Here is a 281,925-nt window from a genome sequence, read left to right as displayed (position 1 = left end):
GAAAAAAAAAACAGTAAAACATCTGTAATTTGTAATTTCCCAGTATTCAATGGCTGCTCATGGATTAAAGATTAAAATCTATTGTCTTGACAGATGGGAGAGAGAGGGTGAGGAGAGGGGGACACTCATGCACATCCCATTTCCATTTGTATATGAGCAGCACAGTTCGGCTAATCACAGTGGAAAAATAAGCTGTCTGCCTGCCTCACTCTGGGCAATGCCACCATGAGCCTTAATTCCAGCTGTGGAGACATTAGAGGCGGAGCGCTCGTTTTGCCGTGATGGCACAGTGTCAGCCTGCAAAGAGCGTTTGTTTATTAATATTCCAGCGGGAATAAAGCTCAGAGGCGCACTGCGATCAGCAGATATGACATTACACCACAGTGGCGCCCACCTTTCCCAGCCATCAGCCAAGCTGCGTGGAAATTAGCTACTGAGGTTTTGGCGATGACAAGTAAAAAAAAAAAAAAAAAAAAAAAAAAAAAAGCAGCTTCAGGGAAATGCAACGCAGCGATGAACGCGACCATCAAACTCTAGGTGGCTACGATAAAAGACATTTCTCTGTCATCAAAATTTGTCACTGGCTTGTTTGAAATGTTGGGAATTCTGCACAGAAAGATGTGCTGTGGATGGGGACGATTTTTTGTTTAATCTGTGTGGTCTGCACTGAGAGGACTGTGTGTGTGTGTGTGTGTGTGGGGGGGGGGGGGGGGGGGGGGGGGTTGTAATGGTCTGATCAGTGAAGTGAAGCAGACCACCTGAGAGTTGTTTTTGGGCATTAGTGTGTGTTCTCGCTCTCTCTGTTTCTGTGTGTGTGTGTGTGTGTGTGTGTGTGTGTGTGTGTGTGTGTGTGTGTGTGTGTGTGTGTGTGTGTGTGTGTGATATATGACACTGGCCATCTGAAGGAGGTGCCTTGCTTTCCTTCTCCAAGCTGCATGAAAGGGAACTGAGAAGAATTAAAGCCTCTCTTCAATAAAACATCACAGTCTTTCAGTAACACACGCATGAGATGCCCCAGTAATTGACTTTTGGACTTTAGGATTTACATGAACCCTCCAAAAGCAGCTTACCTGTGCAGTGATGCCCCTTGAGTCCACAGCCGTTCCCTGCTGATCTGAATTTCCATAAACTCATGCAATCTTTTTATTTTTGCACCAGTGATAAATGTAAAAACTATTCACTGTAGATAATTTAAAGGATTTGTTGAAGTCTTTGAAATTATTTATCATGAATAAAAATCATAAAGATTTCAGCACAAAAGCTATTAAAGACCACAGAACTGCACCAAATGATGGTCACAAGACGTGACGTTTGGTTCCTATAGATTTAAAAATGGAGGAAATCTGAATTGGAAATTGCCGACTAGACTAGAAATTGTATTTCACATTCAGATGCAGTAAAAAAAAGAGGAGAGTTGAGGAGGGGATTCTGAATGAATTTGTGAATTTACTTCTCATCTCGTGCAGCACATAATAAACTCTTTAACAAGATGGGGAAAGTAAGAGTGAAGGAAGATCTATGGGAGGGGCAGAGGAGCTTGGCAGATTTAATTAATTACTGCATATTAAAATGTTTGTTTACAGAAGTGAGTAGCTACAAGAGGTCCGATGTTAATTAATTTAAGGCGTACTTCCCCCAGCCTCAGCGATGTGTCACAGGCTGCAGAGCTACTCCCTTTGGCAGGGACTCTGCGTCTCATTGGATATCCATCAATTGCTGTGAGGTGTGTAGGAAACAAAGATGCACAGTGCACAAATTAGACCCAATGTTAACATGATTGCATATTAAGATTCCTAATTAGCACGCGGAAGCAAAAGGTGAAGTAGCTGAAGAGGCTGTGGTGCATGGATGGCTACTCGAGAATCAGCAGCTGAAGCGTGAATGCTTCTGTTTCCTGCTCCGCTGTTACTGGGTGATGCGTTCAGGGCCCACGCCAAGCAGCAGCTCCGCCGCGGGCGAGTCGTGTACGACTTCTGCCCGGTCTCTAGCGGTTCCTCTCCGGGCAATGATGTATCTGACTCCCCTCCGAGGTCACCTGGACTGAGTCCAGAACATCACCTGCAATCAATAGTGTGGGTAAAGCAGGCCCAACTGGACGCACGCGGGGGCAAAGACTCCACTCAGGAGCCCGCTGTGGGGAAAAAAGGCCGGCACGGCCCATTGCCTCGCTGAGACCGAGCTGCAGCCGGGTTGACGCCTGACACAGCGGTGTCTCCGGGAGAGGGCGGAAGGATGGAGCCGGGACCGAAAGGCCCGCCAGACGCACGGGAAGCAGAAACAAACGGAGCCCCGACTGGAGCAGCGCCGCCCTATAAAGCGTCTGCAGTTAGTGAGTGTGTGCTGGTTGCAGGGGGCTGAACGAGCACGCGTGAAACAGAGAGAGAGAGAGCGACCCGCAGAGGGGCGCTCACTGAGGTGAGGAACGGCAGCGTTTGTGGGGATGCGTGTAATTATTTCACTTCTTAGACTCATTATTGGCCCGGCTTGCTGTACTGTCAGCAGCTAAGAACCTTTCATCTACACGCTGAGCACCAGTGTAATGTTCCACTGTGGCAATCTAACATGTGTTTCTCTCAAATTGCTCTCTTACCTCTGATCATGATTATCAGACCAGAGCTCCAAATAAGAGGGGGGGGGGGGGCTCCTCCTCCTCCTCCTCCTCCTCCTCCTCCGTCTTACACAAACCAGCAACTAGACAAAACGTGGGAAAAGTACGGCGATGCATCACTTTGATGTAAGTGAAGTGCACTGAGGATCTGTAGCCAGACTTCACTAACTGAACCTGGTGGATTTCATTGTCAGTAGAGAAAATATTGAAGCCAGGTATGAGTTGTAGTAGTTTATTATGTCAGAGAACATGCCTTACCCTCCATTCAGTGACAGAAAGGCCGAACCAGGATGGTGATTTCCACATTTTCAATACACCTGTTTCTTTTACTTTCTGTTTCACACACATACAAACCTTTTATCTAAACAATGTGACAGAGAAAAACGAACCCATGTATCCAATACACACTTCTTCCCAATCATCAATGGTGTATTTTATTATTCTCAGCTCGGCTGCTGACAGAGAGGCGACTGCTTCCTCAATCAAGGCCCAAAAGTGCCACAGTTCAGACTCCACTTCTGAACACACTAGCGCCCGGGTTGAGGAAAGTGGCAGATGCTGTGTGTGTGTGTGTGTGTGTGTGTGTGTGTGTGTGTGTGTGTGTGTGTGTGTGTGTGTGTGTGTGTGTGTGTGTGTGTGTGTGTGTGTGTGTGTGTGTGTGTGTGTGTGTGTGTGTGTGTGTGTGTGTGTGTGTGAACTCCTACTGTAAGTGGGATTTGAAGAATTGGCACAGTCATCTGAGCAGCGCTCCGCATCTCTCACAAACAAATGAAGGCCCAGAGCCTCAAAGTGAGATTGATATCTTTTTCTGAACTTCACGGGGAATATTCTGAATATGGAGAAGGGTTTCTTGTTCCCTGGGGATCCGAGGGGCTGCTCCTCTTCTCTTCTCCTCACCTCCTTGCCAAACAATAACAGCAAAAAATGGCCTGGGTGCATGTTTAGTTCATCAATATTCACTCATTCATGGTGCGTCCTGTCGGCACAATGGATGGGCCTGACATCCGCCCTGTTTCTGCAGCGTAGAGAGCGTCTGAAATTGGCTTTTGGAATTAAAATAGAACAATCTCCAATTTTTCGGGACTGGGAGCAGATCCATACATTTCACTTAGCGACTGGAAACTTTTCAATTTGGGTGGTGGGTCTTCAACAGAACCCAGCCATTAAATAGGTCAAGGATGGATGTTCCCAGGCTACAGTGCTGAGTTAAACAAAGAGGGTTTGGAAAACATCATTTGCTTCACATGAAAGGAAATCCTTTTTTTTACATAATCAAAGGTCACTACTCGTAGTTTTGTTCTAATGTTAAGTCACCAGAAACACATTTGCCACATGGCGATGAGCAGGCTGACCTTGTTCTGCATGGGATGCTCTGGGAACTTTTTGCCAGGATCAATACGACATGATGTGTTTTTGACTGTTGATTTGACTCTGCGCTCCATGATGGATGCCAACGCTTACGTCTACGTACAGAATCTCAGAGTCCGACTGTTTTACTAATTAGAATAAATCTGCCACCTCAACTGTTGTATTCCTATTTGTAGACACATATGCTTCAGCCCATCTTTATACGCTGAACTAAAGCTAATCCCTTCTGCCCCCTTTTAATCCCAGTCTCCCAAAGCTACTTCATAATGATCTCTCCCTGAAAGGTAAATCAATTATATAATGACGACAAAAGGACCGTTTTGTCATAAAATGGTAATTAGTTTGGGTCCTGACCTCCCTCTTGGCACCTCGACTCCCCCAGCTGAGGACCGGGGAAGGTCCGCAGTCCGCACTTAACGACAGGCAGGCGTAACACACTGGCTGCGCATTGTGGGGCCTTTGTCTTCATTCAGGGGGAGATGAAGTTCTCGCCGCCGCGTTTATCAATCATGGAGGGGCTCCAGCTGTTCTCGGGCTCCGGCCCGGCTTCAGCAGCCGGCCTTACAAATTGTCTGTGAATAGCGGGGAAAGGGACCCCCGCCGCACGCACGCACGCACGCACGCACCACGCCACGCCACGCCACGCACACATCATTAGCATCAGCACGCAGCACTGCATGCTAATGCCCGGACAAGCATCACCGTGGGTTTAGACTCACGCACAAACACTGCACACCGTCACCAAACCCCTACAAAGGTCTTCATAGCAGACGGAAGTCCACCCCAACACCTAAAACCCTCCCATTGTTCCCGACTGGTGATAAATCCTCGGCAGCCTTTTCACAGACCCGACCGCCGCCGCCTTCTGCTCAGTGCAATCACAAGATGGATTAACGGCGCTTTCTAACGCTGTCATCTGCCGTCACCTCGCATGCCTCGGAGGAAAATGAAGTTGCTGCGTTCCTGAGAATCACGTTCAACTACAGCTTAATAAATGAAGGGGAGCCGTGCACGTAGTAGTGAGCAAACCAGGCAGAAAGCACACACACCTTAGTCCTTTTTGATTTTTCTCGCTGAATCAAATTCTTCCCCTAAACTCTTATTATTTTGTATTTTCATGAATGATCTGTCGGCGAAATGAAAAGTTACACGTGTCAAGAATATAGATAAATGAACGTAGGAATTAGCCGTTCTCCAAGGTCAAATAGAGATGGCGTTGTTACTCTCGCGCGCCACTTTGTCAAAGGGAGCCGCGCGCTCACTTTTTCATCATATTCTGCACATCAACAAAAACGCAGGCGATCGAGGCGAAGGGGACAAAGAGAGAGCAAAGGGAGTAAGAGAGAGCGAGAAGAAAGAAGAAGAACGAGCGAGGGATACAAATTGATCGTTTGGCGCCTAGATCAGTCATAGTCATCCTGGGTGGATGGATGAATGTCTTTGATGGCCACTGCAGGTTCAGGCCGGGGGAGCGTCTGAAAACAAGAGAAATTGGTTTGGGCCCTCGGGAGGGGAATCAATGTGTGAGGGGCATGTAGGAACTGTAGTGTTGTTGCTCTGCAGAGCTGTGGGGGCTGTCCAAAGTTTGAGGGGTCTGGAAAGTGACAGCTGAATTCTCTTTTGAGAGGTCCATATTTTGTTGTTTTTGTTTCTTTTAAAGAGAAACTATTCTGAATTCAAGTGTGAATAGTTCCAAGGACAATTTCCAAATGGTGACAAATCCCATTCTATGTTCACTGAGAGTAAAGCATCTTGGCTTATAAGTCAGTCATCTCAGCAGCTAGCGGGTGAGGAGCTGGTGAGGCCCGGTTCCGTGTACGTCTGCCTGTGGGAAGCCTTTTACCGGAGTCTGAGGCTCTCGGGCCTCGGCACTCGCCGGCTTTTCACACTAATGGCAGCCACTATCTCATTCACGGTGGCAGTAATAGAGCTTTATTAACTGATTAGTCTCTATTTTCGGGGTGGAAACAAGTATCAAAATCTAATGCAAGTTAATGGGGCCGTCGTGACTCGAGCAGTTATCAGTGTTGGATTATGATTTTCCTGCCAGACACTCTCTGAACGATGATGCAACCAAGGCGACTGCGCTCTGGTAATGAGTCATATGACAACTCCTGGGGTTTCTCCTAACTATCCAGGCAAATGTCAGCAGTCTACCCCTCATTCCCTTTGATGACCTATTAAATATTATGAGGACCCCCTCCTGTGTGCACTGTAGTCTCTCTCATATCAAGATGGTGTTTAATGCCCATGAGACAAACAACAGACAGATTAAAGCTATTATACCCTGCTGTACTCCCACATTCACCATCTACAAAGTGGAGTTGTGATGAGTTGTTTAATAGTTTTGCGGCTCAAAACCAGTTTATGCGGCAAAGTGTGACGTTGGCGTTGTAAAACGACAGCTGAAAATTTATAGCACGGTACCCTTTCAAAATAAAGCAGACTTAACTGACCCCTGCAGCAGCTCTGCCTCCCAGTCGTCCCCAACTCCCAGTTGTTATTGTTAATAAAGCAACTGAAACCCAATCAGCGTCAAGTACTGCTTGTCAGAATGACTGTGGATTAAGACAAATGATGACTTTCTTTCTGTGCCAAATGACAGACTTCACATTTCTCTGAAATGAACATGGTCATTTTCTGGCTTGCGAGCCAAGGATAAAGAGTTAATTATACGACAAAGTGAACAAAAATAACTTCTCATTTCAAGAATAATAGCAGAGAAATGTTATAGATTAATGGCGCTATTTATCTCTTTTAAATTTCTGTCGTTTGCCGACGATAGCAGCGCTCCCCAAGGAAAATATTCATAAAATGAAATTGAAGTCAAGCCTTAATAGGTTATTAAAATTTCTGAATGCATATCACCTCTTCTCTTTTGCGGCGCTGTAAATTTAAATGGAAGTTTGTGGTGTTCTGAGACACTGGCAGGAGTTTTTTATGGTGGCGAGAGAGAGAGCGAGAGAGAGAGCGAGAGAGAGAGAGAGAGAGAGAGAGGACATGCATCTCTGTCAATGGGGTATTTGCTATTCTAATTTTATGGCAGGACAGATTATCAGGCAGGAATGTCAGTGTGCGCGGGCAGGCTGCTGACACCACCTCAGCCCTCAGCCATGTGTTTCCATTAGAGAGAGTCAGCGTCCAGGGGTTTGTTCCCTCTATTATTTTCTATTTCTGTCTTTTATCTTGATTTACCTCCTGCATATTCCCCTCCTGTCATTTCTCACCCATCGCCACCTCTGCGCTTCACACTGAGGCTCCTTTTCGTTTTCTCCCACCACTTCCTGCATCTCCGCGCCCCGCTCTGTCTGCTCCTCGGGGGGGGGACAAGGTCACAGCGGAGACGGGGGCAAATCTCTGGTGGTCTGGGTCTCGAGCAATTGAAAAGTGGGTGGTGGTGGTGGGGGGGGGGGTCGTTCGAGGGAGGCAGAGGGGTCCATCATCTCACCTGGACGGGTGACGTTGGGGGATTTTTTTCAAGGTCAGGGGCCACATATATTTATTTCCCTGGGAGTTACTATGAAATTTTACAGAGTACTTTGCTCAGATGATGAGAGAGATCAGCAGCCATAAATTTGTCTTGCCATTTGGTTGCCAGTGATGAGCCATTTATTATGCCGCCTTCAAGGACACAGCATGGTATTTGTCTGATAGTGCTGTTCTATGCAATGATATCCATTTTATTGTGCCATATAACACAAATGAGAAAATTAAGAATAAAACCGCTCGCTGCCGAGCAGGTGAAGCTTTATTCATAACTATCTAATGGGATATGTACAGTAAATGTCACATGATATTTGTGATGTCCTTGTCCCGGTTTTACAGGTGCTTTTAAAATGTTCATGTTGTCTTCCCTTCGGAGACGACCGAGGCCTTTTGGGAAGCGCAGGGACCAGTTTCAGTTTTTGTCACAGACGTGAAACTTAACACTGGCATGATTTTTGCTTTTTTGCTTTTCACCAAGCGACAAAATCCAGCTTGTGTTTGACTTGTCCGGGTCCTCATTCGCAAAGAATGGAGCTTTTGACCACACATTTTCTCCTCTTTGTGCTGCCTCCCAGGACACAACAGACACATCCAGGGTCCCTGAGAGGGCATGATGAACTAATGCTCTTTATTGATTGGCCATTTAAAAGCCTCTTGTAGCCTTGGGAGTATGTTAATGCCATGAGGCCCTTTCCCCCACTGCGCCTCGCTCCCCAGGGCCCTCGAGAGCAGTCCACAGTGGGCTATCACCGAGAGTTCATTAATTGTCAATTACTAATATCTGATGAGGCTCATTGTGTTACGATGCTGGTGTAACTGGGCGTCTGTCTCTCCTGCTTTTCAAACATGACAATAACACGGGCTCTTTTACCGCGGCAGGCTCACGCACGTCTGGCTGGAGACAACCTCCCGATGGGAATGACTTAGGAACAACATTCCATTATTTAACGTTGGATTCTGTTTATTTTCTTTGTGTGTGTGTGTGTGTGTGTGTGTGTGTGTGTGTGTGTGTGTGTGTGTGTGTGTGTGTAGTTCTTTGCCAACGGGACTACAATAGTGCCTCTGGGATTCTTTTCCTCAGTAATTTTCAATTTCTGTTTAGTGATTCTGCAAGCTGAAAACCTTACAGTATAACACATCGGGTGCTCACATGATCCTGACCTGTGTATTGAGGGAACTTGATAGGCTGTCAGGCCCCAAGTGGAAGGAGCCCCCTGAATGAGTGGAGGCATCCTTTCACTGGCGGCCCGATATCTGTGGATAATAAAAGGAATAAATCAGACAATGGGTCTGAGTATTTCATTTGTTACCCATATTTCTTATGGGAAAATGATGCAGAAATGTAAAAACAGCTATTTCCCAGCAGTCACTGTTGGGAATGTGGCAGAGCAGAAGGGCTATTTCCATGTCTGAAGATGAAGTGCGTCTTTACCGGCCTATTCTCTGTGGTATAAATCTAACAGACACCTTATACATTACCTGTTCCAGTGTCACGTCGCTCTACATACAGTAAATGTGTTATTGCACCATGTTATTATGTGAAGTTGTTTCCTCCTCTCACTTCCTGTCCGTCTGTCAACATGTTTCTCCTCCTGCCGCCACCATCCAGTCGCTGCTGCTCCCCGTCTGCTCTCCAGAGGCCAATATCCAATCTCGGGGCCTTTGGGGTCAGCGGGCTAACTTGCGATGACATTATAATGACCTTCGCATTTCGCTCCTCGCGGTGATAGATCCCTTGAGTTATCTGTCCTTCTGCTGAGAGCTGAAGATTATGTGAATGAAATGGGCCTGTGAAATGATAACCGCCCTGCACTGTGGCCACTGGGCTGCTTTACAAATGGGACAAAATAAACACAGCGGGGTGGAGCAGGAGTGCTCCACTGGCTTCTGTCCCAAAGCTTGGAATGCAGTTCGGAGCAAATCCCGAAGCTGATAAGAACCTAAAGGCTGGTGGTACATTAAAAAAAAAAAACATAAACACACAGTTCAGCTTCTTCCAAAATAAAACGTTTCATTTAGTTTTTCTCTTATGTAAAGACTGTATACTTCTGATTTTTGTTTTTTGGCTCAAACTATTTGTAGACTCCTGGGTGAAAAGCAGACAATAGCAATCCCTACCGTAAAATATTTGCGCGGACCTCCGGTGCCAAGAACGGAGCCTGTTTGGTGGGCCTTTTATGCCAACTCAGCACTCTGTCCCACAGTGCCCCATCCCATCTGTCAGTGGAGCCTTTAGTGCAGGGGCGCACAGGGGTGGCAGGGGCTGAAAGCAGGGCAATTGGGATCAGTCAGTGTCCCACTGCCATTATCAGTCGTGCCCTGACAACACATCTACTTTTCACTTTCACCCCAGAAACAGGGAAGAAGAGTGGAGGGGGGAGGAGGGGGGCTTCACAGAGGCAGCAGCAAGAGCAGGAGATGATGGACATGAAAATGAGCTTCTTTATTCCCCTCCTTCACTGAGTGCATGGAGGAAAACGTGGCATCATCTCTTGTCAGGGCTCGGCCCGTAGACAAGAGGTTGTTGGTGCTGAAGTTGGTCCGGTCACTTCCTGCTTCAGATGTCGCTGTCAGACGAGCAGAGCCCGCTGCTTCTTACACGTCTGTAGCATCTAACACCTCCTTCCTGGTCATGTTGCTCAACTTCTAAAAAATAAAGGTCAACATAGAATTAAAGTTTTATATATTTTTAGTACAAAATAATAATATGGTGCTGTTGAGCCGTTCTCCAGTGGTTCTTCATGGACGGACTCTGCTGAATCATTTCAGATCTTCACTTTGCAGAAGTGTGTGCGAGGGGCTGCTCGTCTGATCATTGATGACCGTCAGCCGGCGCGGGCCTCCGGTGATATGTGGGCCCTCCGAGCTCCAGTAGCCCAACCACACCGCACCCTGGGGTGCAACAAATATCAGCATTGTAATTTCACGCCTGTGATTATTATCGTGAGCTCTATCTCTGAGCGGGAATCCTCCACCCGTCCTCTTTAGTCCTCCCAGCTGAGATACTGTTTAACAGCCTCTCCCCTGGACCCGGTGCACTCAGGCACACGCACCCTTAAACACACAAACAAACACACACACGTACGGCACCACGTGCACACACACACACACGTACGTACGCACGCACGCACACACACACACACACACACACACACACACACACACATTCGAATGTCTGCCCTCTGTGGGCCTGTTTTAGGCTTTCTCATTTCTCCTTCTCCCATCTTCTCTTAATTCACCACCATCTGCCTCAGCATCTGTTTCAGGAGCCAGAATCGAGGGACTGCCCTGGCAGAAGAACACGTATGCTTTTTCTTTTTCTTGTTTTTTTTTTTTTTTTTTCTCCAGCTCTACTTTTCTTGATTCTACACTCTCTTGCCCATTTAAATGCCAGTGGCAGCATCCTCTTCAGTCTTTGTCTGGCCTTCTGCTCCACCCCCTCCTCTAACTGGCCCTGATTTAGCATAATCTCCAAAAACCTTGGCCCCGCCCCTTTTAGCCCTCCCCAAACACACGCATGGACACGCACTCCATCCTCTCTCCTGTCTCATCATCCACATAGGAAACAGCGAATGCATTCTCCTGATATCTATTAATTACTTCCACAGTCAACAGAAACATGTAAAGCATTTTACTCAGAACTCCAGATCTGAAAAAAAAATCTGAATAGAGATGAAAAATACAGTAAAGAGAATAATATCTCACAAATAAAAGACATGAAATGATGAAGGCCAAAATGCTACCTGCTCCTCACCGTCAACAACGTGCTGTTAATCCATCCGTCCTAGCACTGCATTGATCTGCTTCCATGCAATTTTTTTTCCGCCTCCTGCCTGCTCTACTATCTTCTCTCTCTCCTTTGAGGTTGGAAGCGACAATAGCACTGTCCACTCCACAGCCGGGCTGAGCCACAGGGTCCGTCCCTGCCAGAGGAGATTACAAGCATTCTTCAGCCTGGCTGGAGTTGCCGTGGAGACCTGCGATGCTGGGAGTTGACTTAAAGCTTTGTTTTCCCAAGCAGTTTGTTAGTATTTGTTCATGATGGTTGGAAAACAAGAAATATAAACAGGATATTAAGAAAAAATTATTTAAATTGTGTCAATAACGCTACAAGGTTACACTTGGTTGCAGGGAAATTAGCACCTTCTCACAAGTCTGTCAGTTAAAAACTAATAAGAACATGTTGAAAATGCCGTTTTATTCTGGGCTTCCTATGAATCACAGTTCTTATTTTCTGTGATTGTTACCTGGAGCTAGCTATCTGAGGATAATTACGCAGATAACTGCACGCCGAGCGATAGATAAAACGCCTTTTTTTATGCTTTCGCTGTAACTACCATGGCTCTGATTTGCATTTTATTACGGGGAAATGCTTATGTTTTTCCTATGTTTGAAAATGATAATGATGATTTGACAGCGGCAAAGTCGAGAACTCGACGCTGTTTGTCTTTCAACGCACACCCCCCCCCCCCTTCCTTTCAGTCTACATCTTTGGAGTGACATGCATCCATTCATGATCCCAGCTCCAGTGGGACCCAGTGTTTATTTAGTAACCTTTTCACATGACAGTAAAAAGCTTTAACTTACGCGCCGGCCTTTGCCACAGGCACAAGGTCTTTGAGTCATTAATTAAATCCAGGGCTGGAAGTCCTCCGCTGCTCGCTTCCCCTCAGGCCAACATGGACTGGGCAGCCTCGCACAATATGGTCAAACATATGGGGTGATGCTTGGGACTGTGAATAGACATGTGATCTTTAACACTGCAGCCACTTGAGATAATTGTACAGTTTCTCCCACTTCATCATATTATATTATTCTGTCTGTGGGCTATGATGTCTTCCTCCCTCCTCTTCCGTCGTTCTGTCATTTCCACTCTCTGTGGGGAGCTTTTGTCTGATAAGTCATCACATTAAGTGCTAACTTTTGGGTGATCGCTGGGCTTTTCTTCCTATGTCTTTATGGCCAGACCCTTTAATAGCTGTCCTGCAGCAGCGCCCAGGGCCATCATGTTCCAAATAAACAGGCTGACACAGTCATTTACTCAAATCGTCCCTACCCTATTCACAACCCTCCCCTGGTGATGATCCTTCGAACAACAATTATTTCAGATGTCAAAGATCCAAGCCTTCAGGCCATAGACAAATGAACATTAAAACTCTATTACCAAACAATTTAAAATATATATGTAGGTTTTCTTTATTTTCCGAATAGAGGAAGATTCCTAAAAAAAGATCAAGCGCGCATCATATTATACTCTGCTAATAAGTGGAAATTTTAAAATTCGACGAGGTGAGGTTTTAAGTGATGGATGCTGGAGAAAGCTCTGAGGTGATGAAGTTTACCCACAGACGCTTGTGTTTGCGCTTGTGTTTGATCCTCTCGTTTCCCTTTGTTTCACGTGACTCCGTCCGGAGGGGCGGCCTCTGATTTGTTGTCACACTGAGCTGTTCTACATGACCTCTCATAACCTCATCTCGTCTCTCCGAGGACGGCCGGGAACCCTCGGCCGGCCCTGCTGATGAGATGAAGATATTCCACCGCAGCCAAGTGAAACCTCCGTGTTATAAAGGGTTTTGAGTAATTGCAACAGTCAGAGTCACATGCTTATATTTAAAACAGTGATAAGATTGAGGGAAAAATCTATGAAAAGAACAGAAATATTAAAGTCTTTGCTTGTCTTTCACTGCAGAGAGTTTTTGTTTTTGTTTTGCCTTTCCACAAAGGACTTGTTCAGTTTTGTACGTAAAAAACATTGCTCGCAGTATCAATCTATTCCATGCGATTGCTCCTCGTGATGGGCACAAAATCCATTCAGCGATAATGACATCTATCTCCGCCTTTATATTGCATGTATTTGTTACCTTTGGCCCAGTAGCAATAAATCCAATCTAGTCTCCTGGATGAGGACCACTGACCACTGTGAACTGGTCAAGGAGAGTGGCTACAGTTCATTTCACATCAACGCCTGTCATGATTACGGAGAGATTAAATAGCCACCGTTCTACTTTGGAGCTTCTCTGCTTCTGTAAGCACTCATTTACGTTCACCTGTTAGATATTTTCATTATTGTTGGGACCATGTCTCAAACTTAATTGTGTTTAACTAAATCACATTGGGCTTGAGTAACATCTAAAGGTTAATCCTTAATATTAACATTGTGACATTGTGACAGAAAATGTCTGGATTGATTATTTCATGATTAGATTAATGTTTTTTTTCTGTATAAAACTCTATTTACGGCTCTTGGTGCTAACGTCAGGGTTATTTTGCACTTAACTAAGAGTCTAAACTCGCCTGTGAGTTGTGAACACTCAGGACTCTCATCAACAGTAATTTCAACCTATCACGACCGTCCCCAAGGGAGCTCTAGGTGGAACAGATGGCAGACAAATGGCGTGTAAGAGAAAAAAATTAAGGAGTTTTACAGGATTTTCATCAATTACCTGGGCTAATGTATTAAAATAGAGCAAAAAATGTGCTTTGCGTAATGTTTTTGACAGCACCATCAATATATTCATAACAGCGATGTAATACATCAATCTTCATTTCCAACTTTAAGGGATGTTCCTCAGCAATAACACCCCCGATGGTAAAAGTTTATTTGAAGGATGCGTGAAGTCCGCTCTGCCTCCTCATGTAGCATACCGTGATTTCTGTAACAGCCCTCGCGTTGGGCCTCCAGTACGTTTTATAATAGCAGTCAATGAGCGAGTCATTGTCCTGCATTAGCATGTTACGGAACAGGGAGTTAAAGAGACCAATTTCATCTGTGCCCCACATCAGTCTGATGGGATGGGCTCTGCTGGGCCTGTGGTTTAGAGGGAGGCTTGTCGGCTTCAGAGGGGATAATATGACTGCGTCGGGGCTTCATAAAGCAGTAAGACATGCTTTTTGGAGCCTGGAGAGATTGGTAAACTCAGGCCTATTAAAAAACAATCTCACTGTTTTGGATTTAAAATGCTGTGACTTCACACAAAGAATATTGCAGGTTTTTCTTTCATTCTGCAGAGAACTTGCTGTGCATAATTATTATTCGAATGATTTATTACATTCAACAATTTAAACAATGACACATTAGCTTAACAGGGTATGATGAAAACAACTTTAATTAAATAATTACCATTAGTGACTGTAGGTTATACAGTACTAAATGTAATGTAAAAATTATAATTACAGGGCAAAAGAAAGAAAATAGCAACAACATTATTAAGTTGATTACCATTAAGATTAAGACAATGAAGAAGCACATGGCAAACAAAATATGTGTATGTAAAAGTATATGAATATAGTCTGTTTAGAGTTACATGAAGTTTATATTCAAATGTGAAACAACAAATAAAGAAATGGGAAGAAAAGTAGTACTTTAAAATCTATAAAAGTCCAAAAGTTATTCAGCTTCTAACTGTTGTGTTCCTTCTGAGTCCTAATTAATATGTTAAGACTTCTGTAATTAAAATGCTCCTGGTGTAAATGCAATATTCAACAGTTCTCCTGACAGTGATATATTCTACATGGATTATCCTCGCTGGTTTTGACTTGCTAATTAATCAACATTATTTATGATGATAAAGGAGGGGAAAAGTTACTGATGAACAGACTGATTCAGCAGCCCTGATGAACTCAGTCAGGAAAACTTCTGAAATGTTTATTATAAGTGGAAGTACTTTGTAGCTACCAGTTAGTGTGCGTTTGTATTTGACTGACCAAAACAAACATTTTCCACACATTATGCTGTAAATATATGTATTTGTTATACACCTAAATTTATAAACATTTATAGATAATCTTGACAAGTAGGAAATGTCCTTTCACTAAGAATAACTATAATAATTTGAACATTTCATTAAAACAAATACATTGAATGTGTTTTTAAAATTATTACCCCATATTGTCTGTTATAAATTCAGGTCATTAAGTGTTTATTTCCTGCCATTAAAGCTCCCTGAAGTTGCTGGTGAGTTGGTCAAACCTCCTGTTGGCCTTGCTCTCAAAACCAAAATTATGATCATGAAGGATCATGACTCCTTAATTATGCCAGCCCAATGAGAGCTCATCTACAATTTCAAGTGGTTCTCTCTAAAATAAAGAAATATGCACACCCACTTCCCAAGGCTCCCAGGCTTAGCCCTGCCCACCATGTTTTCCCCACACTTTGTCTCTATTCATTTGCATTTTTATGCAAGGTTAGTCGTGAGGGACTTCTATTACTGCCACGAATACATTAGGAAAACCATTAATCACGTGCGTGTGTGCCGAGCGAATCAGAGACACACCTGTCCCGCTTGTTTGGGGCCTTGTTACCTATCACTCACGCTGGGCAAGACAGGGCCGTGAACCCGAGGCAGCACATCCAGACCTGCCCCCTCCAGCAAAAAGAAGCAGTTCAGCCTCTAAAAACTTGTAGTGCGATTTATTATTTTTACTCCTCCACATGTTTTTTTTTAAAAACACTTTTCTCTCTGTACAGTAGATCCAAAGGGCTCATGATGCGATCTTTTTGAATTAAAGCCTGTTGTGAAAACCATTATATTATTAATAATGAATAATGGGGTTTAGCCAATGCAATTGAAACCCTATAGATTCCTTGACCTAAAGAATGTGGTGTGTGTGGCATCGTCTAAAGTCTCACAGAATTTCAGGTCTTTGTGCGTTTGGCATTGAGTGGAACTGCATTTGTCTTAATGATCATGCTCCTTGAGCTGATTTTAGTTTCACAATAATCAATATCTCAGTCGCCAGTGGCAGCGATGCCCAAAAAGGGGGAGTAAATGTAGAGAGGCATTCTTCCTCTGTGTCGGCCTTGTCAGTGTAACAATGCTTTTAGAGTTTGGCCCTGAGCATCTAAACACACTCTCAATCACTCCTGAAATCCAAGTAGGCCACACTTGGCTGCTATTGTAACTTAGATACAGTCTCAATTTGTATGTTGTCTCTCAGTAGACGTGGGAAATATAAATGGATTGATCTCTGGTCCCAGTCCAACAGTCACAGCACATCTGTTTCGAGAGCAAATTTATAAATTAAAAAAAAAAAAACATAGAGACAAATGAACAGGTTCACAACTTCCAATTTAAGGTTTTTACAATAGTTTTACACTTTCTTTTTTGGACTTGAAAGGATGAAGAATTAAAGAGGCAATAAAGTGAAATGAAGACTTAAATGAGGCAGTTTTCATCCACTTACTGATCATTATTGCCTTTGTCAGATTCATTGCTTTATAGTCTTCTGGCTTTGTTATTATAACCAGATCTATATTCAGATTGTGGTCCACTAAAGCAAAGGGAGGGTGTGAGCGGCGTGCAGCCCTGTTTGGCCCCTCAGTGACCAGAGAGGAGGTGATAAATGACTATAACACTCATCCCTGTCAGCACTGAGGGGGGGGGGGGGGGGCAGCCCTCCTACCGTGAGCTACATCATCCTAACAACATTATTCTTTTCATGTGGCTTGTCGATAGAAGCCCTGTGTGATTGGCATGGGGATCCGCTCAGGTTAATTGGAAGCCTGAACTGTGTAACAGCACGGGAAGCTGAGCAGACATTGTCCCCCTTGTAATAACACAGGCGGCCTGTGTGTCTGTGTATCGATTACATTTTAGGTTCATGGCTCCCGTACGGGAATGAAATATCAGAGGACAGGTTATGGATGTTGCCATCAATGGTGCTGAGGGAGCGGAGATGGGCTACTTGCAGCGAAGGAAAAACTCGAGTTGAAACATTTTTTTTTTAAAGATTACAATATTGCTTGTGCGATTCTTGTTTTTACATTTTCCACCAGAAACACACTTATTGCGTTTCTATTGAAATCCTTAAAATAAAGTTTGAACTTCGGGGCATGGTTGCGATTCAGCAGTAGGGACGTGTACACTTGTTCGGTATGTAACAGGTGGATTTGCCCTCATGTCTGAACTGTGTGTGAACAGAAACACTCTGTCCCTTCCTCTCCTTCTGACCCCCCACTCTTCAGCCTGCTTTTGATCAAGGGCCCATAGCTTGCATTAGAAGGGAGACACATGATACCCCGTATAGAAGGTAACCTAACACACAGCTCCCTGCTTGGAAGCATTGCTTGCAGTCCTATGGCTCAGGCCACCCTGGTCAGCAGCGAGATTAATAAGAGAGAGTGATTGACAGCGCTAATATAGAGGAAAGGGGACTGAGTGGGTTTTATTGGGTGATGTTTAAATAAGATGGAGCGTTTTTAGGGGAAGAGATCATTTGTGTGCCATGTCCCTAAAATCCAACAGTTGTGTTCTTATTAAGGTGTCGATCCTTCCAGGTGGCACCTTTGATACATTGTGTAGCGGCCAAGGTTCTCAGAGGTTTTGACGCTATAACTCAGAGATTTTCGCTTATTAGTCTGAAAATTAATTACAAACGCAAAGTGACATTTTACAAGAAATGTTTAGCATAGCATGAATTATTGTTGCCGTAAATTGGATGCAAGCGACAGAGTGCAGAGCCTTGACTTGAGCTCTTTGTGATTAATAAAAGAAGCTTTCGCTTCAGATTCCAAGCCAACCATGATGAACGATATGAACGAATGAAACGAAACTCCTCCTCCAGCCGAAGGACGACCTATTTTAAAGGCGGATGTACGTTTTAAACGACGCATTGAATTAAGAGGAATCAGGGCCATCATTTATTGTATTTGTTGTCCTGTCAGACAGTTCAGTGACTTAAAGCCAATGAAGGACCGAACTTAAAGTTGGAGGTCACATGTGTTCAGTAGCAGCATTTTCTGCCTTCTAATATGCTAAACAAGTTTTCTTTTCTTTTGCTGATGATCACATTACTGTGTGACATTTTGTCATAGATAAAATGCCCGCATTAGTGGCTGCACAGGCAGGCAATGACTTGGACACCCTCACTCTGTTCTGTGGTACACAAACAGGAGGTCCAGCTTTGTCTCCTGTGGCGCAGAGGATCTGGATTCTACATGAGTGACTGAGACGCAGCATCCTCCATCCTGCCTCTCACAGGCCCCTCATCGAGCTCCACAAGGCCCACCACGTGGCTCTCAGCGCCGAGGTCCAGATTGTGCCACTGGGCTGGTACTGGACTGGAGGTGGGCGATGGAGCTCCAATCCATCTCCCGCAGGAGCCCGGTGACGGGAGCATCGGTTGCCCACTTCTCGGCTCTGAGCACACTCAGGAAGATGGATTGGTTGGCCAACTCACCAAAGGAGGCAAAGCATGCCGTTAAGAGCCTGTGCATCACTTGGCTGCTCATATGCAAAGTTTGATGAAAGAGGTTTTTCTGGGAGCAATGAATTAGGGCTCCGCTGTGAAATTAGATTTCTGTTGAAAACCTCAAGAGGTTTAGAAGTAGCATTGTTTGCTTACTGTTGTGTAGCCTGACAGTAATTATAGGCATAGGTGAAATTAAGGTGGGAATTTAATGATGAATGATAAACCTGAAGGAAGAATCATTCCACAGTAACCAACACTATGATGTGATATGTAAAATATGGGATCACTCTAAGTAGCAAATGACTCGGTAGGAACTTAGTACGTATGTGAGGAGAGAATGGATGAGGGATGCAACAAACAACATCGAATCAGAATTTATTTCTCTCTGATAAAATAAATCTTGTGGAAAAATTGTCTCATCTTCAAAAACAGTTCAAATTGGTCAGCACTCTAACCGGATACACTGAGGATCCTGCCTCCTTCTCTCTGTGACCCAAACCCAAAACGGCGGCATGAACACTGACAAATTTGACAAAGGGAATTTGCTCAAAAAACACAACCTCTATTTGGTCAGCCAAGCGGCAAATATGTCGGATGATATGGTTTATTAGGCAATCCATTTCTCCACAATAGTGGGCCATCTGCAAAGGTTAGCGTGCATAAGGTTCGTATGGCAAATTCTATCTAATCTGCCTTCGAAGGGGCCGCCGCGAAAAAGTCGGTGGCACATTTTTCATGTGCGTACGATTTGGAATGCAAATAGAATAGCTGATGAAAGAGGTGACCTTCTAAGTGCGGAGCAGCGGGGGCTTTGTGGAGTATGCAGAGGCAGAAGAGAAGAGAAAGGAATGAGTTACTGCCACTGCCACTTCAGCTGCATTGTAATATACGACTGTGGCGCCGATACAAGTGAACCTGGCCTCAAGAACATCTAGGTTAATGTCTGCGGACGGCACATTGTGTACTCAGTGTCTGTATGCTTTGAATCCGGGTTTTCATTCAGTTCATATAAATTAGCTAAAGTAAGTTTATGTGTATAATGTTGAGTCCAGTTGATAGATTCTTTAACATGCTTAAAAAATCATGATCATCAAAATGTGAGTTGGACCAAGATCCAGTAGTGAGACTGTATGTCAATACTGTAAGAAGTCCTTTGTCACACGTAGCGCAAAGCTTGAACACGTAGACAAATGGGTGAGGTGTTCCATGGTCATTGAGCCGTGCATGTCTCATCTGTAGCCAGCTTTGGCAGAGTAGTCATCTTCATTCCCTTTGTCCTTACTGCAGTAGGTAATCTATCAGCCCGGAGACGTGCTGGAGAGTCCGGCTGCTCTACTCGCTCTCCCATTTGAATTGAGAACCCAGTCTGTGCTTTACCCGTGGTCCCAGTTAGACCAAACTGCAATTGAGAGTGAGTGAGCTGTCCTTGATTCATATTACTGTCCCAGTATGATTGAGCTCCTTTAGTATTGCTGGAGAATGAGGAGAAAATTGAGCAGTTGACTTTGCGGGGTTGAAGTCCCAGCGCTGCATGTATGCATTTTCTCATAGTTTTTCACGGGACACGCTTGAAGTACGTTCTTTATGTTGGGCTTAATGAGACATACAGAAATACAGAGTAGTTTAAGGTGATGTTTGAAAGTTAGCATAAACTACTTTGTTGTTTTCAATAGGTGAGAAACCAGCTGTAGGCTGCGGATTGGGTCGCTTTTATTCAATATATTGACCACTGTTCACTGTTCCCATGAAAAGACAAAGGTAAAAATATATAAAAACAAACATTTCAGTCTTTATAGTGTATTTGTAAACTGCTAAGTATCAGTAATAAATGTAGTATTTTTAAAGCCGCTTAGCAAACAATGGTGTGTTTTAGCAAAGGGGAGTTTCACCCAGTTAACTGTGTTGTGATGTAAAGTGATGTAGGAAGTGAATTTCACTATTCCGGTCAGAATTACAAAAAAAAAAAAATCAGTAATAATCACATGCACATACAGTATTGCCACACATACTACAATTTACTGTGAAAACTGCAGAGTAAAAACTTGTGTATTGCAGCGTGTCACCTTATGTCTTATATGAACTGACCTTTTGCTGTTTAAGCTCATATAGTGTCTTTCTGTTGATGAGTTAATCAATAGAGCTTCTTACTACAGCTACCCCCCCCCCGCAGATGGCAGCGGTGGTGGTGGGGGTCATCACCTGACCGCTCTCGGTCACCTGATGGAGCCGGGCCTTTGAGGGAGGGAGCATATAAGAGCGCACCTCCATCGTTCCACACACTGACACGGAACCAGTGTAGGACCAACCGCACGGCTCATAGCGCTTTCATCTGTGTCACACACACACACAGACACACACACACACACACACACACACACACACACACACACACACACACACACACACACACACACTGCACCTGCAGGCTACAGGCATTTTCGCTAATATACACATGCCCAGAAACCACCACCCCAATCGATAGTGTCTCATCAGCAACTCAGACCAAACCCGGCTCCATTTGCTCTTTCTACGCTGATGCTCGTGTGGGAGGCTGATTTGTTATTCACGTTTATTTACTTAAGGGTGGAGGACGAGGCCATTTCCCCTGCCACGCTGCTCTAATTTACCCTCTTAACCACGATGGTGTCAGTGCTGCGATCTCCACAGGCTCTGAGCCTGGGAACCGGGAAGGTTAGAGAAAATGCAGGGGAGGCCGGCAGAGTGAGAATGAAAAGAGAGGCTGGAGGATGTGAGAAGGGGAGGTGGGGGGGGGGGGGGGGGGGGCGCTAATGACAGGTGTGTCTGTAAATTCCTCACCCGGCATAGACTGCTAGGGAAACCGCTTGGCAGGGCACCCGACCGTGACTTTACAACTAATCCTGTTTGTAAGTTATTATTTATCTCCGGCAAAAGTTTGCTTTGATTTCTCCCCCGAGTTCCCTCTCGTGGCCCACTCCTGCACATGCTCCCCACATAATTTATGACTGCCTCTGGTCCTGATGACAGATTATTAAAAGTAGAATTAGTTTTTTGCTGGGGATTTTTCCTGTGGGAATTGGGAAGGCAGGGCTCTCAGAGGAAGGTCTCTGACGAGGTCTCCATTACTAATAGAGGCAGGTTTTTTTCCCCTTCCCTATGTGATGGCGGAGTGAGAAGACTAATGATTTGAATTTACTGTGGCAGCCATCACGTGGTCTGGAAGCCGGCATCGGAGTAGAGGAGAGGTTAAGTTCTTCCCTGTGGAGAGGTTTATTGGATTGTTTAGCACCAGAAGGATAATGTTTTTGTCATAGACTGCTGGTGCTTCTGCTGCTGAAAAGAGGGAGGCCTGGAGCACATCCTTTATCCGTGTGTGTGTGTGTGTGTGTGTGTGTGTGTGTGTGTGTGTGTGTGTGTGTGTGTGTGTGTGTGTGTGTGTGTGTGTGTGTGTGTGTGTGTGTGAGCTAAGATCAGAAAGATGAATAAAAGGGTTTAGTTGTGCAATTGAGGGGGAGGCAAGCTCCTATGTATTAGATAGAAGAAAGAGTTTCACATATTCAAGCTGCACCTGATTAACCGATAATCACAAACGAGTTTCTCAGAAGTTGCTGCCAACTCTGTGATCCTCCCGTATCAGCAGCTCTTCTGAACCAACTCCACACTTTCCTCTGCTGACACACAAAGAGGATGTAGACTTTCCCTTCTCCCCTGTTCACCTGATGGCCGTTTGGAGCCTGTTCCCCCAGCGTGTGTCTGCAGCCTGGGAAGCAGAGGGGAGTCTCAGCACAGCTGAGAGGCTCGGCTTAATCTTATGCATCATTAAGCACTCAGCGGCATGCCGCAGCTCCTCATATACATCATCCACGCTTAATAAACATAATGATGACATAAGATGTAATTCCAGATGAATTTTCATTTTATAGGGAAATGGAGAATTCCTGTGGAAAGGAGGGGAAAAGAAAAGAGGAATGAAAGAGGGAGAGAAAAAGTAAATTATCTGGGAAGTACAGAATAAATGATGTTTTTTCTCCACAAGATGGATTGTGGGGTTGTGGGGGCAGTTGAGGAGGGAGAGTAGTACTGGAAGGGAGGGAGGGTGTGAAAGGTGAGGGGGCAGAGGGCCGACATGGTGGTGGCCTGACAGTGGAGGGGTGGCATGGGGGACAGGGGGCTGGTGGGGGGGGGGTGCTGGTCATTCCGAGTGTTTTAATCGGCCGCCTTGATGGACAGGCCGCGAGGACCTGAGGTGTGGCCATCCATCATAGGCCGGCGAGATTAGTCGAACCAGGGGTAGAGTTTCAGACGGGGCTCTCAGGCTACGGGGGGAAATGGGATTCTGATGAAAGTGTAAAAGAAAGGCGGCTGTACACAGTGGAGGCCAATGAGGGCAATGAGGCTGGAGATTAGCGCTTAGCTCCTGAAGCACGTTGGAACGACTGACGGTATGAAATCCGAGTCGCCACTCGTGAATCTGAGTCTGTGGAGCCTGATGAATTGCGTGTTAATAAACACACACTGCTTCGAATGCACCTCTGTAAGACTTCTGTATTCACCAGACATCCCCTCCCGCAGACTCTCACCCCACGAACTAACAAGCCCACCAGACTGCAAAGAAATAACACAGGAGGGAGGAGATGATGTATGGTGAGCCACGATTTGGGAATTATCATGCGCCTTACATTCCAATAGCAGCGTCGACTATGCCCCCCTCTCTTATCAGTGACTTCTGGCACAGGTGAGATAAAACGAATGAAATCATTTCAGCAAATCTCAGTATATTTATGACTATTGAGGGGGTGGAAACCAGAAGTAAAACAGCAGCGCAGAGATTTATTATTAAATGCCCGATATTAACTCCCCCCCTCCCACTTTTTACCTTTTACCTTTGGAGATGAGAAACTATTTAGCTGCTGCCAGTGAAGTCGGGTTAGTTGCGGAAAAGCAGCCTCCCGTGGCCGCTTCCAGCTGGATCCCATCCCAGACAGCGATGCCTGGTTAATGTGGCCGCTCTGCGTCGCCAGAATTAGAATTCATGGTTTATAATAAACAAGCCAGCGCGCAAACATGAAAACGATGACACAAGCCGACCTTGCAGGGGCTGCTCGTCCTGTTACTGATCGTCCAAACTAGTCACAATGAATTGCATTGCAAATTGCTTAGGGACTTTTTTCTTTGTCCGCTCACTTTGGAAAATTAACCTAATTTCCAAGCAGACGCTCGGCGACGAGCTGAAGATCTGAGCTGCTGGTTGAGCTGCGGCGCTGCGAGGCTGATGTGGTGCCGTTGGGGGCATTAATGGAGCCCCCCACCGCTCCTTTGGTGGTCCATGCCGCATTTCTGGATTCAAACCTCAGCATGTTCAGGGCCAGTGGAGCATGCCCTGCACTATGCCAAGGTTAGAAAGGTGCCAAGGGTGCCACTAAATGGAACCTCATCCTCTGCTCCATCCTCTCACCACCACAACGCAAAACGCTGCAATAACACAAAGCCAATAGAACAAAACAGAGAGGAGCGGACGGTGTATGGATTCCTCTTATTATTACTTCAAACACTGAGCGGACCCTTCCTCTAATTCGCATCACTCATGTTGTTATAGGACTAATAATGCACAGAGTAGCCTCAGCAACAGCAGATGCCCGTTTCATCTGTCATTTTCTCCGTCTTATGGCTCCTATACTCCTCTCCCTCCCATCGTCCGTGCTGGTATAACTCACGGATAATGTCTTCATCAGTGATGTACTCAGTGCTCTGTTTACATTGACTTACAGGCCACACTCCCTCTCTCGCAGACGCACACACAGCCCCGGCCTGCTCCTGGCACCGAACGCAGATTACATCTTGTTTCCCAAACTACTAAACGTGTCAGAGGCTGCCTGGCTTTGCTTTTATATAGCGTTATTAATGGCAGAAAGCACCCACCGCCCCGGTCTTTGTGTATGCGTGCTTGTGTCTAATTAAAGGATCGCTGCTTACAGAAGCAGAGAATGGTTTTGCAAGATAGGAAATAATAATTGCAAATATTATCATTATTATTTTCACGGCTTATAGAGAAGTGACACGAGGCTGGAGGGAGTATTTGAACTGTAAATTGTGAATTTGCTCAGTGATTGTAATGGTTTGCTGATAAAACCATGAGAGCTGGCTTTAGCTATTATATAACCTCTGACCAAGAGCTTTTCATCTCCTCAGCTGAAGCTGAGTGAGGCTGGGAATTTTCTAGGTGGAACTTACAGTAGTGCTTATTTGTCAACCTCTAAAAGTGAAGTTAAATATGCAACAAATATGTTTTGTTAGTTTTATGAACTGTACAGAGCAATGGAATGTGATGGCAGGTCAGGGTGAATATAAAAAGACAGAGAGATCTGGACACATGCAGGGTTAACGTCAGTATCTCTGGAGCAAACACACCAAGAAATGTTTGATAACAGCCCTAAAATCCACATATTATTCATCATGAAATCAACAATCTAAAGGTAAGGTGTCACGGGTTGCTGCACAGAGATTAGTCCAGGCCCTGCTCACCTTGGCTGAGCTTAGTGCCACCAGGCTTTCATATACATTTATTTGGGCTTATTCTTGACCAGGGTCTGGGACGTCGGGCCCATTGTCTGGCTGAGGCTTTTCTCAAACAGCTGTGGCTTTGCTGGCTCTCGGCTCCCCCCTGTCTTAACCTGAAGAATTATGTGCTCAGATAATTAGCTCTTATAGGTACACTCTCCATTTCTCCACTCCACTGGGCACATCATCTTCCTCGCCTTTTTATTGTTTGGTTTGCTTTGTCAGATCGATGTCTTGCTACTGCGTAACCAGCACTCATATCTCAGGCTGCATAAATCACAACAAGGATTCTGTCGCTCGGCAGAGCCGCGTGGCTTTGCTGCACACACACACACACACACACACACACACACACACACACACACACACACACACACACACACACACACACACATAAACAAGTGGGTGGGCCACTTTTATGCTCCACATCCAACAAAGTCTCACCTCTCTCCTTGTTACTCCTCTCTCTTTCTTTCCTCCCTGCATCTACTCTACTGCTGAGTGACCACTGAAGAGGAAACCATCAGATTATCCTGCACCCAGTAGCAATAGGTGCAGCAGGATAGGGGTCGGCGCCACGGCTTGCGGTGGCAGCACCACCCTCGTGATGAATTCCAAAATGCAAATGGCTCTCTCCATGTAAAAGTTGACATTGTCTCCCGTGATGAATTTCCTTCTGAGGTAAGAGACAATTTAGATGTGAATTACAAGCAGGCTCTTTGTCACTCCTCTGTTCCATTTACATCCTTAATTAGCCGATTCCCCCCTGCTTCCATTAGAGGGTGAGAGAGCAGATAAGAGAGAAAGACAGACAGGCAGAAAGCCAGAGAGACAGACAGCGGCCGCGAGTGACAAAGAAAACCAAGTTCTGAGCTCGGTTGCGCAAATGCCAGCTTTAAAATATTATAAACAAACACAAACCTCTATACAGCCTCACACAAAGGTGTATAAGCCTTGATTATGGTGCAGGAAATGAGCCAGAAACCCCATCCCATGTGTTAGGACCTCAGGGTTGATCAGCATCCCTGGGTCTGCGTCTTTGTTAATGTCATCCTTAACAGTCAGCTAAACACTGCAGGTTTGTAGGCATTAGCTATGCCTGCTAAAATACTCATTTAGCGAGCGTCCTCATCAGACGACGCTCCTCCGCGTTGAATGACAGGCCTAAACGCGGCATTGTGCTAGGAGGCTCCCTCAATAGAGCAATGCTCAGTCACTCGTGTCCCTCCCAAGCGCCCGGCTCGTCTGCAGGACCCCACAAAGAATATGCTCATCGCGAGGTCATATATTACAGTTTACAATATGTGCTTGGTGTCCGTGACAGCGGAGAGTCGCTCAAAGCGGCGCATCAAAGCCCAGATTGGGAGGCATGCTATGGTTGGTAATGATGGAAACTGGGGCGTGGTGCGAATATTCATGTAAAGACCAAAGGACGATGATGTCCTGATTTCATGGTGCAGAGTCGGCCCTAATGCCTGAGATTGCTTCTATTTTTAATGTATACATTCGAGCAGTGGGGACTAATAGAGCATGTGGCAGCTTTACAATGGAAGGGATCTGTGGGCGGCCAGTTCATTCTGCCAGTCCCTAAACACGACCTGCCAAACACAGTGTGAGCTGGGTGAATGAGCTGACAGTTCAACTTATATTAAGTTCAGTCGAGATGAATCATTAACAACTTGGTCAAATAGGCAATGGGACGAAACAGTGACTGACAGCGTTGACCCTCCAGCCTGCCTCAGCAAATACATATTCAGGAGAAGGTTGTAATATTACATTTACACGGATGTCTGTGGTCCATCAGGTCCATCGTTTGCCAAATATTTAGTCAGCGGTGTGGAAAGAGCTGCTTCGTGCTCTAAAAAAGCACAAAGCAACTTGTTTGCTCTTTACTGTACACACAATTGATTATGTGGAACAATGACACACTTGACCACCCACTTGACCTGGCCTCATAGTGAATCAGATGCCCCTCTGATATGTAAGTGGTCTATAAATACGCCTCTGATGGGGATGTTTGCGTTTGCTTACCCGTGTGGCCCATTGTGTGCCTCCCTCTAATTGATTTGGATGACCACCATGTGCAGTTAATTAAACCGATTCACCCTTTTTGAAAGATCCTCTATCAGCTTCTCTTTTTTAGTTCGCGTCAGGAGCCTGAGATTTCCTTTTTTTCCTGCAGGACCTTAAATGTACACATGTGACTTTCACACTGAGAAAACACTGTCATTGCCAACATCAATCAAGTGCAATATTTTCCGACAAGTTGCTTTAATGTACCATTTTAAATGCAAAGTCTGGAGGACATGAAGCTGCCGGCCTCTCGTGGTGTACACGTTCTCCAGCCACTGTAAAATGTGTCTGAATGTGTGCACGAGCGGCATGGCAGTCATGAGAGAAAGGATGTATTGTCTGTCTTCTGCTGTCATTAGGCTGCGTCTGGAGGATGATGTGGAAGCAGTATGGGGTCTGAGGGAAGTATTTATGACCCTGTAGGAAACTCGTTGGACTGCGGCGATCGCGGGGAGATAATGGGAGGGAATGGGATGCAGCGAGGTGTTCTGACAGCACCAACCAGACAAGAGAACAGCCAGGATAAATCAATGTTGGTCATTTTCTCTCTCTCCGTTATTGCCCCCCCGCCTCACTGCTCCCACCCCAGTCATTTACGCATTCCATCATTAAACCCCTTCCCAGAGTTTTGAATGAAACAGCAGAGCCGAGAGCGCGAAGAAAGCGCAGATTTTGTGTAAAATTGGCTCGAGCGAAATGTTTTTACTCCAACAGTTCGATGCAAAATGGCAGCACAGTAATGCTAATTTGATTTAATTCTGACACCGCCGCTTGAATGACTTTTCTGGTGACATTGGGAGGCATACAAACAAGACTTCACCTCATTAAACAGGAACAAACTGAGGGGAAATTACACTTAGTTATGGAAATGGATTTTAAGCATGCAAAGCATTATTTGCACTGGCTTTAAGCTGGAGTATGAAAAGCATCAGTGTTTGGTGTCAGGATTGCCGTCCAATCCAACCTCTGATGATCAAAAGAGACAACTCATTACAAAAGTATATTGACCTTAAACAACACATAATTTAATAAAGTACTGCCATTAAAAGTGCTTTTATGGCGCTCAAGTACAATGAACAGACCTTATTACAAGCGCAACTAAAACAGATTAACTACAGCAATGACTGGTATTTTATTAGTGATGTTAAGAAAGTCTGTTTATCCAAATACAAAATCAAGAAGAGAAGTAAAAAGAAAAACATGATCAGAAATAAAAAAGCTAATGTTCTGTAAACTGCACAGATAACATACTAATTGTGTTTTCAAATATTAAACATTGTCCAAAAAGGTTCACTTATGCCTCATGCAATTGTTCATGCTTCAGTTACTGTAACTAATACATACACAATGAAGTTTTTCCTTTATTGGGTAAAACATATAATATAAATGTATGAAGATGTTTTTTTTTTCTTTTGTTGCCCTCCAGCTTGCGTTCTTCCTTTTCTTTTTCAAGGTACTTAAAGGTGACATTGAACAGGATGGATGTTTATCCGTTGTCTGCAAACTAATCTGTTTACATTACCGCTTGTATTCCTGTGGTCCCATTATGTATTAGAAAAGCAATTAACAGTTCATTAAACTTCAAAGGTGTTAATACAAGTCATAAGACTAAGCCATCTGTCGGAGTCTCTCCCAAGCCCGACTTCGATATCATCCACACGGCAACGTTTCGAACCAATTAAGGTTAGACTTGATAATTTAAATTTGAAAACAGGACATCTTCTGCTTGGTGTCTAATAATAGGGATGCATATGGTGAGTGTTGAGAGTGTGATAATGAGAGAGATCGCCTCCTTAATTTGTCTTATAAATATTAGGGAGGGAGGCAGATTGAGGCCTCGGGACCCAACATATGTCTGTCTGCAACCTCCACACCAGATTTCAAGTAGGATAAAAACTACAGTATCAGTAACAGTACAACTCTGTACCATCATGTCAGCGTTACATGATATTAAAAACACACACTGCATGAACAATGATGGACCCACCTACTCATTTGCCATTTGTTGACTAGATAAATGTGGCGTTTTGTCTCATCTGTGAACACGACAAATGAACAGGGTGAACATGATTCAATTCATCATGTTTCTGGAGGATTTAGTGAGATTTGCTCTCATTAGTGGCTCATCTGTCAGAGAGACACTCTGATCCTAGTGAGGAAAAAAAAAACTGCCTTTCCTCACTTAATTGGGAGCCACACACGCAGCGAAAGAGACACAGCAGCTATGTCAACCTTTTACATCCCAAATTTATCTTCCAAAATCAATCCGTCAACATCCTAATTGGGCCTCACTTTATGATTGCCGCGCTGGCTCACTCTCAGAGGATCTGAAGCTAAATGGAGTCATAAGCTCAACAGATAAAATGGTGAAATATGTGACGCTCGGCAATCATGCGTTTATATAAATCTTAAACTGAAACATAGGGATTAGATGAATGTGTCTGCATACGTTCAGGGAGGAGGAGACGGCTTTAAGGCCTTTCAGAGTTTATCAAAGTTCAGCATTGAGCTCCTACAGTACAGAACACTTGAATTATTATTATATTAGCAGCCAGTTTGCCAGCTGCTACATATTCAGAGGAAATAGGGAGGTGTATATCACATCAAAGTGAAAGTAAAGCAGGTAACAGTCAAAGTAGCCTGAATCAGTATTGACATACTGTATTATTCAAGGTGCTGGCAACAGAATGGCTCTCATTAGTCTTCTGTGAGTCGGTAATGGCAGATCACCTCTTAGGGCCACTGAATTGACAGGCTGCGCTCCCCCTCAACAGATATCTGAGAGCGCTTTATTGGCTGCAGCTCCTGCTAATGCTGCCCGATGGCCTGGTTAACCTTGGTGGAGCCTTCTGGAGCCGGGACGGTATCACACAAAGTTCACTCGCTCATTAGCTGGTGCGGGGGAGTTTACAATGCTGAGTTTCATTGATATTGCACGTGGGTTAACGCGGAGCTGGGAGCAGTCGAGACGCTTTTGTCGAAGTGTGAAATTTAGAATGAATACGCAATCGTTTCGCATTTACATGACGGGAGGCAGGAAAGCTGGTTCATATAGAATGTGAAGAGAAAAGTTTCTTTCTCCTACTTAATGAACAGGTGTCTACATAACACAGCCCACCCCACAGATGGCAGCATAATTAGCAGTCATTATGGTGGTCTTGAAGTAGGCCGGGATCTGTGCGGCCTAACCTCTTCACCCCCTGACAGGGCCCACGGGGTGCCGCTGACACGTGTTGTTCTCCTGGAGGAGCCAAAGGTGGAGTTCCCCTTTCACGAAGTGTCACCCTGATGTGCTGGAATCCCCCAGACATGTGTTAAAGGATCAGAATGTCAAGGGCCCCTCTCTGGTCACGGCACCGTAGGAACAATGAGCAGAAAAGTTGCGTTGTGTTGGAAGCGTCTCTTTATGAAGGGGGTTCGTGCATTATTTAAATGCATAAATCAGAAATCTCCATGTTCACACGTTCAAATATTTCTAATTGACTTCTATTCTAACGGTGTAGTTGAGCAGCAGCGTATGCTGGCGCAGCCTCACACTGCTCTGACCTTTTAAACAACCTGCAGCCCTGCACATAGCTTTGGACGGAGCTGGTTGGGGTCATTCCCTGTTCATGTCACCGTTCATGCCCGACTACCCCTCCATCGCTGGGCCGGCGGTGGGGGTTATAGCAGAGGCTGCTGCCGGGCGGAGGGGTGTGGGCAGGGGGCTTGCCAATAGGCTTATAATTTCTCCTCACTTAGAAACGAATTCCATCTAATCTCATTCCACCATGTCAAATAGCGGCGCGACACGCTGTTTTATACTGTAACATTTGGTTATACTGAAGCAGCTGACTGCCTCTCGATCCAGCCTGACACCCTCTGGATATTAAAACTCGGTGTAATATTTCACTGAGATCGGATGTGGCTTAAACACAGTGCATTAGTGTGCCCCTGATAAATACGTCCACCCAGTCCTGCACTTCTTCCAATCCAATAAACTTGGCCAGGAGGCTCTGCAGCTATGATTTACTATAAGAATCAAGGTAGATGTTACAGGAGGAGAAAATGACCGCTGGCTCTTTTTGACCATAACGCTTCTTATAGACAAAGTTAGACTGTCATTTCCTTTAATGTTAATATTACACATTGAAAATAAACTGGTTTTGATCACACACAATATAAAGAAACCCACAAACACATACTGGCATTAGCTTGTATATTAGTCCCTTCAGGACAAGGGTATGGAAAGTGTGCTTTGGTCCATTTTAATGATAATGTCTACACACGTTGGACTGAGGGCTGTCATCATACTTCTCTGCTTGTTTGCAGTAGTAATTTATTCCTTTGAAGTCATAATCAGGCGGCATCAATATTGCTGCCCTTAAAGAGCTCCCTGGCTGACCAGCTTTGAAATACACACTAAACCACTCGCAGCCCTGCACAAAATGGCCAGTTGGCTCATTGCTTTCTGTGAAAACGTCATGACACTCGCAGCAAGCAGAACAAAGACACCTGCGCTTCTAAGTTGTTGTCAACTGAAACCTGGGGCGGTTTTGAAGCCAAACTTTTAAATGTGTTGTGCAGTCAGTTGTTATATTGTAGTGCAGAGCTTCTATAAATCTGCATTCACTTTAGTGTTTGACTTGATGCACGGTTAAAATGCACATAAAAACATAGTGTTGAACCTTTATATACATGAACATATTACAGTATATGAAAGCTGTAGAAATCATTTTGCTCGTGATCTTTTCAAAGTTGCAGCTTGAAACTTCACAAGTGCAGCATTTGGCTGTGTGCCGTATTCAGCTTCAAAACACACACATACGCTGAGAAAAGCCAGTTAAATATATTCATTTGTCTGATGTTAAGCTCATTTCCAGGAGATGAGGAAGTGGGGTGTTTTTCCCCTACCTTTTAATCTTTCGATAGGATTTAGGAAGCATGTAAGTGAGGTTGCCTTTGTTATTTACACCAGGGCCTGGGCCCCTAAGTTTATCCTGCCTCATATGGAGCCAGCTTAAGAGGCAGTGAGCCCTGGGAACAATGCCTCTTAGTGGAAACAAAGTGACTCCTGTGTTTCATCTGTTGTTATGGTAAACCGCGGTGGCTCTAAATGACCACTTCTATGCATATGTGGATTGCTGTTTGCCTTTGCTCTGGCAGGGAGCCAGTGGCTGATCCCTCTGTTCTCCATATGGCAGCATTGTGGTGAAAAGTCTGGACAATCGACCCCTCCCTGGGAGAAGCCCCCGGGTCCTGCTGCTGGAGGAGAAACTGTTGGTTTCACTTTTTACCGCCCCGCCTCCCCGCTAGGCAACCAGGCGGCTTGTCGACGTGCACACACATGCAGACAGCCTCACGCATTCAATGATAAACATACTCACACACACACATTATGTTACCAGCTCTACATGTATGATAGCCACAAATTATTTGCATGAGTGGATGGAGGGCAGGAAGGTTGTGAAAGACACAGAATGATGCAGCGAGTGGGAATGTTAAGCATTTGCAATTCATAAAAGGCATTCAATATACATGGAAAGGACAATCTCACTCTAGCATCTCTATAAATTCTATCATTGTGAATTAATCTACTGACATAGGGATTTGCAATGAATTCAATCACATCACAGGCGTCACAGTCTAATCTGTGATTTTCTTTTCTTCTGGTACATTTGAAACGTAAAAAATGACAACAATGCAAAAATAGTGCGACTACAAGTGAACAGATCCCCTGGTGTCACCCAAGGCCTCTAATAGCTCACTTGACTAATTTGAAATGATTTTAAAGAAGTTCATTACTGTATGCAAATGCTCAGACATGATGAAATCTGCTGGATGTGCAGATACGCTGATGATGCCACGACAGGAAACGTGGCCCATGTTGTTTTTTTTTAATGAACAGCGCTTTCGCTGCATACGGATAATGTGATTACTCGTCGCTCCTCCTCCGCCGTTGAGGTTGTCTCAGTTTGCTGAAGTTATCGTGTCCTCCCTGTCACTCGGCTCTGTTTGCATGGCTGTCACATCGGCCACCCTTAATGGAGAAATTAATTACCACTGGTGTCATCTCTCATGACACAGGAGTCAATTTGATCATGTTAACCAAATGAAAGGCCCACTTGATATACCCGTCCTTTGTAATCACGCCTTGATGGAGAGGATTAAAACGCATTTAGGCCATTTAACAGTATTCATTAGATACAACTGACATTATGTGGACTATTAATGGATTAAGGAGGTCACAGTCTCACTCTTTAACCTTGGTAAAGTATTGAGATGTCACACAAATCAAATATAATAGAAAATATGTAAATTTTATGAGCATTAGCGTTAGTAAAGAAACTGAAATAAGAAAACCTTACACTTGCAATTGTACATTATACAATATGCAATTACACACAATGTATGTATTGTATGTTATACTCCTGCTTTAGACTCCTACCTCTACATTTAAATATTAATATCTATCTTTTAATGTCATAAAATTTGGGCTGAACATATAAGCTGAGGGCTATTATTAGATTGGATTCGTAACGTTGCTAAATTTTAAAGCATAAAAAGTATAAAAGGCACAAACAAACTGTTCTGCCCATCATCAGAAATGTTACCACACATGTTAAAGCAAGAAATATAAATTAGAAGACATTTTATTGCATATAGAAAACATGCTATAACATAAGTACTAACAATCTACTGTAATAATCTTATAAGAATTCATCAGGATAGGATGTGAATACTTCTTTCATTGCTGTTTGCAGTGCTAATGTTTCTTTTTCGCCTACCATTGACTTGCCTAAATGGGAATCCCCTGTATTCTTCTTGACACACACACAAACACTCACACTAAACCTGTCAAAGGAGCCCTTTGTTTCGCTTCATCATTCGTTTTTCCCCACGTCCTGGTTCACTCCTGAGCCGCCCTGGACTCGCCTTACTCAATGTTACTCTGTCGCTCCTCAGCGGAGGCTTAACTAATCGCTCATACAGTAAATGCTGCTGAGTGGACGGCCACCGCACACCAAAGCAAACCACTCACCACCAACGCCCCCAATGGTCTCAAGGTCAAAAGGAAGTCAGAATTTTAGGAGAAAAATACAACAGTATCATTAATATCTGTTGAGTTTCCTTCTGCCAAATGCAACAACTAGCCTGCACACATCAACACTGCGCTGGTTTGTGAATTGTTAAAGAGTAACAAAGCTGTTTTGTGCCCAGTAGATAAAAGACCTGTGTACCAGCGAGGTCGGCCACTCCATAAATATGTTGGCTCTTCTTATTACAAGCTGTGTCCATGACAAAGGACAAACAGCTGGGGAAAGAAATGCTACATGGCAGGAATGGACAAGGGCCATTTTCAGCCTGGCTGGTCAGACACCAGCCCCTGAGCTGTCCCCGCGAAGGATGTTTACTTGACCCACAGGAGAGAGAGACAGAGAGAGGGGGCGAGAGAGAGAGAGGGGGGGGGGGTGACACGCACTAAGCCTCTCGCTTCTATCTCATATACACAAACTCTCCTTCTTCCTCTCTCTCTCTGTGATGACAAAGATTAAGCCTTGGACAATATCCCCAATGCTGAGAAAGGGTAATCAATTACCCTATGTTACTCTTCATTAGCTTCCACCTGTTTCATCCACCACTTCCCCTCGTTGCTTCGCCAAGCTGCACAATGCTATTGTTGCTATCGCAAAGGAAGGTTTTCAAAAATATATACATCTGCCGTCATCTTAACATAGATATGAACAAAAAAGAAAAGTAACATCTGGCAAAGATGAGACTTTGTAGGTTCTAAAGTGATATGATTCATCATTTTAAACATTAAATATTTACTGTACAGTACAGATAAGAAGCTAATAGCATTTCCCATATTGACTCTTTAATAATTAGATATCATTAAAACAAAATCAGAAAATAGAAATCATTCCAATTTGCCACCATTCATCCGTTTTTATGGCGGCTACTTAGGCATGACTTCAGTGGTGGGTGGTGCTGAAGGGCCCTGCTCACCAACTTTACCTAAATCCTGGTTACGGCCATGACACTGTGAGGATTATGCAACACAATATTGACTTGTTCCATGTTGTTTGAGGTATTAAATCATGTCTTCTAAGCAAGAATGATAGAAAGATGTAATTCACAAAATCCTGGAAACTAGAAAAAAATGTATTACTTTTCCATAAAAAATAATTTATTTTTTTTGTATCTTCTACTAGTTATTATTCTTGAGGTGTATTTTTTTCTCTGAATTAGATTAGTTCTGATAAGTGGATTAGTCATAGTGGAGGAATCTGTTTATGTTTGATAAAGAGGATTGGTTTCTGAAACAGAATACATTAATCGACAAAGTGTGAGGTGCATTCAGAAAATGGTAAAACTAAGAAAGCACTTATTGTGAAACTGGCAAAAACAGAAAATAGGAACTACTGAAAATGCTGTCAGACAATCACACACTGTTCTTCGACAGCTTGCCATCTCGTTTTACAGCCATTTTAATTAATGCAGAAGCAAATGTCATGTTTGGCCAGTTCATTAATCCACTGCTATCCATCTCCAACACACTCAATGCTCAAATAAGAAGGATCAGCCTGAGTGAAAGTTACACTTCTTCACCTTCCTTTTACAATCTGTACTTATGGGATTTTTAATTAAGTCAAACTACCAACAGACGTCCGCAGCATTAAAACCATCTACCAAACAGTTGCATCTTTCATTTTAGTGGTGTGGCTTTAAAACAGCTGCCAATTAAAACTCATGCACATGATGGTGTCTGTTTTGAGGAAACTGCCTTTACTTCTTCCTGTTTGAGGGAGGACCCCTGCTGGAGGCATCTGTTATCAGGGAGATGAAAGATGACATGTTCTTGTAAAGCGCAGAGTTTCCTGTTTGGCCTCTTTGTTTTATAAAGGCTTGTTTGTGGTACTTTGCATTTTTTCTCTGAGATCATTTCTATTACTAACATCTGTACTAAAACATTCTTACTGATGCTCTCTTAATCATAGCGCTAAATAAAATATTTTGCCATACTGCTATTTACTGTAGTGTTGTTTCTAATTGACAACATATCTGTTGACAAACAGAAACTACATGAGGAAATGATTATTATTGTTATGTGGAACCATAGCTTTTCACAATAATGTCAGCGTTTTTAATGTTTGGTGTAATATTCACCTTTAGTACTCATGAGGTATTGAATTGCTTTAGATGAGTGTCAGTTCATATTCGGCCTTCTCTCCATCTCACTGCTGCTTGCTTCAAAAGGCCTCATGTAAAATAAATAAAGGGGAACGTATGAGGGAAACCTAACTCCCAGCAGAGGGGGATTTGTCTAGGTGTATTTAAGAAGCAGTGCTTGTAATTTATGACCTTTTATTTTTTGTAATTAAATACAACCTGAATATTTAATACTATTGTGAGGCTCTGTAGCAAAATGGTTGCAGTGTTGTTTGGATTATAAAGTATTGTCTCACAAAATGAGACATTAACTGAATTGAAAACCATCCCCTGTCGCATTTGATAATTTATTTGCATAATTAGGTCCTATTTTTAATTTACTATGCAAATATATGCCTGTTTAAATTGTATTTAAATGTGATGTGGAGCCACTGTCAGGCCTAACGTGAATTTATTCAATTTTAATTTCAAGAAAGCATAAATGATACTGGGCGTTTACTAGTACAAGCTGGGGATATTAGAAAGAACATTTTCAAATGTTTCAGAACTGTTTCACCGTGTTTTTTTTAAATCTTGTTTTCACAGTGTCCCACAAGAACTTTGTGTTGAGACTAGAGAGAATTATACAGTATCTATTTCTATTTGGATGTCCCTTCCTTTCTAGGGAGTGTTATCTCTTGTTTCACTTTTTTAAAAGGAGTTGTGCTTAGCAGGCATGTATTGCCATCTATTATTCTGTGAATCAAATGGGGGCAGAGACAGGGCAGCTGAGGGAGAGTGAGCCTCCGGTCCAGTCCAATGGTGGCCTTTGTGGGCTGAAGGAATACAAACTCCAAGACAGGACAAAGTCAGAGGAAATTGACCTGCTTGATCCTTTCCCTGAGAGGGAGGCGGCACTCCTCCTTTCATCTTTTCCCAAGGGCCCAGATCTTTGGGCTACACTTAACAAACAAAATACTGTCTGGACCCAACTTAGGGTTGTGGATGGCTTTGGAGCTGGGAGATGCTGATACCCAGGGTGGCAGTGGGCTGGTACAGAGGAGGAGGGGGGGTAACCTGAGACAGACAGGCCTCTGGGGTGGGGAAGTAGGCAAAAGGGAGAAATTAGCTTTAAACAATAGGGGACCTTTTCCACTAGGGGGATAATTAAACGTTTCTTCATCAAAGATGAGACAGTTTGCAAGCTGCTCATTTTGTAATTCTATCATGTTCGCCCCAGAGATATCCTTTCTGTATTTTGTCCACCCCCACCACCCTAACTGCTTCCTCAATACATCGGCATTGCCATTAATTTAGATTCTGTTTGATTACTCTGTTGGGGGTGTTAATTATACAGAGTTAGCAGTGGTCTAATTGAGCTCAGTGGAAACAGAGGGTCTATTGGTGGGGCAACATGTCTCTCAGCACACAGCACAAAGATCTTTGTTTTCCCGCTTGTGTTCAATGCAAAAACTGTTAAACAGCACAAACTGTCAGGAAGCGTGTTGACATAATCCAGGACAGGGTGGCAAGTTAATGCATCACCAGTAAGTTTAGGAAGCTGCATGCTAACTCACCATGTACTGCAACAACAGACAAAGTAAGAGCACAACCACATCACATGTTGAAACTTATTTTTTCACTTGCTTGCTTGCTCTTGTGCTGTGTAATACATGCCCTAATCAGTGTGATGCATAAAGCGCATGACTCTGGATATGCATAAACAGTACTGTAGTATAGAGTAATGTAAAAGTAGTCATAGTACTGTATGTAGTTTGTGATAAAGCAGGGTCATAGTATAGTTTAAATTCTGCAATAAATATATATTTTATTATTATTTATTTTTTAGCTGGTTCAACTTTTTCCACCTTTTTTTACCTCTGTGTTGACAATGAGGAGAATCCATAATGATATGATGCAAGTTCATGGACATGACAGATTTTAGTTGGGTTTTTGAAGTTTTGTTTACTTTTGAAGTTTTGTTTTGTTTTACATCTTACACACTTTCAGACAAACCTTCAGTGGGACTCAAACCCACGACTTTACTTTATGATAGTTTGTGTTCGATGTCCTTCTTCGCTGGTCCAACTTCAGGGCAGGAAAGATGAAGTAGAATTTGAAAGGTGATGCATGTCAATATGCAATAAAACTATTTCAGATCTGATGCTGTGTCAGCACTGCTCACATATGCCAAAAGTGGGATTCAAACCTCAGATTCTATATGTTTAACTCAACACTCTAACCATTGCGTTACAGGAGCAGTTAGCTACTAAATCTGACCAACTCTGTGGCCTGATTAATCTATTGTACCGAGTCAAACTACAATACAATACATGCAATACTGTATATGAAACCTTCAATAAAACCGCTTCGGATTTGGTGTGGTGGAAGCAAAGATCACTTTAAAACCATATGCACAAGTTGAGATTCAAACCCCTAATTCCAAGTGCAAAACTCAACACTTTAACCTATGAGCCAAAGAACCAGACATCTACAGCCACTGACCAACTATGTGCATGACTGATATACATTAACAGTACTGTAGATGTACTGAAATAGGTGATGTATAGTATGTATCGAATGCGATAAAAAAGTGTCATAGTATACATAGTAAGTAAAAGACATTGTGTGACGGGTCTTTTTCCTTGGCCACTGAGCTGTGGACCACAGGGTTTGTTGTGTGCCCTGGATCACACGGAGGAAGCTGAATGATGCTGCCCCAGCTCTCTGAAGGAAGGCTATGCTTGGCTGGCTCCAGAACAGCCTTAACAGGATATCACAGAAGAAACTGTGGCTTTTGTCCAGCTCTGTTAAAAAAAAAGCTGTGTCAAAGAGACTTGGGAGGGTGTTTCTTTTTCAGCAGATGCTAAAACAGTGTGTAGCGGCTCTCTAGAAGCCCATATCTACAATGGCGCCTATCTAACCCTGTGACATCATCAAAGAGCACGCTGTGTGGATTCGTTCCATTACAACACCAGCAACATGTCTCTAAATGCACCAGTGAACAATGCTGGACCATTTACACACTGTTCCAACAAAATAAATAATGTTTTTAACAAAAAGTGACAAATAATGATTTAAAAGTTGTTAGCGTTGTCATATAGAATCTACAAATTTGCTACTCTGGGTGTTATTTATATTAAATTACCACTGTCCAACCTGACTATTAGCTGCATTTTCACACGACACCATATGTGTTATACATATACATGTGCGATGCAATATGTTAAGAACATGCCTGCATTCACACAGGGAGCATTAGAGAGTCCGACAGCCTGTTTGTCAGGCTATAGCCATGCAGTGAGCAGCCCATCCCTCTGAAAGCCGTAGCCTCGGGGCTATAGACAGACCCCTGGGAGCAGCCAGCACTCAAGGGCCTATTTGTTCAACAGAATGTGTTATTCTAGCACAGCAAGTCTGGCGCAGCAGCAATCATTCAAATACCCATTCATTTCTGGAATCCTCAGGCCTCCGAGGATCATCAGGACCCTTTTATTTGTTTGGTTCTGGAGTGGGACTGTCTCTTTGATTCATGGCCCCTGAAGTTCTGTATTATTTAGGGAAACATTTGTTTGGTCTTCAACAAAAAGGTGCGTAAATGGTGTCACTCACAAATACTGGCTTTGGTTTGTGCATTGTTATCATAGGGGCATGTACGGTAATTAAACCTGATGTCATACAAATAGAACAGATATACAAATAGAGATTGCTGGAGTCATTTCAAATCCACCTCCATTCCTGCTCATGAATGTTTTTCTAATTGAAAATGATATCTTAGTGCGAGTCGCTGGTCAGAGCCTGTGAAGAATGTGGGTACAATAGACCTGTCAGGCTTGATGGATCTCCAACACAGCTGCGATATGGGTCCCCAGACTGAAGCCAATAGGAGCAGGTCGGTGTGTAAAAGCAGCGCCTCAGAGCCGTCCGTCCACAGCCCACACAAACACAAACACTCACAGGCCTGATCAATAGTGTTCTGAGGGAGAGGCGCTGTGCAGAAATACATAGGTGGGATTATCAGAGTGAGTAATATCGGAGCGAAGTGAAGGAGGCTCATGGTCACTATCTTGTGTTGAGTCCTTTTTTTTTTAGTTTAATCAATGAGAGAGTCCGTCTGGGCTCGGTTGGCTGATGATAGCCAGTCATTACACATTAGCCTGAGTGAGTAATGGGAGCTGCACTGAGCAATGTAATGCAATTTAATAACTGCACTTGTGGGAGGTAGTGTGGTTTGTGGTGATGAAGACGGTGTTTTCGAGAGGGGAGGGACGTGTTAACCAGGCTGGAATTCACCAACAAAAGCCCCCTTTAACACGGCGACGGTTCTGTTATCTCTAAGATAATGAAAGGGATTAAAGTGACTTTAAATAATGTTTCCTTTTACTCCACTTCATAAAGTAATCCCATCACCTGTTGGTGGTGGTGAATACTTTAGTTTAATCTGAGGCTTACATTACAGCTGTACTACTTGAAAAACAAAACAAGGCACCCCTCTGATGCCAATTAATTAGGAGGATATGAATATTTCAGTGCTCTGAAATACAATGGTGGTTGCACCGAGATAGAATTCACAGCAGCTCCTAATGGAATATTAATAATGTGGTGACGTTATGCCCTTCGTTTTCTCAGCTTTCAGTGAAGACGTGCACGTGTTGAGGGTTCATGGACTGGTCACACTGATTCCTTTGTTACTCACAAAGTTTTTGCTAAAATATTGTTAGTACCTCAGTCTTTGCTTACTGTGATTGGAGTGTTACATATGTCAAAACAAGTTGAACAACACAAATCTGATTTAATGGAGTTTTAGGTATCTAAATATTTGCAAGTTAACCAGCAACTGAAATAAATGTAGACGACTAGACAATGAAGAGGGAGAGAAAGAAGGAGGTAATGGATATGGAGGACGCACCTGACCTGACACCTGAAGAAGGAAATAATACAATCCAACTCAAATTACAAAACATGGGCATACAGTATCTAATCATTTGTGACATGTTATGATGGTGACCTCACATTTACATGTGCAATGTCATGTTAAAGGTACAAATAAATTAGAACTTTGCATAAAAGAATAATGTTAATGATTCAAAAGCTGTTGTGGTTCTTAGAATAATTTGACAAATGTCTCAGTCTCATCACCTTTTATTATTGACTCTTAATATTACTATATTATGATTTAATTTAAATCAGATACAATACAATGATGTTTATTGAATGTAGGGCTAAAAAAAACTCCCTCTGACACACAAGTCATGAATGCGTAACCCTCTGCCGATCATTTCCTCATGTAGTTCTGCTTCACTTTCTTAATACTGATTAAGATTTGCATGAAGGTGTTCACAGATACCACATGGGAAATATTTGGGACACAAAAAGCATTTCTGTGCCAGGAAAACATCCAAAGCTGTTGTTTTACATTTATTCATTTAATTATTCTTCGCGTTCATGCCAAATCCATAATTATTTTCACATTAACACCTGCTGCATTTCCCATGTGTGTGCATGTTCTACTTCTTTAATCCCCATTATTAGGTGGGTTAGCTGGGCTACACAATGAGGTTTATTAAGGAAGAAAGTCAGCTTCATGCTATGTGTTCGAAAACTGTGCAGCGGCCCAGGGATGAACCGGCCGCAATGATAAGAAAGAGATGCAGATTTTGCTTCTTTTCTTTCTCCTCCCTGGAAGGGATCAGCCTGGCAGTGTTATGTTATTCATGGACAGACTCATTTCCTGCAGCGGCGGCGGCGGCAGCAGCAGCCGCACGGTTCGATAAGTGAAGCTGTAAAACAGTTCCAGCTCGCCATAAACACATTTGATGAAAACAAATTAGGAGCAAGAAATATAACTGACGGAAAACATAACAGCCGGCAATGGAATCGCATTAGAGGGGACGCTTGATGCCGCTGCAAATAAATGTACATTTAATAAATGGATAAATACAACACATAAAGCCCTACAGTATGTTGCCAAAACCTATTCATCACTTAAATGTCTTTTTTCATTAAATCCCACCTTGCAAACGTGAAGCTCTCACAACATGACAGTTCACCACTGCACTAACCTGTTGACGCCAGGTCCTGAAACATCACTTGAGGGAAACTCCGACAAAATCACTAATGGCAATAATCCTTTGACAACATCAGACGAAAGTCCCTCTGATTTGTTGGTGTGACACAGTACTATTCTTGTTAATGAATTTTTAATATCCTTAATGACAGGAGAGGAACGATGTAATTAAAAGAGCAAGTTAGGAAAAACGCTGACTCCAACTCTTTATGGGGACCGTTTTAATGTTAGTTTAATTGGAACTAACACATTATCTTAATGAACAGATTGCCTTCAAGGAGACCATTCCCCCTCCTCCACAGCCAGCTCAAACAAGCCACTATGCACTTAACGAAAAACTAGTAATTGATGAGGAGCATACATGCAAACAATATTTTCTTCATATTTTTGCCCACATAAACTTCCTGCAGGCACTATTTGAAGGCTCTGAGTGTCTGACTCAGGCCCAGGTGAAGCAGAGGCTTTGTGGCATGAAATACATGCATGAAGCCAAACGTGGCCAACACGCAGGCAAATTGACCACCCCACAACCTTGACACTGTTGACACCCAGACACCTATCGGTTCTCTGTTCACCGTGTGCAGCTGAGGGGGGAGACACGGGGAGGCGAGATTGAGGTGAGGGCGTTTTTATGCTGGAAGCTTTGGGCAGTTGAGTTTAATTTGGGATTTACAAGTGACATTGCGCCCCCATGGCTGTCTTCCTACTGGGCCGGGTTTATGGAGTGAGACAGTGGGGTCTTTTCCTTGTGATTAGCAGGCGTGCGACCAGCCATGCACAAAGTATTATAGCCCACAGCATTATGTATCGCAGTTTACAGACCCCGTCCATCTCCGCGCACCCCTTCACCAACAGACGAGCGGAGCCTTCACTCACACCTCCGGAAGGTCAAGCCGATCAAACAAGTCAATAACTAATGAAGATGTGCATTGTCTCTACTAGACGGGAGCAAATGACAAAAAAACAAAGATATTTTAAAATGAAATGTACAAAAATCGTGACGCACACACACACACAAAAATAGATTAATATTATTAAATGATTTTGGGTTTCCAACTAAGGGGGAGAGCAGGGTGCAAATTGTGAACAGCCACATGACGACCCAGAGGCTTATCTCACCAAGGCTGTTTGGCTTAAGCCGTGGCATTAATACACTGATAGCCTACGGAATAGCCAAGCATAAAATGAATGTGAAAGGATGAAGAAACAACAAGAAAGGGGAGGAAGAAAGAGGATGAAAGTGGTTAGGCCTTCAGCTTAACAGACCAGAAATATAACTACCAGAAGCATTACAGGGAGACCCTTATTGATATGAGTGTTATTTCTGCGACACGCTTTTGTCACTGCTTTACAAACAAAACAGCCAACGACTAATAGGAATGATATTTTAGGGGAAAAGGTCTCCAAGAAGAAATAAAAATGTGCAGAAAGACCATGCAAAAACATCATGAACATAGACACATTCATCATCAAGGCATGATAATAAAGTGACCTAAAAGCGATGAATGAATATGAACAAATGTAAAGATTCAGAAGGGATTGAAAACAAATCCTCCAAAGCCTTTGTCACCTAGCGCAGCACCGAGGCTTTTATCCCTTTATTTTATTGATTAAAAAAATCCCAGAGGCACTAAAACGTACAGTCAATGATTAATGTCCCTCTCAGAAAAAGAAATTATATGGAATAAATTAAACTACTGCAGCAGCAAATTGAAAAATAAGAATGTAAATGAGCTTTGAATACTTAATATCATAGAGAAAAATAGGCAATGAGGCCCAAAAATGATGAGGGATTAGCACAGAAACATGACATTAGCTCTAATGGCACCGAGTAGATTTTCTCTACTGTCAAAATTTAACTGTCGCATCTGATTCTGTTCCAGGTAAATGAAAAATGGGAGACAGCGTGTGGCAATCAGACGCACACCTTGTTCAGAAGCTAAAGAATATGGACTCACGGTTAGACACAGAATGTCTTTATTTTTGGTTTTAACTTTAGTCTTACACAAATTTGAATTTGTAGTAAATATCTCATCATATATAGAAATGCTGAACTATTTTATTTTAACTTAAATAACTTGATGCACTCTCGTTTGCATGGGAACAAAGCTTTCAGACTGGAGCAAAAATGCAGTTTTTCGCCTGCTAGTCCGTCTTCTACGCCATCCCTCTTATCCTGCAGGAGGGGGGAAAGGTGTGAACTGCATCAAGTGAGGTGCTCTCAGTTGGAACCTTTAATTATAACTTCACTGTATCATTTACAGCAACCTTGCACAGATGCAAAAACCCTCAGAGGCTTGGCTACTCTACCTTACTTAATCTGAGCAGGAGGCACTGAGACAGTGCCGTACCATCAGCCAATTCAATCACAAGCTACGGCGGCACCGCGTCCTGCGCGAGCCTCCAATCGCAGCCCCAAGTAGCGCCGGTCACGTGACCCGGCTGCTTAGCGTCCTTCATCAACAACTGTTTTCTTTTTTCCACGCGACATTGTTTCTCGCCGCTCGCTTCCTGCCTCTCGCAGCCGCTGCCTTTCTAGAGCATATAGTAAGGGGTGCGCGTGCAGAGCTAAAGACGCTATAAAAATTGCTGAGGTATAAAATCGAAAGTGCTCAAGCTGTCTGCAAGCGGAATTGCTGGCTGGCTCGGGCCTGTTGGAGGTGGTGAAGGATCCCCGGCCAAGACCAGCCAGCGTTGTAAATCATAGAAAGTTTGGGCTTGTTTGTTTACATATCGCAGGCTTTACAGTGGACCTACTACAGTACACAAGGAGCTGAGCCTGGCCCGCTCCGTCGTACGGGTCATAAAACTAAAGAATATAATGGCCGCGCCGCCCGAACCGGCCTCCCCCCGCGCGCGCGCGCGTTCACCGGCATTACTGTTTCCAGCGGCGTGTTGCGTTGTCCCAAATCACATGGGTGGACCTGCGGTATCTGGAATCACAGGCAAACAATTTGTCATAACAGCCCCGGCATGTTGTCGGCGCTCGCCAAATCTGACAGCTCCAAATTGGTTTTACACTTTTAGAAAAGGGGAATAAAAGAGCGGCACCCAGAAAAAAACAGAGGGACACAAATAGCACTGGATGAAAAAAAGTCCTCTGATACAAATGTTTTCACAGCTTATTCATAAACATTAGTGATAAATGAATTGATATAATCCTATAAGTCTTAACTCACACATCTCTCTAAAACCTAAAGTGTGTATATGTGTGTAATCCCCTGTTTGGTTCACTCACACTCACTGTGGCACTGTAGGATACAGTACATTATAAAAACAGCCACTCAGGTGTTGCCGTGTCTTTCCAGGTGCACCGTGAGCCAACGCGTTTATCCCTAAGAGAGATCACGCCTGCACAGCATCTTATCAGCTCCTCCAGTGGTACCTCACAGTGGAGGTACCCTCAGCCGCTCATGCACACCCTGCTTACAGGAGATCAAAGGCAGGCCGGAGACTCCGGCGCGCACCCGCTTTAATCCACACAAGTGCAACTTTGTACGTCTGTGTGGAAACGTGTGCGTGGGCAAAAAGAGGGAGCGACGTTCTTTTCTGTCATAGGCAGAGAGCAGGAAACGCGCCGCGATTAGGAGAGTCACACTTGAAATTCTCCGGCGATAAGGTTAGATTTCTTTCCCAGAAAAAAAAAAAAAAACTGGCGAGGACGCGCCAGCGGTCCATCCATCGCAGCATCGCGTCCCGTTTGCCATATTTCTGAAACACCGTTGCACTGAAATGTGCAAAACCAGTGGCTTTGGTCCAGTTTGGAAGAGAACGTGCATCAAGCCTGACCCCTCACACAGTCTCACACACACGAGGAGGGGAAAATGAAGGATGGAGGAAGGTGACAGGTAAACAAATCCCGTGTCATATTCTCCCGCTGTCTTCACTGGGCCACTTGGCATTTTAATGGAAGGGAATCTGATGTAACATATAGTGGTAACTACAACAGCAGCCTCGTACCAGAGGGGAAAACTTAACTCCTCAGACCTATGCATTAAACATATTGTAGAATAGAGTGTAACATTTATCACTGTCATTCCTAGAGAGTTTGTGTAAATTTAAATGCGCTCAAGCGTGCTGATTCCCCCCCACCCTCCACAATGCACGCGTACAATGCCACACCAAAGCCCATTTTCCTGAAATCCTCCTCATTGTTCTGCACGACCATTCCACCAAACAGCTATTCATCTTTGGGGAATATGCTGTACAGAAATGTCTTTGTATGAGGGGCCTCTTTCTGCTGTGTCCACGTGGCAGGTCCCTTCCACCTATTTTTCATAAAATAAAACATATCCAATAACTCTGCATACTTTCTTTTATTAATTGTGCAATGCATCCATCATCTTGCTGAATTATTTATGGATTTTTTTCACATTTACAGAACTAAGACATTTCAAGAACTATGGGAAGACAATTAATGACAGAAAGAAGGACTTTGCAGATTATTCATGACAAGTACTTTTCCAGGATTGTGAGCTGGAGTAAAATGAAAAAAGAATGCCTTTAAGTGTGGAATATATCGGGACAGCAGCGCTTGGCAATAGCAGCTGACACATTAAACATTAAAATGAATTACCTAACCTTTACAACTTGTGGTGGTGGTAACAGGAAAAATGACAGATCATGGGTATTATACACTCAGATCCCATACATAATGATGATGTCATCAGTAATGGCCACGATGCCACGGCTCCAGTACCTTTTAAAAAACATTTAAGGGAATGACTTTTTTTTTAAATCGTAAGTCCTTTCCTAGGTTTAAACCATCCGAGTGAAACAAAAGTGTTATAAAGATAGAGAGCGAGACAGAGAGTGAAGGAAAAAGAAAAATATGCCACATTACGCTTCTGATGCCAAATGGCACCCGGGAGTCAATTTACCAAACAATGTGAACAGAACTTGACTGAGGAGACGCCTCAGCGCTGGGAACATGCGACCAGGAGTCAAAGGGGCCTTTGATTTTGGCTCAGTGCAAAAGGTAGAAGAAATTGTGTTCATTGAACGTGTGAGTGTATTTGTGCACTTTCCTGTTGCACAGCTATTAAAAAGAAAAATCCTACAGTACAGTATATTGTAGGTCACGTGTGCATCAGAGCTCTTTAATCCCCACACACGTCCCGCTACGAAGACGCTCCCCCTTTGTCTCACACTCACCCTTCTCTCGTCCTTCATTGTCTGCAACTCTATGGAAGTAAAAAAAAAAAAAACTATTTCTTCTCCTGACTTTCCCATGTCTTCTCCTGCCTGCTGCTGCCCCCCCCCCCCCCCCCCCCTTCCCATCCTGATCATAGATTATAGAACACATTACCGCATATTGTGCATTTCACTAAGGGTCATTTTCAGAAAGCCGTTTTCTCTGCCTCTGCAGAAATTCTTAAATAAATTTAATTGTCTGCATCCACCATCAGAAATGACTTTATGCGTTTTGCTTCATAATTAAGAGCTTTCACATCCATAAACTTAAATCACTATGCACAGCTGTTGAGGTGTAATTAAAGCATTAAATATGTGAACGATGAACTCCCACTAAACAAGATGACACCAACACCCCCGCCGCGGAACTTAGAGGTGAACTGCAGGCTTGACTGGGCTTTTCCTCCAACTAAAACCCAGCTGCTGGAGTCTTTCTCTCGTTCTCTCTGTTTTCCAAATCTCAGACGTCATTGCCATAAATCCCGGCGGCTCGTCTCAGCATTGGTAGCTGCACTGATGCTAACGCCATTAGCTGATGATTTAATGACACTGCGCATGAGGACAGTCATCCTCTTTTTATCATTCTGTCTTTTCCATCTCCGCCTGCTGGCTGAGGATACAGAGAGTCTGTGTGTTTTTGAGGATGAGGGTGGCGGCGCTCGTATCTCATCCACCTCCATTACGCCAAGGTCACTCCGTTGCTTTTCTTAATGTGATCAGGGAAAGTGTCACTTTTGCAGTTCTGTGGCAGTAAATAAGAACTGGCTCTAATTTGAATGTAGTGTACCAGAGGCCCTTTATGGGTTGTTAATTTAGTGTTTAAATACATTTAACAGTTGAGAGAGAGTACTGATTAGGCCGGCTCTCGGAGTGAAGGCTATTTTTCTCCTCACTATTTCCACTGCCTCGCTGTAGATTATTATTGTTATGATGTGACAGATGATCGCTGGACTTTTTTATGAATGAGGTGGAACTCTCGAAGCCATCAGAGCAGTACGATTTTACACTTTCTAAAAGTCATTTGTCCTTTGTTTCACCTTTGTTATAGCCACATTTATAATGTATTTTTTGTTGTGAACACAATGGTTTCTATGGCACAAATGCAAAGGTGAAGTTTGGTAGTTGACAGTTATTCATTATTTACATTACTGCATCCAGTGCATGATTAACTTTGTTGACTTGCACAAAGAAAGAGTGACTTTTTTATTCATAAACATGACAAAAGCTCATTTGTTTCCTCAATGTGGATTTAAATCCCAGTTTTCTGTCACTGTGATTTATGATATTACTAAGTTATACCAGTCCATTTATTATGTATTATTACTTTTATCTAGATGTGATGTCAGTTTTATTATATGACATCATGCATGAGGTTATATTTCTGTAGAGGATCAGTTAATGATTACATGGCTTTATTTTTGGAGGACAGTCTGTGCTTTGCTTCCTGCAGCTGATGAAGTCCTTGAGTTTCCATTGTCTTATTATTTTTCTTCTTCTCCCCACTTTCACCTGCTTCCTCCACCAGTTGAGAGCACATGTAAGCCAATAAGGCCCAACCAGCCACCTCCACACTACAGATTTCTCCTGACACCTAATGCCAGTTATGAAATTGGGGGGATAAGTTAATGTGTCACAGTAGCATTGATTTTTCATTTGCTTCTCGCTGCCCCCAGTCCCAGCGCCAGCCGGGGCCTTTCCTTCATGCTTCAGGATGGATTACTCCGGCCCCTGTTGAAACAGAGCCTTGTGGTGTGACAAGGGATCCAATGTGGGTGTTCATGAGAGGTGCCACACCTGATTACAGATGACAGTGTACGACTGTCATCTGCGGTGCCAGGACCGTTCGGATCCAAGATCCTTCACTGCAGCTTTGATGGTTTCAAAGCCTTCCTTAACAGCACCATACAAAAGGTGGGTCTAATTTATTTTCTTTATCTGGTCTATACTGTAAATTGACTGATATTTGAATGTGGTGCCTGTGATGTATAGAACAATAAGGAGGGTCTCTACAGCAGGGATAAAATGAGCGGTACAAGAAATCTGTGCCTGCTCCCTATGAAAGGAAAAATACGCTCACATAACAACAACACGGTGCTCAATGAGCTATGTCCTCAGTTCCATATGAGATTGGTTAATACAAAAGCTTGCTGGTGAAAAACATTGTCCTGCTCCCAGTGACAAAGACAAAGTGCCTGTGTTTGGTGTACACGAGTCAAAGGGACAGGTGACGACAGGGAGGGAGACCAGGGAGGGAATTTGAATTTCACATCTAGGAGGAGGCAGCATGTCATTAAAAACCCTAATTTCAGTGTCAGGTAGACTTACAGGTGATCCATCATCTTGTCAGTAGAATTTTATTTTATTTTCAGAGTTCAAAGCGGCCTTTCCGCGCTTTTTTTTAACTTCAGTTCCAATTAGAGTTAAACAGAATTAACCGAAAAGTCTAGTGCCACGTGTGGTTGAGAGGTAGCTGCTCGCTCAAGCTGATCTAAGGGAAAACTGTTTATAACACGAGTGAATGCAAACCTTTAGCATAAATGGGGACGACACAGAACTCCTTCTGTTATTCAGCTGTATCGCAATTAATACATTTTTATTATCCTTCAAGTTACAATTCCCCTGTTGCATGCACGGCCGCCGCACTGCTCTTCATAGACCACCAGCAAACTGTGTATCAGCAGCCATGAATGCCATTTATTGGTACATTTCTGAATGTTAACGCCTGCCAACTCCAATCTCTCCAAAGGAGGCGTTCAGGAAATAAAATGCATCGGAGGGGACCTGAGAGGAGGACACACGTTAACCCAGATAGACTGTGACAAAACACCATTACCTTCCCCTGTTCACACTCTGACATACAGGACAGCTAGTAGTCCCCTGTCTCTGAGGAATCCATCTGAACGCGACACACTGGCATGCATGGATGTTGACTCCGCAACAGCATCCCTTAAGCAACTAATGACATAATGATATACATAAATCTATGAAAAGGAAAAGTTACTAATGTTTAGTTTACATTACTGCACCAGCATTTTACTTTGCTTGAGGTGAAGCCAATGCTGTATGGTAGCATTGTTATTTATTTTAAACTTTTGCATTGTCATTAGTGAGACAGTTGTTGGGGTGAAGTTAGCATTAGCTGCTTCACATTCTGTAACGTGTAACTTATCTCAACTGATTATGGGCTATACAGTATGTATATTGGAGTTTAAAAAAAGTAATGAATAATAGGGTAAAGTATGTTTCAATATACTATACATCAATGCATCATGTGTAATATCTATTTGGCACCGACTTAAAAAAGTGATTGCAGTTGTACAATATTATTGCATGGATTAGAATACTGTATCAAAGTTCAGTCACATCAAAGGGCGTCCAGTTTGCTCTCCTGCTGTACTTAAGGACTGTACAGTATTCATTGTCCCACTGCCTTCCAACACACAGTCTCCAGTGTGTCGATGCTGAATGGTGACACAGCTCAGATGGATGTGACGCCAGTGGTCCGACCACAGTGTGCTGGTGTCATAACATGGATATATAACCACCGTCGTCCTTACATCAGGCTGACTAAATGGACAAAAATGCCAGGGCAGCAAAAAAGAGGCGAAGAAACCCAGGGCTTCATTAACAGAACCTTCCCAGCATGCTTTGCAATGACAAATGATTGACTTGGAACAATATCTAAGGCGATCAGGATAAAGTACCAGCCATTTCAAGGCTCAGCAAAATTCAAATTCTAATTAGACCTTGCACCACATTCCAAATAAAAATGGGTCCCTAGGTGGTTTACCCTATCAGGTGTCTCTCCCAGACCACTGAAACAAAACGAATAAAGAAAATGATTAAAGCGATAACAAAGGCATAAAATTCAAATTAAAGCAGCATCACATCTGGGATCTGTATGTCACTGCACTGCCGTTCCCACTCTCTCCCTCTGTTTCCCTGGCGCTCTCCAGCGCCTTCACACACACACACGTGTACACACAGCATTCCCTTCATGCTGCATAAGGGCAAACAGGGAAAAAAAAGGCAGAGCAGGAGAGAAAGAGAGCGAAAAAGCAGGGAAATTAAAAGGTAGGGAGCGAGAACGCAAATAGGCTCTCAGCTTTAAGGTTATTAATGACTCCTCAAAAATGTGCGACTTTTCCAATCTCTCTGAGAAGCGCTTGAAGGAGCCTGCAGATGAAGCTGACCTTCACAATGTTCTTTGGTCTTTAGTTAAGAAATTCACTCACCATTATGGCATCATTAGGGAAACAAGGATAAAATTACTCCATGGTTAATGACCTATAGGATCCCCACCAAAATTTGTTTCAGATCTAATAAAACTGAGCTTAACACACTCGAATGAATTATGAGGACTGCTACGCGGGGGTATTAAAATGTGGGGAAATAGATTTTCTGAAGCTAGGAGGACTGGACTTTTCGAATCAGATAGTAGAATGGAATTTTCTGGGCAATAAATTCTACCATGTCTCAATTTCATTTTTTTTTTACCTCAGAATTTTTCAGGCTATGATGGAATCTGTGAGTGGGATGGCCTCTAAAAATTCATTGCCAATTGCCGTCTCCTCCTCTATCCCCTTAAGGTAGATGGATTGATGGATGAATGGCTAAATGGGCAAATAAGTGGAGAAAAGCATAGTCGAACGAAAACTCGATGTATGATGGAAATAAATGATTAGATACACGCACAGATACTTAAATCTCCCAGCAGGCGCCGGGAAAAGATGTGATAAGTGCAGAAATAAAGTGTCTTCAAAAAGTATATAAAAATCGGATTATTTTATGTGTTTTCTCTAACTTGCCTCTAAATTTAGTGCATGCCAAACTGGTCATTAGCATAATGCTGGGGCAGCTGAGAGGACACACAGAAACTCATTAAAGAGGACGACATAAAGCTGCAGGCAACGGTGCCTCAGCAACACGCAGCACATAAACATACATCAAAGTGAACATACTAATACACCTATGAAACTTTATATGAAACGTGAAAAAAGCGGCGTTCTATGAGCAGCTCTGCTTTAGCGCGGCTGCAGCCTGCGAGAAGGGGCTCGTGAGCTAATGGCATTTGCTCTCTTTAAACTTTAATCTTTCCTATTAATTCCCTGCAACTGGAGAATGTGCGAGAGTTAATGTTCCATGAACGTGTTTCTCACTCTGCAATCTCTTCAAGCTAATTACCTTCAGGTGCTAAATGGGGGGAAATTGCAATCCATTTGGAAGGGAGAAATTTCACCTCCCCGTTGCCTATGTAGCGCCGTGGATGCCGTTAAAAAGAAAGAAAATCAAACATAAGACGCTCGGGCCGGAGAACGCGCAATCAAAAAATGGACGCTGTGCGCGGGGCTGTGATTGGCTGCCTCTTCCCAGGTAGCTCTGGGAGAGTAAATGGCTTCCTGTGCTCGCCCGCCTCGCCGCTTATGTCGCAGGTCACTCGGAGGTCAGCAGGTGCCGGCGGTGGACAACGGCGCCGAACAGATGTTTGATTGACGCGGATCACGCAGATTGGCCATCAAAGTTTTCTGATGAGAACGGAGAGGCTCTCGGAACGGCCATCACGAAGGGCGAACGCCGCCGAGACGTGGGGAAGTCAAAATAGGAATTAAAAAGAGATTAAGTTTACGCCACTGATTCACGGCGGCCTGTACGCAACATTAAGTCGCGGGGAGTGACGCGGTATTCGTCAATGACAGGATCAAGTTTACAAATGGCACGCGAGCGGCTTTTTTTTCGGAGTCAATCGCTAATCAGTAACGCAGGATGAACAGGATCGTTGCAGACAAATAGCTCTGATAAGTTTTACCTTTTAAAGGGCCGGCGTGTGGAGGAGGGTTGTGTGGAGAGGAAGTGAGGAGAGATAGGGTCACGGGGGGGAGGGAGGGGGGGTCCGGAGCGTGGAGGGCCACTTTGTCCACCGTTTGATCTTTGCCTTTAGATGACACAGCAGGAAATTAAAGACGAAAGAAGATTCTGGCCACTATCTAATAAACACGGGAGCAAAATGCCCTCATTGCAACATATCCGGTGGAAATGTCTAGGATCCATACGTATGGGCTGCTCCTATCAAAACAACTTTATTTGTTTTTGAACCCATTAAAAAATAAAAAATTAAAAGCTGCCTGTGTGCACATTTGTTTTTCTAACTCATTGCCAATGTCTTTTGATAATACTGCACTGTAATTGTCTTTTTCAAAGCCATTAGATACAGCGTCTGTGCTTAATTCATCACTTTATGAGCGCACTTAAAAGACAAAATTATTTGCGTCGAAAAGAGTCCAACTTCTAATTTAGACCGCTAATGCCAATAGTTTTAACAGCGGGGAGGAGGTGTCCTGATGTATGACGACAAAACAACAGCAACACACATTTTTCCCGGCCATATTTCTTGTGTGCAATAATAAATGAATTAGTGATGGGGAGTACTACAAACAGTCCATATCTTAGACAAACACTCACGCTGACGGCCCGGAGCTCCCACTGTGTTGAGGAATCTCCTACCAGCTTCACTCCCTCCCATTTATCTCAATGGTTTAGAGCAGGAACAAGAGCTCGGGCCTGGGAGGCTGAGGACACATCAAAAGAGAAGCGTCCCAGATAGCTGTGTTTTTCCAGCGCCTTATAAAAAAACACCTACATGCTGGTAACTAAAACCCAAGGAGCAAGATAACTTACTCCATTGCACTCTGTGTGGCCTTTTGCTCGGTCGTTTCATGCAGATGGCTGGAAGGCATAAGTAAACCCACATCCGCTGATGGTTTACTGTGTTTTTTATTTTCTCTGGAGAAATAATAATAAAATGTGCGCCTTACTTTCTCCCCTATCTTCCTAAAATGCCAAAGCTATTTGGTTAAATCATTAGAGGTGTTATGGTCACAGAATGGCTCAGTCGAGAAGCATCCCTGTGTAGTGCTGAAAGGTTATTTTCTTCATGAACACTTGAGGGTCCACTGATCCCTTGTAAGTGTCTGTTGGAAAATGCATTGACATTTTACATGAATGGAAAAACCCTCCTCGATAGACTCTCTTTCATTGCTCTTCAGGTTTCAGGTCATTATACCCGCAATAGGGGACCACTCAACCTAGTTTGGCATTACCTCTGAGAAAACCCTTTAGCTATTTCACTTCGTCCATTCACAAAATTTGGTTTGGAAGCGAGAGATATAAACCTCTGACCTGGAAGCGGGTGTAAACATGTGTAGGTGTTTGTTTGACGAGCATCAGTGACTGCTGCTTTAAGTTTAACAATTATGTTTCAGCTTCTATTACAGCACATAACATTTGGCAGAATACGTTTGATGCCTGAGTTTGCTAAAATATTTTCCAACTACAATTTTCTAAATATTGAAATTGAAAAAGCGTCATTCATTTAGAATTTTGACATTCAAACGAACTCTTTTATCTTCACTTTTATAAAACAATTCAACATACAATAAAAACATTTGTTTTATTTGTACACGTGTTCGAAAGTGTTTGTTGTGTTATTGTTGTGTTGAACTGTATTATAAGTTTGTATTTTTGTGTACTGTAAGGACTTTAAATTATAAATACGATGACTTGATGATTTTTTGGTGAATTGGTTTTATAACTATAACTGTAAGCTGGCTTATAGCAATATTATTACATTGCATTATATCCTACAGGTGTTATTGTGTCCACCCCGTTTAAATAAATTCAGCACATGATTAAATAAAAAGTCAAGACAAAGTTTCTCTGATCCGTCATGGGCACCAATCTACATAGACAAGTCAATTCAATGCAAATGTTGAATCTACCATGACTTGTAAAAGCTTTTGCGATTTCAGTGAAAACAGGGTTGACATCATTTGGAAAGGTAGACTTGCCATTTCACGCACCAGTATCCCAGCAATCCGTAAAGACCTAGAGACATTCCTCGACAGGATTAGAATTTTTACAATCACCAGGAAAATGACTTCAGAGCCAAAAATATCCTATCTGCTGTTTTACTTGGCTCCCAAATTTTGATGTTAACTGTCCATATTCACTCTGTTAACATTAATAAGTAATTTTATTAGTATAGCTTTAGGGATATGGCCATTTACAGGATTACTATATAGATTATGCTAAATATGAATAAATAATACCCATTAAAATAAATATAATTCAGGTGCCGAGCAGCAGTAGAGAAATAGGACACAGCGATGGTCAGAGACTGTATGGATAGTAGGTGGCCAGGCATCCGAGCCCAGTCAGGCTGAGTCGGTTCACACTGATAACGTAGGTAATGGTGTTTCTGGAAGAGTGAGGCCAGATGAAACACACCACACTGACAGATACCACGGGCACACTGGCCCCTTCTGTTGGAAAAATTCATTTTTTCCAGCGGGAAGCCATGAATGCTCGGGCTAAATCCAAATCCGGTTTTCCGCACTTTATCAGCGTGTGGCCCACCAAGTGGTGAGATGGCGGGGGGGGGGGGGGGGGGGGGGGGGGGGGGTTGAGGGTGGAAAGCGGGGGAGGGGGGGGGGTGCATGATCCACTCAGCCGAGACTCTCCACTTTAATCCAATTTACAGCCTCCCCCAGCAAAAGATAATTACAACCCTTAAACCAGCTAGGAGAGGGGTAGAAAGAAAAGGCCTCACTCACCCAAACTGTGCCCCTGGCCCCCGAAGTCTCCACCTAGAAAAAGACAAGGGGGGTCTGTTAGCAGGACTTAAGCAAAGGCATTGTGACAAACTAAGAGTGTGTGTAGCTAATGAGGCAAAGTGATTTTTTCCAGCAAATGGATGCCTGCTGGGCAGCAGTAGAATATACCCCAGGACATCTTTGCTTGCTGATGTTCACCACAGATGTAGGGGAGGTGTATTTTAGGTTGGTATTTCAATAAGTGTGTGTGTATACTTCATGAATCACTACTTCTACGACACATTTGCAAAAAAAAAAGACATTTTGTTGTTTTAATTTCATGAAAACTATTTGAAATAAAGAAACAATAGAATAAAGTTTGGGGATGTGGGATGATTTTAATTCTATCAATTTTGTTGTTGTCACCACTAAATAATTCAACTGTTTATTGAAATACTTTGACAAATTCCCACTAGCGCCTTCCTGCACAGCATCTTTGCCACAGCTATTTGAAGTGTGAATGAAGGAATGGGGTTAAGTTTAGTCAAAGAATGTGAAGAAATAATAATGAAGGGGCTCACAGGGGAGCGGAAACGGTGGCCAGTCCTAATTAATAGAAAGAGAGACACTCCCAAAGTCTCCCATTCACAAGTGCACAATGGAGTTCTCCACCAAGCAGAACCTGGAATGGAATATGGGAGGAGTGAATGGAGACGGGGTAAAAAAACAGGGGGACAGACCCCGAGCCCTCATTCTGTTTGCACCCGTCTCTCTTATTGTGTTTCCATTTTATAGCACCAGCCCCAGGCTTGTGGTCCTATAGTCCGCGTTCCATTCAGCGGAACCGTGTTCAGAGAATCCCACTGGTTAGTTTTGTAAATACGGGTCCAAGCCGTGCGTGTGAAAGGATGGCGCATTTCCAGAACCTCCATCCTCCCGTCCTTTTAAACGCTTGTTCCATCCTCTCCCCACCCTATTGCTCCCTCCCCCGTGCAATCTCCCCCTCTGTCAGGTGGCTGGAGTCAAGAGCTCCGGTAGCCTATAGAGAGAAGGGGGCTTATTTTGCCACAAGTCAAGTCGAGAAGGGGAGGGGTTTGTGAGGGGCAACAGGAGAAGTGTGGACCCACCTGCCACTGATTATCCTCCCAGTTAGAGGGTTTAGTCTTGACCCCTGAACTTCAGAGCTGCCCCACACCACTAATCTGTTAATTAACCGAGAAATACCCTGGAAAAACTTTGAAGCGCCACAGTGTGCATGTGTGTGTGTGTGTGTGTGTGGTTGTGCACCAGTGTGTTAAGGGAAGAGACAACAAGAGCAAGAGAAAAGAGAGAGCGGTTACTGTGTTCAAACCTGGCACTTTGTCCAGTCACAATTTGAATTCTTACGCCGATGATGTGAACCTTGTAAACATTGTAGTTGGTAAAATGTGTTTTTATTTATTTTTCTAGCTTTGTGCACAGCTGGTGCTTCCACAACACATCATAGACATGATTATGTTTAATGAAGGATCTTCGTCTATAAACCTGCCACACCTGAAAACAAGGATTTATGAAAGCATGTACATATTTAAAGCAGATGAGAGGTGGAGTCGCCGTGCCACACTTCTGGCATATGGGCTGTAAAGTTTTTAAGTTAATTTCTGATGCATTATTCTTCACCATAATGACTCCATAACACTAATATAATAAGTAATATTTTTTCTTGGTTGATGAGACGCACCTGTTAGCCCCGCTGTAAACAAACAAAAATCTCTGCTTTGACTGGCGAGGCAGCTGATAAGTGGGGCAACAAAGTCAATTAGTTCTGTGTTTATTAGTATGTGACAGGTGCTGGGTCATGCAGATTAACTCACAACCCTTGGAGGGATGGGACAACAATAATGGTGAAACATGTCCGGCCGACCAGAAAGTAAAGGTAGCAAAAAGAACATACCAAAGCCTGCTCAATTAATTATGTGGATTAATGAAGTTCTGCTTGATTAAATGCTGGTGGCATTAAAACGCCTATTTTTTCTCCTCAATGTGACACAATGGACACTCTTACATAAATAATGAAATCCTTCATGGTCACAGCAACCAGCACATCCTGTTATAAAACACTCCTCCTCCGACTCGCAATTGATTAATTAAGGCTATTGCCCTTAATTATCCAATCACAGGTTTCATTCAAGTTTGACCTCTAACCTTCAACCTTGCCTGAGTGGAACGCTATTGATTAAAGGGAATGGCTTCTCGGCTACTGAAAACAGCATTACCTTTAAAATAGTAGCTGACAGAGTGTCTTTCCATTGACCCCGGAGAGCTGTTGTACAGATTGTTTTTGTACCCTTCAGGTGCAATGAGCAGTTCAGACATCAAACTGCAGCCATTTAGACAACGATTACATTAAATAATTGTCAAAATAAAGTGAGGGATCAATAGCAGTCACTGTTCTCTGAAAACCACTGATGCAAAAAGTTACCCGTTGTGTATTTCAGACGCCATAATAACCTTATTATCACTTTCAATAAACTAATGAATGACTTCCACTTCATGACTTTATGTGGATATGTGTGTTTTGCATTGTTTGGTTATTGCCTTTTTTTCTGTTTATGATAAATGATCTTTCTCCTTTCGTGACAAATTTAGCATGTAATGTTTGCAAATACAATTACAGTAAAACAGATCTCCACATTAATAACCAGCGCATCAACAAAATGCACCAGTCAGTGGTTTGTGTTATCGTGACCTAAAGCTGCTCACTTGTCAGTGCAGTGAAGTTGTGCCGGCATAATGAGCTGCGGCTGTAATGAGCTACCATCTAAACCGTGGTCGGCCCCTGGATGTTGTCTTTATCGCAACACTTTGATCCTATTAATAACCAGCCCTGTCCTGGTTTCTACTGTTCACTTCGCAAATCTACCATTTCTGTTTAGTCATTTTGTGCCTGATGGATCAAAATGTAAATCGATAATGTCACCAAGGGCGAATAATGTGCTTTTCCTTTGTCGGTTATTATTAAAATAATGCCTTTGTGGTGCTTTTCCTTGCCATGACTCCTTCATCGCCAAGGGGCCCGACTGTAAACAGAATTAAGGTGTTAATATTTAACCAAGCAAAGTCGTCACTTAAACTCCAAAGTGTAAAGTGGGATCTGCCCTGCGCCTTTTGTGCAGATGATTAACCAGAAGTCACGTTTGTCCTTGTTCACTATAGTTTTTAAGAATACATTCAACATGTGACCAAACTATCAGTTTTCCCGCACCGCTTGAATGTGAAGTGCAGGGATTCCAGCGGAAAGAAATCCCCCTGGCAGAATCCGAAACGCTACTGATGTGTCAACATATCAAATAACCATTGTGAAATGCCATGGCTGCATTCGCTCCTTGTTTTGGTGCTTGTTGAACAAGGCGGCGTGGGATTGCTCTCCCTCACCCTGTGGTCTGTCCTCTAGGGTGCAAGGAATCTGAGTCACTCACTGCACATCAGGCTTCCCCCCTGGGGGCCCTGGCACCGGCAGAGGCAGGTTAACAAACTGTAAAGGCTTCAACTGAGCAGCACACAAACTGTTTTCTCTCCACAAAGGGGCCGGCTCCAGCAAATGTCATAAGCCTATAATGAGATAGCTGATCTCGGTAGTAAAGAAGAAAAGAAAAGAAAAATGCTTCCCCTCTCCAGTCACCGGCTATTAGAGTCAGTGAGAGTAAAAGGGGGAAGCTTCCCTATTTTCTTAGAAGCCCTCAGAGGCCGGCCAACATGACAATGCTGGTCAATTAATTGGTGAAAAAGTGAAAATCCAATTAATGTGTATCAAGCTGGCAGTTTTGCATGATGATGGCTCATTAGGAGACCAAGCTGAGGGTGGCAGAGTCGATGGGTGGAGGGGCCTAAACCCCACTCATTAAAGCTCTGTCTTTCTCAGTGGGGTTTTGGGGACTGGCTTATTTATGCAACAGGTTCTAAACAAAACCCCAATGTACCGCTCATTTAGTAGGTTTGAAACTGATGAATTCCTAAATGCGTGGGTGGGGACTCGCGGCTTCTCCGGCCAAACTCAGGCGCTCTGAGTGTTAGTGTAATCACCCGACATGCGGCCGTGCAAACGTAGGGTCCAGCGCCAGGAGAACAAGTACTGCATGTACTGTGTATGCAGTACTTTATATATTTTACGCTCAACATGCTTCATATACACACACGTTATATTCGTTCTCGTCTTTATTACCTCTCAGACTACATTTACTTTTGTGGTATTTGTCAAACCGGCATCAAAACGCATAATTGTTCCATTAAGTAACATTCACACACAGCAGTAATGGGCCCATCAGCGCATCACACAAGCACATAATGGCGCACTCTCGGCCGCTCCTGGACGCTGACAAAATAAAGAATGTGCCCCCGTTCCCTCGCAGCCAGCCCGCGTTTGTGCAGCCCCTGCCTCTATGTGTAAGATTAATACCGTTGCCACACTCTCATAGAATAATGTCACTTTAATCTTGTTTGGGGCGAAATTCGAAGTGGAGTGTGTCTACTTGTTTCCTGAGATTACTTCATCTTTCTCTCGGCAGCGGTGTGTGACTCTGCCGCCTGCTGTCCCCTGGCGTTGGATGTCCCATTACCCTTCACACGCCGCAACTTTCTGCTGTTTGCACAACACTGGCCACAGGAGCCAACAGGAGGCCGCTGTACTATTGATGCTTTTAGCTTTTCTTTACTACTGCCGAGATCATTTGTGCTGCGTGCAGCCTGCTATGGACGACTGTTGCCAGTGGCAGAGGTAACAATGGCTGTTGTGGAAATTTCTGGTGCTCTAAAATGTTTTACACTGGCTCCCAGTGCGTCTGCGTCTCCTTTGGTTTTACACTTTAAAGCCTCAGTTGTTTTGACCGCAGGTGGAACCGGTTTAGGAATTGATCATACATTATTAACCGACAACAAAGAGAATTTAAACGCATTATTATTTCAAAAGCAGATTTTCCTCTTTGTAGCCAATCCAAATAGGCTTTTTACGCCTATGAAGCTTAGTGATTTGCATTTTTGCATCTCGTCCTATAATTTCCTATAAGCATCGCCGCGCTGACGCTCCTCCACTGTGTTGACCCCATGTTTCTGTGTGAGTGAGCTGCAGCGTGTCAGCTATAAATCTCTAATGAGGCTTGATGTTAACGCCACAATAGAAACCACATAAATTCCTCACATCTTTAACACACACACACACACATGCATGTGCACACAAACACAACCTGTGCTCCAGCAGCAGTTGTCCTCAATGTGTTTATTCCTCCTTGTTTATTAATCGTGTTCATAAGGTCTTTAAAACCTGTAAATAACGAATCTGACTCGACCAATATTAGTTAATATGTTTATGTTTAATAAAATCTGAATTTCAGTGTCAGCTAATGGCCAGCGCTCTGCGTCTTCGTTTTGTCTGAGGCACGTGTGGTGCTGTTTGGAGGAGCAGTGTTTTTCCCCTCACTTCCTAATAATCTATTCTGTTCAGTCAACTGCATACGTTGACAAATGTTTCTAGCATTAGGTATTTACCCGGTGAAAGGTAATAGATGCAAGGGTTTAAAAACGCCTGCTGCAAGAAACAGCAAAGACACTGGCAAAAAAAAAAATCACAATGGGAAACATTAGTTTCATCTGTTTGCACCTCTTCTCTAGAAAAAGATAGAAGAGAGGCTTTTTTTGCTTGTTGTATTTAAGCCTAGTATTTTTCCTATTTTGTGAAAAGGAGCAGATCTGCTGCTTGGATTTACTCTTATGTGTCAAAAGCTGCACTGAGGTTGATTCATTCACACTGCGTTTAAGAGCCAACTAATGCAGTGCAACTCGTGGAGTAAAGGAGAGCTGGGCTGCAGCTTTCAGTGTTTCTGATCTGTTGATTGGCTTTCGCTTAGTAATTTCTTTTACATGTCTTTTTTTGACATTTATTGTGGTGCAGCTTGGTCCTGGAAGGCAATGAAAGCTGTGACAATGCATTAAGGAGGCTGCTTATTTCAACTCAACTCCACCTATTTACCTCACTCCCTCCGTTCTCCCAGTCTTCCCCCTCTCTCTCTCTCCCTTTGATGCTGTTAACGCCACGTCCACTCCTTCATGTTCCTATCTCACATTTCTTTCAATTATTTCTTGCATTCGCTGCCTCTTGCAAACACACGAAACACTGTTGCTGATTGAGTTCGTAACTTGAAAATATGACGATGAAAGGAAAATTGTGTCAGTGCTGAGAAACATGAGATTAGGCTTTTGTTCATCTGCTCTTGAAAAATTCCCACTATGTATCTGATGTACAGTTGCTGAAATAACTAAATAACAGTGAGCTTCTGCCTGTGAAAGAGGATTTACTGATAATGTTTATATACTGTACACACTGTCTACCTAGAATATATTTAAAGGTTTAATTTAAAGCTACTTATTGATTCCCTGACATTTGACTTTGTCATTTTATAAAAACCTGAAAATAACTCTTAAATAGGAATTTCCTATCAGGACACCACACATCCACTGCTGACAGGCGGATTTAAATGAACAAAACACCTTCAAGAACAGAGTTAAGAATCTGTTGGTGTTGAACACGCGTACTCTGAGCTTGGATTAATGGATAACTCCAGTGAGAGACGCCTCTGTTCTTAGGCAAGGCAAAATGACCACAGGCAGCCAAAGAATTTGGTGGTCAGTAACTGTGGCTGTTTCCCATACATATATTATTATAGCAATAGCAGCGGTGGTGATTGAATTTCTGACCTTTTGTTGAAATGGGAATGGGGAGGGGTGCATTTCAATTTTTGTTGTGTCATTCATGTCTTAAAATAACTACAGGGATGAAAGATCATGGCTTGATTCAATTACTGTGCTGTGTAAAGGCTAAAGAGTACTGTATTCTACACGGACCCTCGCTTGTACATATCTGGGGTAAATATAGACGATGACTCCACTGACTTTAAATGGATTGAAATAGGTTAGGAGAGCGCTCACAGAGTTGCTCTCCGAAGCCGAGGAATCTACAGGAATAAAACACAAACCAAGCAAAATTAACAGGTAATAAAACCAGATCTTTTATTATCTAATATATTATTTTGGCTTCAGTATAATTCTCCATACGACAGACATGATACTAGACTCAAACCACACAATCCAACCAAAAGCCCAGAAACTAGAAACCGCCAAACTTGCAAACTTTGGTGTTAGAACCTGGCCGGCGCTGCCAATCAATAGTAAAGTTCACATTAAAAACTGCTGACAGCTGTGGGAGAGAGTTCCCACTTTCATCTAGCGCTGTCTGGCCCCTCCAGCTAACCTCACCATCACCCTCTCCCTTCGCAGACCTGCTCTCTTTATTAATCTTTGTCGCATCCCACAGCTCGACCCAGAGAAGCGGCCCCAGCCACGTTTTCACTTATCACCAAACTTTTGACTCATTTCATTTCACTTTTTTTTTTTTTTTGAAAGAGCTCTTCATTTGATAGCCTTGAACCCAGGCCCCTCCGCTCCCGCAGAGGAGCCCACCCAGCAGCTCTGTCTCTATATCAACCTGTTTGCTGAAAGACGGAAAACAAGCTGAGAAAATGAGGTGAGTAGATCAGCACAATGGAGAATAAAGGAACTCCTTTATTCTTAGCATTTACTGTACCTTTCAATTCTTCCTGTTAAATTTGCAAATCAGAAAACCTTTTATATATTATAAAAGATGTATTATATATCGTAAAACGTCTGTAATAAAACAGGTAATGCAAAGATTTGAAGATTTTATTGTTGGTGTGTCTGTTAAACGTTGGTCCTTTGTTCCTTTCTGCTGTTTTCTTAGTTGTGAGGGTCTCAGTGGCTCGGAGGTGAACTGTCTCTGGGTAATGAAGGCCTCTGCTGCCCCTTAGGGGTGGATGAAAAAATCTATTTGAAAAATCCAACCAACAACGGAGGGAAAGTTGTATTTATGAATAACGTGTATTTCTAATATCATGTAAAAGTAAAATTGCAAAAACAGTTTTTAGTTTGACTTATTTATTGAGTGTGTGAGTGAAAGTGGTTCGAGCTCTTCCATCAGCTCTCAGCCTGTGTGTGCGTGGCCGGTCTAATCCCATTAGCGTGGCTGATCCTGGGCCTCAGGACCTGTTGTGTCTCTATCAAACCTGCTTTATGCTTTGTCTGCTGAACTCCGCTGGGTTTGGTCACCAGCAGCAGTAAGCAGTCTTGTTTATAGGCTGTAATAGGACCGAAGCACAATGCGCGGGGGCATGTTACACACACACAGTCACAGTTCAAAACGCCAACTTGTCTGAATTGTGGGAGAAACAATGTTTTGTTTTGATTTTTTTTTTAAATGTAGGTTTGGATGTGAAGTTGATTATTGTTAGTTTGTTCATGAGATAATATTATATTGATTTGCATGGTGCTTCCTATGAAAACTTAAATAACACAAGATGATAATCTAATATGTGCATTCGTGAGTCAAAGGGATGAGGATTATGTAGAAAATGATCATGGAATAAGCAGAGGCGTTTGGCAGAACTCTTGAAGCGACAGCGTCCACGACACCAAAACAAACACAGTCCCACAAAAGCATTTTACAACTCACACTTGAGGGGCCTAAAAAAGGGGTATTAAAACAGGAGTTAGCATCATTTGCTTTTTTCCTTCCACAGGTTCTTGTTTCAGCAGTTGGCCTCAGTGTTTGTCTTCCCCATTTTGTGTAACAGGAGAACGCGGCGTTTTTCGACTTTTAGGGGAGAGACAGTGACTACACTGAGGGCCAGGAGGAAGTATACGTGATGTCAATATATCCTACGGTGTTAAGTTGCTTTTTGTGGGTATTAATACGTGCACTTAACCTTAAATGCCCGGCCACAGGCCCGTTGGGCTTGTTACCTAAGAAATATGTCTCCTTTTCTTCTTTTTTGGTGAGGTTCCCCTGAAACTTGTCAAGGAGACAATGTGGAAGGAAGTAAGAGATAAAGTTGCCGGCTTTCTTTCTGTGTGGTGTTTATTTGCTGTGTCAAGGATTGAGAGATTACACCGTTTCTACGCAGTGAAGGAGGAATCTGGTCAAGCATTTCCTCGGGCTAAAAACATCACTTGAAGAGGCGAAGGAGGATTACTGACACCGGCATTAAGAGCAAAATCCTGACTTGAACCCATTTGCTGCTGGTAAGGAGTCATCATCAATCATTTGTTTTCAGTGTGAAAAGCTCTTGTAGGGTCTTTATTTTGTGCAGGAGGTCCTGTACAGTATTCAGTGATGTCTCGGTTGTGGTGGCACTCAGTTTGTTATTGCAGCGTTAAAATGGGAATGATTAGACTAAACTTTAGCGACAATTTACAAAATGCACCATCATTATGTTATTTTTATTGCAACTAGAATAAATCCAAATATCTTTTATTTACAAGAAAATTATTTGTTAATGTTCTCTAACGATAAATCTAGGTTTTTGAGCCAAATATAGAATATGGATGTGTGCACAAAAATACATATTGCTAAACATTACTAAATATGAGTTATTATATGCATTTCAGCTCTCTTTATGTTACCTGGCCTTTGTATTCTCTCTCCAGACATGCACTCAGAGGCAGTGGAGATGGTAACACTAACCCTTACGCTGTCAGCGGTGTGATTGATCACCAGCAGATAAACATCAGATTGGCGAGAGAACAGGACAGACATTGATCCCCAGAGGAAGAGAGGACTTGTCACACGCCAGCATACACAAACCTCTGTGAAACATCTGTCAAAATACCACAATGACAGAGAACTGTAACTCTGTGACTAACATGGGAACCCGCAGACAGCTGTCAGCTGCTTTGGATGCTGGTTGATGACCACAGACTAGAGCTCTCACGTTACTTAACTCAGAGGCGCTGCCCTAATAGCGAAAAGTTTGAGTCGTACACAAACGTACGCCTCAACTAATCCGTGCGAAATCGTCCAAATCTGATAAAGTACAACCTCAGCCCAAGAAACATATTGGACGTCCCCTCCAGCACAGCAGAGAGAAATCCTTGTGCCTTAAGGATCCCCAAAGATGGACAAGGTTGAAATATTGATATTATTTTGGCTGCCATAAAATATGAGAACAGAAATGAACATAAATGTGTGAGTCTGTACAGAACGCCTGGTCTCGCTGGTCACATGGAACTCTCTCACCTGGCTGGGCCCCGAATGTGTTTCTCCTGTCATTAGCCACAGACCTCATGCGATGCCACTTAAGAACAGAAGAAAGAGGAAAAGGAAAATGAATGAGAAGTGAATGGTCCACCTGACAAAAGGGGGCCAGTCTTGCGTCGACAGGAAGAGAAGCATTAGCGCCCTTTATGTGCGCGGCGGCGGATTTCTGTGTGCTACACTGTCAGTGTGGTTTCCCCTTAATTAAAACAGTCACAAGTTTCATTGAGCGGTGAATCAAAGGGTGGCTACACCAAAAAGCTGATTCAACTCTGTAACCTTCAGTGTGTGTGTGTGTGTGTGTGTGTGTGTGTGTGTGTGTGTGTGTGTGTGTGTGTGTGTGTGTGTGTGTGTGTGTGTGTGTGTGTGTGCAGGGATGGAGGGGATTTAGCCTGTGCCCATTCCCATGGCCAGTCACTCAGAGTCGGTCATTACAGTCCTGCCTGGAGATGAAAACACAGCGATTAAGAGGCGCTCGGAGGAAAACATGGCCGTTTATAAAGCGCCTCCCCTCAACCTTGTGTCTGGGCCACAGACATCAATACATGTTTATCCCTTTATCAGTCTTATTTGCAGTTTGTCTGAGTTACTGTACATAAATAGAGTATTTTTGATATTCAGCATTCTCCTGAATAACTTGGTCACATATTTACCAGCTCCTCCGATGACAGACCCAGCGTCTCTCAAAGGAATGATCCACACAGACAATAGCGACGGAAGGTAAACCACCATCAGGACCTCCTCTCTGCTCTGCAGCCTTGTCATTCTTGGTCTCTGTATCAGTTGAGGAGCCCGTCCTGACCCCTAATGACCTAATGACCCAACATTTTCCACACCATTTAATTTCCCTGACGGTGGAGGGACGAGCCCGCACCGATGATGATCCCGTCATCAATTATGAATCATCCAAGGTTTTGGATAATTTAAAATGTGACATTATTTTTTCACTCCTACCACAACACAAGCCCTGGGTTTTGTCATGGCAGGGTGGGATTCCCCTCTCGTGTTCCCTGCGGAGGACAGTCAAAGAAAATGGAGCTGATGCATAATGCACACAGGATATATAATGGCAGAAATTGCTAATCATAGCTCATGCAACTTGAGAAGGCTGGAACGGAGTGAGTGACAGGAGAGAAAACACGGGATAAGGTAACAGCCATGTGTATAGACTCAATGGGCTCAATGTGGCCCCACGATAATGGAGTGAAGGTATCAGTCAGACGGAGGTGCAGCGGGCAGCGCTGGGAGGAAAGCGTGATGATGGTTAACGCGGTTTGGACCAATGAAGGCACATAAACCAGAGGCGAGTGAATAAAACCTGAAATGCAACTGTCATTTTGGAAACATTACACGTCTGGACCGAAGCCAGCGTTTTGGAGCTCGCCTGATAAAATGTTAATGAAGACGACGGCGACGGCGACGTGGGATGGCATTGTCTGCGGCGGCTGACGTTCCCGGGGTGCCGTTTAATCCCCCACGCTGGCACCTCGCATAGACCCTTCCCGTGGGGCCACGCGCCTGGAAGCGTTCAGCACCTTTTGTTTCACGTCAGACTAACATAACCTGGACGCCTCTATGAAGTCCACCGGCAGATTAAGAAGTGAATGGGAGGGCGTGGGATTACTTAGTGGGTGGCAAATATCAAATCATATCGATTTCCGTCCATGTGATATATTACATTTCTTCTCATCTTTTAAATCACAAGGCGGATTCTCTGTATCTTAGACACTGATACATGCGTTCTTGAAAATAAATATAGCTAATTGTGCAAAATGATGTACTGTAAGCCTGCATGGATCTTGTTTTTCTCTTCTCTTCCTTTTAAATGAATTAAAATATTATTTGCTGTTTTGCTTCACTTCCTACAGGTATTTCTGTATCTTGATTGGCAAATGGTAAACTAGACAGTTTTCCCTACACTCACTAACAGTGAAATAGTCCCGATGACTGTGAGCAACTTGTTTGTGCTGCCCCCAAGTGGAAGAAGAAATAAATTAACCCCCAAACTATCAAACTTTGTAGTAAATTGGTAGATTGCTGTACTTAATTATCACTTCACTTATTAAAATAATAGACTTCTGTTTAACATGTGTTGCACTCATCTGCAAAACCTTGCTAACAAGCTATAAGGAAATAACATGCAAACACAGAAATGGGGAAATTCCAAGAATTCCTAATTCCTGAAGTTGAGGATAAACAGTAAGTTCAAGATCTACATCCAATCCAAATGTACCTAACAAATGAAGCTCCGTACAGATGCTGCTGGTGGTGGAGGTATCGTTCTAAAAGTTGGGGTTACTCAGCGGTGAGCGCCTGTGCCGTTTGCTCTGTCACAGTGACTGAGTGTCCGTCTGACAGGTGCTGTGCTTCTCCTGACCCCATTGTATTCAAACAACACGGAACCTCACACAGGAAGAGCAAAGGAAACAATGGCACAGGTGAGTCTGGAGGAATTCACCCTCAGGGGCCGACGCCTGATAAATAGGTGAGTGGGAAACCGGATGTCACAACCTGCTGATGTGTTTGATTTACATTTTTATATTTCCTATTCACAGAAATCCCTTTTCTTCCGCACGCTTCTTTAATAAATGTCATATCCCACGGCCACTTCATAGCTCAGCTGTTGCGTGGCCCTACAGCATCCGGGTTTACTAAGTGGGAGACGTGTGTTAAGTGCACCGCTGCCCGGCTGCCATTATTTGCGGATTAGTGCTGGCCTGCACCCGCTTTGATGCGGGCGTCTTTCACACTTCCGTCCCATTTAACTCCAGGGGAGCACTGAAGGGAACACTGACCTCAACAATGGCCTGAGGAGCACCAGGCGCTACGAGGAGCCATCTTCTGCCGCGTATTAAGCCACGGGAAAACTTCCTGTACCCGGGAAAATAGAAACGACGCGACAATTACCACCGCAGGTAGAGACTCACACACTCACACGTTCATGTGCCTGTGTTTACACTGCACATTCATACTGTATCACATCCTCTGGGGTCTACTGCCCTCTGCAGGTTCAGCCAAAAATGAATGAACTCTTCATCCTACAGTATATGATTGTATAGTCACATCAGTAGCTTTCTCATGAATCTCATACATCCTTAAAATACAGATTTAATTAAATTTAATCTGTATGCGACATTAAATGGCTTTAAACCCCGGGTGGTGCTGATTGCTTTGCCCACTCAGCATATGAGTGAGTGGAGCCCCTTGAAGCAGGAACACAAGGCCTCTTTCAGGTGGGCCAGCTCCAGAGGCATATGAGGGCACCCAGTGTTCCACTGCAAACACAGGATTTATTTTCCTTCCAGCGCGGGGCGGCCGGCAAGAGGTGGTGGAGTGTGTTCAGAGAGAGGCCGGGCCCAGTGTCTGTTTGCACGCGCGTGTTTGCCCGGGCGGCAGCGGCTGCGCGACACACAGGTTCCGATAGAACGCGGGTGTCCCCTCACGAGAAGGCTGTGGGAAGACGGAGGCGGACCGGCCGAGGGCAAAGGGAGGAGGAACGTGGATGAGAGCCAGGAAGGGTCAACGGGGTCAGCTCCCAATTTTCTTAGCCGCTCTCTTCCTTTGCGTAGCACAAGTAGAGGCATTCATCACGTAAGTGGGTACAAGCACACGGTGCACGGCCGTTTAATGATACGACAGGCTAAACCAACATCCCCTTTAAGAAAAGCATTGGCAAATTATCAGCACTCAGGTGAACAAGGCAAGTACTTTACTATGCCATCATTTACTTAAAAGCAACTAAAATAAAAATTCTTTATCTTGTTTCTAAAAAGGTGTATTTGAAACATGTTGTTTGTTTAATGCAGGCGTTTTAATCATTCCATGGAAATGTTAAATGATCTGATTCTGGTTCTGGACCAGACGTTTATTTGTTTTCTTCCTGTCGGTTTATTTTGTTGCATTCAGTTGATGAACTGTTTAAACCTTCATCATGAGGCGTCTGAGCTGCGCGTTCGTTGCTACGTCAGCATCTCAGCAGGAGCGCGTGTAACATCGCAGCGCTCAGCAGCACCGCTAGTGGTGGAAACAAACACAGGAGGGGAACCTCGCCCTCACTCGGACCTTTGCTTTGGACTTATTGAGTGCACGGAAAATAATCTGGGGAAAAAGCAACAGCCGTGAACGTCAAAAAGGCACTTCTTTCTCTGAAGCACGGCATGAATTCGCCGGGAGGAATGCAGACGTGAATGCACTCCCTGTCTCTGCCCTTTTTCCTCTCATGGTATTTCCACACTGCCCTGCTGGAGATGCCTGGAAACAGGATGCGCTGGATGTTTACTGTCAGAATCCACCTCCAACTTCTGTTTCTGAAACCAAACTGCCACCAAAAATAGGTTTGTCGCCTGAGTCTTTGCTCTCCCACTGTATCAACTACTATTAAATGCTCAGAGACTGACTGTCATCACATTGTTACAGTGGCTAAACGTAACCCTGGGTTTATCTCCATCGTATTCACGCGTTCTTCAGCGCCTTGAACCAGTGTTTAAAAAAAGACGCTGATAAGAAAGGAATCCATGGGGGAGAAAAGCCTGAGACTTACATTTCCTCCCTCAAATGAAGCTGCAGATATCAAGGAACAAAAACGACTTCTTCTGTGTTGGTCCAGGCATTTAAACTACAACTCAACTGGGAAAAACTGGTAATAATAATATTACTTAATTAACATTACAACCTAAGACACTTTTATTTTTGACTTACATGTGAAAGAAATCCTCACTTGCCTTAAAAATGCTATTTTACTACAACAACAAAGTAACTTTTGTATCTATGTGATACTTTCATGGTATCATGGAAAAACAACCACAATGAGATGGTTAGAAACCTCAAATTCCTCTCAGCCAGTCTTTAAAGTCACTCCTGACGACCTGTGAACCCATTACACACTGTGTCAAAAGGAGTTATTTATTTTCACTTTTCCTCAGAGATTCCTTTAGGAAGCAAAACTGAAAAGGTGCCTGTAGAAGCGATGCTTGTTCATAGACAGCATCTGTATTAACTTGACTTAATTGCATGTTTGTTTTCACAACACAAATATCAAATCATTCCAATTTTCAGGCGATCGCAAAGAAAAAAGAAACCCTGCATTTAAAATAAAAACACAGTATGAATGGGCCGCAAACAGTTTCTGTTGACGCTTTTTTCCCCCGTTTCCATTTCACAGTGACATTAACGTCGGGCTCGGTTGGACGTGACTGAGCTCTCGCACGTTCTTCTCTGAATGCTGCGTCTAGCAGTGAGTCAGTGCAACCGTGGCTCTGCCAGCTGTAATGTATTCATATTCATGTTCTCAACACTGGGGCACTATATGGATCTGTGAAACATATCCCTCTCCACGAGCAGCGTGGTCGCTTCGGCCGCGTCTCAGCCGAGCCGGAAACAATGCCTCCATTGACCCGGAGTCACAGTGGACACCTTTATGTGCCATCACGCGTGACGCTTCACTCTCCTGCACCTGGGCTTCACCTAAAGCCTGAAGGCCCGCGTTGATGCGCGTGGAGGAACGCTGCATAGAACACGAGCGGCTCGGCCCCGTGCGGTCTCCTGAGCGTTGAACCCCGGCTCATTTCGCGACGGGGGGTCGTCGGAAAACATCCTCGCACAAATTCGGTTCGTCCTCGAACACGTCTGACTACGCGTGTGACTGCGCGCCTTCAGATTGTGAGCAGCTCGTCGACAGCGGCTTCATTCTCAACCTCCCGACAGTGTTTACACATGTCTGGAAAACCTGAGCTGCAGGAAGGTGTCACGTCTCCTACTGAGGCAAAGTGAAGTTTGGCCAATGCATATTTTGATGTGCTTCAACACATTAGAGGGTCTACTGTATTTCTACACAGTGTTACTACACCCACGTTACCTGAGTCACTTCTCTAACATGTTGCCTGGTGTAGTGAGCATTGCATTGCAAAACAGGCCGGACTAGGCAGCGCAGGCAAAATAAGAACATGTTCAGGCAAACACGCAATCCAAACACACACACACACACACACGTTCTCATTCACTAGTTTATCCCTGAAATGACGCACGTGATCAACGAAGGCTGGAGAAACAGAGCATCCCATAAAACGTAACAGGAGCAGGCTTCTCAGTGAACAGTCTGTAGAAAAATACTCTTTATGAAGAGCCTCTTCTTTATCGAGAGGCACAATGTTAGAGCGTATGAATATTAACGTTATTTAATGCAGCATGGCACATTTGGACACTTTGGGCAGGAACGGCTCCTCTGCCGCCGTCTTCAGACCCACAGCTCCGTTTAGCACTAGTGAAACAGTCTGTCCTCCAGTAAACTGACGGATTTGTTGGTGAGCGTCTTCTCGTCGTCCACGAACCTGTACCCAAACAGCTTCATGGTGGGTCCGCACACCTTCTGCACCACCCGGGCCAGCGTGAAGGGGATCCGGAACCTCCACTTCTCGGCCTGCTCGGACGAGTTCTTCTGCGTGGAGTAGATGCCGCTGGCCCCCTGCGTGGTCTGCGTGTTCCTCAGGATCCACTCCCTGGCCCGCGGGCTGAACGGGATCCCCGCGAAGCGGTACATCTGCTCCGCCTTCTGCATGGGGTAGCGGGCGATGTCCTCGTAGCGCACCAGCATGTAGCGGCTGCTCAGCCAGCGCGGCCGGCTCAGTCCCACCTCCGCCGACATGCGGATGTTGTCGCAGTTGCCCTTGAGCCTCTTCACCTCCTCGTCGTCCTCGGGCACCGCGCCGCCCCGCGCCCAGGCCTTCCACGTCTGGTATTTGGAGGAGAACGCCACCATGCGCGACGCCAGGATGGCGCGCGGGTCGCGGACCAGCTGGATCACTCTCACGTCCAGGCGGGGGTCCTCCACCAGAGGCTGCAGGGAGTCCAGCTGGCGCACGCGGACGGTCTTTATGGCACGGTGTGGTTTGGAAAGGCAGGACTTGGTTGCGAGGGTCAGGTTGAGGGGCCCACAGCGGCGGGTCTTACAGTGATACCTGAGACAAGAAAGTGTTTGTACAGTTACTGGGTGTGGGATGAGTTTAAACATGTGGCTTGGAGAACGTCCAATGCTTAAAGGGGCACGGAAAATTTACCAGTCACACAACTGTGAGACGAAAAACTGGGTTCATTTCAGGCCAATGCACTGAGTTATGCTGAATTCTGCGCTACCTCTCAAAGACGTCCTTGATCACGGGGCTGCAGACGTGTTCCTCGCACAGGGACAGGCTGGACTCCCTGCGGAACAGGGCCGGCGTGACGTGGTCCTCGGGCGGGGGGGAGATGAACCTCTCCAGCAGGGTGAAGTCGCACAGCAGGAGGCGCCGCAGCACGTCGCGGTACATCTCCGCCAGCAGCGTCCCGTTGCTGGCCTCGGCGCCGGCGGTCAGCAGCCGCTCCACGTGCCACAGCGGCTCGAACAGGTAGAACATGTTGCCGCCGTGCTGGTTGAAGAACTCGCCCACGAACGAGGAGCCGGTGCGCGTGGTGGCCAGCAGCAGGATGTGCTTACGGCCGTCGGTGTAGCCGGCGTCGGGGGGAGTGGAGCGGCTCCGCTTCCGACCAATGAGCTTAGAGAGCAGCAGCTGGAAGAAGGTCAAGGAGCCGTTGGGTGCGGTGGTGGTGGTGGTGGTGGTGGTGTTGTAATCCAGGGGCGTCTGTGGCATCTGCCTCTGGATCAGCTTGTCTGAGACCCTGATGGGATGAGGAGGAGAAGAACATCAATCACTGCACAACATGTCCTTAATTGAAATGAAGGACAACGTGTTAAATGTAAACTGTGACTGTGACTCCTCACCTTGATATGATGTTGCTTTCCTTTTCGATGATGACCAGGGCAACGATACAGATGAAGACAACTGCATATTTGAGCTTCATCCTTGAGTCCTGGCTTTTCATGCTAGTTCCTCGTGTGGCTCTCAGTCATAGCTCCTTGTTTAGCGGGTGAAGCTTCATTCTGCAAAGAGAAAAGACACCGGGACCTGTTTAAGATGCTATTTCTGGCTCCTAATGACACCGGAGAACTGCGGTACACACCATTTAATATGATAATCCTCGTGCACACCGAAAACACTTAAATGTCTAAAAAAATCCCTAAAGCCGGGGACCAGATGTGTCTGGTGATGGATTAGGGTGAAAACAGGAGCTATTCAAAACAGCAGGAGGCCAAGATGGCCTCAGGAAGAATCTCCAGCGTGTGTTAGGAGTTCACTCACCTCTTAGAACCTACGTAGGTTGTGGGCTGGTTTTGCAACACTCAAACACTCGAGTGAACAAGGGAGTTATGAGTTGCACAACTTTACAGGTAGATCTGTTGGTATCTTTCCTGGAAATAAACAGTGATGCACGTGCATCAACAAGTACATGGCGGATCAAGTCCAGACTTGGTAGCGTCACAGCTCCAGTTCTGTAGCTGCGTGCGTCCTTTTGGAGTAATGCATTTCCTGCCTAACTTAAACAATGACCGATGTGAATTTCATTTGAAATGATTCATTCTGCCTGATGTCTGTGGGGTTGTCATGTTGCTGCAACGCGTGCAGCGCCGAGGCCTGTCCGGCGCGTGATGAATGTACACGGAGCATATCATTAGGACGGGGAAAGACACACTTTCACCGGCGCCGCCGAGCGGCTGTGTGCTCTGTAAGTAAATATCACCTAATTATCTGGGCCTAATACGCCGTGGCCGTCAAACTGTCAGGTTGAGGCACTTGAGCTGAGCACTTTTACATATTCAGGAGTCACTGGAGCGTTTGGCAAATCTGACTATGTGCTCAAGCAGAAACACACATCACTCTGTTTATCATCTAACTACAAATTACATTAATGGCTGCCTTCAGAGCCTTGAGCAGCATCTCATGGAGGCGCTGAAGGCTGATTCGGGGAGCCGCGCTGCTCATCCAGGAGTGGTGGTGTAAACAATTAACTGTTATGAGCAAACACTGAAAACCCTTCTAATTGGTATAGGTGCCATTTATCATTTCCATGTGATGATTGATTTTATTCTGGATGTCATGCTATACTGCACTCAGCACTAAAGAACATCACCCCCTCTCAGTGTGTGTGTGTGTGTGTGTGTGTGTGTGTGTGGCCATAGAACACTATAGCAGTGAGTGAGGGGGGAGGGGGCATTCCCAACAGTCCCAACATCCCCACCACCAAACCAGAATAAATAAAGACTAATGAATACTTCTGCATATTATTAATCACCGCTGGCTGGAGATGTTTGGATGATACCTCTGTGTATTATAAATTAAACCAGTAATGACTGTATAATAAATAACTAAGATTTGTTGATTAGTGCTGAACACACTGGCTCCGCATTTGCACAATCTTTACCTCCACCTACATCGTTTAAGAAAACATATATAAATCACAGATGATGGTTTGACAGTAGTAGATTAGAAGAGTTTTACTGCAGCGCTCTGCTTTCACGCGCACCGCGGCTGGATGTTTACACCGTCCGCTGCGCGTCGGCTGTTCTGTGTCTCACAGTCACGAAGCCTTAGGTCATTTCCTGTCATCAAATAAACATCTATCTGCACGATACCGACCTTCGCTTGGTGCGTCCCTGCAGCCGAGCGAGGCGCCCCCGGTCGCGTGAGAAGCAGCAGCGTCCCCCCTCGCAGCATCTCGGGGCATTGTCTCGGACACGGACCCGCCGCTTCACCGCATCCTCGTCTCCTCTGGCAGATGAATGGGAGGCGAGCGGGGGGTGCGGGCGTCCTCCACAAGCAGCATTCAAATAGGAGGAGAGCGCGTTCAAGTATTTAGATGAAAAACAACATTGAAGTAAAAAGAATCACAAGCGGCTGAAAAAAGACGCACGGGATTTGAGTAAATACATTTTTTTCTGAGAAAATCGTACGGCTTCTGAGTCGCGTGTCCAACTTTTCACGTGCGCTGGACCCCGCCGCAGGAGCGAACTGTGCCCACGCTTCTCGCCACCGCTCTCGCTGCGTGGGACATCCTGTTCGGCGGGTCACGTGGTGCCGAAACGCTTCACTTCAGGATAAAGACCCCCAGTGTTCGCAAAGGTTGCACCGGGGTCTGCGCCGCTCTGCACTCACTGCGCCTCGACGAGAGAAATTACAGTTTGTCAACTGCATGTAAATCTTTTTTTTATAATTATTAATTAGTCAAGTTAGAATCATTAATCTACGTGTAAATGAAAATACTTGCTTATGTCTGTATGTTTGTGTAGTGTATGTAGTAATTATATATTTTAAACTATAAATCTGCTTATAAAAGGTCACAAAGCCGTCCAGTACTGTATGAATCATTACTATTATCACCCATGTATTTCACATTATTATAATTTCAAGGACAGAGCCACTATACGTTTCTGCATTTCTCTATTTTCAGCTTTTACAAAATATGCTTTTGAATACGTTTCTCTCCTGGTGACGACCAGTTTTATACCACGTGGGGGCAGCAGTGGACAAGAGTCTGCGTGTGAGAGGGCGCCTGCACGAAATGACACCGGTAGGATGATCTGTATCACAGTGAAATTCGAACACACCACAGTATTAATATTTATGCATTATTTTTTATTATTATTTTCCAGCTGTACTCTTCTGGGGAGAAATGTGGGGGGATTTTATTTAAATAAAATCTATGGTTGCTCTTCTTGTCTGGGACAAATTTGAGCAATATTTTGAAATTCAAAAGTGTAATTGATTATTATATATAGGTTTGTCTTTTAGGAGAGATTTGGGATGTGTCAAATGTTCGCTGCAGCACAGTAGCTCCGGTGTTTTCAATTAGTTTCAATCAGCTCAGCCAGGGCATAGGCGAACTAGGCGGTCGCCTAGGGCGCCACCTGCTGGAAGGAGTGGGGGGCGCCGCTCCAAACCTTCAGAAAAAACGTGCGTAAATGCGCCCGGAGCGGAGGAGAATCATACTGTAGTTTACCTTTTGTTCTCTTTCTATAGTTTTTCACTCCTGCGTCCCTGCGTGCGTGTTCGCCATCCCTCAACCAAATATTACAAAGTGTGTTTGGGTTTAGCATGAACGGTGATGCAGTGTGTTCATTCTGCTGGCACTCACTGCAGTCATGAAAATGAAAGGCGTTTAACCTACAGTGGACTCTACATGTAGAGATTAAAGGAATGACCTAGTTTTAGAGTGGACCAGGACTAAAAGCAAACCTCTGCCCTTGGCAAACTGCACTAGAGATTATCAATAATAATCCAAAATGGTAAAGATGAATTGGGTATCTCGACAACAGGTGCTCCGACAGATGAGTGACCGTGACACAGGTACTGTAGGATACAAATCATCCAGAGTTTCCCTTTCTATTTTTGACCATTCATTGTAGTTTTTCTATCTGAGCCATGGAGTTTCTATTTTAATGTGTTTTACAAACATAGGACAAAATAAAGAAAGATTAAGCGAGGCAGTATTTAACTTAACTGCTTTTGCCTTCAAGGGTCACAGGGGAACTGGGGTCAATCCCAGCTGTCACTGGGTGAGAGGGCTGGGAGTTTATTACATTGGACACAGAGATACATACACCACCATTCACAAGCATATTCACCTAAATTTACCCTAAATGTCTGATCTACTGATAAAACAATTCACACACACAACACACACAACAAAACTGCATTGTAATGTTTTTATTTTTTAATAGGAATATATTATAAAATAATTTATGCATATTATTTGGTGGGAACTTGTAATCTATGACTCTATAAATGATGATACTTTTGATGTAAATGATGGATGTATTTGGAATAAACTTGGGAGACTTGTAATCCAACGTGTCCTTAATGTATTAGTGATTAAAGGTTATTTGGTACATTCGTCCACGTGTTCATTTCACAGACCCTCGCTTCTCAGAGACATGTTCAGCATGAACTAATTCTGCTTGCAGCTTCCTCTGTAACATCGCGTGTTGATCGACATCCAAAAGCATGTGTCACACTTCAACGTCCTCCCAGTGCTGCTGAGGAAAACATTTTGTCATTTAATCACTGTGTGTCTTGCAATTTGGAGATAGGATAAATGTCAGATACCAAATTAATAATATCATAATTAAATCATAATTATATTATGATATATAAATATTTATAATTAAAACATGCAATTATTCAACAAAACTAAAGGGCAAAAGGGCCTTTGAAATGAAAAAGATGCAATTCACAGTCATTCACTGTGAGAACTGAGGACAGCCAGGACAATGTGATGTGCGTCCGCATTATTTTTTGTTTCTTGGACCTGTGTGATCAAAGACAGGCCCTGTGCATTACAAGATGAGGAGGGATTAGAGCACAGTGGGTTAATCTTTAGGCCCTCCATCTGTTGGTACTATAAGAATTAAACCTGGCCTTTACTACCAACACACAAATGGCCTGTCAGGTGATCCGTTGTACTGGATTTATTGTATGAGTGTCACATAAAAAGACAGAATCTAATACATGCTTGAATGTGTCTCCCCTCCCTGTCTGAAGGGCTATTTAAATAGGAAAGTACCACAGACAGAGGTCACAGTCATATATCAAACACTGATGCTCTGTTTTCCAGCTGTGAGCTACTTCCTTTTTTCACTAATCCTCGAACAAAGCTCGATTTCGAGATGAGAATAGACAGTAAAAGATCTGCTAAATAAATGTTGTGATGCGTGATGTTGATGTTTCTTACAGTTACATAACACTTGTTTACAGGAGTTTACCTATAAGTGGTAAATAAGGTTATTGAACATGAAGAGTTGAAGTTACAGCCCGAAACACTATTCACAAAAAATCCACAAACACACAAAGTTATTAGTTTTGTTTTTAATTTTATTACTGAGAAAATGAACACAGCTGATTTTATCAACATTGACCTTAAGGAACAACATGACAAAGCAAACACAAGCATAGAAAACAGAACTTTCACTATTTCTAGTATTATAACACAAATGTCCCCTGCCTTGTTTGTTTTGCTTTATTCATATGTCTTTGATTACATCATACTGTAAGTCCACATATTCACACGCTTAAATCTATGATAACATTTACACACTAACTCTGACTTCAATAAAATCACTTGCTTCTCTAGAAAATCATCTGTTTCTGATTACCTGAATAAATTGTGGATTTTCCTTTTCATAACAGATGATTGTGGCGCGTACACTGTAGCTGATCGCCTCCACGACTGAAAACATCAGCAGAAAACAGTGTTTAAATAAATACCTGTCTGTCACCTGCAAAGCTGTGCTACGGCGCATCCGGGTTCGGACTGTGGTGTGGGTGAAGTCCAGGTGCACTAAAGGGGGTCCAGGAGTGACTCCTTCAGTAAGATGTGTCATTGGATTAGCATGTAAGCAGCGTGTAAGCAGCTGCCTTCAGCCTTCACCAGAAACACCTTGGGAGCTGCATCTCGCGTGCAGGACTCTCAGCAAAGCCGACTTAATGCTGCGGTGCCATGACTTTCTTCTGTAGGATGAAGAATGTGAAGATTTTGCATTTCTCCCTGCTTTTCGTGTTCGTCCACGCCTGTGTCGGTGAGTTCCACTCCTTTGGGCTCGTGCTGCTGTGATTACAGTGCAGACGGCAGTCAGACATAATCAAGTGAAGCCTGTTTTACAGTTAATAATTCAATTGTTTTTTTCCTTTAACCTGGGAATTATATTGTGACTGTGTTAATTTTATATAAACATTTGTTACAATGGTGATAAGCATTAGCTAAAAACAAGCTTTATATATGGAAAAGCTATTTTAGGAGGTTGGTAAACCTCACCTGTGATCCTAAGCAGCGTAAGCATGCTGGGGGAGAATTTAGGGAAAGACGTGGCTTAAATGTGCTATTACGTATGTTCAGCCATGAAAATAATGGTGCAAACTAAAATAGAGTGAAATTCATCTATCCTGAAAACTCCCTAGTCTACTTTTAACATGATTCATCGAGACACTACGCGTCAGTCTGATGTCTCTGTCCACAGCACGGGCAGACTTCGCTCCATATTTCTATGATAACGGACCCTACAGCCAGAATGGGAACCTGGCGCTGTTCAGCCTGTCCGAGGACACACCTGTTGGTGAGTCGGAGCCACGGACTCGCTGCTTACGGAGCACGTAGGGCCAACAGCCGCTACCCAGAATCTTAGATTAGAGCAGATGTAAGATGTAAATACTGGAGCTCAGCCGGCGGAGCCACCTGCTGTTTTGAGGAGTACTGTCTGTGATGTCATCCGGCTCGTACGCGGCCCACAGATTTTGCTAACGTATGGTTTCTGTGTCCAGGTACGCAGATCTATTGTCTCAACGGCACAGATCCCGAGGGTCAGGAGGTGAAGTATGGCCTTTCATTCGATCCAGGGTCCAAGGAATACTTCAGGGTCGACCCGGAATCTGGAAACGTTACACTGGTGGAAAAGCTGGACAGGGAGGTAAACCTCACACCATGATGGGGCTAATTAAAAGTGGACAATTATTTTACCACAAGCTGCTAATCGCTGTGTCTGTGAACTGGTTTTCCATCTTTGTCCAGAAACAAGACTCCTTCGATGTTTTTGTCAGCATCTCTGACGGGCAAAGCAAGGTTCAGTATCAACCTGATTCAGCACAAAATAAGGACATTTGTTATCGTCCTGTCAACTACAGTCATTTACTGTTTTTCTTGTCTTTTTTCAGGTTGTGGAGAGGGTGACTGTGTTCGTCATGGACACAAACGACGAAAAGCCTGAATTCCAAAACATGCCTGCCATCATTGACGTAGTGGAGGTGAGTTACCCAACGCGGCTGTTTGCATTTCTTCAGCCTTGTCCTGTAAATCGTGACCTCCTGTTCCCTCTCGTGCTTCCTCTAGACAACGCAGTCTGGCAGCAGCATATTCAAAGCTGAGGCGGTCGACAGAGACACGGGCTCTGGAGGCTCAGTCACCTACTACCTGCAGGTACAACTCAACACGAGTCAGATGCTCCACTTTTTATCAGCTCTATCGATTTTATCAGGCCCAAAGAACAGCTGGTCTGTAGTGACACGGGCACATCTGCTCAAAGCCGCTTACTGTGTATGCGCATCCTCTGTCCTTTAGCATAAATGTGCTATACAGTACATGCAGCTGGGATGAACAAAGCGTTGGCGCCTTAATACGGCCCAGTTCAAGAGTTCACACGCGGCTTCAGCAGCAGGTACGGTACGAGTGACCTCACGCTTTTAATCCTGGTTTTGTTGTGCATCTGCAGAATCCTCCGGGCAGCTTGTTCGCCATCGACAGACATAGCGGTGTCCTCCGTATCAAAGCTGGAGGAACGCTGGACTTTGAGAACACAAAGACACATTTTGTGACAGTGTTTGCGAAGGTGATGGATGCATCAACGCTAATTAAATGTTTTTAATCAATAAAGCTGGATTTGGATTTCAAAATCAAACTTCCTTCCTTCCTTCCTTCCTTCCTTCCTTCCTTCCTTCCTTCCTTCCTTCCTTCCTTCCTTCCTTCCTTCCCTTCAGGATGGTGGTGGGAATTTCAATGGCAAGGAACAGTTTCTTTCATCCTCTGCTACTCTGACAATCAATGTCATCGATGCACAAGACACGCCGCCATCTTTTATTGGAACGCCCTATTTCGGCTACGTTTATGAAGTTTCTGTGCCTGTGAGTATTAAGATGTCCCACCTCAGTAAAGGTAAAGGCTCTGTCCTTCCTGTTAGTCATTTCCTCATGTTATGTGATTTATTCTTCCACATTAAATGCCTCAGCCTCTGTTCAGTACATCTGAGAATCAACACACCCCGTGAATTACATCAGCGCTTTAATTGCTGGCATTTTACTGTAAACCGTAACTTTACTCACAGCGTGTGCAGCCAGATTATCTCCTCCTGTCACCAAATGTCACCGCAATATTTCATCCCCAGATCCAGTTTGCATTCTGACTTTCATCCAAAAGGTAATAATTAATAGCCTGACATTTCCATTCACCTTTCAGTGAAGAGTCAGAGTCGGTGAAGGCCACACACAGAGCAGATTAACTTCAGGTCAGCTGATGGTAAACTTCGCTTCTGGTGTTTATGTGTCTGTTGCTCCCAGGGCTCAGAAATCTTCACGGTCGTTGCAAAAGACGGTGATGTGGGGAATGCAAATCCAATTCGTTACTCATTTGATGATGGTGAGCTCTTCAGTATAGTGCACGGTACCGTGTGTGCAGTAGATCTCACACTAATGTTCTCATGTTCTCTTGTGTCTGCAGGCGATGATGGTGTTTTCAGCATCAACAGGACCACTGGTCGCATCACTCTGCTGACCTACCCCATGTATCTAAAGAGAGAGATCTTTAACATTAAAGTCAGGGTGAGATGGGAATTAAACATTTAAGGTTTCATGTTTGTTATTCATACTCCTATCTATGAAGCTGAACTGGCATCTTCCCTCCAGGCTTCAGAAGTCAGTCCTGAAGGCAGACTCATGGACTACAGCGTGACCACGGTGGTGATCCGTGTGGTGGATCTCAACAACAACCCACCCACTTTCTATGGAGAGAACGGCCCACAGAGCATGTTTGAGCTGACCATGTATGAACACCCACCAGAAGGGGAGATACTGCGGGGGCTGAAAATTACAGTCAATGACTCGGATCAGGTGAGTTGCAGCTTTACTCACATTAATTACACAACAGGCCTCTTTAGTGATGCCTGGTTTCTCACTGACACTGAAACTGCCTCCTCATTGTTCCCATTCACTCCACAGTTATTGTTATTATGTAATTGCACTGTTATCTAATAAGACACATGCATTGTATTACAGCATTGTGTGCAGCCTGTCTATCAAAGGGGGTTAAGCCATTACCACACACTCTCAAGCACAAATTAAAAGGTGCTCTACAGCTGTCAGCTTATGTCCAATAGCCAACTGAATATTTATTTATGTATATTTTTTTCTAATAATTCTGTTACAACATCAGGCTGTGTTTTTTGGCGCAGGAATAATGATGCTACAGTACTGATATCCCACATTCTGACGCATTATGGTAATAATGAAAAGATAGAAGCTTATATCCAATAAACAGACAACACACTGCACGGATTAGAATGTCTGCGATATGGTTTTGACAAATGAAGATTACTATAAATATACTAGTTCGTATACATTACAAAAACTCATCAGATGACGCTTGATGATGAGATGTTTGTTCTGCTCTTACAGGGTGCAAATGCTAAATTCAACTTAAGGTTGATTGGACCAGGACGAATGCTGCGAGTTGTCCCTCAGACTGTTCTCAACGAGGCCCAAGTCACAATCTTTGTGGAAGACTCTGCTGCTATGGACTATGAGAAGCACCACTTCCTCACATACAAGGTTAGAAAGGGTCAAACAAATGCACACATCCCTAACACTTAATTTTTAAATTGCTTCTTTTTCTGAATCTAATTCCACTTCAGCTGCTTGCTGTGGAGATTGACACGCCGGAGAGATTCAGCGCCACCGCAGACATTGTCATTCACCTCCTGGACACCAACGACAACGCTCCCAAGTTCTCCTCCGATTACTACATCGCCAGAATTCCAGAGAACTCACCCGGTGGCTCCAACGTGGTGTCGGTCACGGTGAGCGGGTTTTTTCATCCCGTCTAAAAATACATGCGATCACCAACGTACGTCATTCGGAGCTAAAGAGGAGCGCTGATTTTAATAAAATGCCCAAGAGAGCCATTAATTCTCTAAATGTAGACTTTTTGGATGCTGGGGGCTGGGATAATATGCGAAAACATGTAGATAAAAGCTAAGCGAGGTAAGCTGCCAGATGGCTATCACTTTCATTTTGTTGTGTAACACCAAATTCCCAGATTTTTCTAATGCTTGCGAGCGCATGCAGCTGCAGCACAAAATATACGCATAAGGACACGAAGACATTTACTGACGATTCATTTCTCAGATCCACCTTTTGATCGCTCCCAACATTTCCCCCCTTGTCTGACAGCAACAGGAGCCCACGCTAATGAATCCTGCCCTTGCGTGAACACACACACACTTGATCCCAGGCAATTTCAATCAGATAAAAGAACAGCCAACAAGTGACCTTGGCCACAGGGAGACAGCGAACAGGCCTCCCTGCTGCCACAGACAGACAGATTAGCCCATGAGGATGTTGCTGTGACATCAAAAATGTAGTCTTTTTATAGCTGACCTCCAAAACATCATGTTCCAAACCGGCACAGACGCTTTCAGTTTACTTCATGGCGGCAGACAGCTGCTTTTTCTCCACACACAAATACAGTAAACACATATTATAACGTGTCAACATGTTGATGTTTTTATAGAAAAGAAAGATAAAAACTGTTACTAGCCTGTTATTTAACCCCAGAATAAAGCCAGCGTGTGGTGATATATGCCTCAGCTTACTGAGCACTAAAACCCTTAAGGAGGAGATGCTCTGTCTGCAGAAGCTGCATTGAACAGAACAAAACCTGTCTCTTCTGATCATCTACAGGCCACAGATCCAGACTCAGGCCCGTGGGGTGAAGTGAGGTTCTCTATCTACGGATCAGGGGCCGACCTGTGAGTATAAAACCAGCTGTGGGTTCAGATTTGTTAGGATTTTAGAAAGAGGCTCAACATCTCATTCAGTTTCCTCACATAACACTGTTATTTATATAGAGTATATATAACCCACCATTTGTCAAGGGCAGGATAAAAACATAATAATAACAAGAAATCTTTCTATATATATAAATATTAGAAATATATAGAAAGGAAATGGACTGTACATGTATATGAAAAACATCTACACAAAAAGTATGTACCTGTAGGTTAAATTAAGAATTCTAGTCTGTTCTTTACTTCTAAAGACTGTAGTCCTTCAAAGGATTTGTTGGTATTTTCTGTCTGCTCGATTTTTATTAGATTTCAAGCAGAGCTCTAACTTCTGAGGAAGGAGCTCAGTGGTCACTGTTCTCTACTGTTATATTAACTATTATTCCTGTAGTGATGTGTGATGTCACATTGCATCCAGAACAAGGTTTACCAAAATAAAAGTATACTGGACAGAAGAGCTCTGACTTTTTCAGGCAAACCTCTAGTTTCTCTAAATTGTTTGTGAACATGTTTTGGTCCTTCATGTGCAAAACATTGCATTTGGAGTTTGTAACACAGAACCACATAGACCTGATCTTTGACTGCTTGTCCTCTGTCTTTCTTAATCCTCTAATGGGATTGGAAGGAGAAAATAGACTGGTCTTACATTGACTAGGTAACAGCCTGACAAAGTCACTGCAGGGCAACACAACAAGTCAGTCAGTAAAACAGTCTCTTTATGTCACAGCTCAGTTTTCATCACATAAAGTTTCTGGATTAGGGAAACAGAATTAATCATTTAAACAGAGCAAAACTGAAGCAAATTTTCTTTCTTTGATAAGTTTCTCTTGTCTGTTTTAATACATATTGTTCATTATTGGTTGTCTAAACCAGGAGTTGTTAGCCTAGCGTAGCATAAAGAGCAGGATCAGAGGCAACCACTAGCCTGGCTTGTTCCAAAGCTTAAAAATCTGCCTCTCAAGGCCAAGCTCATCAAAATGGTGTTTTTCACCCAGCAAGTTACATCTGTGGTCTGTAAACACATGTGCCTCACACACTATGATGACACTATGTTAAACCACAAATATGTATTTAAACACTTCTATTTATAAACATGTCCATCTCACCAGATACATGTTAATCTCCATATGTTCTCATTAAGGCTTTAGTCAACAAATATGATATTATGATATATAATCATAAGCAGTATTAAATATTTAAGACTGTGTGATTTTGCGTTACATGCAAAGTAAGCCTAGATGCCATAAATGCTGCTTTTACAGCTTTCTGATCCAGTCCGCGTCAGGGATAATCTATACCCAGCCCTGGGCGATCCTTGATGCAGAGGTGAGGTCTAAGTATAACTTTTACGTGAAGGCAGAGGACTCAGAGGGGAAGTACAACCTGGCTGAGGTCTTTGTGACGGTTCTGGACCTCAATGACCACCCTCCAGCTTTCAATGACAACTTCCTGGAGAAGACCATGGTGATTGGAGCTCCAGTGAAGATAGAGGTATCCACAGCTGTTTTTAATAATTGAATCAGTTCAGCATTGTTTTCAATGAAATGCACCCGCGTGTGCTCAGGCCGTCGACGATGACGCAGAGGTCCCAAACAATGTCATCGAGTACACCATCATGAAAGCAGAACCGGACAACAACATCTTCGACATCAACGCGGACACGGGGGAGATTGTGCTCAAGTCCTACATCAAGTCCATGGCCATCATACAGAACATCACCCAGCAGCGAGACTTCACCTGGTCGCTGGTGGTGCAGGCGCGAGACCTCGGCCAGCCGTCGTTCAGCACCACTGCCGTCGTCAAGATTGACATCACAGAAGCTGTAAGTTGTAACAAGTTACAATATAAAGTATAAAGCAACTGAATACGAGCATAAATAAATATTTCCCGGTAATGCATTTCACAGATTCACAGATAAATCCTAAACACATAAACATGTTCCAAATCCAGTTGCCACAAAATCCACAATAGCTACAGTATGTATTTATATCATTATATAGTAAGTATATAGTATTATATAGTAGTATTATTACTTAATATATTGATGATAATCCTAGATTCTAATCAAAACTCAAGTCTGAAAAATGTTGTGTTTCATATTCTTTTGACTTTAAATTTAAATTTAGGCTTAAAATAATGTATTTATGTATTTTTTTCAAACCATAAAAACCAAATAATAATCTACATTATATACAGCGTAGGTCTCAGACTAGACACTCTCTCAGACATCCAAACATGTCCATGTTTACAGGTAAACTGTGTTGTTTTTAATCGTTTTTTAATGATTTTAACCTGCTGGGCAGGTGAAGAACAGCATGTTACAATTTAAATACCTGAGCAGTTTGTTTGCAAACACGCTGAGATGCCTTTCTGTAGATTAATCAGAGCCCAGTGCTTTCACTAGTGGTTTACTGTGCAACATTGTTGAAACTTACATAAATATAACTGTCATGTTTACAGATCAAATCCAGATTTTTCTCATACTTCCTGGGCCTAAGGAAACGTCCAGCGACTGTGTTTGGGATTTGTTTGACCGTTGTCACCTTCGCCATTTCACTGACAATCATCATTTCAACGCTTATATACTGGAACTCTGTGAAAAAGTCACGCGTACAATCTCAGGGCAAGATCAGAAAGATTATAAGGAGGCCTGTGCCATAAATGAAGCTTGCCTTGAGATCTTCACAGCAGCACAGCAGTACTTTTGTTTTGACTCAGTGGTACCAAGAATTTGTAGCATCTCTTATTCATAGAATCTAGTGGTAGAACAAGGCTGCGTCTGTAAAAGAGTACAAGAGCACAACATGAACTATCATCACAAAAATTTCCCATGCTCTAATCAAGACACCAAAAAACAAACCAAATCAGAGCTGTCTCTACTTTTACTATACCATAATTGACATTTTTCTTATGAAGGGTCTCAGTTATAACCTTTCTGATCTTGTCTGGACAAAATATAAGATAGAAACATAACCTAAACAGTTATTGTCATTCTTATTGCGTTCAATCCACAAATGATGCATTGGAGAATGGGAGTTTTGCGTAATATTTTCCGCCAAATTGAACTCCATGCAATAGCACGGTACATGCATAGGGAAGGATTTACAAGCTTGTCTTTGTGTGATACACAATAACGTCAGTGCCGTGGTTGTGAACTTTCCCTGTGCTCTTTTACAGACCCAACTCAGTGGGGGGCCTTTGGGATCATTTTTATTGCAGAATAGAAACAAGCCATTGCAAATCCTAGGCATGCTTGCTGGTGTCATTGTCCTAATGGTTCTTGTCACGGTCATCATCTCCACCGCCACATTCATACGTAACAAAAAGTCCAATCGAATCCTGCCTAACCGTCGCGTAAGGAGGCGACCAAAGGCCCAGCACACCTGGATCTTCAAAAACCCCTTCAGAAAACCCGGGGCTTCGGGAGAGAGATTTAAAGTCGAGGAGGAGGAGCGCGAGCCGGAGGTCATGGCAGAGAACGTCAACTACAACAACAACGTCAGCAACGTGGTGAGACAGTGGCCGCCGCCGCCCTGCGCCCCGACTCTGCCGCCTCCAGTGCCGCCCTACACGCCAGGGGAGCGGCAGTGGGTCGTACCCACCGTGTCGGCTTCGGTGGCGCCCAAACTTAAGAAGAAGCCAGCGATCACCAGACAGGACACTATGAACAAAGCCCTGGTTTCAGAGCTTAAGATGAGACTGGAGCAGAAAAGGCTCCTGAAACATTATTAGTGCTGGACAAAACAATCTCACCTAATGGGCCAATCTGCTGTCATGGAGTTTGCGTCAGCTGATCAAGTCTTCAATGTTTTAACTAACCCTCCTAAAATGGAGCATTAGTTAAAAATCACTATTTGTATTTGGTTCAAGTCTCATTTTCTAGCACATAAATCCAACCTCTTGGACTATTTTGGGACAAACTGGATGTTTAAACTGCTTCAGCCCAGAAGCCTTGTCGGGACAGAAGCCCTGTGGATTTTAACAAGCAAGACTGGTTATTTGGGATCCAACCAAGCTCCTTACAAGAGATTTCATGACACTTGAACTGACTTAAGAGATCAACCACAGGGGAGGAAACCAAAGTGATCATGTTAGGAAGACCTTTAATCCTTCTGCGCAGGTGCAACACTCTGTTTAGCAGCGTTGTATGGTTATTTTCAGATTTAAAGAACTTTGCCTGTTTGTTGCTGACCATTGGTCTTTTTTATCAACATATACTGGCTTTTATTAATTTCATGTCATATTGATATTGCTACCAATAAAACACATAATTTGTATGTAAGAGTAGTGTAAGACATATTTTAATTGTTGATCAAATAGATTTTATTCTAGTAAGAATTTTGGAGTCTCTCATAGAATTACGCTGTTGTCCGCTTTTAAAATTTGTAAAATAGCAGGTCTGTTGCCCTCAGCTCATCAGCACATCCTTAATGAGCTGGCAAATGAACCCAAGAGCCACCTGCAGGAGACAGAGGTGAAGCAGCTTGTATCGCTGCACTCAGGTGAAAGACAAAGACGGTTTCTAAGATTTGGTCATTTCCCATGTAATAATGAGCAAAACTATAATAACTGAAACTAAGGTGACGGCTTTAAAGGAACAGGCTGATGCTCATGTGATGGACGGGAACCTGTCCAGGCCTCTCACCCAAATGACAGCTGGGGTAGTCTCTGGCAAAGCAAAGCCCTTACAAGAATAACAGATTCCGAAGGATGGATGCTCAAGCAGCATGTGTTGATATGGTTTATCACTGCAACACGAATGCATGTGTAATTTATATTATAGCATCTGGAATGAGATGTAGAGCATGAAGGCGGCCTTGTAGAAGAAAGTTAAAGTTGTTATTGGTAAAACCTCAGCAGATGTTCCACAAATACGTACGGTATTATCCTCACACAAGGCCTTTTACTGCTTAGCTCCAGTTTCAGTGTCAGCGCCACCAATTATGGAGCTACACTGAACCACTCTGAGTATTTGTGTAGACATCGGTCAAACATGCACACGGTTTCAAAGTTACATAAAACATGAAATTTGCAGCTTGCCCTCTCTAATCCAAAGACCAATTTGTTCATCTTTCTACAATATTGCGTTCTTGGCTTTAAACCAAAAGTCCATCTGCCCTGATCTAGTTTAGAATGACTGAATGTGTGTGACTAGCATTGACCTTACGCATGGATCTGGTGACACAGAGCACATTTTTAATCTTTGTTCCTTTGTTTGTTTGATTATAGTTTGTTTTAGAAACTCAGCATTTGGTTTAAATTTGTGACCCCCCAACAGGTCAGTAGAGTTTAAAAGTTTTTTTTGAAGGTACAAAACTTAGATTTTTAGGTCAAACCTGTCGCACACCCATTAACACAAACACTCTAAAATGTCGCAAGCTGTTAATGCTCTGAAGTGAAATGAGGAAATATGAGGAACAGCCCAAATGATCATGCATTATGCCATGTAAGAGGCAGGCGGGATTACTGTGCTATTTGACAGAGGATTACAGAGTTGAGAGTTGCAAAGAGCCCTGATGCTTTAGAATGGAAGAAAAGCTATGAACCCCGCTCAAAAGCCCCGACGAAGGTTTGAAGCTGTGGCGTTTCTAAAAGGCAAATGAAATAATTGTTTTTTTTACTGGAAAACATCAGCATTAACTCCCGTTCTTCAAATCTAGAGCTGGACAGCTGCCCCGAAGCTTAGTATGTAAATAATAAAGTGCTTTATACAACAGTGTTCGGAGGAAGATGTACCTGCACCTAATGTGCTTTTACTGAAGTCACTTTGTCTTCTCATTCACAGTGGACATGATTCAGCCTCAATCTAGTCACAGCTCATGTAAACACATATCAAAAAGTCAGGACAACGATGCATCTGTGCTGCTGAGAAGCGACACCAGGGGGGCGGAGCCTTGGGTTTGTGGACCGTGGTCCGCGGTGTGGCTGCTGCTGTTGGGGGGGGGGTTCAGTGTTTGGGTTTATGTCAAATGAACAATGTTATTGGTCAAGGCATATCCGATCCACCATCTGCCTGCGTGGCTCATGGCGGATCATGTGTGACGCATGCTGAGCGTTGTGGGAGACGAAGAGCCGTGACGTAAATGTAGAGTGACGCAACAAGAGGATTAAAGTGTTCTCGATACTTGACGCTCCACACGTACCGTATGGAAGTTCCGCTTTGTGTGTGATGAACCATCCTGACGTTCTAAAGTCTCAGACTTTGGATTTCTCTCAAGTCGGTCTCACGTTGATTGATTTGATGAACAAAATGGTGACGCCGACGTAAAACGTTGTGTTTCACCCTCAACATCAGGTAAACGTGAGCGGAACAAACCTGTAGTTTTTATTCCGACTGCAAAATCTCTTTGGTTGCACAGACACCAAAACAGTGATTTAAAACAGACATGAGAGTTGCTTTAAAATAATTAAGCATAGACAGGATGACACCAAGCAGATGGTTTGATCCCACACAAACACAAATGGACTTTATTGTGTGCTTTTACCTGGTTCCATTCCATGTATTGTGTCTAGTGCTTAGCAACACTATATGGACATCAGTCGGATGCTTTTTATTCATACAGACAAGTGCTTATACAGAATCTGACACAGTTTTAAAAAGAAATGTACTCTCCTACCATTGCAACACGTTTTTTTATCTCAATATTGAAATAGGTCACAATGGTTTCATTTAAACATGTGTTAACATCAAGGAGACGAGACACACGTGTTGTTTTTTTCCTGACAGAAACAAACGACAGACCAATCTTTACACTGCTGCACATCCTTGAATTACACTCTTGACATAATGGTCATCATTCACATCTTTGCAACAAACTCCTCGGCCTAGAACAGAGGAAGAAATAAGATTAAAACCAAGGCAGACAATGTTGTCAATCTTCTGAATTGTGTAAATATATAAAAGTCAGCATCATTTAGCAGGTATCTTTGTTTGAAGTAAGGGACTATTAGGGAGCGAGATATTCAGTTTTAAATTGTCCTTATTGAGCTTAACAAATTTAGTATAGTTCAGCTGTGAGTCTGCTTTGGTCACATTTGCCTCTATTCAGTCGGTCATCTGATCTCCTCCTCACCTTCCTGTCTTCGGTGGAATCTTTATGAACCAGACCTTCATCGCTGGCCGCCTGCAAGCTGTCAAAGGTGCCTTGCCGCTCTCGCTCCACCCCCGACGGGCCACTTTCTCGCCGCCGGTTCTTCCAGGAGGCCATGATGCCCTCCAGACAGGCGAACCTGATGTCGGTGGTGCAGGCGTACATGCCTATAGGCACGGCCAGCACCATTGCTAGGACTATCACCACTATATGAATCAGTTTCTCCCTCTGTTCCATCTCAGTAATGTCACTTCCTGTTACGAACATGATGCACTGGCCTGGATGTGGCGCCTGGTTCTTAAGAGTGACACAGATTTCATATTTGGTAGCGGGCATCAAATCGGACACCGAGTACGAGTGAATCCCAGGACCGATGTAGATCATTTCTTTTTTCTCCGCGTCCGACCGGCCGAAGTGGATGGTGAACCAGGTGTCGGCAGGGTGATCCAAGGCGGCATACCACTCGATGGAGATGCCGCGCACCGTCTGTTTGGCGATGCGGATGTCAATGTAGACGTTCTCGTCCCCGGCGCCTGGTGCGTTCGAGGGGCCGGACGGGGCTGACGCCTGGGAGCTGTCGGGGGACTGAACGTCCAGGAGGACGCTGGCAGACGAGTTTCCAATGAAGTTGACAGCAGTGCAGGTGTAAACGCCACGGTCGGCTACGTGGGCGGAGGGGATCACCAGGAAGGATCTGATGGTGTCGTCATCCACTCTTTCCTGAGACTCTGAGGACAAAAGTTGCATATCTAAGATTATTATAAAAGCAGACAAACAGACACTGAAATTTAAAATGGCATTTATTAATAACCTAACAAACATAAATGGTTCCAACTCCACATATAGTGTAGTTGTAGTTATAAGGAGGGGAGCAGCAGCCTGGTTGATTATATTGGACTGATAACTTGAAGTGATGAGCTACTACAAGCTCCACTCACAAAGATAAGTCTAATGACTTTGAGCTTTGCTGCAGCCGACATTAGGTAGACTACACTATAATCTCCAACACTCTTGATCAACACTGATGGTGTTATGCAGCTCGAGAGATTCAGCAGTGATTATAACGCGGTGGGGGGAAAAAAAATCCAGATTTATCCCTCCTCATCTTAAGGAGAGCTTAGAGGGTTCTGCGATTAAAGTATGTGCTTAAGTATCTAATTTACCGCAAGATATCATTGGAGCTGGGCGCGTGGATGACATACTGCACTGTGGATATCGCACTCTTACCATGAAATCCTCTGATTATCTTCAGACCATATGTCCACCACACCGAGGGGTCCGGTCGGGCCTTGGCGAGGCAGCGCAGCGTGACGTTAGCGCCCTGAGGCAGGCTGATGTTGGAGGACGGGGTGCTGACCGCCGGCTTCATGCAGCCGTTCAGCTCGACCTCATGGAAAAACTTCCCCGCCCTAAAGTCCGGCCCTGAGCAGGTCAAGTAGGAGTTCATCAGGATAATCGGAGGGCTGAGAGACCTGATGAACTCCACGAAGCCCTTCAGGCGGCAGTCGCAGAGCCAGGCGTTGTCGTGCAGCGCCAGGACGACGTTGGGCCCGAAACTGGTCGCCTCCCGCTCCCCCATTCGCTGTAGCTTTTGATACAGGGGCCAGTTTTGGAAAACATCCTTCGATATGACCGTAAGCCGATTGAAGGATAAGTCTAAGTAAGTCAGACCTGGCAAAAATTTTAACGCATGCTCCGGAAGGACGTCCAGCTGGTTGTGCTTCAGGTCCAGGATCTTGAGGGCGGGCGTGTCCTCGAACGCTGTCCATGGTACTGAACGGAGCTTGTTCCCCTGCAGACGGAGCTCGGTCAAGTTCCCCAAACCCTCCAGGCCCCTTGAGTTAATTACTGTAATATCATTAAAGTTCAACCACAGGTTCTCCAAGGCGGGTGTTAGGGAGAATGCCCCTCTGGGTATTTCAGTAAAGTGAGATTTTTCTATTCGTATTTTGGTCATATCATCTGGAAGGTTTGATGGTATGGCCCCAAACGCGCTCTCCTCCATGCATATGAGTGACCTAGAGGAAAGAGTATAAATAGCTTTGTTTATAGTTTAGCCTAATATTCTTTGAACACATTTTTATCTATACTTTAACCCGAAAGCGTCTCCACCATTGTTTGCCTATAACCATAAACTGTAACTGATGTAACCAGCGTCACCCAGTGACACAGATAAACAGGCTACAAACCTCTGCCTCGATGAAAGCCCCGACACCAAGTCTTACCTTCCATGGCGGTCTTCTATACAGCTGCACCCGCGTAAACACTGAGAATAACTGTCATATACTAGACTGTGGAACACAACTATAACCAGCAGGTAACAAATTATGTCCATAGTCTGCGAAAATACCTGAAGTTGACGGCTACATTCGTGCTCAAGACATGTCGAGTGCTGCAGACCTGGGAAGCCTATTAAGCCTAATCCCTGACGTACCGCGTACTGAACAAGTGGCTAATTCTTAGTAAAGACACGCACTATTAACTTGCCACTGACCCGCTTTATGTTTACGTCGCACTGATTGGTCAACAGCTAAGAAAGTTTCCAAAGTAAAAGCTGATGTTAGAATAAAGATTGTTTGTAATCCATTAATAAGGAAATAAATATACCTTATCTTTTTTATAACAGTAATACATTTTTTAATTCGTTTGATTCTCCACCTTGTTTTTCTCTAGATAATGAGTGGCTGATCACTTACAGTACTGATGAATAAAAAAAACATTCTCAAGAAGATAAAGAAAACATTTTAATCTTCTAAAAATTAATAAAGCACAACTTCTATCCCTTTCATAGACAGGAACTTAAATTTGTCTGACTTGTTGATTCCATTCTTTAGAAAAATCTTAATAGACTAACAGCAACCAATTTCTATTTGTAACGTATAGATTTTTAATAAATGAAAACCCAGAAAGCGATGCAACCAGTGCAGTATGTCTAATAAAAGAACAAACACTACTTACTGGGTGTGTTGATATAAAAGTTTATTTAATTCCTTCAAATAATTTTATTGGAATGAACAGATCTACATTTATTGGGGTAATGATGCCTCTAGGTGGCACAAAACAGGTACATAGAGCTATTTCAGTGTGTGTCTCATTGTTGGGAATAGAAATAGTTTTACAGTTCATTCTGCCTCATTTCCATCCTATTTACATGGTGTCATAGTTCTGTACTTGCCTCCAGCTCCAGCTTTATCTCCATTCACCAGAGTGTAAACCATGCCTATGTGTATATCTCTTCTGAGAACATATGACAGATATATACAGAGGCACAGGCTTAACTTTATATGTAAGTGTACATCGTCCAGTGAAGTATATACAAATCATACACAAACATATATATAACCATGGTGCATCTACCGCTGAGTTCCCTTTGAATTAGATCAGGTTGCACAGGTTTCTATGCTGCTGCTGTCATGCAAGTAACATGAAACGTATGTGGATTACTATGATTGTTGCTCTTTCTGTTTTTTCATGTGTTATTCTTACAGGCTCAGTAATAAAAACGTTCTTTTACACGTACCATAACAGCATGAGTGTGTTTGTCGTTTCAATGTCAAATATACTGAAAGTTGATTAGAATGTTACACATTTTCTAAACAGATATTTCCATAATAGTGCAGCGTGCAAAAGTCCTTTGATAGAAGTTGGCTCTCTGTGGTGGCGGGGTGGGTGGCGTGACCCAGCGCGGGGGGACGGGCGGGGGGGAATCCCACCGCGTGGGCGTGTGGGGGCGAGAGGTGGGGGGGCTCACGTTGGCGCGCGGCTGAGGGCGAGAGTAAGCGCAGAGGTGAGGACGCGAGTGCGGGTGGAGGTGGGGCTGGGGACACGGGGGGCGACGTGGCTGTGAGTGGGCGTCGGGGTTTGAGTTGGGACGCGGGTACGGGTGAGCGCGAGGAAGGTGGCGTGGAGCAGGAGCCGGAGCTGGAGCATGATGTCAGCAGAAGTACTCGTTGGGCTGTCCCTCTATCTTAGCCGTGGCCTCGGAGTCCAGGCTGGAGCGGGCCGACAGCAGTCTGTTGGACTCTTCTGGGTTCAGTCTGTTTAAATACTCACCCTCGAGCCCTTTGGCTTTCGTTCCTGGTGACAGAGTTTCAAAGGTCACATAGGAGTCTTGGATGTCCTTGGTTTTCTTCCCCCAGTACTTCTTTATGCGTCTCTTCAGCGCCCCACAGCACACTATGACGGTGAGGGGAACCGCGATGACACAGGCCACTGTGATCACAATGACATTGATCAGCCTCTGGGTGCCAGTTGCGCTGGCTGCTTCATCCGTGGAAAAGATGACACACTGCTCCTTCTTGGGGATGAGCCCCCTCACGCACACACAGGCAATGTACTTGGTCCTGGGCACCAGGCCTTCAATGGTTACACGCGTCTGCCCCGCACCGACGTTAATCTTCCTCATGTCCCTCTCTCCAAACACAGCGTACAGCACACTGAATGCTGTTGTGTTCTTGGCTTTAGGGGCTCTCCAGTTCAGGGAAATCGTATTGTCTGTGTCCCCCACGACCTTTACTGAGCGGACCACCCTGTCAGGGTCCTGCTGCAGCGATGAGGTGTTGGCCGCCAAGTTGCTCAAGTTTGTCTTCTCCAGATCCAGCAGCACATCTGGGTTGGAGGTGGTGACAGGGACGGGAGTGGCTCTGTCAGCCAGACTGTAACTGGCGAGTTCGGGGTCAGAATTAGGACTGGGTGGGAGGCCAGGATCCAGGGCAGGCGGGGATGAAGAGGTAGATGTGGGAGCCACGTATCTGGCCACCAGTTTCTCCTGGTAAGCAGCTTTGCCCATCTGGCTCGGTTTCTTGACTTTGGGTTTCTTGTCACTGTTTGTCTGGTTCCAGTCGGCTTTCGACGAGTTGGAGATGACGAGAGAGATGACGGCCTCTGCGTTCCCGGCGTAGTTAGTGGCCTTGCAAATGTACTTTCCTGAATCACGATAGGACACAGCTGGAACGCTGAGAATAGACCAGGTGATTCCATCCTTTGATGTCTCCTGCTGAACTGTGGACAAAGAAGAATAGAGCCATTAGGTACTGATTACAAAGAAGTATATGTAAATAAATAAAAAAGGTATTGCATCAGACAACTACTCCCCCAAAGAGATGCCAAACAGGTGATTATACAACTCACGGTCATGTACACAGTTGTCAATCAGACTTAATTCTATTAAACAATTCTATCCAGGCTGGTGGCTCTCTGCTCAATTAACATCAGCACAGCATTGCAGACAAAAGCATCTTATGTGCTCCCGACATCCAGCTGCTGACTCACCTGTTCCATTCACAGCCCGTCCATCTGCCCTGCGCCACGTCAGGTCTGGGATGGGGACGCCGATGGTCCCACAGCGAAGCAGCACGTTGTTTCCCACAGCGCTCCTGACGCGGGCCACGGCCGTGTGGATGCGCGGCAGCTGACAGCGCCGCAGCTCTGCGTCGCTGAACAAGACTCCGGACACGCTCTCTGGAGCTGAACATCGGAGCCTCGTGTCAATGAACGCCACTGAAAGGGTGGGAGACTTCTGGAACTGGACCAGGTCGTAGAGGCGACAGTCGCACACCCAGGGGTTGTCGTGGAGACCTGAGAATAGGACATAAGTGAAGATACATGGGGAACACAAGCATCCAGATGTGTTCAAAGTAATAGTCCAGCCTGCAGATGGTTGGTATGGATGTTAGGATGTTAATCCTGTAAGAGGATTAACATTTAATTCATAAACTACATTATGGCCATGACCACAGCAGTGATGGTTGTGATGATGGTGATGCTGATGGTGATGATGAAAGTCTTGAAGTAATCAAGGTCAGGTTTTGCTGTCATTTCAACCTCCTGCCCTTAGTTAAAGCATCAGCAATTACAGCTGAACCTAGAACAGCTGTGAACTGCTTGAATTACAGCGTAAATTACTGTAAATCCAGAAAAGTCTGAGCAACTTATGCTGAAAACTACTGTATTCTCCTATAATTGTGCGTTAGGTATTTCCAGTTGAGTTCAGGTCTGGGAGAATGAAACTCGGATGGCGTTGTGCGCACTTACCGAGTATCATCTTGGAACTCTCTGGCCCTTGCACCGGTTTCGCCGCCAGCCAGGTGGAGAGCACCTCCGCCGGCAAAGTCAAGAGACTGTTGCTGGACAAATCCAGGTAGGTGAGGTTCTTGATGTAAATGGTGGCTTCCGCGGGCAGAGAGGTGAGCTGGTTGTTGTGCAAATCGAGCAGTCTGAGGCTGGGCATATCCGTGAGGGACTCCCAGGGAAACGTGGTGAGCGCATTCCCGTCCAGACGAAGCTCTTCCAGGTTGAACAGCCCCCGGAAACTGCCCGGGCTCAGGTCGGACAGCGTGTTGAAAGACATCCACAGGAATTCCAGACTGGAGAGGTAGTTCAAGGCGTCGCTAGGTATCCGCTGTATGACTGTTTTCTCTATCCGCAATTTGGACGTGTCAACAGGGAACCCGACAGGCACGAGCGATATCTCAGGATCATTGCAAATCACGCTCCTACAAGGAGACAGGCACAACTGAATAAACAACATCCAAAACATCCATCTGAATTTACGTTTTTATTCAAGGAGTACAAAGGAACACGGGGAACAGTCTAAAGGTTGTGTCTAAATGTCTAAAGGACAACACGCAATCCTGCATCTAACAATTGTGTTTCCAATCCATCCTAACACATAAAGCGCATGGATGAGAAGGTTAATGTGCCTTTCAAAGATAATCCTGCATTAAATAAAATTGGACCGACATGCACTCGCTGAATTATCTTCTGTACACGTGTTTAAACATCTGTCCTCCCATGACAAGTCCCTTCAGTGGGAAAAAAGGTCTTTGCGCGTCTTTGCGCACAGACCACAGCCATTTGGAGAGTCTGCCCGGCGTCTCCTTACCTGGTCTTCGATCCGTCACTCAGGTTGTGGTAAAAACAGCTGCACTGCGACGGGCAGGAGCCCACCGGAGACACGAGTTCACCTGTGGCCACGTAGAGGACCAGGAGGAAGACGAAGAACATTTTGGCCCTCTTTTACGCATACGCAGCTTGCCTACATGCGCCCCGTTTGCGCCGACTAAATTCAAAGAGAGCTGTTTTTTTCTTTCATTTACACGAATATCATCCGCATGGCTTTGCCCCGCCGCTTCGCTGTCCCATAGTGATGAGACTGCTATGAGTCCCGAGATAAAAAGGATAGACAAGGATTAGCGAAAGGACTGGCGTTCTTTTCATTTGGATGCGTATTGCATCCCGGAATCCGATAGGCTGCGCAGAGACGTCCCTATTTATTATCACGGGGAAAAAAAGACTTCCGAAATGGTCATAATCCACTGTATGTTTGGATTTTTTCTTTCCCTCAAATGTAGCTCGTTCATTTGAGCCCTGACGTGACTCTTAATCTGGAAGATGACAGCACTGTGTTTTACCACAAGGTGGCCCCTATATGATAACACGGGGCTCCTGCATCGGGGTTATTATTTCTGTTATAAGATAAAACAAGTTCTTGTAATATTTTCACATAAAGACATAACTCTGCTGTTAAAGTTCCTGAGTTAAAAAACAATTATATATAATTGTAATTTTTTATAAAAGAAACTCCCCCCAAAGCTTTATTTAATTCGCTTAACAACAATTAAAAAGCCCAATTGCTTAATATGAGACTCACATTATTCACTGCCACCACATCTCATCTCATCATAATTATATGTAAATTTAATCCCATTGATGAAAGAGACTCATTGTGACCTTTGGGTTTTACCTCAATAATCTCATTGAACTGACTCCTACACAGCGGTTGGAATGCCTCTAATTGTAAACCTTTGTTTATGTAAATACGGCACATAAATACATTTGGCTGCCACTGGATCTGATACAGTTAAGGTTGTAGAGATGTGCGGGTCCACAGGGATCTCAACATCTAGATTAATACAGAAGTACACAGGTATTTGTTTCACTTCGTCCCAGCGTTCAAATCTGACGTAAATACATTTTGCATTAGGCTCATAACACACTTACACACACGCAAGATTCCTGACCTCGTGATCCTAACTGCCTCAGGCCTACAAGCTGGTGGCAAAAGCAGGACACTGGATCAAGCTCCTCCACTTGTTCTTGTATCTGCAGTGTAAACAGTTTTGTTTCCTCTGTCATGTTTCAGGCAGGTGTTGTGTCAGAGCTGGGTTACGCTCCTGAGGTCACTGTGTCCATCAGTTTCACTTTTTTTCTTCACACATAATACAATGCTGTTAATATAACTGCTTCCTGTCACTTATAACTAAATGGAGACTGTACTGTGTTTACAGTTGGGGATCGTTATTGAATGCCTGCAGATATGATCTTAAAACCTTTGTCTTATGTTGTAACCCTGACCCTTGACTGAGTCAGTCTTTGTTTGCAAAACACGGTGATGATGTAACAATTATTGGGATGCAGACGGGTGTTGGGAGGAATCTTTCGTTGTCTGGGGGTCTGGGATCTCCTGCTCCACGTCAGTTTGGATGTGAGTGACAGGCAGGAGGCGGGGGCTGTGCAGACACCTGTTGTGCCTCCTTAACGCGAGGCAGATGTGTGAGCCGCGGCAAACGCGCAACCTCGTCGCTTCCACGTCGGCGCCGGGACGCGGCGACACAATGGCTCGTTGTGCGACTAATTGAGGGTTTTGCCGTTGCCGTGGGCAAATGCGCATTAAGGCTCGCGGTTCGCGCGGTCGCGTTCATTAAGGCATTCCGACGCGGATTGGGGCGACGGAGCGCGCGCGGCTTTACATAATAAAGTGCACGCTTTTTCACGTGAGACGCCCCTTTAAAAGCGGTTACCCTGCGGCCACGCCGAGGCGCATCGTAAACAAGAGGGTGGAGGGGAGCGGGAAGTCTGTGGCAGCCGGACTTTGTTGTGTCGTGGGGGCTTCGCGATGGTCTCGTCTTCCCCTTTACCGGAGGGCTTCTCCGACCTCGACGTGTTCTCCCTGGGATCGTGTCTGCTGGTGGAGGGTGAGTGGTTTTCGCGCTGGACTCGCGCCACTAACCTCGGGCAGGAGGCGCGACTGATCATATGCACGCGCTCTCCGACGTGCAGCTGCGCGGACACGAGTCGCTCATTAAACTCAGACCTGCGCCTTCGGTTACGGTCTGTGGAGAAATGAACGAGCGCAACCTTTAGTGTCACCTTCGCGCGAGCCGTGGTTTCCACTCGTCTCGCACGATGCATTCGTTTCTGATTTGTTTTTTTTTTTTTAATGTGTGTTCCACCAAAGGTCTGCTGGGCTTCGTTCTCAATGCTGTGACAGTCGTTGCCTTCCTCAAAGTGAGGGAGCTGAGAACCCCCAGCAATTTCCTGGTGTTCAGCCTGGCGCTGGCGGACACGGGCATCTGCATGAACGCCACCGTCGCCGCTTTCTCCAGCTTCCTGAGGTGAGTGATGTAATATAGGTTTGACCTTCTGTGGTCAAATTGAACGCAATCTTACAGTTTGCAACATCCCCCGCCAGCCCTGGAGGTGAATACTGTTCAATTTAATGGCTGTGACTGTAGTACAGTGTGTCATGCAGCTGTAAAACAGATGCCGCCAGGAGCAGTGACTGGAATGAGGGGCAGAGTGGAGCCGTGGGGGGGGGGGGGGAGTGGGGGGAGGCCAGTGCACAGCGTGACGTGCAGAAGAAGAGGCTTTGCAGGAAATGACGGATGAGTCTTGCGGCTTGAACGTGTCGCTGCTGGCATTTGCACGCAGCGACACGCGTGAGACCTGAATGAGAGTGGGTTCATCCGTCACCATGACAACAACTTAAAGCATAGAACCAGGGTGACCGAAAGTCCGAACTTAGAACCCCTGCAACATCTGTGGATCGGTGACTGCTGGCGCTTCGGCTCATGTGTTTCGCACCCTCCGTGTCCAGGTACTGGCCCTACGGCTCAGAAGGATGCCAGACCCACGGTTTCCACGGCTTCCTAACGGCTCTCTCCAGCATCCACTTCATCGCCGCCATCGCCTGGGACCGGTACCACCAGTACTGCACCAGTGAGTAGACACCTGCTCGTCTCCTCACGCAAAACGGTGATGCAAACAAATCCACCATCCCCCCCCCCGGAGGACCACACACCACAAACACCCACTCAACATGCACATGAGGAGGTTTGTGGTCTTCGCGTCCAGCTGATCTAAGACCCCTGGCTCCTCCGAGACGGCCCGCTGGCCAACAAGTGGCTTTTTGTCCAAAGACTGAATTTCCCATCAAATTAACAAAAACAACAGGTGCTTAAAAGCAATAGATACATTTATGGTCATGTTAGGAAATAAGTGACAAAAATGAACTTGACATCTGTTCTCTGGAAACAGAACTGTAGCGTACTTTTCACATTGTTAGAGGTGTTGACTAGAATAGTGATCAATGTTGGGAACCTGTTCTTGGCAGGAACGAGGCTGCAGTGGAGCAGCGCCATTTCTCTAGCCATATTTATTTGGCTCTTCGCTGCTTTCTGGGCTGCCATGCCCCTCTTTGGATGGGGAGAATATGACTATGAGCCCCTGAGGACCTGCTGCACGCTGGATTACAGCAAGGGGGATAGGTAGCGTTTAGCCACACACACAGCGGACTCATTGTTCTGTTGTTGCTAAAAACAGGAGTTCAGCTTCTGATGCACTTTCTCTTTGCAGAAACTATGTGTCTTACTTGATCCCCATGTCCGTTTTCAACATGGCCATCCAGGTCTTGGTTGTCATGTCCTCCTACCGGTCCATTGCAGAGAAATTCAAAAAGACTGGAAACTCCAGGGTAAGTCGAAGTCCCTTTAGCAAGAATTCAGTATGTGAGTTGATACGTGTTGATTTCAGATTCTAAGTTGTTCTTAGACACTGCAAAAGACTGGCTCCTCTTTGCTCCAGTGGCTCCACACCCAAATTCGATTTCATGTATGATGCAGGGAAATTTAGAAATGATTTTGAACTCCACAAACCAGCTGGCAGTTGTAACCTTCTGCCATTCCATGTCATTAATTGCTGGCACAACTTCCTCACATGGTTCTTATTCAGTGCAACAAAACAAACAGGCAAGCACGCTGTGACATTCTGCATACAGGTCATCGCTATTGGTGCTTTAGATGGGAATGTTGACAGCAGCTGGTGTGTATGGAAGAGAACAATGTGTCTGTGAAAGGCTAGTTCATTAGCAGGGGTTCCTCAGGGACCAAACTAGGTTGCCTCACTTCATGTTGCATAAGCCCATTACTGACAGTCATCGGAGTTGGCCGAGGACACTTTCACTTCAACAAGACAGACGATGCTCAGGAGGTGCACACCCCTCCACCGCAACAATGCCATTATACAACAGTCCAATGCCTGATCACAGACGGTGGTCATGTGACACGTAGGCCCTCAAACCTGGAGGGTTGCATTGCTTTACATTCATGACGGGTGATGGCTGATGCAGACACAGGCATGAAATGATCAACAAAAGCAAAGCTAGGAAGAAGTGGAGAGACTGGTTGTTAAGGGTTAAATACCACGCTAGTGTTTTGTGAGCTCTGATTCAGAATAATGTCCACTTTGACCCGGGAACACGACAACCCGCCCCTTTACTCGCTCGTTGCTCCTGCTCTCTAGTTGAGCAGATGAACGATCTTAATACTGATAGTGTTTTCCTCGCAGACAGTATTCCAAGCATGTGACATTCCCCCAAATGAAAAACCTCGAGACCCAAGGCATTTTTGTATCCTTCGCTTCTGTAAGGTTTACAGTATCTGTAGATAATCCTTTCTCCTCTCCCCCTATATTTCTCATTCGCCTCCTGAAGTTCAACCCCAGCGCTCCTCTGAAGGCCATGCTGTTCTGCTGGCTCCCGTACGGCATCCTGGCCTACTATGCTGCTGTGCAGGACGCCACCCTGGTCTCCCCGAAACTCAGGATGGTACGAGTCAATGCAGCATTGCACACAACTAGAGTCAAAGCCTGGCGCCATCAGCGTGATTGCGCTCATGTTAATCTGTATGACGTAGCGACAACACTGTTGTCCTTGCACTCACCTGCAGATTGCTCCCATCCTGGCTAAAACCTCTCCCACCTTCAACGTCTTCCTGTACGCTCTGGGAAATGAAAACTACAGAGGAGGCATCTGGCAGTTGCTCACGGGAGAGAAGATCGTGCCTCAAACTGACAACAAGTCCAAATAAACAAGCACACGCACACACACACACAAGCAGTCCTGATGGTCTTTCTCAGGTACCTACTGTACGTGTAGATGTTTCCGTTTGTGGGTGTGCTTCAGCATCAGTAAGGTATTGTACAACATCTGTCCTGGAAAGGTCCTTTTGTGTCTAATTTTGTGAAATCATTGACATGTTGTGCAAATGTACAGCGCTTATGTTACGAAACTGATGGACGCTATTGATGTTGGGGGGTCGCCTTACAGCTTACTGCAGCGTCTCTGCCAGTGAGACGTGTGGTTCATTACAGCAGGCATTTCCTGACGTTGCCTTGGATGTGACATGCACCCAGACCGAGTAGACGCTAGACTTCTAGCACACGTTAGTTTCACCTGGGTTCAGAGATTCTGTACTAGTGCAATCTGCTAATGGATCCCCCAACACCAGGTTCTTCCTTTTAAATTCATTTTTTATTTCATATTAAAGATTTGACATCATAATTTTTTATCTACAGTTTGATCCCATCTGCCACATTCTACTACTAAAGGTGTTTCAGACGAAGACAAAGACGAACCCTAGCCTTTTCTGTCAGTTAGCGCCTTATTCTTTCATTGCTTCTGGCTTTTTACTTGCTACCGTTTGGCTCAGCTGGTTCACTAACAGTTAACCTCTTAAGCCTTGTGACCTGCCTCCATGTTCTCCACTTGTCTTCATGTTATCCTTGCCTCTCTGTGCTCAAGTTTGCCACATGTTTAAATGATCTCTTGTGTGTTAGTGTAGCCTCTTGCTTGTGTTCGCTAATGTCCCTTTTGCAATCAGCAACAGGGACCTTTATATGTGAAGGGAACAACCTCTAACATATTACTGTCATAAAAGAGGATTTACATTTATGAGATTTCTGACCTCTCTGGTCTGCAGACAGTCAATAAAGCATCCTTCCTTCTTACCATGCCTGTGAATTAAATGAGAACATGTGTGCAAGACACCGATGCCCTGAGGGGTCATGAATGAATCCTGTGTCCAGAGCAGGACTGGACTAATCCTCTGAACAAGGAGGACTAACAATACACAACCCCACAGTGATCTGGAGATTAGGTACCGTCTGTGGATTAAGATTAAGCAGACATGCTTATCACCTCCAAGTCAACATGTTTGTGTGTGTGTGTGCCTCAATAAGACAGGTCAGAGTTATCAGGTGTTAAATTCCAGATGTTGATGCAGAATTAAAGGTGGAGACAAAGACAACTTCAACATGTGCGTGAGCAGCGAGAGGGAGGCAGACGCTCAGCCAGCACGGTGAGAGAGCCCAGAGGTAGTGACGTACAGTGGAAGCTCCAGTTGGTGTTTCTAAGCAGATTAATTGATGACGGCCTGTCAGTGGAGGGGGCGGTTGCATAATTATGTGGTTTTGACACGTGTGCGTCATGCAAACCTGACCCCCGTTTCATCAGGAGCTTTCTCATTCCCGTTAATGTAACATCTGCATTGAACTTGACAAGAATGGACTCAAATGTAATATCGATTCACGTGGCAACATGAGTGTGGAAGATTTTGCTTTCACAATAAACACAAATGTTCTACCAGAACTTTCATGTGGTGAGCATCAGGCCCAAGTCCCTCGCCACTAGGGAACATACGGGGGATGTCATCTGGTGGGAAGACACCACTTCCTAAACTGCCGCAGGCCGTGATCTGCTGCCAGAGTGAACAGAAGAACAAGCAATAACAAAAAATAAATATGAAAGCTACTTTAATTTACAACTTTGCTTGTTTTATGTAATACAAAATCTACCGTTAACAAGCAAGATCTGTGATTCATTTATAGGGATCATAATAATATGACAGACTCAGCTGAAGATCAAATAACACACAATAAATCACACTTTTGATGAGATGGGCTCTTTCAGACTGTTCACACAATAAAGTTTAAAACCTGGCAAATTGCTGCTGGATTACATCATACTTTGAATCCGAATGCCTGGCAAAAGACCACAGTTACATACTCCCCCTCCCATCAGCTTTTCCTCTGTTACAGTCGAACATATTCAGGTACTTAGAGTTCAGAGAGGATTATGTCTGGTCAACCAATGAAGTTTTCATAAGGGCTTTTTGAGGGGATTAAACGGCAGCATAATCACGAGTGCAGGACAGAGGAAACTGGAGAGATGTACAACAGTTTGAAAAAGGAGGAAAAGTTGAATCAGCATTTCTCTGAGCCAAAAGGGAGAATACGGTAGGTAAATAGATTGCACAATCGTTCTAGTGGGGCCCCAGAATGGAAGAATCAGCTGATCAATGATTAAGCTAGCATCGGCGATTATATACACGCACACACACATACAAGTACATGAATACAATCACAGCCCAGATGTTGAGCTGCCGCTCGACTGATTGTGGAGTTTGCCTTTAAAACTCTCTGTAGTTGCGATGCTTTGTTCATTTACAGCCTTCACTAAATATTAACTTCACACTGTTCAGGAGACCGTTGCACCCTCCACATCAGTCAAGAGGACAATGACCCTAAAAAACATTAGGTTTTCCCCCGTTTGCTTTTCTGTCTCTTCTGCATCACTGTCAGATCAGACAGTCTCTGGGGTGAGTTCTGGCCGTCATGGCTCTGCTTAAGCTTTCCAGTATGCTTAGTGGGGGAAATAAATGTGATTATCGAAGCTGTTCTTTCACTCATGTGACGTAACGTTTTGTCTAAAAATAAAGCTTTTGAGACCCGTTTCTGGTCGTATTCCTAACATGTCTGGAATTAACCCGTCGACAGCAGACAACGCTCCGGTGGGAAAGGACCCACTGGATTTGTCCGATTTGCTTCAAAGACACAGGAAATGAATGGATGGTTCGGTGGTGTGTGGCTTCAAAGAAAATACCGTTTTGACTCTTTCTGCACATACATGGACATTTGCATGTAAATATACATAGGGGATGTGAGAAGAACATACAGAATTTTGTGAGCCACTGTTTCAATGGAGGGAAATACCTCACAGTCATATTTTGATTCACTGTAAAACATTATTGCTATCGAAACTATTGGAATTGGGAATTCAGTAACTGAATGACATGATGATCCTATTTTGGAATGATTATTTGGACTAAGTGTTACGATTATACAAACCTGGAAATCAGTGAAGCGGCCCTTTGCCCAATACAAATATGTAGAGATATGACGACATCTACTGGCTGAACAAGCGTGTGACTCCTGAGACGTTCACGTAAAATAAAAATAAACGTTTCAATTGTAACGTTCAATTTTATAGTAGGTCAGTCTCTCCTGCACTGATAAAGTCAATCGCCATCAAATCATGTGGATGTTGAATCTAAGACTTCAATCACTCATAAATACGAAGAATATCTATATTTCTAGTAACTGAAAGTGTTTCCAATCTAATTTAGGTTTAAACACGGGATGTATCGAAATAAAAAGCGATAAAGTTCGAATAGCATTTACAAAAATAAATTGAACATTTGGAAAAGGTGAAGTAAACTTGCAGGCGGATGAATCGTCTCTGTTCCAGCAGGTGGCGGTGTCCAGCTGCTTCTAAATCCTACTTCACCGTTGGGTAAAGCGCAACAAATTACATATGATTCATTCTATATCCACAGTGAGTACAATGGGGTATTTCATTTAAACGCCCGGAAGTTGGATTCCTTTTAATGTTAAACACGTTCAAAAGGATCAGAAAGGAGGTAAGGTAGAAAAAACTAAACAGGACGTCAGTTGAAGTTTATATGAGCTCGTATATACGAAATCCTGTCAGATTCAGATCTTAACTGATGTTGAATGTTTGGCTCTGACAGTTCAAACATAATATTTTTCTGTCTATCATAATTAGTTGCTCTGGCAGGAGAGCTCGTTTCCAGTCTTGATAAATCTTTTGCTCGTCTGTGGACACACGTTACATTCGTGTTGTTTTGATTTGTGATGAATCACAACATCAACTAGAAAATGCTGAAGAAATTAGATTTGTCATCTTCCACAGCTTGGACGTGTTATAACTAAAGTTTTGTTCCCATCCACTAACATTGAAATGGACATATTTGATTTGAACACAAATGTGCGCAGGAGTCCGAACATTTTAGCTATTTAAGTAAACATTTAATTTAGAAGCAAATGAAGCCAAATAGTTAAATACCATTAAAAGTAGAAAAGGGTAAATATAACACAAACTGAAGCAATCATTCTCGGTTCTGGTTCGACGCAACCGACTGGACCGCAGTGTGCTCTTGAGATTTTGTGTTTAATTAGCATAAAGGATCTGGAGATGCTGGAGACCAACCGGACCGTGCGTCACAGCCATCAGCGAGGTGGGAGGGGGAGGGGGAGGGGGACACTTATGGGAGCCAACTAACTGCAGTATGTGTTCCGTCAACGGCCGACAAAAGCCCAGTCTGGCCGATGATGACTTAGCTCTCAGCGTTACAGGTGACTGGAGACAGCTGGGCGCGTCTGGAAGCCGAGAAGCGCAGCAGTCGGACCTGAATCAGCGAGTGCGCTTTAATGGAGCCTAGAATCTGAGCTGCAGGTGAATCCCCCGACCCGAGAGTTCCGTCCGAGAGCGGCGCGTCACCTGAATGACGGGACATGAGGCTGGGAAGCAACCCGGGATGACGGGCATAAAACGACTCCAGGTCACGAGAGCGGAAAAGCGCGTGCGATGACGGACGGAGAATAGGTAAAGCAGAGGAAAGTTGTCTGTCGCTCAGTGGGCTCCCGGTGCTGGAACAAAAACTAAATGCAAAACCGATGGGCCGAGTCTGAGTAATCCTGTAAACAAACCAACGGGGGCAGGTTGACTTTACTTTACAGAAAACAAGGCGTGAGGTAGAAGGACCGCAAACATGGAGCCGGAGGGCACCACAGAGGCAGCAGCCCCGAATTTAGCTCAATCTGCCGCATCCAAACTGTCCCAGATGGGCGAAAGAACTAAGCAACTGGGCAACGTGATCCAGGAACCCACCCGGCAGAAGCGGATTATTCTGATCATAGTCTGTACCGCACTTTTGTTAGACAATATGCTTTACATGGTAATTGTGCCAATTATACCCGATTACCTCGAAGGGCTACAGAACGCGGCGGACCGTGCGCAGGACGCCGCGTCGCACGCCAACTTCACTAACGGCACCGCTCACAAAGTGGCCAAGGGGAACTTCGACCTACAGATCGGCGTTCTGTTCGCCTCCAAGGCCATCCTGCAGCTCCTCGTCAACCCGCTGAGCGGCACCTTCATAGACCGGGTCGGCTACGACATCCCCCTCTTCATCGGACTCAACGTCATGTTCCTCTCCACGTTCATCTTCGCCTTCGCCGAGAACTACTGGACGCTGTTCCTGGCGCGCAGCATGCAGGGTCTCGGCTCGGCGTTCGCGGACACGTCGGGCATCGCGCTGATCGCGGACCGGTACACGGAGGAGGCGGAGAGGAGCAAGGCGCTGGGGGTCGCCCTGGCTTTTATTTCGTTCGGAAGCCTGGTGGCGCCGCCCTTCGGAGGGATTCTGTACGAGTTCGCCGGGAAGCGCGTGCCCTTCCTGATCTTGGCCTGTATCTGCTTCGCGGACGGCGTCCTGTGCCTGACTGTGTTAAAACCCTTCTCGAACAAAGAGAGGCAAAACATGCCGGTGGGCACGCCCATATATAAGCTGATGATTGACCCGTACATAGCTGTAGTGGCCGGAGCTCTGACAATCTGTAACATCCCCCTGGCTTTCCTCGAGCCCACTATCGCCAAATGGATGGAGGAGACCATGCATTCCAGTCAGTGGGAGATTGGCATGACATGGTTCCCCGCCTTCTTCCCACATGTTTTAGGCGTGTATCTAACGGTCAAATTGGCTGAAAAGTACCCGCATCTCCAGTGGTTCTACGGAGCTATAGGTATGGTGTTCATAGGCGCGAGCTCGTGCACGGTGCCGGCCTGTAAAAACTTCGGACAGCTCATGATTCCGTTGTGCGGGATCTGCTTCGGCATCGCCTTCGTTGACACGGCGCTCCTCCCCACGCTGGGTTTCCTGGTGGACGTGCGCCACGTGTCCGTGTACGGCAGCGTGTACGCTATAGCAGACATCTCCTACTGCGTGGCCTATGCCCTGGGCCCCGTGGCGGCCGGACAGATAGTGCACGACCTGGGCTTCGTCCAGCTCAACTTGGGCATGGGCCTCGCCAACGTACTTTACGCACCCGCGCTGCTCCTGCTGAAGAACGTCACGCAGATGAAGCCCTCTTTCTCCGAGAGGAACATCCTCCTGGAGGATGGTCCGACGGGACTGTACGACACCATTAAGATGGAGCAGCGCGAGAAGAAGAGGAAGGGCTTGTGCACCACGATCGACGAGAACGGCATCGAAACCTTTGCGCAACGCTCCTATTCAGAAGACGAATCCTCCGGCGGAGAGTACGCGTAAAAGACCTTTAACTGTGCAAACCTATCAAAGTGCCAATGTGGTATTGTGTGCATCCTGTCAGATCCAATCACTTGCATAACACGTTTAGGATTGTGTTACTACAACAGTAATTTGCTGCTTTTGATGACACTTCCTCCGGGTTTTGTGACAGCGGCTTAACGCTTTTTGCAGTGGAACGGTGCTCGTGGAAGATAAGTTGAGTTAAGCGTGCGTTCATTTACACTATTAATCACTGTAACAGAAACGGACCCATGTTGTATTCAGGGATTATGTGTAAATGTATTATAACTGAAGAAATACTGTGACGTCTTTCGATGTAATCTGATTTTATTTTGCCATGAGTTGTGCTGCTAAACCCAATATGCAATACTGTGTCCCGCGGCAGATTTAGGAGGAAACAGCAAGCGAAAATGAATCTCTGCGTCTTGATTGTCAATCTTTATTTTGGATGATGTACTTGTAGAATGCATTGCCGCACTGTATGACTCGCGACTGTACAGACGTGTATATTCCTGTATATAATTAAATCAGTACATGTGAATGAAACATCTTGTGAAAAGTGTTTATTTAGAGGATGAACTAAGTTATTTGTCGAGGTATAAACGTTCTGCTTAGTTCCACACATATTACTGGTACAGAACAGAACATTTCTGGATCTTTTACACACATTTACGAATTTAACATCAAACAAATTAAGGCAGTTTTGTAGTCCTGTAAATAAAACAATACTCGACGCAACGCACAGTTCAATGTTCAATTAGCCTATAAAATGCTGTTAAACATGATACTGGATAAAGATGTAGTGTCCGGGTGTTGTAAATGTGTAGAAAATCGACATTTCGCCAAAACACCATGCTTGTCAAAAATGCAGATGTTTGGATCCAATAATAAAACTACAATTACAAACGAACGGTGAGAAGAAAAGCGACGTGCGCGTCCAAACTGCGCAGCAGCGAGGGCTGAAAGCTGTGAGCTGTGAGATGCAAAAGAAAGCCGCTCACACGTTCAAAGTACATGTCAGCTGTTACTGAGCGAGAGTCTGGGGCGTCTAAATAAGAGCGGGCGAGCAGAACAAGTGCCAAATAAAGTTCTCGGCGAATAGCGGGGTTTTTGGGAGGAGCCTGCGCGCCTTGAGCTCGAGACACCTTCTCAGCATCTCCCGAGCAGGCGAGGGACTTGAGCTGCTGCCATGCTGGGCATTAAAAGATGCTCATAGAGTCCAAGCGGTAAAGTTTGAAGGAAACCCACACAGAAATGGACTCACTTCAAGATGGGTGAGATGAAAGTTGCTGTTTGAGTCCCCAGGACGAGTGGGGCTGCTCTTTTCTCTTTCTGGTGAGTAAAACATTTGAATTTAATGTGACAGATTATTTTGAATCAGATTTATTGAGCCTGCCGACATTTGGTGGGTTTTGGGATACTGCTATAAAATAACTCTGCATGCTGAAGTATAAAAATCCCCAAAACTTTGTCGTAACAGCGGTAGGCTTATTCATTAATAATATCATTTTCTCCTAAATGTCCTAACGAGTGCAACGCTGACGTTGTTTTATTCGTGGACAGAGTCCGCCTCATAAATCAGGCTGCTGCTCCTGTGCGCCGTCAACATGCCAGTTCTGGACAGAGAGCCCTCCAAGGATTTAGCGGGCGCAGAGGTATCTGATTTATTTAGATCATGAATGAATTTGACTTTATTTATTCACGCACTAGTTATATTGTGTTTTAAATTACAGAATATCTGTAACACTCATACAAGTGATTTCTATTCTTTGGTTTTATTCTGAGGGATTAAATTGGTTGTGGTGGCATATTTATAATCTACTAAATCAAGTGAATACATCATAAAAAACGTATAGATGGAATAGAAATAAAAACGTATTATTACTTCCCAAAGTTTCTAATGCTATTGTGTACATTTCTGAGCATGCTGAGAAAAAAATCTTCATCTTTACGCACAGAAACCATATTGAGGAGTTGTTGTTGTTTTTTTTTACTCCTCACACTTCAGGACCTGGCAAAGCTGCCACTCCCCGCCCTGAAGGACACGCTGGACACGTACCTGAGGTGCATGAGGCACCTGCTCACAGAGGAACAGTTCAAGAGGACTCAGAGCGCGGTGACGCAGTTTGGCGCCCCTGGAGGAGTGGGGGAGCTACTGCAGGCCAAGCTCACGGAGAGAAGGGAGAGCACGGCAAACTGGGTAAATGAGATTAAAATGCATTATTCAAATTGAGTGTTAAGACAACGTCTTCACTAAATTACACTGTCATGTGTGTTCACTTGTTGTGTACATTTATCAATTTCCACCTAATTGCCTTTTAGACTCACTATTAGATTGTGCCAATCACTCTTACATTGTGGAAACCCCTCATTTGCTGCTGTAGGTGTATGATTACTGGCTGAATGACATGTACCTGAACAACAGGCTGGCTCTGCCCGTCAATTCCAGTCCTGCGATGGTTTTCCCACAACAGAACTTCCGGGCTCCCATCGACTCCCTGAGGTACGAGACGCTGGAAAACAGACACAAATATGTAATGAGAGACACAATAACACACAACAAAATGCCTTTCATTTACATTTAGCAATTGAGAGTTTAAAAATAATTTGGAAGTGAATAAATGCCCCATGGTCCCACTTTGATTGATCACAAGAACCTGAGCATTTCCTTGTTTGCCCTGATGGATGGGTTAATTACCCAGAATGCCTAGAGGGCAGAGAGTTCACGCCACGCTACTGGTGGCAAGGTTAACAGCAAACAAAAGCTGTGGTTTAGTTAACACGGTATTGATCTGCGAGCGGCTTCTTAACCACATGATTTACATGAAGCATTTATGCAGTTAAGTGGGATAAAGCTTCACAATAAATCAAGAACAAGGCCAAATACAGAGAATTATTACAGCACCTGTGTGTGTGTGTTTCTCTAGGTTTGCTGCACATCTAATTTCTGGAGTATTGGAGTACAAGACTGTACTTGATGCGTGAGTTACTGCGATTTGGGCATTAAAAGCGAACCGTGTGCTGACGACCAGGCGCGATCACTGTCTCTGCCGTGTGTGCAGTCGTGCTCTGCCTGTAGAATACGCCCGGGGCCAGCTGGCTGGAACCCCTCTGTGCATGGAGCAGTACTACCGCCTCTTCACCTCCTACCGCCTGCCGGGACCTGAGAGGGACACGCTGGTGGCCCAGGAGAGCAGCGTCATGCCAGAACCAGAACACATTATTGTGGCTTGCAAGAACCAGGTCAGACACAGACATCATAGTATGAAGTCTGAAAATTGTAATAGAAATGTCCAAAACAATCAGGTAGTTGAAAATACAGACCATTTCAGACCAATGCACTGAACCACTGTGTTCCATCTGAACCTCCGTCTAGTTCTTTGTGCTGGATGTGGTGATCAACTTCCGCCGACTGAATGAAAGAGATCTGCTGACTCAGCTGGACAAAATTGTGAAGATGGCGAACGGCGGAGAAGAGCCGCAGCCGCCGATCGGCCTCCTCACCTCAGACGGGCGCACAGAGTGGGCGGCGTCGCGCAGCGTGCTGATGAGAGGTACCGAGCACAGGAGCCCATGGCACCGCCTCCCGGCCCGTTCTCCCCGGTGTTCTTACCCAGTGTTCTGCTACGATACAGAGTCTACGAACAGGGACTCCCTGGACATGATTGAGCGGTGCCTGTGCCTGGTGTGTCTGGATGACGCCAGCGGTCCGGAGCTCAGTGACAGCACACGGGCCACGCTAATGCTGCACGGTGGGGGGCCCGCCAAGAGCGGCGGCAACCGCTGGTACGACAAGCCCATGCAGGTTCGTGGCCTCTTCTACCAGAACCGATGAGGTCTGAGATGTTTTGGTGGAAGAGCGGCGCTCCCACAGGTTTAACTGGAGATCATGCGCCGGTGTCAGTTTGTCGTAGGAGCCGACGGCTGTTGTGGAGTCGTGTGCGAACACTCGCCGTTCGAGGGAATCGTCCTCGTCCAGTGCACAGAGTATCTCCTCAAGTACATGTAAGAGAGGGAACGCATGGCGAGATGTGTGTTGTCTTACGCTGAAAATAAGGCCGGTCTGAAAGAAATGCTAAATTATACACTCCAGGATTGGCAGCCCATCAAAGCTGGTCAGGGCCGCTAGCGTGAGCGAGCTCCCCGCACCACGCAGGCTGCGGTGGAAGTGTTCTCCAGAGATCCACAAGCTTCTCGCTTCTTCTGCCAACACCCTGCAGAGGTCTGGGATTATCCTGGCTCGATTACAGTACAGTGAGACAAATGAACACCGGCCTACTGTAAATACAGCTTCCCCCCCCCCTCCCCCCCCAGGCTGGTGAGGAACCTGGACATGGACGTCCACAAGTTCTACGACTATGGTAAAGAGTTCATCAAGAAGCAGAAAATGAGTCCGGACGCCTACATCCAGGTTGCTCTTCAGTTGGCTTACTACAGGTAAGGCTTACTACAGGTAAGGCTTACTACAGGTAAGGCTTACTACAGGTAAGGCTTACTACAGGTAAGGCCTACTACAGGTAAGGCTTACTACAGGTAAGGCTTACTACAGGTCCCTGACAGACAGACTTTACGCCATCTTGTGTCGTGGCGCTAGGTTATGTAAAACCTGTGGAATAAGCGGCTTTAGCTTAAGCCATGTTGTGTGAGACTTTGTCCAGTTTAAGTTTAAGTTTATAGGAGGTCATGTTAAGTCGAGTCCTGTGTCAAATCCAGTGTTTATAATTTTGTTTAACATCCAGGTCGTTGTGTCATGTTAAGGTCAAGGCCTGTTGTGTTATGCTAGCATCCTGTGCATCGTGCTTAAAGTACTTCTAGTGTTTTGTCCTCCCAGTTTATTGTTTTCTTCATTAGTTGTTTAGGAGTGTTTTTAGTTTCTTTCTATTATTATCTGCCCAACTCCTTTGGTTCTCCTCGATTCTGACTCGGTCCAAAGAACTCCCACAGACACGATCGCTGTCGTGTGTTGCATTCAGGCTTTCACGCTGTACTGTACATCTCTCTAGATGTCATGGGAGACCAGTGTCGACCTATGAGAGCGCTTCCATTCGGCGCTTTCAGGAAGGCAGGGTGGACAACATCCGCTCCGCTACACCTGAAGCCCTGGCCTTTGTCCAAGCAATGACTGATGGGAAACTGAGCACAAGTGTAAGATGTCTGATTGTGGATGCTTCAGTGATGCTGTCTGTTAAATAATTATTGTGATTAAGAGATTTAACAGTTTAGAGTTGATTCTCAGTTGTTTTATTCCCAAGGATAAAGAAAAGATGGACCTGTTACGACGCGCCATAACCGCCCAGACAAAGTACACCATCCTGGTAACTATTCCTCCAACTAAGTTAGGCATTAATTACAATGTTGAATTTGTTGCTCCAAGGAAATACAACAACACAGATCTTGTTTTTCAGGCTATTACAGGTCTGGCCATAGACAATCACCTACTAGGACTACGTGAAATTGCACATGAAATGAGGCTGGAAAAGCCTGAGATGTTCAGAGATGAAGGATATCTCATCAGTAATCAGTTCATCCTCTCTACAAGTCAGGTACAGTAACGCTTCTCTTCAAACACTGCTAAAATCATTTTATTAGATTCTGACAACATCACATGTATCGTATTGGAGCAAAGGCTCTTCCCTCTGCTGTCATTTTTGAGAACCAGCTTCCTTGCAGCCAAATCAGTTTTCACATGCAATACAGTAGGAACTCTCTGGCGCTTCATTAATGATCATGCTTTTCTTTTCTTTGCAAGTGGCCTAATTTTATAGAATTGCATCAAGCATTAAAGGCATCCTGGTCTTGTGTCGGTTGTATAATGGTTTAATAATAGAATGAGATGATTTTCATTAAAATGGCTGTTTCAGTCAAGTGGGTTTTCGTTACATAACAAACATCCAAACTGCACAGCACAGTTTGAGTACAGTGGTAAAACAGTACACAAGTGAAACGAGGATTCTTCCCTCAGGTCCCGACTACGGTTGAAATGTTCTGCTGCTACGGACCCGTTGTTCCAAATGGATATGGAGCGTGCTACAACCCCCAGTCAGACCACATTATCTTCTCCGTGTCCAGCTTCCACGACAGCCCACTGACAAGCTCAGCAGAATTTGTCAAGTGTCTGGTGCAGGGACTGATGCAAATGAGGGATCTGTGCAATAAATGCAACTTGTGCTCAAATCCAAAAGCACAAAGGAAACATCCGACCCTGCAGGTTGAAACCCAAACCAACACGCAAACACAACAGAAACCAACTGACTTCACCAAGAATCAACAGAAGCTGCCAGAGGTTCTGGTGACAATGTCTGACCAGAGTAGAGTGGAGGCTCCATCACAGGGAGAGACACCAGCTTTGAAGAAGGAAAATGAATCATAAGAATCTGTCAGTGCTTGTGGTGTGACCTTCATTGTGTGTTTAGTGCAATAATGTACAAACAATGTATAGATAGTGAAATATACACTGTACCTGTGATATTAATGAAATGAAAATATTTTATTGTAATTCAGATTGTAAAGATTATCATATAATCTATTTATTGTTAGTCGTATAATAGTTGTATTCTTATTACAGAGGAACCTATTTGCTACTATATATATATATATATATATATATATATATATATATATATATATATATATATATATATATATATATATATATATATATATAAAACCAAGGTAAATAACTAAATATCGATTTTTAGACTGAGCTTTAATTATTGTTTTGCACTGACTAAGATATTGTTCTCACTGCGGTTTTTAACAGGTGATGCAGTTAAAGCTGCTAGGAAACATTTAACTGCACAAAGAGATGTTAATTTTTATTTTACACATCTGCATCGCTTTATCCATGAAGTCTGTCGGTCAGTTAGAGCAAAGGTGGTGTCGGATATTAAAAATGCCTGATTGTCTTTATATGTTAACATGCATGCTGCTATTATATATGGCTGTAAATTGACGATCTTCTATGCAATACCAGTTGTTTTTAAACTGTTGTTCATTGTACAGTAAATGTTGTTACGTAACATTTATTCAAAAAGTATCTTTTTGTAAAATCAAGTTGAAAATACCCTCTTTCCATATACTGAGACTTACACATGTGTGCATAACTACTGTATCAATAAGCTCAATATGTTTAAAAGGATACTTTTTGAATGGTTTGTGTGATCCGTTATGGATAAGTTACGTTAATTAACTTATTTTTGTATAATATTCCCTAATGGTACAGGGTTCAAATGTAAGTTCATCAAGGAGCTTACTAACCAGAGGTGATCACTGTGTTCATGACTGTGAAAATATTGTATTTACTAAAGACTATAGCTGAACAAATAAATAAGCAAACGTGTGATATTTGTTGGTTTATGTGTCATGATTATTCATATTACTAGAACAGAAAACATACAATTTTTTTCCAAAGGACTGAAGAAAACGAGATTATAGAGCCTGATTTGACCAGAGGCCCATGAAAGCAGCACTTGCACTGCGCGTGACCGTTACCCCGGTAACGTCAACAAACTATGCAGAAAAACGCACGGGTGACACTTTGCTATGGGCCTTACGAGTCCGGCGGAGTGGTCCGGCACCGAACCGACCGCCTCCAGGGGCTGCAGGGTGAGTAATGACCGCCCTGTGCGCGTGACACCGGGCGTGGGCTGTTCGTGACGCTGTCCGGCCAATTTGTCCGCAGCTGCTCTGAGCGCGCGCGGGCACCAGTGCGTCTTGGAAGAAACGCGCGAGTGGAACACGGTGGAGCTCGTGGTCAGTGGGGAAGTCGTCTTCACGTGTGACGTGAAGCAGCTGGAGTTTGGTGAGTCTCATTTTACGTCACTGTGAGAAGTCACAATGTGTCGACTTGTTTTTTTTTTTTTCGTCTGAAGGTGGAGACGGAAAACTGGACCCAGTTTGCAAAGAAGCGGTAACGGCTGTAGAAAACTCCTACTGAAGAACTCAATTCTAACCTCAGCCCTAGAATCACATCTTAACGCTCAAAGGCCAAAATGTTCTCACTTTGGTAGGAAAATATATTATGGAGGAGTATATAAACTGGAGGAGTGGCTACAACAGATCCCTGGAAAAACATCTGACATCTCAGTCCAGAAAAGTGCAGTCCTAGGAACAGCAAGGATACTGCGCAGAACCCTCAAGCTCCCTGGCCTCTGGTAGAGGACCCGAGCTTGGAAAGTGGATGAGACCACCCGCGGAGGGTGAGAATAGTGTATATATATATATATATATATATATATATATATATATATATAAAAATACAGTGGATGAGACCACCCGCGGAGGGTGAGAATAGTGTATATATATATATATATATATATATATATATATATATATATATATATATATATATATATATATATATATATATATATATATATATATATACGTGAAGCCTCTATATTCCAGCTCTTAAGAGTAGAGGGTTTATGGTTGAAATCAGTCGTTACGGGACTTTGACTTTTCTGGGATCTGTTCTTAGTACTCATCTTTTTGTGCCATGCGTTTTTCTTTAACTCTGTACAGAGGGACTCCATTTTCTACATGCAGTAGCTCCTGCTCAGACATTGCTATATATATATATATATATATATATATATACACTATTCTCACCCTCCGCGGGTGGTCTCATCCACTGTATTTTTTGGTTCTTACTTCGACACACACACACACACACACACACACACTCCCTTTTACAAAGGACACAAGACATCTAGAGTGATGGTTTTATATGGCTCATTGTGAATAATGTAAGCTATAGCCTTGCTACAGTAAATGAAGCTTTTCCAAACACTAATATCAGTTCTGCTCTGTACCCGGGGATTTTAATGTGACAAGCACACGACAGCATTCCCCTCAAAACAACCAAGGCTTTGCTGTGTTTGTGTACGTGTGCATCTCTCAGCCTCCGTAGAGGAAGTTGAGCCGTATGTCCTAAGTAGAAAATATGGCTGCGAGTCTCTGCGCCAGCTGGCTCATGTCTCCTAGTGAAGTGATGTGTGACAACAAATCCTCCCTCCTTCACGAACAGTGAAAGCAGTCAAAGCAGATAAAGGTTTGAATCTACTGATGGGTTTCATTTCACAACAGTGAAATCAGTTTGTTGTTACTCCAGCCTGTCATTCACTTAAAGGCACAGTAATATATGCTATTATAATAATATTATAATAATATTAATATTATGCAATTTATTTCAAATAAAAGAAACAATTTTTTATTTTATGACACATAATTATAATATCACAAAGGCTACACTGAATCTACCTCATCTAAGTTTCAGGGTGAACTGTACTGTACAAAAAAACATAAGCATGTTGCTGCATATTTCATCCATGTCATAGCAGAAACTTAAATTCTTTCCAGACATTTTCCGATTATTTTTGCCAGCTTATCTTTCACAAAAGGTGACCAGGACTCACGTGTGTGATGACTGAGATGAAACTAGGCCTGCAGCTTAGTCCTCCTACCAAAGCTCCATCACAAGTCCCTCACCTGGAAGACACGCAGGTGTAAGCGAGGACCATTAACCTCCTCAGGTCAATAGATAAAAGTGCATCATTCTCCAAATCAACACTGGATGATATACAGTATTCTCATAAGAGAAATAAAGCAAAACAGAGAGAACAACAAACCTGGACTTCAGTCGCCTCAGCAGAGGTTCTGGAGAGAAAAGCTACAGCTGTGGGGGAAAAAAAGGAAAAGGCTTCACAACACGACAAACAACAGATTGATTCTGTCATCCATAGCTTCACTGGGCGCGCCGAAAAAACTCCAGAGATGAAAGTTTTTATCTCTTTTCACGCTAATTTGTTGCCACCATATAGCACGCAACACCAGCGTTGGGAAAACAAAACACTTCTTTAACAATCAAATAAATAAAAGCCTTGGTGCTCAGTCAACCGAGGACGGGATTTCTTTTTTTTATATGATAAAAAACAAACAGTATTATCCCCAATTGGCTCTCTGCTAATTTGCTCAGGAAGTCATTTTCCCATGCTTCGCAAAGCACTGCATCTATGTGCGACAGGGGATCAGTTAAGACATTCACTGTGGCTGAAAACTGATAGAGGCTGAAAAAGAGTTGTGCGTATAAAAAAAAAAGAGAGAAATCCTCCACATGCCAAAACTTTATACCCAAACTTAATTTTTTTGTTGCTCCAATGTGTCGTGTGTCGTGTTACTGGACAAGAACGGATCTTCACCTTCATGTAGAAACCACAGTACTGTACTATAAACTCACTCACAGTAATCTCTTAGCATGTTCCCGCTAATAGTTTGATCAATATCCCATCTGCAGATGAATCACTTTCTGCTGATGCAGCGCTCTGTATTTCTCTCTTCTAATGCTCCCTCCTTCCGCTGACCCCCACTTAGTGCAGAACACCAACACTTTGTGGGGCATAATGAAGTGACTTTCAAGCTCCAGAGAAATTGGCAATGACCACTAAGGCCATCGCTGGAATGGACCTGACCCCAGTACAGCTGATAGAACAGAAAGCTGGTGCATGGTAACACAGTAGATGCTACGTGAAGCTTAAAATAGTTCAATGCTCATAATTACAAATTCAAGATCAAGTTAAATTACTATTTAAATTACTTGATCAGGGTTGATTTTCAGGAGTCCAAGGTTTTTGAAGTTGCTTAAAGTAAATGCTTTGCTAATCTGTGTAAACCAGTACATACAGGGTAAATACATATACTAATGTCTGTGTTTGTCCTGAAGGGTTGAACAGGGACCTCTTCTCTCCTGATCTTCAGACACTATGAGGCCCAACAAGAGTTGATGGGAGCAAAGAGCCAAGTGGTAACAAGCTCTGCCAGCCGGCTCGCTCCCACACCGAGAATCAGCCTCGAAGAGCAGCACAATCAGACAGTCACTTAAACCCCTTTAACATTATTTTAATGGCACCTGCAAACATGCACACACCGAGCACTAGAGGTCATGTACTGGGCAGACGGACGAACTGCAGCAAATATAATCAATTTGTATCTATGACGTGATAAATGACCTCCTAGAAGATCATTATTTTAGCACTTTAAATAATACCACTCCTCATTATGGACTAATGAAGGCACATATACATGTAATGTACCATAAGGTACCTTTTTGATTCAAGAAAAAGAAATCAGGAAAATAAAGCACTGGGTAACACACACACACACACACACACACACACACACACACACACACACACACACACACACACACACACACACAGGAGTCTGCATCAGTCAGGGAAAAAGGTGCACAGCGTATGCAGCCCACCCAAACAATGACTAAATCCATAACCCCACACTGTTAAGTACATCACGGATATGCACACAGGCCCACTCAGCTGTAACACAGCAATATGCTCTGCTTCTGAGATGGGAAGTGGGTTGTGGGGGATGGAGAAGTGCAGGTGAAGGGGGAAAAAGTGGGTAAACTACCGCTGGAGTAAATAGAAATAAAGGTAAAGGTACCATGCTGGATAAAAACCAAAAGCACACAGTCGAGGCACCGACGGGAATCTGAATAGACAACAGGTGACGCGGGGATGAAGGGTGAATTTAGTGTCTGACTGCTTTCATTTTCTTTCAGCCGGTGAAAATTACCCGGCTGGAGGGGACGGCAGACATGGTGAAGTAGATGTCAGTGGTAAATGCAAGGCAAAGGAGAGAGCCCGTTGTTAGTGTGATGTATGTCACTGGGAGCTGGGGGAGGGGGGGGACGAGGGCGGGCGGGAGGGGTGATGTCAGTGAATATAGGCTGGGGGAGAAATGATAGGGGACAGACGAGACAGGCGCACTGAAAGGGGTAGCTGGTTTTATTCATGTGTCACTCGTTCCTTGCCACACCATGACAACACCATGTGGGCTTCAGAGTTCCCGGGAGACTGTGCTGACGTCTTCCCTCCGTCCAACTCCCTGTCCCTCCCTCCCCTCCCATTACTTCATTTACTACCTTTAAGCGAATATTCGTTGCTCCTTAACTGACCCTGACATTTGGAACAATATCAACTAACGCATGCTGGGAGGACTGGGAGGACTGGGAGGCATATTTAGACTCATCTCTACATTTCTACTGGCAATATTTTAATCTCAGGCGTTCACTTCTTCCACACATATTTATTATTACTATTCCAGAGGACGTACACTGTCACATGTCATATATCACTTTTTTAGGTTTATTAGGTTCTTTTTTCACACTCAGACCTGGGAGTATGACTCTTCACAAATCTTGTCACATCTGGGAACTCCTTCCGTCTCCAGGGACAATAAAAAACTGTCACATTCGATAATAACTGGTGCACAACTTTTTCTTTACTCTAATTAAAGCACTAAGCTGATGAACCAAAACTGTGCTTTTGTGACACGAGAGAGAGAGAACAAACTGAGGAGAGAGAGATATAAGACGTGCTGCACAGCAAAGACTACTGCGAATACTCTGAATAGCAGGTCACACAAAAGAAAACAATCTCCATCCAATCCCAGAAACGTTCACAGAGGTGTCGCAGTATTTCTCCGAAATGTGGGATTGAAAAATGTTTGGGATGGATGTTGCATTAAATAGCTCACAATATGAGGAATACTTCAGCTTCGCTGGGCAATATATACTTGCTGAGGGATTGTGAGGTTAGGTGATTCAACTGAGGCAGTAAATTGAATCTCAAATACAGCAATGCTGGCACAACATATTTAAGCGAAGGCTAGGGTCATAGCTAACTGTGATTTAATGCACGTAGTCCAGCAGATAGCGATAGCAAACCCAACAGCGTACAGTATCAGCTACCAATATACAGTATATTTAAGGGGAGCAAACATCAGTAGATCACAAACCTGCAGCCCTCAGCAACGAGCTTGTTAGAGTTGATTTTTCAACACAAACTCCTGAACATGAGTTTATGCATCTTGTTGATTTTAAATATAGTCGAATGATTTACAAAAAATACTCATGTAGCATTTAGTTGCTAATGAACTAAGACTTAGCTGAGAGCGATAAGATCAATAGTGACGTCGGGCCACCTAATAAATGTACAGTACGTGGGTCAGCAGTATAACATGATGATGAGGGCGTTAACATGATGGTGATGTTCAAGTCAAACACAGCAAGAAGGAAAGAGAGTTGAGAGCGATGGGAAGTCTCAGAGAAAGAAAGCAAAGGGAGGCGCCCAGTGAAAACCAAGACGAGTTAAGTGACTTATAGGAAGACGTCAGACAAAACATGGTCATCACAGATACAACCATGACACATATAGAATGACTATGTTGACTCATTATTCCAGTAAAATAGAGTTGAGGGTCAAATGCAGGTCTTTGATAAATTCTGCACAATGAAGCTAATTTTTAAGGAAGTAAAGGGTCAGAGAACAGATGGACGTAGAGAATCAGGAAGTACATTACGTGCTGCACTGCTTTTGGTCCATAGTTATTGAGAAAACTGTCTACCATCATTTAAGTTTGCCCGGAAATAGCCAATGAAAAATAAACAAAGAAGGCATGACATAAGCAGAAAATGCGTTCAAAACCCTCAGGTTTGAGAGATTGCCTTCACAGGGGAGGACAAAAAATGAGGAAACAAGGAGAAGGACGGAGTTTCAGACGAGATTCGAGATTCGATTAGAGATTAGCAAGAATCAAACACAGAACAGTAAGTAGTTCCTGGACAACACGTAACAAACGAGGCTGCTTCACAGCAACAATACAGCTGGATCACTTCTCCAGACCTCCATAGACCTCACAGGTCCTTTATCACAGATATAAACAAGCCCACTTAAGAAGAGGGTGTTTATCTCCCCAAATATAGAGGTGACAAGAGTTCTGTTTGCTCTGTGAGGCTCTGACGTGAGCTATAACTAAAAGTGAAACATCGGCCTGTCAGCGCAGACTTGGCTGCAAAATGTTTATTCACTGCTGACGGTGTGGATCTGATCAGTCGAGCTAACAGAGCGCTCCTCGCAGCATTAGAGAACTGCACGATCCCCCCCGAGTCCCTGACAAATTCACTGACAAGACCATGAAGGCCTGAGATAACAGTCTTAGTTAGTCCCTACAGTATGCGTGGCCCTGTGATGGACGGGTGTCGGGTCCGGGGTGCATCCCACCACTACACAATGACGGCTGGGAGAGCATCCCTCATGGAGGAAAGGGACTGGGCTGACGGAAGGAATCAGCACATCTGTATATCTTAACCTATACTTAAATCAGCACATCTGTATATCTTAGCCTATACTTAAATCAGCACATCTGTATATTTTAGCCTATACTTAAATCTTGAACTCAGAATTGATCAGCAAACTATTCTAAAACCAGTTTAGTTCATAGAATTTTGGATTGACCCACTATGAAGATATGACCTCCAGTAGGACTCTAAAAACTGTGATGGCCATTTTTATGCTAAGGATTAAACAATGAGTCAAAAGCCCCAACCTTAATTAATAATGAAAAAGTAATTAGCAGCAACCTTAAGTGAGACTGCAGGCGAAAGTCAAAGCAGCGGTGTTCAGTCAATGCTCTGACAACATTTCAATCACAGTTACTGTAATTAGTTTGATGTGAAAACTGGGAAAAAAGTAAAAGACTAACAAAGTCAGAGTCCATGAGCCTTTGAAGATACAGCACCTTATCTGCACCGTGTTCTGACAGAACCCACCTGAGAGAGCTGCTCAAGCTCAAGATCACAGTCAGTACCGGAGGAGACAGGTGCAAATCACATTAGGACCACAGCAAAGACAAAGGGGGCCAGGAATAGACTCATGGGCGCTCAGTCGGCCAAATAAGAGCGTGCGGAGGGTTATTAGCCGCCGTTAGGAAGCCATGGTCCCAGTTACTACACATAACGCAGCGCTGTCAGACAGATAGCGTCTGGAACGATCTCCCTCCCTCTTCCTCACCAGCTCCGACCGTAAGCATCGATCGCCTCCTCTGTCCGTCGCACATGCTCCAACCCGCGGGCTGTTACATAAAATGAAGAGCGACAGGAGCTCAGCCCGAGATGAACGACGGCAGCGACCGACAGAGCGAAGGGGAAACGTATGATGAGACACGGAGCGAGTGGAACGTCAGCTGACAGAGAGGCTGATCCAGAGCGCGTTTAAGCCAGTGCGTCGTTCACGTGCACACAAAAGCCCGTCAGAAGTGCGACAAACTGGGAATAAAAGCGTCACCTTTGCCGAACGATAAAGCCCTCGGATTCTTCCCCCAAATTAATTAAAGGGCGAGAGGAAACGCTACCACCTGTTCTGTTTACGTAGTCTCTTTGATATTTGCGTTCTCAAAAAGCAGCCGGCGTAAGTAGGTTGCCGTCAATCTTGTCATTTGCATAACCATGTGGTGACAAACAAATTGAATATTCCTTTTAAGACGAGGACTCGGTATAAACAAGCTCCCGGTGCCAGTTTTTAGGCTCTTTTCACTCATCATGGGTACAAATGCTTCGTCACCTGCGGTTTTAAGCGGATGACATCTTCATTCTCCTCTCACACAAAACGCGGCGTCTAAACAGATGCCGCGAGACACGTGATCAACGCTATCGTTTGCGTGTAGTACAAATCTGCTCTGTGCGCCGTGTTCCTCACAGCTGGGCTGCTCGAGCGCCGGGTACCTGGTGGGCTCTAATGAGCGCGTGCACAACCAGGCGGTCGCTGCCGCGCGCTCCGTGCCACGCGTGGCGAGTGGGACAGAACTGGGCCCCGGAGCAGAGTGGAGGGGCGTCTCTCACCCGCCTCACCAGACGGGCAGGAAGCCCGGGTGTGACGGGCGCAGGCATCCCATAACCACAGCACGGGGAGAGGCGGATCCAACAGAGACGAATAAGTCTACCCAACATAGCACTGTGCAAAGAAAGAAAAGGCGCACGTTCCTCCGGCTGAAACCACTGCAAAGTCAAACACATCGACTTAAGCCACAGCTCAGGCTTCCCGGAGGACATTTTACGGCTTCCTCCTGGCAACAGCGTTGACACAGGTGCAAAACGCTGCCTGCTTCATCCTGGCTCTGCTGCGCGCTGCCTGGACCTTTCATTTCTTAACGTCAACATAAATCCACATAATCACCCCAAGTCTAGACGTTGCAAAAGCAATATGACAGTAACAGCGTCTGCGTTCTGTTTTTTTTTTTTTTAAGAAACCACCACTTTTAGACTAAGGACATTTCTAGACTGTGCAGATACAATGGGAAGGTGAGAGATTGAGGTCTGGTGGTTCCTCAGCTTCACAAATGCCAAGAAAAAAATGTAATGGTTCTCATATTTTACATTAGATCAAATTCAAACTGACCAAACTACAATTAAAACCCATGCACTACTTTTCCTCACCCTAAGCTGCATCACATGTGTACGCACAGATTTCTTCCAGTGTTAATTATATGAGGCAATTAAACTTTCATAAAGGCTGCGCATGAGTCATTTGAGCAAGTGGTTTCAGATTGATGGGCTTCCACCTTGAGTGGGTTAAACAATAAGCTAATTGTCCCTCCCTCCCTCGCTCGCCCCATCCTCCTCCTCCTCTTCCCCCTTCCCAGACCCGCTGTCCTTCACATCTAGATTTTCATCATTCTGGCACTGAACGAACAGTACGATCAATCATGACAAACACTGAGAAATGGGAAAACGGAGCGGGCCTGAGTTGCAGGAGCATCTAGCAGACAGAGTAGCGTGGGTCTAAAGGTTGATATAAAGCTTTACGCCGTGGAGCCTACCCTTTCAAACACTGCAAATGTTTCCAACCCCTAATATATTCAGTCCTTCCGCTCAAAAACAGTGCACAGTAACACTCGGCGCTCCTTGAAAGAGACTCTTTCCTTATTCATTATTTGCATTTGGTTTTGCTGCTGCTCTCTGACTGACCTGGAGAACGCAGGGTCAGGCAATTATGAACTGAAATGCCATTTTGTTGTAGGGACTTTGGCGCCTGACAGAGATGAAGTAAAGACCAGTAGCTTTTTGGCATTTTATTAATAGTGTTCATCAATGAAAAGACCTGTGCTGCTGGGTAACATTACAGGCTCGGTGCTAAATTACATCCTGTTCACAATAATTACATCACTATAGGGGATAAACCTGGACCAGCTATTTGCTATATAAAACGAATAAGGAAATTAAACAAGTGACTTTTCTCCATTTTCCTATTTCTAGTGACATATAAACTGTCACGTCACAAATGGACACATGGAAAAGCTAATAACAGTCTAAATATGTTATCATTGTTGTTGTTCATTTGCAGGACTCGATCAGCACAGTTCAGTGTCCAAAAACGAGTGTGATTTAATACAGGAGGCACCAGCGACTCACTAGCTTAATGTCTAGATACCTCAGACACACGGCAACCGTCAACAGACAAATCTGCAAACTACACTTGACTCTGTGCACGTATCTGCAGCTCATTTATTCAACGCCAGCCTCGGTACAAAGAGCGGGAGAAGCAGATAATGTGTAATCCACTTAGCTGAGCCAAGCCTACACACCATTTATGGAAATACACGTCATGGGGTTATTTAGAAACCCTAATTTATCTAACAAAGCATGTTTGGAGGAACAATTAAATTTGTCTGAGAGCCCTTGGTACACGTGCTATCACAAAAATCAATCACATTTCATGATTAAATAAAGCATGATTCCATGAAATTAAAGTGACAAATGCGGTGCCAAGACTCGGCTCAAACATACAAACTGAACAGAAATAAATCATGTGATGAAGGAAGGCTCTGCAAATATGATCTGTTTTTTATTATTGTGATGTTAGTATATGATGTATGAGTTTAGTATATGATTTCCGTTATCTCAAGTACTGTAAGCCTATTCAAGCTAAAAATGCCAAAATACTAAAAACCAATAACTTCTGATCTATTATTAAATTAGTCCTTATTAATTAAATAATACTAGCCAATACAGTTTTATCATGATATACTTTAATTAGGAAATTATAATAAAAAGAGTACAGCCTACAAACCTAAAGTACATTAATACAATACATTTACAGCCTTTCTATTTATGATTTCATCATTAAAAAGAACTCACATTGTCCATGTAATCAAAATATTAGATAACAAAAACCATAAGCTCATCCTTAAAGTAAAAGTCGAGTAAAAACATTAACAAAATATCGTTCGTGCAATGTCTTCATCCGTGCCCTGCCTTTTCTGTAAATGCAGTATTAATACTGTGCTTATCGATAGACACAGCATAGTCAAAAACAATCACGTTACTCAGAACACAGTCAATGGTTCAATATAACAATGACCAAGAATATGCACCATTGGGTCTGAGATTAACCTTACACGTCATCATTCTATTCATGTCTAGACTCGTATTAAAATAAGATGTAAAGATAATATGCATGTTGAACTTAAATATCCGAGAGGAAACCGAAGAGCAGCATATATCTGTAGAGTATTTGATAAATAAATATTACCCATGCATAGACTACAGTATGGCATCTTATCTCTGCATTCAGGATTCTCAGCACAGCCTGAGGATGGAAAAGGGTGAAGAGTAAACACAACATAAGGCAAAACAACCAAGGAGAATTATTACATCCTGGATTTTCAATAGAGAGAAGTGCCCACAACCATGCATATGATGAATATTTGGCAATAGTTGTAATTAGTATTAAAAATACCACATCACGTTTAGACTAAATAAAGGCCCAACAGCAACCAGGATTTACTATTGCTATAAAGTCTCTGAAACATTTCACCATATATGGTGACATTCTACTAGACTCCTATTATACCATCAGTGAGAAAGGCAAGAGAGTGTTTTGGTACTTTGTGTATCGATCACATACTTAAAGGGAGTGTGTGTGAGAAAAGGTGATTGTATGCACAAGATTGAGAACATTCAGGTTTCTGAACCTGGAGTCTCTTTACACTCCGAGACAAGGGAAGGGAGTTGAAGTTGCAGCTCTGCCCCTGTTAATGAGAGTCTGACATTGAAGGTGACATCCCAGAATCCTTGGGTGAGTCTGGGGCGTTGGTGGGCGTTAGCGATGAAACCTTGTCAGAGATGAAACTGTAGAGGTTGACTTCAGGACGACTCGTGAGGCAATTCTTACACACTACATTGGAATACTGGTTCAAAAAGCTGTACAGCTGCCCTGTTAGGGAGATAGAAAGAAGTCCAGGGGCCAAGAGAAGAAAGAAATACAGAGGGTGATAGAACAGGATTTAGGAGAAGTAGACAAAAAGGACAAAAGCAGTGAGGGTCACTTCATATAAAAACAGTAACAGAAAAAAACCTAAAAAAAATGGGTACGTGTTTGAGCTCGTTTGTAAATCAGACACACATACACGCGCACACAAGCCGTGAGCTTTTTCTCTGTAGTTCCACTTTAGGAAATGGATGGCTAGCGGGGAAATTCTCTGAAAGGCTTCAATAAATGTCAGTGGAAGAAAAATGAAAAGAGGGGGAGGGGAGAAGATGGGGTCAGTTCAGACAGTAATCCACTCTGGGGTTGAGCCTGAATGGATGGGCCAAGAAATGAAGATGGCCTATAAAGTGGAATAACTTAAGATACACATGGACTGTATTCAGTTATTTATGCGCACTGTCCCTGTAATGACAGCAACAAGGACAAGCTGCAAGTGCTGCATAAGCCTCAGGAGGCCCCACAATCTCAATAGTGGCTGATATCATCATCATTCCTGTTCATTATGTAAAGTAGGTGACTCCAGCTTAGCCAAAACATTTAACTCCTGCAATAAAATACTAAAAATATTGTTCACGGTTTTGCAAGCAAAGCTTACCAACAGTGATTTGTTTCTCGGTGAGGAAGCTGTGCATTTCATAAACATCTCTCATGAGCTGAGCATCTCCAAATGTGAAGTAAGCCACATCTCTGCCAGCCTCGGCTGCAGCCATCAACTGAATTAGGGCTGAAAAAAAGAGGAGAGAACTGACGTGAATAAGGCAACAAAATATTGGATTAGCATCATTAGTATTGAGTTTCAGTGTGGAATCATAAAAGTGTAATTTACCACTGAAAATAAGCTACGGAAGTTAAGTAATTGGTCAATAAACCAGATAAGGAACAGCTTCTGGCATATGCTAGACAAGCAATTTGTAACAGAAGGGTAAATAATCCTGGTTGCATAGGCTCATCAACTGAACTCAATCTTTCAGTCCTTACAAATTACGTGTTAAGCTTTTTAAATATTTACCACAATGGATATTGATTTCAGATTAATGAACACAAAGCAAACCATCATTTGGAAAAGGTCCGTTTAGATCTTACGTAACGACCACAACTCAGAAGAATACAGTTACTGCCTTCTAAAAATACCAGTGCTGATAGCCCAGTCCCTAAAAGCAGTTAAGATTAGTTAACAGTGGATCCACTCAGTCCAAAATACAGTACGTCCAGTTCATCAGGTACATCAGGTGTCTTCATAATGCAGAGATGTGTTTATTAGTGCAGCACATCCTGCATGAATCCAAGTATAACAGCAGCTGTTTATAGTGTGGTGTACTTGGACTGCTTACGAAGAGTGATGCTGCATAGTTTAGATTTATGGTGTTGCTTCCTTGTAATCAATCGCCCTTTTAATGGAAAACATAAATGTGTGTCAGCTGATCAATAACGGGAGGGAAGGAATGGGTGAGTGACACCCTGGGAGAGCTACTAATTGACCAGGGCGACCGGCATCTTTGGCTGTGGTGCACAGTCCACAGGACACGAGCAGCGAAATATCCTTCAGCCCGGGCTTCAAAGTGATGTAGATGAATGTGTGATCCGGTCTGAGCTCTGTAACTGCAGACTGCTTCACACTACTGTATGTACAGTAAGTACATGGTCTTCACTTGCCATAATATAGATGCGTGTTTTGTATTTAGTTACCTTTGAGTCGTGTGTCTCCACCAAAAGCTCCACAGCCCCAGTTGCCTGTGGCTACTGCAGAAAGGTGCTTGTTGTTGATGTTATTTCGGAAAAATCCACAGTATGCCTGGTAAAAATGCAGCAGAGTAGGAGGAAGTGAATGAATGAAAGGCATTAAGTTCCTACCCATCATGACCAGCATGAGTCTACGGCATCTATTTACTACTGAAAAAAAGATCTTCACACAACTAAAAGTGATTTGGTTTGTCTACTGTATTTAATCCAAATGCTTTAATTTTTAAAACAGACTGGACCCAGACCTTATTGAGTTCTCTGGTCATCTTCTCAGGAGCAAACTGATCTAAGTAGTTCCTGTACTTTAGAGCATCGATGGCCACAATCTCCGTACATCGTCTCTGCCAGTCATCCCTGAAAATAAGAGGACAGTAAATAAAATCCCTCGTCTTTTTATTTTAAACTACACATAACAGTCAATTCAACGGTCAACCAATACCTGGGAGTCTCATCGTTGTAGCTGTCCATCCATTTGTAACTCTCTGCATATCCAGAATATTTACTGTACTGTTCAGTGCCTGCGGAACAAGAAAAAGAGTCATGGAAAAAATGCCATTAGTCAGAATTCAGCAGACGGCGCACACAGCAGGCTAAATCTGTTTCAGCGCCTTATTTCTTAAATCAAATTTAAAGCTTTCTCTGCTCCCTTGTGAGTACACAGTATCAGCTTGTATTGGATTGTCATAAATAAAGGCCACTGATTTAATAAGTAATCCGCTTTGGGTTTAGAAATGAAAAGCTTTCCATCATAATGAGAAAAAACGGTTGGAGCAGAAGATGCCAAACATGGCCACATTCAGAGAATGCCTATATATGCATACAATGTCAATGTTTTATTCATTGTCATAGTAACACACCTCAGACCAAAACATTTGTACAGTTTATTTTAGAGCATATTATACTGGTAAATGTGTCAGAGCCTCATATACCTATTCGGCTTCAGTATTGATCATTCAATCTGAAAATAATGCTCATTGCAGGCTGCATACTGTACATTATGCAAAACACACAAGGTAGTCCCACCATCCTATTCTTATCCTATTGTTCAGTCCTGACTTGATATAATAATGTAATTTCAAGCATGTACTGTCCAACAGTACAGTTAATGTTAGAAAGCTGGACTGTTTTTCTCCAGAATGTAAGTTTGGCCCAAGGTAATGGTTTGAGTCACACTGCAGTCGGAACATAAATCATCAATGACCGTCCAACTGGGAAAATGAATTACACTTTTTAAGCTTCAGCTAAATGAACAAAAAGATCATTTATTCCAAACCAACTCATGTCAGTCACATCAAAGTACTTTGTACAACACTAGTGAGTTCTAATGATGAGTGTACTCCCTCTATTTCTTCATCAACAGAGCTTGATCCTACATATCCTAGCAACCTTTATCACAGCATCCTGCCTATAGACACAAACGGATGTGATGTGCACTCAAGTTAGGGCACCATGATTAGCTCGACAGGGAGAAACAAAGACAGACGAAGAGACTGGACTTAAAGAGGAAGTACTTTGTGCACGGAATATTCCCAACATTTTAATTAATCTATGGCGTAACTAGTCCATTCCATTAATGGAGCAACGACCTTAGTTGGGCTATAAATTCCTTTCTGTCCAAATGTAATAAAGTTAAGTGCAGAGGAGGATGGGGAGGAGGGCAAGTGGGAGGCAGATAGAATGATAGGAGGCATGATGGGAGGTGACTAAGCATTGAAGGTGACTTGGAAGAGGTGGACGCTTCGAAGCAGACAACGCGGCACCACACAAAGCATGTACTCACAAAACAGACGGCCACTTCTACATGCTTGAGTATGAAGGTATTACTGGCACAGATATGAGTCTCTAACACCATGTTGGTAATGTATAAGTAACAAGCAGGGGACACTAACAAATACAGTTTGTTACATTTGCCCACTGACCATTTTTCTTTCTGTGAGATAAGTTCAAAGCAGGCTCCATAGACAGAATCAATCATATGCAGACATTTGGGAGAATGATTCATATCTGAGTTTCTGTGAATGAATTTATCAAACAGCATAATGATGCCTTCGGCTCATTTTGTATCCTAGTAAAACAGAAGCACCAACAGGCACAAAACAGGACAAGTGGTTGTTTGTTGTTAAGTAACAGTCCAGATACTAAAGTGCAAAATTAAAGTAAAACCCAACGTATTTATCAGCTTTAATTACTTTACCACACAGCAGAACCTGAAGGTAAAGCATATTGATGTAACGTGTACCTGTGATGATAAGGCATTCATTGTATTCCAAAGCCTCGGTAAAGAGACGAGAGACAATAAGTTCAGGATTGATGAGGAACCTAATTTCTTCCTGGACGAGTCCATGCCCAGTCACTCCTCCACCTACAAACATATTTGCAAAGTCCACCTAGTGAAAAACAAAAATAGGCCAGTTAACCACAAACAGCTCTACACTGTCATAATGAAACAAGTACGAATTGATAAACTCTTCACTTTCTGCATTGTGACCACGTTACGAAGCAGACAACAGCATATAATCAAAGCAAAAACAAATATCAGAATATCAAATATATATGTTGATATATTTTGTCTTGTTCATTAAATGCAGTTCAGGAGAACTGTGGGCTTTAGCTATGGTCACTCCCATAATTAAAACTGATTACTCTATTAGTGTCTTGGTCAACTACTGCAGTCACCAAGCACACATATAGATAAATGCCCAACACTGCTTCCTGCTTCTGCATAATCAGATCGGAAATGTGCAGATATAAGACATTTCAAATACAATTTCACACTTATATTATGTGGTGCAAAACTTCCTTTTTACCTATAGTATACTACACAACTGACAAGCACCTCAACCAGTTACACAGTGATTCAAAGGCAAAACATATACAATATGTTGATGTAATCCTGGAGCTTCATGCTGTGTAGGCGAACTGCTTGTTTTTGTGGCATGGATAAAAGGACAGCCCATTCAATCACAATGTTGATATTTAAACAGTCTGTCAGGGGTGAGGGTTGTGCTCACTGGCCCACAGCTATGTCCATCGACGTGACAGTGAGTGTGTTTGTATGTGTGTGTCTGTTTTCTAACCAGCCACTCGACTCCTCACCTCCATCACAGGTTCACCCCTAACCTCACCTCCTGACAGAATGACAACTCGCTCTGCCCTATCACAACTCAACACAGAGCCAGCACCCAGCCTGCTGAGGTAGCCATCAATCCGACTGCAGGACTCCTGGCCCGCTGGGTCGCCAAGGTTTTTCTCCTTGCGTCTTTGCCTCCGTCTCCCCCACCCCAGGGTACTCTCCTCCACCCCTGCCTCTCTGAGCTATTCAAGTGTATACATCATCTGTCAACCAGAGTAAAATATGCACCACCTACTCTGGAGTGCGGGAGATGTGGCAAATCGATGCAGGCACAGATACAGAACCAGTAAACTTAAGACTTATGCACAAAATGTATTGTACAACTAGTCGGGCAAGTATCTTTGGTTTTGAAAGGTAGAAGCATTGGCTGACAATGAAGTCAGGTTTGACTATGAAAAAAAAAGACTTTGTTTTAACTAGCATTAGATGGAAGTCCCTACCTGCAGCATCCCGTATCCATCCTCCTCGATTGTCCCCTCACAAGTGATATGTAGTTGTGTAAGCTGAGTCTGGGAACTTTGATAAAAAAAAAAAAAAGATGCAACATGTTTATTTCTCACAAAAGTGTCCTTTATAGTTTGCACTGACTAAGCAGCCAGGTAATTGACTGAAGGGACAATAATCTAACATCACTTATTTTAAAAGAGAGCATTACCTTTCCCAGTTTGGTGGACTGTTGAGTGTTTGCCTTGTAAATGTAACAAGACCCTTAGACTCTTGAAAAAAAAAAAAAATTCAGTTAATAATTTTCAATTTAATCAGTTAAAGGTTATGTTAAAGGTTATGTGGGACATTCATCACGCTTACTGTTTTCTGTAACTCTCCTGAAGTAGCAAAGCAAAGTTTTCAATTTCTCAATTTTTTTTGGTGAAGACCCTTCAAATAACCTGAAACAGAAAGTAAAAAAAGGAATTTCAAGTTTAAAGCTTTATAGACAGAATAAATCACACACAGACATTTGGAAGAACAATACATATTATAACTCATTGGTCAGTAAAGAAACAAAATAAGTCAAAGAAGGTAATACACTAAAATCCCTTCTGTGAGTAAAAAGCTAATTTAATAAAGACAATACCGGGATTTAAAAAAAAACAAACACATTTCCTCTACTATTTAAACTCCTTACAAAGCTTCTTAATGGTGTTCTATGGACCCCCTACTCCTTCAACTTTAATTCCCTTAATCTGTGTCAATTTGGCCCAAAGCGCAACGATCTTAACGCAGTAAGTTCGAGTGTTTCACAAACACTATCTCTGGATGAGGAAAAGATTTGCAGTACAGCCACAAACAATAACTCACTGACAGAATGGCACCTAATTATGAAGGATTTACTAGCAAAATATACTGTCTCAGCTTTAATTTCTTTGATATTCATATTATACCCTACTGTATAAAATGAACCAGGAAACAAATTTCAGACAGTTTTATCGTTCCCAATTAGGCATTTTCTTTTAAATGAGTTAGGCCACCTCAGTACACAAACAAACAAAAAGGATGTTTTTCCCACTAATGAGCTTTCATTGTTAACTAAACTGTTTCCTGTGTCATTTTCTTCTCAAACATAGGAAAACACAGAATAAAAATCTCCTGCCTTCTTTCCTCCCACTCAAATCTATCACTTAATAGAGGACAGACCTTGACAGTTCTGCCAAAACAGCAATCAGCAGATTGCTTGCTGCTCTGCTTGTCGAAGACAGAGTGCTACTGTGCCCAATAAGTGACGGACACTCCCTCAATTACAGCGGGAAAGGGAGGGCCGGTAACGATCCAGGGCCCATTTTAGACTGCACGGGTTGTCTTGTCGTGTCTCATCTTCTGAGATACAGGACTTTTTCTTCCTGTATTTTGCTTCAGGCAGAACTGCTGATAGTGGAGGCAAGCCCGAGTGCCTGCAATCAAGTGCTGGCATGGGTCTAGAACTGCCAGCCCCGCAACTGGAATCAATGCTTACATCATTACAAAGGGTACGTCAGTTAGCCTGCCACTGACATTTGGATATGAAGGAAGATAGCATGCCCTAAGGAGGACTGATTATAAAAGTGTGATGAAAGATTAAATAAAAAAAGATTCAAATGAATAGGAAATGGTTTAAATCCTAAATAATAAATATTACATCCATTGTATTTCTAAGAAAATAAAGCTGAAGAAGCCCAAGAAAAAGCAGATGGCTAATTAGACTTTGAATAGCACTTAGCTTTCACACAGATTGCAGAGAATATCAAAATTATATAGTATTAAACCAAGCGTTCTACTGTAGAAAGTGCTATAATAATAATAAGGAATTGGCAAACCAACATCTTCAGCGCGCCAGGCAACAAACAACACAGGAAGTTATTACACATATGACTAATGAGGAGACAGTGACTTAAAGAAATACTGGAAAATTGAGTTGGCGTGAAATCTGGACTACCGAGTGTATACTGAGGTGCCTCAGACCATAAATACAGAAACACAGGTGGAAAGAAAGCCTTACAATTACCTAAACATCAGGCATCGATGATTGTTTTAGTCAGCATCAGCTGTGGCACAAACATACTGTGTTGAACTTTTCCACATGATTATTTAATTAAATGTCTACTAAAAGTTGTCCTATACAAAATTCTCAAACAGAAAAGAAGCAGATTTCACAGTCAATCTAAGTGCAAAGTGCACAGTAGAGGTTGCGTATTTCAGATCTGCTGGTGCAACAGTCATTAGACTACAGGTATGCACCAGATGGAAAACCGAAGGCATCACTTACCTTCTTCTCAGCTGTAATTCAGAATAATTTGTCTCAATTAGCCATCCAAAGCTGTCTAAACAAACACCTGGTTCTAAGTAGCTAGAAACACAGGTCACCAATTTAGCCCTTCTATCCTTAATGTGTCTTCCACACAAGAAAACAATGGAAACACAGGGTCCTGCCCACACTCCTGCACAAGTGTATAGAATGGTAAGAACAGCTGAAGCACGTGGGGATATCACAACTATGAAAAAACATCCTCTTGTCTGAAAAAAAACAACAATGAGACACCATGTGACTGTTATTAGTTTCTAGATGTAACCAATTTACCACTGCCTGTGACCACTCCAGACCACTCTTTATGGAAACATACTCACTCAGTAGAAAATCACTCAGTAGAAACCAAGTAAAAACATAAAGCTCATCTATTAGGGTTTTCAAGGCAGCAGTGCCCCCTCATGGAAATCACCATACTTTTCTCTAAATGATAGGGTCAATAATCTCTTGAATAAAAAACATGTGTAGTTTGCAGTGTGGAGAACTCCTAATCATTGTGTGGTTTACCTGTAGAAGTTGATCTCCGGATAATTGCCGTACTCTGATTTGCGTGAGTTGCGTCGAGGGAATGTGCAAAAGAAAGCATTGGCCAAAAGACTTGCTATTTGCTCCTGAGACAGGGTCAGGGAATGGTTCATTCCTGACTTCAATAATGGAATTGGCTAGAAGAGAAGAGAGAGATCAAATCAAAACAAGAAAAGACAGTTGTTTAGTAAAGAAAAGTGACTGCTGTAAAGTGAGAATGTTGAAACATGAAGCCAGATGATGAAGAGGCAAGGTTACACTGGCAAAATACTATCCTAATGGGAGTAGATAATTAGTTTGACCATCTAACATGCAGAGGAGACAAGGTGGCTTCCATTAACTAAATGGGTGGTAGTAATTAAGGTCCTGGTTTTCTTGCTCTCCCTGAGGTTTGTTCAGTCAGACACACAGGGACCATCTATCTTCACTGATTAGGGCTAAAGAGCCTCCCAAGGCTGCCCAGTTAGCAGATCAATACCAACTCTAATAACACACACATAAACAGTATTGTGACACTTGACACTGCAAAAAAAGGGAGGGAGAGTGAGAAATCTTCTCTGTTCAGCCACATTAAATGATTCTAGTTAAAGTTAAATCTGTGCTTTCAAAAATAAGTGGAGGAATCTTTATATACTGACCAGTGTTGGAGCTGAACTGAATTTACTGAATTAAAATCTCTAACCGTATTTAACAAGCTACCACTGTTGTAATTGTTATATTGCTATAACTTTTAGCGGAGAGCAAAAATGAAGACAAATGGAGATGACAGAAGGGAATTTAATGCCTCTGACAAGGATCAGCTTCATTTAATGTGAAGAAAAGAGAGAGCTGCTGCTGTTTGAAGGGGGTCATATTAATCCTGTTCTTCCCAAAATCTATCATTTATGGGATTTTAGTGTGGAGGTAAAAATGAAGTGAGTTCTAAAATTACCAGAGTCAACTCTAGGAATCATAGACATAGATGGCAGGACATGAGATGGACAGTCTGTTTTTAATGAGGCAGTTTGACGTGGATGTTCATTCTCAGCTAACTGGGCTGATACTTTGCGAGCCATATAATCATCCAACACCTAAATACACTTACCATGGTGCAGAGGTCACGCACTTTGAGTGCCAGGTCAACCATGGCTGGTAGTATGTAGTCAAACAGGTGTTGTACCTCGCAGTGCTCAAGATACTGGGGATAACGGAGAAAAAAGCAAAGGTATTGTTAGATGTGATATTAGGCTGACATGAGGTTGAGGTTGTGACCCTATACCAGTAACCAATATCTAAAGGAAAGTTCTCTCATATCCACCAACAAAGCTCAATGTCAGTGAAGGCCTCACGTTTATTACAGTTACAGGATAAATGCCTGTGCCTCAGACATCAATAACCCACTTCAGAAACTGTTTCAAAAGAAGCTATCATCAATCTGGGAGCAGGCCCCCACTGATCCAAGGAAGCCATACTTCAGCTAAGTTCAGCAGCCATCTGCAGTTCCCTCTAAAATAAACATACAGTTATTCCATCATAGACCCAGATTTACAGTGCAATCACTTACGAGTGTATTGGCTTCGAACGTCACTGTCATCAATTACCTGGCTTATTCTATCAAGGTAAAGGGGAGAGCCTGTGCTGATTAAATGGCCCTTCTGGAGCAAATGCAAATAACCAGTCTTTGGTGGGTGATATGACCAGGGGTATTTATATGGCTGCAGAGCAGGTCTGACTAAACGCTGTCAGATGTAATGAGCTGGCAGATATCATAAAACGCTCTTGTGGGACTAATAGATGGTAGCTGGCGATGCGAGGGAGGATGAGGGTAGACAGACGTTCTCTGGGCATTTCCACGGCTACAGCAGCTGGTCACAGCAGTACCAGCCACTTCACATCACCAGCAGACAGTGTTGTGACATTGTGTCATTGACTGCAAACAGTCAATGACACAATGATCTTCTATTAGTTCCAATATTTATTACTCTTTCTTACTGGTAGCTCAAACTATGCAAATTTTTTTTTTTTTAAATAAAAAATCTTTACAATTAAACGGACATGACAAAACTTTTACTTGCAGTTTCACTGACAAAAACAGACACAAAAAACATAAAACTAATAGGGATGTTGTTGTCTTGCTATATCAGCCGTGTGTATTCCCAACTCCTCCTGCACAGCCCTTAGACTAGACATTCATGAGGAAATGACATGGTGACGGTTTCATTTAACAGGGGTGAAACACTAAGACAATTTTCCGACAAGCCCTAATTTGGGCGACTCTTCTTTTTACCCCTCCTGCAGCCATTACACTTTGAGCGGAGCATCAAACACTTTCCCAGGAGTAAGGTACCTCTTGATAAATACCACAGTCCTGAAATATTGCTACAGATTGAATTAGATGATTGAAAATTATTACAATTTAAATTCACTGTGCTCCTTTATGTGACACGAGAAAGAAGATGGTAACAAGCAGGTTTTTATATTTGAATACCATTACAGTAACATTTAGTATTCAAGCAGGCCCAAATGCCATACACACCAGTCTCAGTTTTGACCAATAAGCAACAATCAAATGTAAAAAAAAAAAAAAAACTGCAATAACTTGGCATCGCTGACACACTGCAATGCTAGAAGAGCTACATTCTTTCTGGGCTTACTTCGCATCCTTACACATTTAACGGTTCCTTTTAATTAAATTGGATTAAGCTATAAAAAGAGTATTGATTTACTGAGCTCACTACTCTCTCTGACTAATTATTTTAAAGAGGAGGGAAAAATTTTTTTGCAGTGGGTTGAATTTAGCAAAACAATTAATAATGAGAAGGGACAAACCTCAGGTTCATTTATAAATCATTCTGAAGTTGAATAGTTAGCAAATTGTACCATTTCTAATAATTTTAAAACATTCATCTAAATAATTAGCTTGTTTTAATGGATGTAACAAATGCATCAACTAACCTACATAGCATAAGAAAGCAAACTACATGTTTTAAATGTTCGCAACCACTCTGAGTTCGTATCTATTGAGAGTTTTGTTTTACTTATGTTATTATTATTATAAACTATAGAAATTATTTCTTTAAAACATTCTGTATCAATCATGTATCAACAAAAATGTAAAATTCTAATCTAAAATCTAATCTAAAAATATATTTAATACAGTGACTGAGTGACTAAACAAAGGAGAGATAGGATGAAACAAAGATGTTCCCTTGGTTCACCTGCAGCAGCTGCTGTCGCCATGCTCTGTGCTCATCTGTCCTAACTGTATGATGCATATTTTGTCCTGTGAGACTTCCAGGTATGGGGAGGGGATGACGCACACTGATAGGCTTGCAACCAAACAAGAACAACAGACTCCCCATATAGCTTCATTATCTATCACAATAAAATGCTAATCTCTCTAAGGCAGATTAGAAAGGAATCTTAGAAATAGAAAAATAGCTTTGTTTCACTGATGATGTGTTCATAGACAATAAAGGTACCAGTCACAGTTTGGACATCTTACCTCTGTGCAAAGAAGGTTCAGGGCAGTGAAGTCCCATCTTTTCGCGTGTGCTGTGTTGTATCTCAATATAGCATCCTGAAAACAACATTAGTTATTTTAAATATGTAAAAAGCCACAAACATTGCTTGGATAAATCTCTTCTAAAGGATCCCTAACAGGCTATGATTCATGTAAACTCTGCCACCATGTGGCTGTTCATGGAATTAATCCTGATCAGTGTTAATGTGGCTACTTGGCAGAAAAACTCTAGTTTGATTACAATATCTAAACTGCAAAATGTTTTGTTACCATACATCTGCAGATGGTGAAGTCCTTTCTAGGTTTTGGAGTTACAGTAAGGACAGAAAACTACAAAACTGTCCATGCAAGCCTTTTTTTGTTTTGTTTGTTTGTTTTTAAATTGTGTTAAACCAAAATTGATTGCTTACCCTCACATCCAAAGAGCTTTTCAATCCTCCCTTCAAAGCTGTTTGAATCAGCTCCCATCGGCTTTGGACACCACCCCCATCCTACTCAAAAGAACATAACAGTTTGCTTAAATTTAATTTAGAAGTTGTGCTCCTTTAGCAATTCATTTTCTAAAGTACAATGGTACAGGTTAAAGAAAACCTGTGATACCACAGGAATATTATTACTATTATACCTCAGTCTCCACAGGAAACAAGTTCTTCTCAGAGCAGGGCATCTTCACTGACACATCATCCCACGCATCTTTGAACTTAGTGGGATATGGGAAAATACCCTTTCCCTCTCTGAGGATATCAGTCTGGGAATAAAACAAATAAATAAAATGGTTATAGAAATGTGTTCATATCACAGTAATAACTAAACATATGTGTGGCTCTACATGTTATTGCTAAACTTGCTGCTAGATAAAACTTTCTAAAAATCTTTACCAATCTCATTAAAATTCACATTAGATTAGGTCACTTAAATGTATGGGGTGATAGATAGACGGGAGTGTATCTTGGGTGGCAATGGCTGCACACCAGCAATGACCGTGTTCCTGGGAGACTAGCTCAGTGGATGGTTGGCTCAGTGTGATTGAAAGGTTTACTGACAAACAGCCCCTGAGGGAACCATGGAGGATGACGTTGGTCTTCCCAGCTCCAAATACAGTACAGTATCTAAACAGGTTTCTTAGGCTCTCTTTGACACACTTCCCATCACAGTTCACACAACACTGAATCACAAAACAAGTTAGAGCTGACTTACCCTCACTGTGACAGTGTGGTTAGGCATTGCTTTTAAGTAAGGCAAAGAGGGGGCACATTGGGGCATTCTGTTCAGCTCATCTATGGGTGTGCCCCTCCAACCTTTGTCTATGTTATGCAGTGAAACACTGCACAGAACAAAACACATCAAATTAGTGCACGCCACTATTACATAAAGATGAATTACAAATATTTAATAGTGTACATAAAAGCTAAATGTCAACAAACCTTTCAATATTTACACCTGATTGGCTTCCAATACCAGTCACACCAGATGGGCCACTGCACTCCATTATCTCATTATTAGGATCCATATAGGTACCCATATGACACGTGTCTTTGGCCAAACTTCCAGAATCTGAGCTGACCACAAACTCAGGCCTAAACTTTGCGAACCCAGACTCCTCTAAATGCTCCCTATCTGCAGTGTTATTCATAAGATTGATTTTGCAGGATGAACCGTCGGGAGATGTCAGCATCTCCATATCATTGGATGCACTTGAACTTGTTGCAGCACTTAAACAGAGGGTAGGTTCTGGGTTTGGAGATGGTCTCTCAAAATCGTTTTTTTTAACAGGGTGGCGACCAGGCGAACTAGGCCTCCTAGATTTCTGTCCATTAGAACAGTGCATTTGAGCTGCATTCTTTCCGTTACCACCAAGGTCAGCCTCATCCAGCTCACTTGCAGACCCACAATCCATTGAAGTTGGAGATGCTTTGTCATCTTGCATGTTCTCTGACTGCATGAAGTGTTTTGTATTGTCACACTTCTGACATCCAAAATATCCATCTGTTGAGCTTGTACTTAAATCAACATTAGCTACATCATCTGGCATGACTTCAGCAACCCCACTGTAGAGGAAAAGAAAAACGTGTTAGTGTAAATATCTATAAAGGAGCTTTATCCCAGAATTTGTACATATCTAAATAAGCACACACAGCATCCTGTTACCTTCTTTGAGAATCCATCTGTCGCTGTCAGTTTAAACCAGAAAAAACAGCAGCTGCTGGGAGAAAAAAGTGACACTTCAATGAGGTAACCTGGCTAAATTATCATTACTCCGTAGTAAGGAAAAATCCACTCAGATCTGTATTTTGACAAACAGTAAAACGCCAAGACGTTTTTAAGACTACAGTCCACTTTTTAGTTTAAGTCATGGGACAACTACAGTTCGACCAGGCTGTCATTCACGTTTTTTACTTTCAGTTCAGCTTCTTCCCACATAACGGTATCAGTTGCGTTTTAGACAAACAAGCTCGATAGCTGCAAATCATGACAACAAGCTGTTTAAGCCAAAGCTAAAGCCACAAAGCTAACGGTACGTTGAGCTAACGCTAACTGATTACCCGTCCTCATAAGGTTACTTTTGACAATGCATTCACGTTATAGTAGTCGGCATAACAACAAACGGCACATTAATTCTCGGTGGGTGTTGTCACGTTTTTACCCGTGTGCAACACATGATACAGAACAAAAACAAGAAGCTACTCTTGCGCTAATCTAGCTTTCACTAGCAAGAAGTCCAAACGTTTACATTAGCTGTTATTCGCTAGCTTGTTATTGTAGATAGCGGTCTAGCGACGCTTTGCCTGTAGTAACCAAGAGATGCGACTTACTAGCATGTCCCTTTCTCTTCAACGCTTTTAAGTTATATGCATTGGCCAGATATTTACTTATTTATACAGTCAATAATTTTCCTGCGCATCACTTGAAATGTAATCTTCTAGTTTTACGTTTACTTTCACTTCGTTATTGCAGCTGCTTCTTCTTCGTGGTCTTTAACCGCGATTCGCAACCACCGTGGTCGTACGACCAGCGCCACCTGCTGCTTCGGTTTGTGTACTGCTGTACGAGCTAAGTGGAAACTCACTGGCAAAACAGAATGAGTTTACAATAAGAAATATTAGTAATTAATTTAAACAACAGTGATGTTTATACAGTAATACAATCATCACTATGCAATATTCCTCTATATATTATTGAGACAATGTTGTAAAACAGAATTGACAATAATCAATAATTTTAATAAATTGAATTTAAATTTTATTTTTACACATAATAGTGTTACACAAAAATAGTTTAATTTCTTTTGTACAGTACTTTGGTACAGTACTAGTAATCTGATAAAACACAGTAAAAGAAATGAGCGCCGCAAAAAATAGAACATTGGTCTATGTTCTGAACAATGTAGGACAAGTCATAGTTTAGTTGTAGTTCAAAGGTGCAAAATATCAGACATTTGTGTGACTTAAGTTTTGTATCATGTAAAGAGACATTTAATGTTATTATTTTTTTAGATTACAAATTAATCACACTCATTAAAATTACTTATTATAAACATATGAAACTTGATTTATATAAGATTTATTTATAGTTCAAGTAATACTGAGAGTGCAGAAAAAAGCATGTACTGTACTGTACTGTAGGTGGAATATGATAAATTTCTGCGCTATGTCAGCAGCAGAGAAAATGTATTTAAGATGAGAGTTAACAATGAAGACAACTGAAGATCCTGTTTAAGGATGCGAACTTCTCAGTGAATCTCTTCAGGAAAAAGGCTTCACAATCTTCATTGAGATGTAATTCTGTAGATTGAACATAAGGCATTGAATGAACATTCAAATGTTATTTACAATATAAACACAGATGTGCTTTAAGAAAGTTGCAAAAATAATCTTATTATATAGAAGACTGACTGATCTTACAGGCAGAGAGTAGAAGAGGATTCCAAGGAACAAGAGAACCAACAGAAGAAGAATCACTCCAATGAAAATCCACCTGAACCTGCGCCAAATAATGAACTTCATGGACTTTAATGGGTTTGTAAACCAGAAAAATGATGTGTCGGGGCGTCTGTTGAACAGAGACAGACAGTGTTAAGCATAATATGTAAATCCATGTAAAAAAAATTATAATTGTGTTAGTGAAGAGTCTAGTATTTTACTTTGGTGGGTCCAGCTTGGGATTCATGTTGGGCTCATCTCTGCCTTTTCCCGCAGGTCTCTCTTCCCTCTCTTTCTCCTCCACTATTTCCAAAGTCATCTCCACTTTTCCCTGTGAACCATTCAAAAATAGTTTTAAACAGGAACCATTTAAAAAAAACACTACAGACTTTGCGTTGAACATCAACATACACCAAGCTCGTGTTTCCCATCCTTCTCAATGGTGCATGGCCACCAGCCTCGTGCAGACCTCTGGGAGAAGAGTGAGTTGTGTAATGGCTGTTTGGAGGCTGAGTTTGTCATCCCCGGTAGCATCTTTAAGCTGCATTTTTCTGGGGTCTTGGCAGGAGGGATCAAATTGAGTAGGTCCAGTTCGACTGAACCTGTGACACAGATTTAGATAAGTGATAAATCAATGTGCCTTTCTCATGCACTGGTGCATTGTGCATAGCACAGAAGAGCTTCGTCTAGTAGTAGCAGCATATCATGGGGCAAAAACGCTGCTGTTTTACCTAAGTAGTCATCCAGGGAAAATTTGTCATTGTCCCAAATCTGAACTATAAATTTGGGAGGAGTCCTAAACTCAGTTTTGTCCAGATTCCAAAAATGTTCCTGAAAGGAGATAAGAACAAGAATTACTCAGTACTTCCATACTTATACCATAGCAAATTTAACTCACATGGATATGAACTATTACTGGACGCTTTGTTCCTGATCCATGATTTCACTGACCTTCTTTGAGACAACACACAGCTGTTCTGCAGGCAGGTAGTCAAACTCAAAGATGAACCTCCAGTTAAAATTTCCATCACCATCCAGAGATCTGTAATGTACATCTGTCTTCTGCTTGTCCTGCTCCATTCCAGACATCCATCTACAGTAGGAATCATGATGATGATAATTATCCAGATTAGCTTGTTTTAATGACCAACAGGTAGAAAACACACATAGAGGAGCAGATGGGTCAAGAAGTCTACCCTTTAACATAGATGTCACTCATTTTCTCGCCAGTGATGCTTGTTTCATCCAGAGTGACATCAGCTGTGTTCCAAATAATGGCCCGCAAGACATACCTGTATCAAAACGACATTTGTATTATTTTGTTATCGTATAATACAATTAATTACCCTACGAGTCAAAAACATTTGATACAGTAAATAATACTGTGGCTTACTTCTTGGCTTTACGTGGGGAGATATTGCACGGAGGCCCAGGCAAACCAAGGCTCTTGGGGAAAATGTCTACCCACATTTGAATCCGTCCCTGTATTTGCACAAAACAATAACTAATGTCACTAAATGTAACTCTATTATTGAAATTGAACAATAATAATTGCTTTTGATTTGACCTGCGACAGGTTGGGTTGGTGGGAGCTGTGCAGGGTTCTGGTCTCCACGTGCTCTGGTACCAAGCCCTCTTTTTTGAGGACGTGCAGGGCCAGCCGCTCTCTGGCTGGGCCCAGGTGTGAGTGGATCACTGTGTTTGCCTCTGAAGATCAAAAACACAGACTTTGATGCAGAGATAAAGATACAGAAAACAATGCATATCAATTCTGCGAGAAACACAAACTGTGAGATAACAGAACAAATTTTTATACCAAAATCTTGCAGGTTGTATTGTTTTCCTGCAAAAGAGAGGGAGCTGCCGTCTCCCTCTATGCGAGGATTAGGAACACCACGCACTCTGGCCAGGTTCTGGAGAATCTGAGAAGGCTTCAGCTGATCTCTCCACTGATTGATCCCTGAGCTTTAAGCAGAAAACTTTTACTTAATTATGTTATTAATGTGGTATAGTATTCATTAGACACACAATACCAGCACAAAGACTATTTACTTACACACAATAAGTCTCTGGCAGCCCACAGGAGGGCCTGAAACGGGACAGGAGTCTGTTTTCCAAATCGATGACTGTCTCACCTACTTTTTCATCGCTGCTCAGCAAATCATAATCATACACAGCAATCTTCAGGTCCTTGTCTTGAGGTAGGAAGCAGGACAGTTCAAACATCCTGGGTTTGAAAATAAAACAAACATGATGGCACATTTATTACCCGAAACACAAATTGGTTCTTAATTACGAAGGAGAAAGGCCAGATTCTGTCACACCTCCCAAAGTCTGGATTAAGGGTGTTTGCTTTGTAGTGGTCTCTGTCATCCACTGTTTTCTTTCCAAGTGTAATCTTAATGTATGGGTCACACTGAAATAAAATAAAAAAGAATCTTAATTTGCAGCAACAAGTAGCTTTGTCATGTTATACACCTCTATCTATTTAGCTGTGACTAAATATGGTTTATCGCTAAACTAGAAAGTCTATGAAACAAAACTCACCATGCCATTAGTGTCTTTAGGCTGCAGGTCGATACCACGGACTACATATATCCTGACCAGACACTCCTGAGGGCCACTCTCAGGAAGTTCCCTGAACTGTCGAGGTGGAGCAGCAACTCCAGGGTCATCAGGCAATGGGTAAATCTTGAATGAGCCCTGTAGCAAAATAGCACAGAAGAGTATATTGACACACTGAGGTAAAATCAGGTCACAAATGTTTGAACGCCTCCACAGGATGGCAGCCAAAGGCCAGGAAAGTGTGTGCTAATGTGTTGCATTAAATTGTAGAGTGGCAGACATAATTTTGATGTGTTCTGATTGTAACCTTTGTTTACCTTGAACTCTCCCACCACAGAGGGATCCTCTTCCTCATCTTCAGTCTTTCCTCGCCGAAGTTTAAAGGTGCTGCAGAAATCAGTGAGTCGGTGGAACTGTTCAACGTTGTCTAGTTCACAGTTGTAGACCTGAACACCACAGAATACAGTATTGAGCAATTACATGCAATGCAATTAAGCATTTTGGTGTTCCCTGCACAGGGGAACAGCCAGGGGGAACTATTTAGTTCCTGCTATGTAACTATCAACAAGAGCAGGAATCCACTCCCCACACTGTCTGTCACGTTTACATGACCGTGGCTCTAAACTCAAGCAGACCTTAAATCACCCCTGTGTGTTGTGACATGTTCTTACTTGTAATCTGTCATAACCCTTTTTCAGGTAAGGTCCACACTTCTCCCGCTCTCCAACAGAAGCATAGAACTTACTCCACCAGTCTACTGTCTCCTCCTCCTACAGTGGAAAACGCAGATGAACTTGGGGTTTTTAGATATTATAGACCAGCAGACTATTTTTAAGTCTACTGTAGTCTACAGTTTGACTATTTGGTAAGAGAAATGCTACCTTTTCTGTGTGAAGCTGCAAGACAAGATAAAAGACAAAATAATAAATAAACAAATAATAAATACTCATAATTAAGCTATAGATAAATATCCCTTATGTAAAGACTTGCTCTTTACCTTAGGTTTCACCGTCTCAATGTCTATGACAACATCTCCTTGAGCAGCAGCTAACATTGCCACTGCAAAGGTAAGAACAACTTTAACTGTATGAACTGTATGTGCAGAATATGTGTTTATCAACACAAGCGTGTATATACAGTACCTCTAGCAGACATGCTGACGTCACTGTTAATGTGATACGGATCGCAGCGGAACTCCTCCAGACAGTCGATGGTGCACTGACCCACAATAGGTTTCCTACCAAAGGGTCGCTGGTCAATTACCTTCAGGACAATGGGAGGGGTGTACATCTCCTCTTTGGGAAGAAGCTACATCAACAGCGAAACAACAGATGACGTAAGGAGACAGACTACACCTTCTTTTGGCTGAATATTTGTAGGTTTGATGGACAGTACCACTTTGAGAAGCAGCACAGATCCTGGGAAGTTTGGGTTCTTTTTGAAGTTCTTGATGACTGCAGTTTGAACAGTCTCACCACCACATTCTACTATCAAACTGGGACAGGAAACTGTGGCCAGCTGATAGCTCTTCATGTTTCTTAAGCCCCAAGTCAAAACCTAGTTTCATATAAACACATTAGAACACATAGTGAACAAGCATGGGCAATGCAGCAGCGTAGCTCTAGGGAATAACGAAGAGAATTTCACATGAGAAGTGAAACCACAACAACACTGAGGGTGCGGCTGGTCAAGTGAATACACAGCAGCTGTCGAAGAAGGTGGATGGCTTGATGGCTTACCTCAATTGCAGTGAGCTGCACTACAGGCCTGATCCCCTGAGGAACCATGTAGAGCTTCTCTCCACGCCGAGGAGGGATGAGAGGCAGATCCCCATCCTTCACCTGAAGTCCAGAGCACATCCTCAGTAAAGTCACATAAGGATTTTATAGTAGTGCACTTCTGTTTCCTGTAGTGTATCTTTTACCTTTTCCTTCAGTAGGAGCTCTGCAGCTACTAGTACATCCCCAGCACTGTGTCCCTTTTTGGTAACTGGAAACCACAGTAGTTTAGGGCTGACATCCACGCTGGGGTTCAGTTTCACCACTGGGGGGCATGTGCAGCGACCCATAGGCTCATCTTTACCCTGGTAAATGGAGGCCATACAAACACATAGTAAAGCATGATTAGATTCATCAACAATCACTGTTTATACTGTGCTATAAAACTGGAGATTAAACACATCATGTACCACTTGATCGCTGTCATACAGCTCCAACACCACATCAGGAGGGTTGCGGGCATTAGTCTGTGGGTCTCCATAGATTTCGATGTCGTCACAGATAAGAGTCTGGTCCCATGTGGGGTTCAGAGTTGCCCTTACGACTTCTGTGGTCTTACTCACGTGCAGGAATGACACATGGACGTAGGGGTCTGGAGAGAACAATGTTTTTACATTCAGTTTGTGCATCCTCAGTCGTTTTTATTTATTCCTCTTGGTCAATAATGTACTTTGTATTCTTATACTTCACTGATTTGTTTTCACCTGAGAAACTGTCTTTGTCCATGGCACAGAGATTCCTTCCCTGATACACGTACACCCTCAGCTGGTAAAAATAAGACCCTGCAGAGAGATCCTTTTTATCAACATGCCAAATAAAATCGCCACAAAGCAACTGCTTAAACTCACAGGACACTTCATACACTGCTGATTAGGCACATACTGTAGACATGTTTATGTTGTTTCAGGGCCGGGTCAGGAAGTGCAAAAAGCTTGGGGACCTTAATTAGCATCTGTGCCAAAAAAAAATTATCTGACCAGAGTACTTACGGCTAAAGTGGCAGGAAATAGTGGGTGTGTTGGCACCAAATAGTTTTGTTGAATCTGTTTTACTGGTCTCGTCAACATCAACACCCTGTTAACAAAATGCACGATTGGGTGAGTTGAGGCACTAAGGAACACTTAATACTTACAATAAACATGAACAGAGTACGAATGCAGAACTAAAACATATTTCTTAAGTTATTTGCCAATATCAAAAAGGAACAAGGATGTGACTCACATGACGTAAAATTACTTGTGTTGCTATGACCACTACATTGTTATGGAACTTTTAAAAGTACAAATACAAGGAGGAAAACCCACTAATGCTCCCTCCAGTCTGAATATAGCCGAGGCCCCGATGCGGTCTGATGGGACCATCTTCCGTCTCCAGCGGCGGCGGCGGAACGTGTCAGAGGACCGTTCCTTCCTGTGAAACTTCCAGCCAATAAGGGAGGAATATTCCCATCCTTCCCCTGGGTCTCTTCTCTGTAGAGACAACGCCAAGAAAAGAATGGGAAACTATGCTTAAATCAGTGAAAGATACTTTTTTTCCACCTCCCACTGCCTCACTTCAGAAGCAGTCGTCTTATCGGAGATCTTCTTTCTCTGCCTTATGAGCCTCTTCCTGCGCTGGATGTGGTACATCTTCTCCGCTGCAACCCATGATTTGGGCTTGTCATCAGTAGGAATGGTAATTCCATATTCCCAGCCTGAATTCAAGACGGACACCGACACACACCTGGTTACAACAGATTCACACTATTTCAACTGTGACAACAGAGTGGCAATACAGTAATGATGTCACAAGCCACCTTTCTCATCCACAGCTCTGTTGCTGTCAAAGCTCCAGTTGTCCTCCCAGGTCCATCCAGGTGGACACTCAAACTCTGCAGGGCTCTGACACTTTTCTCCATTCTAAACATCACAGACAATCATTTATAAAATTTATATTTACATAATCAAAGTATTTCCACTATTAATACTTTTATACTTTCAATAAGCAGTTCCACATTAAAAATATCCTTTACAGTATGCTCTTTTGCTCTCCACAACCAACTCCTGTTAAACTCTCCACTACAGTTGTCAGCTGGACTTTAACTTAATGTGATCACTTTCACAGCTCAGTATTTGTTCGATATTTAGTTATTAGAGATTTTAATCTAAAACAACTTCCTGTAATTAAACTAAATAAAAAAAGCTGTAGTTCATACACCACAACAATAAGAGGACAGATGTAAAAACACTCCACACAGCTGATTAAAACATCAGAGTGCGATGAGTGACAGTAAGATGGTGTTCAGGTTAAAATTATGTTATAGTGTAACCATTAATAGTACAAAAAAGTACAAGTCACAACCCAAACCTCACATCTCTGAACCGTCATGCACATACACTACTGTGGTGAATTTGACCAGACACATACTGTAATTGCACATAAAAAGTGATAGCATTGAGGACAGTAGAAAGGCCATTGTTATTTTGTTATCTTTCACCTCACAGTGCGTGCGTGCGTGCGTGCGTGCGTGCGTGCGTGTGTGCGTGTCATACAGTACCACATCTGTGTAGGGCTCTGCAGCAGGTTTCCACTCCCCACCAGGTAAACGTGTTTCATTCTGAAACACTTCATCTGTGAACTCTGTGTGGCCTGCATCTGCTTCTGTCAACAGGCTGGAAACACCAACACAGCACACATGTCGATGTGCGGTTTTGTGACTCAGACGATAACTATGCTGGACGATAACTATGCTGGACCGAGTTCCAAATGCTTAAATTATTTACATGAACCTTGAAGGGAGAATGTAAACACGTCACAAGTAGGAGGCACTAATGAAGGGAAGGATACTCCTCAAACCCAAACACTGCCTGATACAGAAGTCCTTTAGTTTCCTGTAATTGTGCTCTTGCTATGGCTACTGATAATAATGGGAATGTGTAGCTGTAATAGACGCATGATTTTGGATCGTGTTCAACTGCGAGTATGAGAGTGTGCTTGTGGGTGACAAAGTAAAATTTCGTACCATCGCTCTGGGTCAACAAACCAGTCCTCCTCCCATTCCCATCCACGTGGGGGCAGGAAACGTTCTTGTTTGAGTTTCACCTTTCCGGTTATGTCAGAGAACTTGTGGCGACCAACCAAACCTGTGGTTCCCCACTTGCCAAACACCTGGGCCTGGTTCTCATACTGCAAAATGACAGCATGGGAAGAACAATGAAATTACTACTGTATATGTGTACTGCACATTTAATACTGCTGATGTTCTGTGTCATTACTGTACCATTTCAGCATATACACTGAAGTTTCCCTCTGAAAAGCTGTTGAACCTCTTCTCATCAGCGCAGAGACCAAGCCACATGTTGACCCGCAGCTGAACCGGGATCTTCACACCTTTGTTTTTGTCCATGGGGTACTAACAAATGAAAAGTTACTGTAGAGCCAGAGCTACAGTAAATCAATGAAATAAACACGTTGTGTGAACGCTGCTACAGTGTGTTGGTAGGTTTTGTACCTGCATAAAGATAGTCTGGGTTCGCCCACAATGTTTGCCACAGGCTTGTTCACTGAAGCTGGAGTAAAGGATCTGGTTGGCTGGGATTCGGGCAAATGACACTCTCTTCTCTCCTCTTAACATCCAGATGATCACATCTGGCATGCTGTTCTGAGGCTGCGGTAGACACAAAACATTTCAGCTACAAAAAATGTTTCAGGCATCTTCAGCTACATTACTGTTATGTTATAATGTGTATTTGCTGATGGTAAAGTACAGTAGTAAGTGTTTTTCCGACCTCCTCTGCCAGCTGCTTGATTCTGTCCAACCAGTCTTCAATGTCACTGACAGTTTCCTTCACGTCTGTGGCCTCTTCTCTCTTGTGACTGGCCATTCGTTTGATACTGTCTATAGTAGCATCGCGCAGGTTTTTCATTTGGAGATCCAGTGTTGTTACATTGGGACGGCCCTCCAGCACTGGTAGGTGGAAACTGTCATGGACAAACAAGAGAGTTGACCAAACATTTACGTCTTAGAACCAGCAGGTTTGAGGTACAGTGGGTCTGACCAAATGTCCTGTGACTGTACCTGTCAAGGTCCTCAATCAATTGGTCAATGAGTTTGAGCCACATATCTGCCAGACGTGGTTCTGACACCTTGGCTAATATGGCTGTTCTTAAAGAGCTGAGGTTGGACTCCTGAAACACATACACAGACAGATAAAAGTGATGTGCTGAGCAGTTGTATGTGTATAAGCATGATTTTTAGGCGATATGTGTGCCAATATGTCGCTCTGACATATTCTCACCAGTCTGTCAGCTATGAAGAGGAGAATATTGACAGCGTCCAAGCGGTGACTGACGTCTTCCCAGTACGAAGTGACTACCACCACAGGCTTGGTATTAGCCCAGGGCAGGTAATAGTAGTGATTACCTAAGGAACACATCATCTGGTCATTTTACAGTCAGCTCATCTACCGTAGTTTACTGTACTGTATCTGTCCATGTTCTCGCTCCATCCACAGAATGACTAACACACACATACCATCAAACACAGCAAAGCTGTACTGGGTGGTTGAGGCCAGGGGTTTGCAGGTGGAGTCCAGCTTGTTACCATAGTTACCGACGCTGACCTCAAACTGTATTGGTTCACCCGGCTCTTGGAGCATGCACGCGGAGTGGAACACGGCGCACATAGAGTATTTCCTCCTCCTCTGGTATTTCTGCCCTCAGTAAAAAGGATGTCGCAGAGTCAGAGGTCAGAGCAGAATTTTCCTTTCACATTTGGTTATCTTGCTTGAATTTCATTTACATTTAAACCCTGATACTTTTAGTTGGAGAACCTGGGGTCCATGTTGTGATAATATAAAAATAATAATATACATAATATAAATAATATAAAATTATTATATATAACATATTATAAAAATAATAAAAACAATATGTGACAACTTGTGTATACCTGTGCCACCAGGATGTCATCACTGGAGAGATCTTCAATATTTTTGTCAATCTTTCCATCAACCTCTGTCGACAGCTCAACAAGGACTCTTCCCCTGTATGCAGCCCCTTCACCCTGCAACAGATCCAAACGCAAAACCTCACGCCGACATACTCATGAAAATGAAATATTACATGTCTAAAGCTGCAGCTTTGTTTGACCTTGCCCAGGTTGAGTTCATCATATGGGTCGGGCAGACCAGTGAACTCTCTTGGACTACCATACAGGTTGACGTAGCAAGGCCCAAACGCTGGGAGAAAACCAACTTCTGATGATGAGCCCACTGGAACACAAAGTGATTGTTTAATCGGGTGTATGATTATAAATAATAAAATTGCTTGTAACAATCGCTACAAAATTACCCTCAATATCTCCACCAGAAGAAGAAATCTTGCCCAGATTTAAAAACATTGTTCCTACAGCATCATCCTTAGTCAGACGATCCCTGCATTGACATAATAAATGTTAAATATTGTCTTTGATAAAATCACTTGTGCAATTTTGTTAATGGACCTCAGCTCTTACCAGTCAAACACAGTCAGTTTGATGCTTTCACACATGGAAGGGAACTGTAGAGGCCACGGAACAACGGAAGGTTAAAATGTTTAAAAACACAAGATACAGTAGGCGTAATTATAAATTTTTCATACCTTGACTTGGAGATGTATGATTTGATTCCACTCTGGATTTGCATTCTTTTCAATAATTTTGGTGGTCAGCTAAAACAGAGTCATATAAAATTAATATAGGTTTTTGAATGAATCAAAAACAATTTCCAATTCCTTACACATCCAATACCTTCTTTCCAGCAAAGCTAACTTCCAAATACGGATCCACTAAGTTTTTCCTGTCTCCATCACCTCCAAAGACTTGTTTTACAGTCTGAACAAAGGCGTCATCCACTGCAACATAAGGTGGTTTGTAATGTTAGTAGGTGCAGCATGTTTTTGCATAAGCAATGCGTGTGTTTAACTTACTCTGCGGCATATCCTCGGCACGGTAGACTTTAAGGCTCAGAGTGGCCGATCGTAACGTGACACCAGTTGGTACCAGAAGATTACTTTCAATGTCATCATTCTCACCACCTGCCTCTTTTTTCTCACTCTACAACCATGAGAGGACAGGAAACGTGTTATAAACATAACATGACAGTGTTATGATGTTTTCCATTACTGTCCTGAGCTCTGTGTCTAGTAGCAGGCGGTTAGATAGTGAGTAAGAGACATGCTCACCGGTGCCTCATCTCCTGTGCCCATGATAATTATGCTGACTTTAAGGTAACCTCTGGCCACTGAGCTGGAGTCATCGGGATCACTAAGAAGGAGCCATTTTCTCATAATGGTGTGACCTTGACAAAGTACATTTTTAACACAGTTAAGAAACATAGACATGCAACATTACAGACAAAACACTTTGTATTACATAATTGAAGACTGACCTGGTTCATCGTAGACATAGCTGATATCCAACTAGGTACGGCAGTAGAAAAAATAAAGATAAGTAAAGAAGGACTAAGCATTTAAACGCAGCACATGAATCAGCCTACCTTGAACTCTCCAAGTAAACTGTCAGCTCTGAGGGAGAAGGAGTCATAAACCTGTCGAGATCAAGACATTCTCTGATCTTATTAAACAGGCATTTTAGCTTTACTAAATAAAAACATTGCATTGAGAGGTGGTATCTACATACCCGAAGGCAAGCGCTCTGATCAAACAGATCCGCAGGGAGCATGTTAACGTTGAAGAAAAACATCTGAGGGACAGAAAACGTCATTCATGGATGAGCGACTCTGTTGTTACTGCATCCACAGTACATTCAGATGTCAGGCACAGTATAGGACTTACATTTCATTAAGGTGAGATGCGTTGGCAGAAAAAAAGAAGAAGAAAAAATGCACGAGAGGAATCAGACACCAGCTAAAGCTGAGTGCACTGCATTTAAGCCCCGGGGCCTGAACGCCAGCGCAGATGTCAAGAGATCCTTAGGTAGTTACTGAATATGGTGAGAATTAGGCAGAAGAGAAAATAGAGAAGAGTATGCTGAGAATAGAAAAGCAAAGCTAAAGGCCAAAGTACGTGATCACTTACACAGACTAAAAAGAGGAACACGTATCTTGATTAAGTATTTTTGTGGGATGGGGTGTTATAAATTACCTCATCAAAGTACGGGCTATTTCCTCTTCTTATTCTAGTCCTTTGGGTGTGTCCACATACATTCACCTTCACCACTGGCTTGATGTTGTTGCCAGGCAGCTGTCGAGCCTCGATAACTCGAACCCGTATCTGAACAATCACAAGCGATGAGTGAGGCAGCTGAACAAACAGCCAGAAAATTATTTTCTAAACAGGTGCCACTGGTTCATTTGAGTTGACAAATACCAGACGCAAGACTGCTCAAATGTATTTCTGGAAACATAAGAAAATCATTCAGGAAATGCTTTGAACTGATGCAAGAACAATAATTGTGACTACCCTGGTCTGCTGTCATGTAATGATTACAATAAGAATGTCCAACTGAATTGGCATTTTTTTGATCCTCCAGGAACAGCATAATCAGAACTCACACAATACCTGGAAGTCCTGAGGTTTGTTGGCCAAGGCTTTGTGCCTTTTGTGCCTGAGACGAAGTGGCTTGTGGCTGGATTTCCCAGGCTGGTTGGGTAAAGCGGGAGCTGCTGGGCCGTCAACTTGAGCTCCTCCATCTGTGTCTGCCTCCTCGTCATCACCCACCTCACTGTCTCCTGTCACATGCGACACAAACTTTTATCTTTACTCTTTGTACTGTTTTATTTAGTTCGGTTTTGAACAGACAGCATAAACTATTTGACTGGAGAAAAACCTGCAATCTGCACCCACAATAAGAGGACTCGCAAAGATTATAAAGCACTCAAATACTGATTTTAATTATAGTAAAGATAAGAGATGAAGGAGTCTCTCACCAGGGTCCACAAGTGGCTGTTCATTTAGGTTTGGAGCAGTGTTTGCAGGTGGCTCATATCCAATAACCAAATTAATGGTAGCCTGAAAAACAATGTTTCCTAACTTAGTACCTCTATTACCATATGCCTTAGATTATACCAATAGTACGTGCATATTACGTTACTGGACATGACATTGCATTCAGTGAATTGAGCTTTTCCTGCAGCGCGACACTGTAAAGGTTCTGGTACATCTTTTAGCAGAGCTCTCAGCTCCTCCTCCATGTGTGATTACAGGTATCATGCGCAAATACCTGTAATTACTTTAGAACTCATAATTAACTAAATGCCCACCCCAATAGCCTGTTGTTTCTCATTCATCAAGGGCACATTCCTGGATGGGAGTGCCTTCAGCTGACCACTGGCCAAGTCCTTCAGGGAGACTGTTGTTGAGCCAATGAACCTGAAAAATTATCACATACAGTAAATACTCTCTTAGTCAGACACACGGACCCGAAAATGAGTCACAAAAGCTGGAACGACCTTTGTCTGAAAAGATAACTGTGATGAATGGCTAAGAGAAAAAACTGAACTGTTCTTTCATCTATTGTTTGTACATATGTTAGCTGATGTCCTCCACTTCCTTGTTTCACTTCTTCCCATATTGCAAAAATTTAAGGACCAACACCTACTGAGGCTACTTTGCTTTCCAAACAGTCACACAGCAACAATGACTAGTGGGTGATTCAAACGAGCTTTTGGTGGTGACAGTGACTGTCACAGTGACAAAATTGTTGGTTCAATTCCAATAACATTCACAAAAACACCTAGGGAAGTTTGGGCCCACAAGCCAGAAACTGTTTATAAAAATATTTATAGGAAACTGCAAATCACAATGTCACAATTTCTATTGTGGCAAAGTTTTTCTTTTAAGAAATTGCAGCAAAAGTCATAAGGTCATCTGAGTAGCAAATACTGCTTAATAAAACAATGGAGCTGGTTTATTTTGAAGGTACCATCTGGTTATCTGTGTACTTTTATTCTGAGCTTAATACAATGTCAATAGTTAGAACAGTTCTCATGACAGGCCAGTGCAAGCTCTTGTAGTCACCCTCCCTCCTTCCCTCGAGCGCTGCAGACGGTGATCATGGAAAAAAAACTCCCAATGCATGCGTAGCTGAGTCAGACACCCCAGCACCCGCATCCCACTGTCTGAGGCTGTATTCAAAATTTACATTATACACAATAACCTGCACTGCACTCGCTGTAATTACAAAATACATCAGTGTTTTGAAATTCATGTGAGTAAGAAACAAAGTGTTTAAAGTCTATGAATAAAATAGACCAATAAAAAAAAGTTCACGGAAGAGAAAGTTGTTAGGGGCCTTTTGTCCTTTTAAGGCAACATTCCTTTCTTTAAGAGCTGCAGTCATGGGGGAGACAGCAAACTTTTCTTACTGATACCACAAGTCTTAACATGATCCCTGTTAGTCCTGTGGCTATGCAGCTCAGTGAGGTTGTGACATGTTCCTGTGTTTCTTAAAAAGCAAACACTGCACTAGATCGCCAGTTAAACAACTAGCAGAAAACTAAAGCAGCAGGTTTTTACTTCTCGTCACCAGCCCTACTTGACAAAACATACTGTACAGTGTGTGAATGCCCTGGGCGAGGGGGGCTGGGGGGGGGGTCCTGTAATGACTAACTACAGTACAATCATATAGATGTTACTCAGCAGCCCTATTCTATCAATGCACGAGCTTATGTCAGTGATTAATAGCTTAGAAAGCACACCTGGAAACTCAACCAGGAAACTGAATGTGTTAAAACAGCATTCAGTACAGCTTAACACACTGCAGTGCTTTCTAGCAGAATGCATGTTTAAATGATTATCATAGTTTCTCTTTACATGCTTCCATGTACATACTTGTGTTTGCCAATCGTTTCATAGTCTTTCACCACCACGTCAATGAACGATGCTGCATCCAAGGAAGCACCTTTCAGATCGAACTCAAGCACCTGTTATCACAAGGAAGACACACGAACACATCATTTACATCAGTCTCTCACAATCGAGTAACTTGAATTCTGAAGTGCATAATGATTTTCAGCTCTTAATACGCTCATACGTCATTCCAAACAGGATTCAGCTCATTGTTGATTGCTTTAGTCTTCTTCTTTTCACCTGGAAACGCATGTTCATTATTATTATTATAAAGTCCCACATTACCTTTTTTATTTATATGTATATGAATATGAAAAATACTAAAGGTGGTAGTAGTTGTAGTATTTTTTTTAAGGACATAGAGATGTTTTTGTATGAATCTCTGCCAGGATTCTCAGGTCTGAGTAAAGTTATAAACAGCTAAGAACGTTATTTTAACTGGTTTCATTTTAATAGTTTGAATATTACATGATCTACCTACTGAAATAACTCAGCAAAGCAACGCCCCAGAAGAAATACTGAATTTAACAAAGGCATTTCTTACCTCTAAAGATAACCGTTGTTATTGGATCTGGGTTTCCGATTTTCTTTTTGGGGATGCCGCTGGCGGACTCAACCACGACCCGCAGCATTTCGTTTGGTGAAGCCCTAATTTACGCGGACAAATCTCTGCATAGTCCGCTGAGAGAGGGAACTGAGCGCAGACGTGCGGAGCAGATGGGTACCGGAGGGTCATGAGTCAGAGCCAGGAAACGCACCACACTGGGCTGTGGAGGTGGGTTAACGCACGGGATAACACACTGCGTATCCATCAGCGTACTGTAAGATCTGATCTGTATAAACAACATCCAAAGGTTTTCTACCTTTATTTAATCTGTTTTGACATCACTGTGTGGAGCGTGGACGTCTATCCACGGTCCGTCGTTTTTCTGCTCAACTACACTGACCCCTAGTGGTCGTGGTTATGATGACATTTTTCAGAAACTAACTTAGATTTTAGCCATGGTTGGGCTGACAGGCCTGTTTTAGTTATTAGTTTTATATTATTTTTTATCTATAGTGTCTATAACTATAGTATCGCGCACTGGTAAGTGTTCAACGTAAATCTTTATCTTTAATTAGATTCAGTTAAACGTTTTCGCGCCGAACTCGTTATCGTTGGCCTTATACTCGTTTAAGCTAACGTTAGCTTGTCAATAAGTAAATAAGTAAGCTAGTTAGACGGCTATAGTCATTTAGAGAAACTGATAAATTCTATTAATAAAATAGTTTATCGAAACAAGCGTTTTCATAATTTAACTGTACTGCAGCTTCATATGGCGTATTACCTGATTAGTAGCAGCAAACGTAGTGAGCTTAGATTGTGGAGGAGCATGTCAACTGCTATGTGTAGCAGTTAGCTAGAAGCACTCATTAGCTAGACAAGCTACAGTAGTTAGTTTAGTTAATGTAATGCTAAATAACTACAGACACATGAAATACCCATTCAGAATGTTTATTTTTGAAATTGTATATTCAAATGTATATGTAAAATGAACTGGCTTCACACAGTCTTTTTGTCAGTCACTTATGGCAGAGATGGCATCTTCCAAATATAAGGTGTCCCTTAAGAAAAAGCTCAGCTCAGAGCTCAGCGTGGTGGTCAGCAGTCTGAGGAAGGAGCGTGGCCACCTGAAGCAAACACTGGCTGAGCTGTCGTGTCAGCATGCACAACTGTACCGGCTAGTGGAGGTAAAGCCAGTCTCTCTGCTCACAGTAGCTAGTCAAGTTGTCTGGTGGCATTTTCTGGTATAACTCACCAATCAAGAAGTTTCATTGCCAAGTGGAACCTGATGATGAGGGTGTTGGTTACTGACTGTTTTTCCATCTGTTTTTCCCCAGAGGGTGCTCTCTCTTGAAACTGTCCGACAGGGGAGTTGTCAGCATCACGAGGTCAAAGACCAGAGGACTGCTTCGGCGTCAGAGCGCTGCAGCGAGAGAGGTGGCAGCCTGGCGGAGGGGGGGGGCATCACCTGCGAGGTGGAACAACTCAGGAGCCAGATTGCGAACATGTCAGCAAGATGCCAGCGTCTCGAGAAGAAAGTGGCAGGAAAGAAGGTAACTTTCGCTTGTCTGTATGCGATTAGCTTCATAAGATACAACACAATATAACTCCTTCCATGTTATGTGTGATGTAAAAAGATACAACAATCTCAACACAATGTTTTTTTCAAATAGAAGTGACATTTGTAAATCCTTACCATCCATTTCCACTGTAATAAATGTAACATTGTTTTCATTCTTTGGTATTAATTAATGTGAAACAGTGGACTTGGACTGTTGCTGTCATCCTGCTAGTTTGACTTATTGTACAGGACTGTACAAGGTCATTACACTTAGTAGCCACTAGATGTCAGCAGTTTTTTTGTTGGCTTTGTTTTTTGTTAGCGCTCATTTAAATCCACATGTCCAACGAGGCAATTACATGTGGAGGATTTGGGATATTATAATAGAGCGTTGATAAAAGATTATGTTTAAAACTTATTTTATTGTTCTTTATGTAAAGAGTTCATTGAGAAGTAATAACGCCATTTCTTCATTTTAATAAACTCAAGTTATTTCTTTCTGTTTTATTTAGTACCTCATGCCAAATTCACAGGGTTCCACTACCAGTGTAGAAGAGCTCCAACACCTGCTAAGAGATGTAAGCACTTTGTTGTTGTTGTATTTGTATTTTCATCAACATCCAATATACTTTACTGTTTTTTTAGTAGCTTTTTCCTTTCACATTTGTGCTTCCTTTTAATGGCATACCATAGGCCTGTATACAATACACTTGTCTGTGGTTTGAAACCATCCCCTTGTCACAACTTCTTTTATATTCTTCTTTGTCATGCTGTTCATTCCTTTTCCAATCCCCCGAGGCCTTGGAGAAGAACAAGCACTGGCTGGAATATGACCAGCATCGAGAGGCCTATGTGAGGGGAATTCTGGACAGAATGTTATGGCTGGAGAAGCAGCTGAACGAAGCCAATCAAGCCCGTTCAATGGAACACAAAGAAGACCATTCAGATGGTAAACCAAAGGGACAGTGGACAGTGGGCTGTCAGTACTAGGGCATTAAGGGGCAACAGACTGTCACAATAAGGTTTTTAAGATGTCAAGATTGCCCTGAATAAGCCTCTTATGAGGATATTTTCACAATTCAAAATTGTGTTGTGCGTCTCTTGCGTAAGGTCATATGTATAAGTATTGGTTGTAAATAACTAGTTTCTTCCTCCTTTTCGTAATTCCTTATTCTGATTTCCTTTTCTACAGAGAAGAAGGAACTAGTTGAGATGCAGGAGCTCTATGAAACGTTCTTGCACAAAGCCAAAGACGACCTGGAGGAGCTCAGGAAGGAGGTTGACTTGACACACAAGAGCCTGGTTGAAATGAGAGAAATGAGTTTGTTGGAAGATCACTGCTGCTTTGAGAATGAAGATCAACAGCTGAGAGAGCTCCAGTGCAGGCTGGATGTGGTAAAACGCAGATCAGCAAACTATGAGCTTCAGGTATCTCTTCAGCTAAATAAGTACTTTGATTAAAATACTCAAAGTTGTCATTGTATTGTAGAGTATATATAAGTATGTATGTATGTAGCGTATGTAGAGATAAATAACTCAAAAGAACCTTTTCAATCTTAGGCAAATCTCATTCAGAAATGTATGTTAAATCGACATCATGAAGACCAGGAGAGAATTGCGGACCTGGAGCGACAGGTACTTCATCTGCCAACTCAGTTTTGGTTTCTCATCTTCTTTACTAAAACTGCTGAAACTAAACAATTTACACTTATCCAGCCAACCCTAAATTTGGCACGTGTTAAAACAGAAAGGAGCATCAATAGAATGTGTGTTAGTCTGTGCCTCTGTGTGTTATCCTGACTCATTCGCAGGTGTGGGCTTGTTGTACTTTCTTAAGTCTTTACTTTTCTTCCAAAACAAATTTCTTCCTAAACGAACAAGATGTTTTTTAGTATTATAGGTTTTATTGCCATGGAAACTTCTTTAATTGTAGATGAAGATTTCATCACAGGACCTTGAGGATGAGAAGCAGGATTGTTCCTATTTAAAGAAGCAAATGATCAGAGTCCTGAAGACGCTACAAAAAACTAAAAAGCGTGTGACAAAAGAGTCAAAGGTTGGCACTACCAGAGCTAAGGACTAGATCTCTCATTTACATTTAGAATAAACAATGTTGATATTTAAGCATTTCTTTCATGTCCACTTGCCCACAAGTAAGTGTTTCTTTATGTTTACTCATCTGTATTTGAGTAAGACAAAACTGCTTAGTAAAAAAAATGTGAGGAGTTACTCAATCAAAATGTCCTTAACTGTTACTGATGGATGACTGTATTTCAACTACATTAGAGAGAACAAGAGGATCCTCCCTCCTGTGAAGAGGCACAGCCACCCTCCCAGCTGTCCAGACAGAACGTTGCATCCTCCTCCTGCAGCAGCTTCTTGAATGAAAGCTTCCTGGAATGCCCGGGCTGCCTGGCTGAGTACCCTGCAAGTCACTACAGGGAACTCATGAACCACATGGAAATTTGTCTTGACTGATCTGCACTTTAAGCCTCAAAGGTTCTGTGTCATTTAAATGAGGAATTAATTTTGACTCATACTGTTAAACACAAGTTATCTTAATAAAGGTCACTGTTCAGCTGCTTTCTGCACAATCTTCTATTTAGTTGTCAAAACTTTTCTTAACCTCCTAGGACATAGCAAGTTTTTGTTCACACTGTATCAGTGGAGTGTGAAATATCTCAGCTGTTGGTTGTATTGGCTTCTGTTATCTGGCTTTTTATTTAGTGCTCTTACCAGGAATTAGAATTTGGTTTATGACATTGCATGTGCTAGATAGTTACAGGCACAGCACTAATACTCTAGGATGGTGATCCTGGTAAATACTACATTACCGTACCTGTGTAAAAGGCTGATAGCGTCCCTGTGATCTGTACAGTATTTCTGTTAAACTAGTGCATTGACTGAGTAGAACATGGTTAAACAGACACACCACTAAGGCACCGCCTCAGTCTTTCCTCCTCCTCCCATTCTCTCGTATCACTTCACACCTCATCAGCTTCTGTAGTCAATCATTTGACGCCCACCGCAGTGAAATCACTTCCTACCTTTCCAGATGGGTTTTGACCGTCACTCCCATTTATTTCACCTGAGAAACTTCTCGTATTTTTCCTTCTTTTCGGATCTGCACCAGCCCTATGATGTCGTCAGTACTATTGTGGAGACCTTGGCTATCTCCACGGTCTTCCTCGTTTCTCTGGCAGCCAACGCAGCAGCTGCAGCCTTGGTAACCTGGGAACGCAGAGCGCTGGCCAACAAGACCATCCTGACCCTCAACCTGTTTGTGGCTGACCTGCTGTTTGTCAGCACCATCCCGGTGATCGTGGCAGCGCGCTGGACCGTGTCCTGGACTCTGGGGCATAACACCTGTCACACGTTGCTCTATGTCATCTGCATGAGTGGCTGTGTCACCATCACCACCCTGGCCTGCATCAGCGTCGAGCGGGTCCAGGCTGTGCTTCAGCTGCAGGCTGTGCCCACTCTAAACTCCAGGATGGTAACTGGCGCAGTCATCTTTATATGGGCCTTTTCTGCACTCACCACTTTACCCCTCAGTCTATTCTTTACTGTGACTGAAGTGTATGTCCACGAGCAGGTACGGTATGAATAAACGGATGCATAAAAGTAAAGCTGACTGACTGCTTCTAACATGTTTCCCTCTGCAGGAACATCTACACATTTGTACTCTTATGTGGCCTGACACAGCTGGTGAGATTGTGTGGAGCGTTACCTTTTCCGCCCTGTGCTTCTTTCTTCCTGGGCTTGTAATCATGATCAGTTACTGCAAAATCCTACAGGTGGGTTTATTTCAGTCAGGAAATCTCACCTCAGGGGTGGTTAAGTATATGTAATAATGAATTAATGCCCACTCATTTGCAGATGTATCAACAAGGCTCTGCACCCTCCTGAACATTAGCCATGTCTCTGTTTTGTGGGAACAGTGGCGCTTGAGCTTTTTTAATTACAGAAGATGAAAACCGTACCTGTGTGTGCAGCTGCACGGGATTGCATTATCAACTGTCAATATTATATGTGGCAACCAATTCTACCAGTGTGGATATTAAGCAATGCAGACAATAAGAAGCGATTATGAAATGCCACACATTGACTTTAGCTCTCAGAAGACTTGATGGGTGTTTGAAGCAACATAAAGGATCTGATCTTCCATGCTAGGCCCTAATCAATCAGGCTACATAATAAATGATGCTGCTGTAACTCTTCTTTCCACATGATAGCAATACAAAATGCCAGTGTTATGTACCGTAGTATAATTTGTGTGTTACAGATTGCTAAAAGTTACAGGCAAAGGTTCCAGACCCAGCACAGGCGGCCCACAGTGGGAGGCCCGGTTGAGTACATGATCTCCAGACAGGATATGAGGCTCTTCCGCACCCTGCTGGTCCTGGTGCTGTCTTTCTTCATCATGTGGAGCCCCATTTTCATCATCACCTTCTTCATCCTGGCCAGAAACTTCCTGGGTTACCTGTACGTCTCCTCCACGGTGTTCTTCTGGGTGGTCACGTTCACGCTGGCCAACTCGGCGCTCAACCCCATCCTCTACTCTGTGTGCCAGTTCAAAAGCCACTGGCGTAGGTTGTGCTGTGGTTCGGCGGTTGTACCACTAAGAGGTGAAACTTTTGGCGCTCCGCGAAAACAGCAGATTCATCCATGATTTTGATGACTGTTGCATCTAGTAGAAGCATAAAGCAGATGAAATATCAAATACTCTGTAGTTCTTGTGTAGCATTAGTTCATTTATTTCACGCCTTTACTGGTTTGATGCCCCTGAAAAACTTTAAAATTAACATTAAACCTGCAAATTGTAAAGAAAACTGCATAATTATAATAAATCATTCCCAATGCTTTTTAAGGGTTTAAACGCTTTATATTAACACAAATAGGCACATTTACTCTGGGGCAGCACCTGCAGGGTAATTAATTAACTCATTACAAATGATTAGTTATACAAATGAGGCCACTTGTGACACAGACTGTGACACAGTCATTAGTGATCCCTGGGATCCCTGTGCTCACTGAGCCCCGCTTCATGAACTGCAGCTCTGTCCTGAGTGCTCATCCTGTCCTGCTCATCTGATTGGAGCATCTGAGTTTCTTTATCCAAATCTAACAAATAACGAAGGCATTCTTTGACAGAAGTGCAGTTTTCTGAGTAATAGTAAAACACAATCACAGCTGCTTTTAATAGGAAGGTAATAGAAACAAGGGTTCCACCACCCGCTGAGCTGGGTTCAAACCCATGCTCATAAAAGTAGATGCAACCAATAACACCTGCATGAATGTCGCTAGAGGTTTACTGGTGAATGCTGCAGATATTTTGACCTGCATTAGAGCAGAGGAACACAGTGAACATTAATGCACTGATTTGTTTATGGCAAATCTTTGTGAGGGTATTTGTAAATAAGGAGATATGTTCTTCACTGTCTACCTACCGTATATGATCATACCTTTGATAAGTTTGAAATCTCATAAATCAGTGCACCTCTGGCTCCAGTTAGCTCCACATTTCCCTCTAGTGGGAGGTGAACCCATAAGGAGGCTTTCAGGCAGTGTATTTGTCTCTACACCTACAAAAAATACTTCGTGTCTTTAATGAACGCATGCATATTCATTTTGTGATATACTGAGTTTGAAAAAGCAAACAACTGATTCTGGAGACTGTAAAATGTCAGCGGCTCCAGACTAAGGCATATCAGTAGCTGGGGCCAAACACTAGACAGAGTGTGTTTCATTCGGAAGATGAATGATGACATTTACAATGCAGAGACACTAGTCATCATCTTGTAGCGCAACAATAATACACAGTGTTCTCCATGCAGCCCAGGACCAATGTGTGAAAAAAGACATTTGTTGTTTTCCATTGTGCTCAGTGTTTTCACATCCAGATGTTCCACTGTGTGTTTCCTGTAACTAAATTATTAATATTCTTCAGTCGTTCATAAATGATCCTTTCTTATTGGTAACAGCTGCATTACCTCACTGTGAAACCCAACCCGGCCCGTCTAAACACATGCTTTCAGATTTCAGTAAATGAAATCATAGCGTGGTACAGGATATCAAATGTAGTCCCGTAAGGGAAAGAGAGCAACACATATTTATAAGGAGAGCTTTTAAAAGCCCAGCACATGTTTCTTCCCGAAAGCCTGTGACGTATGTGGGCCTACGAGGCCGTGAGTAAACACATTAATCTTACAACTCTGCAGGGATAGAGGAAATAATATAATGATGGATGGAAGAACACATCGTAGCTCCAGGAGGATGTACTGTACATCCAGGTATAAGTCCAGGTCCAGCACAGCTGAAGAGAGCACTTCTTTGTTAATGCGTCTTTTAAAAGCGGAACAAACATGAAATCAAGTGCTGGATTGAGGCAGAGCAGATGTCTGACAGGCGGGCTTCCCTACATGACAGGTACATTACAGTGCGTGTATGCGTCTACCAGTCACCATGGCAACCGCGTGCAAACCAGGAAATAACGCCAAAATGCGCCCAACGCTGTGACCAAAGGCAAAACACGGGTTCTTGGGGCACTGGTAGCATGTCGCCCGCAGGTTCCGTTGGGCTCAGGACGTTGGCACCGCCGTTAAGCGTGCTGTGCCCGAACCGCCGCCCTATTTCTATCGCGGCAATTAATTGTCTCCGGGTTTCCCAACCCGCTTCCCGCATTGAGGACCCGTGTGCGTCTGCGCCACAGTCAGCAGTGCGCTGGCTCCTGTCAGGCTCGCGCTCCCCACAGCTGATTCGCGAGCGGGATCCTTCGGCGGCTTGACACCGCGCGTGGCGTCGTCTGAAATAATAGGCGTGGTTTTGGATGGAGATGCTCCGTCTGCTCCCGCTGGGATCCCCACCTGCCCTCGCAGCGCGCCGTGGCCGAGCCTGAGCCCGCGCCGCCACTCGCCGCCGATTTTGCGTCGACACACAGGGCGTGCGATTCCGTCTCCGCTTCGAAGGGCGCACCGCGATTTCGGCCGCGTGGACGCGAGGGGGTTGCGGGCTTCTCATCACCTCCGAGGCGGCGGCGCACAGCTCGGCCTCCGCGCGGGAGCCGCGCCGGCAGAGCGAGCGCGGCGCAGCGCCCCGGTTCACGCGCAGGGCTGTTCGACGCGCAGGTCGCGCCCGCAGTGCTTCGCGAGGATGGAAACGACGCGCAAGACACCGAGGAGATGGCAGTGGCTCGGCGCCTTCGTGGTGATGTCTGTTTTACTTGCGGCGGACGGCAAGAAAGCCAAGCAGCTCTCCTGTCCCTCCTTTTGCACATGTACCAAAGATAACGCGCTGTGCGAAGGCGCAAAACTGATCCCTCGCATCTTCCCCTACGATGTCATATCAGTGTAAGTCATGCTTATTGTTTCATTATTAAAAACAAGCGTGTTGTCATTTATAGACATGTGCAGACTGTCTGCTCAGTTAATGCGTGGATTTCCAACGCCACATCCAGGGAAGCGACTCGAGCGCGAGACAGTTGGAGCTCTGAGAGTAAACGCTGTCTGTCTGTCGTGTTTTTCCCCCCCTCCTCAGATCATTCGTCAAGTCCAAGTTCACAGAAATCCCGAACGAGAGCTTCATCCTCACCCCAGCCCTGCACCTCCTGTGAGAGACCTCCCCGGAGCTCCAGCCTTTGTTGCATGTTTTGCCCAACGCCATGTTTAATTCTCAAGCCATCTCGTCTTCACTGATGACACACACTGTAACAATGCAAGATAAATGATCGCCTCTGTATTGGATCAGGGAGCCTACACGCTGTTTGGCCATGGCAGAACCTCGGCGCCGGGCATCCATCCAGTTGTTGCCTTAAATGCATCTGTATCAGCATTGATTTCAGGGAATCCCTGCTTTTGAAGAGGGAATCCCCTCCACTGCTCCCTTATGGGGTGGAGTCAGCATGTCCTTCAAAACAAGCAGGAATAGCACTGGAGTATTCCCCCTTGTATTTGATGTATTTATACTATTAAGAATAAAGGAGAGCGTGTCCTATCACAGATGCCTTTTTAAAGAGTGCAAACCTAGCAAATAAGTGTGCTATGATCTAAATGGTGACCATGAATGGAAAGATACTAAGCACGTGTCTCTCTTCAGCCTGTTCACAGCCAACAACCTGGAATCTATAAATGAAGATGCTTTTCTTGGTCTTCCTCATCTGGAGTATCTGTAAGTGAAAACGCACACTGGAAGCGCCTCCTTGAAGTCGAACCCGTCGTCCTCCTTCATGCCTGTCACTCACTGCTGCTTTCAGGTTCATCGAGAACAACCAGATCAAGTCGATATCGCCGTATGCTTTCCGTGGACTGAAGACTTTAGTGCATCTGTGAGTATGTGACATATGCGATGCAACTTCCTGTGGAAATAAACAGAGACCCTCATCAGGATTAATGCCACAGCTGAAGCATGCGAAGTGTGACTATCAGCGAGACAATGCAGCTTTCTTCATTTGTTACAGTGTTGTAATCTCACTGCAGGTGCAGACATGCAATGAGACACTGACAGTGTGTATTACAGAATATTATGAAACCGCCCATCATTCAGTGACTATTAATGAAAACAAATCTTGTCATTCTCTAGCTGGATGAACTGTAGAGGTTTGTGGCACTTTTTTTTCTGACTTAACATCTTATGGTCAACACTAAAAAACTCTGAAATAACAAAAAACTCATGATATACGTAGAAGATAATCTCATTTTATTTAAGATTAGCAGGAATGTGTCTACTGCAGCCTTGTGAACAGCAATAATAACTTTGTGTTCCCTCCCTCTTGAGCAGGGAAAGCCATAAAATGCCAGAGGGTGCAGCGCTAAAAATAACGTTTCCTCCAACTTACAATAAGCAATGTTCCTGGCTCCTGTCTCCAGGGTAGCAATATATGACCAAGCTGCTGAACAGATGTCCTCACACACCGCAGCAGGGAAGCGCTGCACAAACCACATCCTCATTTGGATTTTGTGAAGCCCTGGCAGTTCCTTTTGTGTTGCTATCATACGCAATAAGAGGATAAGAGGGGGAAACGATACTCAGCATATCTGATGAGTCCTCGTGGCGTAATTTATATATTTTCCTCTTTTTGTTGCAGGAGTCTGGCCTACAACAATCTGGAGACTTTGCCCAAGGATTCATTTAATGGTCTCGAAGCCCTAACGAAAGTGTAAGTATGAATGCGAATCCAGCATTGTGCTGTAAGTCACGGAGGGATAGAAATTAAAGTGCATAGCATAGTGGGTGCCATCACAGACAATGAGCTCTCTGTACAGCCTCCTATAAATAGAGCACTGTATCATTATTCAACTTCAGCCAAGGCTTGGAAAACGTGTGGGCAGCTGGCGCTTTTAACACCATTAAAATTACATGCGGCAGCGAGGAAGAGAGACGCTTTGCAATTCATCACCCGCTGAAGATGATCAGTTGTTCTACACAGCGTCCCCTGAGCACACAGTGAAGAAAGCGCATTGAGCTTGAGGGTCCATTGAGCCGCTTTCGTCTCCTCAGAGACCTGCGGGGCAACCAGTTCACCTGCGACTGCAAGCTGAAGTGGCTGGTGGAGTGGATCTACAGCACCAACGCCACGGTGGACCAGATTTACTGTAAAGGCCCGGCTTCACAGCTGGACAAGAAGATCAACGACCTGGTGCCGAACTCGTTCGACTGCATCACCACAGGTGGGTCCAGTCGATGCGCGGTTCTCTGACTTCTCAATTCTAATGCAGGCGCTTAAACGCAAGAAGGTGTTTTTGTTTCTCTCAGAGTTCGCGTCCTACCAGTCTCTGAAGTTTGAGTCCATATCAGTGGAGGCCTTTTCCTTTGGTAACGACCAGTATGTGGTGTTTGCTCAGCCCTTCATTGGAAAATGCAGCTTTCTAGAGTGGGATCATGTGGAGATGGTCTTTAGAAACTTTGACGACATTGACAGTAAGAAACAGTCAAACAACCATAATATGTATTAGCTAATCGCTAGAACCACTAGATGATGGGAACGGGCTCTGTTTTTATCCTTTCTCTTGACCAGGCACATCCACTGTGATTTGCAAACCCATGGTCATTGACAACCAGCTGTTCATCATCGTGGCTCAGTTGTTTGGAGGGTCACACATCTATAAGCGTGACACGTCAGCCAACAAGTTCATCAAGCTTCAGGGCATCGACATCCTCAAAATCCGCAAGCCAAACGATGTGGAGACTTTCAGCATCGACGGAGAATCCTTCTTCGTCATAGCCGACAGCTCCAAGGCCGGTTCCACCACGATCTACAAGTGGAACGGCAACGGCTTCTACTCGCACCAGTCGCTCCACCCCTGGTACCGAGACACCGACGTTGAATTCATGGAGATCTCCACCAAACCCCACCTGATCCTGTCCAGCAGCTCCCAGCGGCCCGTCATCTACCAGTGGAACAAGGGCACCAAGCTGTTCGAACGGCGCACCGACATCCCAGAGATGGAGGACGTGTACTCCGTGAAGCACTTCCTGGTCAAGTCCGAGCTGTACATCTGCCTGACGCGCTTCATCGGCGACTCCAAGGTGATGCGCTGGGACGGGGCCCTCTTCAGGGAGCTGCAGACCATGCCCTCGCGCGGCTCCATGGTCTTCCAGCCCTTCGCCGTGGGCAGCTGGCAGTACGCCATCCTGGGCAGCGATTACTCCTTCACTCAGGTGTACCGCTGGGACGCCAAGAAAGGCGAGTTCGTCCACTTCCAGGAGCTGAACATCCAGGCGCCGAGGGCCTTCTCCCCCGTTTCCATAGACAACCGGCAGTTCCTGCTGGCATCCAGTTTCAAAGGGAAAACTCAGATCTATGAGCACCTGGTCATCGATCTAAGCAATTGAGCAGCTGCTTCTTGTACCGACCGATTGTTGGTGTGATCCTTGTTGTGGGGTCTTGTGCATCTAGAGAAGGCCACACTGTACATTTGATCCTAACTTGAGACAGCCAGGCGTCACTCTTATTTATTTTTGAGAACCATCTCAGAAATGAGTTGCATGCATAGATGTGATACTGAATGCATGCATCAAAGTCAACTACACATGGCTGAGATACATGATGGGTCGAATGCTTGCGTCTCAAGTTAGGATTGGCCTCCAAAACACGACCGCATGTCCGGGGCCTCACAGACTGTCTCATCCTGAACATCCACGCTCATTAATCATTGCCCAGTTCCTTAGCTTATTGTTTTCAAAGGTCATGTGTCTTAACAGTGTTTATACGTTTATAATATCATATATTTATCTACAGAAAGTTATAATGAAATGGTACTTTTTAACCTATTAACGTGTTTAACTGAACAAATCTGCCAAAATGAAACGTTTACATTTTTCTCTTTCCACTTATTCTAGAAGAAATTTGTAAAACACGCTTTTGTAAGTTTGAGAGGGACCACACCTGTTACATATTTGTTAAAGGACACTGAAAATATTTTGTAATTTGGAAAATGAAATGCTGTGTGAGAAGCCACATGTGTGTCCCTGCAACTCCACATTTTTCTTGTAAATGCTTTGTAGTGGCAAATACAGGCGTTCATAAACGGTGTGGAAAACGCGTTTTCACACACTTAAACTGTAATGGGGGAAATTAGCATATACATCATAAGGCTTTAACTTTAAAATGTGTATGCAAAATACATTGTTACCTGTGTCATTAGGATTAAGCTATCCGCTATCCAGTACCAATAAAGCTTTACATCATCCCGTTCTCATCTAAACATTGTGCACGGTGCCGTCGAAGCGAAGCAACTTATACCAGCGTCTACTTCACTGTTTGAGGTCGGATGTCTTATTGAAGTTAACTATGTAACTATGATAAAGCCATGAGGAAGTGAATGACATAAATACAAACAAATAAAATCATTTTTATTTTCTCCAACAAAGTGCACGCCTCAATTCTACAAAGCAGCACATTACAATGTAATGGAATAAATACAATAAAATCCGCAGAGTTAAAAAAAAAAAAACAACACAAGCGAGGAGATACACAAGTACCTGCACAATCACACGGGAGGCAGGACTAAATTAGGCTCTTGAGAAAGACAAACTGCTTCTTTCACGGTGACAGGCTTCTCATGCAGACTTCATGTCCCCTGCTTTCCTAAGTGGACCAATTTGAATCCTGCTTTTTTCTTTTGTAACTGAGGACAACCAAACATGAAAGAAATACAGGTGCAGACTCTCATGTTCATACACATCACCCTGGAAAACTTGTGCAATTGCAGCAGGAAATCTCCAGATCGCCGACCTGCTGCCGAGAGAAAATAAAGTGAACACATTTTCAGTTTAAACTGAACTTTCTACTCAAGTCTATGTGGTGCAACTTAGTGTTTTTTAACATCACATAAAAGGCAAGGGAACACACCCCTTAGTATCCCACAAAATAATTTAGTGCTCTTTAAATAAAATGAAAAACACTATTTTCATATGGTGGCTGTTAAAAAAATAATGAGAAAAAAAAAACTCACAGACCAAAAAGGATAATGCTGTAAGAGACATCAATTATATTAGGAAAGAACTCAAATTCCATGAAAAACGTATTGACAAGAAAATTCTGTACACGAACGAAAAATCAATATACAATACAGTACCTGCAGATGTTATGCATACAGTACAATTCTCTTTTTACATAGTTTTAGTATGCGCTCCAGCCTGATCTATATACCGACTCAACACAGGTGGGAAAAGCAGCTCATTTAGCTTCAGTAATTTTAATGGTTACTCTGCGAGGAGAATAAATCTTGTAGTAGGCGTTTAGAAAAAGAGATTGAAAACATTATTGCAGGACGGTGGTCTTCAGTTGCATACTGCATGTGTTACATGAATGTGTCCTATGACGACGAGCAGCGGGCTGATGAGACAGAGGGACGGACGGAGGAAGGAAAAAGAAAACGGCCTTAGCTGTTTTTGCTATCTCTCTGTCACAGAGGTTAAACCTTGCGATATCGCTATGATCCACTACCCTGTACAGTACATTCGTGGCCAGTATTGCACGTCACCAGCCGGGTCCACCCTGATACTGTGTCGCGAGGACCGTCAGTGCTGAATGTTGTCCCGCAAGTCAACACTAATCCAGTGATGAGATGAGACTGGAACCAGAGCTCACCGACGACTGACTGGGCCTCCATCTGCTGTCACAGTTTGAGCTCGTTGGCAATTTTGCAGGCGATATTCTTAAAGGCGATGGACGTGCCCGATATCCTCTTGAAGCGCACGCCGTTGAGCGAAAGGCGGGGCAGCTTGCACACCTCCATCTCCCACTGGACCAGGTTGTCCTGGCGAGCGTCGCCGTGGACGCAGAACAGCAGGAAGCGCTCGCGCTGCTCGTAATCGCAGCTGTTGGCGTCCAGGACCTTTCGGATCTCCCGCATCATCTCGGCGGGCTCCATGGAGGAGGTGGTCTTCATGCTCCAGGTGAAACGCAGCGAGCGGGGCTTCGAGTCCCGACCACTCTCCTCCTTAGCATCACCGGACGCCCTCCTACAACAGTAATGGAAGGAAGAACAGTTGACGGAGGCAGAAGCCGGCGACAGGTCTGAGTGAAACTGATGCTGGTCTCATCCTCACCTCGGTGTTTCTGTCCTGGCACTGGCCTCTCCCTCACTAGGCACCCTGAAATAAAAGCAGGCACACGCTGTTACTCCACAAAGCTCATGGCGGTCCCACCCACCCACCACCGACACCACGCCCATCATCAACGGACACAGACAGGGGGTGTCAGGCATCATGCCAGGAAAAAAATCCACACTCCTGGGAATCAGGGTTGAGCACAGAATGAGGTGAGTGTGACCTTTAGAGACAGCTCCTTCACAATGACCCAATGCATCCTACGTGCCCCGTCTGCTACCTTTCCTTAATCCCCACTGATCTGAAAGGAGTGAAAACTGCTCTGATCCGGCCTACATAGTGTGCCTGACCTTTGGTCTTTAAGCTCAGGATGAAATCAGGGGTGAGTAAGGAGAGGAGAGCCAGGAGAAAAAGAAGCAGATATCGTGGCTTAGTAACAGGACAAGCTGGTGAGCCTTTTGAACTTGAGGAAGTGGACACGAGGGAAGGAAATAACACGGCATGACAAGGGTGTCAGTAGGCAAGGGTGTGGTGTACTGGGCAAGTACGTAAGGGGGGTTAAGGACACGGGCCAAGGTCATAGCTGTTTGTTTTTTTACTGGACGGAGGGACAGGTGCAGCAAGCGTTGTGTTCTCCTACCTCCGGGTCGACCTGAAAGACAGAGCTCTATGCAGGAAGAAAAGGAGAGAAAGCTGTGAGGCGCTGCCAGCTGGGCCAGAGCGAAGGCAACACAAGGAGCTACAAAGTCTACCAGTATGGATAAACAGGGTCTGATCTGTGCTCCTTTATTATGGGATGGTTGCAGCATGAAGGCATAGGGACTGGGAATATATGAAAGCGTGTTTGTAGAAGCCAGAATATAATGACATCATTACTAGCTCCTGCAGCCGCTTCATCACTCACCTGCGGACAAACTTGGAGGTGATCTTGCTGATGATCCCAGTGGAGGTGCCCCTGCGCTGCTGGGCGAGAGCCCCCGTGTCGTGGGACAACGTGGGGGAGGCCGGGGGCCCGTTGTAGGTGGCGCTGCGCCGGTCTCGGAGCTGGGCGCCGTGGAAGGTGCTGCGACTGGTGGTGCCGCGGGGGAAGCGGTTCTTCTCCGGCGTGCTGATGCTGTGCGCCGACGGGGAGGTGGACGGGCCTCGCGGGGAGGAGCTGGGGGGGGGGGGGAGGAACACGCTCAGAGCTGACACCGGGCCCAGCGTCCGTGCCGGCGGCGGTACCGCTCACCTGGCTTTGAGCTCCGTGTTGTCATCGATGGGCGGCAGCGTGCTCTTGGACGGGTGCCCTGACGAGGACATGGACTTGGTGTGACGAGGTCGCGTGGAGCCCATGGCCGTCGACGGGGTGCTACCTGACACCTCGGTTAAGCTGGGGAGCGGGGAGCAAGCGGGGGTCACAGCCCATTCATATAATTTATATATATTGACGTGAATGCTCGCGTGCTCACCTGCTGTCTTTGCCGTTGGGTATAGCCGAGTAGCGGTCGGTGGAGGAGCGCTCGCACACGTACGTGTTCCTGCGGGTCATCGAGCCGTTGGTCTGTTTGTGTGGACAGCAAAACAAAGTTTTCAGGTTTTCGAGCCGCACAATGGCCGACGGTTCCCCCCCGTGCGTCCCCCACGTCCTCACCCCCACGGCGCTCGTGGCTTTCTTCCTCTCCTGCACGCCCAGCGGCGACGCGGGGACGTCCCCCTTGGACGTGCTGAGCTCCAGCCGGCGCGCGCCGTCCCACTCCTCCCTGTGGTCGCTCTCCACGCTCAGCGCTTGGCCGCGCTTCGTGTACGACACCGCCGGAGGCACAGATGGACCCACTAGGAGGGACACACGCAAGGGAAAGGTCTCACAAACGTCCCGACGAGGACACAACAGGCAGTACGGAGCCATTCCAGTTTGACTAATAAGGGATATTTAGATGAACGAACAGACAAGGACAGCGTTGGTCAGCGTCAGGCAAAGGCGAGGGGAGAGGCTTTCACACATCATCCAGTCTGAACAATAAAGGCCACGTAGTTCCAGAAGTTGTACAGCTACACAAGCCAAGGTGAGCAAGTCCAGGCAAAGCCGCTCCCTCCTCATGCTTTGAGGTGCTGTTCTCGGGTGAGCTGCGCTGCAGGAGAGCAGCAAGCCAGAAGATGGCACCAGACACGACGGCCCCACGCGACGCAGGAGGAAGCTGCCATGTGACGAGTGCATTAAACAGAAAGAGGAAGCGGCCCGACCCACAGGCTTAATTAAATGTTCTTGGCTATAATAAGCGCGCCGATGCCTTGCTCAGAGGCAGATCAGCCGTTAACTAAAAGCAGCTTCGCCCTACGTGACACGCGGCCGGCAGCACGCTCGGGGCCGGGAAGGACGGGGTTACTTTACTTGGCTTGTCTACGACACCACCACCACCATCATCATCCCCACCATGATCACTGTAGCGACGCTGCTTCTGATTGGCCGAGATGCTGCGCGTGACCTTTGGATGGGCGGGAGAGATGCTGGAGCTGTTGTTGATGTCGCTGGTCGGCCGCTGCCGCTGGCCCAGGACGCTGTTGGTCAGGGGCTCGCTCCCCTCGAACTGAAGTGAAGGGACACACGTTGACAGATGTGGTCAGTGCAATAACGGGTTGCGATGGCGTACGATGGCGTACGACGGCGTGCGCGTACGAACCTCTGGAGCTTTCCTTCCCAGCAGCAGGTAGGTGGCCATGACATCGTCATACTTCTGCCCCTGTAGAGACTCTGTGATCTCGTCTTTGGGGAAACCCATGGTGACCATGAGCTCTGACGGACCAAGCAAACGCACGGCAGAGTTGGTTGTGGATGTGGTCACAGACTGTAGAGTTGACATCTACACTCGCACATACAGTACCTATTCTGGCTGTATCACTGAAGTCGGCCTCAGGCTCGATGTAAGGTTTTAGCTCCTCATCGTCATGACCCACATTCATCCAATGGTCTTTCATGATTTGCTAACAAAAGGAACACAACGAAACAGTTCAATCATCAATCGTTACTGTAACTGGCAGATAAATGATCATGACTCAAGTTTCTGAATTATTTATAATGCTCTGGTTAATGACTCAATAGACAGACAAGTAACTGATGACTTCTTTGTGATTTCCCAAGTTCAGTTGGGGACATACAGTACAACTGATCAATTGTTATTATCAGTGGAGAAATCGTTACTATTGAGCTTCAGCCTGGTTCTGCACGCAAGCCTGGTATTGACTCTGAACAGACTGACAGAGTGTCAACTGAACGGACAAATTTACATCGTCTGAAAAGTAAAAACAAGCAACAAACACAGATGCAGTAAAGGTTCAAATCAAGTCTCAAGTAAAACTTAATCTACAATTTACATTTTGTTCTGGAGTTTTTAATAAACAAGCAAATTAAATATTGAATTTTTGAAAATGTGAGCTCACTCTTGATACACTGTAGCAGGCAATCGTGTGCTTCAAGATGAAGTGTAACAGTAAAACCTTGAGTCTGTATTTTGTACTACCGCCCCCTTCAGGCCAAGTAACACATTACACTGATGATGCAGTACAACACAAACGCGGGCAATACCTCCAGACTGCCTCGTTTGACCGGATTGAGCACGAGCAGTTTCTTCAGCAGGTTTTCACAGTCTGTGGACATATAGAAGGGAATACGGTACTTTCCCCGCAGGACTCGCTCCCTCAGCTCCTACATCGATCACACACAAACAGAAATGGAAGCAGATGAGAACTCACCAACAAAGGATGAGGGGGATTTGTACCAACGCGTGAACACAAAAATGCTACTATGGGTCCCACATCCCATGTGAAGTGCACACCTTCAGGTTCTGTCCATCAAAGGGCAGGGATCCGCTGACCAGTGTGTAGAGGATGACCCCCAGGCTCCAGACGTCCACTTCTGGCCCGTCGTACTTTTTCCCCTGGAAGAGTTCTGGAGCGGCGTACGGCGGGGAGCCGCAGAACGTGTCCAGCTTGCTGCCCAGAGTGAACTCGTTGCTGAAGCCAAAGTCTGCGATCTTGATGTTCATGTCGGCGTCCAACAACAGGTTCTCCGCCTGCGGTGGAAGGAGACGGGACACATCAGCATCCGCACCAACAGAGGCATGAATGCTGAGCACACAGGATCCTCACCTTTAGATCCCGGTGTACTATCCTCCTCTGGTGACAATACTGCACTGCAGACACGATCTAAAATAGTCCAAATGGTACAGAACACAGTGAGGGTACATACTATAACCAGTTATGAGAAGTGACCCCATGTATTGGAAATGATTGATCCATGCTGCATTTTGCTGCCCTGTACTGGCAATAAAGTGGAATCTAATCCGGTCCAAACGATGCCGCTGTGCTGCATTGCTCCTCCGCCACCACTAGGTGGCAGACCTGCACCGTCCTCAACCCTCTCTCCTCCCAGACCAAGCGGTCCGCGCTCCATCCCTCCCCTCTGCAGTCAGTGACGAAGCCTGAGCTTGGCGCATGCAGCCCTTCCTCTGAACGCTGTAAACGAGTGACGACACAGGTGCGAGCGCGGACCGTTCTGATGACTCACCTGTCTGAACTTGGCTCTGGCCTCCTTCTCCTTCATTCTGCCATGAGCCACCAAATAGTCGAACACCTCCCCTGCAGAGTAAGGCGGGACTTGAGGAATACTTTTATGCATTTCATCTGTCTTTACCATTGTTATCTTATGTATTTATGAATGAACCAAATCCCCCACTTATACATTAACACTTCACTCACCACCACTGGCGTACTCCATCACCAAATAAAGGGTCTTCTCCGTTTCAATCACCTCAAATAATTTCACTAAAGGAGAGATTGGGGACAAAGATGAATGCAACCATAAAAGCTGTCAGCCGAGTTACTGCTGGGGTCACTAAGCGAGAAATCACTCAAATCCATCAATCAATAAGTCATTATGGGTTCAGCTGAGCTTGGTGCTGGTTCAGTTGCTAACGCTGCTGATTTACACTTACCTATATTGGGATGATTCAGTATCTTCATTATTCGGACTTCCCTGAAGAGCTGTGGGAACACAGAGGAAGGTTTACGACCTCATAACTAGGATCAACGTCAATCCAAGCGGTGCTGGGAAAGCAAACTTTGAAAAAGCCATTTAACACTGATTATGGACTCGAGTGACGGGAACTGAGCCGGAAAAAGAAACAAAAAAAAAACTTGTGCGTGTGTGCACACGTGTAGCTGGATTACACTTAGCGGAAACACGAGCCGACCTGAGGATCATGGGACAACTGCGCCGTGTAACGCAATATGACTGAGGCAGTGACAACGTCGCACTAAACCCTGTGCTGATAAGGAGAAGAATTACAACTCCTCTGACGTGCTGCAGTCCAGCCTGGCGGCCAGTTGGCCATCTAAACAGCCAGTCAGCACCGCACACACACACACACACACACACACACACACACACACACACACACACACACACACACACACACACACACACACACACACACACACACACACACACACACACACACACACACACACACACACACACACACACACACACACACACACACACACACACACGGAGCAGCGCGCAGACTGACGGCCAGTGAGGCATCTGCTGTCAAATATAATCATCTTAACATGGACGCCAAAAAAAAAAACAAAAACAAATCTGTTTGATGACTTCATTCTAGGAATTAAAATCTAGCTCTGTTTCCAAAAAGTCTCTCTGCAGCAGATTCAGGTTCTACATGATATCAGGCCCAGCTGAGCACGTTAGCTGATGATTTTAAAGCCGGGTCTCCTCAGTCTAGGCGTGACTGCTCAGGTCAGATGAGCCCCTGCAGCCACTTAGAGGTGCTGTTGAATCATTTACACTCTGCCGATTCCCAGTCATGCTGTGCTGAGGCTGTTTGAGGATTTTATTTCAACACGCACTCAACTGGGATTTAGCATCTACCGCTACTAGAGACAAAACACTGATTTTTTCCAGCGACAGACCCCACTGATAAAGCAAAAAGGTCCTGGCTAATCACATCATTACCTACTGAGGACAGCACAACTTTGTTATTAGCAGGAAGAGAGTGTATTTTATATCTCAGGCCTCTTTAATCAGACAGCAGCATTCTGCAGTGACATACGATCCCTCAGTAAGGCCTTGAGCTTCTGATCATAGCGCGATGCGATGACCATCAAATGACCTTCCCTGCACGATCAGCTGATCTGCATCCAGCTGAGGTGCTTTGGGAGCAGAGAGTGACGGAAGCATATGTGGGAACTCTTTGGATTGTTGGAAAACCACATCAGGTGATCACAACTGCTGACGCTGATCAAAAAAACGAGAGCGTGCGAATCAGAGGTCGGCCGCTCCGTTCATCACTTCATAATTCAACATGCACGCTTTCACACAGCAGTGTTTTAATCCTGACAACATTGTTTAACCATCATCAAACGCTGCCATTTGCCGGGCGTGAGCAGGTCCGGCTCTGCGGGGCCTCGGCCTCGGTCTGGTTGAACAACACACGCTTCCTTCTGCTCTCCGTCTGTACTCGCTCGCCCGCCTCTCGTTTAACTTCCATCTGACACTTCCGAGCTCATTAGACCCAACACACGTAGTATCACAGGGAGCTGCAGCACAGCCTTTAAAGAAGGAGCCTTCCAGAATACTCCTATCATAAAAATGAGACGCCGGTAAACTGTGGAGCCACAGCCTGGTAGAGCCAGTTCATCTATTGGGTCCAGGACATTTACCTATTGGTTGATGTTTACTAAAAACCATATTACTGTCTGGCCTTTTATTTATTTATTTCACAATGTGTCTGACTGAGATTGAGGCCAGAAGCCTCACATTAAATAGGGCAATAAATAATGTAGTATTATAAGAGACAAACTGTTTAGGTCTTTAAGAGAGATTTAACAGGTAAAACTGAATACAAACGTCAAAAACTTGTGTGAAACATTCCACACGTACACAAAGAATAATGTCACAGTGGGAAAAAGATGTTTTGCCGAGAGAAATATAGAATCCCTCAGTGGCTCTGATTTGTGAGCTTTTCCCACATGGCTCCATATTCATCAGCTGCAATGTCGGCCTGAAATGTTCCCTCATGGCACCAAAGTCAATTAGAGTGGAAACACACTGACACAATAACCGGAAGATGCCCTGCAGTCCACAGAAGTACACGCAGAAGTCATAGGCTCACATATGCATCTCATCACGCACATGCTTTAACATGTGATTCATCTCCCGGGACAAGGGACTCTTTATTATTCTGGAAGCACTGGACTAAAGACTGTGTCAGTCTATTATCTCCCTCTCTCTCGTCTGTCGCTGCCCTAAAGCCCTTCACATGGGAAGCGGCCGTGCAGCTACTTGGAAACAAAAAAATTAGAGCAAATCTGAGCGAGGCGATGGAAAAACAACAACAACAACAACAACAACAACAAACACGGTGTTACACAGGCTACAGCTGATGTAGAGGTGGAAATAATGAGTTTATGATCTCTGATCTAGAGATCAATAATAAAACCTACAGATACAAAGCGAAATCAGACAAAGGTGAGAGAGTGGGGAATAGATTTCCTTTGAGGAAACAAGACATTTCAAAGCCAAATCAGTCCAAATGGTTAATTCTGATGATTGCTTGAGATGATGATTGAACAATTATTACAAGATAGACGCAAAAACAAATTGTGGACAAGACATCAGACCACACTGTTTCCAGTGCGTCTGATTCTCTGTAGTCTGTGCCAGTGACCTACTTCCAGCCACCCAGGGGCACCCAGGCTCCCAAACTAGCCTTAATTACAGCAGAGTCCCCATGCAGAAGGAGCGGGACGGAAGATATCAGACTGGGAACACTTACAGGAACTGGCTGGACTATTTCAGTCACAGCGGCACAGCTGCTCATTCAACACGGAGATTATTGATAGGATGAGTCGCCGGGACGCCTGGAAACCCTCATCCCTTTAACGAGTGTGTGCATGTGTGGACACAAATAGTGCCTCAAACCCACGGATCACTAGATGCCCAGCGCCGACTGCACGGGAGGAAGGAGAGCGAGACAAACAGAAGGGGGATCAAAAAGGGCCACTGACATTCAGACTCACTGGCCTTTTCCTGCCTCAAAATAACGCCCATGAGTGAAAAGGCCCCTCCCTATTCATAACCCCTCACACCTTATCCTTACTGCACTCTCACACTCTCAGTATAAACTATATGAGATGTGTTCCGTATTTTCCCAGCCTCCACATGTGTGTTACGCCTCACTTTGGACAACAACATTGTCTGTCCAATCTCATTCCACTCGTCTGAACAGGACCAAAGCTCCCGTAGCTCGTGGCCACGACGCCGCTCCATTGGCTAATGCAGAGCGACAGACGCGGACCGACACAAACAACAACCATTAGGAGAGCTTGACCCCGTGGTGGCGGGCTTTTTTTTTTTTTTTGCAATTGGCATAAAATACACAAGCGGAGTGGGAGCATATTTGGTGTTTTGCTAAGAACACATCACACCATCGCACTCGCATATGAGATAGTAGGACTGGAGACGAGAGCGGTGGCGCCGAGCCACTGTGGGGAAGCTGCCAGTGTTTCTGTCGCTTCATTGACTTGCTCTTAGTTCAATCTCTAAAGCCTCACGAACCAAATGGCTCAAGATTCTCCGATACGAGCGGGTTTTGCATTTCAGCTGCAGGAGCTTCCACATGATCTGAACCATCACTTCAACAACATCACGTCTGACTTGTTGACCGTATAACCTTTAATAGCGCTCTGATGTTTTCTTCGCTGGGGCGCTGAAGGGAAACGGCTCTTAATTACAGATCAGGACGAGCCGGACTGCAATGGAACGGTGGGATGAAAGCCGTTTGCTCGGTGAAAGCAGGGATTAACGGAGAGGCCTATTTTAGGGCTAAAATGCCTTAAAACCATGACAACGTCAACATCCCTAACCACAGATGACATGTGATGCATTTCCTGTGGCAGGGCTGAGGAGGTGCTTTGGAAGCTCAGCTGACCTCATTTCCTGTGACACTGTAACCACCGAGAAACTCACACCAGAGCCCGAAAGCGCCGACGGCCCATAAAGCCTCGTTTTAACCTCATGATTCACTGCGGCTTTGTCCCACCTCGTTTGAATTCAAATAAGCACAGGGAAGCAACAACCTGACAGAGAAGATGGGAGATCGAGCTCCGGTTTGAATTGGGAGATGCCTGCACACGTGTGTGTGTGTGTGTGTGTGTGTGTGTGTGTGTGTGTGTGTGTGTGTGTGTGTGTGTGTGTGTGTGTGTGTGTGTGTGTGTTTCTCCTCTGAGTCCATAAACAGAGAGGTCAGTGGCATTTCGACGGGGGCCGACATGAAAGAGTCAGCGGTGGGATCCGACGCTGCTCACCCACGGCGGCGAACAAACGGGGTCAGAAATGAAAAGCGGCGGCGCCCCGACACCGCCGGCGTGCAGCGAAATGGCACAAGGCTCCATTCCTTCCTCGGCTGTTTAGAGCGGAAGCAGGACAAAAGGTTCACTTTCAGAGGCGCCACGAAATCCTTCAGCCCCTGCTCTTCACGCATGTGTAAGGCCTGAGTCACTGAATCAATAATTATGTCCATCTGTTGTTTGTATCTGCCTCTAGAAATAGCTTGGTCAGCTTTACAGAGCAGCATCCTGAAGCATCGAAATCTACACTGTAATCAATACTGTGTCCAAAAGGCTGCGTCGCTGAGCTTACAGTGGATGCATCCATCCTAAAATTTAATTTGTGAAGCTGGGCTTCTTACATTTTCCATCCATTCATGGGTAAATTTCCTTGCTGCTTTCCATGCGTGAGGGTCACGTCGGGTACAGAACGAGCAGAGCGGCTCAGACGCCCTCAGGCTGAACTTGAGTCTAGACGGCTTATACACGTAAAATGCCTCCATCGGAACGAGCGGCAGCGCTGGAATGACTGATGATGGAATGACCCACAAGACCGCAGACGCAGTCTTTGGTGGAATCTTCAGATTCATACTTGGTCTTCATACATTTTTCATCACATTATTTGCTCTGCCCAACGTCTCAGGGGTAAACAAGCAAACAATGCATTAAGGTGGATGCTTCCTTTAATGCGTCCACATCACGGCTTTCACGAGGCCAGAATAGGACACTCTGAGTCAATGAGACAATCGATGCAGCCTGGAGACGACTGCAGCATTACAAGACAGGCTTCTGCATTGCAGATGGCACTTCTGTGTACCATTACAGCGATCTATAGCACGGGGCATAGGACGGTAGCATACACAGGGACGTACAGGAAGGGCTCCACTCACACAAGCATCTCAACGCTTGGATACCAATGGATCAGATTTCACACATGGATCCATAAGTTGCCTGAAAACATCAACGTGCACACATGCTATTAACTCAATAGATATATATATATATAAGACTTCTACGTATTGACAGGTCCATTGCAGCTAAAATGTGAAAGGCCAACTGAATAATTCATCATCATCATCATCAGGTGATCCTGATTGGCCTCACACGATACGTGTTCATCAGCAGGCAGCGAACAACCCGACCCCAACGGGTGAGTGGACCAGACCTGAAAGGACGGAGCCGGAGCCCGTCTGGCCTCGCGGTCCCAGCCACACCGCAGGAAACGCTCGTTACGCCGCTCTGCACACGCAGATCAGCAGCCACGAAACCAGCCTCACAAAAGAGCGCGCGACGAAACGTATCTCAGGCAGATTAGTGTCTGTGCAACGAGCGGCTGAAGAGCTGCAGCCAGATCCCATTGAGGCCCAAGTCAATTACAGATGTGCTTTGCTCATGGAGAACAATGCCCTGAACAGAATGGTTTTGGGGAAGGATTTCAGGATCTGGAGGAGGGAGGATCGTTTGGTTTCACAGAGATAGACGCCATTTCTGGGGGTGTCATTAGTCACCACAGCAGTTGTTTGTGTTTATCCTCCACCAGAGAGTAACAGAGAGCAGACGTGCTGCAATGATGTTGTGACGTCCGTGTCAGTCAGGATTTTCTGAGTAGATGATTCTGACCCTTAAACTAGCAGTAAGTACTCCATCTGTATGGTTTGACTGAGCAGCCGGTGTATGAATGAGCAGAAAGAGCTGGATTTGGACTCCGGAGTCAGGAAACGGCCTCAAACCTGTGAATCGGTTCTGACTGGTGGACAGGGATAAGTGACAAACAAGCTGATAGGAGTATTTTTAGCTGCTGCAAACCATAAACCAGCAGAGAGTCGGTAGTAAGTGTGTGTGTGTGGGGGGGGATTAAACAAGCCTTGTGGTCTCTCCTGACTACATCTGATTACATTATGTAAAGCAGCACATCCTGAGTTCAAAGAGCAAAGAAACGGAGCAGAAAGAACTCGAGTGACTCATGGAAAAGCCACAAGCACGACAACCAGGACGTGCTCTGCTGCCATGTGGCTGTAGAACACACACACACACGCACACGCACGCACACGCGCACGCGCATGCACGCACACACACTCACCTTCTGCAGACTGGTGGGATTCAGCTGGGTTTTGTCTATGATCTTCACCGCCACCTTGAGATAGAACAGACAGGAGAAGGGGGGGGGGGGGGGGGGGGGGGGGGGGGGGGGGGGGGGGGGGGGGGGGGGTGAGTGTGAGATGGAGACAGAAGCAGATAAAAGATAATCAAGATGTCAAAACTAATTCCGGTCTTGTGTTCGTGTTTTGGTTGCACAACAAAAGGCTGCCTCCGAGTGAACCATCCTCATTATTTCACTATTCTCCTGTGAGGCGGCTTCAACAAAACATGTCACACGAGCGGTCGTGTTCGGCCAGAACCCATCGTAAAAGCATCCTCCCTCCAGCGGCTCGTGAAGATTTGAGGGGCCGCGAGTGGCACCGACACGAACAGAAACCCGGCTTCACGCGCGGCGCTGAACGTGAGATCAATACATGCAGATGCATCCGCTGCATCACAGCGACGTCACGACAGGGAGGCGAGGGGGGGGGGGGGGGTTTGGGCCAGGACGCGGTGCAAAGCCATTCAGCTCTAATTTGGAATTCACAAGGTTCTATTATGCACACGTACGAATGAGTGAGATCAGGACGCGATGGTTCAGTGAGCAGCATCAGAGCCGCGCGCTCAGGCTGCGAGAGAGCGGAGCGAGCAGTGAATAAATGTGGTCTGTGCTCAAGCTACAGGGTTGTTTTCCTGTCATTACACATATTGTGAACGTGTGAATAAAAACGCTGGAGCAGATGCAGACTCTGGCTCCAATCCATTAAAAACCAGTGTCAGTGAAGACAATGCTGAGCAGGATTTCCCCACACCTACAGGAGTGGGTGGGACGTTTTCCTGGCGGTGGCGTCTGTTTGCAGCCAGGTGCACAGACTCCGCCTCCTCCCGTCATGGACCAGAATCAGAACCCTGCAGGTGCCTGGACCTCCGCTTCCCTGACGCGACATTAACAACGACATGTGAAATAAGAAATGTGTAGACGGCGCCTGTGTGTGTTTATTCTGTAATGGATTTCAAGTTGAATAATTTAGCTCTACAGTGACAGAAGGGCAATGAGCCTCAGTGTTAATTATTCAGCGCATTCATAACACGCGGCACATGCTCCTCATGAAGCAAACACTCAAACATGAAGGTAAAACACAGTCGCAGCATCACCTGTTCTTATTTCCCACTATGCTACACATAGAATACTCACTTCTATACGATCTATCATCAAATGTGTGTCACAGGAACACACACACACACACCGCGTATTAAACTACTTCTGTTTAAAACTTTTAATAATCGTATCCTCCTCGTCATGCACAGGTAAACTAAAGCTTTAACCAGCAGGGTCTCCTTTAAGATGAGGCGGTTTAAGGTAAGTAATGTAAAGCAAGGATCAAACAGTCCAACACATAAAACTGATGACACTGCTGCGGCTGATCTTCCTCACCCTCTTTTCTGTATGATGCTCTGCACTAAAGCCGACCCTGCGTGGGCCTTTATTTGTCAGGGGGGGGTCTTTGCGGGTTAGAGGCTCAGCAGAACCCACCCTGGCTAAGATAACATCAGTTCCAGGGGCCCACGTTCTTTCCACCTGTTCTCTTTCCCACTCTGATCTATGTCTTTGCATTCTGATGAGCCAGCAAAGCCGCTCAGGCACACAAAGCACGCAGCGGCTGACCTTCTCAGCAAACAGTGGCCAGCGTGCCCAGTATGGCCGGTTAACATTTGCATTGAAAGGACACGGCATGGATCAAACTGTTGCCCCGGAGAATATTTATGTCCCGAGCACATAAACTCAGAGGAGCGGAGGACGGCAGCTGGGACGAGAGCGAGATCTGCTGAGTGAAAGACAATGAACAGGTCGCGGGTCACTGTTTTCTCCTCGGGGAAACAGGAGCTTTAATCACCGACACACCAAAGCGGGACGTGGATCACTCCCACACGTCAGCAGCGTGCGAGCGCGCGTGTTGCGGTGTGTACGTGTGAGGGGGGGGGGGCGCCAGAACTTGGCCAGACCCGGCTGCAGAACCAGAACACGCTGACGAGATTCTGGTCTGCTTTTCGATCCGCGTTTTGAGTAAACAACCCGTCTCACCTCTCGTCCGGTCAGAACGTGCCGCGCCAGCTTCACCTTGGCGAAGTTCCCCTTCCCGATGGTCTTGAGGAGGCGGTAGTTGCCGATGTGGGGGTGCTCCTCCGTGGAGGTGAAGGAGTTGCGGCATCGCGGCAGGCTGTGGCGACTGGCCGACTTGGTGGGGGGCGCTGGCGGCTCCACGAAGCCGTCCACGGACGAGTGCTGCAGGAGAGACACACGGGAGGACGTCACCATCGACACACACACACACACACACACACACACACACACACACACACACACACACACACACACACACACACACACACACACACACACACACACAAACAAACAAACAAACAATGCAGTAGTGCTGCAGTAAATGGGGCCTGTGTGTCTGCCAGCGCCGTGCAAACACAGACTCTCCCATTAACCGAGTCCCAGGTCCGCGATGAGGACACACTACATACAGCTCAGTCGTGTAACATCCACCGCTCCAGACGGGATTTAATAAAGAATTAGCTCCTCCGCTGGTGCCGCTACTGTCTCCATCTGATAGCGAACGGGCCTGTGATGTGGCACAGAATGGTGACTTAGGAAGCGCTCGCCATGAGCGCCACACTGCTCTGTTTATTATTCTCCACGACAGCTGTCAATGTCAGTCGGGGTCAGGGAGCTCATGATCCCCTGCTCCCGGGCGCCACACCCAGCCGCAGGATAAAGCCTCGGTCCAGTTACCCGGGCTCCCCTGCTCTCCTTTCACCGGGGAAACGCTACACCCTGCGTCGCCGCGGCCGCACGTCACGGACGCAGGCGACGTCCGTTGATGCCGCACGGTTTGGTTCGTTCACCGCCCGTGAACTCCCTCAGGGGAGGCTGGAGAAGCCCACACCTGCAGCCGGCACGGGACGGCGCACGGGGCTTCTTCTATTTTGATGCACTGAAAGCCACTCGTCTCCCCGAGTAACATGCTGTTATGCAACGCAGCTGAGCTGCAAGCGGAGCGCGAGGCCCCGGGCTGTGGTCAAACAGAGGCCGGACGCCTGCTGCCAGTGCTGCCGGGACGCTGCTCTAAAAGCCGCCCAGCAGCCTGCGAGACCTGAGGCGGCTCCATTAACGCGTCCCATGAGCTGAGGCATTACCGGACGCAGAGTTCACGTCACGCGCCGTGAACTTACGCAACACGTTTTTAATTTGTGCCGCATGAAGGTGGACCGCCCGCAAAACACCCGGAGAAGCGCGGCGCAAAGATAAGGCGCTATTTTTAAATATGGGTGAAATATTTAAAAAGCTGCTCCCCCGCCGCTCGTCAGGCCGTGGAGCACGAGGCGGCTCTAGTCTGTGCCTCGTCTTGTTTCCACGGAAAAAAAAAAAAAAAATCAGATGAACCCAGATATGTCACAGCCTGTCAGCGTACATACATCCAGCCGTCCTCATTTGGACTGATCCCAAAAGAGGAATTCTGATTTTTTTTTTATTATGCTTATTATTATTATTATTATTATTGTGCAGCGCGTGAGCGACAGCGGCGGGCGGCCGCGTGGACGCATTCCTCCGCACGGCGAACGAGGGAGCTCCGGCGGCTCAGTCCGTCTCTGCGCCGCGTTAATGAAAACACGTCTGCCCGCCGCCCCGGCTCATCAGTGTCGCGGCGGCAGAATGGTGAATAATAACACTCCCCCCTCCTCCTCCCCCTCCTCCTCGCAGCCACGACGGGGCCCAATAGGTGATGGATGTCACATTGCGATGCTGCTAAGCGTTTGCCATTGAAAAGTAGGGCAACATCCTCCCCCACCCTCCCTAAACATTGACGCTGTGGACTACAAAATACCCCCCCCCCCCACCACCACCACCACCCTCCTCCCCTCCGACCCCCGGTCGCACGAGTGCAGCAGCACCACTTCCCACAGGCCACAAAGGTGGCGTTTCATTCTCAAAGGCAGCGTTCTGGCGCTGCCCGTGCCGTTAACGGCAGCACACTGACGCAGTGCGTTGTTCCGGCCGGCCTCGTTGTGTAGGACAACCGGGACGGCACGGAACCACAGCACCTCCGTTCCAGGTTCCGTCCGGAGAAGACGCCGAGCCGCCGTCTGCTTTGGCCATTCTGGCACCGCGGCGCTGTCATTAACCCGCAGCGACCAGTGCGCAAAACAGCCCCATTCCCGGTCATCGTTACTCCACTCCCACATCCGGTATCGCACCGGCGTCTCTGGACAGCGGCACTTACATTCTCGGTGTCACGCTCGTTCACCGTGGGCAATGGCGTTCTGGTCGACATCTTGTGTGCTTCAGAGGCCGCTCCGCGGTGCAGCGGGCTGGGCAGAGCGGAGCGGAGCGGGCGCGGCGCGGTCCTCGGCGGAGAGCGACGGCTCCGTGCCTCTCTACATCCCCCGCAAACGACGGCGCGAACGGACGGCGTTTACCGCAGCATAGCGCGCACCGGGCCGCAGCCGACACGCCAGATTTTCTTATCGGCTTTGTGCACTTCCCCTGTCGTAGGCCAGCGGCAGACAGAAAAGGAGGAAAGAGACTGAGGGTGAGCGAGAGAGGGAGGGAGGGAGGGAGGGGGCAGGCCAGGAAGATGCGTCGGTAGCGGACGGGTCTGCGCAGCGCATCTCAAACCTCCCACCAGGAAGGATGGATGGACCTCTCTCTCTCTCTCTCTCTCTCTCTCTCTCATACCTCACACACATACTCTTTGTCTCATTTCTACATCTCATTATTAAAGTCACCGGAAAACAGTTAAACAAACAACCGAGCGTCGTCAGAATTAGATCAGATGGAGCCTAAATATAGGACGCGTGCTACGTGGAAATCTGGAGCAAACTACTGACTACTACAACCTGCAGCCTGAGTACTCAGACATGTTTAATTACGCAGTATGACAACGACACTTTTGCAGTCGGACTATATATAAATATCACCAAGGACAGAATAAACATTACAACTCTTTCCTTTATTTTGCTTGTGTTTGCATGATTATAGTGGATGTGTGCACTTATTACAGGAATATATCTTTGCATCGCAGAGTTCTGCTACTTCATGTGTTGTGTGAATGTGACAATGTGGTAAACAGTGTCCGAACAGAGGCCTAGTTCAAGGATAAGGCCTGCGTCACCGTGGAAGCTGGACGGACTTTGCCATCTGTTGGACCCTTCCAGCATTACACCCAGTACGGCTCCTCCAGTCATGGCTGATAATGTCAGCAGCATCTCTTATATGAACAGGGATTTAAAAAAGTAGCATGTACCTGTCGAAAAGGCTTAGACGTGTTTATCTGTCGTGGCCTGGCTTTCCTGGGTGTGGTGATGGTACCGTGGGGCGTGCACGCTGCTGTACCTGCGAAGTTTGTCCACTAGGGGTCAGTCTGGATCCGCGCTGGGCTCTGTCTCGCGACACGACAGCAGCAGAAGTCCGTTATTGAGCCGTCCGGACGAGACACGTGCGCGCACTGTTGTTGTGGAGTTCTGGCACGCAGGGGACCTTTCTGGGTGTGATTGACGGTTTGTCTCTAACAGCAGCGGTCCCAACCATAACAATGGACACAGCATGACATAACCTTTCTCAATAAGTGATGGATATGGGACCTGAAAGCCAACAAGAACATTAAGCATGTTTTTGTGGTTTTCAGGAATCCGTGGTTTATTTTTACCAACTGCAAACTTGCTGCATTACTGGTTCCATGGAGGCCGGAGAGTCGGGTCAGGGAGCTGAGTTTCATTGAAAAAATGTCTCGGCTCCGTAACGCTTTCAGGGAGAGATATCGGAACAATATGCAGAGATAACATGGCTCAACCAAATAAAAGGGGTCCAGCTCTGGCTGTTGGCGTGGAGATGGGCATTTTTAGAATTCTGCATTGGAGTCCAGCATGGACCGGGTCCCAACACACCAGATCTTATCCTCTCTGAGCCAACAACTGGGACCGGATAAATTATTCCAGAAAACAAAGCTTTTTAGTACCAGCAAGACATTTGGCCGTGTGTTCGCATCTATTTTAGGTTTGGTAACATTTATAGGTGTGTTTTCACACATTTACACAATCAAGTAAAAAGAAGTGAGGTTTGATTGTGTTGTCAGTCAAGAACCATTGGAGCGATCAGAGTAAAATGAGATATATAAACAGTTTGTTATGGCCCAGTATTGACTAAAGGCCCTCTGAAATGACTCCTTCAGAATTGAAACATCTTTGGGACGTGCCTGAGATTTGCATTCTGTACCTGAGTTGCTCCGCTGTGGAATGTAATCGGCACCGACACTGGTTTAATGAGTGCATGTACACCCAGGGCCAAATGCAATTACATGCTCCCACAAGCAACCTTCGAGAAAGAGACAGCTGTTAACAGGCATTCACCACAAACGGTCATGCCGTTAACTGTTTTCACAGCACAGAGAGTGAGAGCAGAGGCAGAAAGATTAGAGAGGCTCATCTCATTAGGAGGCAGGTAGCGGAGTAGCATCTGTCAACACCTGCACGTCACCATCAAACCCCTTCCTGGTCAGTCATGATGCGAGAGCACATCCTGCACAGGTGTGGGAAACGCCACCAAGACTTTTGACTTTAGCCTGACCCTAAACGAAGATAAGATGTAATCTGCACATCTGCAGCGGCCTCGTCTCCTCACATCCACATCTGCATCAGACTCCACACAGTTCCATTGTGCTGATCAGGAAGGAGGGAAATCCTGCTTTTTTGCAGTAGATAACATTTCCTAATATTTTCTATGTAATATATTACATCATGTGATGTTTTAATGTCATTATTTGTGTATTATAAAAAAAAGAGGAGCAAAGTCATTTTAGGAGAACATGATTGAGTTTAGATAATGCACTCAAAGCCTGAAGTGTCCTGAATTACAGCCTCAATCAATTTCAGTTAAAAAGAACACAAACTAGACATTCCTGCTTCAGAAACCTGTTAAATGCACACCTTACAAGGCAGAGCTTGCTCTCCGCTGTCTGCTCTGACAAGTCAATAAAACCCACTGGTATGCTGAACATTTTTGGAAGGCAAGACAGATATGAGACAGCGCTGGAATGTGATCAGGCAGCGGGCCAGCGTGGTGTTCATTACTGAGCTTTCCAGCAGCAGCACACCCTCCCAGTGAGCACATCTCCACCTGGGGAGACGTACGGGGGACCCCCCCCCCCCCCACCTGCTTCTCCAACACGCATGCGATCACACCCACACATGCTACACGCCACGCACAAACTGTGTGTTTCAGTGGAAGGGATGGCAGGGACGTGAAAATATGAAAGGGATTAAAGATGCAGGGCAGATGTGAACTGGCAGAGTGGGAGCACTGGGTCTAAGATCACAACAAGCGCTGTGGCAGTGGGAAATCATTAGACCAGTCAGTAAAGTGACCCCAGCTATAAACCTGGTATTTTAAAACAGACTCGTTTTACCATTATAGATGATTCATTTCTTTAGAAATGCTGCAGGTCATAATTAAGGACTTTTTTGTTGACACCATCATAAGTAAATAATATTTAAGATGTATTAATGAAGCCAACTTTTCAGACCTGTCAGGGAAAGTGACAGAGATGCAAAGAAAATCCCCCAAACAACAGCCAGTGCCTTGTACAGTATATATTTGATATTGTTGGTGTGTTTTGGGATAATTATGATTTTTAGATATAATATTTTTCCTAGTAATTAAATTATAATTTAAAGGTTTTCTCAATGAGCTAAAAGCAGCCAGGACGTCATCATATGGACCTATTAATTGTCAGGATATAATTACTTTCACAACGCCCCGAGGGCCCGTCTTGTTTTGCCATCTCAGAGCTGCTGTTCCAAACAATAATTAGAGAGAGTAATCACACAGGTATGGGCCTCCAGGATTCAGCTTTCAGCCCCACTGAAGCTGAATGAAACGACATCTGTGGCAGGGCACCGGGCAGGAAGTGTTTACAGGCTGGCGTGTGTTCAGCGGCCACATGCAGGGGCGGCACAACACACAGCACCGGAGCAGCTCCCACAGGTTACACACACACACGCACACACACACACACGCGCGCGCACACTCACACACACACACACACACACACACACACACACACACACACACACACACACACACACACACACACACACACGCACACACACACACACACACACACAGACTCATGCACGCACACAGGCACGCACACACACACACAGACTCATGCACGCACACACACACACACACACACACACATGCACGCACAAAGACTCATGCACACATACAGTATATGCACACATGCTGTACACACACACACGCACGCACACACACACACACACACACACACACACACACACACACACACACACACACACACACGCACACACACACACACAGACTCATGCACGCACACACACACACACACACACACACACACACACACACACACACACACACACACACACACACGCATGGTGTGGGCGCAGTGATTTCTCAACTGGCACACACACGTGTTTCCCTGCGAATCCTCTGGTGCAGTTGAACTGTACCACACTCACTCACTCACTCACCTTTGTGCCAGCGTTAACAAGTGACCTCACCCCGATCTCAAATGCCATCCAGTGAAATAGTCATTTCTCACCTCGCCGTGCCCTCGCTCCTCTTTCCCTGACGTCCGCTCCATGAAGTAGCTCAGCAAACAGAAGTCATTCATTACATGAGTTCCAGCTTCATGTTGTTTTTATTGTTATATTTCTCTTTTGTGCCTCTGATGATGATCAAAAAGATTCTATGTTCTTGGTATCAACACTGAGAGGCCGACCAGGAAAAGTGGACATTCACCCCATAAAAACCCTTCAGGGCTTGTGGAGCAGTTCAGGTTCATTCTGTGGAAATGAGCTACTGGAGGGGTATTTAATAACTGTTTTATTACCTAACCCTGAAAACGTTGCTCGACACTGAAGGTGATTATGTCACAGCCTCTTCTACTCTGACGCTGGCTCAGCTTTACAGATTTAAACCCCTTTATATTTCCTTTCATTAAAGTCCAATTTCTTGTTGATCCTTTTCATTCTATGGGTCCAGAAATGCAGCAGCGTGCCGAGGAGGCCAAGCAAAGGCTGCAAGCAAAGCGTGGATGTAAAGGCAAATTAATAGAAGAAAAAACACCTATGTGTGTGTTCAAGGTTCTGTTTAACTGATTACTCAAACAACTGAGCTGAAGCACCACTAACCAGCATCTAATCTTCTCCAACTGATTAGGGTCCATACATTACTAATGTGTAATGTAATGTGTCATTACTAGTAATGACACATCTGCTCAGTGTAAATCCGACCTTCAGGTGGGATCCATCACTGTTTAAGGAAACACTGCCTCAAAAACACGACCCCAGATGAGTTCAGGGCAAAAAACAAAAACGAGAAGAAAACGAGGACAAGTGATTGCACCACTGGGGTTTTGCAGCGAGGAGATGACAAACATCCAACTTACTGAACTTTCGCGACCATTCGCCTCCGCTCTGATGCTGAGCCAGCGACGCGGGCTTTGATCTGCCTAATAAATCTCACAGTGATTAATGAAACGTCCGGCCATGCGCTGGGAGATTAAGTTAATTATCTTCACTATGACCCACGGTGGAATATTAATCAAGAGCAAGAACCTACAAATGTTGCTCTTGTTAATAACTCCAGCACGCGGTTGAGTCACGGAGAGAAGTGGGTGAGCGGCGCTTCCTCCCGGGGCTTGAATCATGCACGAACAGCAGAAGAAGCAGCGAGAAGATGGGGCGAGGGGAACAATGACACACCATGTATCATCTTACACGTCCCACTGCTGCTCTGACTTAAGCGCAACGATTGAGTAACAACTTACCATAAAACCACTCCTAAGCATTTATAAAGGCAGTGTGTGTGTGTGTGGGGGGGGGGGGGGGGGTGTTCGTGTGTGCAGCTTTTCACATTCGTCCCTCAGCACACACTGACTCAACGTCCCCTATTACTGCGGCCCCTCTGGATCCCTTTAAATAAGATAGATATATTGGCACGGGCATGGAGTTTACTGCATTTATCATGGTTACATTCAGATGAAGTCATTCTCACGTTTTCCCAGCAGCCTGGGAAGAGCAGCGGAGCGTTTCACACGCCCGCTGGAGTTTCCATTATGCTGCTACAAGGGAATCAGTGGTTCTGGTTTGGGCCGAGGGCAGAACAGCATTTGTTATCATCACACGTCTCAATTATCCATCATATTTTATTCAACAATATAACATTTGCTCTTCAGAGTACAATCAATGTATGATGCATGTGACAAAGTACGTTTTAAATAGAGCAGGAAAACATTAAGGCATTTCAATGAAGGAAGGTATGATTAGTGTTTATAACTGTAAGGCACTATGGAGGGACCACTGCTGAAACCACATGAAAGGCTGTTGATGGAGATGGATAACGCTCTACACTTACAGAGTTGTGACAACATGCTGGGTTTTAATGTGGTTTTCAGTGCAGTGTGTCGACAGTGTACACAGTTTCAGCATTAAGCCAGAGCCGACGCGAGGAGCCCCCCCCCCCCCCCCCCCCCCCGGTGTCACGCGTGACAGCGGCGGGGGCAAAGCGCCGTCATTATCAGGCCTGCTTGGTGCCAGTGTGGCTTCTAGACCGGCTTGAAACATAAAAAGGCCGTTCCCACTGGAGGATCACTGTGAGCGGCCAACTGGCCACCGCGCGTTATGAAAAGCACCATTTACTGTACTGTGCGTGTTCCCGACCTCCTGTTATTGCCCCTGTTGGGATGGCATCACAGAAACACAAACAGCGCCCCGAACTCACACAGGCGCAGAACGAGCTCACTCTCACTCTTTCCCTCGCTCTCCCTCTGCGCTTCACACTTTTACATGCACGCATAAACAAAACCAGGCACACACTCGGTCTCCTCTCTGTCACACACATGCACGCACACACGCACACACATACACGCACACACGTGCACACACACGCACACACGTGCACACACACGCACGCACGCACACACGCGCACACACACACACACACACACACACCGATTTGTTACCTATGTACATGACTCAGCTCCTGTGAGTTTACTCTACAAGCACGAAACCTGTTGTCACACAGAGTTTAGCGCTCTCTCAAGTCCCCCTTTACACTTCTGAACTGTTCTGGAAATTCTTACTCATGAGTAAAACTAAACAGGACAACGTTTCTCATCCAAAGCTGTGATTCGCACAGTCTCTAGGTTATTTCTGTATCTCGCAGGTACGCTTATATCGATTATATGGGCTCTTTTCTCTCACTGAAGCACAAAAAGGATACGGTCACTAAACAATAATGATAAATGTCAGCACAGCTGTAAGAAAGAAATCATAACAGGACTCAGATGTGTCCACTAGGCCTCCTTCCCTGACTTCTCTGCTCCCACGAGCAGCATCCGCTTCCAAAAGACGATTCTGCCTTAAACATGCTCAATTCTTTCCATTTTAGGTGATTCTTCCGGACTCTTCGCTTGTCAGTGTTTCAGAGTAAAGACGCCTAGTGGTTCTGTTCTGAGAGGTCTATTGGAGCAGCTGCTGCAGTATACGAGTCTGGGGCAGCCTGCGTTACATGTTGTATGCGTGTGCTCTATGGTAATGTAAGGTATGTCATGCTGTGCTACGCTGCTGTGTTTGTCGGACCACGCGGGGCTGAAGGGAGTGCTTAGAAAGAGTAGGGCCCGACTATGACGGTGAGCCGGAGCAGCGAGCTGGAGCGGTAGTTCATGGTCAGCTGGTGAGTGATCATCTCCAGGTCCACCACGTACTCCCTGGGCCCGGACAGGGGCTTGGTCAGAACCAGCATGGCGCTCACGTTGTTGGAACGCTGCAGAAACAAAAAGCACGTGAGAACTGGCCATTGACCATTGGGATGGGCTGGACTGGTTCTACTGGAGTTTCCAAATTATACTCAACAACATTCAAACAAAATCCATGACACAGGAAATGCAATAGTTGCACTAGCGCTGTTTGGTCCATGGCCTAGAGCTGATCCAAGGAGTGTGGGACGAAGCCTGCTGACTTCAGTCACACCTTAGCTTTCAGTCTAGCACCACCTGGAGGTTGACTTTGTTGGCTTTTAGAAACTACTGAACGGTTTTTAAACATACATTCTTCCCCTCAGGAAAGATAATTAATTAAGTATTAATTTAAAATAATTACTCTGGTTTGAAAATCAATGTAATAACAGCTAAAAAGCTAAACTAAGGTCTTAAACGTTCACACTGTTTAGGCAAAATACAGTATATCTCCAACACGTGGGAACTCGAATGCTGAGCACCGAGCTTCAGTTGCCACATCTTGAAGGTTTTGACTTCGTATTTAATCATATCCTCTTATCACCTGATACACGTTTCGTCTATCGTTTTCCTCCCTGCAAAGAAGGAATGACCGTCGAGCCTCACCCGTAGGAAGAATTCTCCTCCTTCGTTCCCAGCTTTGATCCTGAACGTGTTGTGTGTGTTGGCGTAGATATTGGTGGCCTGAATCTGGAAGATATCCGCTGGCACCGTCCGCTCTGCCTGGATGCTCATGTACTTGTAGACAATTGATGGCGGGAGACCCTGGCACTCGGCCTGAGACCGGCAGATGCAGCGACTGCACACACACAATCATGACAGAGCGGGTGAGGTCACGATAGTAAAACAAGAGAACCGGGGGGTGTTTGCTCACCTTTCAGAGGTCCTGCTGTAAGGGGTCTCGCAGGGGTTTCTGGGATAACAGCGGAAGCCTCCGTAATAGTTCCAGCACATTTCATCATCTTGGCAGTTATGGGTCCCTGTCTCACACTCATTTATGTCTGGTGATTGGCAGATTGTCAGAGAGAGAGAGAGAGGGAGAGCACTTAACGGTCAAAAATAGCTGGACGACAGAACGAGCGCCCCCCGCTTCCAAGATACACACAAACTCTACACGCTCCGTGAAAGCGAACTGCGAAAACACGGGTCGGGAAAGTTCAGCGAGAGGTTTGGGAAAAGGCGCTTTAGGAGGACGACACGAGGGAAGCCCCGGATGCAGCCCCCCCCCTATAAAAAACAACCCCATCACATGCACCCCGGACCACACGGCTATTTCTGGCAGGGTTACGTGGTTTCATGATCCTCTGACCCAACGCTCTCCCTATGGAGCCTGCACCTGATTAAAGCAGATTAATTAAAGAGAAGAGAGGGGGGAGGAGGACGGCCGTACCTTGACACAACCTGTTCCCCTGCAGCTGATATCCCTCCGGACACTCGCAGGAGTAGCTTCCCGCGTTGTTGATACACTGATACTGACACATGTAGCTGGAGAAGCCGCACTCGTCGATATCTGCACACAAACCAACACAGGCCGATGAGCGCGAGGCGCCTCCGACGCCGCCGCTGCACGTGCGAACGCGAGGCTCCACCTTGGCAGGAGGTCGCGTCCGGCGCCAGCTCGTAGCCGTGGTCGCACTGGCAGAGGAAGGAGCCGATCAGGTTGTAGCAGTGGTGCTCGCACGGGCTCTGCGCGTCGCACTCGTTCACGTCTGGAACCAAGAGCAGGCGGCGCGTCGGTTAGTGAGCGACTCGGAGCTTGGCAGCGTTAAAAAGAGAGTCAGGAACAAGCTGTCAGATGGGATCACAAATCTCTGAGGCTGCGGTATTTGGGATAGGAATCAAAGAGAAATAATAAAATGATAAATGCAAACATTCATCACTGTTGTTGCCTTTACTTTGACCTTTGTGGGGAAAACTGAATTACACTTTCTGATCTCCGTGTGCCAATAGCGTCTTTATGGTCTTCTTCTCAGTTTTTCTTCCCTTCTTTCGTCTCATTTGGGCCTGAGGCTGTGCTACTCATCCACAGTCCTGCTTGATTTAACCACGTTCTTTTATTATCAACATTGAATTTCTTGTAAATTATTTACTATAGTTAATCAGAACTATAACAGTGTCTGTGAGCTTTAACAGATTAGCAGCTATAACCCATATTTACCTGCTTGATTCATCTCCCATAAGGACGTCGTACTCAGGTTTTTTCACTACAGGTCAACAAGGACAAAGGGGAAACACTATGCTGAAGCGCAGCACCGCATGTTTCTCATACACATCTCTATCATCACAACACATTTTTCAGCCACTTCCTCTGCTGTGCAGATTTACGCCGCGTGTCAGCCTCATGATAACTGAGAGCCTCCCGGCTTTCAAAGAAGCAGCCCGTGCGTGATTTGTTTCCTTAAAGCCGCGCTCGACCTCAAAATACCTTGATCCCGATAAGGGAGGAATGAGGGAAGCGCGAGAAGCGTTAACACAACACTCATCCTTGGTTTCTGGCTCCGCCACTCACCGACGCAGCTGTGGTTGTTGCTGGCCAGCTTGTGGCCCGCGTTGCATTCGCAGTAGTAGGAGCCCGGCGTGTTGACGCAGCGCTGCGTGCAGTAGTGGGTCAGGGCGCACTCGTCTCTGTCTGCGGGAGAACAGAGGTCAGGAGGAGGTCAGGAGGAGGTCAGGAGGAGGTCAGGAGGAGGGCAACGGGCGGCGCCAGAGCCCGCGATGAGGCGAGGCGCCCGGCGACTCACCCACGCAGCGGTCGCCGCTCCTCTGGAAGCCGGGGAGGCACTGGCAGGTGTAGGAGCCTCTGGTGTTGTAGCACGTCTGCTCGGGCCCGCAGCCGTGTCTACCCGTCGCACATTCATCGACGTCTGCGAGAGGAGCGATGCTGAGCAGTTAACGCGCACGGATGCATGGTGTTTGAGCAAAATGTGTGACACATTATATCGATTCTAGCTCAATTCCAGCTTGTTTATCGTCTAACTTGTGTTTTATGAGTTCTACTTTTACTCTCACACACAAGCACACCAACGCTACGCCCGTAACGAATGCTCTCATCCCCCGTGGGCCCACCAGAAGGCCTCCTGGGTGGTCTGCAGCAGCTCATGGTATTATATGCATCAGTTTAACAGCATGACAGACAGTTATTCTTACACGCAAACACACGCAGTAAAGGAGGGAGTGCTATTACAGCAGGAGGCTCTGACACATGGGCAGCCGACCAGTAGCTGTCAGGTCCAGGAGGCTTACAAAATAAAAGCGCACTTACACCCTGTCTGTTGAATGAGGTGCAGGAGAGTCTGAGCTGTTCCTGCTCAGGTATTCCCCCGACTCTTGGAAAGGATCACATTCTTCCATGAAATGACTCTAATGCCCGAGGGCCTCCACCGTCCAATAGGACGGCTGGAGGGCGCAACGAAACGAAAAAGGCAGACAGGAGCCGAGCTGTCCTCGCTTCTAAAGGGAAGGAAAGCGGAGAGGGGTCACAAGGCGCTCGACTCCACGGCTCCGCGGCGATAAGACCGACTCGGCACAGCAGGAACAAAAGCGGGGCTTATCTGAGAGAGCACCTGAGAGACATCAGGTGCAAACTGCACGGAGGCAGGAATGCACAGGCGATGCCTGACGATAGAATCAGCGTTGTTCAGGAAAATCGACTCTGATGTGGCTTTAAAGGCATCTGGGAAAGTGCACTGACAACCAGAACCAGAACCAAGTAGCTGAAAGTGGCCCACTCACACCAGGCGTTCACGACAGTGCTGTTTAAAAGGCTCAGGTGGGTTAGAAGGCCGGTGTTAGCGTTGGCGCTAAGAATGCAGCATCCACATTCAGCCTCTAACGTCTGCAATCATTAGCTCGCAAAGTTCAACAGGGCGCTGTGTTCAGTAGAAGAAAACCTTTTACCAACTAAATAATTGAATGAATGTGAACAAACAGCGAGCGCGCCAGGAGGTGGGGTCACGGGCCTGTGAATCACAGTCATACCTACTTACCGGAGCTACTTGGTGATTCACTCAGCCTGGAAGTGGCCTGCCTTCTGGCAGAGGAGTCAACACAAGTCTGAGACTCCTGATCCCTCTGGATAAAATGAGCTATGTGTTGATGCAATCGCAATACCGTGAAGCAACCAGGATCAGCGCGGCCATAAATTAAGGAGGACTGAGTCTCTACAGCTACGCTTGGGTGCCATGAGTCGAAAGATGGTAAAAGTCTTCCTGGACGGGAGAGGGGTCACCTCTGATTGCACTCAGCCCATCTGACTCCATCTTAAAAGCCAAAGCTTGTCTATTTCACGTCAAGGCTTGGAAACAGCAGCGTTAAATCAGGTGCTTTTGGAGTCGAAAGGCAGAGATCCGTGGCCGTGTCATGTTCATAGCTTCTCTAAGGCGTAACAACCACTCATTGTTACACAATGCAGTAAGTGCAGGATCGCTTGTAAACAAGGCAGCGACGCTTCCTTTCTGCAAAAAGCCTTTGAGTCATCCTCACTCTGTCAGAGAACGCTCTAAATAAAAGCACATGTGCTGAACGGAGGCCAAGGGTTCATTCACGGGAATATCTTGCGGTAACTGCTACTTTGTCACTAAACCTTGAAGACGCTGCCAAAGCAAAGTTCTACAGAAGTTGACGGCTGCCGCTGAGGGCCAATAACAGCGCGGTCCACACGCAGGCCGGGGCACACGCTCCACGCGGGAAAAAACGCGTTTCACCGGGACGAGTGGAGAAACGCGGGAGAGGCGACTCGCTTGGGCCGAGGTCGGAGGTCGGAGGTTTCCACGTTTATCGGCTGCAACGTCACGGGGAGATAAGGCCGCGCAGCAGAAGAGTGGAAGATGAGGGGAAAGAATGAGGAGAGAGGGCGGAGGCTTTGCTTTAAACAAAAAAGGGCTTTTTAAGATTTGAACTTCGACTTATGGTGGCGCGTGTGTGTGTGTGTGTGTGTGTGTGTGTGTGTGTGTGTGTGTGTGTGTGTGTGTGTGTGTGTGTGTGTGTGTATGATGTCAGAGTGAAAAACTCCTTGCTTTTCAGGGAGATTAATTCTAAATGTCTTGCGGGAGTTGGGGGAGTAATAGGATGGCGGCAGCTCAAAGAATGCGAGTGCGTGTGTACGGATGAATGTGTGTGTGTGTGTGTGTGTGTGTGTGTGTGTGTGTGTGTGTGTGTGTGTGTGTGTGTGTGTGTGTGTCTGCGCGCGCATCGGCTCCGGGAGCGGGAATCCAACATAAAACAGCCTTTTAGTTTGAGGACTTCATGTTTGTGTGACCTGCTCGCTGTGCGATACTGTAACCGTGAAAAGAAACAGGCACTATCCAAACAATGTGTTATTTGCTCCAGATTTACGCTGACATGATAGAGCTTGTTGTAATTATCATTTGGGAACAGTTAGCGTGGTTCTCACTGAACCCCGGCGATGGAAAGCAGGAGCCGTTCCAAAAGGACTTGGAGCCACCCTGCTCTTGGACCGCGTCGATATTTCCCTCTGATTATTGGATAATTCAGTCTTTGGGAAAGCGGAGGGCAAGATGCGCAGTGTTAATAGCGCATTAAATTTCTCAACGTCAAACTCATCAGCGTGTCACACACCGGGCCCCCGAGCGCTCGCTTTCGCTCAGCCTCCAACACCTCAATATGGTTGTTTGTGCATAATTCTCCCTGCAATGCAGTGTGAAATGCAGCCATCGCCGGCTTGAAGACAACCCCGGGACAAATGGGAGCGGCCGTGATTCCTTCTTAAAGCAAGTCCAAACACAAAGCAGATAAGAAATCATCAAAACTCGCACCTTACTGTGGTGTATTCTGTGTGTTTTCACCCCTATTAGGGCACGAATATTTCACCGCTCCGGCTTTTTGCACCACTCCCAACATTCCCCTCTCATCGCACCCATTGTTCACTAGAAACAAGCGCTTTAGTCATGCTGACACTTACTAACTGATTTGTGGGTTTGTTCCACACGCTTCTAAAGGTCGGGCAGAGTCTTGACGTTCCTGAAAATCCGTCCCGTGTGCCAGCTACATTCCCGACCGATAATAATCCTTCCTGTCACTCAGAACATGCCTGCGAAAACGAAGCGAAGGTTCCCGCTATTCAACGCGGGGAGAAAAAATCCATCACGCTGCCCACCTGAGATGTCAGGAGCCCGACGGCGCCTGACATGTGTGTGTGTGTGTGTGTGTGTGTGTGTGTGTGTGTGTGTGTGGAGTGTCCTTCCACCATGAGGTAAACGGAAAGACGGACACGTGTAGGTGCCGCGCGTCGGAGGAGGAAGCAGCTGGCCGCTGCACAGGCGCCGACCTCATAATAACGACAACAACGCTCACCCGACGCGGGGAAGGCACGGAAACGCTGCCCCCCCCCCCCACCACCATCACCACCACCGCCCCACTGAGGCGACGTCTGGGAGGAGCCGGCAGCAGACAAAGGTCCAAAGCAGGGACCATCTGCGGGATGGGTGGGTTTATGATAAGTCCTCCTGGGCAGAGCTGGGGTCAGTGAAACATTCAAACCCAACTACACATCAGAAGAGCACAGTTTATTAAATCCACTAGGTAAATATGAGCTGACTTGATTCCTTAGTCCTGGGTTTAGGACATGATCTATATTGGATTTTCGGAGGCAGGTGCTTTTTTAAATGTTTGGTAATGGCGCCTGCTAATTTTCCTTTCTCATCATTTTTAAACCTAAAAACAACTCCAGCAAATATTTAATAAGCCTGAATTACCCGTGTTTATTTAAGAATTTAGATAAAGGCTATTTTAGTTAAGAAATTAAACTTGTCAATGCTCTCTGGTGGACAAGGTATGTAATGGCAACATTGTCTCAACATGGTTACAAGTGTATTTTTGACACTTTTACTTGAGGTAATGCAGCCGCTCATGTATCAGTTCTAAGCTACAGTATTTTACCTAGATAACAATGTGTGGCTGGTTATAACTGAGTGCTAAATATTCCTTATGGCACCTAAATCTCTCGAGCACGTTTGCACTAGGACGCTGACATCATCTTCAGCGGTTCAGCGTGGAGCAGGTTCACCTTCTCTTCACAGTAAATGGATACTGTTACTGTTACAAGTAGCGGCCTTCAAACGGCAGCTATGCAGCCACAGCACGTCACTAACCGCCACTCTACGAAGCTCGAACCGCTGTAAAGCCTCACGGGGCAGGTGCTGCAGCCGAGGCTCCACAGGCAAATCACAGGGCGACGGCGAGTAGATACAGGATCATGCAAATTAGTCCGAGCACAGGTGGAAAACAAGGGCTCAGCCTGTAATTGGGAGGTTCAACGGGCACAAAGGCTTCAGACTGAGTGTGGGTCAGGTTTGCATGGAGCAAAGGCTTTTATGTTTGCCCCAGCTTCCTCCTGTTGAGCAATAAACGCAGGGCAGGGTGCTTGAATTGAACCTCCTGTATCGTGTTCACCTCGATGCTTGGGAGCAACAAACATGAACCAAGATAAGATCTGGAGGAATTTCCTGGTAAACTGTTATCGTGTACCCTTTGTTCTTCAAAATACAAAGTGTGAGGATGAGCCGCAGCGTCGGAACCCTGTTCTTTGCAACCCCTGTGCCCTCTCTCTCTCTCTCTCTCTCTCTCTCTCTCCCTCTCTCTCTCTCTCTCTCTCTTCCCCTCTCTCTCTCCTCCTCACTCTCTCTCTATCTCTGTCTCCCTCCCTCTCTCTCTCTTCCTCACTCTCTCTCTCTTCCTCTCTCTCTCCCTCTCTCGCTCGCTCTCTCTCTCTCCCTCTCTCTCTCTCTCCCTCTGCTTGTTCTTGCCCCGTGCATTCCTGCGCTCCGCACATCGATCCGTGTGTGCTTGTGTGTCAAGGTGCTGACTAATTCCAACCATCACAAACGATGGGAGCAAACGGAAAAAACAACCAGGCGCTGACATTCCAGAGATATTCCTCCCAAGTGCATTGCATCTGTGTGGAAAAATGTTATTGCATGCGCTGAGCCTTGTTCTGAAAAGTACACAAATTCTCTGTCACACAGGGCTTAACAGACTTAGTAACATAACACACGGAGGAACGGCTTGCAACCACTGCAGGTGAAGAGCGTCCAGATGCGGCTGAGACGAGCCAGGCATGCAGCGGCCGACATCACCCCAAGAAGCCAGACAGGTAAACAGAGGTGGCGTGTTCTTTCATGTCCCACGCCGTGCGTGAGTATCTAATTTGGAGATGAAAAAATAAATAGGCAGCAGCTGAAGTATGTAAACTCAAACGCTCTAACGTGACACGTATAATTCTCCTGGGCGGCATTCCACGCCTGAAGTCACAGAAAGTGCCGCTGGGTTAGCGGCTCCGCAGCCGGAGCGCGTGCTCTCGCTTTCATGGGATGACGGGTTCATGTGCGTTCAGCGGGCGGCCGTCCTTTCTGGGACGCGGTGACCTCACCTCTGATGGAAGCGCGAGTCAACAGGCACGCACGGACCCACAACAGGCCGCCTGTAGGCATCTGTCCCAGCAGTAAGCCCGGTGTGTGTGTGTGTGTGTGTGTGTGTGTGTGTGTGTGTGTGTGTGCGTGTGTGCACTTGTTTTTTCTGCAACATGGGGACCTTAAACCATTTTTTTTCCTATCAAGGTGAGGACATTGTGACAACGTGGGGACACTTGGCGGGTGTTCATCAGTCAGAAGGCTATTTTGATGGTCAAGGTGTGATTTTAGGGCTGAGATTGGAATGGAGTTTTGGTTTGGATTAAAGCAATGGTTAGACGTCCGCCTTTACTTGTGATGGTTAGGGTTAGGGTAAGGGGCTAGGGAAGGCACTATGTCAATGGTATGTCCCCACGTGGCTGTAAAAACACACTTGTGTGTTGTGTGTGTGCGTGCAGAGGTCATGGAAATGCGAGGCATCATTAAGCTGTCACACACGCTTCCCCCCGTGTGTCACTACAACAACACACTCCGGGCTCAGACCCCGAGCCAAGGAGCTTTACTCGCATTTGCAAATAATTACCCACAGGGGAGAGAATAGTAAAGCAACGTTTCAAATGAAGCGTGTCAGGGTGAAGTGCATCGTATAATTTGTGGTTTGTTTCACTTTTAATCGGCACAAAGAACAGAGCACTCATTCTGCTCCTCAACAGTATAAGTTGTGTTTTAGAAAAGTGGCTTGACTTTATGCAGAGCGTTTACCTGATCTCTCTGCTATTTGCCACACACTCAGCAGTAAATCACCAAAACAGCTCAGCAGCAGCACAAGCCGTGATTCTGGTGCAACCTGACTGTAATCATGGCTCCAGCTCTCCTGTGGTTATTTGGTCAGTGTCAGCCCTCCATCCCTCCCCTCGGTCCCACCAGACTCAGCACTAGAGGTTTCCTCTTGATGAGTTAGCAGGGAATAAGCTAAGGTCGGCGCGATTCGATACGCTGAGGTTCACCCCATTACAACTTAATGGGAGTTTCATCTAGCAAAACCCGATAAGTCCAAGAACAACTGGGCCATTGTCACAAGGTGAAGGCAGCGAAGGAGGAACCAGAGCCTGATGTAAACAAAGATTATTCCACCTACCAGCAGAAATGTAAACCTGCGTAAGACAACAGCCTACCTTTGTTTAGCCAGCGAGTGAATAGGTATCACACGCACGCCAGTTTGCTTATGTGGTTACTTCAGCTGATACGCTGCCATGTTTTACACTCTCGTAAAAGCTAATTGGGTTCCAATTCAGAGAAACCCATAAAGCGCCGCGCACATATCGCTGCCCCAGGTGCAAAATCAAATTTGCTACTTTCCCTGCAGCGACGCGACCACAAGCAGCGCGAGCAGCAGCGGCTCCGAACCGCAGTGTGGACGCTGAATGCACACCACACAGCTAACGGCCACCACCAGCCTCCCTTAAAACAGCCGCGCAGAGCGAGACAGATGGCGACTTAAAAGCAGCAGGAGGCTGGGGTCTCCCTCAGGTGCACATCTGCGAACATCTGGCGCGAGGGATAGAAAGAGCACCTGTACGTGTGCGAGACAAAGCATGAATCCTTTAAAACCCCTCCCCATTCGAAAGGATCAAAGGGTCCGGCTCAAATACGGGATCACTCGGCGTTCACACCCACATAGTCTGGAGCAGCCCGCAAAATTATAAGCTAGTCATGGCCCATGGAATCTCTGTCGGTGTAAAAGCTGTGAGGGAGCCCTGAGCACAATTTTATAAATCACAGAGAACACCAGAGGACAAAAGAAGAACAATTTCTCCTACGTTTAAAGAGCTACCTATAGTGAGAGCTTTGAAATTTAACATCACAGCGAAGAAAAACAAGAATGCAACACATCTGGTTTCTACACATGGTTCGACTTTCGATAACCATCGGACACGTGCATGAACAATTCACTTTGGAAGTCGGTTTATTCAGACTTTAAACCACTTCCACGTCACTGGCAATTATTTATCAAGTACCTACACACAGTAGCTCTACTCAAGATCAATTCATACACGTTGTTCCAACCAGCAGCATCTAATCAAGTGCAAGAAAAGCACAGCTGATGCATCAACATGTACTTGCTGCAGTACTGAGGCCAGTGTAATAGGATTCCAATCTTCAAGCACATTTTGCAATGGCTAAACAAGACCAAAGGTTAAATACTGTGAAGGAATTTAAAAAACACCCCCTCTGCACGTCTATGTGGTGCTTTATACATTTTCAGGCTTCGCGCTGACAGACTCCAATTCCTCTCAGGAGAAGCTTGTCGACACCACTTTACAAGATAAGAGGAGCCATCGCCGTGTGTCCTCGTAAAGCGGGCGAGAAATGAAAGGCTAGCACTTCACCGCTGCTTAAAGGCTGGAGAGGGGGGGGGGGGTCTTACCTCGGCAGAAGTTCTGCTCGTCTACAGTGAAGCCAGGTGCACAGTGGACGGTCCTGGACAGGGGCAGCCTCCCGGAACCTGAAGCCACCTGAGGCTGGTTTCCCTGGACCGGAGGGGCGGGAGGCACGGGAGGCATGGGAGGCACGGGAGGCACAGCCTCCGACAGCGGCTCCCCCTCTTTATTGACATAGATCACAGCACTCTTGGGGAGGCAGAGGTACCCACCGTAGTGGTTAATACACTGCATCCCTCCTTTACAGGCATCGTCTAGCAAAGCACACTCATCAATGTCTAACACAGGGAGGAGAAGGTCACACATTAGGTTTCAGAATTATTATTATAATAGAAACAAAGCAAGGAATGTGAGATGTGTGTTATTCCTCACCTCTGCACTGCTCTTTGACTCTGTCATACTTATAACCCTCTGTGCACTGTGAAGCACAATAAAAATCTTTTATATAAATAAATATTCTTCTGGATAACAACATGTAATAAAAAAAACATCGTGAACCTTCTTTGTTTAAAAACAAATTGAACACTATTTTGAAACTCTGGTTACGTTAAACCCATCTAGTGATTAAAGTCGCTCACTTACATGCACTGAGTAGGAAATGGGCTCCTCCGGCTCCTGAGAAAGCACATGCGTGAAGACCGCACACAGAAACACGCAGATCCCCAGCATGTCGACCCGAAATCCGAGCAGCGCTGTAACGAAATGGACCGAGCGTGCAAGATCATTTTTGGCTTGAACAAGCCTACACGTTTTAATACCCGTTATTACATCACTGATGGCATTGCTTAACGAGTCCCAACATCTCCCGCTGCTGGCGTGATGTTTATGTTGGCGTCGCTCCAGTGAAATCTGCGACTTCAACTAAGTGAAGTGTTTTTCTGATGTTTTTCTCCAAAGGGATTAGCGCGTAATACGCGTAAAATCGTGCGTAAACATGCCCTTATGTGCCGGAGACACAAGTGATCGACCTAATCGGCCGTGCGGAGCCCAATGTTGGTTCTGGCTCTGCACGACGCGTCCAATCTAACGAGCTCCCCCGTGCTTTTCCTGCCCCTGCTTCGTCCCATCACAAAAGATACGGACACTTGTTACGACTCCCTGGAGCAGGAGCGACTGCACAAACTGCTACTTTAGGGTCTATTGCGCAGCATCCGCACGCTGCTTCCGTTGCGCCGCTTTCATTGTTGTCTGATCGCTGCACCTTCTCATCCCCTGGCGCCTTGACGACGTACCTGTAATTATTACCTGCGGCTCTCCGCTTCTCCGGGCAAATCCGAGCGTATGCGCGAAGCAGCGCGTCTTTTATGGCGCTGTGTGGATGTCAGGCGGCTCCGCAGCACCAGTGATTAACACGCGGTTTGTACAGTATGACATGCTGGGGGGCGGCGTACCGGGCAGGTTGAGCTCTCTCACCGGGGTGCAGCGCGTAAAACTGAAGTGGCTCCCTCTATAGACGTAGAGGTTCAAATTAAAAAGGTCATTAAACCAAAGTATGTGCTGTATTCATATTTCTATCACTCTTATTCTTTAAAAATAAGATAATGTATTGCTTTTATTTACAGTGTCACGCTTCTTGTTTTGTATGTTTTTAACCCTTTTTTCTTTTATTTTCTGACACTATGCTCCGAGAGACATCGGTGCCTGCTTATAAGTACAGTGTGTGTGTGTGTGTGTGTGTGTGTGTGTGTGTGTGTGTGTGTGTGCGCAACAGGTGGTAAAATGAAATCACGTGTTGAAGACCTCCGTCAGCAACCACTACATTAGCCTCCACCGCATTTCATGGTGTTTACAAGATGCCTGCGCCTCAGGAACATCTGCTGGAATTGGCACGGTTTCCTAGAATTCCCACGAGAGAAGACACAGCAAGTGATTGTGCGCTTGTGTGTGTGTGTGCGCTGGTGTACGTGTGCCAGCAGCTTGCTGATATGAGGATACGGAGATGGACTTGGCGCCGCTTCCTTCGATGCCGACCTTCTGACCTTTTCCCAGTGGGTGTGGACGACAACGCCGCAGATAGATTTTGCATGATGTGATCTGCTGTAGGTGAAGAGTCAAATTTATCTTGGCAATAAGCTGATTTGTCTCTTCCAGCACATAAATCTAGTCTTATATGTATGTTTGGATCTCGTAATCAGTACAGTAAGAGTTGAAAGGGTCAAAGACATCAAAACTGTGAATTTAGGCGCTGTTCTTGTCCAGCACTGGTTGACATCTGCTCAAATGACGCCAAACATGGATTACACACAAAAAACAACTCAGCAAAAGGTTTGACCCTTCACTAAAAATTTATTTTGCTTGGCATGCGAGTTATCAGATGCACACAAATGCGGATAAAAAAATAACTTGATTAATCAGAGTCGTTTAGAAACAGTTCATAAAGAGATTAATAGATTCTATCCAGGTCTGATGTAAAGGCGTGAAAACGTTTCCCATTCCTCACTGGAACCAAATGAGACACTTGTGCCTTCAAATCCAGGGAAAGCTGAGGTGGGTGCGTCCCCCTGGGGCACGTTGGGAATAATTCTTCATACTGATGTTAAAAAAAGCACTCACCTACAGCACTAGAGTGAGTTCGAACATCTGTGTGAAAATTTATTATTACTTCCTGACACATTACCTTAAACGACCCAGGTGTCCCATTCGGACAAGCGGGGAGCATAATATATCAGATAGCGCCGATATATATTTAAATGTCAGAGTGACAGATGGGGCCTTAGCTTAACATAAGTACCATTTTGAGTTTCAAACAGCTCTGTGATCATTATTTTCTCATCCCCAGCCTACAGTGATGACTCAGGCACATGAGCATGCACTCACACAAACACACACATGCTAGGAATTGTTTATTTTCACAGTTTAATAGTTCCATACGAAGGTCTAATGCATTGGTGAGAACAAAAAGGGGCCGGTACTGTGTGACGGTTCTTTCGATGCTGAAGGCAGTGCATCAGGTACTGTTGGCTATAGAGCATCAGCCAATCAGTTCCTGATGCAGTATCATCCACATCAGAAAGGTCTTCCTTTATTTCAGGGCAGGGTAGTTTAAAACACATTTGGGTCCTTCTGCAATATCACCTAATGGGAAGACCGACATCAACATAATCCAAGCTCATAAAAACAAGCCATTATTATTCTTTTCATCTTATTATAGTACAATAGCCAATACTGTACAATACTCATCACTGTAAGTCAAGATGGCAGCAGAAGCATCTGGAAAGTGAATTCATGCAAATTCAAAATGGGCATGCATTATGAAAGAGCTGCAAGAGATGAGGCTGCACTTCAAAAGACTGTCGAAAGGAAATTTTTTAAAAAGTGGGGAAGAGGAGAAAGAGCAGACAGCGAGGGTGTCTGTGAAATGTGCTGGTGTAATTGCAGTGACATCTTCATTGAGAGGCCTCCATCTCTTCCCTCCGCGCTCCAAAGGGCGTCGCTGACGCCGGTCGATGGGGAGAGCAGCCGAGGCGCTGTGTTTAGCATAATCCCAGAGGCCATTGTGAGAGCAGCTAGTGAACGACTCACAGTTGCCAGCTGAGATTTCCCCAAAACACAGCAGAACACGGGGAGAAGGGAATGAGACGGGAAAAGCAGAGGCGGAGGAGGGGAGCAGAGGGGAAACCAGGGGGTGGGTGCCAACGCAGGGCTGATGGCGCTAATGAAGAAAGACGCAGACGCACCAAAGGTTACAGTGCATGGAGTCTTTACATGTAGGTGTGGGGTTGGCAGGATGGCTTCAGGGCGATCAGCAGGGTTGTGGTTGTCTGCCATGTGTGTGTGTGCAGCATCAAAGAGGCAGCGTGAGGTGTGTTTCCTTCCAGGTGGACGGCACCTGTTGGCTCACATTCAGGACTGTAATTTGATAATCTTCCCTCCTTTTTCTTCTTTTAACCGATCACCGACTGCTTTGATTCGTAACAGTCATAAAAAGACTAAAGAAAACTGTGAAGTGGGCAAAATGTCTTCCATTGTGCGATGATCAACACCTTAAGCTAGAGTGTGAAATCCTCTTTGATCACCCTATCAGGTATGCAGACGGTTTCGAGCCAGCCCTTGGTAAACAGCTCGGTCTCTGTCCAACCGGCTGCAGAGAACAGTGAGACGGAAAATGACCGAAATAACGATTAAATGAAGCAGGAATGTTGGAAAAACTGCAGAATCTCTCCAGGTGATTGTGAGAATATAAAGCACCATCACAGTTGCCTGCAGAGATTACCCAGTCAGCCCAAAGGACCCCCCCCCACACACACACTTCCTGTTCTGCGGTGGGTACGTGTTCTATCTATCAGACTCAATTGGCAGCAGATGGTTAACACCGATCAGGATCAAGACCAAGCTTTAACCCTACCCCCCCAGGACTCGGAAAAGTCCTGTGTTACCATGACGACGGGCCCACGGCACGTGCCTCCCATTGTTGAGCCGCATCCTCCGGGGTCAGCTGCTTACCCCGTCAGAGGTCAGATGTCCCACAGACCTCTCACTCGGGTCGTCACTCACCAGCCTTCAGCCTCTGACCCCGACAAACACTGAAACAAATTGGAAGACGGGGAGGAGGAGAGAGAATGAGATCACAAAACTATGTATATGTGTAAATGTTGGGGTTCGTGTGTGTGAGGAGATTAGCAGTGTGGTTCTGTAGTGTGTAACGGTGGTGTAGGATCGCTCCGCATGTTACAGTATGTCTCCCTCTTGTGGTGAAAGATGAGGCTGTAGAAGAGTTCACAATGTGAAGGGAAACCGTGGCCCAAAACTGCAGAATGTGGGGCGTCCCCGTGGCCTCAGAGGCTCACACTCAAACCATGTGACCACATTTATTCTACTACTACATTTATGCCTCACCATGCTATGCCCTTTATTTGGGAGCATTTCCTTTTCACGTCTGCACAATGAACTAATATAAAGAAAGAACAAAAGTTTGAACTAGTACAAAAAATATATGATATTTATTTTTATGACCAAGTAATTAGTAATTTAGTAATTTCATAGTGTATTTAAATCCATTATGTAACTAAAAAGACAACTAACCCTTGCACGCAATTAACAAAACAATAGCAGCTATTACATCTGTCCAAATCAAACATTTGCCCACAGATTGGTGAAAAGTCCACCAGAGATGCAATCTTTAACATCGGGCCTGGGTGCGTGTTGGAGTATCCAGGTCATCGAGTTGCAAAGTGTTGCTCGGGCGTTGACAAAAGAAAAATCTTAAGTTTATTAAACGGAACAGGCTGACAGTCCACACTTTGTTAGGCAGTGAATGAACAGAGTGGTTTTGACAGGCCTAACCTCTTAAGCTTCGGATCCCACTGAGCCCGGCACAGCTAGAGCTAAATGCCATCTGTCCCAACATCATGAGCCCCCCCCCCCCCTCCAACCTTTTCCCCCAACAGTTTAGAATAGCAATCATTCAATACTGCTCTTAAAGAGTAACTAAAGACAACTCTACACATGATATTAAAAAGTCCCTAAATTAAAAAGCATCGTTTCATCTTCACTGAAGATGTATTTGCGGAAATTACTTTGAGGCAGTCCATTTCTCTTTGTAAATTATTAGCTGTGATCTGATCTAAATAATTTAGTGTTTAAAGAGTGCACTATGGATTATCTGCACAATGGCTTTCCAGCATTAATGACTTTATAAACATGTGCTATTTATGATTTTTTTTCTGTTTTCTGTCTATATCTGTATCCTGGTCTTAGATAAAGCCCAATACTTACACAGTAAAGCTCACCTTTATAAATTCATTATTAGTTTCTTTAATGAAAAAAATACAAAACTGTGAATAACATATGAGATTATCATTAACACCGCTGCACATTACTGGCCTCACATGCCGACAACCTGTTCAAACTAATTGTTTTCTTCAATTAGTCCCTCACTGTGACTGATGAATGGCTGTTCTAAATTACGTTCTTAACAAACCTATGTTACGCTTTGCTGGCATCCGCATACAGCAGCGAACAATAAAATAATGATATCACCATATGAACTGCAGTCTGTATCCTTTCACAGTGTCGTCTGCTCCGTTAGCTGTCATCTAATGTTAGGAGCAAAACATGACCTTTGTGCCCTGCAGCCAATGTGTGTGCTTCAGCTCTTCATTAAGGCCCTGGACATTCACTGTACAAGCAATTGTCTTCGCCAAACAAAAAGGCTGACGCATTGTATCAGTTGGAGGTAAATTTATCAAAGGAGACCAATACAATGGGGAAAGCTGCTCAAATTATGAAACAGGACGATAAGGGGCTTCCTGGGGAGCCATATTGTACTGTTTGTTGATGGTTCAGCGTGGACTGAATGAAATGTGGTGACATTCGGACAGAAAACAGTGTGTGTGAGTGCATACAGAGAAATGCAGATGTACAGTACATGTATGGTTTGTGGCAAATGGCGCTGCGTGTGGAGTCGGGTGTGGGAGAGCTCCGTGAAAAGATGTGGGGTCGCATTAGAATACAGGAGCCCAAGCTGAGAAGCACAGCCAAGCGCAGACCGCAGAGGTGCACGCTGCCTAAAAACAATTGGGACTGCCCTGAGCTGATGTGACACATGTATGCGTCCCGAGTTTTCTGTTGGAGGATCCCCACTGCAGAGGTCAAAGGCAAAAATGCAGCGGGATGCAGGACGAGGAGCGGCTCCAACGCTATATGTGGAGCAGAAATCTTTTAATTTGGAGGAATGCGAATCGAAAATGCAGCAGCACACGCTGCACCGAGGGTGATTTCATCGAGCATGGATCCATTTACGCCACATCAAATATCATTTATCAGAATTTGATGCCTTTTGTACAGCGACATATGTGGAGACACCGCCTTAGACCCTGTGAACCCCTGATGGACACGTTCAAGATTTTCTGTCAGTAACTGGCAGGTTAATCAATAATAAACCAGTCGATACTTGCTGAATGTTACCTATACTGACCACAACCTGCAGGCAGGAAAAGACTTCATCCAGACGAGAGATTTCATGGGTGTAAATATAAAGCGCCGCCTCTACTTCCTGCTGAATATGGTCCCGGCTGCCATTTAGCCCCTGCACTGCAGACGCAGATGAAATGGGCTGGTGGGACATCAGACTACTGACTGTCCCGACCATATTTACACCCCATCTTAGTTATTGGGGGCATAATTCCACCACACATATTACATCACCACAATAGACACATAAACACACATGCGCGTGGACAACTACAATTATAATTTCATATGCCTCAGTGTGTCAGCCACCAGAGCAATTTTCTGCCGTTTAAATATGAATTTATGTGTCATGTAAATGAGCGGGGAGTCGATTTAGGCCCAGTGGAGGACTGGCCTTTTCCCAGGGAGCATTCTGTTAGGCCCCTGGTCAAGGTCCCTGTCTATCACCTTGATTTAACAGACACAGAGTGAGGCTAGTTAGCCAAAGTTTCTCCTTAAATCTAGATTTGTGCTAAATAGAGTACTTCAGTTAAATACGGAACATCTACAGAATGTTTGCTCCTCTGCTATTAAACTCACTGCTTCAGTCACCAGTGCCGCACTTACGCTAAAGTACTATTTCACATTCGTTCAAAGGACATAGTTTCCGTCCTGAAAATAAAACTCCTGGCATAGCGCTCTAATTAGTGCATGTTTTACAGAGTTAGTTATTGGCTGCTTTATTGGCCGGATCACAACATGGCCAGCAGTAATATGTGACCTTTACAAAGAGCATTTCTTGACACAGTGAACACCGCGTCACTTAAGGAGCCATCAGCAGACTGGGTTCGTACTACATTCATTTAATCACTAAACCCTTTAAAAAAATCTACAATACTGTATATTACCTACTTATATGTGTCCAAAGGGTCCGAAATAGAGTCAAAAGTTGTTACCAACAGGAAAGGATTAATATGTTAAAAGAAGTATGGATGGGGTATAAAGGAGATAAATGTGAAGTGAACCTTTCAGCTGATTAAACTATGTCTGAAAGAAAAACCTTGACTACACGATGGACTTCCTACTCTTATCGTAACAATAACTACTCCACCTGCTGCTTATCACACATGCTCTCCAACTCTCACAAGTGTTGCACAAGGCCCCGAGCCCTAAGCGCACGCTTCCTTGTCTCTTATCCAAAACCCAAGGTCTTTCCACTCATCTGTCAAACACAGATGGCTTTTGCCCACGATGTGGAAGCCAGAGGTACTTTCGATGACATAATTTTTTTAGTTTAACTAAATGTGGGTGCACTTTAAGTTTGCAAAGCAGGTTAAAGCAGAACACGCGGTATAAGAATATACATGATGAGTGATGAAACAAAGATACAGTGAGGACACAGGTGACGGGGAGTTCACCTGGGTGTGTGGTGTAGCCTGAGATCTGTAACAAATGACACAGGTGCATGCAGGGAAACAAGCCACCGAGCTAATAAATGTGTAGTGATGGATTTATAATAATACAACAACTGCTTACAGATCAGAGATCAGTTTACGTTGAGGGGTGCTTATTCTCTGCTGCTATTACAGCGACTGCACGAATCATTATATAAATACGAGGATTAGTTGGGCTGTGAAATGTCGCCTCTCCTCGTAGTTCAGAAACACATGGCGTCGGTCACGGCACAGGGTTAAATGCAGCGTTGCAGGTGAAATGCAGTGCAACTCCAGCCTCCTCCAGGAGAGACTGGAGGGACCGGCACACGAGCAGTGCGGCTCGCGGCGCATTTGTGATTGATGGTCTGTGTCTGTGTAGTAGCTGAGTGAGCAACACGTACATCTCTCTTATTCACGGGCGTAATGGCGTGCGCACGGCCCAGAGCGTGTTCACGCCACAGCCCGCGCGGGGAGCCTCTCTGACAGTGACGTGCATTGGGCCGGTCATGCTAACGGTGTCGGCGGAGGCCCGTACCCTGGGTAATGCGACACCTCGGCGAGGAGCGTGACCTGGCATCTTTGCTTCCTCCTCTCACTGTTAGAGAAAAAAGAAAAAAATAAACAGTAAAAATTTGAATTTATAAAATGTGCACAGCATACAGGTTGTTATTCTTGATAACAATCTCATCAACAATACGGCATAGTGTATGAGCTTATTGCACCGATCCCTGATCCCGCCACGGCTCTGTGTCTGTGGCCAAGACATGTCTGGTCTGGCTCGAGGCCAGACTGGGCTGGTCGCCACCGCGGCCCCGGCAGCCGAGCAGGCAGGCAGGCCTAGCTTAATGCTGACACATCGCTAACATCAGCCAGGGAGAGAAGACCTCTGGGAGATGCTGAAACATCAGCATAGCACCATTTCAGACGTACTAGGAGGGACCCACTTGCTCATCTGCAGCAGAATTGAGGAAATTTCCAAAATAACGTCGTGGGACGCTATTTTTATTAAACTACCCTCTGACGGTTTAATAATTACATGCAAATACGAATACGACGTACGGCCGTACGGTGGCAGAGAACGGTGAGCACACGCGGTAGAGGCCACACCCTTTTAAACCCATGCACGTAACCCGTTCACATAAAGTCGTCCTGGAACAGTTTAGGCTTTTCCGCAGCCTGAAGAAGATCGTTCCTGAAGCTTCTTTTCAGTTTGGTTTTTGTTCGACGCAGCACAGTATTAAAGGTCTAGGCCTCAAGTGACGTGTTGAATAGATTGGTACAAAATTTGAATCAGCAAATAAAATTAAGCTTATATTTACATTAAAACATGGAATCTATTGTCTTTTTGTGATGTTCAGCATAAAAGCGTAAAGCAATCTGATATGTGTAAAGAGAATATGTATTTTCAGAGAAAGAATAAAGAAATATAAACTGGAATTTATTTAAAAAATTACACAAAGGCAAAAAAAGGTAAATAAGCTAAAATAAAACTATTTTTAAACATGTACAGTATACAATGTTAAACACTGACTTCTGCGCTTAGCAAGCCATGCAAATAAAATTGGCAGAAATGAGGGCGTCATTGATAAGCACAGATATAACCAGGAGTGCCACTGATTGATGATGCAAACCTTCTCCCTATAGCCTTGTTTGTGACCTCTGACTTCTCACCCCTCGAGAGGTTAAACTTATTACCCTTTGACTTGTGTGACCTATTCTGTGAAAGGGGCTAGAATGAAGGATGACCACTGCTTTGGTCCTATTGGCCACTTTCTGACCAAACTGTGGCCACAGCGCTGACCATCCAAACCCTAGAGGGATGTGACCCTGGCCCCGCCACACGCCCTGTGTATAATACCATTACCAGGTCAATACAAGCCCGAAAAAAGGGGGAGAACCTGCAGGATGAGTAGAAGAAAAGAAAAGGTACTGGGGAGGCAGATCGTGTGGAAAAACAAATTTTCATGAATGGACCTGGAAGTTATTTGTCAGGTCTGTTTGGACAGAAAGCATGTCAGCTTGATTTCTAAACTTTAAAGTAATGGATTGGACGAATTGGGAAGAGCTCTGACAATACACCTCCTAAAAACTTTGTCACGCTGAAAAACAAGTGATTTTAACAAAAGGGACAGACAACACAAACAAAGCAAACAAATGTTACTGTATGAAAGTGACACTAATGTCTTATTCGTTAAGAAAAGAACCTCTGTTAGACTAATTAGGCTAGAATCGTGTTAGTCATATTATAAAATGTCGCTCCATATCTCAGTTCCTCCTTTTATCACATTCAAAGGGGTGCAGCCTTCTACTGTACCTCCATCTTTAGTGTGAGCAGGGGATGTTGGGTTTGGCGTACCCAACGTTACATATAAGACATGCTTTCTCCTTCTTCCTCACTCAGACACATAGTAGAGCACCCACACACGCCACACGCTGTAGGATTATTAGCCAGCTCTCTATTCTGGTTTAGAGCAGCAATACACGACGCATGAATCGACTTTTTAGGACAAAAAGTTGAGATATGCTGCACATTCATAACTGAATAGAAGCTTTGTATTTGTCTTGCAATTTAAAGAATAGCGTCTGTAACTCCTTTACTTAACTATTATTACTATATTACACAAAAAACCCAATGTTCTGCAATTAACAAGATGCTGCCATGTATTTCCACCACACTTGATCTGACTGAGAGCCTGTACCCAAACATCATGCATACGCATATACAGGGTGTACACGGGGCATACATAATGCGCTTTGTCTCCCTCCACCCTTAAGAGTTAAACGGCAATAAAAAGAATAAAATGGAAGATTAAATAATGCAACAAGACACCAAAGCTGCGACCCCTAAAAAACGAGTTAGTCAGAAGCAACGACAGGATAACAAAATAAAATACGTCTGAGACACATGGCTAATACTCTCTGCTAAAGTTGTCAGACCTGCAGCTTCACTAGAGCTTGTAAACAACCATACGCAAACGCATTCAGTCACACTAGCGCACATGCAGCCTCGCACAAACACACACACGCCAACGGCACAGAGTCACAGATTGCTCCGATACATGAGGGGAGGTAATCTTCGAGCGGAGAAGGGGAAAGCACGAGGCAAACAAAACTGGTGGAAAAAAAAAATCAACATAATTGGCTGAATGGAGGATAAAACTCAGTGAAATAGTACCTCTCAAAGCATCCATGTGCTGAACAGGGTGGGACACCTGCAGAATCTTGCATGGTCTATCCAGAGCGCCTCAACGACTGCTCCCTCATGGAGCAGAGTGTGTGTGTGAGCCAGGGACAGCGCTTGTGTGTGTGTCAGTGGCTGAGGGAGGGGATCCTACCCCTCCTCCTTAGCACTGTGCCTCCTTAACAGGATGGAGGGGTAGGTGGGGCCACTGCAATAAAGCAAAAACACACACACACACACACTCATGCACACACACATTTTTCTACGGTTGTTATGTCCTCGCTTCTCCCCCCGTTTCCCGCCTCCACACTTCCATCTTTCTATCTCTTTTCCAGGACTTGTTCGCTCCCTCCTTCTCTCTCGCAGACCCGCTCTCGTTGCTCTCGCCTCGCGCTTCCCTCAGAATCTCAGTCTGTCCGCGAGGCTCATGCACTCTCCCCCGTACCTTTCGTCTCCCGCCCCTCCCCGCCACTTGCCCCCATCCCGTTCCGTCCGTGGCTGCATCGTAATATTACCACGCTCTCCTTAAACTGAGGAGAACTGACATATGCTGCTTCTGGCTGGTGGTCCACAACCTGCTAAACTCCCGGCGCGCGCAGCCCGTTGGTCGCCTAATAGCGTAGCGCTGAGATTAAGCGGGACAAGCAGAGAGCATGGCGTGTGTGAGAGATGAAAAGAGAGGAGAGAAATACCAGAGAGGAATGGTGCCATGATCCACAGCAGTAAAACACACTTTTCAGACCTCTTGCAGCTCTGGGCTCTGGGTCGCCGTGCCTCCTACCCTCCACTCATCTGGCCACCCATCTCAAATCCCAGCTGATTTGGGGAGCAGCTATCCTTACATAAATCATTCCCTTATTTCACAGGCCACACGTTACATTGAAAGTATTGATTTTTCAACCCCCCGCCCCCACCGCGCCGCTGCACTGATTGCAAGGAAACCCTTTGCAACGGTCACAAACAGGAAGTGGAAAAACAAACCGCGGGTGTGTTTCGATTGACCACAATGGCGGATTCTGAAGCGTTGGTCACGGCGCCGACGAAGGGGGATCAATTCTCTGCTGCGCACGGCGTATGTGAGCACGCTTCAACAACGTGGGACTTAAAAAAACAGTAAGTAAATCACAGAGAGATAATAAAGCGCAACGTTTAGTCACAACCAGGAGGCGATATAAACCACGATGTCTATGAAGTCTATGAAGATTATTCATGTTTGGCTGAAGCTACATAAAAAAGCACGCCATTTTGGAGCCGTAGAGCCGTAAACTAGCAAGGTGAGGCCAAGCAACATCTAATGAAGCTCAGGAGTCCTAGTGAACCACTATCCTTAGATTAAACTGACCAAACACTGCTCTTTCCATGATAGCACAGCTGAGGATACTCTGAACTCTGACCTTATACTCCTGCCTGTGCTCTGAAGCAGCGACCGAGGCAGGGGTCAATCAAAACGAAGGCCAGCAGGGGTCAAATGGTAATGACTCCTCTCTGGTTACGCAACCACGCCATCTCAACCTTCTCTAAGCAGTATCACAGCATCGCAGCATCGTCCATCCTAATCAGAGCAGGACACCTTCCGGGAGCGTGGCGATGCTTCTGTGAAATAAAATAGATTAAAGTGGATGGAATAATGCCTAAAAACTGGCAAGCAAAGTAGGTTAAGTAGGGAAAGATCTAGGAAGAACTGTAATTCTGTGCTATAACTTGTGACTGGCTATAGTGAAAAAGAAAACATATTATATCAAATAATATGATATAGCAATATTATATCAAAATAATGAAATAGTCTAATTCATGGTATAAAAGAGTGACTTGTTCCTGTGGATGAAAAAGTTGCAAATAAGTTTTGAAGAAGGAAATTTAACTTTTTGAGCATGTGTGTTGTACACCTCTGATGAGTCAGCACAAAATAAATGAAGGTAAGATGAACGAAGCGAGGGTCATTGGCAGGTTTCATCGTAACACTATACGAATGTGCGATCCACAAATAATGACGCAGGGACAACTGTCCAAACTGCTGGATTTGTGCGAAAAAGAATGCTGAAACGCATCCCAGGAGGACGAGGGGTTGATCTCTAAGAAAGGATGACACAGTCTTAGAGGAGAGAAACTGGGTTGGAGGAGAAGGGGGGAAGACAGATGAAGGGGTGGAGGGTGGAGGGGGTGCCAGACACAAAGAGGCCAGGCCATGGCCAGTGGCACGCGATGGGCAGATTAACCAGCGTTTCCTCCCCTAACTGAAGTATTAGGACACCTGACTGAGTCCCGCCAATGGCAGCCGGCCAAGGATTTGTGGGGGGGAAGAGGAGCTGGGGCTCGCCTTTCAGCGCCCGGGCTCTTCAACAACACAAAGCAGGGTGGGGTGAGTTGCATGGGGGGGGGCGACGGGGCTGGTGGCTTGGAGTTGGGAGGGGGGCTACGAGCCTTACCCCCTCGCCATCTGCTGCCCGGGCTAAGTGAGGACAGGGGTACGGTCAGAGTGCAGGGTGGAGCACGCGAGCGTGCGCGCACACACGCGTGTCCGCGCGCACGCACCTGTTAGTGTGTCAGTGGGTGGGTGGGCGGGTGGGCGAGTGGGCCGGCAGATGGACAGGGCATACTCCTGGCACCGCCGCCTCCGTGCTAGCCATCCCCACACACGCGGAGCATCCCCCCTCCCCCACATTCCTCACCCCTGCCTCCTAATCCGCACGCCGGCCAATTCTTTATGTTTTGCTCAGTTTGATTAAGACATCCATGATTAGAGACATTATGGGCCGCGTGAGAGGGTGTGTGTGTGCGTGAACCGCTTACCCATGCGGCTGTTTACTGTAATCAAAGTCAAACAGATGCCCATACACCATGAGCTGCATCTATTCTTTATTCTAACAATGGAGTCACTTTTTGTGCATTTACTATTTAGTGTCTTTAGTTCCAGTAAGAAAGGCAGATTTTAGTGCTCACACACTCATGAGGACAGAAGCACATCTTAACCTTAACCAATTTCTAATTCTAACCCTTGAACCAGCCCTTAATCCTTAAACTGTGGTTTACACTTTCAAGGTCTGTCCAAAATGTCCTCACGCAAAGTCCCGCAATAATTACCATACTACCCCATTGTTGCGTGACTTTATTTGGATATGATGATGGCCCTGTTTATTTCCCCCCATTAAAAAGGGGGTCAGAGCCGCAGACAGTTCGGTCTTGCTGAGCAGTAATCTGAAAATGCCTGTAATCCTCCATTCAGAGCCCTTCTGGTTGTGGAGTGGCGAGGTGCAGCCTCGTCTCTGTTTAGCAGCCATGTGTGCGACTAAGCCTGACACACAACCGGAGCCTTACAGCTGCCAGGACACACACAGAGAGATGAGACGCAGTAAAGCTGGTCCAGTCACTCACTGGTGGGTGTCACTGTGCCAGTTTCACCCTATACAAACACACACTGAGCCCCAGGTCACAGAACTTATTCCACTCTGTGTTAGAACGAGTGTGAACCTGAGAAGCACGTGAGGCTTCAGCTGGTGTAAAACGGTAAAGAAGCACCGTTTAAGACTGAAACACACACACACACACACACACACACACACACACACACACACACACACACACACACAGAGCTCAGTAATAACTGTTTACTACTGTAGCTGCAATGCATTAGCAAATGAGTGTTTTATGTAACGCGTAAACGTAAATTCTCACCGTGCAGATTTATTAAGTCGCGGCGGCCCTGAAGTTCCTGAAACCAGTGACCAGCGCATCCTTTTAACAAACTACCACATCCCACGGACACGCTGCTCTGCAGAAAGGCTCGAACCTCGCCCCGGACTCGAACGCGGTCCGCTGTCGGTGCAGTTGTCGTCTCGGTTGCTTTGAAGCACGAGGACTGAGAGCAACTTCAACTTTACCTGACGTGGGCCCGCGTCGCGTTCACGCTCCTGCGGGCGAACCGCTCCTCTCTGCCGACGCGGAGCTGTTAGCGACGCCTCGAACTAAATATCTTCCCCATGTGTTGATTACGATATGAACGTCCGAACTGAAAAATCGCCACCCTGACCGGAAACTTCTTTGTTGCGCGGCAACCGCGTTGCTAGGCTGCCGGGCTGCTGGTGGAAGACCAGCACGTGTGTTTCTAGACGGAAATATAAAATAAGCTGTCCGTAAAACATAACTATTCTAACACAATTATATATCTATACTACAATTATGTTCGTCAAGTAACATTATTACCACTCAGTATTTTTTAAACACAGGTGTGACTTCATCAGTCCGTCATAGGGCTGACATATTATGGCAACAAAATTATGCTCTTAATTTATAAAACTACTTCCCCAAAAGGTGCAAAGAAATAAAACACATGCAGCCGTATTATATGGTTGTCATAATTTAAAGCACTAATGTGATCTTTATTTAAAAAAAACCCTCAAGACTGTTGAGGAAGAAATTTTAGAAATTTACATTCACCCTACATACATAAACAATAGCCAACGTAAGATATTTAACTGAAACTAACTTAATTACACATACTGAACTTGCTTACTGGACTTACTGTACCAGTATATTTAAAAAACACGCAACAGAAATTTACTAGCACTGCTGTGCTGGGGGTCTGCCTGAAGCGGGCCTTCCTCAAAAGGAGGACACTAGTGCACCACACCAGTCACCGTAAGACCCACTACAACTTTAAATCGGCCACAACATTAGCGCACTAAATGAAATAACTGGGGGCATTAAAGCACACAGCAGAGTTCCCATATTGATGGATATGTTCCTCTGCAATAAATGTAGGAAATATTAGAGCACTCCTGGAGGAAGACGTCCCTCTGTACTTTTTTTCTTAAACGCACGTTTAAAAAAAAGTTACTTTTGTTTTTTTTCCTTTTCAGTTTTTTTCCTTAATATAGCAGCAACTTTCTTTGACTTTACATAACACAAAGACTATGTTTACTCACATACAAATTATCTTTCAGTCAAATGTGACATATTATCAATTGTAAATAGCATTGTCCACCCTATTCAGGGGTTTAAAGTGCACAAATTGGGTCCTTGTAAATCTCATAATATTACATATTAGGCTGTGTGTCTGTTGCAGACAGCTGTCAAGGCACATTTTACACTCAATGTCGAAGCATCCAGAAGCAGCCAGTGGGCAGTGCTCAACAGAGCAGTGTGTGGAAGTGTGGTGCTGCGATGAGTAGAAGGCCTACAAAACACAGAGGAAAAAACCTGTAATTTGTTTTCCCTCCTCATTAGGAACATACCTTAATGCCGATTTCACTGCTGTATTTTAAGGCATTGATAACAGATTACTATGCTAATTGCTTTCTCAAAAAGCTGACTGTTATATTATCGGAATTCTATTAAAATTCTAGAATATTTGGCATTTTTCTTAAAATTATTTTAGTTATCCCCTATTGTTGGGCAATAACTTTGTTTGTTGTTGTTGCTTTTCATATGAAACTTTCAAGTATCTGAAGTCGTCTCCCCTATACCCTTAAGCATTTGAACATTTATATAGTGCATATTTTTACAAAAAAAACGACATGTGTTTTGAATGTTAAATATTCATTTGGAACTAACACTGCAGAGAAATGCAGTGTACTTTAACCTAATTTAGGTTGAGACAGTACATTAGCACAATAAACCAACAGTAGAAACATTGTTTACTATTTCAGATTTCCTACATTGTTACCTCCTCAGTGAACGTCTCTGTTGTTAGCACGGCAACGATCTGCTGCTGTTTGCTAACACAACGGTACCTAAACGTACCGGTGTGTGGCCAAACCGACATTTTACAGACAAGTTTTGTAGTATTTAGCATTGCGAAAGCAGGGACAGCCGTGTTTTTAAATTTTACTTTATTCCAATATATAGAATAATACACGACATAGGACACCAGACAGCACCTGCCATGGATAAACATCGCTCTTCTTCACTGCGCCTCCTCACAGCGTACGTGTTTACGGCAGGTGTCAGACCAGAGTTGGCGCGTTACCGCCCCCAGCGGTGCGGATGACATACTGAGCATGCAAATAAGGTTTTACAACTAAGCATGTACCGGTAATGTTTGTTAATGTCAAGTTAAAGGAATAAAATTAATTGCATAACATTCTTACACTTTAAAAATAAAGACTTTTTGGTCCGATTTAATTTACATTTCTGCATTTGCTTTACCTTTTAGTGAGTTTTGAATGAAATTTACATGCACCCCTGTTTATCATTTATCAAAATATTTTGTATTTAAGCATGAAAACAGTAAGTAAATTATTTTACAAAATTCTTTTTAGATAAAGTGAATTTTTATTTAAAAGAACATTTTAGTGTTGAACAAGTATTTTCTTAAAATGGCCACATGTGAACAATCAAAAGATTTTCATAAAAAAAAAAAAAACAAGCTTCGTGTAACATGTGAATTTGTCTTTAGCCAACCAGCATCTTAAACACAGGCATGTGCATTTAAAAAGGACTCAATCCCATTTATTTTGGTCTGAAACTACACAGGACATAATTTAAAAACAAAGATTTTAAAATGACTTCCAACATGATGGAATGTAGTGCTGGTTCTTATTTTTCCATGGCTGACAATACCAGTACAAACACATACAAATGTGACCAACTAGAAAAACAACAAAGACTTGGATAAAGCTACACATATTTCAGTCCAACCTTAAATAATCTTTAGTAAAGTTATGTGCCATTAGGTTTTGCTTTGCTCAAGTCTACCATGTTTTGGCACAAATTGTGGCTGTATTATCTGTAGTATGATATGTGCGTTTCAGTAAGTAAGCATTACAGAACAGTACTTGGGCCATGTTTTGCTGATATGACCTTGCTAAATCAAAAACACCAAATCTAAACCAACACTGCTTCTTCAAACTACATAATCTTCACAAAGCAAAAAGGCTTTGCTAATTTTTAGCTCTACAATAACCATATCTGAAAATAATCCAGCAGCTTCCTTTTCTTTAGTAGCTTTACCCCATCATAGAAAGCATCGCACCTGAGGTACCATTAGCATATTCTTCAGAAATAACATTCAAATTAGTCCAGTCAGAAGAAATTATAGTCCACAGAAAAGGATTTGTCCTACTTCTTCCATTCTTATTGACCAGGGACTTTATAGCCTCTACAGCAGCATGTCCACACAACTTACCTGCCAACACTAACCTCTGAGGTTTTGTTTTATTTGGACTACAAAAGGTTTCCGCCTCTCCAGAAGCCACACAATGCACACGCAGACACGCACTCCTTCCTGAGAGGCTACTGGATTTGCTGGTTTGATATCATTAAATTTCTAAGCTTAATGTGATCCCAAACCTGGGCTCTGGAGAAAAAAAAAAACAGTGAATCACAAAATGGAGAATGATCCTGACACAGAAGAGACTGAGAATAGTGAGAGGTGCTGCAGCACAGTGAGGATAAAAAAAAGAGCCTAGTGAACAGGAGTGTTGACGTATGTTGGTTAGTGCCACACTGCCCCACATGGAGGATGCTGAAGGGAAACCCTGGATTGTACACATTAGTTTCATGAAGTCCATTAGTAACACTGTGTGTTGCTACAGATCATTATTCTCTGGAGAGAAGAGGGCTTCCAGGCCTATTGGCTCAGTGCTTAGTATGTCCTTGTCTGGCTTTGGCTTTTTGAAGAGTGATGGAAGATTCCGGATGTGAACTTCCTTCCTGAACTGCTGGCACAAAGCTTTCTGTTTGGGAAGGAAACAGATGAGAGGTTTAGCAGAACTACAGATATATATACACCACTGGACTGTACAACCCTGTTGAGCACATTTTTCTGATGCTGAGCACAGATTTACCACACAGCCAGAATCACACGGCTGAGTAATGACTTGCACTATTTGGACCAGTGTGTCCAGCCACCACTGAGTAGGCTACAGTGAGTTGTAATAGGGAAGTGCTGCTCTCTAGTGGCCAAGTGTGGCATTACCCCAACAGTTCCGGCTATGAGCTTCTTAAACTGTTCTTTCCTCTTCTTCTCTCCAACCTTCTGGCTACCAGGTTCTATGAGTCTATGATCAAATTGGTCCAGAGCTTCCACATTGATGTTTGGGATTTGGGTCATCATGGTTCGTAGGTCCATGTAGCGAGGCCGCTAAAGCAAAAGATTTATACATAAACATTGGTATGATGCCATTTTAAGACAGGACACCAAGTACACATGGCATCTGATGCAGTGATTATACTCACCAGGTTTTCATAAATTAGCATAGCCAGCTGAGTGAGGGTTGTGTTACAGACATCATGCTGACCATGAACTTGAAGGCCCCTAAAAACACTGGCATAAAACCATGTGACCGCCTCTGGAAGAAGATTGGAGTCTGCAACCTGAAGACAAAATAAAATCTGGTGAACTAAAAGGGCACTTTTCGTTTTTTATTAATAAAATAAAATGTTATGCTTACTCATAACAGTGTTCATACGCATACTGAATGCGTTACCTGCCGTAGAAGTGTCCAACAGACCATGGAAGCTGTGCGATGACAGTTACTAGTATCTTTCCATGACAGTGAGGTGAAGGAGAGTGTCAACAGGGACATGTAGATGTTCTGGGGAATAACACAATTTACACAAGTGTGTAGCATTTACTGTGTAACTGTGCTGCAGTCTAAAATGGTAGAACATGCATCTCAGGCCTACTTCGTGCTTCATGAGGCATTTTCCCAGTTCAGTCAGGTCTGCTACGGGCTGTGCTGAATATGTTGTCTGCACCGAATCCATTATCATGTCTTCCTCTACACAAGCACAGTCCAGTCAGAATCAGCAAAGTAAAAAACCTTAACTTGTTAATTCATGTTTTTTTTTTAAATTCTGATCCTTACCATCTATTTCCTCTTTATTTGTTGCTGTTTCGTGTGTTTTTTTATCGATACAGCTCATAGCTAGAAGGAAAAAAAATCATTGCAAGCTTATTAACTTTGACAAACCAAATCATACCACCGTCTACAGGCACTGTAGCTTACCAAGAAACTCCAGCACCTCCCTTGTGAGCATTCGGATCATATGCTCCTCTAGCATCTCCTGCGTTACTTGGCTCTCGTGACACACCACCTCTTCTTCATCTTCACCACTGAAAACACAACATACAAGTCAAGAGTAAGTTTTTATATTCATCCTGAGGCTTGGACACAATGTACATGTAAAGAATAAGACAATAGTCAGTCAGGCTCTAGAAATGACAAAGGCATATGCAATGACCCATTAACCTACTTGATAGAGGTTCTCTGGTTGATCACCTGCCATTTGATGCTGAGCCTCTGCAATATGATACAGATGCAACAAAGCCATTAAAAACAATTTCAATAAAGTGAATTCAGTGTATATGTTAAGTAAATGAATAATTTGAGGCTGTGCTAGAGAATTAGAAGGGTAGAGATGCTGACCTGTAGCATGTAGGCAAACAAAGGACCCAGCAGAGGGCAGAGTAGACTTTCATAATACTCCTGAGGACATGACAACACCAACTGCCTTAAAAACACCCGTGTACTTGTTAAAGACAATAAATGTTGGAATTTAAATGAATAGCTAAGCTTTGATGACACAGTAGTTAATCTATTAAACTAAAAACAAAAGCAAAAAGGATATGAATTATAGGGCGAAGTCTGTGGTCAGGCACGTGGTCGAGGGAGAGAAAAACAGAGCCAGCTATTTCCTCAGCCAGCCTATCTATAGTGTAGAACTCCTGCTGCAGGGACATACCCACATTCCCCATGATGTGGAGACTAGATGGGTAAAGAACACAAGATGATGTAGAATTAAATCTGCAACAGTCCGCGAGGGATGAACCAACTTTAAAAACTACTACAACAATGTTTACCAGTTGTCATATAACAAGGTGAAAAATCCCTGCATGCGCTCCAAGTTAGTTTTGTACACAGGAGTATCCAAAACCTGCTGAGGGAGACCTAGAAAAGGCACACACTGGGAAGATTTAACTTGTCTTTTCAGTGTGGTTCAAAAGGTGGGTCACTAATGTGAGAAGAATGTTTTGCTTACCAAAAATCAACTTTTTCTCCACATCCATTACATCGTGGGTCCTAGAGAAGCTCTCACTCAGACAAGCCATGTTTTCTGGCAGAAACAGACTGTTGTGAGTCCTGAAATGGAAAGCACAAAATTAAGATTCATCCTGGATTGATATAATGGATAAGTAGCTGAGATCTATCTGACACAAGTAAGAGAGTAATGTAGAGTTTAGCGTAAACCCACAGGTACCTGATTAGAGCCAGCAAGTTGGGGAGCATCACCAGAACCTGTGCAGCGCAGGGGTTTCTGTAGATTGCAGCTCCAGCAGGGGTGTAGCTCACCACGAAGCCACCAGCCTTGGCTTCCTCTAGGTCTGCAGGCCAACGTGCTCGCTTCACTACTCCCAACATGGCGTACATACAGAAAGTCACCTGGAGAAAATATATGAAACAGGAGTAGAGCCGTAAACAACACCACAATCTGTATAGAAATATTCAAAACTATTTGATTCATTGCCACAAATGTCATAAAAACATACCCGTCCCCTATTTAGACCTGCTGGTTCTGTGTATGTACTTTGCTCAGAGACCACCTGGTCAGCTCCAACAAAGGATAGGAACGTGACAGGGTCCCATAAAATGCTAGAACACAATTAACAAAACTGATAATATTTCTGACATAACATTAACTTATGTCCATTTAACAAAATAGTCTGGATTCAAATTCACCGTCTCATCTCATCCGAGGTCCATTCTGCGGCTACTGGGGCCATCAGTTCATCTATAAAAGCCTTCTGTTTCGCAAAGTCTTTGAACTGGTTACTGATGAGCACCAGAGCTTCCATCAGTGAACATTTTTCCATGTGAGTCAGCTTGGCGTCGCTCGAGAACAGCTTCTTCACGTGGTTGTAAAACATGTCAAAACAAGGCTGAACAGGACAGAAACAAACAGCAACGTTACTCATGTCTATTCATCAAAGCAGACTTTGGGTTCACAATTGGAACATAAATGTGAACTGTATGTTATTTAGCTTTAACTGGGACGTGAGGACATTTACCAAAAGGAACTGTGGGTAATCTCTGCAAACTTTGATGATGGAGGAACAGGCGTGCCTTCTCACGTTCTTTACAGCTCTCGTCCAAGGTGCCTGAGGACATTGAGAATACAGTTTTCGTCTTGGACAAGCCTTTGAAAACTTTCTGAAATTCTTCTGTGAAGGCAACTCACCTTATTTTCTTGAGCAACTTCAAATGTAATAGCATTGAACAGCTGCAGAGACAAGAAAAGGTAATGGAAAGTTGGTGTCAAAGGTACTGTTCCCAAAAGCATTTTAATACTGGCTTATGAAAATACAGCCTGTAGCATAAAACATCAGTAAAAGTAAATGTTACAAAATATATTAAATCTGCTACTATTCACAGCAACCGGTGACAGTTGAGCTGACCTTGTAGAGGACCTGTGACAGGAAGTGTGGTCTATGTATGACAAAAGGAAAAAGGGCAGAGACGTTGGTGAGCACGCAGGACAGGATGAGCGGGTCTTTGGTCTCATAGTTCACAACGGCCTGTAACATCTCCACGCTCTGATCTATGGGCAGCTTCTACACAGCAGAAGGTAGAAGAGTCAGTACAATCAACATTATTGACATTTGTAATCCCAATTTTAACCTGTTGTTCAAAACTTCACCTCTTCTTCAAGACTTTTGAAGATCTGTGCTGTCACACACTCCATGAAGACAGTCATGGCATCCCACTGAACTACCGATGGAGACAGGATGGAGCATAGACCCTCTGACATCTTAGCTAGAGAGGTGGAAGAAAAGTGAAATTTATCACCTGCATTTTTTTTTAATTCTGAAAGCCAAAAGTTCAGTAAACAGCATCCACTACAAACACAGGTCCAGAGGTTTTGAGCTCGCTCAACAAAAGTGAGGGCAAACACTTACATGTGGCATCACCGATGTCAATAGGGCTGGCAATCTGATAATGCAACCATTCTGCTGCTATCTGAAAGGCCTCCAGAGGAACTATCCGACATACACACCTCAACACCTCTCCCTGCTGCGCTCTGAAACCTGAAGAATAACAAAACCTAGATAAAAATCTAGGCGTAAAGTGGGAATTGTAAGTAAATGAAACCTAAAGCTCTGGTACTTACAATTAAAGAAGGAATTAAAGTCCTCATCACTGTCAAAGTCCACACGAGAGTACTGACAACTTGGATTATCTTCTTTGGATGGAAATCCAGTCTTTAGAGACACACAAAGAACCAGGACAGCCTTTAGTTAAATCCTGTTTGTGTCCCATTTACAGTGAGAATGACAGCACTGACACAAGCAACAAACCTTGACAAAGTTGGTCATAGACGTTTTGAGGTATTTAATGGCCATCTCCACAACAACTGCATCCTTTGACAGCACTTCATTTCTGAACAAAGCTCCCCAAGTAGCCATGGTGGATGACTTTAAAAACTACAGAGGTGACGAAAATAACAAAAAAAGAGATCAAACTCAGCACCGAAATTCATTTTTTGTTCACTAGGATGTAGCTAAGGATTTAACAACCAATTCCTTGAAAAAAAATGGGCTCACCTGACTTGAATGTTTAGTGAAAGCTAACAGGGCTTCCAAATACTTGATGAGATTTGAAGGTACATGCACATCAATGTCAATATCTGAACCCTGTGAGGGAAATTTATATTATAGAGGAATCAATCACAAATTCAACAATAAGTGCACCCGCAAAGAGAGAATGTGGACCAAATCCATTTAACGGTGTGATCACATTCATTACAATTAGTCCAGAAAACTCACAATTAATGAACATAGCTGACCCCCCAGAGCACAAAGGACCTGACACAGTCTCTTCAGGAAAATATAACGTCGCTCCACCACTTCCACTGAACTAAAAGGCACATATGGACAATTGTGAGTCACAACCAGGTGCATTACAATTGTTTATGTACTTTTAAGTAGAAGGATCATGTTACATACGGTGATTCAGCGGATTTCTTACATATGGCCAATTCATCTGCTGACCTGCACTCAAAGAGACATCAACAGTGCAATAACAGTAAAAAGGGGACATTAAAGACACATGATGATGACTGGATGAATAACTTGTACTCACTGAGCTGCAGACAGGATGTAGTCGATAGCCACATCATCAAACAGCAGCATAAATGGTTTCCTATCCTCCAGTTTACCCTTGAACAGAAGGATGCCAATTATACAAATTACAAAACTACTGGACTAATTATTCATAAGCATTTCATTCTAATGAAGCGTTTAACACACATTGCATTATTATACCATTACATTTTGGCAACTCTAACCTTCCACATTTAAAACATGTATTCTCCCTGTGACTCACTTTGCGACTAATGGCGATGAGCAGACACTCTGCTGCCTCAAGCTGCAGCTCTGGTTCACTCAGCAGGAGACACAACATCTCCAGTAGCTGACAGTTCCGATTGGTGATGTAAACCAATGACACCCAGTCAATATAACCTGCAAGTGTGTTCAGCGTAGCCACAGAAACTCGACAATGAGCTCTAGCCTGTAAGTGGGGAAAAATTAAATGAGGAGCAATGCCAAACTATTTAATGCAAATGAGCTCATATGAAGCTAATTTTAGCAAAAAAATGCAGTGATGTATTCTCTTACCTTCAGTCCGTGCTCAGGTGACCCTTTCTGAAAAAAGCAAAAACAAACAGTAACAACACTGACTTTACTGCTACATTTTAATTTAAATAATATGTTAACAGGCAATGCAATAGGTTGTTAATTAGTCTATTGTGGTAAAACTTAAGAGCCCCACTGACCAGTTTACGGTATTCTTCTACATTAAGATGCAAAATGGCCATGAGAAAGCTGAAGATGCTTTCCATGTTTTGAGTTAGTGTCTGTTGAATGTCTCTGCGTCGCTGGCTGGGCAAAGTCTGGAATGTGATCACATCTTCTGCCAGTCTCAAGAGGATCAACATCACTAGCTCTGTCTGGGCTTCCTATGAAAAGAATGAGGGACTTTAAACTTCACTTACTGACTCCCCTTAAGTTTAAAAAGTAAACAGCAACAAATCCCTGAAAGATATGAAGGAATGTGGTTTAATGGGTAATAAACTGCAAAGATATTTAGGCTGTTGTGATGAAGCCACATGGATATGACAAATCATTTGCATAAAATACATATTTGCATGTGACTTACATAATTGTATTTAAGTTGCATGAATGCCTGGGACATGAAACAAGTTACTCACCCCTTCAACAGTGAGAGCCTCCATCTCCTTCAGCATATGTGGCCAATGCTGAGGCCACTCTCGTTTGATCATTTCTACTACAATTCGTGACAGCACATCTTTGATGTGGCTTTCCTCTTCCAGGATAGAATGAGTACCCTAATAGGACACAGAGGTATCAAATGAGAAATACACTATAGGTTTTAATTCAGATTGTTGTCATCAGACTTCTATCATCACACTCACTTTTGATAAGAGCTGCATAGCACACTCTTTTAATTGGACTTTCTCTTCTTGTTCCATGTTGTTCCATCGGAACCTTTTTATACAAAAGATCTCTTTCAAATGTGCAGCTTTTAAAATGTAGTTATTTGTTTATATATATATATATATATATATATATATATATATATATATATATATATATATATATATAATACTTGTGTTATACTCACTTGATGACATGCTCCAGTATTTGCAAACCGAAGTGTCTTACTACAGCTGGCTGGGCTTTGTCGGCTAATTGGACGCCACATGGGACACACAAGGAGTTTGTGTCTTTAAACTCCTCACAAAACTGTAGTGAAAAATAAAATGAGCTGAATAATCTGTTTCTTAAACATTTAAACTTTATTACGCCGTATACGATGCTACTTAAAACGTATCAATAGCAACAGCTGTCTCAACTGACAGTACATACTTACCAAGCAGGTAAGCATGAAGCTAAGTAACGCTCAGCCTTTTAGGACAGAGGCAACATTGCAGGTGGTTCCGTTTTTCACAAAGCCACAAATACATAATCAGATACTAACACGCCTATGAATGAAAGTGCATGAGGTGACAGTGGATCTGGTGGGGAAACGATAATATCGGCATTTAACGGTTAGCTCACAAAGCTACTGGCTATCATCACTGTAAACTTAGCGAACAATAACGGACATAAACAGACTGTATGGTCATTGATGCGACTAACTCGATTAATAAAAACAGGCGTTTTATTTAGCCAAACTCTCGCTTGATTCATTTTTTTCCATCCGCTCCAATAACTAATAAGCTTAGCTAGCTAGCTGCTAGCTATTAACTCATAACGAAGCTACCTTTAGGGCCTCCAGTCGATACATTTGGCTTGTTTCTGCATCCATTATGACATTTACAGCCTTGATAAGCTGTTCACACATGGCAGCCACCTGGTCAGCCATGACTTCAGGTAGCGTCTGGCACTATTTGGACGATTAGAGGAGCTGCCTTATGCAAAACGTCGGTAGAGCAGCGAGAAGCTGTCGCTCAGGGAGGTACCAACGTGCACAAAACGTGCTAGCTGCGTGTTTGAGCCTGTCGCTTGCCGTACCGTAGGAATTCTGGGAGTTGCAGTCCACGGTCCTTTTCGTATAGATCTTCTACTTTGTTTGGATGTTGGTCACTGAATAAAAATATTGGTAAATTGAGAAAATGTTCCACCTGTACTGAGTACAATGTTAAAGGAAGGGAAAGATAAATACATGATTGTTACAATAATAACTAAATGATATAATATACAGTATGTTACTATGTAATTATATTATCGGTACTTTGGTTAAAACTTAAACTTAATATTTTTGCGTATTGAACAGAAAGACAGACAGACAGACAGGCAGGCAGACAGACAGACAGGCAGAAAGACAGACAGAAAGACAGGCAGATAGTGAGGAAGTAGTTAACTATACTAGCCTACATACTCTACTTTTACCGTATCAAATAAGTTGTGGCTTTGACTCTTACTGTACATCCACATACTGTGGATGTAGAGCACCTCAATACCTGCGTACAAGCGAGGTATTGTTTCACAGATATTACTCGGCGGTGAGGCAGGTTTGGCCGGTGGGCGTGTTCTCTCTCCCAGCTGTGGGCGGGGCTTGAATTCCTGAGTGGAATGAATTTCCTCCCGCTACGTCACTCTGGGATAGGCTGCGGGCGCTCGAGCAACGTTGTCTGTCAACGGGGTTTCGCCGATTACCTACGTGTCTGCTGGTAAGGAAAACCTTAACTAATGCCCACATACAGTTATATATGTTTATCTCTAGGTGTAAGGGAAGGGTTTACTAGTCCCTCGAGCTCGCAACGAGCCGTCGCAAAGTTGTAACTGAAGCGTTGCACGCACAACTACGACGGAAAGTTTTGCCGTGAAGGCCCTGTTATTTGTTGCAACAGGTCCGCGCCACGGTTTAGCCGTACATACATATACCACGTTAAGTGGGAAGTTGGATTTGTTAATCAACGCTGTGTCGTGTTCTTAACACAGGACTGGACAGCAAGCGGGAGAAAGTCGTCTTGCCCGTCGCGGGTTTAGGCTCCGGGATTAAAGTGATCGCCAGCGCTTTCGTCGAAACTGCCAGAGGGGACTCATTTCTGGGCTGGTTAGCTAAATGCGGTTCGAAGCTAAAATGATGCCGGTGAGTATTATATCTACTTAAATACAACTTCCGACGTTTTTTCTGTAGCTTAGTAATGTTTTGTTTCTAAATTGAATCAAGTACGTGAATACGTAGTGTTACCTATCAAGCTACCTGGAAATCCCGTTGTAGTGGTACGTGACAAGTTCATACGGTTCTAACGTTGCGTCATTGCTGTGGCACGGAACATTGAAGTTTGTTAACATTAGCTGTGTTTGATCGGGGCTTGTGACCTTTTTTTTTAGTTACGTCACTAATTTGCTTTTTAAAATATCCTGTATGCAAAACAAAAGTCAATATGGTCCTACATCAGCTGATGTGTTTGATCTTCTCAGTATGTATACACGATTTTCCTTCCCGGAACATACAACAAATAGAAGGTACTGTACCTGCCAGGTCTGGATTGTACTATGCTAACCTCGGCTCTGGACTCATGCCATACCCATCGCCTCCTCCGCCGTCATCAAAAGTCCATTGCTGTGCTGCAGTGCAAGCTTCTCTGTCTTCTGCTGTCTCTCAGCACCTTTTTAATGTGTGCAGAAAGGATAGTGAGCAGCTCTGTGTGCATGTGCTCACAGTAGAGAAGTAACCTTCTCAGTCCATAGAAAGAGTGTCACAGTATGTTAAATAGAACATGAATGATTCATCACTGACTTCGCCTGTCTGCTGTTTAAATGGTGAAGGCCAGTGTATTGGCAGCTAAGTTATAATTCACACATTTAGATTATAGTTACTTGTAAAGGGCGTGGCAATTGGATGCAAACCCTCACATATTTTTATGATTATCTGTTTTGTTTTGTTAAACCTGGATCATTATTTTGTCTGACCTGCATAAAAATATTGATTCTATGATCATGTCCAACAGAAAAGCACCAAGTGTGCACATTTAGAAGTTAAAGAAAATGTTTTCCCAAAATAGTTTACAGTTAGTTCTCTGTTCATCAGCTTTTTGCATGATAAGCAAATCTTTAAAAACAAATGCTATTTAAAGGTGAATAAAGAAGATTTTAATAACAGTACAGCTATAAATTCTGTAATAATACTATTACATTGAGGTTTTTATATGGGATGGGAGGGTAGTTGTCCGTTTAATTGTGTGCACTAATTGTGTTTACAAACACAATAAGTGGCTCTCTACAATGGTCTTTATCTACATCAGTTTTGCAAATGTCTGCAAAGACTCTAATTTTCTGAAAGTATGATCTGGATTTACTAATTGTACTTGTCTGTTAAGACACGTGTTTCCAGTAAAACAACTTCATCAGTAAATGAATAATTTTAGCAGCAGCAGGGACAGTCATGTTTGGATTGGTCTCGGCTGGTGTATGACCTTGGTCCGCTCCAGGCACATGGTCATTTGTTATCGCCAAACCTCATTCTCATGGACACCAGGACACATTGCTATCGTGTTTTACACAGGGTCTCTTGCTTTGTAGGTCACATGACACCTAATGAATTGCTCAGTATAACACATTTTGCCACCTCACAAATGATCTGCATTTGCGTTTGATTTAAGATACAGCTTCTGGTGTGCGCCTGATAAACACAAAATGGCCTCTGTTAGGTATTGCCTTTGAAATTACACCAATAGCCCATGACCCCTCTTGTTCGGACGAGGCTCGGGGGTAGTGAGAATGCAGTGCCGTAATTGCTGGCTGGGATTGTAAATAAGGGGTCACTGTTTTCAGGACACAATGAGCTGTAGGGTCTCTTTAACAGCACATTGTGTGGTGCAGAGAGCACAGTATGTGTGTGCCTGTGCTGTGGCAGCATCCTGATAAGGGATGCTCACCCTCTATTGAACCATAGCATGGCATAACTCATTAACACTTGACTCTTAAAAAAACCTGCCTTGTTCTGCAACACTTTTATCTGCTTTAGTCTGGAATCATTTGCTTTTTTATCAGCCTGTATTTCACAGTCTTGTAACCCAACAAATCTTACATTTTTGTAAGGTTTTTGTGCCAGTGTTTTAATGGTGGGAATATGGTGGTGATGCTCTGGGAAGCCTGCTTTATCTGCATGTGTCAACCGAAACCTGAGTGTTTTGTTTTTTTTTTTACCTGGCCCACAGGTTTTTAGTTTACTATGTGGGGAGAGTCAGCACTGTATAAACAGGCACATCAGTGACAGCTGGTGATGACGATCAAGGACAATGTTTTGATTTCTAAGCGGAATTATCAGGACGACTGCACTAGCTGGAAAGACTGTTTAATACAATGGACAGGTTATGACACTTCTCTTCCAAGAAGCAAAAACAAGTCTAATAAATGATTTTATGAGTTGTCAGGCTGTGGCTGTGTTTAACTGTGTAGGACTCACATACGCCTCAGAGGATATACAGGAAGTATTGTATGACGAGATAAACAAAGCCGCATGATTAATGTGTAAATGAAATCAACCAAACAAATAGATGGTTTCCTTTTAATAACAACTAAGCAGTCACAGCTTTTTAACACAAGTTAAAAAGTACAGAATCAACAACTTTAATGGCGATACACATTTTACAATAAAATGTTACTTATATCATTTTTTTTCTTTTGATATTATGAATGAATACCAAACAATAGGTGCTTGTAGACTTGTGTGGATTACATCTTTAAAATAACAAATTATTGCACACTATTTTTTTTTTGTGTTCTTTCTATGAACTATTAGGAAAGTGCAAACATTGGCCTGGGAACTAAATTTAGCTCTTTGTCCCACTGATCCAAATGGGGCTAATGTCCCCGAGTCTCTAGAAAGATTTCTGCAGTGGTAAAAGGCTTTTGTAGTCTGCCTAGTCTAGTTATTCACTTGCTCTGGCTTCACTGATTTCTTTTTTGCATATGATTAGGCAGCACAAAGACATCATTCAGTCTGCTGTTTGTAGGAAACCAATTAGTTCATGTGTCACATTTTAAAGCACTATCTTCCTTTACTTCCTGTTAGTTTCCTACTTAGGAGGTAATTATTGATAAAATTCCTATTTGCATACAGTTAATGGTTCTCGCAATCTATTTGTTTATCTGAATTACTTTATCCACCTGCTAAAAATAACACTCTTGCCTTTTATCTACCTGTAATATAGTAATATTTCAACAGTTTTGCTAAAATGGCTAATGTGTGATAGGATAGACTAAGTACTGCAGTGCAGTCAGCAGGAAGATGTCCTGATGGAAGCATTACAGCTCGCTGCAGCTCCAGTCTGTTGTACAAGCTGCTTGTTTATTCTTTTCTTATAAATGCTGCAGCTGATTGATTCTCATCCAGAACAGAAAGAGATATTGAGAGAATCAAACAACGCAAACTGGAATAATCCTTTAAACTGCAAGGACTTTCTCCGCTGCCTTTTTTTGAACGACTGCTCTGGTAGAGCTGTGTCAACGTTTGAAGCTTTGGTAGAGAGACACACGAGGTGGACCTTCATTTACTAGTTGTTCTGATGTTCCGGAGTAATTTTATTATAGTACAAGGTCTTGTTTGTCTATTTGTGGCTATGTATACTGCTGAGCCGACACTTTTGATGGCTCTTAATTTAATATGTGGCCAATTGCATTTGGACAGTGGATTTGAGAGAGTAATGCAGTACATTTGACCTTTACACAGAGACAGCGGGTGTTCAAAGTAACTTTCTGGAGTAACAATGTCCAAAGGTAATACTTTAAACCTGCCCTATACACAAGACAAGCATGGCCTCCTGGTTTTAAACACCATTCTGCTGCAGTACACGTGTGTTATCAGAACAATTAGTGGGTGTGCCACACACAGCGTTCCTTCCTGCGATTGGTTACAGCTACACTGTTGATCTTTAAACTCAAATCTTGCTAGACTCGAAACAACTGGAGATGCCTGCGACGCTTTTCCCCAGAGGTGTTCAATCAGTGGTATGTGCTTCAGGGTCGAGAAGATAACTATATTACAAATTTTAAGGCTGCGTCACTGGACTGAACTGTGTGTATCAGCTGTAGAGTACAACTTTTTTTTACAGTACTTCTCCTGTACAGTAGCCACGGCTCTTTTTACTTCTACAGAGCAGAGACTTGACAATGAAGGTGATACACATGAAGCTGGAACAAAGGTTACAGTATATGCCTTTGTTTGCTCCATTTAGTCTATTTTTTTTAAACAGGTCAGGTGTATTCTTATAGCAGTCTTTTGTTTAAGGGTTTGACGCAACAGCTCCTCATCTTGGAAAACCACACAGTCCCAGTCGTGTTATTCCAAAGTTTTTTTGACCAAGCAGATTGCATATGTTTAAGTTCTCCCTAAATTACTTTTTTATGGCTTTAATACAGAAAGATATCTGCTCACAGGAAATGTATCTCTAGATGCCTTTATTCATTAGTGATTCAGGTGGATATCTCTCATCTTAAGACTTTAAAATTGACTGTTGGCCTAGTTGCAGGCAGTTAAATGCAGTTGAATTTAAGCTGGCTGTTGTATTACTGAGCCAGGAGTCTGTTGAAAGGCTATTTTTTATAGCAGATTAACTTAATCACTTAGATATGGCCTCAGTGACCTGTCCTTATACTGTAGCTGCTCTGAACGGAGAGCATCCACAGTGCAGATTGTTTAAAGACAACGTTTCTCTGCATTGACCGTAATTTTCTGCATTTCCAAGCTGTCACATCATCGCCAAACGCTGGGAAACTGCTTCAGCACCTTTTTAATGAAATGCACTGCAACCATCACATGGTTTTACCCAGGGCTTTATCATTTCCTGCTCTAAAGTAAGAAGGACGGGCAGTCCAGCAGTTGCTACTGTTTGATGCTCAGAAGGCTAATGTATGACCCAATCAAAGGTCAATTAAATTACATATTGGTACTGCTCACTTGAGGTGTAAGATTAGAAAAACGCACATTTACAGTTGATAATAAAGTCACACTGAACCACTTACTCAATTTGTGTATTTTCATAAAAATTCTGAGTACAGAGGTGTTTATTGTGCAAAACGGTGCTGCTGGCCAGTGACCTTAGGTTGTAGGTGGATGAAGGACAGCAGCAAAGTGTCCAATCATCAAAACAGAGGGCAGGACTTGGTAGTAGAGGACCTGCGTCATTAACTTTAATGTTGAGGAAAAATGGCTCCCAGTAAAGGCATTACCACCAAGACTCCATTCCTGTCCCAGCAGTGTTTTTGTCCTCTCACTCTTTCAGCGTTGCCCTCTCCCACCCTCTGCTGCCTTGCTGTGTTGTCTCTCTTACACTCTCCAAATATTAACAGTGTCATTTGAATGTCACATTACTGGGAAGTTGTGATGATGTCAGCTGCTCTGTCTTTATCCGTCAATGTCTTCTTGGTGGAAGAAAATGCCGACTGGAGACATTGAGGTTTTTTTTTTCTCTATATTTTTCTTTGTGCAAATGTTCTGATAAAAAGGAAAGGAGTCATCCTGGTTTAGGACCACCTCAGAACAAAGCTTATACTGTGAGATCCAGTTAGACACACATTCTCTTTTAAGCTCTTTGTTTTATGGATTACTGACAGGAATGACTCACTGCCACTTTGCTTTGTTGATGGTGATCTTTTATTTGCATCTCTAACAAACAAACAAGTTGAGTCACTTGTGAGTCAGCCCACTGCTTGGTTTTACATTTGCCTCACCACCAGGAAGCAAACTTATCTTGCTGTGTATGTTGCTACGGAGATATTTAGAGAAAACAGGCTTGCCAACCAAACAGACTCGCTCACTCAAGGAAAGCATTTGTGAAGCGCAGGGGCATAAAGCCACTTAAGGTTCCCGCACCTTTTCTCAATGCTGTACTTTTGTTTCGTCACTTTGGCTGCAGCTGCTCTGTATGCATGCCCCCCAAGCCCTTTGTGTTTGTGACCCGGCTGACCTGGTATTCCCACTATGGCCCCTCCAGACACTGCCGTGAACAGCAGTGTGCAGTGAATGGAAAAACCTGAAAGTCTACACAAACTGCAATAATCGTAACCATTAAAGGCTTTCTGTTATTCTAGCTGCTGGGTGGCTGCTTATGCTTTCATTTCTGTTGATGTCGACGTTAAGATACTGCATTGCGTTTCCCATTCCAGTGTTATCAGTGAAAGTGTCACTGAGATAGTAGTCTCCTTAGATCGACAAAGAACAGTCTCTCCCATCTGTCAGTCCCAAAGACAAACAAATTCAACTTCCTCAGAATCCTCAGTGCTCTGCTCTTTTTCAGTGCTTGGTGGAGATATTTGAGCATGTGATCTCTCACAGAAGTGACAGCACTGTTTAACAGTTAAGTGACGTGAGATGCAGTGGTAGTCTAGAAGCTGGTGTGTTTTTTTTGTTTTTTTTCTGACAAAGAAGAATGTTGGCTTGGAAACGTATACAACCCGCATGCATTAACTGAAACTCAGGAAAGTTAGTTAAGCATATGCACCAGTTATAAATAAGATGTCCATCCTGTTTTTACCAGAGGCTCTCATCACGTCAACTGCTCTATCCAATCATCCTGTTTCTGTCTTCCCCAGATGTTCCTGACCGTATACCTCAGTAACAATGATCAGCATTTTACTGAGGTTCCCGTTACTCCAGAGACGCTGTGCCGAGATGTGGTCGATTTGTGCAAGGAACCGGGGGAGACGGACTGCCACCTGTCAGAGATGTGGCGTGGATCTGGTGAGTGCCGATGTCGACCTTTTTTTTTTTTTTCTCTAGCACATCAGTCTGTAAACCAGGAGAACTATGACACTGCTTTGCTTGGAACATGGCTGCACCCAAAGTAAGGAGTCTGTGTATAGACGTTTTTTTCTCTTCCTTCTTTAGTTGGAGCCAAATTGCTTTTTCTGAAGTAGACCATATACAGAGATAAGCTCCGTGGTTAACTGCTGCTATGCAAATTAGGTACAACTCATAATCCCTGTAACAAACACAAGCATGCAGACATCTCCCACATCTCTCAGGTGGGAGGGGACAGTTGGGACTTCATGCCTGCCCCGTTTTCCCTATCTCTAAGAAGGAAGTATTCAGAATCAGAATTCAAGGAGCCAGGCTTTGTCGCTGTTGCCATGGTGATGCTGCCGTAAGAGCGTAGAAAGTGCCAATTATTGTGAGCTGAGTACTTCCATAAGTAGTCTAAAAAGATTCTCATTTGTCTCTGCAGGCCACTGCTGACTCTCCTTGACAACACAGCAATGACATTTTGCAACCGTTTAGATGTACTTACTGATTTGTTTTTCAGTCATGTCATTATAACAGATCACTTTCCTTGACCTCTACTTGACAGTAATTTGTCTAGCCATTTATATAATGAAATGCCGCTAAGAAGGTTGAAGAAAATGTCTGAGGAATGGATCACGGGCACTTAATTTCAGTATCTGCCAGCGTAATTGACACATAACAGCCGTTTTCCCTAAGCTCTTCGTCAGAAAGATGTACTTGATGATAAAATGATGAGTCTCCTTTCAGTGTAGGCCAGCGGTGTTCAGATAGAGGTTGGGCAGGATCATATGTACGCTTCACTCCATTTGCTATTGTGATATGTTTAAACCTTCTAAGGGTGTGTTTTACTTAACACCTGAGCTGATGTTTTATGATTCATCACATTTGCAGAGCGAGCTGTAGGTGAGGGGGAGAGAATGCTGGATGTGCTGCAAAGATGGGGACAACACAGGCCAGAAGTGCGCTTCTTTCTGCGCCACAACCGAGCTCCTAGTAAGGAAGCAGGTAAGTGCTGACTTGATCGTGTTGCTTTGCCTTTTTCTAGGAACACAGATTGTTTGTGCCACAGTCTCAGACCCCAGTTGCATAACTAAGCCTGCTCAAAGCCTGAGTCTTGCCCAGGGATTAGATGGCTGTTTTCTCTTCCTGTCATCTTAGCCTGCTCTTGGGTTTTCCACCCTGTTGGTGTAGCCCACAGTGTTTACAACTATGTTGTACATTACCTCTGGATTCTGGTGTGTAACGGCTCTGCAGGACCTTACATTATCTAATAGGGTCTTGTATCATACGGGTTATTCAGGAGGATCAAGAAGCGGTGAGCCAAAGAGAAATGGGGTGAAGGGTCCCACTGACAGAAGAATGGAGAATGGGGCAAGTACTTGATTTGTTTTTGGCTGTTTTTGGAGTATTTGAAAACCACTAGGATGCAGAAAAAGATAATGATGAAGTTTTGGCAGTCATGTAATTATTAATTTTTTCAACAATGTGTCTCTGGCTGCTTTTGCTTTTTTGATTAGTATTGAATTTTCAATCAATATTTAGCATTTATTTGTTTACTGAGTCTCTCCATACATCTTTGTCCCTTCAGGTGGTAGCGCCCAGGATGGATATGACCCTGGCTGAGTTGCAAGAGATGGCTGCCAGACAACAGCAGCAAATAGAAGCTCAACAGCAGCTCCTTGCTTCAAAGGTGCATAAAGATGAAGTGCAAGATAAAAGAGAGAAGATGGAGAATGGAATGGGTGGTAGAGATTAAAGTAAACCATAGGAAAGAGGACAGTTTAATGGAAAGATGAAACGGGTTTACTGAGAAAGCATATAGTATGCAATAGTGCACATAAATATACTTCAAGAAATTGGGTGCACATAGGGTTGTTTGTTAGAGTGCATATGTTGGTTAGTGTCTATTAAGATAACTATGTAGCACTGTGTATGACTGAGGATGAAATGGCACATCAAGGAATGCTTTTTGATTTAGGTACTAAACACTTGCACGCAATCTAACGTAGCATTACCAATGTCATACTTGAGCTGAAACCTTAGAGCTTTCCCACACAGTTTAAGGGACACTGTGCCATATTTAAGAATGGATGATTGATTTTGAAAGTTAACATTGTTATGCTTTCTTAACTCTTATATCACTAAATATGTTGACATTAAGGCAGTTGACACCTTGTGACCTGCTACTTCCTCAACCCCTGTTGTTCAGTGCTATGCCTAAATAAACATTGCCAGCTACTCTGTCACGGATTACTGGTAAAACAAAGTTAGCAAGAACGTGTTTGTTTGCTTCTGACCTTTGCCCTGTCTCTTATGTCTGCAGGAGCAGCGACTGCGCTACTTGAAACAACAGGAGCAGCGTCAGCAGCAACAGGCCTCCGAGCAGGAGAAGCTGCAGCGCCTCAGAGAGAACATTGAGAATCAGGAAGCTCGTCTCAAGAAGGTCCGGGCCCTCAAGGGTCAAGTGGAGCAGAAACGCCTTAGCAATGGCAAACTAGGTGAGCTCATGTACTTAGGGAATCCATAAATCAACACGTGCTTGGACTATTATACTTCTTGCATGGAGGCTTTCAATTTAGAGATTAAGGCACTGTGTCTTATGATATTCTCCTTTTCATTTTGCTATTCAGCCTCAATTTTTATCACATACATTTTACCTGTTGTTTTCCTCACAATTTGGTTATCTCTCACCCTTTACAGTGGAGGAGATAGAGCAAATGAACAACCTGTTCCAACAGAAGCAGAGAGAACTAGTGATGGCTGCATCCAAGGTAGAGGAGCTTAGCCGACAGCTTGATTTGCTCAAAAATGGTAAAATGGAAAGCTTCAATGACAACCAGAGTTCTGTGGCTGAACTAGACCGCCTTTACAAAGAGCTACAGGTGAGCAGAATTAAAGATATATATATATATATATCAAAACTGTCCTTCAAAGATGTATTTGGTTTGAATGAGCAAACATGTTAAACATCTCCTTTTTTTTGTCCTTCTGAATGGTTAGTTAAGAAACAGACTCAACCAGGATCAGAATTCTAAGTTGCAGCAACAGAGAGAAAATCTGAACAAGCGCAACCTGGAGGTTGCTGCTATGGACAAAAGGATCAACGAGCTCAGAGACAGACTATGGAAGAAGAAGGCAGCACTGCAGAAGGAAAATGTGCCTGTAAGTATTTTCTGACACTATATTAAATTTAAAAAAGTAATGACATATGAAGGTGCTCTGTATTCACCTTTTGAGTGAGTAGTGAAACTGTTGTAATCGCTGCGCCCTCTAGTGGCTTTAAGTAAAGGTTGTTTTTATTTCTCTACGCCTGGAAGCCTCAGATGCCGTGGCATTCAGAGCTCACCAATGTAAGGCTCTTCAGACTTTCTACTCTTATGCTTGAACTCCTTCACTTCAAAGAGCTGGCTCTTATCTATCTTATTTAGATTTTATTTCCATTCTTTGATCTCCTTATTCAAGATGGACTATGGGGACTGGTCATTGTTCTGATCATGTCACGTTTGCAGTTCCACTTCTTCCATCAGCTGTGTGTTTCAGTCACAGGCAAGCAGGAATGCCAGAGATGGTATCTCCTTTTTTTTCTTTTTTTTGCCTCTCGTTTGACACAAACAGGAAAATGAGATTGACCATTTTACTGAAGGCAAGCTGTCCTCTGGGTTATCGAAATACATGATATCATAAACTAGATGACTGGAATCAACACAACTGAAAACCAGCAGGCTGAAGATTCCAGTTTTGGCCTTATCTTTTTTGTACTGTACTGTACTTGTTGCCCGGTATTCCTGTGCTCCATTTGGAGCTGTTTTGGACACTGGTTATCAAAGAACTGTAAATAAGAGTCAACAGTTGTTTGTTTTTTTGTTTTTTATGAAACACGCTGAGGAAGAAAAATTACTATGTTCACAGCTGGAGGTTGGGTGTTTGTTTAGGTAGTGCAACACTGAAAATGGCAGAAAAAAACACTAATACTAATTGGATTCCGGATGATTTTATATTTCTCTAATTCTTTTACATTAAGTATTTTTCTCTGTCCTCTGGAGTTCTGTAATTGTCTGACATTTTAAGCCTAACTTTCCTCCTTTTTTAACTAAATTAATTAACTTCAAATGTTATTTTATTTTTGAATATGGGTGCATTGCTTTTATTAATAATGTATATGTATAATGTAATAATGTTTTTCCATAGTATGTAGTGTTTTCAAATACAATGTAAAACATCAAAACTGGCCCAAGTAAAACCACAATACATTTTTATAGGTACAAATTCTTTTCTTAGAGTCTTAAAGAAACCAACTTCTCTTAAGCCTGCTTATGTAAAAAAACAAAAACAAATAAACACATACACACATTTCTCTGTTCAGTGAGATGAAGGCCTGAATGGCTCTTAGTAAAAAGGTAATTCACCCACAGTCTGCCTAGAATCATAATGAGTGGGCTTTTTTTATACTGGTACAAAGGCACACTCCATCCAAGCTAACCAAGCAGCAAGTGCCTGGCTGACATCACCCAGCAAACACACATGACCATACTGAATGAAGGAGCAGCATGAGAGCTGCCAGCCCAGAGTCATCACACACAATCCTAGTCATAGAGTTGAAGAACGGTGATGAAATATTCAGATAGGAAAGGACATTTCTTTTTTTTGAATTATTGTTGCATGTCTGTGTTTTTGTTTTCTCAAGAATGGCTATCCTGGTAAAGAGAGGGCTTCAAAAGACGCTCATCTTCAGGTAACTAAACTAGTTAGAGCTAAACATATGTTTCTGATTAAAGTATGACTCCAGTATTCATCAGTATTTTGTTTTTTGTTTTGTTTTTTTACCTATTTTGCACTGTCAGTGTCATCTGCACTGTTTGTCTAGAGGTTGAGCTCTTAACGTAAATTTGAAGGGACAGTTGTTACAGCTGTCTTTTTTGTATCCTGGGATTCATCCTATAAGGTTCTGCTGTGGGTGTGAATTTTACCCGCTCTTGTAACTGTTGTCAAAGACTGGGAAAACAATTATTCTGTCATTAATAAGCAACTATAATACATTGATTTATTAATGTCTATGAGAGAGAATGTAAATACCTGTGTGAGGTGTTGTCATTCTGAGATTTTTGTTTTGAGTAAAATGTCTGTTATTGTCAGGGCATTGTGCACAGATTGTGCTGAATGTATATGTTCGACAGTCTCCTAGTATCACACACTGGTCAGACAAAGTAAAATGTGTTAAGTTGCTCCATGCTCTGGCGCCACCCTCAGGCCAACCTTGAGTCTTGTTTCTTTCTTTCTTTATTTATTTTTATTATTATTGTTTATATTGTTATAAAATCACCATTGGTACCTTCTAGGGTTGCTGTACATCTCATGCCATCACTACCAAGATAAAGTTTACCCACTGACCTTTGCCATTTTTGTCTGTCGGTCCCTTTTGCTATGCAGATGCCTTCTGATGGCCCAGCTGGACAGCAGTCGGGCACATCTCGTGTGGCAGCAGTTGGCCCGTATATCCAGTCGTCCACCATGCCCCGGGGCTCAGGGAGACTTGACCTGCTTGTAAAGCCAACCTACCCAGACAGCACTGCCACTCTTCCAGCTCACGACCCACAAAGCAAGACCACTACAGGTGAGGAAACCCAGACAGCACGCCATCTTTCCCCTGAGGTCCTGCCCACGGCTCAAGTATCTACTATAGCCAACTTGGAAGTAGGACTCCCCTCATTTTGTTATATGGTGTTTTTTCCCCTCCAACGCCTGCTTCCAGCAGGAACAAGAGAGTCCGGGATGCCTGGTTGTGATGTCACTCTAACCTCTGAAGGTAGCTATAGTACAGTAGTTAGCTGCTGGATGGTGTGCTGTGATCTGATTGCTGAGCCTGAAAATCAAAACATTTTGTCTTTTCTGAGAATAATGAGTAATTGTGTTTTTATTGCCAGAGTGTATGTTAGTCACTGTAATCTATGTTATTTGACAACCAGTGATGCGATCAAAGTTTGTGATACTTTTGGGTAAAAAAGGACCCCCTTCCTCCTCTCCTCGTTTTAAAGCAATTACACATACAGGATGTTAAAAAAAGCATAGTGTATCATAACTGGACTCCATTGTTTCTACACGCTTTATTGATTGTCATTATGAGAAGAAGAGTGATAGGAATGGTCAAGCACATAGAGAAATCTGCTCTTAGCATACACAGATTCTGGCATTGTTCCGAGCAAGGACCGTATCAGGGAGGCTTGTGGGGCCTGTACAGGTCTCTGGGACGACTTGCCTTAACCGCAGCCAAATGCATGAGCAACGTGAGATCTGCAGCTCTAAGGGTATTTAGATTTTTGTTTGTTTGTTTTTTGTCTTCTGAATGCATCTTCCTTAGAAGCCATGTTCTTGCTTAAGCCTCTAAAAGAGCTGCGGGCTAAGAGAAAAGGTACACGGTTGTGTATAAGTGTGTGTGTTTGTCTTTTTTTTTTATTTTAATTTTTTTTTGTGTGAAGGTTATCCTCGCAGAGGAAAACACATATATTTTGTTACTTTTGAGTTTCATCTTTGGTCCTGCTAGTTTGCTTTGTTGCAGTTTGTTAAAGCCTGTTTCTCTTCTTCCGTTTTTTTCTTTGATGTTCTAAATGGGTCAGTTGGAAGAAACATAAGCTACAGTTGAACTGACATTCTGACCAGATCAATTAGGTCTTGTTCTGGAAAATGTGTGTGTTTGGGTGATCTTAAAAACCTTCCTGAGAGCGGGCACTAAGCCGCAGTACTACACTGACCATGCTGTTTTCACCATGACATGATGCCAATGTGAGGAGCTTCAGGAGCCTGTTTTTTTTTTTTGTTTTGTTTGTTTTGTTTTTTCTCCTTTCTTTTGGCTCGTCTGGTGGTGTGGCATGCATGGCCCCTGACTGTGTCTCAGTTAACCAGACAAAAAAAAACTTTTTGGGCAAAGATGGCAGCAATGTACTGCAAAATCCACTATTGTTTGCTTCGTTTGAATCTGCAGTGACACAGGGATGAGGGGTTCCGTACCTTCATACTCACTGAATCTGAGTAAGCAGTTGGATAAGAAAAAACCTGCTATGATTGCTTTTTCTGAGCACATTGTCACAATTTATTAAGAATTGCTGGCATTACTGCAGGAATCCTAACTAAACATGTTATAATTTACAGAACGAACATGCATTTTACCAACTGGGAACCAGATTCAGCCTGATGCCCCATGGAAGCCACCTTTATACTCTGCTGTTTGAGCTTTGTTTTCTAGATAGATAATGAAGTGCACATGTGTGGCTTTATTCCCTTTGCTTGTGGTACTGTACATAATATTTCTTTTGCCTTCTTTGCTCTGTTTCCTCCCATGGGATCTCCAGGTGTTCAACCATCCAAGCTGGCAGACTGGACTTCTGCAGGTCCGGAATCCAAAACGAACAGCCGTGGTTCGTCGTCAACTCTGCCACGAATGACCTCACACTCCAACTCTAACATCGAGCAAGGTGATGACACACAAATGTGCTACTAATGTGTGAACAATGCTGCACACTGCACTTCCTTCCTCTCACCATGAAATCAATGTCTCTGTCCAAAATCACTTCCAGTTTAGTCATTCGCTACTCCCTATATATGGTAGCCTGAAAAGAGTGAACAATTAAATGAGGCTGATTATGACCTCTAAATGTTCTTTACGACCAGATGACACAGAGCAGAAGAAGGACAAGAGGGGCCGTCCGTTGTCCATGTTTGAGTCAACTGAGGCTCCCACCACCTCCCTCCGCAAAAACCAGAGCAGTGACAATTTAGTCAGGGATGCTCAGGTGAGAGAAAATGAAAACGCATGATTGAAATTGTTAAAATAAAAGAACTACTAACTAAGATTTAGTTGGAGCACTACAGCATTTAATTTCCTTTTATTCTCTACTCCTCATCTTGTCTAGTCTGCTCCAAAGGCTCCGGTCAAGGTACCTCCTCCTGTGCCCAGCAAACCAAAAGGCCCTGGTGTGCCTTATGGCAAACTAGGCCTCAACACAGGCACCTTCCCTAAAGCCAAGCCCCACAGCCAACAACCCCAGACAGCCCAAGGCCGCAGCCCTGTCCCGGCTTTACAGAGCCATACACTCCCTCTGCCCTCCAAGCAGGAAGCTCCACCAGCAGCTACGGTACGACCCTTCACCCCAGAGCTGCCCTCCTCCAAAGAAGCCAACCTGACTAAACCTCAGACTGTAGCGGCAAGCTCCATTTACTCCATGTACACACAGCAGCCTGGTTCAGGGAAGCCTTTCCAGCCTGGCGTGCAGGGTGCTCACAACAGGGCCCAAACCCGTACAAATGGATTTGTCAGTAGTAAGTATCACTGGTGGCGTATTTGAAGTTGATAAATTCTGTTTTGGATTGCTGATAACAGACTCGATAGTATTAGTCAGTTCTGTAGTTCATAAGTACATCTAAAACAGTTGATAAACTGAATACATTAAGCTCAAACACAGTCTTAATACTGGTTTCCTGTTTTATTTATTTAATTTTTTTTAGTGTATGGTAAACCAGTGTTCCCCAGTGGAGGCTCCCCACACCCAGAGAACCCCTACCTGGAACGCCGTTCCCCTGCCCTCGAGTATGAGGTTGACCACAACGGAGCCAACAACGGTCCAAGCCCACAGCCTGAAACAGAGCGCATCCCTCGGCCCCTTAGTCCCACCAAGCTGCTTCCATTCAGTGCCCCACACAACGCCCCCAGGCCCCTGAAGAAACGCAGCTCCATCACCGAACCAGAAGGTCCCACAGGCCCTAACATTCAGAAGCTCCTTTATCAGAAGACCACGTTGGCAGCTATGGAGACTACTGTGACTACACCAACCACTCCCACCTATGTTGGCGCAGCAGAGGGGCCATTAGGGCAACATGGCGGTCACAGCCCACTCAGTGGTCCTGAATGGCCTGAGAACAACACACCAGAAACGGGACCGAGTCTGGACAGAGGATCACTTCCCCCTCACATTCCAGGTCCTAATGTGTCCACTCCTGCCCCCGCTGAACAGACCAAACCACCTTTAGCTATCCCAGAGAGCGAGGAGTTTATCCTTCCTCCTCCACCATCCCACCCACCCCCCAAGCCAGCTTTCCCACCACCACCCCCTGCTGCCTTAGGGGAGCCCGACCTGCCCCCTCCACCTCCGGAGGGTTTCCTTGAGGAGTTCCCACCATACCCACCACCCCCATACCCCAGTGGGGCAGAGCAGGACAGTTTGGCAGAAGACACCTCTAACATGAAGGCACCTGAGATCACTGGCCAGGTCACTCTGCCACCGGTATGAATCTCCCTCTACACTGCTGGATCATAATGAATCAAAAGCTTTCACTTTTCTTGTGCTTTTGTGTCTTTTACTATAATGGTTCTTAGTTGAGGCACTAGGTCAAAATTAGATTCTCCTGTTTTCGCATTTGTACGACATGTGTTTTTAAATCTCCCCCATGTCGGTCCTACTTTTTAATGACGTGGTGGTCAACAGTGACCTGGTCTGATGTTATATAAATTGCATAATCTCCGACAAGTACAGCTTGTGTTTCATGAAAATGGACTCTATTCTCCTTACAGTAAGCCGATAGAAAGCATTCAAGTAAGTGGGAGAAAGTCAGGTGGCTGTGTTGAAATTAAACAACAGTCTATATTTTCTTGTTGTTAGGGTCTTAGTGGAATTCCTTAAGTGGTTTGTTATGACCCATTTTCCTCCGTCCTACCCAACTTGAGTAAACTCCATTTAGGACCCAGAGAGCTTTGTTTATTCACGTCACCTGATTAAGATCTTAGCAGGTTGCATAATCATGGTTTTAGAGAAATGATTTGTGACCAACGGCTTGTCCTTAATAAACTGGATTAACAATCCACTAAGAGCTGGAAAAACAAGTCCCTCCCCAGCTTTCGGTCCATATTGACCAAGTCCACACTTCCACTTCAGTAGAAAAGTTTTCAGGATGAGATCCTAGCAGACACCTTCTATGATTTTACATTATTTTTTGTATGTTGCAATGGCTGTTAATTTATGTAATGTTATGACTGATGTGATTTAGGGCAAGAGGACCAACTTGCGAAAGGTTGGGTCTGAACGCATCGATCACGGCATGAGAGTGAAATTCAACCCACTGGCTCTGCTGCTGGACTCGTCTCTGGAGGGAGAATATGACCTCGTCCAGAGAATCATCTATGAAGTAAGACATTTTTTTCACAAACTGTCCATTTCATTGTCCTGTTACTTCGCTTTTTGCTGATTCTTCGAAATGCAACGTGTGCTGAGTCTGTCTTTTTCACCACAGGTGGAGGATCCCAGTCAGCCCAACGATGAAGGCATCACTGCGCTGCATAATGCTGTCTGCGCAGGTCATACAGAGATCGTCAAGTTTCTGGTTCAGTTTGGAGTCAATGTAAATGCTGCCGACAGCGACGGCTGGTGAGTTTGTGCTCAGTGCAGACGTTTAATCTTGCATTCTAACATTTTAAACTACAGGCTAATCTGAATTATGTTATGTGTTGTGGTTTTTAATTGAGAAGTTTGGACGACTGAGTATTTTGTAGTGGTCATCCAGTATGAGCCAAATGTACCGAACACTGACTGTACTAGTCAGCAGTACTCGGTGCTGGCAGCCTTTAGGACCTGTTCTTTCTTTTTCCCTCCTCCTTACTTTTTATTTCTCTCATATAGGACGCCTCTACACTGCGCCGCTTCCTGCAACAACGTGCAGGTGTGCAAGTTCCTTGTGGAGTCTGGTGCGGCAGTGTTCGCTATGACCTACAGCGACATGCAAACAGCAGCTGACAAATGTGAAGAGATGGAGGAGGGCTATACCCAGTGCTCCCAGTTCCTCTATGGTCGGTAAAAAATACTTCATCCAATTGTTTTTGCTATTTTACATTTCTTTGTGTTTTTTGTCTGTTTGTTTTTAGACGAAAACTCACTCACTCAATGCTTGAAATCTAATAAAAAAACATTTCTTGCTTCAGGTGTGCAAGAGAAGATGGGTATCATGAACAGGGGTGTGGTGTACGCTCTATGGGACTACACAGGTGAAAACCCTGATGAATTGTCATTCTGCGAGGGAGACTGCATGACCATCATCCGCCGGGAAGATGAAGATGAAATCGAATGGTGGTGGGCACGCATGGGTGACACTGAGGGTTACATTCCACGCAACCTCCTAGGGGTGAGTCAATAGAACTTGATGAATATTTGTATTTTATGCCGACACAGTAGGAAAACAATATTGACATGTTCTATTTCTCTGATAGCTGTACCCCAGAATAAAGCCAAGACAGAGGACCCTGGCATGAAAACACAAAGATCCCTGTACATTCCAATCTGCCAGATCTCTTCAAAAACACACACCAGCACACGCAAAGGCTGGAGATGTGACGGCTGCTCCCCTCACGAAGAGACAAGATCAGACCAAACAAAATGAAGGATAAACCATGAACTCTCTCTGGCACTTTTCTGTATCTACAGCAGTAGAAGTATCTGGGTTTCAAGCCACACTGTGTACTCTGTAAATTGCTTTTCCTTATTCTGTTGTCTTTTTCTCGTTTTTGTAATTATTGTCTGAAACAGTTTCTAAAGTGACAGAATAGGATGGAATGGAGCGAGCAGTATTTTTGTCTAGAAAGTTATTTTTACAAATCTTAATAGCCCCATAGAACATACTCACTTGGCTACTGGATCTTTACTAAACCACAAGGATCTCTGCATTGTCTGAGGTGAATGAACGTGATGGTGCTTTTGAGACTCATGACAATCTTGGGGAGTGCTTGGATAACCACACAGATGTTGCCACCATAGCTCTGGCTGGAAAAAAAAAATACAGTTAAACTTTTTTTTTTATTGATTTGTTGCTGTTCAGTCTGTGGTCTATGAGACACAAAAAGCCAGTCAGCGTTCCTGCACTGGCACATGGTAGCGATGTATAGAAGCTGTGTATGCTAGTAGTCCTGTCGCAAAAACTAGTGAAATGTTACTGTAGCAGTGATGTATGCTGGATAAATGACTGTCAAACTCCTTAAGAAACCCTCTGGTTAGGAATATGTCATTATCAAAAAATGCTCATATTGTATGCAGCCATTCCATGACAATACAGCAATCTTGGACTGCAGTCCCAATAAGAGTCAATAGCGGTCACTAAGCTATGATGACCTGATCTCAACACTAAGAACAGTTTCTACTGTAGGTCACGTCTTAAAGCAAATGAACCCAATTCATTGCAAACCTCTTAATGCAAAGGTATTTATTTTTGTAACTTTTTCTTTAGACCTTTTGTCAGAACTATAACCACAAGTGTATTGTAGTATAACATACATTTACAATAAAACACTTCATACTAAATCTCCTTGTTCTCCTGTAAAAGTCCTTTTTTTCTCTATTTTCTATTTTTTATTTTTTTTTAAATTGTTATTAAGTATAGATCACTTCCTGCCTGCTTAATGATGAGGTGTGTTTGCACAGGTGAACGTTGCAGTCAGCTTCATTCTAAGTAGGCCGTAATGACATTCACCACTGGTAACTGATCTGGTATTATATCAAAATAGAGTGCTTGGGCAATAACTCTCACCATTTGGATCTGCCTTCTCTGTTGTCTTTGGAATCAAGCACCGTGCGATTGAACTAATACATCTAAAACAGATTAAGGTCCATGATGATGTATACACAATATATGCAAAGAAAATTAATCACAGCTAGTGTGACCAATTCACCTCTTTTCCATGTGCTGTTGATTGCCATGGTAACCAGAAATTGTGACACCCCTTCCCCCATTAGCTTCAGAGAAGTTCTTCTGTTGTGGAGGATAATGGAGCACATCTCCAATAAAGACACTTGTGTTAAAGGGTTTTTTTTCAGCGTCACTGGCCACTGAACATGGTTAACTGCATTTGTAATAAAGGTTCTGTACAAATGAGAGAATCATTCAAAACGGGACAAATGCAGGCCTATATATTCATTAAGGACATGACAGTGATTTATTTTGTTTATAAATATTTGAGGGGCAAATTAAATCAGTAATGTTTCATTCAATGACATTAGACTCGTGTCAGATTAACCTCAAGTGACTGAGGAGTAATGTAATAAATGGTAACAACTGTGGTGATAATTTGATTCTTTCACAACTTACATTTTATATTTGGGTTTGGAGCGTTACAATTAGAAAAATACATAGAACGGTTCAGTCTCGCCTGGGTGTCATTCCGTCCGCGTCCACCAGGTGTCAGTGTGGCGCCACGTCGGCGTGGAATGGGACAGGTTACATTTCTGCACCTTTTCTCACTTCGCCTCGTAACAGAGCGAGGTCGGAGCTCATGATTCACAAAGTGGCACAGCGAGGCGGAGGGCGGACCACCTGTGACGGCATCTGAGTGGAGAGCGGTCGCTCCGTCGGCCGCGAGCCGTTCACTGGCCGTTCGTGAACGCGTTTAAAGTCCACCTGGATTATCTACAGCGCGGGCGAACGCACACGTCTCGCATTTCCAGGAATCTGTGCCCTCACGCTTCAGGTAAAACATGAACATTTTACTCGTCCGCTGCTGCTGTGAAATACTTTACTTAATAGCAAGTTTATCCAGATTTAACATTACATACGATGATCCCACTCATGCAGTAGGTTTGTGTAATGCTGCGTCGTCGAGTGGTTTTGTAATTTTACAGATTTATGAGATTTTGGGCTCATTTTGTTGAAATTGGCGTGACAGTGAACGTCTCACAGTGGGATGAGCGGACTGTGGGTGAACTATCTGCTCCCCTGTCCGTCCGTCCTGTCGGTGCCCGCTTCAGGTGTCACATGAGAACAGCGGGGGCGAAGAGCTGACATCACAAACGAGTGTGTTGAAACTCCATGTGACTCATAATTAGCCGCGCCGCTTCCTTCTACCGCATTACAGCGGTGACACATCTGGAGGAATTGGCGACGTGACTCTCGGTCCGACGGAAAATCACGATGTAAAGTTAAGCCCTGAACGCGTTCCAGCGACAGAGCCGCAGAAACACGCTCTGGTGGCGTTGAAGGCGCCCGAGGAGCAGCATCGATCCATTATTGACAATCAATTCCCTCCAGTATGAGATAATAGTCTCTGCAGCTGTGATGTGTTTAGTGTCCTCAATGTTTATTTCTTTGTGTTCACAAATACAGTACCTTCTATACAGCTCAGTAGAATGGGGTGGTGGTGGTGGTGGGGGATTCAGCATGGTTTATATGATGCTTTATTCTCCTCAACACAAACCGTCCGTTTAATAATAAAACTTGCTCTGTGTATGTTTGTAATCCCCAGTCTGTACAGTGAGGTCGTTGCTGGATCAGCCGTGGAAGACTGGATCCTCCTCCGTTTCTATTCCTGGTCTTTGCCCTTATTTGGGTCACGAAATGCAAATATAAATGACTTAACTGGAGGGTTTTGTGTCAGGGAGGCTTTCAGTGCTCCTAAATCGGCCGCTGTTCTCTGAATGACATCGATCGCGGCCCGAAGCCTCGCTCTTCGCGCGCGGCCTCGCGTGGAGCGGCCCTGAACCCACACACAGAGCGACGTTGTGCCGAGGGACGCACCAGACGAGGCTCCGGCCTGTTTGTCGCTTTTGTTCCGCCGTCAGAATAAGTGTCTTTGAAGAGCATTCACGACGTGTGTGAATCGTCGGCAGCGCGAACAGACGGAGTTCAGTTCCTTTTGTCTGTCTGCGAGACAAGCGCGTTTAACGCCTCTCTCTCGGCTCAATGGCGTCGGCTGTTCCTCACGCGCATCCTCCGGGTCCTTTGGGACCAGCGTTGTCTGTCGACGGAGCCGTCGCCGCGGCTCCTCTCCTCGCGCGGGCTTGCAGTCACTTCACATTCGCCTGATAGAGTCGGTTTGCGTGAATGGACGTCATGGGACCGGGAGCTGGCGGCGAGACGAGGAGACGAACAGATTAGAAAAGTTAGATGGTGAGTGGCGATAACTTTGATTTCCTCCGGGTCCGTCGTTTCATTTCCATGGCTTCTTAAAGGCTTGACTGCTGGTGCTCAGCGGCCTATTAACTATTGAACGCGTGGACACGCAGGAGGTCCGGGCCACTTGGAGCCAGTCGGGTAACGGATTCAAGATGACAGAGAATTGGGGATGTCGTAATTAGCGGCTCTTCCCTCTGCGCTGCTGGACTTTCGGGCCGCATTCGCCTCTTTGTGCGCGCCCTCGTCTGCTTTTAGATTCACTTTTATTCTGTCTGTCATGTTCCTTTGACGGATTTCCACCGGTAGACGCCTCCACCTCTCAGGATTAGCGGACCCCGTCAGGACTGAAAGGATTTAGATATTTGACTTCCAAAGAGCGCGTGCTGCGCCCCTCTCCACCTTTTAGAGGCGCTCCCACCTGCGGTGAGCGTCAGGAGAGATGGTGGAACGCGCGTGACCGCAGTGATCTCTGTCCCCAGAGCATATTTACCCTCAGAGGGAGGCGTTCAACACGTGTTGGAGCTGGTGGTTTTGAGCTTATGGATAATATTTTTCATACTGTAACTCGCATATATTTGACGTTTTAAAAGCAGCAGAAGTTGTTTGATTGATTGGTGACAGTGGGTTAATTTCCCTTCCCAGCAGCAGAACGAACACTTTGAAATGTCTTAAGATGAGTGTGACGTCGCTTTAATGTCAAACTTTATTTCAAAGTGAGGATTTTTCAGACAGAGAAGGCTTCAAACGTTCTGGAAAAAACATTCAGCTCCCATAAAAACTAAATGGAGTAACTACCGAACAAAGATCATTCTTAGTCTGTTGCTCACTTTGTTTAACCTGATAACTAAAACAGCTGCAGCGTCATCAAACGCTCATTTTAGGATCTGGATCCTGTGATTGAGTCAAAAGCGTATTAATTAAAATCAATTCCAACCAATTGCCTTAACACTGTGCCCTCAAGTCACCGCTGTGACCTCACTAATAGAGAGGACCGCCTCTCTCATCCTTCACCCGTTGTCATGACGTCACGCCTCTCACCTCCTCTCACCTCCTCTCTTCTCCTCCTTCTTCCTCCTCTCTCCTCCCCTCTCCTCTCCTCACCTCCTCTCACCTCCTCTCATCTCCTCTCTCCTCTCTTCACCTCCTCCCTCCTCTCACCTCCTCTCATCTCCTGTCTCCTCTCCTCTCCTCACCTCCTCTCACCTCCTCTCAACTCCTCTCCTCTCCTCACCTCCTCTCACCTCCTCTCAACTACTCTCCTCTCCTCACCTCCTCTCACCTCCTCTCATCTCCTCTCTCCTCTCTTCACCTCCTCCCTCCTCTCACCTCCTCTCATCTCCTGTCTCCTCTCCTCTCCTCACCTCCTCTCATCTCCTCTCCTCTCGCTCTCTCTCGGCGCAGCACACACGTCTTAGACATCATATTTGCTCAGTCCTTTCTGCCTCCGAGCTCCTGCTGATGATTGAAGTGACTTCACATCCTATGGATGCAGGTGGCTCCACGTTGACGTTCTCATTGTTTGCCTGTTTGCCTGTGGCTTGATGTCATGACCGTTGTTTGGTTAATGGCCTTTACAGTTCAGACTAGGCGGCTGCTGCCTCTGACGTCCAGAGGCCGCCCGCTCTCACAGCCCCATTGATCTGCAGCAGCACCAGATCTTTTATTGAGCGGATGCGCTTTGTGTCTCTTTCATATCGCTGTCGTCATCTCTGTGAAATCCTCCACATCAGGTTTTCAGTGTGTTTGAACTCTGTCGCTGAAGTTCCTCATTGCTCCCTGTTCTTTAACTCGTCCTCTCGCCTTTTTGAGTTGTCACAGTTTCAGACACGGCGCCCACGTGCGCTGCATTCTCTATCTCCTCTTAGACGTGGACACGACTGCTAACACTGTGTGTGTGTGTGTGTGTGTGTGTGTGTGTGTGTGTGTGTGTGTGTGTGTGTTTGTGTGTGTGTGTGTGTGTGTGTGTGTGTGTGTGTGTGTGTGTGTGTGTGTGTGTGTGTGTGTGTGTGTGTGTGTGTGTTTTCTTTCAGGTGTCTTTATCCTCAGCCTACCTGCCCACCAGAGGTTGCCCGTGTGTGGGTGTGTGTGAACATGTTGGATTGAGCGCGGCCGTGCACACACACACACGCACACACACACACACACACACACATACACCGCTCAGAGACCGCCTGTCCCACGAGGCGCCCAGCGATGCGGGGAGCTCCGTCCTCCGCGCTGCAGCTCCTGCTGCTGCTGCTGAGCCGCGCGTGTGCGGCAGGCGCCGACCCGCTCCGAACGCCCCTGGACCCGGATGTGACTCCACGCATCACCGTGCTGAGCAGCGGTAAGCAGGGACGCACACACACCAGTCCAAGAATCTGTTTGTGGTCACAGCATGAATATTAATGCAGGACGTACGAACTAGCGGTTGTGTTAGTAAAAGGGAAAACACTCCACACACACTTTGTCTTCATGTGAAAGTGAATCCTCTGTGTGCTGCCAGTGTTCCTGTCCTCTCCTCCCTCACCCACCTCTTCTACTACTTGGACCTTCCTCTACTGACAGCTCTGTTTTTTTTTCCCACTCTCACGTCTCACTCTAAATCGCACTCACCACACATACATTGCCTCAGGTGACTCTCACACTCCTATTACGGATGGTGTGCTGTATTTTTTAATGAGACAGTAATTATCCTTCATTTATCTTATGTGAGTGATGGCATGTAGCCTGAGGTGCCACAGAGACGGGGGAGATGGCTGCAGTTCTGCCCCGTGGAGCATTCAGGGACATTCACACCGTAGGTAGCTCAGAAGCACCGTAACCATGACAACTGTTGTAGTATGGTGCAAGACAGCCATATACAGTATTCTTATTGTGTGTGTGTGTGTGTGTGTGTGTGTGTGTGTGTGTGTGTGTGTGTGTGTGTGTGTGTGTGTGTGTGTGTGTGTGTGTGTGTGTGTGTGTGCGCTCCTCTGTTATGTGATCCTGGACCTACTCGTGTGAAAGAAATGTTCTCACATCTCCACTGACTGCTGCCAAATTCACACAGGATCTACTTATAGCACAATATCGCTCCTCGTCTCTTCTCTTCCTCTGCGGACATAAGCTCTGCCTCGCTTGCTCAAGTAACTTTTCGTGGACGCGCTGACTAATTGCAATGCCTTCCTCTGTGGTGTTAGCCTTATGCTCCTGCAGTGTTTCCACTTCCAGTGAGAAGACTTGGATGTACAAACCCACTGCTAATCCCTTTAATCTCTGTGTTTCTTAGCAACCTGAAGCCAAAGCTTGGTGGTCAAGGTGTGTGTGTTTGAGTGTGCTCCTCAAACACACACACCTGCTCTTCTCTGTGCAGATTCCCCTCAAACAAGGTTAAATTGAGTTTGATGGCTTTTCATTTAACACTTCAAGCTCTCGGGTTTCAAACAGGAAAGGACAGTGCAACTATGTAACTTTTTCACTCAGTTTGAACTCATAGTGAAACGTCTAAATGGAGTCTGTTAGGTTCTGTTAGGTGTGTGTGTGTGTGTGTGTGTGTGTGTGTGTGTGTGTGTGTGTGTGTGTGTGTGTGTGTGTGTGTGTGTGTGTGTGTGTGTGTGTGTGTGTGTCCTTGAACACTGCTGTGTTGATCAGCTGAGGCCCGTCCAGGGGCTTCTCAGTAAATATTATCATCTGGCCTCGTCTCTTCTTTCCCTGGCGTAGAACACGCTACGCGCCTCCTCTCACCCGACCAGAACGCACTGCAGGATGTCATTGTATTGTGAGATACAGTTAATGTAGGCCAGTGTCACTGAAGGGTTGTTTTGAGTTGCCAGGCTCTGACTATGAAGCTCTCTCACACACGAGCTGCACCCAGGAAAGCCCACCAGCACACACACACACACACACACACACACACACACACACACACACACACACACACACACACACACACACACACACACACACACACACACACACACACACACACACTGTGTGTCCTGATACTGATACTGGTACTGTCTTGGACCACAATGAGTCGCTCATATCACGCAGGAAGCCTTATTGTTGTGGAAATCTCATGGAGGAAATGCTCCTCTTCCTCCTGCGACGACGGAGCGAGGGAGGGAAACCAGACACCTGCTCACCCAGGGGCTGTGATGGTAACTGGCTGCTGCGGCTGCTGAGGGGAGCAGAGTGGATTGTGTTTTGCAGCAGCTGATAGGAATCTTAATGACGGCTTACTTGATACCCGGAGTGTTCGGGGGGAAGTGGATTGGCTGAGGACGCGAGGAGTCGCTCGCGCTCCTTTTTGGCCCCACTTAAGCTATTGTTCTGATCAGCAGGCACCAAGTGTCTGGAGTTCAGCTTTAATTGCCGTCGGAGCTCAGCCGCAGACGACTGTTGAATGCGGAAGCTGCTCCGCGTTCGTCACGTCGGGAAGTCTTAATTAGACGCTTCATAGCGACTTAGTCGTCTGTTTTGTCAGAACCAAACAGCTGCACAGGTGCCGGCGGCTCTTTTTGTCAGCACCTGTGATTCGTGTGTTGAGGCTGGTGTCGCGTTTGTCCTGATGGAGCCCACGCGTGAAACCTGTCTCGAGTGAAGCTTTGTGACGCGTTGTGTTGCTGTGTGTGTCCTTGCTGAGTGTTTGTTTGACTGAACCTCATTAATATCTTGAGAACTGGGCTGTCGAGGACACGCGGGCGGCACTTTTAAGCCTAACGGACTTCATCATCGAGACCGTTAATTAATTATCCATCTGTGAAAACCTGTTCCTCTCATAATCAAAGAGCGAGGCCTTCGGGGCACACAGCTCTGACGCTCAACAGCCACGCGGCTACTTCTCCTTTTAGTCACACACGGTCCGGGCCGATGAAGAGGCCGCCGCTCGCTGTGGAAAAGCATCCAGCGAGTTTCTATAGAGCGCGATCCTCCACCATTCGTGGCGTCGATGCTCACGCGAGATGTGTCTCCTCTGCAGGGCTGCAGGGCTGCAGGCGCTTCCGGTCCTCGGCGCTCAACTACAGCACCTTGCTGCTGGAGGCGGACGGCGAGCGCCTGTACGTGGGGGCCCGGGGGGCCGCGTTCGCCCTCAACGCCTCGGACATCGCGGACCGCTCCGCTCGCACCGTGAGTCTCTCTTGCTCCGCGTCGCTTCGCGTTCGTTTGCTCTCTTTTGATCTCTTCTCATCACGTTGACGCCCTGTATGTTCGACATTGTTTTGTTATGGGACTTGAACTACTGTGTTGCTGCAGTGGTGCATGTGCACCCGTCATCCACTCCCCCACCTCCTGCTATAAATACAAGCGTTATCTGTTTAGTACATAATAATAAAAACACGTCGGCTGTGACTGAGTCGGTGACACAGATCCATACATCTCTGTGTCATGTGCTGCTATAGATCGTGTGGGAGGCCTCCCCCGAACAAAAGCGCCAGTGTATGCTGAAGGGAAAAGACAATAAGGTCCGTTTTTACCTCCCCTCCGTTGTTTTCGTGCTCTCTCTCGTCTTCGGGCTCCCGTTGAGTCATTGCACTAATACACCGTCTCTTTCTCTCCCTCCTCCAGACAGAGTGTTTTAATCACATCCGCTTCCTCCAGAGGTTCAACTCGACTCACCTGTACATGTGTGGGACTCATGCCTTCAAACCCCTGTGTGCGCACATAGTACGTCTGCCAAGCAACGCTGCCACTGCCGCCACATGCATTTTAGACCGTTTTCATGTCCTAAATGTTTTGACCTGCGCAGGAGGAGAAGAGCTTTGTGATGTCGTCTCAGCCGGAGGAGGGCAAAGACAAATGTCCGTATGGGCCGAGAACAGGCTACACGGCCCTCATCATCGGTGCGACTCTGACACTCAGCGTCTGCAGAGTTACACTCAGCCCCGGGACTAACGACGAGCTGTTGTTCTTGCAGACCAGGAGATGTACTCGGCCTCTCGCTACGAGTTTAGGAGCTACCCGGACATTCGCCGCAACTCTCCAGCCCCCACGCTGAAGACGGACGACGGGCCCACGCGTTGGCTCAACGGTGAGTTGCTCCGCTGGAGCCACGAGGGCTCTTCACTGCGTCTGGGTCGGTCCCAGGGGTCGACTAACACCAGCTTCGTCCTCCGCTCTGACCAGCAGGCTCAGTAACGCACACACATTTGGGTTTTAAAACCTCAGTCGGCCGAACACACACTTATCCCCGAGTCAGCGCTTTTCCCCTCCTCTCTGCACAGATGCCAACTTCGTGGGCTCCACTCTCGTGAGGCAGCGCTCGGGCGCCGGCGACGACGACAAGATCTACTTCTTCTTCACGGAGCGGAGCCCGGAGCGGGCGACGGGCAGCGGCCACAGCAGGGTGCCGCGGGTGGCGCGGGTGTGCAAGGTGAGCGCGGAGGAGCGGGGCCTTGAGGCAGTTGAGAATAGAGCCGGTTACTGTGCTCTGCACCGACCTTGTTCTTCTTGTCAGGCGGGAGCTCACACGTCGTCTCCTTGAACGCTTGTCAGCGCGCGTGCTTTCGTTTTTCATCTTACTAGAAATTTACGGCGCGTGGATGCGTGTGTTGCCGTCACCCTGGCTTCACTGTACTCACGTCTTCCTCTCGCCCACCAGGGGGACCGCGGCGGCCACTTGACCCTGCAGAAGCGCTGGACGTCCTTCCTCAAGGCCCGGCTGACGTGCTCCCTGCCCGAGTACGACTTCCAGTTCAACGTGCTGCGCAGCGTGCACGTGGTGCACGCGGACGCGCTCCTCTACGGCATCTTCGGCCTGGAGTGGTGAGCGGAGGGGGGGGGGCTGTTGTAGAGATCCCCTTCGAGGAGGCAAATGTAAATGAGGGAGGCAGAGATGAAAGTCCGCGATCGATGGAGTGAGACAGCTGAAGAAGAAAGGACGGGATGAGGAAGAAGCAGGGTGAACTCGGCAGGCGTCTGCACAAAATATTAATTCAGGCGGGTGGTTTAGATGGATTTGGGGTTAATCCGTCATGTCCAGGTAGGAGTGGATCCTGCATGGGCTGGTAGACCAGCATCAAAGCAGAACTGGCTTCAGTGGTTTTCACTCCACTCAGAGATGGAGGAGTTCTAACGTGTCCCTTCCCCCTCTGTCTGTCCTCCGTACACCTCCCTCCATCGTCTCGACCACCTGAGCAAGCGATCTACTGTACTTCTGCTGTTGTCACTATGGCAACGCTGGGTTTACCGCTGTTATTGTTCGCAGCCTGCGCTCTGGTCTGTCTCACTCTGTGTGCGTGCGTGTGTGTGTTGGTGTCTAGGAAAAACGTGAAGGCGTCTGCGGTGTGTCGCTTCTCTCTGACTGACCTCCACGAGGCCTTTGACGGTCCCTACATGGAGAACCAGAACTCGGGCTGGAAGGAATACACTGGAAAGATCCCTGACCCGAGGCCTGGAACCGTAAGTCCATGCCTCCGCTGCAGAGACGTCGTCTCGCATCCTTCTCTGTGTGCAGAGGGCGTTATTACAAACGGCTTAAACTGTGTTCCTTCGACGCCTCGTTACCTCCTCGCCATCTGTCCGCTCATCGCTTTCTCCGGCCTTTTCTCAGTGCATAACAGACGCTCTGAGGGCCCGGGGCATCAACGTGTCCACCTCGCTGCCCGACGACGTGCTGTACTTCGTCAGGAGGCACCCTCTGATGTCCCAGGAGGTGCAGCCGTCGGACAGACGCCCCCTTCTGTTCAGGAGGTCCACCCACTACACGCACCTGGCCGCGCACACGACCCAGGGCCTGGACGGGCACACGTACCGCGTCTTATATTTGGGCACAGGTGAGTGCGCCTGTTTAAATTCAACACAGGCCCGTGCCGGGTTCATCTGACGCCTTGGTCCGTCACTCAGATGAAGGCTGGCTGCACAAAGCTGTGGAAGTCGGGGGTCACCTGCTCATCATCGAGGAGCTCCAGCTGTTCGACGAGCCGCAGCCGGTCGCCAGTCTGGTGATCTCCGCAAAGCAGGTAACGCCCCGGACCTTCGCACGCGACCGTAACCGTCTCCACCTACGGCGCTCACCTGTGCCCCCCCCCCCCCCCAGATGTGCGTGTACGTGGGCTCCGCGTCGGGGGTGCTCCAGCTGCCGCTCTCCTCCTGCAGCAGGTACGCCTCCTGCTACGACTGCATCTTTGCCCGGGACCCGCACTGCGCCTGGAACGGGGAGCGCTGCGTGGAGGTGGCGGCGCAGGCGGACAGGTGGGTGGAGAGAGAGAGAGGGGGGGGGGGGGGGGTCGGATCAGCTGATGAACGTCGGTGAAGGATCACGGTGCCCTGTCACACTGTTGCACAATCACAACCATGTTGACTGTGCAAACACGCGCTGTGTACTTAAGGTGTACTGATTAATATGATCACGTTAACGATGAAGCTCTGACTTTATTACAACACAGTTTCAATAAGTAAAAAATAAATCTGGTTTTATGAAGCAGCCAAGCTACAGATTAGCCAGATTCCCACATTAAGCGCCACTCTTTGGACTGATGTTCTTATTGTTCTGTTTTCTCTCCGTCGACAGATCCGCCTTAATTCAAGACATCCAGAATGGCAGCAAGGGATGTGAGAACACACAAAATGGTATGCAAATCTCATTTGCTGCTAGGTGCTACTAGCGGAAAAAACAAAAAAAGCCTGCTTTTAACACAGTGAACGATGAAAGTGAGATTAAAATAGAGAATCTTAGGGCCGATGAGGAAGATGTGTAGTTGTCATCAGACGGCACGGAGGCCTGTTTGAGAGCTGATTATGCGCTCCGTGTTGCAAAAATCCTCTCCTCCCTTCTTTAATCACATTTTTGCCATCTCCGGAGAGAGATCTGTTTGATATTCAAGACGGGGCGAAATCCTGCTCCCGCTTCAGTTTCAGTCTGATAAAATGCAGCATCTTCACTTCGGCAGCTCTGCAAAATAAAGCGAAGCGACGGGAGGAATTTAAGCATCTCTAATTGGAGTTAGTGCTTAGGAACTTTGAACGCCCTTTAATGTAGTGGGTTTCATGGTCCATTGGGGAAACTGAGGTTGACCCCATCGCTGTGTGTGTACGTGTGTATTTGTGTGCATGTGTGTGTGTGTGTACGCGTGTATTTGTGTGTGTGTGTGCGTGTGTGTGTGTGCGTGTGTGCATGCTTGTGTGTGTGTGCGTGTGCTTGTGTGTGTGTGTGTGTGTGCGTGTGTATTTGTGTGCATGTGTGTGTGTGTACGCGTGTATTTGTGTGTGTGTGTGTGTACGCGTGTATTTGTGTGTGTGTGCGTGTGTGTACATGTGTGTGTGTGTGTGTGTGTGTGTGCGTGTGTGTGCGTGTGTGTGCGTGTGTGCGTGTGTGCGTGTGTTTCAGACGTGGCCCAGCGGAGCCGCTCGGTGCGGGTCGGCGATGACGTGCTGCTGCAGTGCGAGCTCAGCTCCAACCTGGCGACGCCCTTCTGGACCCTGGACTGCAGCGAGCTGCAGGGCTACGACCTCACCTCGGGCTTCAGGACCGGCACGGACGGCCTGCTGATCATCGAAGCGCGCCGGGACCAGAGCGGCCTGTACACCTGCTACTCTGTGGAGAACGACGTCAAGGTGCCCGTCGTCACCTACAACGTCACCGTCCGCCCGGCGCCGCCTCCTGCACCCGCCGTGCCTTCCGATGACTTCCTGCCTGCACCTACTGAGCTTCCGAACTCCATGAGGCCCTTCCCGTCGCCGCCGGCCCCCCTCCTCCCCCACTCAGAGATGCTGTCCCCCAGGAACATGCAGGCCATGTACCTGTCTCTCATCACCTTCCTCGGGGGCCTGTGTGTGGTCCTCACCGTGGTCCTCATCTACGTGGGCTTCTGCCTGCAGGCGGGCCGCAGGGGCAAGTACTCCATCCGCGCCGCGGCCGCCGCCTACCCGAAGCGCCGCAGCCGGAGCAGGAAGCAGCAGCGGAGCTGCTCCCGCGCCGGGCCGGAGGTGAAGACCATCTCAAGCCACTGCAACGGCAACGGCGCCGTCCAGGACGGCGGCTTCCTGCAGATCGTGCCCGGCGAGGGTCACACGCCGCCGGCGCCCCCGCTCCCTCCCACGCCCCCGCGGCCGTCCGCAGAGTGCGGGCTGTCGGCGACGCTGCCCAGCGTGCTGAGGAGGATGAACGGGAACAGCTACATGCTGCTGAGGCAGGCCGACTCGGAGAGCGCGTCGCCCGTCGGAAACTCCTTCTCCGAGGAGCTCAACAAGATCTTGGAGAAGAGAAAGCACGTTCTGCTGCTGCCCAAGCCAGATGAGAGCTCCGTGTAGAGACCTGCAGCGCCCCCTGTGGTGGGAGGACTGTTTTTAGCCGGTGCTGAAGTGCCTGTCATACAACTCGTTAAGGACCAAAGCAACGAGTCTGATTTAATTTTCTTTACATTGGATTTTTTTTTTTTTGCGCAAACCTCCGAGTCTCAAGTTATTGAGACGTTCCTGCTTTTTAACATCTAGAGCTGTTTTTCAACCTTTAATCCCAAATGTCCTGAAATATTACAAGTGAGAATGCGACATCCCAGTGATGGACTAAGCACAAACTAGATAACAAGTGTAATCTACCTCACCTCAGCACTGCCTCGAATAAAAAGACGCGTCCAGTCCCAGAGTTGCGAGGGCCGAGGTCAGAGTTACAGGCGAATCTGTGATCTGCCACGCGGCCTCCAGCGAGCTGCAGAGCCCCATGTGAATACAAATACGCACGTGTTTGGCTCAATTGAAACTGGAGGGCAGCTAGCCAGTGTTTGTTTGGACTGACAAGTGCACAGATGGCCTATGCATTTTTAAAACACAACATTCGCCTCTATTAAATATTGAGGCAAGGGACGCGGCGAGGAATTTGGCTGCAGTGATGTTATGTTGAACACGAACTCACACCTTATAGTCAGCAGCACGCACATAACACTCACCCATGGAACATCGAGCATATTATTACATTTGGATAGTTAACCAGTAATAAAAATTGTATTTCTTATAATTATTGATTAATATCAATACTAAAATGATTAATATTCAGTATTAATACTAAATCAATATGAAATGAGTGACCTTCTACTGCCACAGTTTAAGTTGTTTTATCAACTATAAGTTATGAGTTGTTTTAAGTATTTCCAAACACTAATAAGCTTTTACCATATGTTCCTATTTGTGTGTTGATTGGTAACAAATGAGCATAAAGTTTGGTTCATCATATGGATAAAGAGCTGAACCAAGAGAGCTTCAGGCAAATAAACAAGGAATCATGTTCTTAAAGCTTACATTTATAAAATATTAAATAGTGACTATTTTTCCAAATAATCGGTGTAGCTATGGTGTGGCAGTATTACTGATTCATTATGTGCACTTTAACTGGCAGATGTAAAGCACTTAGCGCATGCTAATATGGAATTTGAAGGAGCAGAGGCCCAGAGGAGCTTTCTGTTCTGACCGGACCGGACTCAGCGTGAAGAGGGACAAGCTGCAGCTGTGCCTGCTGGACCTCGTTCAACTCGAGTGGGTCCGAGGGGGTGGGGTGGGGGGGGGGGGTGCAGCTGAGTCTGACACCACCGGTCAGCGGCACCGTGCACGAGACGGCAACACGAGCTGGCGGCCAAACGCATCCGAGGTAAATAGTTTTAGGTCTCACGGACACGTCTCCCACACAAACACGATGGTTGATTAAAAAGATTAAAAGAAATGCATCCGAGTTGCACCGGATGTGTTGTGATGACTGGTACAGACGTGTTTATGGACGGACTAACTGTTGATACGACTTCTCGGCCGTTTATCCTGTTTGCAAACGCTTCGGTTTAGACAATTGTAAATCAAAAAGCACGTGCTGTAATATAAGTCACTATATTGCACCACCTCAGCACGATCTATGCTGTAAGCAGAGGCTGTTCAGAGCTTGGAATGTGACTTGAACGATCAGTTTATTATTACAACCAAGCAAAATGTCTTGATCTTACAGATTACAGTCAATCTGCCAATCAGCCTGACGCTCCCCGTGTTTTACTTTCATTGCCGACCTGCTCTTTTGTCAGAGGGCAGGACTAATTAAACAGTTGTCTCGCGACGACAGGTTTGACCTTATCAACAAAGAGAGTCGGCGCGAGTTGAAGATCTCCCCAGAGATGCGCGTGACGCGAGACTCTGGTCGCTGTACGTCGACACAGTGCACGTGCCCTCCGCACGCGACCGCGTGCAGTCACACATTGGAGTGAGTCCGTGTCAGGGTGTGAGGTGCACAATGGTCTCGAAGGCGAGCTTCTCGAGCTGCAGCGGCGGCGATCAAAGGCTTGAAACGGGAGCCACGTGCGTCTTTAAAGCATCTCGCCTTCATTACAGCGCAAGATAATGCGAACACGGGAGCGGAGGGTTATTTGTCAGGTTTCCACTGCAAAAACACTTCAAATACGTGCGGGTAATATGTAAATGTGTTGGCTTTGAGCCCGGCCCAGGCGGCATATGCTGCAGTGGAGACACACGGCTCGCACCAACGCTTCACTCAGCCTTCGCGTCCCTCTCGCGCTTGCCTGCAGGTGTGACGTCAGCCTGGACGCCGCCGATCGGCGCCGGACTGCGGGACCGACCCGAGCCGAGCCGGAAGCCGCTATCATTAGCGGACGCTGGGGCCGAGGAGGAGCAGAGGCCGGCGGAGCGGCTCCGCGTCCTCGCGCGTGGGACGGAGAGCGTCGGCTGCAGTGTTCCAGCAGACAGTGGCTCTTTTGTGCGCACAGAGTGCTCGTGTCTTTGTTGAATGCACATTTGTTAGACCAAACTCACTATAATGACCCTTTTCTCACACTTGCTGCATGAATTATGTTTCAACACTACAACACTATTCTCCTCAGTTAAGGAAACAAGTATAGCTCATTGTAATGGTGATGGAAAGTGTGGCTGGTGGCTGAAAAGTTCTTTGTGAGCTTATTTTAGAACTGTTGTTTTAGACATTGACGGGGTTTTACGTTGCACGTCGTGTTTTAAAGGTCAGTGTTGCTTTTACACACTTTACCTGTGTTGCAGAAGATGTGATAAATAGAAGCATGGTAGCGAACACGCATGCAGAGTCTGTGCCAGCACGACGGATTAATAGTAATAACCAGCAGTTTACTTATGTCCTATAACCTATTTAAAGTCCCTCAGTTTGTCTCTAATGTAAATTAGTTTAGTTTGCATGCTTCACCAAATCAAATGCCTTTACCAGCTTCACTGACTAGCAGGGCAGCGTGTTCCTGTACATTTCAGCCACAATAAAACTTTCTACTTTATGCTTCCGCTCCTCATTATTCCTACCTCACGTCTAAACTCCCGTTTCTCAAAGACAGATGTTGGGGCAGATGTGTTTGAGAGGAGGCTCGGTGGGTTGTGTCGGGCGTTAAAGGCTGTCAGACGCACCGGAGAAAGTGCTGGGAGACGCTGCACAGGCTGGTACGGAGGAATTCGGGCTGGGAGGCTGGAGCTCAAGGCCTGGACCCAGTCCAACTAGACGAACCCCCGACAAGCAGCGAGCGGCCGGTGCCGTGGATTCCACGCAGCAACCGCAGCTTCGCCGTTAATGAAAGCGCAGCTGTCTTTTAATTGGAACGCTTTTTAAGTGTCACAGTTGATTCTTAGCGCTGTTGTTGCCGGAGATGGCAATAAACGAGCAGCGCGGGCGCGTGCGCCTCTGAATAGGACACACAAACAGCCCCGGGGGGATCTGAAGACGCGCCAGGTACCTGACGCGCGTCCGGCCGCACACGTGACCGCATGACATGTGATTGGTGCGTTATTTACGTAACGTGGCTCGGCTTCACGTGGGTCAACCGGAAGAGCCCGTTGTTCCTCCCGTGAGGCGTCTTAAGTACAGAAAAACACAACAGAGCGGATGAGGTTTGAGGCCCGACGCACCTCCGCGTGCGTCCGGAGGATCCTCGTCATTACAGACAATGAGGTGCTCCATTAACCTTCATCCACACCCGTCAACACGGTTTATTCAGTTTATGAGTTTATTAAACCATTATGCGTTTTATACACACAATCTGTGATCTGCTGCGGCGTTTTATCGAAACAAACATCCCGCCGGGTGACACAGTTTGAGATTAAGACATCTGTTCTATTCCTGGACTCGATTTACATCTCAGACAAAAGTGATTTCTACAGATCTTCGCCGCTTCTCGTGAACCCGGGCCGCAGATATTTGACAAACACCGTCCCCGGAGAGACGGATGAGAGCGCTGTCAGCGACAGATGAGGGGGAAAAATAGATTTTAGCTGGGAGATATCAATCATGTATCAAGGTAACCTTCAGTGAGATGGAGCGCGAGGTGCAGAGAGGTGGAGGAATCACATCGGTGTCGTAAACACCCAGATGTTGTTTATTTCTACATTTTTTTAGATGCTTTTTTCATAAGGAATACATTTCATAAGTGATTTAAGATTCACCAAAGATGACTAATGTGCTGGAAAGAACAAAGAGCTTATCCATAATCCAGCGCTGTGCAAAAGTACCAGTTACGGCTGTTTTGTTAGATGCTCGGCTCTGTTGAATGACGCTGAATGCGTGATGTTTGCAGGATATTTAAACGGCTTCAACGCTCCAGCTGCTGTTACGCTCTCCCTCCATTCAGTCAGTACCTGAATCTCTGGTGGCTGTGTGATGTTGGAAATGTCAGACAGACGCAGATTAGAGTTGGGAGAGGGGAGGACAGAACAGTTAAAGCCGCTTGGACGTGAACAAGGCACAGAATCGGCTTGAATTCCATCACTGCACTGTCACAACTGAAAAGCACGCGCTCAGTTTGTGGCTGGAGCGAAAACACTGACGCTGTTCAGTGACTTTGTGTGTGCAGCCAGCAATAATACAGTAACACTCCTTCCAGTGCCTGAAAAGCATGTCTGTTCAACTGACAAACGCGTCACCCTGAACTTCTCTCGGCTAAAAACAAACCCATACTGTTGCTTGGCTCCGAGCAGCTCCTCCGACGCCTCCCGGACCGGTTTGACGCCAACAGAGCCACGCGTCCTGTATGTGTGACACACAGCACACTCCCCCGTCAGTCAGGCCGTTATCTGGTTCCTCCATTCAGCAGCACTGACACGCTCCCGTCAGTCAGACAGGTTGGCACCTGCACAAAAACCCGAAAGACCAGACAAACACCTGAGCGAAGGCTCACGGGGAGAGGGCGGCGAAGCTGAGCTGAAACTGGGACAGTGAAAGCTGTAAAAGGGAAAAATGTAATACGTAGAAGCGCAGTAGATGTGACACATTTTACGCTCGTGAGTCGGCGGCAACTTTGTCCTTTTCAGAATCAAAACAGAGGCAGAAGAAGCCGTCGCTGGGAAATAAACTCAAAGTAGGTACATGTTGAAGCAGACACACCTGCTGCAGGTGACACATCACCTGGAGGAGTCTCAGTCAGGCCGCATTCCCCGTATGACACACACACACACACACGCACACGCACGCACGCACGCACACATGCACGCACGCACACACGCACACACGCACACACACACACACGCGAACACACGCACACACACACGCACACACGCACGCACGCACACATGCACGCACGCACACACGCACATACGCACACACACACACACACACACACACACACACACACTGCGCTTACATATTCACTCCAGTCTGATGTTGCAACAGCACTTTCACTTCAAATTGCACTGAAACTCGCTCCGACATGTGCTGATGTGGAAAAACACCTGTGTCTTGTGGCAGAGGATTAACATACAGCGCTGTACCATCAACGTCTGAGCAGATGACACCAATATCCTGAAGGAGGTCATTTTCTATGACCTTTGGACTTCAGTTATACTGACAGTGTGTAAACACTCCTCAGACGTGGTTGTTTACCTTGGATCAAAGAGAAGTGGACACTTGTTATAGAGCCCAGGTAGCTGTGATATGTGCTGTGGCATTATGCCTCAGTAATAAGCATTTACTTAACTTTGTTATGGGTCTTTTGGGATGTTTTGTCCAAAAGTATAGTGTGCTAACCCCTGAAGGAAACGCTCTCCCACGCAGACACGTTTCATTTTCGTGGATCTGGCGCCACCTAGTGGTCATCCTTTTGTCTCTGTGTTTCTCATGTAGTTCCGTTTTTCACCACTGGGGGTCAGAGACAGTCTACTGGTGGTGGCTCAGTCGTTTTAATCTAAATGCACAAGTTAGTGTTTGGGTTTTCAATAGATGAGGACAATTCGGGCGTCTACAGAGAAGCCTGAGGTAATTTCCTCTCATTGTCTTGTTCTGGTTGTTGCACCGTCAAACCGGCAAACGCACACCGGGCAAAATAAATCCACGCAGCAGGTTTCCTTAGAGAATGGGAAGCTGACCTTGAATTAGAAAACCTGACATCGTATCAGTCATTCGTGTCAGCAAGAGCACAACCTGATGAATGTGTCAGTGGACAAAAGCAAGGCTGAACTGCAGAGGAGCTGGTTCAGGCTGACAATGACCTCTGACCTCCCACTGCAGGAAGAAAATGGCTCTGTGGAAAATCCAGATGATAAAATAAAACACATCTCAGTATTTTTCAACTCTTCATAAAATTCACCTAATAACAAATATGTACAGCAAAAGTAGCCGGTGAATGAGTTTTAGGTCCATGATTGTTTATTATTATATATTGTTATAATGTGTCTATTGATGCACAGCACAGAACACAAAACTAAGTATTTAGATGAGAAACCAGTTGGTGGCTGTTAACTGACCAGAAAGCTCTCGTGTTGCACAGCATACATCCTCTGTGCATAAAGTCAATCCGAGAAGCTGAATATCAAATCTGTTTCAAATTGAAGTCAATATAATACAAATAAATGAGACTAAACACACACACACACACACACACACACACACACACACACACACACACACACACACACACACACACACACACACACACACAAACACTTGTTTCACTGAGTGTGAAACACAATCAACAGCAGGAAGGAAAAGCAATTTCAGGCTTTAGCGACAAGACCACTTGTCTGTATTTCAGTGTCATTCCTGTTTAGGATGGATGGAGAAGTCATATATAGTGTGTGTGTGTGTGCGCACGCGTTCATTTCTGCTGACTTATACCTTTCCACTTACCATCATTGCATCCCTCCACTTAGCGGAAGCACGTGTTTCGATGGCCGTCTGGGGTTTTTCAGTACATTATTCCACTGGAATGATCTTCGCTGTCTGGAACGCTGGCCTCAGAAAGGCTTTCCTTCTCTCGTCCCCCCATTAAGTCACACATGTTGAATGTTTATGTAATTATTTCTCTATGCTGACACAGTCCTTCATGTCAATAGTCCGACATTACAGAACAGGCCAGTAGAGATAAATGTTATATTACCATTATTGAATCAAAGGCCGGAGAGAAAGTGTGAAAGAATCTAAAGGGTTAAAACAAAGGGATGGTTCAGTTTTAGGATTAGCTTTACAGTGGGGAGACTTAACGAGGGCGGGAGTGTGAATTTCCTGTAATGCAGAGATGTTTAATTGAGTTAGACGATCCTGCTCCAATCCTGGATTAAAGCTCATCTTCCTGTGCTTATTTCCCAGGGGAGCATCTGAGAGGCAACAGAGGGATTTGACCCAGTTACACAAACACGCACCGACTGGCACGCAGGCGAAAGCACACAAAGCTGCCACCTAAACTGATGAAGGCGCCGCCGTAGGTTGATTGATTAATAGAAACAATGGAGGCAGGTGTTCAGGCGGCAGGAAGCAATTAATATGCATCTGCGACCAAGAATGAGAGGCTCGCTGCTCCTGTGAGATCTGCAGTGCAGCAGCAGTGAAAAACCATCATCATCATCAGTACCTGGCGAAATAATCAACCGTGCCGTTAGTGAACTGCTTAATGGAAACAGGCGTTTGTGTGAGCAACAGCCCATAAACTGTAATCACCGGGGTCTGACATTAACGGCTCATTCAAATTAGAGTTACTGCCAGGAATTAGGAGAAACAGGCAAATGAGCAAACTGCCAGGGTGAGAGATGGGAGCGGGCTCGTTCTGGCCGAGGGTGCTTTCACTGTTCTGCTCCGAGAGCGAAGGTCGGACTGTGTTCGAGTGCTTATTTGGACTTTTCAGCAGCTCAGAGACCTTCCTCCTCCTCCTCCTCCTCCTCCTCTCTGTCCTTTCTGACGGCTGGTGTGAGTGTGAATGGGCCGACCTCGGTAACACTGTGTTCTATTCACAGTCCCAGCTCTCATGAAGTGACATCGAGTCCTGGGTTACACTGTGGGAGTTGGGGCACAACCGTCCGAATCCTCGCTGTCATTAAAACGCCCTTAATCTAATGACTGTGGTTCACTGACCACAAACCGACTCCAGACGCTATCGGCTTGAATGGCAGCAATAAATAAAAAGTGGGCCGAGGTCTAAACCCTCCGCCCTCATTTCTTCCCGTTCCTCGTCTCCGCATCCAGACCCGCCCCACATCTCCTTCTGCCAATGCTAATCTCTTATGTAAGAATAGTCGGCGCGCAGATGCTTTGAATAATTTCTCAGGCCCCCGCTTCCATATTTTTATAGCCCCTCTGCTATTTAATGGAGCAGCCCTGACCCCGGCTGTCCAAAAAGAGCTGGAGCCTCCCTGTCTCCGCGTGCTGTTACCGCCGCTCCTCCGGGAGAAACTCCTGGTGTTTGCCTTCTGACGGGAAAACATGGGCGCACGGACACAAAGCAGAAGAGAGGAGCAGTGGTTTAAAGAGCAGAGACGGTCAGGACGAAGAGTTTAGAGGCTCTAAAAACAGATGCTCCCTGGACTGTCCTGTCTCCACATTTGTGCAGGGTGCTCTCTCTCTCTCTCTCTCTCTCTCTCTCTCTCTCTCTCTCTCTCTCTCTCTCTCCTTCTTTCTCTGTCTCTCTCTCTCTGTCTCTCTCTCTCTCTCTCTCTTCCTTTCTCTGTCTCTCTCTCTCTCTCTCTCTCTCTCTCTCTCTCTCTCTCGCTCTCTCTCTCTCCTTCTTTCTCTGTCTCTCTCTCTCTGTCTCTCTCTCTCTCTCCCTGTTTCTGTCTCTCTGTCTCTGTCTCTCTCTCTCTCTCTCTCATCTTTGTTCTCCCGTTCTTGCTCTCACGTGTAAAGTATCCCCTCCCTCCCTCAGCACTACAAACACCCTAAATCTCTTACCCAGCAGTCCTGCTTTGAACCTGCCCAATAAGGCGCAGTAACATTTTATCACATGCACATAAAGACTCACAACAGAATTGAGCATAAAACGCTGATGTGAAGGACTGCATCTGTGTTGCATATTGTGAGTCTTCCATTGGAGCGACAGCCTCCGTCTCTCTTCATCATCACTACAGCTCACATGGACACATCACACTTCTGTTCACGGTGACAAAGAGGCCTTGCATGACTAACGCCGGAGATCAAGGACTCTGTAACAACAACATTTACGGCTCCAGTTTTGAAGCACCGCGGTATTAGAGAAGCTGTGTGTGTGTGTGTGTGTGTGTGTGTGTGTGTGTGTGTGTGTGTGTGTGCGTGCGTGTGTGTGTGTGTGTGTGTGTGTGTGTGTGTGTGTGTGTGTGTGTGTGTGTGTGTGTGCGCGTGTGTGTGTGTGTGTGTGTGTGTGTGTGTGTGTGTTTGGAGACGGTCACGCTGTTTGCATCCCTTCAGCCAATCCAAACATTACCACAGCTGCAGCTTTAAGCTGAGACCCATCATTTTGTTTTCCACGCTGCACCCCTGCATCCGTCGACAAGACAAAGTTTTATCAGATGCAATCGCCTCCTTTATGCGGTGGGAGTATAGACGCCGAGTGAACAGATCATCTTTTGTGTTATTTGCGTAGTGACCTGAGAGCAATTAGATGCATGTTGGTGCTGTAGCTTGAAGTGTCATTGCAATGGAAAGCAGTAACTCACCATTCAACCTTCAGCATGTCCAGGAATGTGAGTGTACACAGATATCGTGTGTATGTTTGGGTGCAAATAACATACATGCATTAAATTAAGCAGCATCTATATTACAGCACTAGTGGGAAGTCAAATGCATCTGATCTTGATTTTGTCATCGTAAAGGTCAGTAAATTTTGAATTCGCCACCAAGGTCACTGACGCATAAAATATCATTATTCATGCAGCGCTGGTGGCGATGAACAGACGAAAGTTATTACAAGGGCTGCGGCATGTAAATCACAGCTGCTTGACTGACTCGCACATCATTCCATTCTTCTCTGCCGCGTAACAGCGCCGGCTCCTCAGATCCCGTCGTTAACCTGCAGGGACGGACCCTTCCCCTGCACACAGCCCTTACACAACATGACAGCCAGCCGCCTGCAGCCTCTCCCCGACTAAAATAACCTTCTGCACCCACTTCTCCGGGACACGTGCGGCATAATTCACTGCTGCTTACTAGTAACTGCCAACGCAGACGCACGTGGGTCAGCACTGTTACTATGACTATAAAAGCCCTGATACAGTAACTACACTACTATTGTGTTTAAATAATGAGGAGGAACAGGCTTCCTCACACTCACATGTGAGTAATCGTGACACTGGTGACATTTATAAATACTCCACAGGGAAAGGTCAGGCCATTTATTTTCAGTTTGTCCGCCATGTCTGGACAATGCACAATACACTGCGCCGCCCGGTGCACGTATGACACGGAACAAATGGGGGGGGGGGCAGTGAGGCTTGCATAAGCGGCTGGGATGAGGATGCTGTTGTGTGAGCTGCTGCAGCACCTTGATCCACAAAAGCGAAACGATGGGCCGAATATTCACAGGATCACAGGAGTCTGTGAAATTAAACCTCAGACCTGAACCCACTTATCCCTTTGCTCACGCTCCACACGTCCCCGTACGTCTGTGGCACCTCTTTTACAGCTGCCACGACATTTGCTCACGTTTCCTCCCCATCAATAATGCAGGATTATAATTACTCTCCTTTGAAGTGGCTGTTTATATAATCCTGGGAGGATTGCTCATGACATCTCATTTTCTGGCTGGGAGAAAAAGGCTGAGCCATAAATGGGATGAGGCTATAAGCAGTGTTAGCTTCTGGAGGTAGTTAGCGATACCCTCGCGGCCTGGAAAGCTGCTCTGCTGTGATTAGTGGCGAACAGTGTGCGCACATCACAGGGAGGGAACAATAGGGATGATTCTGGATCAGACATTAGCACCGGTTGACATTTCCCAAAATGACTTGGAGGAGCGTCTGAGAAGTGGGCCGTGAACAATAAACCTGTCAGGTGGAGAGACCGCGGGCTTATTAGAGATGCAAAGGTTACAAAAACAACATGATGACACAGAAAGTTACCAGTTGCTCCACGTGTTGGTCTGGTGAAAAGTTGCACGATGACTATCCTGCTTGCAGGGGTTTCACTGAGGTCAGAGGTCACCTAGCCACCGGGGTCTCAGGGGACGGATGGTAATACGGGACGATAATTAAAATGCACCGAAGTGCATAAAAACATAAAGGATCAAAGCAGGCGCTGGCACCGATAGGTTCCTAATGGGAATGTCCAGAATAATAGAATTATAAAGTCATTTCAAGTGAGCAGCTTGGTCGGATCCGGCCTGTCGCTGCCTGCAGCAGCCAGGGCTGAGTGTTTCACTGAATTAGACGGAAAGTGAGCTGTCATTCAGCTTCACAAGACCAACCTCGGCAGCAAAGAGATGGGCTCCTCCGAGCAGACAGCGGAATCAAAACAGAGATGAAGCTGTCTTCTGCCCCAGTTCTCGTCTACGCAGCCACGCTGATTCTACGCGTCGACAAACGGCTTCAGTACCGGAGCTCGCAGGCGCAGACCAAAGCGGGAGAACGAGGGAATGAAGTGTTTCATGCAACACCGCTCGCTCCTGATTTGGCCATTATGGAAATATGTAAATAAACCTCCGCAGAGCGCCGCTCTGAGATTGGACGGCTCTAATTGGACATGTCCAACAGCTCAGCGCAGCTTTAAAGGGGCCAAAACAAAGAGAATGACATCATTCAAAATCCCACGTCGCTGTTGGGCATCTTGTTTGTTTCACCCTGGATGCACATGGAGCTGTATTGTTTATTGAGCAGCTAAAAGGCATCCATTAGCTCGATGGAGGCTTAACGGTTGGGTTTATGAGCCATTAAATGCAAAGGCCTGGCAAGTGAACGGAGCTTCACGGTGGATCTGAAATGAATAAATATGCAAAAATATGCGCAAGGAGACTGTGTGAATAATTTTAAAAACATTCCTGGGTGCAGGCGGATATTTCTGGTTCACGTTCCGTGCCTTCGGTCAGGTGTGTGGCAGCAGATGACGGCCCTGAGGGGACAGAACACGCGTGAGTCACACGAGCCAGGCCTTCACACAGACAGAGCCAAGCTGTCTGGAAACGGAGGCGTGAGTGTGAGGAGTTCCCTATTAATATCATCCATCCTGTTTGATGAAGCTGCTGAACCAAACAACAGACGTGCCCTGGGCTCATGTTTATAACGTAGCGCACATGATGTGTACGCATGCATTATGTGAATGTGCCTATTTAAAGACAATAACCCAAGAAGGGTGCTGGGAGAAAGTGATGCTCGCTCCACAGGAAAATGTTCAGCGTTAATCTTCTTCAAGTCGGGATTAAAACAATCTTCCCACCCCGACCTAATGAAGCGGGCTCAAACCGGAACCCACTGGGGATGAGGAGAGGCTCCGGCACATTTGCATGTTTCATTTCAGCTGGAAATCATATTAGCCGACCGCTCAGGCCCGAAGGAGAAATGAACCATGGAGATGCTTGAAAGGCGTGAGGGATCGGGAAAAGAAGGAGTGTGGTGACGGATGAGGGAGGGGTGGGGGTTCTGCTAAAGTGAGTGAAACTAAAGATGGAGGAGGAAGGTGATTGGATGGAGAGGGACCAGGGAGGAGAAAAGAAGCAGCGGTGGTTCACATTCAGGAGACAGAGTCGCGGGAGAATCACAACTATGTACTTGGCATCGGTGCAGGAAATGAATTGGTACGTACACAGAGGAGGAGGGTCAGGTGGAGTTCACCAGTGACAGGGTTTCTCAGTGCCTCCCTCCTCAGGCGGGTGGGCTGGTTGGAGATCAAAGACACAAGGTGATGCGGTGGAGGCTGTGTAATGAAACACCTTTAACATGTCACATGTCACGAGTATCTCATCCTCCGTGCGGCAGGAAGCTCAGACCTGTCTGGGAACATTTTTCTGTGGCAGGTGTCTTTTTATTGGTAATATTTGACACCTTAAGACCTCATCGAGTTCAA

At 44.9% G+C, this 281,925-nt stretch overlaps 18 protein-coding genes and 1 long non-coding RNA gene across 47 annotated transcripts in view; 11 read left to right on the top strand and 8 right to left on the bottom strand.

The window, feature by feature from the left end:
- Positions 1-66,618, top strand: part of LOC114870436 (uncharacterized) — a 128,918-nt gene extending 62,300 nt beyond the window's left edge. Inside the window, exons 4-7 of one of the 5 annotated variants that reach the window (XR_008692538.1) lie at positions 49,328-49,565; positions 63,674-63,794; positions 65,248-65,365; positions 65,771-66,618. This is a non-coding gene — a long non-coding RNA (uncharacterized LOC114870436). Of the gene's footprint in view, positions 1-11,326; positions 13,302-18,353; positions 19,743-49,327; positions 49,566-50,400; positions 53,480-63,673; positions 65,155-65,247; positions 65,366-65,770 lie in introns of those variants that run through there. The other 4 variants (XR_008692537.1, XR_008692539.1, XR_008692542.1 and 1 more) reach the window with 4 other exon arrangements.
- A 4,418-nt stretch (positions 66,619-71,036) lies between these two features.
- On the bottom strand, positions 71,037-76,242 carry chst3a (carbohydrate (chondroitin 6) sulfotransferase 3a). Of its 2 annotated transcripts, none has more exons than XM_029127591.3 (4): positions 75,884-76,242; positions 74,131-74,289; positions 73,506-74,027; positions 71,037-73,330 (listed from the first exon to the last, which is right to left on the bottom strand). In XM_029127591.3, the coding sequence occupies exons 2-4, from the start codon at positions 74,229-74,231 to the stop codon at positions 72,634-72,636; spliced, it is 1,320 nt and encodes a 439-aa protein (XP_028983424.1). In that variant the 5' UTR covers positions 74,232-74,289; positions 75,884-76,242; the 3' UTR covers positions 71,037-72,633. The 2 variants fall into 2 exon arrangements, with proteins under 2 accessions (XP_028983424.1, XP_028983425.1); XM_029127592.3 differs by lacking the exon at positions 75,884-76,242 and adding an exon at positions 74,370-75,721.
- A 3,349-nt stretch (positions 76,243-79,591) lies between these two features.
- Positions 79,592-89,125, top strand: cdhr1a (cadherin-related family member 1a). Of its 2 annotated transcripts, none has more exons than XM_041067594.2 (17): positions 79,592-79,818; positions 80,257-80,352; positions 80,558-80,703; positions 80,805-80,855; positions 80,948-81,037; positions 81,123-81,209; positions 81,502-81,618; positions 81,767-81,910; positions 82,343-82,421; positions 82,503-82,603; positions 82,688-82,891; positions 83,456-83,608; positions 83,692-83,856; positions 84,740-84,807; positions 86,106-86,334; positions 86,408-86,665; positions 87,304-88,161. In XM_041067594.2, the coding sequence occupies exons 1-17, from the start codon at positions 79,740-79,742 to the stop codon at positions 87,502-87,504; spliced, it is 2,268 nt and encodes a 755-aa protein (XP_040923528.1). In that variant the 5' UTR covers positions 79,592-79,739; the 3' UTR covers positions 87,505-88,161. The 2 variants fall into 2 exon arrangements, with proteins under 2 accessions (XP_040923528.1, XP_028982787.1); XM_029126954.3 differs by having other exon boundaries at positions 79,599-79,818; positions 88,021-89,125.
- Positions 89,126-91,153: 2,028 nt separating this feature from the next.
- lrit2 (leucine-rich repeat, immunoglobulin-like and transmembrane domains 2) lies at positions 91,154-94,421 on the bottom strand. 3 transcript variants are annotated; one of them, XM_029127513.3, is made up of 4 exons: positions 94,160-94,355; positions 93,162-93,952; positions 91,917-92,662; positions 91,155-91,668 (listed from the first exon to the last, which is right to left on the bottom strand). In XM_029127513.3, the coding sequence occupies exons 1-4, from the start codon at positions 94,267-94,269 to the stop codon at positions 91,642-91,644; spliced, it is 1,674 nt and encodes a 557-aa protein (XP_028983346.1). In that variant the 5' UTR covers positions 94,270-94,355; the 3' UTR covers positions 91,155-91,641. The 3 variants fall into 3 exon arrangements, with proteins under 3 accessions (XP_055358747.1, XP_040930008.1, XP_028983346.1); XM_055502772.1 differs by having other exon boundaries at positions 91,154-92,662; positions 94,285-94,421; XM_041074074.2 differs by having other exon boundaries at positions 91,154-92,662.
- Positions 94,422-94,683: 262 nt separating this feature from the next.
- On the bottom strand, positions 94,684-100,428 carry lrit1a (leucine-rich repeat, immunoglobulin-like and transmembrane domains 1a). Its single transcript, XM_029127840.3, has 4 exons — positions 98,818-100,428; positions 97,968-98,428; positions 97,206-97,511; positions 94,684-96,935 (listed from the first exon to the last, which is right to left on the bottom strand). The coding sequence occupies exons 1-4, from the start codon at positions 98,937-98,939 to the stop codon at positions 95,869-95,871; spliced, it is 1,956 nt and encodes a 651-aa protein (XP_028983673.1). The 5' UTR covers positions 98,940-100,428; the 3' UTR covers positions 94,684-95,868.
- A 24-nt stretch (positions 100,429-100,452) lies between these two features.
- rgra (retinal G protein coupled receptor a) lies at positions 100,453-104,999 on the top strand. Its single transcript, XM_029127639.3, has 7 exons — positions 100,453-100,909; positions 101,173-101,329; positions 101,812-101,933; positions 102,328-102,481; positions 102,570-102,687; positions 103,705-103,818; positions 103,940-104,999. The coding sequence occupies exons 1-7, from the start codon at positions 100,831-100,833 to the stop codon at positions 104,078-104,080; spliced, it is 885 nt and encodes a 294-aa protein (XP_028983472.1). The 5' UTR covers positions 100,453-100,830; the 3' UTR covers positions 104,081-104,999.
- A 3,399-nt stretch (positions 105,000-108,398) lies between these two features.
- Positions 108,399-111,007, top strand: slc18a3a (solute carrier family 18 member 3a). The gene has a single exon (XM_029127532.3). The coding sequence runs from the start codon at positions 108,902-108,904 to the stop codon at positions 110,459-110,461; it is 1,560 nt and encodes a 519-aa protein (XP_028983365.1). The 5' UTR covers positions 108,399-108,901; the 3' UTR covers positions 110,462-111,007.
- A 121-nt stretch (positions 111,008-111,128) lies between these two features.
- Positions 111,129-117,051, top strand: chata (choline O-acetyltransferase a). Its single transcript, XM_029127530.3, has 15 exons — positions 111,129-111,796; positions 112,025-112,116; positions 112,470-112,661; positions 112,846-112,964; positions 113,389-113,442; positions 113,524-113,704; positions 113,838-114,015; positions 114,097-114,266; positions 114,366-114,466; positions 114,555-114,683; positions 114,776-114,898; positions 115,465-115,606; positions 115,714-115,776; positions 115,867-116,004; positions 116,424-117,051. The coding sequence occupies exons 2-15, from the start codon at positions 112,069-112,071 to the stop codon at positions 116,829-116,831; spliced, it is 2,046 nt and encodes a 681-aa protein (XP_028983363.1). The 5' UTR covers positions 111,129-111,796; positions 112,025-112,068; the 3' UTR covers positions 116,832-117,051.
- A 65-nt stretch (positions 117,052-117,116) lies between these two features.
- c15h10orf53 (chromosome 15 C10orf53 homolog) lies at positions 117,117-118,667 on the top strand. The gene is made up of 3 exons (XM_029127533.3): positions 117,117-118,066; positions 118,143-118,262; positions 118,333-118,667. The coding sequence occupies exons 1-3, from the start codon at positions 117,973-117,975 to the stop codon at positions 118,395-118,397; spliced, it is 279 nt and encodes a 92-aa protein (XP_028983366.1). The 5' UTR covers positions 117,117-117,972; the 3' UTR covers positions 118,398-118,667.
- Positions 118,668-128,322: 9,655 nt separating this feature from the next.
- parga (poly (ADP-ribose) glycohydrolase a) lies at positions 128,323-144,261 on the bottom strand. 2 transcript variants are annotated; one of them, XM_029127544.3, is made up of 18 exons: positions 144,078-144,261; positions 143,413-143,467; positions 142,689-143,312; positions 142,462-142,588; positions 141,890-142,012; positions 141,675-141,755; positions 141,247-141,321; positions 138,847-138,939; positions 137,745-137,899; positions 135,266-135,345; positions 135,114-135,174; positions 134,899-134,974; positions 133,565-133,712; positions 131,765-131,843; positions 131,571-131,679; positions 131,272-131,377; positions 130,181-130,309; positions 128,323-129,531 (listed from the first exon to the last, which is right to left on the bottom strand). In XM_029127544.3, exons 2-18 carry the CDS (start codon positions 143,427-143,429, stop codon positions 129,350-129,352), a joined length of 2,265 nt encoding a protein of 754 aa, XP_028983377.1. In that variant the 5' UTR covers positions 143,430-143,467; positions 144,078-144,261; the 3' UTR covers positions 128,323-129,349. The 2 variants fall into 2 exon arrangements, with proteins under 2 accessions (XP_028983377.1, XP_028983378.1); XM_029127545.3 differs by having other exon boundaries at positions 143,413-143,464.
- Positions 144,262-144,481: 220 nt separating this feature from the next.
- Positions 144,482-160,039, bottom strand: myofl (myoferlin like). The gene is made up of 53 exons (XM_029127541.2): positions 159,900-160,039; positions 159,540-159,595; positions 159,338-159,429; positions 157,768-157,876; positions 157,435-157,516; positions 157,067-157,236; positions 156,650-156,778; positions 156,186-156,248; positions 156,043-156,093; positions 155,935-155,965; positions 155,729-155,844; positions 155,474-155,600; positions 155,295-155,398; positions 155,147-155,215; positions 155,022-155,065; positions 154,859-154,941; positions 154,658-154,779; positions 154,458-154,571; positions 154,041-154,218; positions 153,805-153,929; positions 153,585-153,694; positions 153,295-153,487; positions 153,018-153,173; positions 152,787-152,918; positions 152,529-152,692; positions 152,064-152,178; positions 151,323-151,425; positions 151,081-151,220; positions 150,832-150,996; positions 150,517-150,601; positions 150,232-150,309; positions 149,938-150,119; positions 149,674-149,832; positions 149,489-149,590; positions 149,145-149,306; positions 148,892-149,057; positions 148,747-148,808; positions 148,631-148,645; positions 148,421-148,519; positions 148,067-148,195; positions 147,732-147,887; positions 147,509-147,600; positions 147,241-147,411; positions 147,001-147,149; positions 146,752-146,891; positions 146,578-146,666; positions 146,381-146,476; positions 146,136-146,277; positions 145,916-146,015; positions 145,596-145,786; positions 145,406-145,515; positions 145,167-145,314; positions 144,482-145,046 (listed from the first exon to the last, which is right to left on the bottom strand). The coding sequence occupies exons 1-53, from the start codon at positions 159,985-159,987 to the stop codon at positions 145,008-145,010; spliced, it is 6,093 nt and encodes a 2,030-aa protein (XP_028983374.1). The 5' UTR covers positions 159,988-160,039; the 3' UTR covers positions 144,482-145,007.
- LOC114842067 (centrosomal protein of 55 kDa-like) lies at positions 159,991-164,043 on the top strand. Of its 5 annotated transcripts, none has more exons than XM_029127549.2 (9): positions 159,991-160,130; positions 160,919-161,086; positions 161,237-161,452; positions 161,973-162,038; positions 162,259-162,409; positions 162,653-162,888; positions 163,021-163,095; positions 163,394-163,516; positions 163,747-164,043. In XM_029127549.2, the coding sequence occupies exons 2-9, from the start codon at positions 160,925-160,927 to the stop codon at positions 163,936-163,938; spliced, it is 1,221 nt and encodes a 406-aa protein (XP_028983382.1). In that variant the 5' UTR covers positions 159,991-160,130; positions 160,919-160,924; the 3' UTR covers positions 163,939-164,043. The 5 variants fall into 5 exon arrangements, with proteins under 5 accessions (XP_028983382.1, XP_028983381.1, XP_040923506.1 ...); XM_029127548.2 differs by having other exon boundaries at positions 160,907-161,086; XM_029127547.3 differs by lacking the exon at positions 159,991-160,130 and adding an exon at positions 160,305-160,442.
- Positions 164,044-164,198: 155 nt separating this feature from the next.
- On the top strand, positions 164,199-168,153 carry LOC114842068 (free fatty acid receptor 4-like). Its single transcript, XM_029127552.3, has 3 exons — positions 164,199-165,055; positions 165,126-165,257; positions 165,746-168,153. Exons 1-3 carry the CDS (start codon positions 164,516-164,518, stop codon positions 166,130-166,132), a joined length of 1,059 nt encoding a protein of 352 aa, XP_028983385.1. The 5' UTR covers positions 164,199-164,515; the 3' UTR covers positions 166,133-168,153.
- A 69-nt stretch (positions 168,154-168,222) lies between these two features.
- On the top strand, positions 168,223-173,162 carry LOC114842066 (leucine-rich glioma-inactivated protein 1-like). The gene is made up of 8 exons (XM_029127546.3): positions 168,223-168,809; positions 168,997-169,068; positions 169,555-169,626; positions 169,712-169,783; positions 170,543-170,614; positions 170,956-171,125; positions 171,211-171,375; positions 171,473-173,162. Exons 1-8 carry the CDS (start codon positions 168,613-168,615, stop codon positions 172,288-172,290), a joined length of 1,638 nt encoding a protein of 545 aa, XP_028983379.1. The 5' UTR covers positions 168,223-168,612; the 3' UTR covers positions 172,291-173,162.
- Positions 173,163-173,289: 127 nt separating this feature from the next.
- On the bottom strand, positions 173,290-191,089 carry LOC114842064 (serine/threonine-protein kinase MARK1-like). 4 transcript variants are annotated; one of them, XM_055502212.1, is made up of 19 exons: positions 190,764-191,089; positions 188,558-188,758; positions 186,476-186,529; positions 179,982-180,030; positions 179,746-179,811; positions 179,555-179,625; positions 179,137-179,193; positions 178,824-179,060; positions 178,574-178,693; positions 177,873-177,972; positions 177,672-177,784; positions 177,383-177,578; positions 176,645-176,826; positions 176,463-176,554; positions 176,243-176,383; positions 175,916-176,167; positions 175,652-175,678; positions 175,012-175,056; positions 173,290-174,924 (listed from the first exon to the last, which is right to left on the bottom strand). In XM_055502212.1, exons 1-19 carry the CDS (start codon positions 190,812-190,814, stop codon positions 174,579-174,581), a joined length of 2,400 nt encoding a protein of 799 aa, XP_055358187.1. In that variant the 5' UTR covers positions 190,815-191,089; the 3' UTR covers positions 173,290-174,578. The 4 variants fall into 4 exon arrangements, with proteins under 4 accessions (XP_055358187.1, XP_055358188.1, XP_040923504.1 ...); XM_055502213.1 differs by having other exon boundaries at positions 177,425-177,578; XM_041067570.2 differs by lacking the exon at positions 175,652-175,678 and having other exon boundaries at positions 190,764-191,088.
- A 5,623-nt stretch (positions 191,090-196,712) lies between these two features.
- Positions 196,713-220,660, bottom strand: efemp1 (EGF containing fibulin extracellular matrix protein 1). Of its 3 annotated transcripts, XM_055502502.1 has the most exons (12): positions 220,630-220,660; positions 217,990-218,049; positions 209,710-209,819; positions 209,500-209,545; positions 209,115-209,405; positions 201,062-201,184; positions 200,830-200,949; positions 199,910-200,029; positions 199,711-199,830; positions 199,195-199,321; positions 198,927-199,119; positions 196,713-198,349 (listed from the first exon to the last, which is right to left on the bottom strand). In XM_055502502.1, exons 1-12 carry the CDS (start codon positions 220,643-220,645, stop codon positions 198,188-198,190), a joined length of 1,488 nt encoding a protein of 495 aa, XP_055358477.1. In that variant the 5' UTR covers positions 220,646-220,660; the 3' UTR covers positions 196,713-198,187. The 3 variants fall into 3 exon arrangements, with proteins under 3 accessions (XP_055358477.1, XP_028982792.1, XP_028982791.1); XM_029126959.3 differs by lacking the exons at positions 217,990-218,049; positions 220,630-220,660 and adding an exon at positions 210,373-210,730; XM_029126958.3 differs by lacking the exons at positions 217,990-218,049; positions 220,630-220,660 and adding an exon at positions 210,360-210,729.
- A 5,788-nt stretch (positions 220,661-226,448) lies between these two features.
- On the bottom strand, positions 226,449-236,148 carry LOC114870395 (exportin-5). Its single transcript, XM_055502388.1, has 33 exons — positions 235,920-236,148; positions 235,278-235,399; positions 235,069-235,141; positions 234,844-234,981; positions 234,409-234,591; positions 234,251-234,277; positions 233,958-234,143; positions 233,715-233,791; positions 233,579-233,623; positions 233,399-233,489; positions 233,177-233,266; positions 232,931-233,056; positions 232,744-232,834; positions 232,532-232,660; positions 232,273-232,388; positions 232,031-232,186; positions 231,814-231,855; positions 231,644-231,733; positions 231,315-231,514; positions 231,125-231,227; positions 230,836-231,017; positions 230,617-230,717; positions 230,438-230,525; positions 230,207-230,342; positions 230,004-230,102; positions 229,831-229,877; positions 229,584-229,690; positions 229,443-229,502; positions 229,261-229,355; positions 229,062-229,169; positions 228,811-228,948; positions 228,551-228,715; positions 226,449-228,308 (listed from the first exon to the last, which is right to left on the bottom strand). The coding sequence occupies exons 1-33, from the start codon at positions 236,019-236,021 to the stop codon at positions 228,162-228,164; spliced, it is 3,660 nt and encodes a 1,219-aa protein (XP_055358363.1). The 5' UTR covers positions 236,022-236,148; the 3' UTR covers positions 226,449-228,161.
- Positions 236,149-236,688: 540 nt separating this feature from the next.
- Positions 236,689-256,223, top strand: LOC114870396 (apoptosis-stimulating of p53 protein 2-like). Of its 8 annotated transcripts, none has more exons than XM_029174912.3 (22): positions 236,689-236,829; positions 237,101-237,251; positions 243,701-243,848; positions 244,782-244,895; positions 245,191-245,261; positions 245,479-245,580; positions 246,214-246,388; positions 246,591-246,772; positions 246,891-247,052; positions 247,208-247,240; positions 248,575-248,622; positions 249,318-249,501; positions 249,640-249,693; positions 251,234-251,356; positions 251,553-251,674; positions 251,795-252,200; positions 252,387-253,162; positions 253,923-254,060; positions 254,166-254,299; positions 254,552-254,718; positions 254,851-255,050; positions 255,136-256,223. In XM_029174912.3, exons 2-22 carry the CDS (start codon positions 237,225-237,227, stop codon positions 255,175-255,177), a joined length of 3,408 nt encoding a protein of 1,135 aa, XP_029030745.1. In that variant the 5' UTR covers positions 236,689-236,829; positions 237,101-237,224; the 3' UTR covers positions 255,178-256,223. The 8 variants fall into 8 exon arrangements, with proteins under 8 accessions (XP_029030745.1, XP_029030747.1, XP_029030748.1 ...); XM_055502389.1 differs by lacking the exon at positions 236,689-236,829 and adding an exon at positions 237,587-237,631 and having other exon boundaries at positions 237,136-237,251; XM_029174914.3 differs by lacking the exon at positions 247,208-247,240.
- A 926-nt stretch (positions 256,224-257,149) lies between these two features.
- LOC114870398 (semaphorin-4G-like) lies at positions 257,150-271,990 on the top strand. 4 transcript variants are annotated; one of them, XR_005898668.2, is made up of 16 exons: positions 257,150-257,382; positions 260,834-261,129; positions 263,746-263,894; positions 264,167-264,229; positions 264,333-264,431; positions 264,514-264,607; positions 264,682-264,795; positions 264,989-265,137; positions 265,366-265,529; positions 266,027-266,165; positions 266,317-266,539; positions 266,610-266,725; positions 266,803-266,957; positions 267,277-267,335; positions 268,093-270,345; positions 271,262-271,990. XR_005898668.2 is itself a non-coding variant. In XM_029174919.3 (15 exons), the coding sequence occupies exons 2-15, from the start codon at positions 260,997-260,999 to the stop codon at positions 269,013-269,015; spliced, it is 2,580 nt and encodes an 859-aa protein (XP_029030752.1). In that variant the 5' UTR covers positions 257,150-257,382; positions 260,834-260,996; the 3' UTR covers positions 269,016-271,990. The 4 variants fall into 4 exon arrangements, 2 of the variants coding, with proteins under 2 accessions (XP_029030752.1, XP_029030754.1); XR_008692545.1 differs by having other exon boundaries at positions 268,093-270,939; XM_029174919.3 differs by having other exon boundaries at positions 268,093-271,990.
- The last annotated feature ends 9,935 nt before the right edge of the window (positions 271,991-281,925 follow it).

Source organism: Betta splendens, chromosome 15 (genome assembly GCF_900634795.4).
Source record: "Betta splendens chromosome 15, fBetSpl5.4, whole genome shotgun sequence".
NCBI classification, from domain to species: Eukaryota; Metazoa; Chordata; class Actinopteri; order Anabantiformes; family Osphronemidae; genus Betta; species Betta splendens.
The sequence above is the reverse complement of the archived record's forward strand: the minus strand, read 5'-3'. Positions and strand labels throughout refer to the sequence as shown.

What these genes read in the sequence shown, in the direction of transcription:
- chst3a (XM_029127591.3), bottom strand. Translation starts at nt 74,231, where the DNA reads ATGAAAAGCCAGGACTCAAGGATGAAGCTCAAATATGCAGTTGTCTTC. An exon ending in GAAAGCAACATCATATCAAG is followed by an intron (nt 74,028 to 74,130) that starts GTGAGGAGTCAC and finishes TCATCCCATCAG; the next exon opens with GGTCTCAGACAAGCTGATCC. An exon ending in ATCAAGGACGTCTTTGAGAG is followed by an intron (nt 73,331 to 73,505) that starts GTAGCGCAGAAT and finishes TTCTTGTCTCAG; the next exon opens with GTATCACTGTAAGACCCGCC.
- cdhr1a (XM_029126954.3), top strand. Translation starts at nt 79,740, where the DNA reads ATGACTTTCTTCTGTAGGATGAAGAATGTGAAGATTTTGCATTTCTCC. An exon ending in CAGTCACCTACTACCTGCAG is followed by an intron (nt 81,210 to 81,501) that starts GTACAACTCAAC and finishes GTGCATCTGCAG; the next exon opens with AATCCTCCGGGCAGCTTGTT. An exon ending in TTTATGAAGTTTCTGTGCCT is followed by an intron (nt 81,911 to 82,342) that starts GTGAGTATTAAG and finishes TGTTGCTCCCAG; the next exon opens with GGCTCAGAAATCTTCACGGT.
- lrit2 (XM_041074074.2), bottom strand. Translation starts at nt 94,269, where the DNA reads ATGGACATAATTTGTTACCTGCTGGTTATAGTTGTGTTCCACAGTCTA. An exon ending in ATAGAAGACCGCCATGGAAG is followed by an intron (nt 93,953 to 94,159) that starts GTAAGACTTGGT and finishes TCTTTCCTCTAG; the next exon opens with GTCACTCATATGCATGGAGG. An exon ending in GATAATCAGAGGATTTCATG is followed by an intron (nt 92,663 to 93,161) that starts GTAAGAGTGCGA and finishes TTTTGTCCTCAG; the next exon opens with AGTCTCAGGAAAGAGTGGAT.
- lrit1a (XM_029127840.3), bottom strand. Translation starts at nt 98,939, where the DNA reads ATGTTCTTCGTCTTCCTCCTGGTCCTCTACGTGGCCACAGGTGAACTC. An exon ending in AGTGACGGATCGAAGACCAG is followed by an intron (nt 98,429 to 98,817) that starts GTAAGGAGACGC and finishes GTCTCCTTGTAG; the next exon opens with GAGCGTGATTTGCAATGATC. An exon ending in ACGGGCTGTGAATGGAACAG is followed by an intron (nt 96,936 to 97,205) that starts GTGAGTCAGCAG and finishes CTTTGTCCACAG; the next exon opens with TTCAGCAGGAGACATCAAAG.
- rgra (XM_029127639.3), top strand. Translation starts at nt 100,831, where the DNA reads ATGGTCTCGTCTTCCCCTTTACCGGAGGGCTTCTCCGACCTCGACGTG. An exon ending in GCTTTCTCCAGCTTCCTGAG is followed by an intron (nt 101,330 to 101,811) that starts GTGAGTGATGTA and finishes CTCCGTGTCCAG; the next exon opens with GTACTGGCCCTACGGCTCAG. An exon ending in AAAAGACTGGAAACTCCAGG is followed by an intron (nt 102,688 to 103,704) that starts GTAAGTCGAAGT and finishes CGCCTCCTGAAG; the next exon opens with TTCAACCCCAGCGCTCCTCT.
- slc18a3a (XM_029127532.3), top strand. Translation starts at nt 108,902, where the DNA reads ATGGAGCCGGAGGGCACCACAGAGGCAGCAGCCCCGAATTTAGCTCAA.
- chata (XM_029127530.3), top strand. Translation starts at nt 112,069, where the DNA reads ATGCCAGTTCTGGACAGAGAGCCCTCCAAGGATTTAGCGGGCGCAGAG. An exon ending in GGGAGAGCACGGCAAACTGG is followed by an intron (nt 112,662 to 112,845) that starts GTAAATGAGATT and finishes TTGCTGCTGTAG; the next exon opens with GTGTATGATTACTGGCTGAA. An exon ending in GAGTATCTCCTCAAGTACAT is followed by an intron (nt 114,467 to 114,554) that starts GTAAGAGAGGGA and finishes TATACACTCCAG; the next exon opens with GATTGGCAGCCCATCAAAGC.
- c15h10orf53 (XM_029127533.3), top strand. Translation starts at nt 117,973, where the DNA reads ATGCAGAAAAACGCACGGGTGACACTTTGCTATGGGCCTTACGAGTCC. An exon ending in CCGCCTCCAGGGGCTGCAGG is followed by an intron (nt 118,067 to 118,142) that starts GTGAGTAATGAC and finishes ATTTGTCCGCAG; the next exon opens with CTGCTCTGAGCGCGCGCGGG. An exon ending in CGTGAAGCAGCTGGAGTTTG is followed by an intron (nt 118,263 to 118,332) that starts GTGAGTCTCATT and finishes TTTCGTCTGAAG; the next exon opens with GTGGAGACGGAAAACTGGAC.
- parga (XM_029127544.3), bottom strand. An exon ending in CCGGAGATCAACTTCTACAG is followed by an intron (nt 135,346 to 137,744) that starts GTAAACCACACA and finishes TTTCTGTTTCAG; the next exon opens with GTTATTTGAAGGGTCTTCAC. An exon ending in TGGAGACACACGACTCAAAG is followed by an intron (nt 130,310 to 131,271) that starts GTAACTAAATAC and finishes TCTTTTTTTCAG; the next exon opens with CCCTAATTCAGTTGATGGCT.
- myofl (XM_029127541.2), bottom strand. Translation starts at nt 159,987, where the DNA reads ATGCTGCGGGTCGTGGTTGAGTCCGCCAGCGGCATCCCCAAAAAGAAA. An exon ending in TTAGCTTTGCTGGAAAGAAG is followed by an intron (nt 155,216 to 155,294) that starts GTATTGGATGTG and finishes ACTCTGTTTTAG; the next exon opens with CTGACCACCAAAATTATTGA. An exon ending in TTTGTTGACCCAGAGCGATG is followed by an intron (nt 152,179 to 152,528) that starts GTACGAAATTTT and finishes TGGTGTTTCCAG; the next exon opens with CCTGTTGACAGAAGCAGATG.
- LOC114842067 (XM_029127549.2), top strand. Translation starts at nt 160,925, where the DNA reads ATGGCAGAGATGGCATCTTCCAAATATAAGGTGTCCCTTAAGAAAAAG. An exon ending in AGAAAGTGGCAGGAAAGAAG is followed by an intron (nt 161,453 to 161,972) that starts GTAACTTTCGCT and finishes TGTTTTATTTAG; the next exon opens with TACCTCATGCCAAATTCACA. An exon ending in TCCAACACCTGCTAAGAGAT is followed by an intron (nt 162,039 to 162,258) that starts GTAAGCACTTTG and finishes CAATCCCCCGAG; the next exon opens with GCCTTGGAGAAGAACAAGCA.
- LOC114842068 (XM_029127552.3), top strand. Translation starts at nt 164,516, where the DNA reads ATGGGTTTTGACCGTCACTCCCATTTATTTCACCTGAGAAACTTCTCG. An exon ending in AAGTGTATGTCCACGAGCAG is followed by an intron (nt 165,056 to 165,125) that starts GTACGGTATGAA and finishes TTCCCTCTGCAG; the next exon opens with GAACATCTACACATTTGTAC. An exon ending in GTTACTGCAAAATCCTACAG is followed by an intron (nt 165,258 to 165,745) that starts GTGGGTTTATTT and finishes TGTGTGTTACAG; the next exon opens with ATTGCTAAAAGTTACAGGCA.
- LOC114842066 (XM_029127546.3), top strand. Translation starts at nt 168,613, where the DNA reads ATGGAAACGACGCGCAAGACACCGAGGAGATGGCAGTGGCTCGGCGCC. An exon ending in CCCTACGATGTCATATCAGT is followed by an intron (nt 168,810 to 168,996) that starts GTAAGTCATGCT and finishes CCCCCTCCTCAG; the next exon opens with ATCATTCGTCAAGTCCAAGT. An exon ending in CTCGAAGCCCTAACGAAAGT is followed by an intron (nt 170,615 to 170,955) that starts GTAAGTATGAAT and finishes TCGTCTCCTCAG; the next exon opens with AGACCTGCGGGGCAACCAGT.
- LOC114842064 (XM_055502212.1), bottom strand. Translation starts at nt 190,814, where the DNA reads ATGTCGACCAGAACGCCATTGCCCACGGTGAACGAGCGTGACACCGAG. An exon ending in ACGAGCGTGACACCGAGAAT is followed by an intron (nt 188,759 to 190,763) that starts GTAAGTGCCGCT and finishes TCTCTCCTGCAG; the next exon opens with CACTCGTCCGTGGACGGCTT. An exon ending in ATCCCACCAGTCTGCAGAAG is followed by an intron (nt 180,031 to 186,475) that starts GTGAGTGTGTGT and finishes GTGTTCCCACAG; the next exon opens with CTCTTCAGGGAAGTCCGAAT.
- efemp1 (XM_055502502.1), bottom strand. An exon ending in GAGGTGTCGCATTACCCAGG is followed by an intron (nt 209,820 to 217,989) that starts GTACGGGCCTCC and finishes ATTTCGTTACAG; the next exon opens with CGCTGCTCGGATTTCGGGTC. An exon ending in GAGGAGAATTCTTCCTACGG is followed by an intron (nt 198,350 to 198,926) that starts GTGAGGCTCGAC and finishes TTGTTTCTGCAG; the next exon opens with CGTTCCAACAACGTGAGCGC.
- LOC114870395 (XM_055502388.1), bottom strand. Translation starts at nt 236,021, where the DNA reads ATGGCTGACCAGGTGGCTGCCATGTGTGAACAGCTTATCAAGGCTGTA. An exon ending in GGAGAAAAAGTTGATTTTTG is followed by an intron (nt 230,526 to 230,616) that starts GTAAGCAAAACA and finishes TGCCTTTTCTAG; the next exon opens with GTCTCCCTCAGCAGGTTTTG. An exon ending in TGCTAATTTATGAAAACCTG is followed by an intron (nt 228,716 to 228,810) that starts GTGAGTATAATC and finishes CTTTTGCTTTAG; the next exon opens with CGGCCTCGCTACATGGACCT.
- LOC114870396 (XM_029174912.3), top strand. Translation starts at nt 237,225, where the DNA reads ATGCGGTTCGAAGCTAAAATGATGCCG. An exon ending in ACAAAGCAAGACCACTACAG is followed by an intron (nt 249,502 to 249,639) that starts GTGAGGAAACCC and finishes GCCTGCTTCCAG; the next exon opens with CAGGAACAAGAGAGTCCGGG. An exon ending in GTGCTCCCAGTTCCTCTATG is followed by an intron (nt 254,719 to 254,850) that starts GTCGGTAAAAAA and finishes TTCTTGCTTCAG; the next exon opens with GTGTGCAAGAGAAGATGGGT.
- LOC114870398 (XM_029174919.3), top strand. Translation starts at nt 260,997, where the DNA reads ATGCGGGGAGCTCCGTCCTCCGCGCTGCAGCTCCTGCTGCTGCTGCTG. An exon ending in CGGACCGCTCCGCTCGCACC is followed by an intron (nt 263,895 to 264,166) that starts GTGAGTCTCTCT and finishes GTGCTGCTATAG; the next exon opens with ATCGTGTGGGAGGCCTCCCC. An exon ending in CTACACGGCCCTCATCATCG is followed by an intron (nt 264,608 to 264,681) that starts GTGCGACTCTGA and finishes TTGTTCTTGCAG; the next exon opens with ACCAGGAGATGTACTCGGCC.